The sequence below is a fragment of the Saccopteryx leptura genome, chromosome 7 (genome assembly GCF_036850995.1).
Source record: "Saccopteryx leptura isolate mSacLep1 chromosome 7, mSacLep1_pri_phased_curated, whole genome shotgun sequence".
Taxonomy (NCBI): domain Eukaryota; kingdom Metazoa; phylum Chordata; class Mammalia; order Chiroptera; family Emballonuridae; genus Saccopteryx; species Saccopteryx leptura.
Window position 1 is genome coordinate 39915111 of NC_089509.1, and position 288358 is coordinate 40203468.

General features: G+C 35.7%; 1 protein-coding gene and 2 non-coding genes across 4 annotated transcripts; 2 read left to right on the plus strand and 1 right to left on the minus strand.

Annotated features, from left to right (window-relative positions):
- The first annotated feature begins 54895 nt into the window (after nucleotides 1-54895).
- Nucleotides 54896-55103, plus strand: LOC136379166 (small nucleolar RNA U3). Its single transcript, XR_010746679.1, has one exon. It is a non-coding gene; the product is annotated as a small nucleolar RNA U3 (small nucleolar RNA).
- Nucleotides 55104-58372: 3269 nt separating this feature from the next.
- Nucleotides 58373-227355, plus strand: KCNJ3 (potassium inwardly rectifying channel subfamily J member 3). Of its 2 annotated transcripts, XM_066345027.1 has the most exons (3): nucleotides 58373-59539; nucleotides 70655-70871; nucleotides 223916-227355. In XM_066345027.1, exons 1-3 carry the CDS (start codon nucleotides 58838-58840, stop codon nucleotides 224500-224502), a joined length of 1506 nt encoding a protein of 501 aa, XP_066201124.1. In that variant the 5' UTR covers nucleotides 58373-58837; the 3' UTR covers nucleotides 224503-227355. The 2 variants fall into 2 exon arrangements, with proteins under 2 accessions (XP_066201124.1, XP_066201125.1); XM_066345028.1 differs by lacking the exon at nucleotides 70655-70871 and having other exon boundaries at nucleotides 223916-224042.
- On the minus strand, nucleotides 85762-85837 carry TRNAT-UGU (transfer RNA threonine (anticodon UGU)). Its single transcript has one exon. It is a non-coding gene; the product is annotated as a tRNA-Thr (tRNA).
- Nucleotides 227356-288358: the final 61003 nt, after the last annotated feature.

The following is a 288358-nucleotide window of genomic DNA, read 5'->3' on the forward strand; positions in this document are numbered from 1 at the left end:
TTGCTGGCAGGGTTTTCTTCTGCAAACACAGTTTTGCACAGTTCCAAAGATTACTAAATTGTAACAAGCAGTCATAAATATAGATCTAAAATATTTATACTCAATTTTTGGTCGTTTCTCTTTAACCTGATTTTTCTTTTGGACTATTCTAAATATAAACACTACTTTAACTTAAAACACTAATTCTATGAATATAGTGTTTATTGTACTTATGATTTTTTTTAAAAATAGCCATTTTATTTTGGTATCCACTTTAATAGTTTTAAAAATTTAAAGTTAATTAACTGGAATGTGTGTATAATGGCACTCCAGCATGGTCATTTTACTTCTTTCTAAGATTCTGTGATCCTTAAATTATATTTAGAGGCTTATGATTATTTTTCCTTCCTCCAATATACAAAAAAATAAAAAAAAACAATGGAGAAAAGATCAATTCTAAAAGATAAAGGGCTTTATTTCACAAATGAGGTGACAGAATGGAAAGGCCATTATTGTCCACCTCATGCTAGAAAATTGTCAGGTGTGAAGTGTTAGTTTTTCTCTAAGATTTTTCTTCTTCTGATTTGCTCCCTTATTTAGAAGTTGGAAGAAGGGTGATCAAATTAACCAAGAAATAAACTTTTATGTATTTCCACAAAGCAACTAATAATTTATTTAACACATCATTAGCTATAACCAGTGTTTATTAAGCATGTTATTATAACCATGATTCAAATAAAGAAACCAAGCCTAAAGAATTATTTAATTTGCCTGAAGTCATAATGCACTAGAGCTGTGATGATAACATAAGTGAGTCTTAGCTCTATAGTTACAGCATTTCCCACTTGACCATGCTGCTGCTCCCATAAGCAAGAGGGCGGATAATCAAATTAGTTATGTACAAAACCAGAGTTCAAATGAGACATTTCTAATGTAACACCTTTGGAAATTGTACACACTGAACCTGTTGGACACTCTTCTAAACAATTTGTTATAATATGTAATGTGTTATATACTGAAACAAAATACCTTTGCACATAGAATTAAAGATTGATTACAGATTAAAACTGATTCTGTGTATTAGGTAGAATGAGTATATACTGACCACATAACTAATAGATAAGTGCTTAAGGTTATGAATATAGAGGTAAAAGTATAAGAGTTTTAAGAAATTTGCAGATCTTCTCCCATCTTCCTTCTCTGTTTAAAGACTCTAGATTATTTTGCATAACCACTGTTCACTCTCACAAATAAAGACCATAACTTTCTATGCATGTTCTCTAACACACACACACACACACACACACACACACACACATACACACACGTAGGTTTCTTTTACTTCAAAACTTAAAATTTGTACATGGTATTAGGCTATGTAAATTTTGTGGTAAGGATCTGTAGAGGTCTATATAATTTCTTCCCCAAAATTTACTTAAATTAAAAAAATAACAAATTTAGTATGTGATTTTGGTTGATATTTTGACCATCAATTTGTGTTATCATACACACTTTGAAAAATTTATTATGATTTTTCTAAAATAATACAAACTTGAAGAGGAGATAATTCACCATTGATTAATTTTAATAGATTTTAAAAAGTGCTGGGAGATATCGTGGCTTGAATAGTGATAACATTACTTGATCATTCTCTTTTTCAATAGGGTTGTGAATTTGACCACCTCTGCTACAACGTGATACTGACATAAAGTGTGATAGCGAAAGACATTTAGGCCAGCAGATCCAAGAGCCCTGAAACAAAACTGGGTGACATCTAAAAAGGTTTTCTTCTTTCACCTTAACAAGAAAACTGTGAAATACAAAATGGCAACTGTGCCTTAGGCATAATTTTGAAAATTATCTTTCTTCCTCTAAGGACTATTTTCTGAATGTGTTTTCAGCAAATATACTGCCCTTGTAGACATGTGTGAGCAATTCAGCCTTTTACTTGGTCAGTAATTCTCTAAAACACCATTATATTGTAAATGTAAGTTTCAGTGTATCTTATCTTTGGGCTGATGAACCTCAGGTCTTCATTTAAGAATGTATGGAAATCAGTAGGTTTTGATGCACTGAGCCCACAGTGCACTTCTACACTTGGAGAAATGATCTGCAATGTACTTAAAACAGACATAAAAAAGATTCAGATTACTTTATTCACTTTTAAAATTACACTCAAGAAAACACTTGTAGCCTGACCAGGCGGTGGCGCAGTGGATAGAGCGTTGGACTGGGATGCAGAGGACCCAGGTTCGAGACCCTGAGGTCACCAGTTTGAGTGCGGGATCATTTGGTTTGAGCAAAAGCTCACCAGCTGGGACTCAAAGTCACTGGCTCGAGCAAGGGGTTACTCGGTCTGCTGAAGGTCCGCGGTCAAGGCACATATGAGAAAGCAATCAATGAACAACTAAAATGTCGCAACAAAAATCTGATGATTGATGCTTCTCACCTCTCTTCGTTCCTGTCTGTCTGTCCCTATCTATCCCTCTCTCTGACTCTCTGTCTGTCTCTGTAAAAAATAAAAATAAAAAAATAAATAAAAATATATATTTTAAAAAATTTAAAAAAAAGAAAACAGTTGTAGCTTATCAGTGTTCCTTCATGTGTGCTTAATATTCTGGGAGCAGAACATACTTTTGAAAAGAAAGAATGAGGTACAAGCTATTTTTTGGAGTGTCAAGAAATGCAGATAAAAAGACTGGCCAAAGATACTGTTCAAACCACAATGATGTACTTAAATTTGTCTTAGTACTTGGTATGTTTTTTGTCTATTGAAGTAAAAAAAAAGAATTGCATTTTATATGTGAATTTGAAATCCCATATTAAATATGGATTTTTCAATAGAGGAATTCCATCTCTCTCTCTCTCTCTCTCTCTCTCTCTATCATCAAAATGAACAAGAATAGGTAGAGGGAGACATTTTCTTATTTTATCAGACAAGTAAAATAAAACCATTTGCTACAGATGAAGTTAACATTAAAAGCATATTAGTTGAGCAGTGGTCTCACAGAAGGAAAAAAATTACAATTTAGTAAATAATTAATAAAATAATTTTTTGTATTAAAATATAAAGAGATGATACATACTTTATTTATGGTATCTTATTTAATGTAAAAATAACATGATAGGTACTGTTATTGTCCTGACTTTCAGATAATACAACTGAAACTTAGAAAGATTAATGAAATTGATTATTTTGTTACAAACTGAATGATTGTGTCCCCCCAAACTTCATACGTTAAAGCTCTAATCCCTAATGTGATGGTATTTGAAGGTGAGGCTTTTGGGAGGTGATTAGATTGAGACAAAGTCACGAGGGTGGGGTGCTCAGGATGATATTAAATGTTATTGTAAGAGGAAGAGACGGTAAAGCTCTCTCTCTCCAGGGACACACACGACACCTTTTGAAGAAAGGAATCATGAGGACACAGAGAGAAAGCAACCATCTGATTACAGATGAAATATTGCTGGTTAAGAGCCCTCATTTGACACCACATCTGTTAGTACCTTGATTTTGGACTTTCAGTCTGCAGAACTGTGAGAAATATAGCCACCAACGCTCTGCTGCATTCCAGAGCCTATACACTTCAATGTTAAAATATACACTTAGATAAATGGTGTCTTATCTTCCCACCACTCTGGTTAATTTGGTTTGTTGCAGTTACCAGGATAATGAGAAGAGTAGAGGGGATTAATGAAAGCACCTGTTCAATAGTCTACCTCATTTCTGGGACCTAGAGACCACTAGATGTTTGATACTTTTTTTGTTATTTTATTTAGAGATCTTGAGAGTCCTAAGGCTTTGCTTTTGGTTGCCACAGAATTGAGTTTCTACCAGACAACTAGTTTTCCAGAAAAAAAAACTCTTATTTATAGGAGTGTATAGTATTTTTGTTATATATGCTATATATTAAATTTAAAATATGTATATCAAGGTGGTTGCTAAAGGTTGAATATTTATGTTCCTCACCACACCTCCAATTATCATGTTGAAATCCTAACCCTAAGGTGATGATATTAGGAGGGAAAGTCTGTAGAATGTGATTAGGTCAAGAGGGTAGAATGTTCAGGTTTAGGAATATTGTTTGAGAAGAGGTCTGAGAGAGCTCTTCAACCCCTTCTTCCATGTAAGGGCACAGTTATAAGACTTTTAGGAAACAGGCTCCACCAGATCCTGAATCAGCAGGAGCCTTGATATTGAACTTCCCAATCTCCAAAACTGTAGGAAATAAATTCCTGTTGTTTATGAGCTACACAATTTATGGTATTTTGTTATAGCATCCCAAATGGACTGAAACTGTGGTATTGGATAAAAATGTATCTATAAAGTTTGTCAGAGAGAATAAAACACATGAACTCAAATGCAATTGTTTTCATTGCAGTTAGAGTCATTCTAAAGGAATTAACCAGTTAATATTTTTGAATGTTGACAGATTTATGTTCTTGTTTATGCAGAGTAATTTTGAATATACATTTCTTTCTCACTCATTAGATTAACAATTATTTGATAGGTTTCTATTATATTAAACACATTACATTCACCATAATGAGAATGCAAATATTACTAAAGATTTAAGAGAAAAACTTAGCACATATTGTTATGAGTTTTACAAGTAAGAAGTCTTTTGAATATCATTGGAAAAATAGGACAAAAATTATAATAAATGAGATAATAAATTCTGGAAAATCAATGTCTTTATTTTTGTCATGTAAAAATCTTTTTTACATAAACTTTTACCAGCTCTGATTATAATGCAACACATATACTGATACTTGATCTGAATTTCAAATTTCATGCACCTTTTCATGAATAATGTGAATATTGCTAAAAAAATTGCCCTCATGGGGAATAGTAAACAAAAAGAAAAGATATTACTGGCTTAAATAAATCTTAGATTTACTAATAGAGTAAATCACATAAAGGAACAGAAGAAGTTACACACTTTAATTTGTGTATAAAACATCGAGGTTTTTGTTTTTTTTTTGTATTTTTCTGAAGCTGGAAACGGGGAGAGACAGTCAGACTCCTGCATGCGCCCGACCGGGATCCACCCAGCACGCCCACCAGGGGGCGATGCTCTGCCCCTCCAGGGCGTCGCTCTGTTGTGACCAGAGCCACTCTAGCGCCTGGGGCAGAGGCCAAGGAGCCATCCCCAGCGCCCAGGCCATCTTTGCTCCAATGGAGCCTCGCTGTGGGAGGGGAAGAGAGAGACAGAAAGGAAGGAAAAAGGGAGGGGTGGAGAAGCAGATGGGCGCTTCTCCTGTGTGCCCTGGCCGGAAATCGAACCCGGGACTTCTGCACGCCAGGCCGACGCTCTACCACTGAGCCAACTGGCCAGGGCTGAAACATCAAGGTTTTAAGCTCACTAACCAATCGAAGAAGAGACCATGGAGATGAGCTAAATATTTTTTTATTGTGCAATGATACATCAGGAGATTTATTGGACTTGAGACTGAAAGGTCTGTCAGGCTAATTAGAAGAAAATCAATAGGGAATGTTTGTTTGTTTTTTTTACAGAGAGAGAGTCAGGCAGACAGAAACAGAGAGAAATGAGAAGCATCAATCATTAGTTTTGCATTGGGACATCTTAGTCATTCATTGATTGCTTTCTCATATGTGCCTTGACCATGGGGCTAAAGCAGACTGAGTAACCCCTTGCTCAAGCCAGCGACCTTGGGTCCAAGCTGGTGAGCTTTACTCAAACCAGATGAGCCCACAACTCAAGCTGGCGACCTCAGGGTCTCGAACCTGGGTCCTCCACATTGCAGTCCGATGCTCTATCCACTGCGCCACCACCTGGTCAGGTGCAAATGTCTTTTAACTGGACAAAGGGGATATAAATTTTAAGAGTGAGGTAAGAATTTGAGGCTTGTTAACCAGATAGCCCTCTGTATTTAGCACCTTCTTCTTTAAAAATCTGAGAGATGACTGGAAAAGTTCTGCATAGTGGAGTAAATATTTCAAAGTGTATATTTGTAGGTGTATTTCAAGGACAATTAACAGGTACTACATTTACACAGAAGGCCAGACCATTACATTAGATGATGCTAGAAATAATTAGAAATGAGACTAAACATGTGAGTGAAGAATTCAAGAGACTAATCTAAATAACTTGTACTATGCAAATGTTTTATATTTTATTCTAGCTACTTATTTCATTTCTTTTTTTCTAGCAGAAAAGAATCATTTATAACTAATCCTAAACTGCTTTTCCAAAGTACATACTTGGCAGATTTTCATATTCAACATAATTTCACATTTGGTGCATTAAGAATTTTTTATTGCAATTGTTCATTTTCATTTTTATTTGGTATTATTTTATTTTTTATATCACATGTCTACTTCTCAGCCATAAATATAAGATGAAATAATACCATTTGCAACAACACGGGTAGATTTTAAGAGTATCATGTTAAGTGAAATAAGTCAGGTGAAAAAGGACAAAAACCATATAATTTCACTCTTAAGTTAGATATAAAACAGAAAGTAACCAGTGAACAAATAAAACAAACTACAGTACCTCATTGACACAGACAATAGTATGGTGATTATCAGAGGGCAAGGGGAGTGAGGGGAGGTGAAGATGGTAAACGGGGTCAAATATACAGTCACAGAAAGAAGCTAGATTTTAGTGGTGAGCAAAATAAAATATACAGGTGATGTAAGATGATATAATGTTAGTAACTAATAAACTTACCCAAATAACTTTTTTTTTTAATTTAGTGAGAGGAGGGGAGGCAGAGACATATGTAGTTCCACATGCGCCCCGACTGGGATTCACACATCCAGCCCACTGGGGAGGTGATGTTCTGCCCATCTGGAGCCATTGTTCTGTTGCTCCAACCAGAGTTTTTCTTACTGCCTGAGGCGGAGGCCATGGAGCCATCCTCAGCACCTGTTGCTAACTCGCTTCAATTGAGCCATGGCTGCAGGAGGAGAGAAGAGAGAGAGAGGGTTGGAGAAGTGAGAGGGGGAGAAGGGAGAAACAGATGGGTGCTTCTCTTGTGGGCCCTGGCCAGAAATCAAACCCAGGACTTTCACGTGCCTGGCGGATGCTCTACTGCTGAGCCAATGGGCCAGGGCCCAAATAAATTTAATTAAAATTTTTTCATAATACTTCTTATTTCTTAAAATCATATATTTATGTGTTATTTATTGTTTATCTTTTTCATGATGTCAGGACTTAACTTCTATAATATTTATATTTGTTTATTTTTCTTACCAAAGTAAATGCATACAAATTGTTTTTTAATCACATAGTCTAAGGTTATTTTATTTATTTATTTATTTATTTAGTTGGAGGTGGGAGGCAGGTAGGTAGAGACAGACTCCTGTATGTGCCTGGACTGTGATCCACCCAACAAGCTCCCTACAGAGCAATGCCTTCCCCATATGGGGCTGCTTCTCTGTTGCTCAACAACTGAGCTATTTCAGCACTTGAGGCAAGGCCAAGGAGCCATTCTCAATGCTGTGCCCAAGGTCAAATTGCTCAAACCATTGGAGCCATGGTTGTGGGAGGTGAAGGAAAAGAGTAGAAGGGAGTGGTAGAGAAGTAGATAGTCACTTGTTCTTTGTGCCCTGGCCAGGAATCGAACCTGGGACTTCCACATGACAGGCCAATGCTCTACTGCTGAGCCAACCAGCCAGAGCCCAAAACGTTTTTATCTTTATCTTATTTTTTAATTTAAATTTTAATTAATTACTCATTTTTTTAAATTTGCACTCTCCTCTCCCACTCTCCTTCTCCTCTTTGCCCACTGTCTCTTTCTTGGGTCTGTTTATGTTTTGTTTTGTTTATTAAATTTTTTAACATTCCTCATGTAAGTAAATGAATATTTCATCTATGTTTTTAGAAAATGATGTTACAGTTACTGTTAAAGGACATTTTATGGCTGGAATAAGACATGAGATAGACTATAGTGTTTTAATTACTTAGGTGTGTTGAGTTGATGAAAATCCATCAAGCTTTGTACTTATAACATGTCCTCTTACCTGTGTGTATTATACTTCACTAATATATTAAATATAAAAAATAAAATTAGCCTGACCTGTGGTGGCGCAGTGGATAAAACATCGACCTGGAACGCTGAGGTTGCTGGTTCAAAACCCTGAGCTTGCCTGGTCAAGGCACATATGGGAATTGATGCTTCCTGCTCCTCCCTTCTCTCTCTCTCTCTCTCTCTCTCTTCTCTAAAATGAATAAATAAATAAAGTCTTTAAAAAAATAAATAAAATTAAAATCCCATTTTATCACTATCTGTAGTAATAATATCTTCTCTTCCTTTCTCTGGGAAAACTATTTTAGCAGAAGAATTTCTTTGTATTTACATGCACATATATGTACCCCTAGTTTAGTAAGCAGAACATCAAAAACTACATTGTATTATTTTTCCTCAGATTTACCAACTATGCAATAGATCTCTGCCCATTTTAGACAGCAATCAATATGTAGTAAATAATATGACATTGAGGTTGTAAAATGAGCTCTCAAACTGGATATACTACTTTTATAGATCTCTGAACTAATTTCCCAAAGCCTTTTATTTTATTATAATTTTAAAACAAAGCTAGTGTTCTCCAAGAGATCACACAAAGTCATACTCTGTTGTCTCATAATATTGAAATGATGTATTTCTTTTTCTCTTCTTTTTTTTGTGACAGAGACAGACAGAGAGAAAGAGAGAGAGAGAGAAGGACAGGTAGAGACAGACAGATAGAAAGGGAGTGATATGAGAAGCACCAGTTCTTTGTTGTAGCCCCTACTCATTGATTGCTTTCTCATATGTGCCTTGACCATGGGGCTACAACAGACCAAGTAACCCCTTGCTCAAGCCACCAACCTTGGGCTTAAAGCCAGTGACCTTTGAGCTCAAGCCAGCGACCATGGGGGTCATGTCTATGATCCCACACTCAAGCCAGTGACCCCTTGCTCCAGCTGGTAAGCCTGTGCTCAAGCCAGAGGAGCCCACACTCAATCTGGCAACCTCAGCGTTTTGAACCTGGGTCCTCTGCATCCCAGTCCTATGCTCTATCCAGTGCTCTACCGCCTGGTCAGGCAAAATGATGTATTTCTTAGTGTGTAATCCTTAAGACAAAGAAATCACAATTTCAAAACCTAATTTTTCAAATACTCTCTGTGAATTAACTTTTCATGAGCAAAATTTGCTGATAAAGTTTGAATATTCCTTTGTGATATTAGACTATGGCAAGAATACCTGGGGGAACTTCCAGAGTACCTTTCTACTCTAGACATTTCCAATAAATAGAGATGAACTGTGATCAGATTAATCTTTGCACTAAAAAGGGAGACACATTGAGGTGACTAATTAGATGACAATATATCTTTAAAAATTATTATCATCAAACATTTCTTTTTTGTTTCCAAAGTTGTGGCTTAAAAAAATTACTTATTTATCACATAAGTCCACTTTAAACATAACTAAAAATGTTGTCTGAGAGTACTTATTAACATATCACATAAGGTCTTTATTTTGCAAGTTATTTTAAAGCATGAAAGGAAAGAAGAGAAAGTTTACAGTCCAAAGAAACATCATATTTTCAGCACCATAATTTTTGTCATTTACAGCACTCTAAAGCTTTAATCCAGGGGAAACTCATCAGTGGAATATAGCTCAGTTTGATCTGAAAGTCCTTGAGAGGGGGAGAAATATCTGCAGATGGTTGCTCATCTGCATCTTGTAATTACAGGACATATGCACACTCTAATAAACCTAAAAATATATGGAGACCAATATAGCCAACCCTCTGAATAAGCAATAACTAATGAACATCTGGAAATGGCAACACGACTTGTAATTGAGCAGATAATTTCCAAATCAGTGGAGTGGTGGCTGTTAATGTCTTAGTGTAAGTACTCCAGTAGCACCAAGACATTTAAGAAGCTCTAGCCCCATCTGAAACATTAATTTTTTGCAATTTATAATATTATATAGTTCTTAATATGTTTCTATGTAAAATGTACTTCTTGCAGATAGACAACCACATGGTTTGGTGAGCAAGGAACACTGATAGAATGATTCTAGAAAAACTAGACTAGTGGGAAAACCAGTAAGTTCTGTTCATACACTTTCTGTAGATATAGATGAGCCACAGAAAAAAAATAAAAGCATCCCAGAAAAAAGAAATGATTCAGAAAGGGCCAATTAGTACAAGCCTCAATTCCAGAGACACCTCATTTTTCTGTTGTCTTTAAAACTCAGTTACACTCACCACTTTTGTGGCATTTGCAGAAAATAAATTGCTAAACTTATTCACTGGGAAACATGACATTCTTAAGATAACAGTATTCTAAATTTTCTAAATTTTGTTATTTTAGCTTAGTGTTCTGGCTTCTAACTTTCTGAGTCTGATTCAACCAGAGAAGATCTGCTTTTGCTTATTTTGTTTTTTTCAAATGCCATTAATGTTTATTTTAATAAGGCATTTTGCTACCAAACAGAAAGGTTGGAAACTTACTCATTTAAAGATATTTCTATTGTAAAAAAGACAGATTGATACTTCACATTATAAATAAATTACTCAATGTGAAATTTTAGGCAAATTATACAACAAGACAAACTGGATATATTGTAAACTAACAAAATTTGTCAAACTTAATCACCTACAATAAGAAAATATTTAGTGATAATTTATTGATTGGACTACTAATAAAAATGTTTACTAAAATGTTAGAATAACAAAATTTTATATTCATTTTTCTTTTTTTTTTTTTTTTTTTTTTTTTTTCCATTTTTCTGAAGCTGGAAACAGGGAGAGACAGTCAGACAGACTCCCTCATGCGCCCGACCGGGATCCACCCGGCACGCCCACCAGGGGGCGACGCTCTGCGCACCAGGGGGCGATGCTCTGCCCATCCTGGGTGTCGCCATGTTGCGACCAGAGCCACTCTAGTGCCTGAGGCAGAGGCCACAGAGCCATCCCCAGCGCCCGGGCCATCTTTGCTCCAATGGAGCCTTGGCTGCGGGAGGGGAAGAGAGAGACAGAGAGGAAAGCGCGGCGGAGGGGTGGAGAAGCAAATGGGCGCTTCTCCTGTGTGCCCTGGCCGGGAATCGAACTGGGGTCCTCCACACGCTAGGCCGACGCTCTACCGCTGAGCCAACCAGCCAGGGTATATTCATTTTTTTAATGAGTAAAAAAAAATTGAAAGTTGCAATTTGCCTGACCTGTGGTGGTGCAATGGATAAAGCATTGACCTGGAATGCTGAGGTCGCCAGTTTGAAACCCTGGGCTTGCCTAGTCAAGGCACATGTGGGAGTTGATGCTTCCTGCTCCTCCCCCTGTTCTATCTATCTCTTTCCACTCTCTCTTTCCTCTCTCTCTAATAAAAGTGAATAAATAAAATCTAAAAATACATATAAAAAAGAAAGTTGCAATTTAAGTGATATACATCACATAAATTCATATTTAAGAAAAATTATAAAATTATATTAAAACATTAATAGTAGTTGTCTTTAGATGATATATTTATGGGAACTTCTTTTATATTTTCAAAAAAAAATTTTTTTTTACAGAGACAGAGAGAGAGTCAGAGAGAGGGATATATAGGGACAGACAAGAAGGGAGAGAGATTAGAAGCATCAATCATCAGTTTTTCGTAACGACACCTTGGTTGTTCATTGATTGCTTTCTCATATGTACCTTGACCGTGGGCCTTCAGCAGACCAAGTAACCCCTTGCTCGAGCCAGCGACCTTGGGTCCAAGCTGGTGAGCTTTGCTCAGACCAGATGAGCCTGAGCTCAGGGTCTCGAACCTGGGTCCTCTGCATCCCAGTCCGACGCTCTATCCACTGCGCCATGGCCTGGTCAGGCATATTTTCAAAATTTTCATTCACAAGTTTACACTGGTTTTATAATGAAAAATTGCTTCCTGTATAGTTAATATTTTAAAACATTGGTTGGTAGCAGAAATGAAAATTGTCACTCTTGATAAATTGACTTATATATGAATATAACATCTCTCTCAAATTTTTTGTTTGTTTGTTTGTTTGTTTTAAGTGAGAGAAGAGGAGATAGTGAGACACTCCCGCATGCACTCCGACCAGGATACATCCAGCAACACTTTTGAGACCAATACTTGAATCAACCAAGTTTTCCTTAGTGCCTGAGGCCAATGCTTGAACCAACCAAGCCACTGACTGAGATAGCGAAGGGAGAGAGAAAGTAGAGAGGGAGGGGAAGAGAGGCAGATGGTCACTTCTGTGTGCCCTGATCAGGGTTGAACCTGAGACATCCATACTTTGGGCTGACAGGCCAAGGCCTCAGGTATTTCTTTTAGCATTTTCAATCTTTGAATGAAACAGTGTCCTTTCAATGATTTATTAACTTATTCAACAAATATTTACACAGCACTTACTGCATGTCTAGTGCAATGATATGATCTGGAAATGCAATGAAAATAAAGAACTCATTCTTCTTAAGATTTTTTTTAGCTGTATCATAAATATTATTGTAATATGCAATTAAAATGGACTTGGTAACACGAAAGCACATGGATGACATCCAACCCAGGCTGGCAAGGGGGTCAGAGATAATTCCCCAAGGAGAAGACCCCTGTACTGAATCTTGATAATAATCCGGTCAAATGATGTTCTCTTTACATGTATTCACTTATTTATTAAGTATAGCAATACTAGGCTAAATTTGATATAAATTTTATCATACTGATATATACAGATGAAAAAAATGAAGCAGAGAGAGAGGTCGTATAGGTAATAAGTGACAGAACTGGGATTTCAGTTCACAAAGTCTACCTCCAGGGTCCTTAATCTGAGCCACTACACTTTTTTATCAAGCATGGTGTGGTGGAAAAAGAGTAACTAACTCCAAAGAGTTAGCAGGTAAAATGAAAGCAGGTGAGAAAACTCAGGAACATATCAGGTTGGAGAGCCAGACTACAGAGCATTAGTGGGGGGTGAGGGGTGGTGCTGAGAGGGAGGTTGGAAAGATGTCAGGCATTAAGTTACCATAAACCTTTTGTGCCATGCCCAAGAGGCTGAAATTTGTCTTGAATTGATGGGGGAACAATTGAATATAGTGTTCTTCAAAAAGTGGCATGAGCACATGCTTTTTCAAAAGATTACTCTTTAGAGTGAGAAGAATAGACTGGAAGAAATGTAGAGGCAGAGAGGAGTTGAAATGGAAGATTTAATTACCGAAATTATTTGTATTATTATCTGGTGTTCTTTTTCTTATGTTTGATGATTTTACATGATTAGAATTTGGAATCTAACTAATATAATATCATGTACACAAGCAGCAATTGAGTGTAATAATTATGATTACCACATCTAAAACTGGACAGAAAAAAATTATAAAACAGAGAATTCATTTTTTAGGTTCATGGCACTGTTTTAATTCACTGTTTTTCCACAATGCTTAAAATATGTGCCTTTTAAGTCAATAAGTGAGAAAGGATAGACAGGTAAGCTGTCCATTTGCTTTGTCCAAATGCAGTCTTTTCTTCTCCTTCATCCAGACTTATCTATAACAAACCCAGTCTAGTTCAATTAGTTTGTCAGGGCTTCTATAATAAAATACCAGAGTGGGAGAATTAAATTAAACAATAAAATCTATTTCTTCTTACAGTTCCTGAGGCAAGAATTTTAAGATCCAGATGTCAGCAGGTTGGCCTTTCTCCTTAACTTGTGGATGGTCACTTTCCCCCTGTGCCCTCAGATGGATTTTTCTCTAGGACAGCATGCATTCCTGGGATCGTTTCTTTTTTTTTTTTTTTTTTATGGGGACACCAATCATATTAAATGAGGGCCCATCTTTGTGACTTCATTTAACCTTAAATACCTCTGTAAAGGCTTTATATCCAAATATAGTCACATTCTAAAATACTAGTGGTCACGGTGTCACTGTATGAATTTAAGGTAGATAAAAATCATTCTATGACAATAGCCATTTTAATACAATGTATGAATTACAGATTATAAGAGAAATTAGTGATTTCAATTTCCTAAAATCAAGGCAAATAACTTACAGAATAATAGTATCATGTAGCTAGAAGAATATGTACATATACAGAAACAAACATAGTATTTTTATCTTTCAAAAATTTTCCAACTATATTAAGAGATAATTAACACATAACATTGTGTAACTCTAAATAAGATATACAATTAATCATTTGATATACATATATACTGCATACAAACTGTTCAACACTATAAGGTTATTTTAACACATCCTTCACCTCATGCGATTACTTTTTGTTTTTCTGTATTGAAAATAATTAAGATCTATTGTCTTAGCAACTCACATAATATTTTGAATACCAAGTACAAAATGTCAGATGAAGGTTGTTAAAATTAATTTCTTTTAGTCAGGTAGAAACATTTTTTAAAAATAATATCAAAGATAAATTTATCAGATTTAAGACTAAGGAAAATCTGTTGTAAAGAACCAAATGACAGCATATCATGAAGACAAAAAAAGCACAATTTCTAAAAAAAATAGAGCCACAGATTTTCATTTCTTAGCAACTAATTGGAAGATTAAAAAACAGGCTAATGGTTATTTACTACAACTCAAATTTATTATAACCTAAAAACCTAAAGTATGGAATAGGGGAGCTTTTACAATTTTTGCAGGAAAAGGTCTTTTATCAAAAATATCAAAATAAATGATGAAGTGAGCATTGCTTACTTGAAAAAAAGTGTAAGCTTCGACCATGTAGCTAGTTGAAAAGAATTAATCATATTTGTATATATAAAGTAACAGGTAATTCAGTTTTTTTAATTGATTCGAGAGAGAAAAAGGAAAGAGAAAAAAACATCAATTTGTTGTTCTATTTATTTATGCATTCATTGGTTGACTCTTATATGTGCCTTACCTGGGGATAGAACCTGCAACTCTGGTGTACCCAGAGGATGTTTTAACAAACTGAGCTAGCTACCTGGGCAGGGCCGCTTTAGTTTTGAATTTACTAAAAAAATAACATTTCTTTTTGCTGCTGTTTACGTTCCCAAGAAAAAAATATGAACATAAGATGGCCCTGGCCGGTTGGCTCAGCGGTAGAACGTCGGCCTGGCATGCGGGGGACCCGGGTTCGATTCCCGGCCAGGGCACATAGGAGAAGCACCCATTTGCTTCTCCACCTCCCCCCCTTCCTCTCTGTCTCTCTCTTCCCCTCCCGCAGCCAAGGCTCCATTGGAGCAAAGATGGCCCGGGCGCTGGGGATGGCTCCTTAGCCTCTGCCCCAGGCGCTAGAGTGGCTCTGGTAGCGGTAGAGCGACGGCCCGGAGGGGCAGAGCGTCGCCCCCTGGTGGGCAGAGCGTCACCCCTGGTGGGCGTTCTGGGTGGATCCCGGTCGGGCGCATGCGGGAGTCTGTCTGACTGTCTCTCCCCGTTTCCAGCTTCAGAAAATCAAAAAATAAATAAATAAGTAAATAAATAAATAAATATGAACATAAGAGAGTAGGGCTAGTTAGCTCACTTAATGATACACCCTTAGTTCTTTTAGTATCATTTTCCTGTAGAGATAAGGAAAGAAAAAGAAGTCTTTGGAACTAAGAATGATGTTGATCACAAGTTTTGAAGTATCTAATTGTCCAGTTGTCCAGATCAAGTTTCTCTTAAATTGGAATAAAAGTATTTCTTATTTTAAACAATCTGAAGAATTTATATAAGGACTAAATAAGATAATGCCTAATAAGTGCTTAGCTAAATGCCTAAACTGAACAAAAGGGCTTTGACTCCTATGCTCCCCATTTTCTTTCTTTTTATCCAAAAACTAAGAGAGGCATAGTATTGGAGTTTTGGAAAATAGGTACAAGAAAGTCATTTCCAAATTCCAAATTATTATTATTTCATTATTGATTTGGTGTGTGTGTTCTTTCTTTATGTAAGAGCAGCCCTAATATTTCACATAGATTAAAAAATGCCCTTACCTGGTAGCTCAGTTGGTTAGAACATTGTTTGATACACCAAGGTTGTGGGTTCCATCTCAGGTCAGGCCAACTAATGAGTGCATATATAAGTAGAACAAGAAATTGATTTCTGTCTTTTTTTTTCCTCAATCTCTAGCTCTTCCTTTCTCTCTCCTTTCCTATCTTTGTAAAATCAATCAATAACAAATTAATTTTAAATATTTTTAGAAGTTTTTCTTTAATGAAACATTCATTGATAAATATCAGAAAAGTCTTCTTTCAAAAAATATCTAAGGAGAACTAATTATATTAATTTAAATCTTTAAGTTTGACAAATGTTAGAAAAATGCATCATTTTTTATATTTTTATAAATATATATTGATATATACCTTTATATATTATATTTTATATTACATAAAAACATATGTTTTTATATTTCATTTTATGCTCTCATTGTTACTAATGATTTTCTAGTATTTTAAATTACTATTATAGCGAAAGAGGTTTTTACTTATCAAACATACATACTTTCTTTGGAATCATCTGCACATTCACTTTCTAGTTTTTTTTGCTGTTTACTCAGATCTTTCTAGTAAATAATAATTTCCTTATATTCCAAGTCTTTTTAGGATAGTTATTGTTAATTATAAGAACAATAGGAACCATTTTATTTATTTATTTATTTATTTTATTGATTTTAATTTATTGTGTTTACATAGATTCTAGTGTTGCCCCGAATGCATCAATCTACCCTCATATTCCACTCAACATCTCTCTTAGCCCTCTTCCCACAGCGCCCTCCCACCTTCACTTCAGAATTATCCCATTTTATCATCCCCTTTCCCTCTGTCCTCTTTTCCTCTGGTCCCTTTGATCCCTCCTCTGTCTCAATTCCATTCCTCAGTTCACATTGTTTATTGGATTCCTCAAATGAGTGTGGTCATATAATGTTTTTCTTTCTCTGCCTGGCTTATTTTACTTAACATAATAGTTTCCAGGTCCATCCTTGATGTCACAAAAGGTAAGATTTTCTTCTTTTTCATGGCCCCATAGTATTCCATTGTATATATGTACCATGACTTTTTAATCCACTCGTCCACTGACAGATACTTGCACTGTTCACAGATCTTCACTATTGTGACCAATGCTGCAATAAACATGGGGGTGCATTTTTTCTTTTGAATCAGTGATGTGGTGTTCTTGGGATATATTCCTAAAAAGTGGGATGGCTGGGTCAAAAGGCATTTCTATTTTTAATGTTTTGAGGAATCTCAATACTGTTTTCCACAGTGGCTGCACCAGTCTGCATTCCCACTAGCAGTGCAGGAGGGTTCCCCTTTCTCCACATCTTCGCCAGCACTTATTTTGTGTTCTTTGTTGATGAGTGCCATTCTGACTGGTGTGAGGTGGTATCTCATTGTGGTTTTAATTTGCATTTCTCTAATAATTAGTGATATTGAACATTTTTTCATCTGCTTATTGGCCATCTGGTATGTCCTTTTTGGAGAAGAGTCTATTTCTTTTTTCCATTTTTTGATTAAATTTTTTATCTTCCTGCTGTTGAATTTTACACATTCTTTATAAATTTTGGTTATTAACCCCTTATCAGATGTATTGTCAAATATGTTCTCCCATTGCGTAGTTTTTTTATTCTGTTCTTATTGTCTTTAGCTTTGCAAAAGCTTTTTAGTTTGATATAATCCCATTTGTTTATCCTGTCTTTTATTGCCCTTGCCTGTGAAGATAAATCAGCAAATATATTGCTGCAAGAGATGTCGGAGAGCTTACTGCCTATGTTTTTTTTCTAAGATGCTTATGGTTTCATTGCTTACATTTAAGTCTTTTATCCATTTTAAGCTTATTTTTGTGAATGGTGTAAGTTGGTGGTCTAGTTTTATTTTTTTTTTTTGCAGGTAGCTGTCCAATTTTCCCAACACCATTTGTTGAAGAGGCTGTCTTTACTCCACTGTATGCGCTTACCTCTTTTGTCAAATATCAGTTGTCCATAAAAGTATAGGTTTATTTCTGGGTTCTCTGTTCTGTTCCATTGATCTATATGCCTGTTCTTATGCCAGTATCAAGCTGTTTTGAGTATAATGGCCTTGTAATATAACTTGATATCAGGAAGTGTGATACTTCCCACTTTATTCTTCTTTTTCAAGATTGCTGAGGCTATTCGTGTTCTTTTTTGGTTCCATATAAATTTTTGGAATATGTGTTCTATATCTTTGAAGTATGTCATTGATATGTTAATTGGTATTGCATTGAATTTATAAATTGCTTTGGGTAATATAGACATTTTAATGATGTTTAGTCTACCTCTCCATGAACATGGTATATGTTTTGACTTGTTTGTATCTTTCTTGATTTCTTTTATTAATGTTTTATAATTTTCCAAGTACAAGACTTTAATCTCCTTAGTTAAATTTACTCCTAAGTACTATATTTACTTAATTTTTTTTTTCGCCTGACCAGGCGGTGGCGCAGTGGATAGAGCGTCGGACTGGGATGCAGAGGACCCAGGTTCGAGACCCCGAGGTCGCCAGCTTGAGCGCGGGCTCATCTGGTTTGAGGAAAAGCCCACCAGCTTGAACCCAAGGTCGCTGGCTCCAGCAAGGGGTTACTCGGTCTGCTGAAGACCCACGGTCAAGGCACATATGAGAGAGCAATCAATGAACAACTAAGGCGTTGCAATGCACAATGAAAAACTAATGATTGATGCTTCTCATCTCTCTCCGTTCCTGTCTGTATGTCCCTGTCTATCCCTCTCTCTGACTCTGTAAAAAAATAAATAAATATATATATATATTTTTTGCAATAGTGAAGGGGATTGTTTCCTTAATTTCTCTTTCTGACAGTTTATTGTTGGTTCATAAAATGCCTCTGATTTCTGAGTATTAATTTTATATCTTGCCACCTTGCTGAATTCATTTATCAGGTCCATTGGATTTTTTGACTGAAACTTTAGGGTTTTTTATATATAGTATCATACCTTCTGCAAATAATGATAGTTTTACTTTTTTTTTTCTAATTGGGTGCCTTTTATTTCTTCTTCTTGTCTGATTGCTGTGGGTAGGACTTCCAGTACTATATTGAACAACAGTGGTGAAATGGGGCACCCTTGCCTTGTTCCTGATCTTATGGGGAATGCTTTTAATTTTTGTCCATTGAGTATGATGTTGGCTGTAGGTTTGTCATAGATGTCTTTTATCATGTGAGTTATGTTCCCTGTATTTCCACTTTGCTGAGAGTTTTGATCATAAATGGGTGCTGGGTATTTTCAAATGCTTTTTCTGCATCTGTTGATATTATCATGTGGTTTTTCTCCTTCCTTTTGTTTATATGATGAATCACATTGATTGATTTGCAAATATTTTACCAGCCTTACCTCCCTGAATAAATCTTACTTGATCATGATGTAGGATTTTTTTTATGTATTGCTGGATCCAGTTTGCTAATATTTTGTTGAGAATTTTACACCCTAATTTCATTAGGGATATTGGCAATAATTTTCTTTTTTGTGTTGTCTTCTGGTTTTGGAATCAGAATTATTCTTGCTTCATTATAGTAGCTTGGGAGTCTTACTTCCTCTTGAATATTTTGAAATAGCTTGAGAGAGATAGGAATAAGTTCCTTGAATATTTGGTAGAATTCGCCTGTGAAGCCATTTGGCCCAGGGCTTTTGTTTGTTGGGAGTTTTTTGATAACTGTTTCAATCTCATTTGTTGTAATTGATCTGTTTAGGTTTTCTGATTCTTCCAGATTGATTTTTGAAAGATTATATGTTTCAAGAAATTTGTCCACTTCACCTAGATTGTCTAATTTTTTGGCACACAGTTCTTCATAGTATTTTTTTACAATCCTTTGTATTTCTGTTGTGTCAGTTGTTATTTCTCCACTCTCATTTCTAATTTTATTCATTTGAGTTCTCTCCCTTTTTTTCTTGGTGAGTCTGGTAAAGTGTTCATCAATCTTGTTTACCTTTTAAAATAACCAGTTCTTGGTTTCATCAATCCTCTGTATTTTTTCTTAGCTACTTATTTCTTAGTCATTTATTTTTGCTCTGATCTTTATTATTTCCTTCCTTCTACTTCCCCTTTGCTTTACTTGCTGTTCTTCTTCTAATTCTCTTAGATACAGGGTTAAGTTGTTTATTTGAGGTTTTTATTGCTTCTTGAGGTATGCCTGTATTGCTATGAACTTCTCTCTCAGAAATGCTTTTGCTGTGTCTCATATATTGTGAGTTGTTGTATGCTCATTTTCATTTGTTTTTAGGAATTCTTTGATTTCTTCTTTGATCTCATTGTTAATCCATTTGTTATTTAATGATATGCTATTTAGTTTCTAAGTGTTTGAATATTTTTCAGTTTTTCTGTTGTAGTTGATTTCTAGTTTCATGTCCTTGTGATCAGAGAAGATGCTTGACGTGATTTCAATCTTCTTAAATTTGTTGAATCTGTTTTGTGCCCTAACATGTGGTCTATCCTAGAGAATATACCATGAGCACTTGAAAAGAATGTACATTATGCTGGTCTAGGGTGAAAGGTTCTAAAGATATCTATTAAATTCAATTGACCTACTGTGTCCTTTAAGTCTGCTGGGTTTTTTTTGAATTTTCTTTATTGAGGATCTATCTAGTGATGTGAGTGTGGTATTGAAATATCCTTCTATTATAGTATTGCTGTTGATCTCGTTCTTTATGTCCATCTTGCTTTATATATTTAGGTGCACCTATATTAGGTGCATAGATATTTATAATGGTTATATCTTCCTGTTGGATTGCTCCCTTTATCATTATGTAGTGACCTTTTTTATCCCTTACTATAGCCTTTGTTTTTTATTCTATTTTGTCAGATATAAGTATTTTTACCCCAGCTTTATTTTTAATCCCATTTGCATGAAATATTTTTTTCAACCTTTTACTTTCAGTCTATGTGTATCTTTTGTTTTGAGGTGTTTCTCTTGTAGACAGCATATGTATTGGTCTTGTTTTTTTTATCCATGCAGCTACCCTATGTCTTTTGATTGGATCATTTAATTCATTTACGTTTAAGGTTATTATTGATATGTAGTTGTTTATTGCCATTTTATTCTTTAAATCTACATTTCTCTTTTACTCTATTTTCCCCCTTGTTCTTGCAGACCCCTTAACATTTCTTGCAGCATTGGTTTGGTTATACTGAATTGCTTGAGTTATTTTTTGTCTGGGGAGCTTTTTATTTCTTCTTTAATTTTAAACGATAGCTTTGCTGGATAAAGAAGTCTTGGTTTTAGGCTCTTGTTCTGCATTACTTTGAATATATCTTGCCATTTTCTTCTGGCCTCAAGTGTTTCTGTTGAGAAGTCAGATGTCATCCTTATGGGGGCTTCTTTGTAGGTGATTAACTTTTTTTTTCTTGCAGCTTTTAGTATATTTTTTTATCTCTTAGCTTTGGTATTTTAATTACTATTTGTCTTGGAGTAGGTTTCTTTGTGTTTCTCTTTAATGGAATTCTTGTGCTTCTTGAGCATGTGTGACTTTTTCCTGCATCAATTTAGGAAAGTTTTCAGCTATGATTTCTTCGAACAGGCTCTCTATCTCTTGTTCTTTCTCTTCTTCTTCAGGAACCCCTATGATTCAGATGCTGTTTCTCCTTATGTTGTCACAGAGATCTCTTAGAGTTCTCTCAGACTTTTTGAGCCTCTTTTCTTTTTGCTGCTTCACTTCTGTGCTTTCTTTTATCTTGTCTTCTAAATCCCTGATTCAATCCTCTGCTTCATCCAGTCTGCTTTTAATTCTTTCTTAGTGTAGTCTTCATTTATGAAATTGTATCTATCATTTCTGACTGGTTATTCTTTATTATTTCAATGTCCTTTTTGATGCTTATTATCTCTTGTTTAGATCCTCATTGTGTCCATCCATTTTTGCTCTAAGAACTTTGAGCATTCTAGTAATCATTTTAAAGTCTGTATCTGATAATTTGGTTATTTCCATCTCACTCAGTTCTTTTTCTAGGGATTTCTCTTGTTGATTCATTTGGATTGCATTTCTGTCTTCCCATTTTGTCTGTGTATACACTCCTCGTTTGTGTGTGTTGTTTTTGAAGCTAGCTATGTCTAGAGTTGGTATTGTCTGCATCCAATTTTCAGTTGTATTATTTCTAGGTTTTCTTGGGTTGGTATCAGCTGTTGTTTGTAATCCACTATGGGCTACTTATTCTCTATCACTGTTCTTTTTGCTGTTTGTGTCAGCATTTTCTATGTCTTAGATGGATCAGATGTGAGGAGCCCTTCCTCAAGCTTCCACTCTAACAAGGGTTGTTATGTCCTGAACTTGTGCTCTCTGTATTTGGCCATTGAATGTGCCTGCCCTGGACCTTCCTATCCTGGAGCTGGTGCAGATATGAGTGGGTCACTGCCTATGACTGGCTTTTATCCACCTTTTTGGAATTACAGGAGACCTAGATCTTGTGGTTACCTCTGCTGGTCCCAGGTGCCATTGTAAATATCAGCTGTACTGCACTCCTAGGCTTGCTCTTATCTACTCTAGGCCTGGGAAAAGTTCCTTTAAAAGTTCAAGTTCTCCTGAGATTCACTTTCTGTTGGCCTTAATTGCTGGCTACTTGTTGGGCTCAGTACTGAAATTTAGTGATTAGGTATGGTATTGGATATGGCCTGCTTCTTATCCTCGGGTGTCATTCTATCCAGATTTTTTATTTATTTGTTTTATTTTGTTTTGTTTTTATCTTCTTTTTCAGCACTTAGAAGGGTGTAGTCACAGGGGTCCAGTCGATGTGGCCCCTGTGCTCCAGTTGTGTGGTCTGTCCACCAGCCTGCCGCTGCTATTGCTGCTTCTGGTGTTTGGGCTCAGGTGCTGCCATTGCCATACCGCTTCCGATGCTGCCCCAGCCTCTTCTACCACTAAGGGTGAGCCTGCACTGTGGGAATGTTTGCACCCAAGCTTGGGCCTTCACAGCATCCACTGCGGCTTCCACCTCCGCTGGTGGGCTGGCACACGCCCACTCCAATGGCTCATGGGCTCATGCGTGCCTGTGGGTATGGCCTCCACCCTGCCATTGGTGGCCCACGCCACAGGCAGGAGTATGTGCAACCCTGTACCTCTACAGCGCCCTGTGGTTTCCGCCTCCATGGGCCAGTCTGCACTTGCTCAGCTTCTACAGCTGTGCTCTGATGCCTCTGGTCTGCCGGTCCCTGGTGAGCACTCAGTATTTGTGTTCCTAATGTGCTGCCTGCCTCTAAGCACCTCTTTATTCTAAGTGGGTCAGGAGAGCCTCCGGTGGATGCAGTAATTTCTTCCCTTTGCTGGTGATGCTTTTCCCAGGAAAAATGTAACTTTAGATTAGGGGAGTGACTCAGTCCAGGAGTTTTAGGGTATCCATCCCTCAAAGTGTCTCCCACTGTGCCTTCTAGACCACTCTCTCCCCTAGCAACTCTAGTCCTTGTTCCTGGAGCTCCAGGAAAGTGGCTGTGAGAGAGGCTTTCTGTGCAGTCCCTTTAATTTGGAGCTTAGGTCCAAGAGTTCTGTCTTTTCTCAAACAGTATCTAGACTCTTTTTTCAGCCAAATATAGTCTGTAAACCACTTCCAGGCTCCAGAGTTCTAGGCTGAAATTCCAGTTTTGGGGCTGAAGACCCACAACTCGCTGGGTGACCCCCCATCACGAGAGTCCCTCTGGGCTGCTGCTCAGCTCCTGGGAATGGGGCAGCCCTTTCTGCATCTTGCCTTTCTTACCAGTCTCAGTGTGGTTTTTTTGGTGGTCCTTGGCTGTAGAATCATCTCAGTTTAGTCCAAAGTTGGTCTTTCAAGATGAGTGTTCTCAGAATTAAGTTGTAATCCACCTTGGTTCTGGGAAGTGGGAGTTGGAGTGTTTGCCTACTCTGTGGCCATCTTTGGAACCTTTTTTCTTTTTTACAGAGGCAGAGAGATAGTCAGAGAGAGGGATAGATAGGGTCAGACAGACAGGAACGGAGAGATATGAGAGGCATCAATCATCAGTTTTTTGTTGCGACACCTTAATTATTCAATGATTGTTTTCTCATATGTGCCTTGATCGCAGGCCTTCAGCAGGTTGAGTAACCCTTTGCTCGAGCCAGCGACCTTGGGTCCAAGCTGGTGAGTTTTGCTCAAACCAGATGAGCCTGCACTCAAGCTGGCAACCTCAGGGTCTTGAACCTGGGTCCTCCGCATCCCTGTCTGATGCTCCATCCACTGTGCCACCACCTGGTCAGGTAGAACCATTTTTAATAATCATTTTTCCCTTTGGTAAATGGGTGGGAAGAGTAAAGAAAGCCAAAAAGCGAAAGGCACAGAGGAAGAGTGGGCTGCTGCCTGGAAAATCATTCTTGTTGTGTAGATGTTGTTTCCTCATTTCAAGGTCTATCTCTCCTTCTATCGAGATCAGGAATTAAATTGAATTTATAGATCATAGGATTGTGGGGGATGTTCTCCTGTTAAATACACTAACAAGGAGCTGATGCACAAGAATCTGAATGTCAAATGACTAATAATCAATGAGAATAATAATTATTTTCACTGCTACAGGAAATTTAACAAGAAGCCAAATTATAAAAACTCTCTCAGTCAAGATGAAGGTAGTATACGGAGAGTTAGTTGCAATGTTTCTATGGTCAGTGTTATTGAGTCATGAATAGAATGCAGCCTTTTCCATACTCTGTTATGTAAAAACTGTGATCCTACTTATGGAGTGCTTGTGGCACTTCAACAATGGCCCATTAGAGCTTATTTTTCCTCTAAGCTCATTGCAAAAATCTACCTTTTGATATCATAGTCTCACATTAGCTATGTTAATATTTATAAGTTATAAAATATAGTTCAGCTGTCTGACAGCCATTTTGTCTTATGATGAAGATGATGATAATCATAATGATGATGTTGAGGTTATTATTAATGAATAATTGATATGCTCTGATATAACACAGTATAATAAATTTCTCATTTATTGAATGACAGGAAGTCAGGAATCTAAAAGTATGACCATTTATTCCTTTGTTTAATTTTAAGTAAACACAGCTTTTCTCTTTAGAACTCTTTCATATAAAACACCAACTTTTGATTTGTTAGTAACTTTCTCTGCATGGGGGAGAAAGAAACTTTACCCTCAAGTTTCCTTCAGCTGGCTTAATAGTCAAATAGAATGAGAGATATTAGAAGGAGAAAATGACCAAATTTAATTACATACATATGTACAAGAACCTCACATGCATGATTGGTTCAAAAATAGAGGGGGAACATTTGGTGTACATGACATTCTGAGCCAGAAAGAAGGTAAAGAATCATGGGGCTTGACAAGATCATTTCAGGGAGCAGAGGGGGATTTAATGGTGAGTGCACTAGATATGCACCCTGGGTCCCGGCTTCTGAAGGGCCCCGCAAAATTCCAACTTTATGCTTTTTTCTAACGTAAGGGACTCGATATTTTCTTCTGGCCTGGGGCCTCAACCAACCTTAATCTGCCTCTGGCAGAAACGGTACATATTCAGCACTATTAGTTTGCCCTGCCATATAGATAGGTAAAAAATAGTTATCTCTGATACTCTGCTATGGGCAAGACCCCTAATTCAAATTCCTCTAGGTAGTTAAGGGGGAGGGCAGAAGTTATTCTTGAGTTCACAGGGTTGCCTTCAGCCTCTTGGGGTGACTCATTCTAAACATTTCACACTTGCAATCCCTCAGATTCTACTGAATTTCAGAATGTAGTTGCTAACACAATCTCAAATGTCTGCAACTGTAGCCACCATTACAGCTTTTATTGTCACTGATCTTTCTGTCATTTTCTCTGGCTGTGGTGGCAGCAATGACTTTACCTTTCCATTGTGTCATAATACCTGTTTCCCAGCTGTTGTTGATCATGAGCCTATCAATCTGTCCCACACCTCTCAACAGCAGAAAGCAGAGTGCCAGTGTAAGCCATTACCCTGGGAACATGTGTCAGTAAGCACTGTTAGAAACAGCCTTCCTGCACTTTCTCTGACTAGAGAACAAGGCTAATGAAGCATCCTCAAGAATTTTTCTTACAGAAAGCAATTACTTAGTTATGGGGCTTGAATAAGAGCAACATGATCTTTGATCATCACACTCTCTTATGATTTTTTTAATCACTTCTATACAGAGATATTCAGTAATAGTGACAAAATTATATCTGAAGAATTTGCTTTTATGCAACCCTTGCATCACAGGTTAAAGAAATTATAAAAAATCTGGGAGGAAAAAAATTTATTATATTTACCATCATATTCCAAAAAGTGACAAAGCATTATTTTCCCTCATTGCCTTGCTCAACATTGACTTTTCTTAATTTTTGCCTCTGGTTTTGACATACATAAAAAATCGACTTTACTTGTGTAATATAACAAAATATAATAAATAATTATAAAGGACATGAGACTCTTAAAAAATTCAAAATATTGACAATGATAGCATATAATGTGAAGATTATGATTACATAGAAGTAAGCCTAAATCACAGCATTTAATTAATTTATTTATTACAAATGCCATTTCTAGTTATTCTTTGAATCCAAATTTAGATATTTTTTGTATCAAATGATACAATTTACTTCTGATTAAAGCATAAAAGCTTAATCCACTAGGACTTTTGAGGCTCAACACCCCATTATGTGGTATATCCCTTGGGTTTCTCACAGGCTGCTCTCTCAGCATCAAGTGAACCTTAACTCATAGCATAGAAATTACTTTCATATCTTATTTTCATGTATTCTTTGAAAATACACAGCTCAACTGAAATATAATATAGCCGGCAATGTAAATTGATGGTGTGTGTGTGTTGTGTTGTGTGTGTGTGTGTGTGTGTACAGAGAGAAGGGAATGTGTATATCAATTTGTGATTATTAGTAATTAAAATGTTTTATATGAATTGGCAGCATTTATATTTGGACATAATTGATACTTCCTAATCAACTTAATTACATGTTTGTTGATTTATTGTTTTAATTAGGAGGCCTTAAATTGCAAATAACAGAGAGCCCCAATTTAATTGGCTTTAAAAATAAAGAAACTTTTTGGTTGAGTGTATATAGTGATGGAAGAGGAAGTTCAGGACTCAGACATGATTTTATACAAGGGTTTATAATATCATGACGAATCTAGTTCTGTGTATCTCAGCTCTGTCCATCTTCATATATTAGTTTTTCCTCATGATGACTTTATTAAAATGATTGCAACAGATGTGGGGCTCACATTACTATGTATGAAATCATATGAGGCAGTGATTTTCAGCATTCTTCATCTCATGGCATACATAAACAAATTACTAAAATTCTGCAGCATACCAGAAAATATATATATTTTTTGCCAATCTGACAAAAAAAAAAAAAATAGGTTCATTTTGATTGATTTAAAAAAAAAAAAGATAGTAATTACCTATGCTTTTTGCTCCTAAGTACCTTTTTAAAAATCAAGTGCCTGTGCTTGTGTATAAGGATATCTGATACCAAGACTTAACCGATCAGATGCAACCTTATTATGTGATATGACCAATAAGATACAGCTTTATTATATGATCTATATACTTATGGTTCAAGACATGGTATTCACATTGGATGGCTGTTGTTGTGTTGCCTGTTGTCATTTTTTAATTTAACAATCTAAGAGAAAAAAAGGTCAGTGCCCCTGACTAAATAGTTAGGCATTATATGTTTTAAACATTCTTATGGCACAACAGTTGAAAATCACTAATCTAAAGGAAGGGAGCCCAGTTGCAACACTTCAAAAATCCGGAGACTGACTGTTACTGAGCCAGCTTAGAATGAATAGTCAGGTCTGAACCCCATGACTGTGCTGAAGGGAATGGAATTGTACTGAGTCAAGGTCACATTTCCACATCGGAAGCTTGGAGGATGCCCAGGTCATATTACCCATACCTGAAGCTGGGAGAGGAGCCAATTTTCCTGGAAGCACTTGGATCTCTAAATAAAAATGGGGAACAATTGGAAAAGTAGAAGTTGAAAGGAAAATGAATACTGAAGATACAATCAATAAATACAGTTATTTTCTTCAAAATCTGTATATTTCCTGTTGCAAAACAATTCTATGGGACTGCAATGCTCATCTTTTGCTCTATAAGAACTGACATTATTCTGAAAGAGATTTTAACTATTGCTCGTGGTGTGAGAGAGTGGGTGTCACAGAGGAGTTCAGCAGGGAGCAGAGCGAAGAGCAAGCTGGACAGTTTCCCAGCCCTCCTGAGTCAGGTCTTCGCAGTACGGCTTCATTAATCTCTTTGAAGTAATTTCTCAGAACATCAGATACTCATTCAAATGTTAGTACAAAAATACAGTTCAAAGCCAAAAATGAATGTTTTTCTTACCATGTATCATTTTGGATTAACTACATTTCTTTGATAAGGTGTTAACTATTCCTCCAGGTTTGAGCCAATAATGGCTCAGGGAGGCCCAGGAGAGGTATTCAGAATATTAACTGCTATGTCATGGGTTTCTGCCAGTCCAGTGCCCTAAGCAAGCCAAGGACATGAGTTGCCACTTAATGTCCCTAATCTATGAATCTTGGTGAAATGACAGCCTGATTAGGTCCTTCAGCAGGGGACCCTTGAGTGGCTGTAGTGAACTGTGAAGATCTAAGAAATTTTTTTTCTTTTAAAAATGCAATTATAGTGATAGAAATGGATGTCAAATGGCTTGATATTTAAGTGTATAAGATTTCTTTGGTCTCTGTCACTCTTGTTGATTTTTCAATATTGGTCTGAACTTTTCTATTACAATACATAAGTATAAGTTCCTGTCTTTAAAATAAATGATAATCAACCATATTAAAGCTGACTTAGAATAACAAATAAATACTTCACCTAATCATAAATTATTTCTCTTACAGTTATAATCAATTTTTTGTTTTTCATTTGTTGCTTGTATAACAATAAGCTGTCAATATCTTTTTTAAAAATTTTTTGGGAAAGATATTCTTGTTGAAGGAAAGCCAGCACTTTGACTGCCATTCATCAATTGTTTGTCTACATTCACAACACCGTCAACTTTAGAAATGAGTGATTACAGCACCCAAACCTGAGATCTGACAAGCCCTGAGAGAATGAATATTTTGGTAGGAAACAGTTTTTCTCAAAGAGGCACTGCTGATAACTTACGGAAAATTTTGGTGGCTATTGTGCTTTAGTCTTCATAGATTTCTGATGTCATAATCATTGTTTCCAGATTCCCCATAGAAGTAAAACATGGAATCAAGAAAAACAGTCCTTTTGATGTTGGACAACATTTAGACATATTTTTCTAGCATCAAGAATAAATCACATTGGCATATGTAAATTTACTAATATCTTCAATAAAGATAAAAAAGCTTTAATTAAAATGATTAGAGTTGGATTAATGTTGACTTTATATGCTACTAGGGACTGCTTATTAATTGTAACCTCCCTTGAGTTCTGAGCAAAATAGAAAATAAAAATGCTTTCAAGAATCATTTAGAGGCCCTGGCCGGTTGGCTCAGCGGTAGAGCGTCGGTCTGGCGTGCGGGGGACCCGGGTTTGATTCCCGGCCAGGGCACATAGGAGAAGAGTCCATTTGCTTCTCCACCCCCCCCCCCCCTTCCTCTCTGTCTCTTTCTTCCCCTCCCGCAGCCAAGGCTCCATTGGAGCAAAGATGGCCCGGGCGCTGGGGATGGCTCCTTGGCCTCTGCCCCAGGCGCTAGAGTGGCTCTGGTCGCAAAAGAGCGACGCCCCAGAGGGGCAGAGCACCCCCCCCCTGGTGGGCAGAGCGTCGCCCCCTGGTGGGCGTGCCGGGTGGATCCCGGTCGGGCGCATGCGGGAGTCTGTCTGACTGTCTCTCCCCGTTTCCAGCTTCAGAAAAAAAAAAAAAAAAAAAAAAGAATCATTTAGAATCAATATTGACCTATTTTTTCCCCTTCTTCACACCTGGCAGCACAGTATTTTAAGCATAGTTATAAGAAGCACATCTTGACCAGACATAAAATAAGTTAAAAACATTTCTACTTCAATATGTCATGGTTTTTCCTAATTTGGCCCATTTCTCAATTCTGTAATAATTCATAGACCCTGAATCCAGTGTGTTACCAGAGAAGGAAGCATATATATGCGACGCTCACTTCCAAATTTATATTTATATTCTAGACATATATACTCAGCTTCTTGCATTTCAAACTCAGTGCCCAAGATGGAATTCAAAACTTGATCCCCTTTCATTGTTTCCTATTTAGTAAATGAAGGCATCTTGTTTTCTGTTGTCATCTGCTGCCTGTAGAAATGTAGGAGTCAACATTGACCCCCTTACTCTTTCTAATGCCCACACCCAGACAACTAATTGATAATTTCCTATCGGTTTCTGTGTTAATGTACCTGAGTCCATCGATGTTTCATTCTTCACTGCTACTTCCCTCACCCAAATCACTTCATCTTATATATCTGTACTTACCCCTCTTTCCCCAAATCCTTCTCCCCTAGCAGCCAGAATGAGCATATTAAAAAACTCAAATCTAATAAAGACACTTTTATTTAAGCACTTTTGGTTGCTTCCCAAATTAAAACAAAAGAACACAAATAAACAAATCATTGATCTTGATATGGCACATAAGGTCCTAGAATGGTGGTTCTCAACCATGACTTTAAATTATAATAAATACCTGGGACTCTTTTACTAAGGTACCTTAAGGAGCATTTACTTCACTTTCTCCATTTTATTACTGATGTTCCGAGAGCACAGCCTGCTCAGTTTAATCAGACATAGAGGGTGGAGTGGACAGGCAGAGAAGTAAACGGAATGGGAATTCCGAGATAATTATACAGTGCTGGTGAGACCATCAATAAAAATTCTATAATGCAGCTTAAAAAGGGTTGGGACTAGAGTGAGTGTATACATACTGTCATAATTTCCTCCTGTATATTAATCAGGGTTCTTCTGAAGAAGAGAACCAATAAAATATGTATTCAGTCAGTCAATCAGTCATTTACTAATTTATATATTTTAAGGAATAAACTTTTATTCTTATGGAGGCTTAGCAAATCCAAAATCTAATGGAGGAGGCTGGCAGGCTATAAACTAAAAAGAGCTGAGGGAAGAATTCAGTCTTTTCTTGTAGTCAAGCCTTCAACTGACTTAATAAGGCTTACTTACAATATAGTGGGCTATCTGCTTTACTCAAAGCCTACCAAGTGAATATAAATAGCATCCCAAACAAGAACATCAAGAATAATATTGGACCAAATATCTGGACACTGTGGACCAGTCAAATTGACACATAATCAGCCATTGCACCCTGTTGTTCATTTTCTTTCATGTAATCTTTTAATAAACTCTTATAATTAAAGGCAGGTATGTAAAGTGTTGTCTATTAATTTTTAGATAATTTGCATAATAAATACATGGAACTTGTTAAAACCTCTTGACTCCCAGTACAGATTAATGGAATCAGAACTTGCCTCTTAATAAATACAGCAAATCATTTTCTACCCGATAATATTTGAGGATAATGAAATTGTTTTCCTTCTGAAATAATTTAATATGGTAGTTATAATTATTTCCTTGAATTATTTGCTTGAATTATTTGCTTTTCTAATACACAGTAACGATCAATATGCCTGCTTTTCATTACTAGCATTGCCCTGAGTTCTCAAGGGCTTGAGCCAATAGTTTCATAAAAGTTATTAATATAATGCAGCAAAAAAAAAATTATATGATCTTTTATTTATTATTGTTGTGTAGAATTGGTCAGCTTCCATGATATTTTCTTGGCGTGGCATTGGAAATGTAACCTTGCTCTAAGTTTCCTTTACCCGATTACAAAATATTCTGAACTTAATGATAAGAAAACTATACTTTTAGGTCATATTATATATTCTTCCAAAGAATAAAGATTTACAAGAGAGAAAGTTGTCTTTATTATGTTATTACAGTGAATTAGTGAATTTTTATATAAAAGCATTTTCAAAATCATTTTCATAGGACATTACTCATTTCAAATTTGGTTCAGTAGTCAAAAAGTTTAGTGAATGTTTTATACTACATTGCTTTTCTTAAAATTCATAATATGCAAGAAAGAACATTAAAGATTCTGAGAAATGCTCCAGTTAAGAAAATTGTTTCATTTGTTTTCCTAAAATGTTCCAAACTGGTTTTTCTACAAAACATATTTTTATGTAACATTATTTAACATACTTCTGGAGCATATTTTGGGAGATGTTGATTTGGCAGTTTCTGTCTTTAATTATTTATTCAATAACAACTAGTTTTGAGATAATACTCTGAGACAATATATTATGCTCTTGGACATACAAATATAAATAATTCTGAGAAAAGGCAAAATTTGGAATTTTCAAATTTATAAATGGGTAAATTACAAAACTATGATCTACATGTTAAATAAAGACCCACAGAGTATGGTGCAAAGAATTGAGGTTTTTATATTTGTCTTCTAGGTAAACTTGGGGATAAACCAATTCTTGTTAATAAAAACTGTAATCCTGCTGTAAGAAGTGTGAACAAGAGATTTTAAAGCAGGATAAGGGCATGATAATTAAAATGCTTTCAGAAAGATCACTTGGCAGTGATATGGTGGAAGGATGATGGCGAGGAGAGCCTGATGAGAGACAGAACAGATGGAAGGATATTGCACTATTTCAGATGAGTGATCCTGAGTTTCTGAACTAAGGGAGTTGCAATAGAATTGGAGAAGGAGGCCATATTTGAGAAACATTTTAAGAAAGAACTGACAAGAGAAGCTAATGTTTTAAATACGGGGGGAAAGAGAAAGAAGATAGAGTCAAAGATAGCTCTAGGATTTCTATATTATGACATGACATGGATGGTAATTCCAATAACACTACAGAACGGAGAAGAAAGAGCACACTGTTGTGTCCTGAAGAAGGTATATTGATTTCAGATTTGAACCCATTACAAAGTTTGATATGCCTGTATAAGAATAACATGGACATATCTGATTGGAGGAAGAAATATTGTATGGAAATCAAAGGAGATAATGGTTGCCAAATAGATTTGGAAGTCATCCCTTATAGATAATGTGGACAAGAACATTCAAAGAGCACATAGAATATGGAGGAAATAGAAACAAGACAAGGATCTGGCTGAGACAAAATAATGAGGAAGAGCTCTTGGAGAAGACTGAGAAAATACAATTTAAAACCATTTAAGAACAAGGAGAAGATCTTGTTCTAAATAATAGGAAAGAAAGGCATTTCAATAAATGCATGAATGCTTTCTTCAGTGCAGAAGAATTTGGACTTTTCTTATAATTTTCTATTCCTTTGAAGTGTCTTTCATTACTGGAATGCATAGATGCTCTTATTTAGAGATGTTAAGTATACATCAACATCACCTTCTATTTGATAGTTTCATTTTCTACACTTAATTCTTCAAGCTACTGGCACTTATTTTGGAGTAAAACATAACATATTAGTTCTAGTTGATGCCCTTCTCCACATCAGAAAAGTTTTACCTCAGTTCTTCTCTCTGACCTGTTTTATTCTCCCCAGGTCACGTTTCTCTTACCAAGACTAACTGGTAGCACACTGCGGCTAACTTCACCACACAAACCTCATGTCTTCTAGCTAAAGGCTTCTTATTGAAGGAGAGGAGTCAGAGGCCACAATTTCTGTTTGGTGGCAAAATATGTGTGGTGATGATGATGATGATGATGATGAGTGTGTGTGTGTGTGTGTGTGTGTGTGTGTGTGTGTGTGTGTGTATTGGAGAAACTGGAGTAATTAATCTGCTTGGGGCATGCCTTTGACTAGCCAGTGACAGATGGGTGAGAGGAGGGCAGCAAAAGATCCATTTTTCTAAACTTTGGCTCCCTGTGAAGCTAACACTGCTTCTTTGAAATGGTCTTCTGAGGGGGAGCAGTCAACTCAATTCCTGCATCCTCCATTGGCTTTCCTCTTCATTTGCTTCAGTTTACTTTTCTTTACTCTTTCTGTCTGTTATTATACTCTATAATTAGAGAGTATGCCATAAATAATTGCCTCAGGATCTGCTTTCCATGAATCCAAAATGTTACTCAACAGTATCAACAATGACATCTATGAAGAACCCATTCTTGCCTAACTGGTTTGGAGTTCTTTTATGATATACAGTTTCCTAAGTCGGTTTCTGAGTATATAATATATTCTGTTGATTTCTCTTAAGTTTACTTATTATAGTTATATAACACATTTTAATATAAATTCTTTCCACACTATTTTTTATTTTCAAAACTTTCTTACTTCTTTCTGTTAATGCATAATGTTATCAATGTATAATGTGGTCACTGTGTAATGTGATTGACGTGTAATGTTATTAAATTTATAGCGGTGTTTCATTCACCAGTGACCTTAAAAGTAATGAACAAGGAGCCTGACCAGGTGGTGGCGCAGTAGATAGAGCATCAGACTGGGATACGGAGGACCCAGGTTCGAGACCTTGAGGTCGCCAGCTTGAGTGCAGGCTCATCTGGTGTGAGTAAAGCTCACCAGCGTGGACCCAAAGTCGCTGGCTTGAGCAAGGGGCTACTTGGTCTGCTGAAGGCCCACAGTCAAGGCACATATGAGAATGAACAACTAAGGTGTCACAATGAAAAACTGATGATTGATGCTTCTCATTTCTCTCCGTTCCTGTCTGTCTGTTCCTATCTATCCCTCTCTCTGACTCTTGCTCTGTCTCAGAAAAAAGAAAAAGTAATGAACAAGGAAATAGTTATCAAGTTCCTACATTTCTAAAATGAAATGCCAGACCTCTTTGAGACATGCTCAGTGACTATGAAATTGGTTCAACTAACGTTATTCCATTAGCCACTTCCAACTATGTATATAAAAGACTTATTTGAGGTTTAAAAGGCTGTATGAGAATTGCTTTGTAAAAAGTTAACAGAAGCCTGTGTTCTTCTTACATCTGCCCATGAGCAAATAAGAAAGAAAAAGCCAAATGGAAGGCATTTCAAAAGAATATTTTGTAGTTTGATACGTATTTCTTGAAACTTGAGGGACATGAACAAAACCTCAATTGCACTTGAAAAGTGTAAAAAGGAGCTCTATGTGGCCAGAACAGCCAAGACTGCTACATAAGAGGGCTTTCATTGGGAGCAAGCTGCACTTGGTGGTGCAAAGTATCTGTGGGGAGTGGAGCTGGATGTGGACCACTTTGGTAAAGACCTCAGGATGCTTCCACAAGGAAAGCAAAGGAAGCAGGAGATGAAGGCCCAAAAGTAGGAGGCTGAGGGGGAAGTTACAGGCAGCCTACATGATCCTCTGAGTATTTGGAGGATGCCAGCAAGGAAAAATATGAAATTTATCTAAAAAGACACTCAAAACATCTTTATAAGGAAAAATGTTCAATCAAGAGGCTAATGCCCTTCTAATTCAAATTCTTTCTATTCATTGTCACTTCATGAATATAAAACAGTGAGACTCAGGCTATGTTGAATGCCAGCAGAAGGGCACATTAGAGTTGCTGAGGGGAGAACGAGGTGGTTCAAGGAGAGACACTACCTGAATCAGCACCTGGTGTTTGCAGCTGGAGCACATCTGGGAGAGAGGCTGTTTTCTCTTCCCAAAGTTTCAGTTCTGGTGACTATGATCTTCTAATCATTTGGCTACCACCCAGGAAGATAAATCTAGTTCAGTGAACACTGGGTCAAGGCAGAAGCCAGATCTCTGCCACCTCTCTGCCACCAGAACACACAGTTTCCAGTGCCTTATTTGTCACTCACATAGAGCTACACCCTTTACCAAAAAAGCTATGGCCTTTTGCTGTGCCTAAGGAAAGTAACTTCCAAAGATTCCAAGATAAATTACCTTTCTAAGCAATGCTATTCTCAGATTCCATTGTAACTTCCAATCTTTATTTATATTGTAATGTAGCACCAGCTTTTAATGCAAAAGAAGAAAAGTGGGAAACCCACACATCCAATCTCTTGTAAGGGAATCAGGCTTGGAGGGTACAGGTGAGCCTCAGAGGCACAATGCAGAATGACTTGAATATTTTAGGAAAGGGCAAGGACAGAGTGTGGAGATGAATAGAGAAGGAATTTGGTTAATTATTTTCTTAAAATTTAAAACTGAGTCTTCCTTGACCCAGTATTCATGTGGTTAACCTATTTTTCATTGCCACATATCACAGCATTTTCTCTTTCAATTAATGCAACTACTACTATCCAATGCATTTAGGGAGAGGGTCTCATGGTCATTCATTATTGATGTGGAAGTCTAGGTTTGGTCATATAATATAAACTTGTTTTTTCCATTTTTCTGCTCTGCCTCCTCTCAAAGAATGGAAGATAGCAAAAGAAAAAATTCTTCCTTATTTTTCTTTTCTTTTTTTTCTTTTTTCTTTTCCGGAGCTGGAAACGCGGAGGCAGTCAGATAGACTCCCGCATGCGCCTGACTGGGATCCACCTGGCATGCCCACCAGGGGGAGATGCTCTGCCCATCTTGGGTGGTCGTTCTGCCGCAATCAGAGCCATTCTAGCGCCTGATGCAGAGGCCACAGAGCCATCCTCAGCGCCCAGGCAAACTTTGCTCCAATGGAGCCTTGGCTGCGGGAGGGGAAGAGAGAGATAGAGAGGAAGGAGAGGGGGAGGGGTGGAGAAGCAGTTGGGCACTTCTCCTGTGTGCCCTGGCTGGGAATCGAACCCGGGACTCCTGCACGCAGGCCGATGCTCTACCACTGAGCCAACCGGCCAGGGCCTGCTTTTCTTTTTTTTTTTTAATCTTTTTTTATTTGTTTTTTAATTACTGTTGATACAAATTATTATATTATTTTTAGGTGTACCACTCAGTGATTAGACATTACATAACTGAGTAATCAGCTCAATAAATCTAGCACCTATCTGACACCATACATAGTTATTAGAATATTATTGGCTATATTCCTCATGTTGTACTTTATACCCCCATAACTATTCTGTAACAACCAATTTTTACTTCTTAATTCTTTCACTTTTTCACTTATTCCCCCAATCCCCCTCCTACTTGTCAACCATGAAAATACTTTCTGCATCTATGAGTTTATTTATGTTCTATTTGTTAATTTATTTTGATTTTTAGATTCAATTGTTGATAAATATGTATTTATTGCCATTTTATAATTCATACTTTGATCTTTTTTTCTTTATAATTTTTCCATTGATTGAGGGAGACAGAGAGAGATACAAATAGAGAAAGAAGGGAGAGAAAAAAAGAATCAACTTGTTTTGTCCAGCTGTGTACTCATTGATTATGTTCTATATAGGAATCAAAACTGTGACCTGGGTGTGCAGAGTTGACACTTTATCCACTGAACCACCTGGCCATGGCCTCTTCTTTTTTTTCTTAAAGATCTTTTACATTTTATATAATACTGGTGTGTTTGTGAAGAACTCCTTCAGCTTTTTCTTCTCTGTGAAGCTCTTTATCTGTCCTTTAATTCTAAATGATAGCTTTGCTGGGTAGCGTAATCTTGAATGTAGGTCCCTGCTTTTCATCATTTTGCTTATATCGTTTGCTTCCTCTGGCCTGCTGCTGCCCTCTGTGGGCTATGTGTACTGTCCTATTTTAGTTGATCCTTGATTGCTGATGGCATCACTGGAAGGGATTAACTCCCAAATCAATTCACTGCAAGGACCAGCTGCAACCATAGTGGAGGAGTTGCTATACAAGAGTTAACTCAGTCTTGTTGTGACTCCTTGCTTAAATCCGTAGTTGTAGGACTTTTATTCAGCTAGATTTCAGGTGGTTTTGAATGATAGTTGTTCTGTAATTTAGTTGTAATTTTGATGTGGTTGTAGAAGAACTACTGCTGAGAAGAAACTTCTCCATGCTGTCAACTCTGGGCATGTCACTCTCCAGCTGTGACATTTCCTCTCCCTCTATTCTGAGACTTGGATCAAGTCCACTTCATCCCATAACAACTGAGCTAGGTCTCTTTTTCATGTCCTAGTGTTCATAAACTAAACTTTTCCAAGGTAACTTTTGCCTGCAAGATTAATAATGTTCTATGTGGCTACCAAACCATGCTACTTATATCCAACATTTTTTTCCACAGAATTTTCAATTAAACAGTCCATTGTTTTTAAGTTTAGAATCTCATAAACCTTTTTTTACACCTGTACATTGGTAAGATTCATGCATTATATTAGATGATTAGTGCCAGGATGAGAGACATTTGTGTGACAGATAACCTATTGCAGAACTGCTCATCCTTCTTGACCAAGGTTTTGTTACTTGCATCTTGGCTCCAATGCCTCTTTCCTTCAGGGACTAAATTGACTTTCATGAGGCTTTCATATCTCTCAAAGAATTCATTTTTGTCCAGTTGGCCTCATCATTCATCCCAATGTGAAAGAATCCCAAGAGTATACACACTTTAGGATAAAGTTGGCATCTCTCACTCACCGCACATCTTCTCCATTCTATCTTTTAAATCCAAGAAAGTCATGAAGGATGGACTATACCAGTCAGATCCTTTTAGCTTCCTCAGCTTTCTTGGGTACCAGCATAAGAAAGGAGGAAAGGGCTTTGTTGGTGAGTTTCTATGCCAGCTTCAGCAGGGATAGCTCTTCTTTAATCTGTTTTATTTTTTTCTCTCTCATGATCTTTCTTTTTATGAATGCCTTTCCAAAATTTTCTTTTTCTGTACCTCCAATTTCAATTCTAGAAGTTGCTCAAGGTCATGAGTATTAGTATAGGTAACTATGGATACTAACATTGGCATATGCTCAGTCAATCTTAACTCTTGCAAATAGATAGTGAATAATATGCAATTCTAGGAAACATACTTTCAATACACATATTTTCTCCTCCTTGTTGTCTGAAACCAATTTATTACCTATAAGTTATTTGACTTTTGAAAAATTAAATTCTCTTTCTCTAGAATGTGAATAAAAGATGTTTCTTAGGAGATAGTGTATATATGTACATATATACACATGCATATATGTATACTATATATACATATATACTATATATAACAATATATAGATATATACACACAATTTTTTTGCTTTTATTTATATCATACCACAAAGTCACAGCTTTTTATACTGTTTGAGAGGCATGTAGAATTGAAATGTTGGTGACACTTTTTATAGTACAGCTCTTTGCCTTTATATAGCACCAATTTAAATGTGCATTATTATGTTAGGGTTAGCTTCTAAAGTCATTATTTGAACTACTCTGCTAGTGTTTTTAGATCATTTATACAGTCATATTTTTTAATTATTCTTTTTATAATTCTTAAATTGTTTTTCCCATTGATTTGTGAGAGATAGAGGAAGGGAGAGAAAGAGAGAGAGAAGCATCTTGTGTTCTACTTAGTTGTTTGTTTTATTTGAGTACTCATTGGTTGCTTCTCATACATGTCCTGACTGGGGATCAAAACAGCAATCTCAGCACAGGATGACACTTTATCCATTGAGCAACACTGCCAGGGCCTTTACAGTTATTTTAAGTAGCCTGACCCACTCTATCTCTGAGTTTCAAAATGCTCTTTTTTTCAATTGTGTCATTTTGTAAACTACACAGAGAACAATGAAGGGTTAATGATGGAAATGCTGATTTGGTGCAGCCCTGGCTCTTTGACTCAGTAATGTGTACAAAAAAGGGGCCCCATACAAAACTTAACAAGCTCAAGGGGTCCCTGAGTTTTGGGCCATACAAACTCAGAGAACAAAAGTAATCACATAGGGTGGTCTGAAAATAAAAATTCCTAAATAAAAGAGTGTCATGGCAGGTAGTCCCATTTTAGGCCTGTAGCTTTAGTCTTTCATCACCTTAAGTGAGACTGTCTAATATCTTTTTGCATCCATGATAACACACCTTTGAAATAAATACAAAAGTAATATCCTTTACCAGAGCCCTTTGGGCATATCCACCAGGACTAAAGAAGATCACAGTAACCCCCACTGTTATTTTGTTCTCTGAATACCATCTCTAAGTGCTGTAAATGTTAATTGTTAACTATCCTGAACCCACCCAGTGTAAAAGACTATATACCTCTCAGGTTTGCTCTTTATCTAATCCCAGAGAGTCTCCACTTTTATTTCTCCTCTCTTCTCAATCTACCATCAGTGGGTTTTATGTAACCCTCTTTAGTTCTCTTCCTTCAATTCTAATGTGTAAAATAAGCTGTGAAACTGCCTTTATTTTGAGCATTTTATCAATTCATTAAAATTTTGCTTCTGACAATTGTCATTATTTGGGCTAAATAAACTCTTTATGATTTTTTTCTCCCATAAGACTGTGATCTGATTTCTCAATAGAAACTATACAGGCCAAAAAGGATAGGTAAGAAGTAGTCTAAGTGGTGAAAAGCAAGGACCTACCACCAAGATTGTTCTACTCAGCAAAGTTATTTAGAATTAAAGAACGGATAAAGAGTTTCCCAGGCAAGAAAAAGCTAAAGGAGTTCATCTCCACTAAACCAGTATTATATGAAATGTTAAAGGGTTTTCTTTAAAAAGAATGAAAAAAAATAACAAATTCAAACAATATTATGGTAACACATACATACCTATCAATAATCAAATCTAAAAAACAAATAAATGGACAATTAGAACAGAAACAGACTCACTGATATAGAAAACATTTTGAAGGCTGTCAAATGAGAGGATAGTTGGGGGAAGGGGTAAACAACGAAGGTATTAAGAAGTAAAAATTGGTAGTTACACAATAGTCATGGAGATGTACAGCATAGAGAATATAGTCAATAATATTCTAAAAAGTACATATGGTGTCAGATGGGTGTGCAAGACCTCTTAGGATGATCATTTAGTAAGTTATATAATGTCTAATCACTGGAGTGTATACCTAAAACTAATATAATTATGTCCACTGTAATTAAAAAATAAAAACAATTTTTAAAAAGAAATAAAAATAAAAATCACTATGTCACAAAGATTATCCCATTTACTCATTACCAGAGAATTATTATAGAAAATCCTCAGTATCAAAAGTTAGATGTAGCTTTATATTATTCTCTTAGTATATTACTTATAGTTACCTGTTTTACCATTATTAAACTATCATTTAAAAACAAGTAGCACAAGATATTTCATTCTAAACTACACATTCATTCATCACATAATTATATTAAAAACACTAAGCTTTCTGCTACAATTAGATAATACAATTTCTAAATCTTCAAAGACACATGACAAATAATGCTTAAATATTTTTTCAAATGACTTTTTCTTAGGCTGAACATTCTTTTGTCAACAGTGAGGGAAATGTATTTAAATGAACCTAAACAAGAAATGTTAGAATTTCATGAACTAAGGGTCACCTTGGAGTTTCATTGCCCCTCACGGAACTATTAAACCTGGATTTGAACCTTACGGACTTATCAAATTTAAATCTCTCTAAGTGACTTCTTTATTTTAAGGAGTTATTTCTTCCTACATCTTTACCTTTAAGCACCTTCAAGCGCTTGGTTTTACTGTGTTGGTTTTACCTTCTATTAAGGTAAGTGTAATTCCAGATACTTTATTGGCTTCAAAAACAATCATCAGACTGATGAACTTTGTGAATTTTGAGGATTGCAGAGGAGTCACTTGCCAGAGTGACAGATCTCCCACCCCAGTGTTTATGACACCTCAACTTTTATTTTTCTCTTCCTCTTGTCCTTCTTCATCTCTCATAGGAGTAACAAGAAATTCTTAAGTTCTCACCTTAAATGAGTTCCACCCAGTTCCAGACATCCCAGAGTTGGTTCAAACATTAGTGTTCCAATAAGAAGTGTTTTAATGAATATAGCACCCATGATTTTATTGTAGGAACATTTTAAGAAGGGTTTTGTTTTGCTTATAATAGTAGTTTTGCTGTTGTTGAGAGTAGGTAGGGATATGCTTTTATTCAACAGCTAAGAAGCCAATTCTTTTTTTATATAAAAGACAAGCTCTTCCAGGGTATATATGTGCATTAGGTAGGGTTGGGGAGAGGAGAGTGGAATGGGCCAGTAAGTGGATTTCTTCTCCCATTCATCAGCAAAGGTATCATGAATAAAAGTGAATGAAAATGCCTATTAGACCATAAATAACAGAATGTGTGTAGTGTAACTTTAGATATAGCCAACATTAAGAAAAAAGCAGGAAACTGGGAGAGTAAAGAAATAAAAGCAAGCACATTCTTACTTTCATTGAGTTGAGAAAACAGAGTTTGTAGATTATGAAGCTACAATGTTATAAAGAAGGGTGGAAATATTAGAAATATTTTGAGTTTAGTTATTACTTTTATTTTAATATATTTCTGTGGCTATAAAATCATATGTGGGTTTATAGCATATTAGAAGTTCTCCATGAGGATTTATCTTTATTTAAAAATAATTTTTTCTTTCATTTGTTGTTCACTGAACTTGAAAATGTTTTGAGTCAGACATTAAGCTCTATACTTTATGTAGTTTTTCTTAATTTTTATATCTGACTACATCACAGAATTAGATGTTAATTCTATCTCATTTTTTTAAAAAATTATTTATTTTGGAGAGAGAGAGATGAGACACAGGATGAGACAGAAACATTGATTTATTCTTGTACGTGCCCTGATCAGAGATAGAACCCATAACCTTTGCATATGGAGACAATTCTCTAACCAACTGAACTATCCCACCAGAGCACTTCTATCTCATTTTAATAATGAGAAAACCCAAACACAGAAAGATTAGTTAGTAAGTTGCCTAATATTATACAGCCAAAATGTTCAAAGCAAAGATTCTCACTTCAACAATCCTGGGGCAACATCAGAGGTCTTAGTCAAGATCCTAAAAGTCATAGTGATTTAGGTAACTTTAAATTGTGGTTTGAACATTAAATGTGTTAGTATGATTAACAGAGTGGAATGTTACCACTAATAAAACAATATATTTTAGTTATTCTTTAATATTTAAAATGTGTAGTAATAAATTTATAATTACCTCATAAACTTTATTGACTAACTTGATAAATATTTGTGCATCATGTTATTGCCTCATTGATCAATGCTATCTATGCCTCTTATTCCTTAATGGGTAGATTTGTACTGGAAGATAATATGGCAGTCGGGAACAACTAAGGGAATGAAAATCTTTTTTTTTTAAGGTTTTATTTTCTGAAGAGAGAGAAAGAGAGAGAGAGAGAGAGAGAGAGAGAGAGAGAGAGGGAAGTAGGGGGAGGAACAGAAAAGCGGGAAATATCAACTCAGAGTAGTTGCTTCCTGTATGTACCTTGACTGGGTAAGGCTGGGGTTTCTAACTGGCAACCTCACATGTTCCAGGTCAACACTCTATCCACTGCATCACCAGGTCAGGCAGGAATGAATCTCTTAACCAGTTTGTATGCGTACTTCAAAGACTTTATCACTGTGTCATTGGATTGTTTGTGTTATCCAACTTTCATTAGAAATGTGGGCTCTCGAAGTAAACCACTTAACTTCACACCTTAAGGAACTAGAAAAAGAAGAACAAAGACAATCCAAAACCAGCCGAAGAAAGGAGATAATAAAAATCAGAGCAGAAATAAATGAAATAGAGAACAGAAAAACTATAGAAAAAATTAATAGAACACGGAGCTGGTTCTTTGAAAAGATCAACAAAATTGACAAACCCTTGGCAAGACTCACCAAGGAAAAAAGGCACAGGACTCAAATAAATAAAATCCAAAATGAAAGAGGAGAGATCACCACAGACATCATAGATATACAAAGAATTATTGTAGAATACTATGAAAAATTATATGCCACCAAATACAACAATCTAGAAGAAATGGATAAATTCGTAGAACAATACAACCTTCCTAGACTGAGTCATGAAGAATCGGAAAGCCTAAACAGACCAATCAGCAGGGAAGAAATAGAAAAAACTATTAAAAACCTCCCCCAAAATAAAAGTCCAGGCCCAGACGGTTATACTAGTGAATTCTATCAAACATTCAAAGAAGACTTGGTTCCTATTCTACTCAAAGTCTTCCAAAAAATTGAAGAAGAAGCAATACTTCCAAACACATTTTATGAGGCCAACATAACCCTCATACCAAAACCTGGCAAGGATGGCACAAAGAAAGAAAACTCCAGACCAATATCTCTAATGAATACAGATGCTAAAATACTAAACAAAATACTGGCAAACCGAATACAACAACATATTAAAAAAATAATACATCATGATCAAGTGGGATTCATCCCAGAATCTCAAGGATGGTTCAACATACGCAAAATGGTTAACGTAATACACCATATCAACAAAACAAAGAACAAAAACCACATGATCTTATCAATAGATGCAGAAAAGGCTTTCGATAAAATACAACACAATTTTATGTTTAAGATTCTCAACAAAATGGGTATAGAAGGAAAATATCTCAACATGATAAAGGCCATATATGATAAACCATCAGCCAACATCATATTAAACGGCATAAAACTGAGGACTTTCTACCTTAAATCAGGAACAAGACAGGGTTGTCCACTCTCTCCACTCTTATTTAACGTGGTGCTAGAAGTTCTGGCCAGAGCAATCAGACAAGACAAAGAAATAAAAGGCATCCATATCGGAAAAGAAGAAGTAAAGGTATCACTTTTTGCTGATGATATGATCCTATACATCGAAAACCCGAAGGACTCCACAAAAAGATTATTAGAAACAATAAACCAATACAGTAAGGTCGCAGGATACAAAATTAACATACAAAAGTCCATAGCCTTTCTATATGCCAACAATGAAATATTAGAAAACAAACTCAAAAAAATAATCCCCTTCACGATTGCAACAAAAAAAATAAAATACCTAGGAATAAACATAACAAAGAATGTAAAGGACCTATATAATGAAAACTACAAGGCATTATTAAGAGAAATAGAAAAAGACACAATGAGATGGAAAAATATTCCTTGTTCTTGGATAGGAAGAATAAATATAATTAAAATGGCCATATTACCCAAAGCAATATATAAATTTAATGCAATTCCCATCAAAATTCCTATGAGATTTTTTAAAGAAATGGAACAAAAAATCATCAGATTTATATGGAACTATAAAAAACCCCAAATAGCCAAAACAATCCTAAGGAAAAAGAATGAAGCTTGGGGGCATTATAATACCTGACTTTAAACTATATTATAGGGCCACGATAATCAAAACAGCATGGTATTGGCAGAAAAATAGACACTCAGACCAATGGAACAGAATAGAAAGCCAAGAAATAAAACCACATATATATAGTCAAATAATCTTTGATAAAGGTGCCAACAACACACAATGGAGAAAAGAAAGCCTCTTCAACAAATGGTGTTGGGAAAACTAGAAAGCCACATGCAAAAGAATGAAACTCGACTACAGTCTGTCCCCGTGTACTAAAATTAATTCAAAATGGATCAAAGACCTAAATATAAGACCTGAAACAATAAAGTACATAGAAGAAGACATAGGTACTAAACTCATGGACCTGGGTTTTAAAGAACATTTTATGAAGTTGAGTCCAATGGCAAGAGAAGTGAAGGCAAAGATAAATGAATGGGACTACATCAGAATAAAAAGTTTTTGTTCAGCAAGAGAAACTGATATCAAAATAAACAGACAGCCAACTAAATGGGAAATGATATTTTCAAACAACAGCTCAGATAAGGGCCTAATATCCAAAATTTACAAAGAACTCATAAAACTCAACAACAAACAAACAAACAATCCAATAAAAAAATGGGAAGAGGACATGAACAGACACTTCTCCCAGGAAGAAATACAAATGGCCAACAGATATATGAAAAGATGCTCAGCTTCATTAGTTATTAGAGAAATGCAAATCAAAACTACAATGAGATATCACCTCACCCCTGTTAGATTAGCTATTATCAACAAGACGGGTAATAGCAAATGTTGGAGAGACTGCGGAGAAAAGGGAACTCTCATCCACTGTTGGTGGGACTGTAAAGTAGTACAACCGGCCCTGGCCGGTTGGCTCAGCGGTAGAGCGTCAGCCTAGCGTGCGGAGGACCCGGGTTCGATTCCCGGCCAGGGCACACAGGAGAAGCGCCCATTTGCTTCTCCACCCCTCCGCCGCGCTTTCCTCTCTGTCTCTCTCTTCCCCTCCCACAGCCAAGGCTCCATTGGAGCAAAGATGGCCCGGGCGCTGGGGATGGCCCTGTGGCCTCTGCCCCAGGCGCTAGAGTGGCTCTGGTCGCAACATGGCGACGCCCAGGATGGGCAGAGCATCGCCCCCTGGTGGGCAGAGCGTCGCCCCTGGTGGGCGTGCCGGGTGAATCCCGGTCGGGCGCATGCGGGAGTCTGTCTGACTGTCTCTCCCCGTTTCCAGCTTCAGAAAAATGAAAAAAAATAAAAAAATAAAAAAATAAAGTAGTACAACCATTATGGAGGAAAGTATGGTGGTTCCTCAAAAAACTGCAAATAGAACTACCTTATGACCCAGCAATCCCTCTACTGGGTATATACCCCAAAACCTCAGAAACATTGATACGTAAAGACACATGTAGCCCCATGTTCATTGCAGCACTGTTCACAGTGGCCAAGACATGGAAACAACCAAAAAGCCCTTCAATAGAAGACTAGATAAAGAAGATGTGGCACATATACACTATGGAATACTACTCAGCCATAAGCAATGATGACATCAGATCATTTACAGCAAAATGGTGGGATCTTGATAACATTATAAGGAGTGAAATAAGTAAATCAGAAAAAAACAAGAACTACATGATTCCATACATTGGTGGAACATAAAAACGAGACTAAGAGACATGGACAAGAGTGTGGTGGTTACCAGGGGTGGGGGGAGGGAGGACATGGGAGGGAGGAAGGGAGAGAGTTAGGGGGAGGGGGAGGGGCACAGAGAACTAGATAGAGGGAGGCGGAGGACACTCTGACTTTGGGCGAGGGGTATGCAACATAATTTAATGACAAAATAACCTAGACATGTTTTCTTTGAATATATGTACCCTGATTTATTAATGTCATCCCATTATCATTAATAAAAATTTATTAAAAAAAAAAAGAAATATGGGCTCTAAATAATTCCTTTAGTTGGACTTAAATTACAGAAGAAGGAATATAGTGATACAATGAACAAATAAAGAAGAAAATTAAATGACACTTTTCTTTCAGTATGACTATCTATTTGATAGCAGAAATTCAGAAATGTATATTAATTATTAAGTGCTTTGCATTAAATTATTTGGTTAACTGCCCTGGCCAGTTGGCTCAGCAGTAGAGCATCAGCCCGGTGTGTGGAAGTCCCAGGTTTGATTCCCAGTCAGGGCACACAGGAGAAGTGCAGTGGCCATCTGCTCCACCTTTCCTCCTCTTCTTCCCCCCTCTCTCTTTCTTTCCTACAGCCAAGTCTACATTAAAGCAAAGTTGGCCCAGGTGCTAAGGATGGCTCCATAGTCTCCACCTCAGGCACTAGAATGGCTCCGAAGGCAAAAGAGCAAGGCCCAGATGGGCTGAGCATCGCCCCTGGTGGTCATGTAGGGTGGATCCCAGTCCAGTGTATGCGAGAGTCTGCTTGACTTCCTCCCCACTTCTAACTTTGGAAAAATACAAAAAACAAATTATTTGGTCAATATTTGTTCTTTCAGGAGAATCACAATAGTATTTACTGTGTTGACCACTGGTAACATATCTAATTTAATAACATCATTTCAATGAATTGTGATAATTACATTGTCCTTCATTTATGTTATCTCTAACAATTGGTATGCTGCCATTTACAGCCACAGAGACAGCATTGTCATTCACTGGTGTTGTCAAGAAGCATAAATAACCACTAGGTGACATTTTGACACAAGGGTTTATTTAGTGATGTTTGTATTCTGACATTGATAGACGATGTGAGGACATTTCATCAGCAGCAACTTCAGCCTCACAGAATGCAAAGCAGAATTTGCAGGGAACTGATAGCTAAACCTGGGCCTTGACCTCCTTTTTTCACCCCCCCCCCACTAATGGTTACACTCCTATGTTTGATTTGCTAAAAAGAACACACTTAAAAACTTTATGTATATATAGAAAGGAAACTTATTATTTGCTCATGTCACAGCACATTTTCATATCTTCTTTTTTTTTAAAATCTTTCAGCTTTATGCAAAACAAAAACAATACATAAATGTAAATGTTAAATGTCAGACATCTTATGTTATATGCCTAATAGAGTGCTAACATCAATCCATTCTCTGTAATAGATAAATTCTCTTGTTTCTTAAAAACCTGTCAATCATCTAAGCTCAGTTTGGAGAATAGAGTTTCCAATTAGCAGATAGAGATGAGAGAGGGAAAAAGAGTGCTTTAGAGAATCATTATATTTAATTATAACATTAATTCCAGGGTATTTCTAGAGCCACACTATTATCTATGGGGTCATGTAAATAGGTAGAAGCTCTCCATGAATAAATTAGATACAATTTTTAATTTCAGAACAGTTTTGAATATCTGCTGACTATATTGAATTGCCTAAGCACTCACTTTGTAAATTGGAACCACAACACAAGAAAGTGGAGAGTTTTAGTGAATTCCCACTCCACCCCTGAACCAATTTCTAGGGTGACTTCCTTTATCTCATTAGGAATGTGAAGCTACGGGGTACTCAGTTACTTGGGTGAACTCAAAGCATTTATCTTTCTTGGAGTGAAAAGCTAATGAAAATATTGGAAACATTTTTTTTACTTATATAATATAAACACTGGGAGGAATTCTATAAATAAGTATATAAAAATAATGTCTTAGTTTTGATGGTTATTGTCTTATTTCTGTAATTTTTCTACACCTCTTCCTCTCCAAAACACCATGTAGTATAAAGCAAGTGGCCCCTCAGCTTGGCTTTCTGCCAACAGGCTGCACAGTTTCACCGGTGGCGTGCTCTTCCCACGGTTTATTGGTATTCTTTATGAGAATCTTAATGTTTGTGCTTTTTCTTCTTTCCTTTCTTCCTTCCTCCCCTTTCTTATCTCTTCCCTTCCTTTCGTTCATTTTTAATTCAGGAGAGTATGATAAATAATAGTAAAAAGATATTGTAAAGACAGAATTTTTACATTCACTTCTATATCCACAGAAAGCAGAAAACCATTAATGAAAAAAAAAAAAAAAAAAAACCAACCTGAAAACATTTATGGGCTTTACAATTCAGTGGCCCTGGATTCCTCCATTCATATTCATTATTTATGACCATAGGTGGTAGGACTGGATTAAACTACTGTTAACACACAACGTGTCCTGTTTTGCCCTGGTGTATTTCCAATGACTCCTGTCACCTTAAGTTTGTGTACACACATGTTGAACCCTGGTGATATGTAAGAGTACAAGGCACCACATTTTATTAGTCACAACTATCTCTTTCTTGATGCCAGTGGATGAGGGCTCTATGGAGTAGGGAAGATGGATGGTACTTCTGTGTGACAGAAGCTATTCTACTATGAGCATGAGGTCCTCATAGATCCGTGTCTCTTAAACCTAGCTGTGCTGTCAGAATCAATAATTATCTGGAGTAGATTCCTGGAGTGAATCTAATGCACAGCTAAGAATTGTAAACAGGGCAATTCTTCCTTGTTCTCCTTTCCTTTCTCATCTGGGTTACTTGCCAGGAAACACTGAATTCTGCTTTCTGTCCCTTTGTCATCCATCCCTTTGTGTTTTACTGACTTCTCCTTTATTCTCCTCTCATCCTATGGTCCAACTGCTCCATTTCTCCCATCTCTCCCCCTCCTTCATGAAGTCTTAATGCAGCCTCAGTATCAAAACATGCTAAAAGACATTAAATATACAAAATACATCCCTGCCCTCTGTCAGAATATAATCAAAGGCAAGATCGACATGGCCATGGGCTGTTACTCATCTCCTCAACCCCACAGAAAAAGAGAGATTAATCAAATGGTACCAGGACAAAACTGAAGTTACTAAACACACACTTATAACCAGTTGGCTCATGTATACTAGTATTTCTGTATATTTGTAGTGAAACTTCTGCTGAGACACTAATAAGTAATACTTCCTCTCAGAATTCTGTTGTCTGGCAGCCATTGAGTTTTGCCACTTGATCTCCCTTCAAGAGGAACTTGCCCTCTGGCTAGAAAGTATATATATTTAGCTCAGGGGTCGGGAACCTATGGCTCTCGAGCCAGATGTGGCTCTTTTCATGGCTGCAACTGGCTCGCAGACAAATCTTTAATAAAAAAAAAATAATAACATTAAAAATATAAAACATTCTCATGTATTACAATCCACTCATTTCCTACTGCTCATGTTCATGGTTGCGGGTGGCTGGAGCCAATCACAGCTGTCCTCTGGGACAACATCAAATTTTTATTGGATAATGCTTAACGTACATGGGTCGTTGTATGGCTCTCACGGAATTACATTTTAAAATATGTGGCGTTCATGGCTCTCTCAGCCAAAAAGGTTCCTGACCCCTGATTTTAGGTGATGATATCTGGCAACAGCAGCTTTCTCAATCTAATGCAGCATTTCAAGAACTATCCACTGCCAATGACAACTCAACAGGAACCTTAGGACAAAATCATCTCAGCTCAATGTAGTAATACTAATGGGCAACTTTTGCTTTGGAGCTCCCCACTGAGTTGGCTAAGACCATCATGCAACATAGTCTGTGCGTCTCCCTACTGAATTCTGCCTCCTCCTACCTTTCCTTTCCTTTAGTTGGTGTCATGTCAGTATCACAGACTAAAGTTCTTTCTGCTTCATCCAATTCCTTCCCCTATTATCTTTAATGTGCATTACCCCCTAACAATTTCTTTCCTCCCTAGCTTTGTTGCAGTATCTGCTTCTCAGATAAACTGTATTGATACAACCTGTCAATTTTCTTAAACATGGTTTTTAAATTACAAAAGTCACATTATTATGTTTAAATGGTGGAAAATGATTCTTATCTTCTTATATACACTGACACAGAAAATTAGAGTGACAAATTTAACATCTCTAACATGCTACTGTTTGTATTTTTCTTCTAGTATTTAATTTAATTTAATTTTTTCTTTATTTTTTAATAAAATAGAGAGAGAGTAAGAGAGAGGGACAAACAGGGACAGAGAGAGATGAGAAGCATCAATTATCAGTTTTTCGTTGCGACACCTTAGTTGTTCATTGATTGCTTTCTCATATGTGCCTTGATCATGAGCTCTCAGCAGACCGAGTAACCCCTTGCTCGAGCCAGCGACTTTGGGTCCAAGCTGGTGAGCTTTTTGCTCAAGCCAGATGAGCCCGCGCTCATGCTGGCAACTTCGGGGTCTTGATCCTGGGTCCTCCGCATCCCAGTCTGATGCTCTATCCACTGTGCCACCGCCTGGTCAGGCTTCTTCTAGTATTTTAATACATACTGTATTTGTAAAGTTCTATGAGATGGATACAAATTACATCTTCTCTTTTTCCAAATATGTAGAAATCTTACCTCTTAGAAATCTTGACATTAAAAATCTACCTTGAATCTGACTGGCAGTGACGCAGTGGATAGAACATTGGCCTTGGAAGCTGAAGACCCAAGTTTGAAACCCTAAGGTCACTGGCTTGAACATGGGATCATCTGGATGGAGCACAGGGTCACCAGCTTGAGTGCTAGCTTGCCAGCTTGAGTGTGTGGTTGCCAGCCTGAGTGTGGGATCACAGACATGACTCATGGTGGCTGACTTGGGCCCAAAGGTTGCTGGCTCAGCTGGAGCAACACCCCTCTTCATCAAGGCACATATGAGAAAACAATTAATGAAAAACTAAGGTGCTGCAACTATGAGCTGATGCTTCTCATTTCTCCCCCTTCTTAGCTGTCTGTCCCTGTCTGTCCCCCCACCCCTTCTTTTGCTTAAATAAATAAATAAATAAATAATGAAAATTTATCTTTAGATTGCAAAAATAATGTTGTTTGGACAGAAGTTACTTAATGCTTAATAAAATGTAAGTGATTCCAGTTAGGTAAGTATTACGAAAAACTTAACTTTAACTGAAAAAGTAGACTTGCTCTTCTAAATGTTAATGAAGCAATCTTCCTTTAGGTGCTTACCACATTATACTTATTATGAATATTGTTGTTAATATATTTTGTTAGCATGGCGTCATCATTTCTAACCTGCACAACCCATGACCTAATGCTAAGAACATGGTTTGTACACATTATCTGTTGGCTTGAACTACACAATATTCTTGTCCAAATTTTGACATCTGGTGTTTCACTGGTATTCTCAGAGGAGAAATCCTCAGAAGTATAACTTCAACTGACATAGAAAAGGATAGCAAATTGTTATTTTTCCTTGATGCTTTGCCAATAAACCCTTGGGTCTGATAAAAACAATTATTTCTTTATTAACAGATGTTGAGTTCTGGAAGACTTTTTAAAAACCCTATTCTTTCATGTACAGCGTTGGAGTAAAGAGAGTTTAAGTCAGGGAAGCCCTGTTAAATAAATGGCCTTCAAGTGACAATGGCATTTTGCTTTTCTCTGAATGCTCAGGCAGAGGCTGGGATGGAGCCAAGACTGAGAGCTGGATGAGTCATCTGCCATGGCATGGCAATGGCTCTGTTCTCAAGTCTGCACAATCAAATCTCAAACTGACTTCTTTTTTTTAATGTATGTATATATGTATTTATTTATTTATTTATTTATGTATTTACTTTTAAGTGGTGGGAGAAGAAGGCAGAGAGACAGACTCCTACATGTGCCCGGACTGGGATCTACCCAGCAAGCCCCCTACCAGGGCGCTGCTCTGCCCATCTGGGGTTGCTGCTCCATTGCTCCACAACCTACCTTTTTTAGTGCCTGAGGCAAGGCCATTGGAGCCATGCTCAGCGCCCAGAGCCAACTTTGCTCAAACCACCTGAGCTATGGCTGCGGGAGGAGAAGTGAGAGAGAGAAAGGGAGAGAGAAGAGGAAAGAGTGGAGAAGCAGATGGTCGCTTCTCCTGTGTTCCTGTTTGGAAATCAAACCTGGGACTTCCACATGCCTGGCTGATGCTCTACTACTGAGCCAATTGGCAAGAGCTTTTTCTTTTTCTTTCATTTTTCTCCTTCTTCCCCTCCCCCTCCTCCTTTTTCTCTGGCAAGAGAGTAAATACATTCAGTATCATATTTTTAAGAAGGTTAAAAAAATACCAGCATTCTATTGCCCAAAATTGCATATAGAATTTCAAAGAGTGACCTCTTCCCAGATATAACAGAATATATGGCGATAACGTGAATGTGTTACCTTTTGAAATAAAGAGCTTCAGCTACCAGGCCTTCCCATTTCTTCATTGTGCTTTGGAGAATGGTATGATTAGGAGTATAGAAGTATTAAATGCAATGCCATTTCATCTGAGAGTAATTAATATTTCTGGTCATGCAGACTATCATGTGGCAAGAATCACAGTGATAATAAGTGAATGATGAGGAGACAGACTCCAGGTATGCTGAGATGTTCAAAGCCTTGCTTTTTTTTCACAGTTGGCCGATTAAGTCATTTTTAGAAATTGGACTTCTCAAGGGCAGAGGTTTTTCTTCTTTTACATTAAACGTATTCTTTTCCTCACACTGTTTAGTTACATAACTGGGTGAGTACATGTGTAAAGTCATGTTTTTTTAGTATTAAAAAACAGAATCATATCCTTTATTATTGAAGTTACAGTTTTTCGTGATATTGCTAATTTTGGACACAAAATAAATAGGTAGTTTCTCTTAACTGAGTTTGTTGGTACATGTAGCTTTGATACCCTTCCCCCTTCCCTCCAAGATGTGTATGATTGTTTATAATCTACCACCCTACCTTTATATGTTAGACTCCAAATGATTGTGTGTTCTGTAGGTATAGTTTTCTGGTTTTGTGGCTTTGGCTGAAATTGTGTGCCTCTCCTTCCTTTGACCCATTGTGTTTTCAATATTTCACTTCAGTTCATCAGACAGCACCTGATTAGAGAGCCTTCTGTCATCCATTCCCCACACATCCTGCCTGGTTTTGACACCAGGGGGCTGGCTGCCCTCCAGAACCTCATCATGAAAGCAGCTGTCCTGACAGGGAAGATGAGTTTGGTTCATCCTTATATATTCTTGAAGAGTTGGATTTATTGTCAAGGATAGGTCAAAGCTCAAGCACATTTAAAGTGTGACATGATAGCATCCTAAAAAAAATATTTAATGTATCAGCCGGTAGTGTTTCTTTAAAAGAATAAAGACTGTGAAAATGAGCAGATATGTTTTAGAATATCTGCTTTACTGTCTTTCTATCTAGCTATGCAATGAAAATACTCATGTAAAAAGTACCAAGCACTAAGCATATTACATTAAAGTAGGATAAATACATTTTAGTTCTCTTTAAAAATTTATGAAATATTTACCATATGCAAGGCAAGGTTGGATAACTGGAGTACTGAATGAAATAAAAATATTAAGAGGTGGATAATCAGGGTGCTTTTAGGGAAAATCTTGAATAATTCTGAGCTCCAATACAGGCTAGGAAAATGAGACTTCAAGAAGATTTTTATTAGTGGAAGTATAAGGTGAAGCTTCATGAGGGAAGTGGCACTTGAAATAGAAGCCAGAGAAATTATTTCCTTCTCTAGTGATTGTGTTTTGGATTTCACAGGGGCAGAAAAAGGGTACTTAAGTGACAAGAAAGAAGTTGAACAAATACAGTTAGTGTAGGCCATGTTTGGGGAATTGGTATCAGTCACCGTTGGCTGGAGTGTTGCCCACCTTAAAGGGAGGATAGGAGATCATTTTGGAAATATACAATAGATTAGGCATATTTAAGAGGACCTAAAATCTCAACCTGTATGAGAAGTATGACCTAGTGGAGGAAGACCTCGTTATAAATTAGAAACTGCTAGGAACCCTCCCTGTAAGGGATGGCAGAGTGCCCAGGTTCTGGAGGTACAGCATTCTGATTACAAATCTCAAAGTTTCCACTGAGCAACTCTAATATTGAGCAAGTTATTTTCTCTTTCTAGACTAAATTTTTTTATTACTTAAATGAGATTACATTAGACTATGTTTCTTGAAGTATAAAATTGTTTATAAATTTGATTGTTAAAAAATGGCAAAGGTTTTTCATAGAAAACTGTTTTGTTTTGTTTTGTTTTTCTTTAAAGTGAGAATAAGAGCACACTTTCATGGATCATTTCTGTAGTTTGATACCGGAGAAGGTTCTCTGAAAGTCTCGAGCACCTAGGACCACGAGGAGGAAGCGTAACATTCTCTCCCGAATCTGAAGCTGGCTCTTGGTGTTGCTTTTGCAACTGCTGTTAGCCACTGATGATAGTTCTTCTTTCTCTTTTATTTAAAATTAAGGGAGAGGTGGAGAGGCAGAGACAGACTCCCCCATGGGCCCTGACTCCTGACGGGGATCCACAAATCAAGCCCCATATTAGGCATTGCTCTGCCCATCTGAGTGTCTGGGTGGCTGCTCTGTCTTGCTTGGCTGTTGCTCTGTTGCTCAGCAACGAGGCTATTTTAGCACCTGAGGTGACTGGGGCCAACTTAGCTTGAATCATTCAAGCCATGGCTGTGGGGATGGGGTGGGGGGAGAGGGCAAGAGCAGGGGTGGAGAAGCAGATGCTCTACCACTGAGCCAACTGGCCAAGGCCAGTTCTTTTCATCTTTTGGGGGAGGAAAAGGGGAAAGAGCAGTCTGAGTGGGGGAAAAAATGGAAAAGTTTAAAAGCTTGGGAATAAAATAATTAAATGAAATAATCATAGAACTCTTTGGTTTCCATTTCCTTGCTAAAGCTTTATGATTCTAAGGAAATAAATCTAGTATCTAGGATAGTCTGAAGTAGTAAAAGACTGAAGGCAAGAAACTCATTTCACATTGGGCCAAAAATGAAATGAATATTTGAAGAAAGTAGCAATTTTTAAAGGGAGAGGGTAAATCATATAAGAGATATATGATATATATCTCTTAATCAAAAAAGTGCTATAATCAAAAGAAATTAGCATCAGATTGAATATCAATTTTATTCTCAGAGGAAAAATTATTCTTATTTACTTTTTTATATTAAATCATATAAGTGACCTGATTCAGTGATGACTTTTAATTCTGTATTACTCAGAGAGAGTGTCAATATATGTGGAGTTCTTCGTGATGTGGATTGGTGAATGTTATTGATCCAACAAATACTTATTGTGGAACTAATATGTGGCAGGCTGTGTTCTAGGTGTAGGGGGCATGGCAGTAAACAAGACAGACAAGGTTTTTGCTCTGGTGGAGCTTGCATTCCAAGACTGTGTTATGAGGGAGAGAGAAAACACACAAATAAATACAGTAGCATCCGGTGGGGGGGAGTGTGCTATGAAGGAAATGAACCAATATGATGCTGTAGGAAGTATGTGGCTAATGAAGATCTCCCTAGGAGGATACATTCAGGTTAAATGAAAGAAGGAGCCACCAACATGGAACAGTAGGGCAAGAACTTTCCAGAAAGCGGGAACAGATAGCTTAAACATACAAGGATGTGGATTATGCTTCAGTGGACTTCAGGAATTTAAAGAAGCCAGCTTGGTAAAGGCATCGTGAGTTAGGGGGAGAGCAATCACAGATGAGAGGACAGTTCACCTGTTAGTTCACAGGATAGGACCAACTTCGAAAACTCACTTCTAATCAATTCTCGGCTTTTCTGTATTTTTTACATCCCGAGTAAATAACATCCCTTGCAGCAAAAGTAGTTAATAAAACCACATTTGTCCTCTTCTTCTGTACCAACTTTGGGAATATGTTAAAGCTCCCAATTTTTAAGAGAAGAAAATTGGAGCCCACAGATACTTAGCTACTTGCTCAAGGTCACACAGTTTGTAATGACAGGGCCAGGACACAAATCAGGTCTTATGATTTCATGCCCAGACCAGTTTACATTTCCCACAGTGTCACTTTCCCTTCTTATGCAATCCTAAAGAATAACAGAGTTACTGACCTCTTATCAGGCAGCCTACAGAAGAGCCGGTAACTCTTGGTAGCTGTTTAAGTAACAGTGAAGAGTCCTCAGTTTATGGGTGACAAGGTGACATGCTTGCCTGCACTAAGGTTTAGAGAGGGGTAGAGAGGTAGAGGGGAGTGAGTACCTATAGGCAGAGAAGTGGTAGAGTGATTATGTACTTATTTTCCTTTGCTTGGGAGTTTTATAGCAGCCCTTTGCTTTAACAATCACAGGATCTGATGATTTTTCCAACAAAATCAATTATACACTGTACTGAATGTACTGAATATGCCACAAGATACCCTGGCATTTTTAAAACAAACATGAAATGTGGTAAATAAGCTGGTATTTACACATGGGCACTATATTAGCTATTTCTGCACTTTGCCCCTCCATTAAGTTAACCGCCAAGCCTAAGCCATTCAAATCCAGCCTTCTTCCCTCAATTACAGCCACACATTAACTCTGGACATCCTGCACCTTTTTAATTAGAGCCATTTTCAGGAAAGATTATGAGCTTCCCTTTGAGTCTTCCCTCCTTTCTGTTGCTTACTAAGGCCCTCCTAGCTACTTGCAACTTTGAGTTCTGAACATGTTTATCTCGGAACCAGATGGGTCTCTGTGAAGTATCCCTAAATTCAGGTATCGTTTTAAATGAGAGCCCTAGTTATAGATACACTGCTTTGCTTTTGGAGAGCTGCATTTGCTGCTTGCTGGGGGCTTTCTGCTGATGGGTGCATAGGGGCGGAGAAGTGTAGCCTAGCGTTTGGGAGTCCATTGAGAGTCGCTTCTCATTGGAGGGGCTCGCTTTTTCCCGAGCTGCCAGACACTGCAGGCTCAACTGAGGCGCGGAGGTGCAGTTGGGGCTGGTGGAGCGGCGGGGGAAGGCAGGGACAGGCGGGGCCAGCGCGGCTCTGCAGCTGATCACACGCACTAGCGCACACACTGCTCTCCTGCCGCTCCTGCTGGCGCCTGGCGTCTTCCACTCCGGCCACGGAGCCGCGGACGGGGAGTGGGGAGACCGAGGAAGAAAGGAGCAAAGGAAAGACCGTGAGGCAGAGGCAAAGCTGGAGCGGCGCCAGTCTTTAACCTGCAAGTGACCGGAAGCCCGGGGCTCGAACCCCTCACACCAGTGCCGCCGTCGCCTGCTGGGAAGCGCAGCCCCAAGGAGCCCCAAGTCCCGCGCTCCAACCAGGCTGTGCCCCGAGCTCCAGGATCGTTCCGGCGGGGGCAGCGCGGCGCCCTCTGGAAGTTGAGGAGCTTGGGGACCCGCACGAGCGCCCCTCGTGCTTCGGCAGGAAAAGTGGGGGCGAGGAACACAGCCCCGAGCGCGGAGTGCGAGGCCCGGCTGCCGCTGCCGCCCGCGGCGCGGTCTCCCGCGGGGTGAGTGCTGCGGTTCTGGTGCCGCCGCCTCTCCGCCGCGCGCGGGGGTGGCCGGGGGCCCTCGGGGTCCGTCCGGGGGGCCTGGGGGCGCCCACGGAAACTCGGCGGCAGGTGGACGCCAGGAGGACACGTCTCTGGAGTCCGGCGCGAGGGCTGTGAGACCAGAGGGCGCGGGGAGGAGGTGCTGCACCGGCGAGCGGCAGACATGCCTCTGGGCGGGATTTTGGCCAAAAGATAGGAGGCCGGCGCGCCGGGCGCAGCCAGCAGCCGCGCGGGGGGCGGGGGGAGGGTCTGGTCCGAGCAGGGAGCGCCGCTCTGACAGCTCGGCGAGTTGGCAGGTGGAGTGGAACTCACTTGTCAATTGTTAATTTAGAGAGTCAGTTCGGGAGCGCTGCGGGGTGGGCGGGAGCGCTGCGGGCAGGCACCGGGGGCCCGGGATGCGGGTGGGGGAGGAGGCACACAGGAGCCTCGCGAACCCTGGAGGCAAAATCGCGCTTCTGGTCCTCGCATCCCTCCTGCCTGGAGTGCGGGAGAAGACTTTTTAAAGACTCAGCTTGAGAGGAAAGCCTCCGTCCCCGGAGAGGGGAGGCGCCCGCGGAGCCCGCCGCCACCTGCCGGTGCGCCCCCCACCCGGGCGCGCTCGCTCTGCGCCCCTCACCCCCGCGCCCCGCGTCGTTGGTGCTGCTCGCAGCGCTCGGCTTCTCGCACTAAGCTTCGCGCGTGACTCTGGCTCGCCCCTCCGTAGTATGTCTGCACTCCGAAGGAAATTTGGGGACGATTACCAAGTAGTGACCACCTCGTCCAGCGGCGCGGGCTTGCAGCCCCAGGGGCCGGGCCAGGGCCCGCAGCAGCAGCTGGTGCCCAAGAAAAAGCGGCAGCGGTTCGTGGACAAGAACGGCCGGTGCAATGTGCAGCACGGCAACCTGGGCAGCGAGACGAGCCGCTACCTCTCGGACCTCTTCACCACCCTGGTGGACCTCAAGTGGCGCTGGAACCTCTTCATCTTCATCCTCACCTACACCGTGGCCTGGCTCTTCATGGCGTCCATGTGGTGGGTGATCGCCTACACGCGGGGCGACCTCAACAAAGCCCACGTCGGCAACTACACGCCCTGCGTGGCCAACGTGTACAACTTCCCCTCCGCCTTCCTCTTCTTCATCGAGACGGAGGCCACCATCGGCTACGGCTACCGCTACATCACCGACAAGTGCCCCGAGGGCATCATCCTCTTCCTGTTCCAGTCCATCCTGGGCTCCATCGTGGACGCCTTCCTCATCGGCTGCATGTTCATCAAGATGTCCCAGCCCAAGAAGCGAGCGGAGACCCTCATGTTCAGCGAGCACGCGGTGATTTCCATGAGGGACGGAAAACTCACGCTCATGTTCCGGGTGGGCAACCTGCGCAACAGCCACATGGTCTCCGCGCAGATCCGCTGCAAGCTGCTCAAAGTAAGTGCGACCCGCCCCCTGCCCCACCTGGCGGCCGGGCCTCCGGCTCCAGAGCCGCCCCAGCCCCAGCTCCTAACTCCCGCCGCAGGGGAACTTCTTTAGGGCAGGGTAGGGATCGGGGCTGCGGCCCAGAAAGCACAGTGGACAGGATTGTTCTTTTCCCACTCACTCCAGTGCTTTTGTGGTATCCCTTATTTGAGTGTGCTTGTATCGCTGCCTGCACTAGTTACACTTAGGAGTGCTGCTGTTTCCTGGAGCACAGAGGAAAGCGGTGTGCCCAGTGTTCCGCTTGATCCTTGGCTCTTCAGAGCTCTCTGGATTTGTTGTCAATGCTTCAGTCAATGTGGGGTACTAAAACTGAGCGGCTTTTATTTTGGAGAAATTGGTGCTGAACTTACCCCAACTTTTACTTAAGGTTTTTCTTCCTTCCTTTCTTTTTTCCTTCTAATAATATCAGCAGGTGGATTATGCCTCTAGAGTCTAGACCCAATAACATGAACTCTAATCTGTGGTCATCTTTTTAATGAGCACGTAGACCTGAGAGTCAATAAAGTGGAAGCAGCAACACTTGGTTCTTTAAAATTTTTTTTACTAAATATTTTCCTAGAGAAGTATTCTATGAAAGCTCGAGTGTTTTTTCCTGTAGAGCCTCTTGTTTAATTTAATTCTCAATTGCCTATTTCTATGAAGCCTTTGTCAATTACAGATTTCACTTGAAGCTTTTCAGCATCCATTAAAGAAGATTGCTTCCTACTATCACCAGTGTAAATGCACAGAGAGTGGTTATTAAAGTGAGGTTCATCTAGTCGTTAGAGGGCACTACTACAAGCAAGAAGAGAAGCCCACCCTAATCTCTCGCCCAGTTGGAGTCTGGGAAAGTAGGATACAGCCCAGTTCTCTCTCTATGTTATTTTCAGTTCATCTTTTTGAGGAATTTACCCTTAGGTAGTTTTCAAGTGTCCATAAATTTAAAATGATGACCTCAAATAAAATCTGGAAAATTTATCTGGGTTACACAAATAACCAGTTTCTGAATTTAGCATTAATAAAATGAAAATCTGATAAATAGGTAAATTAAGATTTTGCCATTGAAATTTCTATTTCCTCTCTACAAGTATATTGGTTTATACAGCCTCAACTTACATTGTAGTTGAAAGTGATTCTGTGCACTTTAAAAAAGTTTGGCACTGGTGTCATTTTCACTATTCATGTATAAGATCCTACCTTAATTACTCTTAACCATGTTGCTTAGTAAATTATTAGAATTAAAGCACTTCAGTTGTCCTGTCATTCTACATCATATGTGTATTTGCTATGCTACAGACAATATATAAACTAAAGTTTGTATGGCATAGTGGAAAATTTTCAACCTGATTCTGATGTATATGTTCATTAAGATAACTATAAATAAAAAAAAATTGGAATAGATCTATTCTGTATAATCAACTTCAATGAGCTGTATACATTTTCTTATTTAACTTAGCATATTGTTTTATTGATCACTGAACTAATCAAATTGTTTGGATCAGGTTAAAGTTTAGCCGCTAAACAGTTGTGCTGTAGATATGTTTATTGACTATTAGTTGTATGTGCCTATTTCTATGAAGAGAACTAGCTGTATAATGTTTTTATGTTAGGCTCTCTAGGAAGATAGAAATACTTTGTTAATATAGTGCAAAAGTCTCTGTCAAGGAATCCATGTTTACATGTTACTTTGGATTCTTATTGAGGAAATTCTATTGAAGATTACCATATTGATTGGTCTACTGGAAATTTAAAATTAGACTTTAAAGGTCACTTTTACATGCTGTTCTCCAGTTTTTCAAACATATAAAGGCATTTATTAAAGCAAATATCCTTTCAAGGCAACATATTTTTAAGTGTTTTTAGTCTTTATCAACTTTTATTTTAACAAAACCAGCAATAATTAGAATTAATCTACATACTAGTATTTTTTGTTTTTGTTCTTTCTTTCTCTTTCTTCCTTTCTCTCTTTCTTCCTTACTCCTTCCTTCCTTCCTTCCTTCCTCCCTCCCTCCCTCCCTCCCCTCGCTCCCCTCCCTCCCTCCCTCTCCCTTTCTCCCTCTCCCTCCCTCCCTCTCCCTTTCTCCCTCTCCCTCCCTCCATCTCCCTCTTTTCTTCTTTCCTTCCTTCCTTCCTTCCTTCCTTCCTTCCTTCCTTCCTTCCTTCCTTCCTTCCTTCCTTCCTTCCTCCCTTCCTCCCTCCCTCGCTCCCCTCGCTCCCCTCACTACCTCCCTCTCCCTTCCTCCCTCTCCCTCCCTCCATCTCCCTCTTTTCTTCCTTCCTTCCTTCCTTTCTTCCTTCCTTCCTTCCTTCCTCCCTCCCTCCCTCACTCCCCTCGCTCCCCTCACTACCTCCCTCTCCCTTCCTCCCTCTCCCTCCCTCCATCTCCCTCTTTTCTTCCTTCCTTCCTTCCTTCCTTCCTTCCTTCCTTCCTTCCTTCCTTCCTTCCTTCCTTCCTTCCTTCCTTCCTTCCTTCCTTCCTTCCTTCTTTCCTTCTTTCCTTCCTTCCTTCCTTCCTCCCTCCCTCCCTCCCTCCCTCCCTTCCTTCCTTCCTTCCTTTTACAAAGGTACAATAAATCTGAATTATTCAGTCTCTACAGTGGTTCAGAACACTGATAATCATTTCTGTGCATAGGACCATGTAACAAATATACCTTAAGGATTGTCCTGATTAAAACTAAATACATGAAAGAATTATAATGTTGGCAAATTTGGACCAAGGTGCTATATCAACACAAGGTGATAAAAACAACATCTAATTAAAATAATATGTATGGTATTTCTATAAAATTCCTTGCTTTTGATTTGTTAGGAAGTTATCATCACTAAAAAGTTAAAATGATTGACATGTGGCATCAATTTATATTTAAACAAAATTATGGTGAAATTCTCTTTTGATTTTTGTGAAACAAGAGAGTTAATCTGTAGCAACTCCTCATCCAGCCAGTTAGTATAGTTTGTTTGAAGTTGATTTTTCTTATAGCCATGGTAATTAAAATGAATTCTCATAGTACTTATCATTTCCTTAGACTTTATTAAAATGAAGTAATGTTTTTTGGGGGAACTGGTAACATTCAGCAAAATTAGGTGGAAGATTTGTTTTTAATAATAGTTGCTTTATTATTATTTTTTTAAACTAGGGACTAATAGAAAGTGACCTAAGACAACCAACTATATTTTTAAAGAGAAGCTATACCAAAATCATATAGTAATAGTATTTTGGTATCAATCTTAGCCTTCTTAGTAAATATTACTACACATATTCAGTTTCTTCCTTTTATCTCTGTTTGACATTTTAAATGTAAGGCTTATGAATCTTTAATAAAGAGAAATATACAGAATTTTAAGGAACCAAAACCCATTATATTTAATGGTAGCAATTATTGTCTATGTATGTTAGTTCTATTATCTAATTTAATTTCACTTATACAAAGTGAAGCAAAAGTAGGTTTACAGTTGTGAGTATGCAAAACAGTTTATTCTTATTAGCAATCATTGCATTATTGTCCATAAAACAACTGTAAACCTACTTTTGCCTATTCCTGTATTTTTCTATTGCTCTTTTTTTTCATTTACTAAATAAAATTTTATTTTTCAGTATTAATATAAAATTTCTATTTAATTATTATAAGGTACATTTTATTCTTGGGAAGATTGTAAGAACATAAGTGTTTTTAACCCTTGCTACTGAGACATTTTCCATGCATACTTCTTTTGAATACCCTAAGTTTTGATGAAAGGGTATTTTTTTGTTTGTGTTTTTATAACTTCTCTGCCATGTTTTTAATTGTTACTTAGATGAAAACAAGTTTTACTTGAACTCTATTCCTGTCTTCCAAGATTGCAAGTAATGAAATTTATTTCTATAAAATATATATCAAATACATAAAATATACTTTTCTATTTTTATGCCTAAACAGTTGATCCTTTTTTTCACTCAAAATATAAAATAAGTAGATTAAATAAAAAATAAAGAATTTATTATGAAGTAATTTTTAAAATTGGTAAGTTTATCATCTCTTTTAAGATGAATATTCTTTTCCTCTTTTCATCACCATGTAGATTTTTTATTTAAACTTTCAATTTATTTTAGTTACTCTCTTTTTAACCAAAAATATAGAGATTAATCAACAGCATAGCCATATTAATATATTATCTAGTTGAAAGTTTTAATAAAACTTTCATGTTAAGTTAAAATATATTATCTAGTTGAAAGTTTTAATAAAACTGTATTAATGGCTGAAATGTTGGACCTTGTAATTTGTTGTTGGGTATAAAGGATTTGGAAATTTCATGTACTCCTTTCTACAAATCTAATACTAAAGGTTGGCTGCCCTAGATTTACATCTTCTTAGGGGAAGATTTAAATAATCTCTAATACATTATTCAAGAATTTCTAAACTTATTATTCAGAACCCATCATGTATATAATATATGATATGTAGGCACCCAGTTAATCCTTATTTACATAAATTAAACATAAAATCAACTATTGTTGAATCCATATTTTGAAATAAAGAGATAAGAATAAATTTTTCTCATTGCAAATGGTAATAGACATTCTTAGGAGCTCAGTTGTGCAACCTTTAACTTTTACTTATTAAAAAGTAATAGTGTACAATCTTCTTCTAGTGTATCACATACATTATTTTTACACTCACTTTTTAAATTATTCATTTATATGGATACTCAAAATTGAGTGCTACCTGGTTTCCCCATGTAAATGTGAGCAGATGAAGATGCAGTGAAAAACAAAGTTGTCTGCAAAACCAAGAAGCTCCTCACCCTTTTCTATGTCTTAGTATTTTGTTAAACCTTTAACTAATGTTATTTCTGGACACATGATTCCTGAATTTTTTTCACTTGTTTATTAAGTTGTCTTCATTTCATACTTTGCACTTAAATGCAGTTATGCTTTTGACTTTGTATGAGCTTATTTTGTATGATTGACTCTTTGCACTGATTGAGCTAGGCCAATTTGCACTTCAGTTTTAATCTTGAGATCATTAGTCATCTTTTTTAAAAATTAAACCCACAAATGAATATCTACTTAAAAATTTTTCCTGAACATCATATAAGCTATTAATAAAAATATTCAAGATGCCCACAACTGAGTACCCCAGAATTCTTGGGGCTAGATCCTATAATGTGTGTGAATTTTTATGTGGATTAATTACAACTTTGGGGGAAAAAAAGCACAATTCCTATTTAGTCTAGATTTGCTTTTTTCTGACAAAAGTATAATTCTCCAATAATTATAAAACTTGTGTTCTTTCTAAAAAGCTATAATTTTTATTATTTTAAAAATAGTATTATGTTGTTTTATTTATTTTTGTTCTTTATTTTTAATATAGTACTGAAAAGTACAGGTTGGCTTGTGCTCAGGAGAATATAGTGTGCATAGAAATAAAGGACAAAAAGACCCAAAATAAACAGCAGTAAGTAAGGAGAAATGATAAAGAGAAGCAGGAAAAAGCATTTAATGGATTTGAGGGTGTTTGTGAGTAGGAGGGGAATATGCATGTGAGAATACAAATTCTGTCCACAGTTATTATAAATTCCATAAAAGGCCCCCAAGGAATTATAAAGCTGTCATTTCATTTGAATGGTATAAAAGTCTTTAATAATTTATTACAATGCAAATTCACTGCATGAGGTACTTTCTTTTTATAAAGTGAACATATTTTTAAGGGACAAGTAGCTCAGTTTTAAAAATCTTTATTTTAGATTTTATGTTGGTCATAGTTTTTTTCCACCTGAGCATTGATGGAATTTCAATCTTAAGGAGTCCAAAGAAATGTACAATTTAACTGTAGATAGTTCAACTAAAATGATACATCCTCATACTTCTGTATCTGACTTTAATTTTGGTGTTTGTCTCAAAACCATTGCCAGAACCGCTCTGAGTCACAAGGCATTTTTTGTTCCTTATCCTGGTACTGGCATTTTGGCTCATTTCCTAATTTTAGTTTCCAGAGAGTACTCTGACCTCATTCCTTGTATTTTCTTCCTGACTTCAGCATATCTTCAAAACACACACACACACACTTAAAGAGGAGAAGTAAAATTATAGATAAAACCCTGGAAAGGTGGTAGGCAAGAAATTACTTGCCTTCTCCAATTGTCCCTCAATTCCTTTCTTTCTTTTTCTTTCTTGACCCTTCGCTTCCAGTGTCTTTTAGCTTAGGGATTTGTGGGAGGTGGTGGGGCATGGATCAAACCTTAGAATATAATAAAGGTAAATCTCCTAAGTCAGATGTTAGTGATTAAATGTTTTATTCAAAATTCCCTGACCCTCCCTTGGAGCTAGGAAAAAGAGCACATTGGCTATAATTAGAACAGAGTTATGGGTTAGAGAGATGGGAGAAAGGCAGCAAAGAGATTGATTGTATTGGTGAAGTGTGTTCTTGCTGAATGAATGTGGGAAACTGGTCACAAATTTCTCAGAAGGAGGATGGCAAAATGTGGATCTGTTTATGCCAGGATAGTGCTAAATGTGGTCCCTAGATGTATGTGTGTGTGCGTGTATGTGTTTCTTTGGATAAGTACTCAACAGTTTTTCATTTATAATATGAAAACTATTTATCTGTAAATTATGTGATAGAGAATTATCGTAATAGTCCCTCCTAGGCATCTGTGACTTGAATCTTTTTTCACCTGGAATCAGAATTGTAATTCATTATCTGTAGGCCTTTTTGGACTCTCAGCTGAAAGTCATTTGCTGCTTCTTTGAAAATAACACATGTGAATCTAAAATGAGGAACAAGCCTTAAACCCTACACATAACTTCATTTGCCAATATTTAAAATGTGTAGAATAAAAATACTATTTTTAAATAGCAATATTTTTTAGGAAAAATATGTTAGAAATAACTTTCACAGCCTAAATTGTACAAAATCATTTAAAAATTTTATGATCTTAGAATTATAACCTTTTTGGACAGTAAATTTAAACAAACTTCAAGCTCTAGATTTCTTTGATTTTTCTCTTATTTCTTAGTATTTGTTATAATTTAGTCAACCAGGAAGCCTTTCAAATGATGAAAAGATGTTTATTTTCTTCCCAAAATTTCATATAATTGAAAATAAAAGTTGTATCAAACCAACTCAGGTCCTAGTATTTTCAAATTATGTTCTAAATTTTTAAGAATTACCAATTTCCCATGAATTTTCTTGCACCTTTTTTACATTTTCTTGATCATTCAATAGTTTTATGATTCTAAATGATTATTTCATCAATTGAAGTCAACTTTAGTTATCTACTCTTCAGAAATTTAAATAATTTACTCTTTCAGTCTCAACCTTTAGCAATTATCTTAATTATTATTGATCTTTATTATACCCATTTATGCATATTTTTAACCTAGAAAATATTAATGTTTTGTGTTCCCTTTGAAATTAGGAAGTTTATGATAAAGGAGATAATTTGGACTATCAACAGATTGCACTATTTATGAAAGATTTGTTCTTGTATCATAATTCTTAAGATAGTGTAATAAGCCCTGGCCAGTTGGCTCAGTGGTAGAGCATTGGCCGGGCATGTGGAAGTCCCAGGTTCAATTCCCAATCAGGGCACACAGGAGAAACAACCATCTGCTTCTCCACCCCTTCCCCTCTCGCTTCTCTCTCTCTCTCTCTCTCTCTCTCTCTCTTCCCCGCAGTCATGGGTCGATTGGTATCAGCGAGTTGACCATGGGTGCTGAGGATGGCTCCGTGGTCTCTGCTTCAGATGCTAAAAAGAAAAAAAAGTGGCTTTGTTGCTTAGCAATGGAGCAAGGGCTCCAGATGGGCAGAGCATTGCCCACAAGTAGGCTTGCTTGGTGGATCGTGGTCAGGGCTTATGTGGGAGACTGTCTCTCTGCCTCCCCTCCTCTCATTAAAAAAGAAAAGAAAAGATAGTGTAGTAAATGTTAAATTGGTAAATTGGTTTTATCTAAAATTTCTTATGCTTATTATAAAAAATTTGGGGCAAATTTTGGTAATTGATAGTTAAGTAAAATAATTAGAAACTGTTGGAATAATGCTACTGATTTATTACAATCTCAAGGTATCGATCATGGTTTAAGTTTATAAAGACACACACACAACTCCTTTTCTGTCTTTTCTTTTTCATTCATGTGTCTATCACAGTTCCTTGAACATTAGTTCCCTCACTCCACATATGCAGGTTGAGATACTTCAAGCATTTTTCCCGGTTTGTCCCAGAAAATCTCTAGAATTGAATCAGAATTAGAAAAACCTAGATTAGAATTTTTTGTAAGCCTAGAATAGAAGTGTGTGTTTCTGAAAATGTATTCTGTAGGCATATGTAAGTTTCTGGAGCATAATAAGTATTTGGTTGAACATTGATGATATAACCTTGCTTTAACCAAGAACTCAGACTTGAAACAATTCCATGATTCCACATCATTCACTCTTATAAATAGAAATGTGTTCTATTTAATTCAGAGATTAATAAGCTTTCCAGTCTAGGGTAAAAGAAGGGAACAAAACTCGGGGTGCTAAGCATATGTAGAGTTGTATTATATGATGGCCTAAAAGAAGACCTGAAAGATAAAATTGTGGATAAATGTGGTGTCTCAGAGTCATTGAAAGAAAGAATAAATTAGATAGTGTCCACTGGGACATAATTTTCAATGAATATGTAGGGAATTTCACTTACCTGAAAAATATATAAACATGGAGAACATTTTTTAAAGAAATGTAGTATTATTACTTTTCCACAGTGCCATAAAATAAGTATAGTTAACTTCTTCCTACCAAGAACTGGATATGATGCAAAACATTGTGGGGGTTGGAATAGATATAATTTTGAGTATATAGGGCAGATTTTTTTAAATCAGAAAGTATATGAATTTTGAATAGAGCATTTCCAAGCATATTTAAGTCTAAATTACCTATCTATTTATGAATTGGCTGATTTTCTAAAAACAAAATATTTCTCACTCTAAGCTGGCGTTCTCCTGATAGGTTGCGTATTTCTAGCCCACTTCTTTTTATGGGTTTTTGAATCATCAGGGAACATAAAAGTTAATTCCTTACTCAAAAGCATTTAGACTGAGGCACAGACATAAATAACAAATACATAAAAAAAGATGAATTTTAATTTTTTGGTACGTATATAATCATTGGAAAAATATATCTCCTTTAGGGAAAATGATTTTTAAATACATAGGAAATTGAGTGTTTCAAGAATTACCTTTACGAACACTTTCATTTAGTGCTGAAAAAGCAGAGCTTAGAATAGTTAGCCAATTGTCCCAATGTCTGTTCATTAATTATAAACATCAGAATACCACCTTGTGTTTATATAGCACCTGTTTCTTAGTAGGTGAGAAAACAATATGGGTTTGTTTTGATTGTGGCTTTTAATCAATACTTGTTACATAATGGTGTAGTTGGAAAGATGCTAGTCTCATCCATATTTTATGAATTTGAGGATAGGTTGAGAAACATGGATGACTTATACTGGCTTAGAAATACCAAATTTTCTCTAACATTGGTTGGTAGAGCTGTTGTGTTTATTTTTACACCATCAGGTTTTCAGGGGATTTTTCTTTCTTATCAGTAATCTTTTCTTTGTCTTTCTTTCTTTCTTTTTTTTAATTAACCCCTCACAAGATAGAGAAGAAAAACCATCTCAATATTTTCATTGGATTTTTTCTACACAAATAACATCCCTAAGTATCATTTGTTACAAAGAAACTTCTATAATTAACTATTTGTGCTGTTGAGACTCTTTGTAGTAATTTCTGCCTTAACAGCCCCCACGCATTTGAAAATTGTTTTGTCATGGAGGAATCCTGCTAAACCACCTTTCTCAGTGTTTTCACACTCACTCCATGGAAAAAGCCAGTGTATTTCTTGGAATTTTGAGAGTAAAGATGATGCCTTCAAACTACCACTTCATTGGACAGATCTGTTACAGATTCCGGTTTTATTATTTATTTATTTATTTATTTATTTTTATTGAATTAGCTTTGCAAGGAGCCTGTTAAAACATATTGGGTGTTTCCAAGTCCCATTTGACAAACAGCAAGCCCTCCCCTTTCCAAATAAATTTTTCAGTCAGCAACTTTTTTAAAACAGCCTTTATTTTATTAGCATCATTATATCAATTAAACTTTAATATTTGGTTACACATGATCCTTATAAGTAGTAGATATAAAAAATAAAGTGAAAATGATTAGCAAAAAAACAGGTTTATTTTCATGGTTTGCTTATTTTAATAGTTATATTTAACTTTCTGTCAGAGTTTACTATGCAAGCATTTTATTCAGTTAAATTTACAGGGATTTATGCTGATATTGAATGCCACAACTTTATGAAAGTTTTAGTAAAATCATAAGTTTATCCAATTTAGATTATTAAATTACATTTTGATTAAAAACTTCCATTTAGCCTAATTTTGCACTATATTTTAGAATTTATAAAATAAAAGAATGAACAACTTTAATGCAGTTTATTATTAGGAGTTTGAAAGCCATTAGCTAACAGCTTTTGCCTTTTATTTTTACAGTGAGCTACTGTGTACATAATGTAATTTAATATGATAACGTATTTCCTCTTCTAGTTTATGTCTATTTTCAATTTTTCAAAAGTCTTGGAAAATAAGTTATTAAATTTTGCTTTGTAATAATGAAACAAATCTCTTTGAAAAGTATGATCAAATTTTTTTAGCTTTAACAAACTCCATAAGAATTGCCTACTTATTTGCCTGGTGAGAAAAGAACATGGCACGCAGTGAGTTATCATTCAGTGATATATGTCAAGCAGTAGCTAGCACATGTACATTCAATTGCACAGTTTGTGCTAACAGCCATTGTTGGACCAGGCATTTCTCCAAAGCTCATGAGTTAGGGAATGGTAATTATAGTAAGCTGTATATTATAAATAATGCATGGATGTTCCTCATGAGCTATGTGGGATTTCGGCCCATTTGCCAGAACATAGCTGCATAATGATTTGTTTGGAGTTTGTTGCAGATGATTGATAGTGCAGAGTGTTGGCAATGATGTAAATTACTGTTGGGCTGCCTTGAAAATTTCAGTACAAGTGGTGATTTCTTCTCTTTTTCTGTGTGCTTGTCTAGTCTCGGCAGACACCAGAGGGTGAGTTCCTCCCCCTTGATCAACTTGAACTGGATGTAGGTTTTAGTACAGGGGCAGATCAACTTTTTCTTGTTTCCCCCCTCACGATTTGCCACGTGATCGATGCCAAAAGCCCCTTTTATGACCTATCTCAGCGAAGCATGCAAAGTGAACAGTTCGAGATTGTCGTCATCCTAGAAGGCATTGTGGAAACAACTGGTGAGTAAAAACAGATATGCCATCAAGTTTTTATTTTATTCAGTAATGACATTATATTATATGCACAATACTTGGTCATGAATTGGGTTTTATTTCACATTTCACAGTAATGAAAGTAATGACTTGCCTCTAATTTCTTCATGATATTAAATTAATACTACTTTTAATATGAATATTTACTGAGGTGATGATTGCAAATGTAATATTAACTCAGGAATACTCACTGCGAAAAAAAAAAGAAATCAACTGAAATAACTTCATATGCTTATGTTTTTATTACATTCTTGGATTGTTGAAGATCATTATTTTTTTTTAAAGATTTAAGGTTAAAACAGATTCAGCGTAATTAGTGAGCAGCTTGAACTTAGCATGCACATTCTTGCCTTGGGGATGGTGATTCAGGGTGTCAGTGATGGGCTCTGATATGCTACTGTGTGCAACCTCAGTGGAAAATTTCCCCATGTGCGTGTGCATGTGTGTGTGTGTGTGTGTGTGTGCGCTAAAGCAGCATTTTAATTTCAAAGTGGGTCAGTAGATTTCCCCAGCTGAACCTTGACCAAAATATCTTTAAAGGATTTTTTTTCTTGCTTTGGTATAAGCTACATGCTGCAAGTCATTCTCTAAGAATCAATGTAACATTGGTATGCTCCAAATATAATCTGCTACTCTCAGTAAAGTTGTCAAAAGAAAGAAACAATAAATCAGAGTATTTATTGGGACCTAAGCATTGCCCAGTTGGTTTGTAACTTGATAAGTGTCTGAGATGAATAATATAATATCAACATAATTGTATGTATAAATGTGTCTGTGTGTGTGTGTGTTTCTGTGTCAACTGAGTTTTACCCTTCTTACTAGCAATGAAAAATCAGGCTTATTTTAGCTCTCAATTTTTTAACCAATATTATTTTAATCTTAAAATATTAATTATTATATATAATCTATAGTGCTATTGAAAGTAACACTGGCTATAACATGAAAAACGTTCAAGCTTCATATCAAGATGGAGACTTTTCTTAATCAAATATCTCTCATCTTAATCAAATATCTCTCATCCAAAGAGCAGGGGAAAGAAGCTATTGTAATTTTTTCATGTGTGTGACATAACACTTATTTGAAATTCAAACAAGTTAATATCTATAAGCTTCTTTTCTTTCTCTTTAGAGTAAAAAGCATAAAATAACGACCTTAAAACTGATTATTATATTCCAGCATTTTATTATAGTAATTACTTCAGTCTAAAAAGAATTTTTAAGACAAGTAAGTAAACATTTAACTCATCAATTTATATCTGAAATTTGATTTCTATAGACTCTTTTAAGGTTTATGTCCCATATTTAGTTTTGTAACTTAAAATTTAAAACCATAGTGCATTTCTAAAATTCCATATTAAAAAGACTACAATCAATTTACAAAGACTTTTTAGGTAAAAAAAAAATTACATTTAAATTTTAATTTTTAGTTACCTTATTTATTGAAGTAATAATATATTGTTAGAACTTAAACAACAGATTTACAATTTTTATTGGTTTATTTCTTATAGAATATGATACTGTTTTTGACACACTTGCATCTGACTTACCAATTTTTATTATTCTAGTCACTGACGTGAAGTTTCTGTTTCACTTGACAGCCTTAGAAGTCTTTCATTTAGTTCCATCCATCAATCTATCTATTCATTCATTTTCCTCTTGTCTGTCTAGTTTGTGTTTATTTCTTAAGAATGAAAATATTTCCCTACAAAATCACAGTGCAATTTTAAAAAGTCAGAGAATTTAACAATGATACACTTACTACCATTAAGCTCTCGGTTTATGTTTAGGTAAAACTAGTTGTCTTAGTAATTTCTATCAGAGCTACCCCCCCCACTCCAGCTCAGTATACATTTAAGGATTATGACCATCATTTACTTGGTTGTCTTCTTAGTCTTAAGATGAAATACAGTAGTTCTTCAAACTTCTTTTGTGTTCTTGACCTTGGCATTTACCTGTAATTGTAGAATAATACAGGCCAAATATTTGTAGAATGTTTCTCAAATTGGATTTGTCTGAAGTTTTTTCTTATTAATTCCTTTGATGTTTTGTTTCTACATGGGCATCTTCAGGAAATATTGAAGCATTTTTTTAAAGTTTACATATGTATTCCTGATGTAACTTATAGATCTTCATATTTTCAAGGATCATGGCTACTATATATTGTCTTACATAAGGTTATTATAAGTTTTGTAATGTTAAATTATTTTTAAGGGCTGTAGGTTTTATTTTAACATTTCTTTTCATCTTCATTTTAAAACAGCAACCGTAAAACAATGAGCTAGCAGGGAAAACTTTTCATAGAAAATATGAAATCTTGGAGACCGAATTCCTTATTTAGTTATTGCCTTTTATGAAGAAGAGATTAAAATCTGCTTCTTAACCTCTTAATTTATCCTGTTTTCTAGATCAAATATATTCTAGATCAAATATAGCAAGACAAACAGAAAAACATTGCTCACAAGTTTTAGAAATTATTTCGTAGAAAATTTATCTGATATTGCTTTAATTAAAACTCATACTATTCAAACTGTATAAAAACTGTCTGTATTTTCAGACTTCTCTGAACCTAGTAAAAATAGCATAAACATTTTAATGTCCATTTGATTATTTATTATCTTACTGAAATTTATGTAGATTCATTTTTAAGGATGTTTTCTATCCTTTCATTCTCAATACATTTTACTTTCTCATAATATCTATTGCTTACCATAAGACAGATAAGATCTTCTGGGATTTTTTTTTTCAGTAAGAGGGGAGGCAGAGACAGACTCCCACACGTGCCCTGACCAGGATCCTCCTGGCAAGCCTACTAAGAGGTGATTCTCTGCCTATCTGGGGCCTTGCTCGGTTGCTGAGCAACCGAGCTCCTCTTAATGTCTAAGGTGGAGACTATGGATCCATCCTCAGCACCCAGGCCAACTCTCTCCAATTGAGCCATGGCTGCTGCAGAAGGAGAAAGAGAGAGAGAGAGAGAGAGAGAGAGAGAGAGAGAGAGGGAGGGAGAGAGAGAAGAAAGAGGGGGAGGGGTGGAGAAGCAGATGTGCACTTCTCTTTTGTGCGCTGACTGGGAATCGAACCTGGGACATCCATTCACCAGGCTGATGCACTACCACTGAACCAACCGACCAGGGCCTTCTGGGCTATTTTAAGACAACAATAATACCATTTTTACCCCTTTTGTTTTTTGTAACACAGCCTTGTGAATAAACTTTTATTCAGTATAACTTTCCATCATATTTAACATTAAATATAAAGACTTTTTAATTATTTGTTCATTCATTAGACAAGAACTTGGTTGTTCATCATGTGTACTTGGAAGTATTTGAGATGCTGGCAATATTGTGGTGATCAAGTCAAGCAGAATCCTTTTCTCATGGAAGTTATTGTCTACTTGGAGAAGGCAGACCACAAAACAACAAAAATAAGCAAGTTATTATCAGATAAAAGTATTAAGAATTAAAGACAAAGCAAGACATGGTTGTGGGAAAAAGAGTACATCCCAGCCTACATCAGGTTGATCATTAGACAATCTCTGAGGTGGCATCTAAGCAGAGACCTGTCAAGAAGGAACTCCTGGACCTCTGGAGGGAGAGAGCATGGCAGGTGTGGTGAAAGCTGGTAAAAGGGCCCGAGTTGGGAATCCGCTTATTGATTTCAGTTTAAGGAAGTGAAAGAAGGCAGAGGTAGCTGGAGCAGAGGAACAATGCACAGAGCAAAGTGAGAGGTCAGGGGGTGGAAGGACCATCTCTGCACCACCCATGACTGCATTGCACCAAAAGGAAGTGTTAAGATTTGATTAGAATGCAAAGCTTGTGTTTATATGAAACTAATAATTTAGTAATCTTAAAATGTATATAACAAAAATAGAAATACAATTTTTTTGTGTGGAGTTTATTTAAAACTAGTGACTCTGTAAACAGCTGTCAAAGGAAAGGGAGTAGAAGGGACGGGATCAAATTATATATATACACAGAACCCAGAGACACAGACAACAGGGTAGCAATAGCCAGAGCGAATGGGGGGGATGGATGTATAGAAAGGGGGGGGGGTAAAAGAGGTGAAACAGGTGGAAAAAGACTTTGCATGGGGCTAGGGGGGCACGACATGGTGTGTAGAGGTATTATATTGAGTAGGACACTTGAAACTGTGTCAACACAATAAATTAAAAATAAAAATTCTAAATAAAATAAATGAGTGACCCTAAAGTGTTGGAAATGAATAAAACTTTATAAAGTGCTGCCTTGTTTTGTATGGATGGTAATACCTACCTCATTCACACTTCCTCCTAACATACACACACACACACACACACACACACACAATTGCTCACTTCACAGCAGTCCTCTGACAAGAATCTTATGATCTCATTTAGTTTTTGCTTCTTCCCATTCCTGTAGTCTCAGCACGACTGGTTAGGGTGGGGAAAGGGGGCTGAGAAACAGAAGCTTTCTAATTTCCTTGAAAATTTCAGTTGTCAGCTCAGAACTTACAATAATTACTTTCCCTCCGTCCTTGGAAATACCCCTCAGTGATCAAACTCATCAATTGTTGCCCTCCTTGCTTCAAAAGAGTTGGGTTTTCGCTCCCAACAAGGAATGCCAAGATTTGCCTCTTCATTAATAACCTTTAGCTCTTTGCTCATCCAGCAAATTCCTAAATACAGGGTGCCTCTAACTCTTGCTCTCTGCTTCTTCTCCCAGTAGAGAGAGCACTGCTAGAGGCAAACAGCGTTGCAGATTTGGCTCATTAGAACTGGATGCTTTCAAACTTCAATCTGCTCTCTGCTGCTATTTGGCAGTCTTTTTAATTGTCTTTTCTGTACTCCCAAGCTCCTTCCCCATGGGAGTTATTTCAGTCCTTCTCTCTCTCCATGCCCACAGTCTCAGCTGTCCTATCCCTTCCTTGGCATATCATCTCTCTACCTATTCTAGCAAAAAGAATGTAGCACTTCATTTTTTTAAATACATTTTTTTTAAAAACTCTCAATCCTTTTTCCATAGTTCTCGTTTTCCTTCCTGGTGGTGGTGGAGACAAGTATCTTTATTCTTCTCCAAATCCATCTCTTTTATAGCTAATTATGTTGTGACTCCAGTTCCAGTGTTTACTGTAACTGAACTTAAAACCCCATTGACTCCACTTGCTTTCAAACATTTCCAGGTCTTTGTGCATGAAAACAGTTAAAAATCTCATTATTTGTCACTTTATACTCAGGGTTGTTTCTGGGATCCAGACACCACACTGTCCTTCCCTCTTTGTATTTTCTAACTGGTTCTTACGCTGCCTTTTTGCCCTCCCTGCTCTTCCTGTCTCGAGCATTGCCTGCATCTCTGCCCTTGCTTCTTTTCCTCAGAATCTAGATGCTTGCTCCCCCCCCCCCTTTTTTAGAGGAATTTGCAAATTACTCACAAGTCTACTGTTCCTTTTATCTCCATCTATGGAACCTCCCACTATCTATAATCTTATAGTTGTTACTCATTTTCAGGGCATTTTAATCCAAAGTCAGTTTGTCCAAACACCACGCCACCATCTAACTTTCAAATTACATCCCCATTTGGAATGTTTGTCTCTATTAAAGATTGCAGTTTTATCCCCAGACTTCTCCTCCCGCCATTTTCTTTTTTATATTCAATTAATTTATACATTCTGCAAATACTTATTGAACACCAATTACAGTATACACATTATTCTAGACCATAGTGGACATGCTAGTTAATAGAATAAAATTCCTGTCCTTGTGAGTACATATATCTCTTCTTTAATTAAAAATAATTAAATTTATTGGGATAACATTGGATAATAACATTATCGAATTTTGGGTGTATAAGGTTTTAATTTCACACTTGTACCCTCCAGTGTGTGCTCCCCACTTGCCGGCTAGTTTCCTTCAGTTACCGTATATTTGGCCACCTTCTACCCACTTCGCCCTTCCTCTACCTTCTTTCCCCTCTGGGCACATATATTCCTTATGTATAAACAGACAACAAAGTGAAGAAGTGCTTCATCTAGACGATGAGAAAGTGAATAACTGCTGTGAAAAAAAGGCAAGTCAAGAGGGATTGGGAATGTAGGGAGAGCAGGGGAGGCTACAGTGAGAAGGTGATATCTGAACCCAAGCACAACAAGGAAAATGCCTAAGAGAAGGACATTCCAGGTAGAGAGGTATCAATAAACCCTCAAAGGAGCAGGGTACCTGCCTGTTCCTCTCTTAGTTTGTAATGACTTAATTCACCCTTTCCTCTTTAAGCCCACTTAATGTATTTGTGAACCACAGCAGCTGTCTTAGGAATGGATTTTGTCTTTGGGATGTCTGTTTATATGCAGACTGCGTACCTGTTCGGTCAATTTGCTTACATCACTACTTTCATGATGTTCCTGTCCTCAGAAAGCTATAATCACTGCAATATCAAAATGCTTGTATTTCTTCCTGAGAAAATTAGGCTGCTCTTCCTCATGTAATGTCCATACACTGATGCTCATGCTTAACTCCCATATCTTCAAAAATACCGTTTCCATCGCCAAGGATAGCATTCCCTGTCTTCTCTCACATGGCACAATAGCTGCCATATTTTTTTAGTCTTCCCTGAGCACTTTAGTCCATGTTTTTCTTTAAAAACATTTATAAAACTGTTTTTACTCTGAAAGGGCTAACAAATACATGCTCAAAATTGGAAAAGATAAATATATGAAAACTGAAACTATCTCTTAGTCTGGGATCTTTACTCACTTCTTTTTTTAATAAAGTATAGTCTTATATTTCATAGTTTTAATTTATGTACTACCTTTACAACTTTACTATTCTATATATATTTTTAGAGCTGGAATTCCTGGGTAAAGTACAAATGACTGTTGCTTTTTAATATATATTTTAGAGTTGATATTTAAAACATTGAGTCGATTTACAATTATATATGAAGGTGCCCATTTTTTCATACCTTTGCTAACAATGAATATTATAATTATTTTTACTTTGGCCATTTTGATATTGTATTTTTAAAATTATTAGTGAGATTGAAATTATTATATCTTGTCTATAGGTTATATTTAATAAAGTCTCATTTAATTTGTTTATTTTGCTTACTGTTCTTTTTATGAATAAATTGCTGGTATTAGCACACTATTATGGTATATCATGTCCCTAGTAGAGATATTTGTATACTCTTATCAAAATATTTTGTTTATGTAGATATACATAATAATTTTATCATGCTTAGGTTGTAGGTGCTTTATGATAGCTTCAGATATATTTGATATTTCCAAGATGGATTGAGAACTTTGTTTTAAGGCTGTTTATTTTGTATGCCAGAGGTCTCAGAAAGTGGTAGATTCCAATAAATGCTTATGATCTGTTTGCTGCTATTTTGAATTGATTTTAATAGAGTTGTCCTCTATTTTATAAACTTGCTTCCACAGTCACCAATTGTTTCTTATAGAATATAAATCAATACAGCTTGTTGATTATTTGCATTATATTAGGTGTAAGATGGTAGAGAGATGATTAAGGAAGAAATCTACAGTCCAGAGAGAAAAAAGTTGAGCTAAAATGAGTATTAGCTATATGTACTCAAAAAAGACATATGTCAGGCTACCATAGGGGCCTAAAGTAGTGGTACCTGATGAATTTGTTCTTAAGGAGGTTGAGAAGGCCCTCCTAAAGGATGTAGCAGGAGCTCAGACAGGGAGGTGGAGCAGAAACCCAGCAGGCTAACGGGACCCGGGCATTCTGGCCAGCAAGACAGCACATGAGAATTCATTTTGTTAAAGGAGTCACATAATTTGGTATTGTCAGAGCATAGGGGAGGTGGAGGGGGACTGGCTGGAGATGAGCCTGACCCTGAGTCATAATTTGTACCTAATTCTTCAAGCAATAAAGCCCTTGGAAGATATTAAGGAGGAGAATGCCATGATTATATTTGCATGATAGAAAGCTACCTCTGGCTGCAGGTGGAGGATGGATTGAGTGGGGCTGAGACCGGAGACAGACCAGTTATTAGACTGTTACAATAGGCCAGACCAGAGGTAATTGAGTCCTGCATGAAACTATCTGGCTCAGGCAACTATGTGATTCTTGAAAATAATGAAAAAGTCCTTTTGTTTGAAGCTGTTACTTATGATTAAACAGCAATAGAAAAAAGGGCCCTGGGATTCTTCCCACTGAAGTTTCACAGGTTATTTAAAAGAAGCCAGATCAAAGTATCAAAAGATAATTGAGAAAAATAAATAAAACAGCGTGAACAAGCTATTGACTCTTCTTACTAGTGGAAAATAGTTTGTAATTTTCTAATGAATAAAGCACGGAGTTGTTGCTCAACTTGTGAATCATTGAGATGTGCCTATAATTTTCCTCCATGAATGATTCTACAATATTTGCTTTATTCACTGTAATTACTCTTTACTCTTTAGTGATTGGTCAGGAGGTAGTGACCAACAAACCCCCTGTATTACTGTAAGTGAGGTAGCACTCTCCTGACCATTGGAAATCTTATTCATCCTTCCTTACTGCAGTTCCGGGTCATTAGCCTGTGAACTCCTCATAACTGGAGCCAGGGCCTAAATCAGGGGCATCTTGTTTATCTCTGTTTTCCTTGTTTTTGCCCAGATCGATGTTACCTTTTAAAATAATTGCTGCTGCGCTGTCCGGGTAACTCGGTTAGAGCTTTGTCCTGATATGTAAAGGTGGTGGGTTTGATTTCCGGTCAGGGCACATAGAAGAATGAGCCAATGAATGCTTAAATAGGTGGACCAATAAATAAGTATATTTCTCAGTAAATAAATGAAAAGTTAGAAAAAAATAATTACTGCTGTTTTAGAAGACTTTCTACCTTTTCAGATAAAAGTCTATGACACGAGGATATGCATATATCAGAAATCTCGAGGTACTCTCCTCCCAGTAACTTTTATTATTATATATATTATATTTGTCAAATATTTATTGCTTCTTAATTGTGATAATTTTCTCTTTTAGAGATACCTTTTCAATAACTTTTTGAGTCAAAATAAAACTAAAATCTTTTGGTGGGGGAAGAAGAGCATTGATCTTTATTTTTAATTTTAGGCAACATTTTAGAAGCAATTCCTAAATAAAATCCTATACTATCATTTTCTTTTGGTAGGTTATTGTAGAAATTTTCAACGGATTTCAAAAATCAATGCCTAAATTTTGAAGCATATCATAGGGTGGCTAACCATCTTGGTTTCCCTGTGACTGAAAGGTTTTCTGGGCATGGGGCTAAAATCAAGAGTCCTGGGCAAAGTGGGTTTGGTCACCCAATTTAGCAGTCCATGACTGTCAGATAAACCTTCCCACGTGCCTCTTTCAGTTCCATAGAGAAGATTGTATTATGAATAGTACAATAGGTCTTTTCAAACTCCTAATCAATGTTACTCCACCAATTTCTTTCGTTTGTCAACATTGTCTTAAAAAATACGTAAAAAGAGTATTTCCACTTAACATTATTTCTCTATTATTTTCATTGCTATCTTTTGTAGGATATTTGATTAATACAATCCTTGGTATCTTAGGATGGAAGTGTCTCATTTTATTTCTTTGTGTGTGAAAGGTGGGTAAATTACTAGAAGTGAGATGGGTTGGAGAACACTGACACTGTATTTGTCACAATCTTGCCTACAGCTTTATGAATAAAAGATGTTGGCAAACCTATGAATAATATAGTTAATTGTTAAATGCATGCATACGGGAATTGTACTTGGGGTAAGAAGTTTTGGGTATGATGTGGCATATAGTTCAATGGCAAGGAACTTCACCATTTAGACATTGACTAACTCATTTTCAGTGATTTTATAGGTGAGATCCTGGGATTACCTGCACTAAGACTCCAGGGGATGCTTATTAAAATTCTGACTTCTGGGTCCTTGCCTAGACTTACATTGTTAAAATATCTGGCATTTGTCACTCAGGAAGTTTGCATTTTTTTTTTTTTTTTGTATTTTTCTGAAGCTAGAAACCTGGAGAGACAGTCAGACAGACTCCCGCATGCGCCTGACCGGGATCCACCCGGCACGCCCACCAGGGGGCGACGCTCTGCCCACCAGGGGGCGATGCTCTGCCCCTCCGGGGCGTCGCTCTGCCGCGACTAGGGCCACTCTAGCACCTGGGGCAGAGGCCAAGGAGCCATCCCCAGCGCCCGGGCCATCTTTGCTCCAATGGAGCCATGGCTGCGGGAGGGGAAGAGAGAGACAGAGAGGAAGGAGAGGGGGAGGGGTGGAGAAGCAGATTGGCGCTTCTCTTGTGTGCCCTGGCCAGGAATCGAACCCAGGACTTCCACATGCCAGGCCGACGCTCTACCACTGAACCAACCGGCCAGGGCCTAGGAAGTTTGTACTTTTAAAAACCACTGAGGTGATTTTTATTAAGAACATTAAAGTTAGAGAACTCCTCATTTCAACAACTAGGAAAGCCACTAATATTTATTGAATTAATTGTTCAACTGCAACATTTGGCTTGGTCTACCATACTAACATGTGATAAAAATGAAAGACAACATAGTTCTTTAGATTTCTGAAATCTTCAAAGATGAAGCTTTATTTCAATTTAGACTATGCTGATTAAGGGAACCAAATACAAATTAATGTGGGTAGTAAAAAGTGAAAATCAGTAATATTAATTAAACTGCTTTGCTATTCATCATCATAACCAAGAACAAGATGTGGCAGCTATTGTGGAACATTGTGTGACAATGTAATATAAGTGCCAAATAAGGATGTTAGTACCATTCTTTGGTGGAGAGAATTCTGATCATTAAAATTGCTACACACACATTAGACCAGAACACTGTGTGTGGTTTTGTACTGTGTGTGGAATATCATTGTACTTCCTGAAAACTTTGAAAGGACAACTTTCATTATTTTATGCTAAGACTAACACTGGCTATTAGTCAATGCAGCTGAACTGTTTGAGGGTCCTTTTTTTTTCTGGGTTAAATTTTGCAGCTATTGCAGAGATTAAATAGAAATATGCTTTTTAATAGGAAATAATAATGAGTAAGATTTGAGATCCAGAGAGAGTGAGTTTATCGTGACAAATAAAGATTCTAGTCCTGATTTAACAGTGCTTGGCTTTGATGAATTATTCCTTGGCTGTTTCTAGGCCTTAGGCTCTGTCTGAAGAAGAGCTAGGGTCATTAATTAACCCATTCCATTTATAGAGGAGTGCTCAGAACTGACGTCCAAGTGAGCAATCATTGCCGTTGTTATTGTTGTTGCTTTGGAAAATAGATGTTCAATGAGATAAATATAAAGTTATTTTATAAACTGTAGGATTTTAATATTTATTAATGATAATAATGGGGTGCTAGAACATTGAGAAGATTTTTGTCTTGGGGCCTAGGAGGGGGGAGAACAATCAATTTCTTGTTGTTCAAGGGTAACTTAACCTTAGGGGATCACCTTGTGCTAATTATAAAAAGGGTGCATTTGCTAAACTTTTTTGTGCCAAAAATATCCTCTTAAGCTTGAAGGTAGCTCTAGTTATGATCCATTCTTGCTGCCAACTTCCGACAAGAGCAATCTAGACCAAGGCAGAGGATGATTAAAACTTAAAGACTTTGGAGGAAGGGTTTCTTAGTCTCCCTTAAATGACTGTCAAGCAATTTTTTCCATGTCACTAGTTTTTAATATAATTTAAGCTTTTTATTTTTTTTGGTATACATTTTATTTTTTAGACTTTTCTTTTTGTTACCTAAGATAGAAAATGTTCTGTTTTTAGTTTTTAGAGACATCTTTGTCCCAGGTAGTACCAAGTGTGTGCTTTACCTCAACATTTAGATACAGGTCTATCTGGTCCCTGGGAGGGAAAACTTTCTTCCAAATACACATAATCTGAGGAGGTGAGTTGGGGAAGGGAATAGTGCATGTTGCCTTGATGACCAGGGAAAACTTGGACCTTATGAACTGAATGTAGACTTGCTTGGGTGTGAGTTGTCAGCACTTTCTTGAGTATGTTTTCTGTGCTAAGGGTTTACTTTCTGACTCATGCTCCTGATTCAGCAGTTTCCCAGAAATGGCTCCAATTCTTCCATCTTTGGCAGCACTGCTTAGAGAAAGTAGAGAGAAAATGATGCGGCCTCTTTATATGTGTGTATTTATTCAGATTAGCATTATCAGTTCCAAAAATGTTTAACATGTGATATTTTTTTCTTTCTGGTTTTGCTTTGCTCTACAGTTTCTCTCCCTGGTCTTTTTTGCAAAAGTACTTCATTACTGTCCATTTTAACTTGTATATATTAGATGCAAAATGCAACGGTTTATTAAACTTATATGGCTATTTTCTTCATTTAGTTAAGATTTTACTATTTTATAACCTGTAAATTTTAGAGTGGCCATACCTCATGATCATTCTTGATGAAGAAGTTCAGGTGTCTTATGTTTTTAAGGCTAATTTGCTAAAATTGAGGACAGATTTTGATCTTGTACTTTTTATGTCTATCCAATGTTTTTAATTCAGTTATTGAATATTATTTAAATTTAGTCTAGTAAGATGAATTAAACTTCTGTTTAAAATGTATCTGAATTGTTAGTTAAAGGAGGGACCTCACCTTTACAGAGTGCTGTCCTGGGTTTCACTTTCTACCAGACTCGTGGGACAGGCACCAGTTGAAGTATTGTATCCTATTTGAAGTGATCATTTTATTATCGTATGATGTTTCCCCTCACTTGGATATGCTTGGTAATATACTACTTTACTTTTGAAGAAATGTGTTTTTTTATTTTCTTTGTAGTAGAACCAGAAAAAGTGGAGAGGAATAAAAAGGGCATATTTATGATTTTTGAATCTTAGTTGTCACCTAATTCACTAGTCAAATTGGAAGAATAAAATACACTTTAGTGATAATGTAATTAAAAATCTCTACTTTCTGGGAATGGAAAGGATCTTGCACATTTTCTTCAAAACCAGTTGGCAAGGAATATGTTTTTGTGTTTTGAATGTTATGCTGGCATTCTTCTTACTACCAACAACATTTCACTTATTTAAATGTATTTCTTGCTTTAACATAATTTATGATCATGGAGATTACATTTTGTTAAGAAATGTCAATGATCTTTCTTCATGTTACTTGGGTCTAGTTTGAGACCAGGTCACCTAGGTGCTTAGCTGAACAGAAGAGAAGACCACTCAATAGATTAATGCCTTATAAAGAGGCCTGGCCTTGAACATCAAAAAGTCTTTTTCTGAGCAGATACGATAAGAGTGGTGGTTATGGAAATATCCATATTTTCAAGAACTGTGAATTAAGGAACCTCTATATCAGCGGTAATATATATTTTCCGATGGCTTTAGGCGACCCCTGTGTTTTGGTCGTTGGACCCCCGCTGGGGTCGCGACCCACAGGTTGAGAACCGCTGCTCTATATGGAAACTCCTGGGTCAGGCACTGAATATACAACAGTGAATATGAAACTCGATGGTTCCCAGCCAGCAAAATCATAATCCAGTGAGAGAAAAAAACACACAAGCAGTGATGAATGATGTAAATTAAGATGTACACATGAGACAGAGGGATGTGTGAGGTCACAAAGAGGGATGTGAGAGTTAGCTGGGCAAAGAGAGAAGGAAAGAGTATGATTGGAACAGTGAACAAAGTCAGAAGAGCTAAAGGGTAGGGGAAGAGAAACTTGCTATCTTTATGGTGCTGAGTGACAGTCATTGGGTGAGAGGTAGAGCATGAGGTAATGAGGAAAAGAAGGAGTTGCAGCAGATGGTCTTGGAAGAATAGTAAAGATGGGAAAATGTAGCACTCTTTAATCATTTGTGTGTTTGCACTTAATTGTTATGCATAATGGAGCATCGCAGAATTTAAGCACAAAAATGACATGATCACAATTACATTTCAGGATAAAAAAATTTTCTGGCTACCTTGGAGAAAGTATTAAGTGGGTCAACCCTGGAAGTGGGTCGGTCCGTTAGGGTGGTGTGGAATGAATTTAGGTGAGAGGTTTCTAGTGGAAGTTTAAAGAAGCAGTATTCACTTTTGGCTAGTGATGGAGAAAACTTGTTGAATACTTGGATTAAATACAATTCAACATTGCCCTTAATGAAATTTGAAGCCTGAAGATGAAGGAGAAACATTTAAGATGGTATAAGTGCAGGCTTGGGGTGCAAATATGAAGGAAATAGATAGCAGAAGAGTTACTAAATTCAGATTTGGACTGAAGAGTGGAGCATAAAGTGGAGAAAGCTTAAAAGGTACTACTGGAAGGCATTAGACAGCCTTGAGTGCCAGCATTTCAATTATTAGGCAAAAAAAAAGCTATCACAGGTCTTTGAGCAGAAGAGTGCTATAACCTAATTTGCACTTAAGGTCTCTAGACAGTAACATGTCAAATAACAATAGGGTATATAACATTATATTTCTCATTTTATTGTGTTCTGTGTTCATTTTGCCCCTCCTGCGAGAGGAAACACAGGTTAAATGGATATAATTTAAATTCATTTAGCTTTTGAAATGCGCTTTACATCAATGTGATAAGTACATTTATAAATCAGATGATACATGCTTAGTGCCTCAGTAAAAATAAATGGTCCTAAATTATATTTATTTATTTATTTATTTATTTATTTAGTTTTGTATTTTTCTGAAGTTGGAAATGAGGAGGCAGTCAGACAGACTCCCGCATGTGCCTGACCGGGATCCACCCGGCACGCCCACCAGGGGGCAATGCTCTGCCCATCTGGGGTGTTGCTCTGTTGCAACCAGAGCCATTCTAGTGCCTGAGGCAGAGGCCATGGAGCCATCCTCAGCGCCATCTTTGCTCCCATGGAGCCTTGGCTGCAGGAGGGGAAGAGAGAGACAGAGAGGAAGGAGAAGGGGAGGGATGGAGAAGCAGATGGGCACTTCTCCTGTGTGCCCTGGCTGGGAATCAAACCCGGGACTCCTGCACACAAGGCCGACACTCTACCACTGAGCCAACCGGCCAGGGCTGGTGCTAAATTATTTTAAACCAACATTTATTGCTGAAGATAATTTTTAAAGAATATTAAATATTTAGAATATTTGTTTTCAAAACACAATCTTTTAAAGACACGGTGATATGAGAATAAAGTGTCCAATTAAAATTAGAATTTCAAATCCTTTCTTAGAAGAAATCTATGAAGTTTTTTAAAATTATTCAATTATAACCTGAACAGGCATTGGTGCAATGGATATGAACATCGAACTGGGATGTAGAGGACCCAGGTTCAAAACCCCGAGGTCGCCGGGTTGGGCAGGAGCTTATCTGGCTTGAGCGCAGGGTTGCCCGCTTTAGCGTGGGATCATAGATATGACCCCATGGTCGCTGGGGTCACTTGCTCTGCTGTTGCCACTCCTCACCCCCAACCCCCCCCCCTCGTCAAGGCACATATGAGAAAGCAGTCAATGAACAACTAAGGTGTCACAACGAAGAGTTGATGCTTCTCACCTCTCTCCCTTCTTGTCTGTCCCTGTCTATCTCTCTGTCTCGGTCACACACACACACAAAAAAAAGATTTAATTATACGTGTGTACTTTATAGTTTAAAATTAAGTTTTTGAGTCATGTCCCACTTGTCTTTCAGAATTCTTTAAGAAATAAAATTATGACTGAAGAAAAAATAGAATCTCAGCAATTTGATATGCTAAAATTTTATAGTTATGGAGATTATAATGTTAATTACCCTACCCATTTACTTAGACTCTGGGAATATCTGAACTTACAAAATGTTGGTTGCATGTGTGTCTTCTGTAGAGCATGCTTAAGGTTAATGAAGAGCTGCTATTATTATTTTGATTTGTGCTGTTATAAGAATAATTTATTTCAGTAAATGCTGACTAATAAAGAAATTCTGCCCTGTTTTTGGTTAAATATATTTCAAACTGATTTAGAAAAAAAGGTATAGATAAATTAATTTTTCTATAGCTCAAGGATTTTCTTGTGTGTGTTGCCAAGGTCATTCTAAGTTGTTACACATTTCCCGTTCCTGTAGTGGTTCTGCTCTGCAAGTAAAAATGAGAATGGAGCATAACCTGTTGAAAAACGCTTTTGATGACACATTTTATTGTTTGGAATTGTGACAGCAGTTATGTGCCATAGGAGTGGGTTTCTTGCCTATCCTATTAACCAGGGGTCCCCAAACTTTTTACACAGGGGGCCAGTTCACTGTCCCTCAGACCGTTGGAGGGCCGGATTATAAAAAAAACTATGAACAAATTCCTATGCACACTGCACATATCTTATTTTAAAGTAAAAAAACAAAACGGGAACAAATACAATATTTAAAATAAAGAACAAGTAAATTTAAATCAACAAACTGACCAATATTTCATTGGAAACTATGCTCCTCTTACTGACCACCAATGAAAGAGGTACCCTTCCAGAAGTGCGGTGGGGGCCGGATAAATGGCCTCAGGGGGCCGCATGTGGCCCACGGGCCGGCTGTAGTTTGGGGACCCCTGCTATGAACTTTGCCGTGCCCCAGTATCATGTGGTTTCACATTGGAAAATGGCTGGGAGAATAAAATCTAATGAAGTGGATAAAAGAAAATTCTGTATTACTGTTACATTTTACATGTAATGTATTACTTTTCATAATTTATAAACATAAGTAAAATGTTACATATAATTTTTTAAAGCTACATATACACCTTTCTTGCAGAGCTGAGACAGAGAGTATGATTTGACTCTGAAGAGTTTTTAATGACTCATCTTGGCTTTTAGTGTTTCCTTTGGGATATTATTCTGCTGCTTAATGGTCCATGTTTTAAAATATTTTCCTTAGACAGCCTAAAATCTTCTTCAAGAAATATAACTTCATTGGTAATAATATCAAGTGCAGCTTTTTGGTTTTTTGAAGATCAGCTTCAAATTGTTACTGGTTTTGATCACAACCCCCCACTTTCATTGACTAGTCAGGTAATAAAGATTTATTTTCTTTTCTTTCCCCCGTTTCTCCGAAATTCTCTTTTGGAGATGTTCTTCTTCACTTTCTACTCTTTATATTTTGCATCCTGAACCAACTATCTGGGTGTTTTGGGAGTACAGTTTTCTTCAGAAGTTTCCTTCTATAGAAAATGATAATATACTTTCTCCACTTATCTCTCAAAGTTACCTTGAAAATGCAAATGGCTAATGTATAAAACAGGTGTGCAGTAGTCCTAAGAAAACATCTCCAAACTCATTGTGTCTTTCATTCTTCACTCCCTTCCCCTCACTCTTATGCCTCCTACTTAAAAGTATGAATTTTCAAGGTTCTACTTCCAGTATTTTTTCTTGAAAATATTTGATTAATTTTTCTGTGTTAACCTTTATTTCACTAGTTCTTGACAATATTCTTAACATTTTAATTAAGTATTTAGTGTAATCTATACAGATTTACCAATAACCTGAAAATCATTTTATGGAAAGAATATAAAGGAAACTTATTTAAAAGTTGTGCTTTTCAGTATTTACAGTAGGTCTTTTTATGGTTTTTTTTTTTTCTCATTAAAATGGCATTTAGAATAGTTTATACCTGGGTGACTAGCTTTTGTGGTAGAAAAAGCACTGAGTTAAAATCCAATTTTGCCTTATCTGGCCATGTTATCCTAGCCATGTAAAATGATATCCTTGAGTGAAATTTTTTTAATTTACAATATGATAGTAATATCTCTTGTCCTGCTTTCCTTAAGGCAATTTATATTTTATGGAAATTATTAAGCACCATAAAATAGAAAATATAATGATTTGGTGAACGAAATTGACTTAACCATTATTTTCTCATGTCATTTTTATCTTAGTGTTTTATCTATGTCGTTATTTCCCAGTTATGTTTCTTTAACTCTTATGGTTGCATTATAATTCTAATAACATTTTGTGTAATTTTGCATATATTTTTAGAAAAGATACAATCTTGGTTATTTACTGTGTCCTCATTTATTTTATGATGATTATTTATAGCCAGTGAAACCACTTGACTTTTTAAATTTTTATAGAAATAGCACGTGGCTTACTTTTATCTACCCTATAATGTGCTTATCTGTATGTATTTTATAATACTCTGCAATCATGTTGGGGTAGTCATATAAATGCCCAGACTACTTTTTATTGATGTCAGTTTGGGAGCAGAATATCTAAAAGAGCATATGTCTCCAAAACTTTTGTAATGTTTTAATAAACCCCTTTCCTATTCAGTTATCACAGATTTCATTTTACTTTGTGGAAATTTATGTGGTTGGTTCATGAAACCTCAGGAGCAAAACCGTCGTCACCCTCAGTAAAAAAGTCAGGTTTTGCAGAGTTGACTTTCCTGTTGAAGACTGTGTCGCATGACATTTCAACTTGCAATTTATAAACATGTCAGGTGTTACAGAAGATTAATTAGGCTGTTGAATATAAGAGAATTAGCACACACAGTGGTTACAGATTGCAGGGTCAAATTGCCTGGCTTTAGAGTCTATAGGCTATGTCCTATTTGCATGATTCTGGGCAAGTTGATTAACTTCCTTTTGCTTTGTATCCTCATATGGAAAATAAAGGTAGAGATTTTGCCTATCTCTTCCCCCCCTTTTTTTTTGAGGAGGGGGAATTAAATTAATGATATTAAGATAGTAGGCAATTATATTATCTAGTACTTAAGTGCCAACCAGTAAATATTACTAATTGTTATTATTTTAATAAAAATTATAAACATTCCAGAATTCTTAGTTTAACTCATCTTTGAAGACTAATTAATGCATAAATGTATATTTTCTTAGATTAATTCATTAAATCCATCCATAAAGGATGGATCTTGATGTGAAATCATAATGAGATTTTATTGAGTACAAGAAAGGAAGGTTTCCTCTTTCTCTGCAGGTTTTCCATTGATATGTGCAGGTTTAGTATGACTAGAATGAATTGAAAATTGTGTTTATTTATTCAGCTTGGAAGGATTACATTTAAGATTTATAGTTTTTACAGTTAGTTTTGCCAGCCAGAGAGGAATTCACCTATTTTTTTATTTTTAATGCTGTAAAATGTTGTGAAGTACTAACAAGAGTAAGGAGCTTTTCTATAACTGAGTAAGTTATGGTATTTAATTAAGTTCCTTTTGAACTGGTCTGTGACTGAAATGTAATAGTCGCTGTTCAAAATATTTATCTTAGATCTTATTTTATTACCAGCTATATGTTTAGCTCCTAATTGAGTTAGGCCTTTCTTTTTCATTCTGTTTTGCTCTATTTTTTAAAGCATTTTTCAATAGCTTAATCATTTTATAAAGCATCACTAGTAAAACATTACATTGGCCTACAGTGACTGACAAAAAAAGTTAATTATTGTGATTTATCATCATCAAGAAGAAACAAGGACTGGAGACTAATACTATACCTATCTAGGGCAAAGCACACTATATAAATCAGTTTTAAACAACAGAATGAATAAGAATCACTAATATTTTTGTAAAACAAATGATAGTGAAATATTTTTAAATTAGAATAACTTTAAATCAGAAATCTTCATTTAAATTTGCAATAACTTTTCTTCCAAATAATATTATATGAATTAAGCATGAATTTGGTTCCAAATCGAAGAAAATCAAGCCAGTGGCTTCAACAGCTAGAGGTTTATTTTTCATCCATAACAAGATGTTAAGGAACAGGCAGTCAGGCTGGTCCAGCTGCTCAAGGATGTAATCAAAGACCAGACTCCTCCTGCCTTCCTGCTTTGCCGTCTTTAACATTTGTTTTTCCTGCTGGTTGTCATGATGCTGCTGCACCTTTAGGCATCATTTCAGAGTTATAAGCAGGAAATAGGAGAAAGAAGCTCAGTGGCACTTTCTGCTAGAGAGGCTTTTGTGTTGCATTCAGGAAAGGACGATTTTCTAGGAAATTCTCTATTATATTGGTCAGCATCTACTCCTACTCCTTTGCCCCGGTTGGAAGACTTTTAGGAATTAAGTATGTTTAGCTGTGCATAATTTCTTAGATTTAATAAGGATTGTTTTTTATTTGCAGAAAATAATGGTATGGGGCAATAGATAATGGCAGAAAAAAGAGAATCCTTGCCTAGCCAAGTTATAAATGTGGTTTTAATAAAGCAATATAATGAAAAATATCGTTTTTAAATGCAATTTCTCCTACTTAATTTTAAAATGCAAATAATCAAATGCAAAGGTTTTATATTTTTCCCCCATAAAAGCTAGTATAAAGTGAGAAAAATTAGTGGATTAGTGGTAGAGGAGTATTAAAATTATTCAGATTACTAATCTGGTTTTTACCCAAACAACCAAACCTACATGGCTTTTTGATGTGAAATAAGGCTGAGGTATAAAGAAAGTAAACAACATAAGCTTTTTCACTGTCTCATTAATTATTCACCAACACATGTTAAAACCCATATAAAATATTATATAAATAATTTTATTTTGTCCTTAATTGTACAAGGAGCTTTTATTTTCCTGAATATATTCTGGTTTAAATCTCATCATGAATTAAAAATGTTCTTCTAGCCTGACCAGGCGGTGGCGCAGTGTATAGAACATCAGACTGGGATGCCGAGGACCCAGGTTCAAGACTCCAAGGTCGCTAGCTTGAGTGCGGACTCATCTGGTTTGAGCAAAACTCACCAGCTTGGACCCAAGGTCACTGGCTTGAGCAAGGGGTTACTCAGTCTGCTGAAGGCCTGCGGTCAAGGCACATATGAGAAAGCAGTCAATGAACAACTAAGGTGTTGCAATGCGCAATGAAAAACTAATGATTGATGCATCTCATCTCTCTGTTTCTGTCTGTCTGTCCCTGTCTATCCCTCTCTCTGACTCTCTCTGTCTCTGTAAAAAAAAAAAATGTTCTAGTAGACTTTTCTTTAGTATATTATAAATTACATGCTTCAATAAGCTGCAGCTATGGTACAATGAGTTTAACAAACCTGAAATCACATTTAAAAAGTAATTTAACAATTTTTTTCTAAAAAAAAAGTGTAATTCATTTAAACTCCATATAATCATATAAGGATGTAGAATATGGATGTATTCTTTAGAGAAAGATATGATTAAATGGCCTTCTTGAATTTGAGATCAAGGCAACCTATTCAGAACTGTTACATTACCAGGTTTTTAAAGGTGAGTAGAATTTTACCTCTCACCAAGAACAAAGTCCTGAAGGAGTGAGGCAGTGTGGTGTGATTTGGGGAAAGTTATGTATGTGCCCTTCTACATGGGACACAAAGTTAGAGATAGCTAGTTAAGATTGGCAGAATTCTCAACAATTTTAAAGATTCAAATTTATAAAATAAAATTTTTAATGTTAAAAGTACTAGCTTTCTTTACCTACTTTTTTTTTTTTTTTTACTTTTTGCCAAAGTACATATGCTAGTATTATTTTTTAAGAAGAGAATTTACCTAGTTAATTGAAGGGAAATCATTTTCTAAAATACTTATGTTATATACATACTGAGTTGTTCTGAATAAGCTAGATAATTTCTTTGGGTTTCTTTTTTAATATAGATAGTGATTCAATATCTAAAATTAATGATTATATTTATATATTACTGTCTTATATCATTGTCATATGAAATTATCTTTTAAAATAGGTGATTGGTGAACAGATCTTGCTTTGGAAGAGAAGAAGAAAGTTTTTGTCATCAGTGCTTTATCAAATGAAACAATTCAATTCACATTTTTCCTTTTGCTAAGTGAACTTGTCAGGATAAAAATGCTAATTCATTTAAGAGGGTCTTTGTGTAGCAAAACGTTATAATGCTCTACTGACATATTGTTAGTATTGTTACTCCAGATTGATTATAATGTTCTCAGAAGGAGGCTAATCTCATTAATATACACCTTTTGTTTAGTCATATCCTTCCCATGAGTTAAGCATTATTTTCTCATATTTGTAGATTAGGAGAAAACCTGAGAGTAACTTGCCTTTTTTATGTTAAAGTCTCCATTTAAATCTTGTGAGGTAAGTGATGATACCTACCTAATGGGTAAAAAAGTACTAGTAGTACAAGTTATTTATTTTTTCCTGCCATTATGAGACTGTTTGTTCAGGTACAATTTGGTAAAAATGAGATTTGTGACCTATCAGATTCTATATATCTTTGTACTTTAAGTTCCTAAGTGTCCTAGATATCCTAGGACTATTTTGGTGCTATGGAATTTGTCACTGTCTACGAATTAGCATAGCATTTATGGGGTTTCTATTTCACAAACCTCACTTCCGTTTCTTCATGGTAGTCCATACTTCTTGCTCCTTGGTGGTTTAGATACAAGAAAGACAATTGCAGACTTCAATGGACTCTCTAGAAACATAAAAACATCTTACAGAGTCATATTTTAGAACAAGATTTAAAGTATTTGTGACTTTAATCATTTTTTTCTTTTTTTATCACCACTTGGTTTAAAGTTTTTCCTGGACAAAATACCAGGCTGGCATCCCAAGTAGCTCATTAACTGTTCATTTCTGCCTTGTTTGTATGTCTTACTAACTGCCCATCAAAATTCAATGTACAGCTCTGGGCCTGCTAAAAACAATCTGGCAAGATATCATTCAAAAACATGCATTATTTACAGATCACTTGAAAGTACTAGGGATTAATCAAGGTAGGAAAGTACAAAAGCACATTTAGCTTTTATCAGAGATTTATTTTAAAAGTGGAAAAATGAATCAGATTATTTATTGGCCTGTAATGAAACAAAAGCCAAGTCTGCTTAGCACAATGTAAGAAAATGCAAACAAATGAAAACTTTAGTACTAATTTCTGATTTAACCTACTGTTATATATACATTTTGTTTTTACAAATCTACCTTCTTTTTTACAGCTTAGAGATGAAACCAGCCTGTTTATTAATGGCAAAAACCAATTTTGAATATTAAAAGAGATTTTATCTCTAGAAGATTCCATTTTACTTTTATAAAAATTATACATTAAATTGTTATGTTTTTAACTGTTATGTTAGAATTGGCTATCTACCCTTAAACCTAATTCACAAGAGGTTTTTTCATACACTGTATAAATTATATACTTCAATTTATAAGGCACAAATTTTTACTTACTGCAAATTTAATTTCTAGGCTTGTGCTTTCATTGAGATATAATAAATATTTTAGTGTCTAATTAGCTTTATTTCCATGTTGCCTTGAATAGCAACAATATTTTTCCTAGGAAAATGAAATAAAATTTCCTTGAATATTTTCATCAGTTTTAAGTTAAGGTGTCCTTTATTTAATTTTAATGGAAGGTGTCTTTTTGATGAAGGAGTCAGTAATACAGACCTGTGCTCTCTCAGGTGACTGCTTTATTTACATGCAAATTCCTTGTTATCTTGAATTTTAAGGCTGAAGTTCCAAACCCTAAATTAAAGTGATAAGAGCTTCATATTATAAAGAAATGTTAGATGTGTTTATGTCAGACTTTCAAAAAGGTAACAAAGCTAATAACCCCCATTGCGAACTTTAATTTGGAAGGGTATTGTTGAGATTTATTAATGTAGAGTGAGTCAGCATATTGGAGAGCTGGTTTTCCTGGGCAGGTCTCCATCTTATCTCATAGAAGATTGAAGAGGAGAAATCCTGATGAATGCCCCTATAAGAATCTGACATGTGTTTGTTGCTCCTGAAGTTTGGTGAATATAAGTGCAATGTAGAATGTCAGAAGACCCAAGTTTTGTGAGGTTTTGTAAAGCCAGAATCTAAGGCCAGGGCTACCAACACAGCAGCCACCCGGTCCATGCAGGTTCGCATTGGATTCGGACAGTCGGTAAAGAAACAGCGGAGTCAAGAACTGATGGGCCATAGTCTTTAATTCTAGCTTGCACCCAGCGGGCAAGTAAACACACACTGGGCTCCAAAACCCAGTCACATTCAGTGCTCACAAAGCTACTGACTTATCCGAGTTTCCTAGAATCAAAGGTTTCTAGCTCACCAGCCTTATTCTCCTCAGTTCCCCATCTCCTTCCTTATCCCAGATACAAACTCTACACAAACTGGCATCTCACTCAGCACTCTGCCATCTTAGCTGCTTCTCCTGGTCTCCCCCACGTGGCGTCCTTCTGCTGCTGGCTCTACTCTCTCCTCTAATGATAATTTCAGGAACCAAGAGCGCAAACTCTCGTTCCGTCCCCATTTTATAGTGTAGAAATCCAAACCCTTAATCCAATATACATAACAGGGAAGTCTCTAATACAAAGTCACTTCTCTGAGGCATGATAGGATTGTACCACCTCACACCAAAAAGGGTGGGACAGGCTTAATCCCAAAACCAAGGCTACAAGGATTCTGCTTGCCCCTAGCCCACCCCAACACACATTAATATCACCTGGGCGACTGCCTCCTCGTGTTATCTTTAACAAAGTGAGCATAATACATTTTATCCGCCCAACAGGTTTAATGCTTATATAAAATGGAGTTTAATTGCATTAAAAACTATATTACTTTTGCAAATTTTACAAACTATTTGATTATATGAATACATTGCTAAGGCCCTTCTATAGAAATTTGAAAGGGACCTGTTGGGAAGAAACCCCTCCTGACTTTAACTTCTTATCTTTATAATTAATCCATCTCTAATATAAACTAATATTTGCTCCCTATTTTCTGAATCCATGGAAATTTTTTAGAGTTGTTTAAGATGACAGAATTCTTCAGGCCAGAAAGTCACTAATGCATGTAGACTTTGGCATGGCAAGGATGCCTCGGATGCCATAAGGTAACTGCTTATCGGAACAAGTAGCCAGGCTTCATTCGTTCTGAGGGGAATCCTGACCAAGACGGGGCCTGCTGAAAGGGAAATCAATGATGATTTCCTGGTGGTCAGGATCTGGAAAAGAAGTCACCACAGCCCCCCACCCCACCCCGCCCACTAAAAGAGTGAATTAATGAAATACTGGCATAAGAAACTTTGAGCTGCTTCAAAATACATACACATGTGCAATCACTTCCCATGAAAAAACCCAGCAATTAGTGATGGCTAGTGTATTGCCAGGTGCTGCCATCTTGGCCATTCACATGCAGGTTCTTATTGAATTTGAGCAGACGGTAAAGAAACGGTGGAGTCGGATGGTGGGCCATTATGTTTATTGGTGTCTCACCAAGACAGGCAAGCCAAAAGAAAAGCCAAGGGAAAAGCAGAAAACCTGCTTTTCCCATAGAGGACAAGGGATCAGGGAGGCCTCTGCAATGCTTATAGCAGGAACGGAGAAAGAGAGCCCCAGTCTGCCTTATTTTACAGTGTAGAGATTAAAGCCTTTAAGCCAATAAACAAATAAGAAAGTCTCTGATACAAAGCCACTTATCTGAGGCATAAATGGTGTTCCTCATAAGAGTGCACCACCTCACATCATGCAACAGTCAAGGGTATGGGAGAAAGCTTAGTTTTGAGAAGACCTTAGTATTAGAAGAATGTTGAAAAGTTCTTAGTATTAAAAGGGTGGGAAAGGCTTAGTCTTAAAACTAAGCCTTAGCCTATAAGGACCTTGCCAGTTTACAGCCTGTCCCCCACACCCAATTCAAACTATAAGCAAACAAACATATATATCATATTTACAAACTTATTTGACTAACAGCTAGAATGAAGAATGAGATAGCCAGTTTGTGTTAAACAAGATGGAACTGGAGATTATTTCAGCCATCTACCTTTAATCTCTACTCCCAGTACCCTTTCCAATTTTGCAGAACAGCATATGAAAAGAAGGGTGAAGGAGGAGATTAGGAGAGTAAAAGATCCGATCACTAATATGAAGTGAAAAGAATTGAATTTGAGGTGAAAGTTAATTTTACACAAGATTGAACTATTTAGTTGTAAAAGTGAATTGTAATTATTAGTTAATGGAATTTTCTATACTGGAAAGTCCAAATCAAGGTCAGGCTGCTCATTAAGTTGCATTTGTGTTTAGTCAGGTAATAGTGACAGCTTTAGCTTGCTGGACTTTGCACCCCTGCTGTGGGCCTCTGTCCGGGTCACTGGAATGAATATCTAAATCCTTGTTCCTGTTGACACAGACCACCTGAGATTGCAAGACTATCAGCCTCACAGGGTAAGAATAGGTTTAATTATGTGGTAGCTTTTCCCTAAACATGAAGGAAAACACTGGGTATGCATTTAGTAAAATCCTATATTATTTTGTTTTCATCTGGGATGTAGTCAATTAAATTTGCTTGAATTATTGATGTTAATATAAAGTGTTTTTGAATATTAAGACATCCAAGTTAAAAATGAAACTAGAGTATGTAGAGACATTGCCAAGCAATCTGAAGATTTCATTTTTCCTTAATATTATCAAAGATGGTTTTATTTAATTACCATTTTAGTATTTATTTCCTCCAGAATATTTATTACATTTTATTCATTTTTTTAGAGAGAGGAGACACACAGAGAGAAAGAGACAGAGAGAGGAAAGAAATAGAAAGAACAGAGGGAGGAACAGGAAGCATCAACTCCCATATGTGCCTTGACCAGGCAAGCCTGGGGTTTCGAACTGACAATCTCAGTGTTCCAGGTTGACGCTTTTATCCACTGCGCCACCACAGGTCAGGCCAAAAATTTCTGAAGAAAGTCATGGTTTGTATATTTTTTACCCCTTACTCCCGTAATATCTTCCAGAAAAATTAAGAGAGCTGGGAAATTTTGATTTTGAGTGACAGTCCTTGGACAGTTTCATAGAAATCTATTATGGCTTGGCTTAAGCAATTTAAGTTTCATTCCTCTGATTTGATACAATAAAATATGTAGAAAATCAGCTTAAAATTTTAAATTATAATTATTGACTGTTAAAAAAAAGTTATGTTTCTATTAATGTCTTAGGGCATTTATTACTGTTTTGAAAACTTGCACGTCTTTTGGATCATTCCTGAAGTTTTTGTTTCCTATTCTCCTTTCTCTCTTATTGCTGTTAACTGTATTTAAACTGTATACAGTGTTCTTGAGTTTATCACACATTCGTTGGTACAATAATTCATAAATTTAATTATTACAGCTCTTAAATACAAGTCATTTTAATGGACAAAATGTGAGTCTGTTTCCAAACAAAAAGTCACTCAAATATTCTTGCCATCTTATCTTACCTTTATAGTGGAAGAAAGTGACAGGAGTCACTAGTCCTGAGTAAAAATCAACACAACAAAACAAAAACATCTAACATTGTATTCTGCTTATGGCCATTCTGGGCTAACTTATGCTAATATCATTTACCAATCCTAAGGATAAACAATGTGTATGTTTAATGAAGCAATAGAAATTGTAAAGTGTAATGTGTATGGGGAGAAAATAACAGACTCCTACTCTTGAAATTACGTAAATGAAAGAAAAGAAAACCTTCCCTGCCTGCCAAGTTGGAGTAACAAAGACAAGGTGTACTCTTCCACCAGAACCATAAAAAAAGTTTTACAAACACAACAAATTATATGAAACAATACTTTTCAAGACATTGTATATCAGACAAGGAAGGGCAGTCAGTGATCACTGAGAGACTTAAAACAAATGAGTTGAGCCCTATGGCTGCCCCTGCTGACTGCCTATGGTTTCCAGACTGTGGCACAGAGAGGGGGCCCCAGGTTGAATCTCAGCTTTCTCTAAATTAAGGAACAGAGCTGTAAGCCCAGAGAGGTCCAGGTGGCTAGAGTTCACTGGGTAGAATACATGAGAGGCTGGAGCTGCACTGAGAAAGAGCTTTGGAGATTCGCACAGGTCTATAGTCTTCAGCTCTTGTGCAGGAGGAAACTGCCCAAGGCTGGAGAAAAAACCATTCAAAAGGATTAGAGGGCACAGTAGCTGGAAATTACACAAATTCCAGCAAGAGTTCCTGTGCACAGTTGCCACAGTGGAAAACCTAGTAATTCATTGCTCAGAATAGCAATTTTCAACCTTTTTCATCTCATGGCACACATAAACTAATCACTAAAATTTTGCAACACACCAAAACATATAGTTTTGTCGCTCATACAACAACAAAATGGTGTAATATTGATTCATTCATACCAGATAGCGATTGTGTTGGCTAAATAGTCAAGTATTGCAAGTTTTAAAAATTTTTGTGTCACACTGGTTGTAAATCACTGGCTTAGAAGTTTCAGTATTGTGAAAAATGCACAAAAAAGTATGCAGAACAGTACTCAGGCTAATACTCCAAGATATAATCTGCCATATATGCTATGACAGATGTGATCTTTCTGCCTATATTTTGCTATTTGAAAAATAATACAATATTTAATTTGTGTTTGCCAATTGACTAATATGACATTGTATATAAAGGGACCTATATGAGTTTTCTTCTCTGGGGATAGAAATAAGAAGCAGAAAGGTGTGGAAATGGAAAGACTGGCTGATGGGAAGATCTCCTTATCAATTTGTCTTAGAATGAATTAAATAAAAGTGGATAATAAGGGTTTCCTGGAGTGATATAGAAGTTGAAACTGATAAAATATTCACCTATGGTAGTCCTTTTATTACTGTTTTATTTGGATTTTTTATTGTTTGTTCCTATTTATAAAGTAAGAGCAAGGAGGACAAATTTATTTGAGTCCCTTAGAGATATTGTCTTCACTGGTTCATATCTTATTAAAACACAGGCCTTATTACTGATTTAATTTACCTGTGAATCACTTAAAAAGCTGAAACCAGGTTGGGTTACATTAATACTTCTTCAACTCTTAAAACACATATAGAAATTTACATTGTTCTCTTACCTTTTAGAAATAAAGCAAATCACTGCTAGATTTTTCTTATTTTACTTTTCATTTCTTGAGAAATTTACTATTGCTTTTGATATGGGGGACAAATAAAGCTTCTAGTTAAGTTTTTCTAATCCACTTTAGATCTTCTGTATATAAAAACTAAACAGAATTTGTAAATCATGGACTTTATCTTCAAATAAAATGTTATATAATTTTGGGAGCATGTCAAAATAACTATTCTTACTATCATGAAGTAATAATCATAATGAAATTTAATTATAATGCAGACCCTTCAGAGATTACCATTTTAGTAACCTGTGTGTTGGATTTGTTTATTGATGTATATATGACACATATAGTTTATAAACAATGCTTGCTTTTTTTTTTTTTAAAACCAACAGTTATATAACTTGGGGATTTCAAATAGAAATATGGATTTTTTAAGTTTCTCTTAAAAATGAGATTTGACAATAGCAGGCTTGCTTTGTAGCTGAATAGCATCTGTGTCCTGTGCCAGCGCTGTGCTCTCTCCAGGTTCCCACAGTCCTCATAGTCACCTTCACTCATCCATGTTATCTGTTTGGCACACTCTTTGAGTTGGCAACCTTTCTTTTAGGAACTGAAGCTGCATTCAGCAAGTACATTTTCAGATTCAGGCTGGTTGTGAAACAGCTGAAGACTCTGAAATCTTAAAAGCCAAATTTCTTCTCTGATACATGTGAAAATATAATGGGAACAAAAACCCAAATTCAACAATTCTTAAATGATCATGAAATACATTCTGTTGAAGGATATCTCTGTTTCTGGACCATAAAGTCCCCATGGGATGGTATTAATTATAGACTGTTTTTCACTTTTAATGCTGAATGTTACTTTTGAGTTACTGGTTTCCGTTGTCAGATCTTTGTCAGTGTATTGTTAAAATAGGAGAGATTTCCTTATTGTTTTTCTTCAATTCTGCACTGTCATTGGAAGCTATTTTCAGTAATGGCTTCTGTCATTATTTTCCTGATTGATCATATGTTCCCTGTTGTTGCCAATGATTAAAAAAATACTGCCTGGTCTCTTGGAAACTGATTCAATACAGATTTTGCCTCCCATCCCACAAACCAATATGTCCATTTTTGTTAGATTTTCTAGTAGTATAAATATCTTGATAGAAACCATTCTTCATTAAGGAGGGTGCTTTTGTTTCCTCCTTCATTTTTGTTGTCATTGTGGTGGCTGATGCTATGTAAAAGAGAAATTATAAAACTCTGATGTCACGCCCTACATGAGACTTTCCAGTTTTAGCATCTGCCCCCTTGGCACATTTCCTGGTGTTGACAGTTGGGTAAGAAGACACCCCTGGGTTTTATAAAGTCCTCCTGCTACAGATGGTGGGTTTTTGCTTTTAAAGAGTCAGCTTTAGCATTAACTTTTTAAAATCTCTCTCCTGTATTTTTTGGAGTGAAAGTTTTACATAATCAAAAACTGACAAGCTTTTCAAATAAAATCTATATAAAAATCATTTTACTATGGCACATGATTTAAGATCCATATCGTAGGCTTGTACTGGCAGAATTGATCAGTTCTGGCTCTGCATTCTGTCAGACAGAAAATAATACAAATTGCAAAACCAAGATAAAGCACTTCAGCCATTTGTCTTGAGTTTTTATGCTAAGTACCAAATAGCTTCCAGTTTTACCCACTGTGGTGGAGCTTTCCAGAACATCTTGTAACTGATGGTAATGTTGAGGGGATATGTAGTCTGTGTCTCCGGGAAGTAGTATATTCATACTTTCTGGGAAACACAGCTTTTAGTAATTATAGTAAATCTTTTTTTTTTTTTTTGGAGCAATTAGTATCTTAGTTCTTATTTTATGTTTTTCCATATATTATTTAAACCTTTCATTACCTTATGAGGTCATTCATATTTTATAGATGATGAACCTGATTGTCAGAGAGGATAAGTTAACCTCTGCAAAGACACATAGCTACATCTGAGATATGAACTCCTTTGGTATGATTTCAGGCCAGTATGATGTATTGTTTGGTTATCTCTAGGATATATATATATATATATATATATATATATATATATTATAAATTTTTATTAATTTTAATGGGGTGACATCAATAAATCAGGGTACATATGTTCAAAGAAAACACTTCCAGGTTATCTTGTCATTCAATTATGTTGCATACCCATCACCCAAAGTCAGATTGTCCCCTGTCACCTTCTATCTGGTTTTCTTTATTCCCCTCCCCCTCCCCCTCCCCCTCTCCCTCCCTCTCCTCCCCCCCACCCCCATAACCACCACACTCTTGTCCGTGTCTCTTAGTCTCGTTTTTATGTCCCACCTATGTATAGAATCATGCAGTTCTTAGTTTTTTCTGATTTACTTATTTCACTCCATATAATGTTATCAAGATCCAACCATTTTGTTGTAAATGATCCGATGTCTTCATTTCTTATGGCTGAGTAGTATTCCATAGTGTATATGTGCCACATCTTCTTTATTCAGTCATATATTGAAGGGTTTTTTGGTTGTTTCCATGTCCTGGCCATTGTAAACAATGCTGCAATGAACATGGGGCTGCATGTGTCTTTACGTATCAATGTTTCTGAGTTTTGGGGGTATATACCCAGTAGAGGGATTGCTGGGTCATAAGGTAGTTCTATTTTCAGTTTTTTGAGGAAACACCATACTTTCTTCCATAATGGTTGTACTACTTTACATTCCCACATATTACAAAGCTGTTTTGTGTCATATTTCCCTGATATATTTAATTTAAACTATCTTATGGAGAAAAATATTTTGTTTAGCTTTGCTATATGATTTTCCAGTGTTATGTTTTGATGAAAGTTTAAGTCTTTGGCTTTAGGTGTTTTTTTGGAGGAGGGGGGAGGCTTCCTTAAATGGGTGACAAGGCATTTTATATTAAAATTATCTTACTAAAATTGTTTTATTGATATAGGGACATGGTTATTTCATCATTCAGATAATCTCCTTGTGAAATTAGATAGAATTGAATGAAACTTTGAGTAAAAAAAAATTCTAGTATTTATGTGGACAATCATATCTGAAAATAGAGTACTGACTTGAGGTTTAAGATGACAGGTGAATCATATGAATTTAGCTTCCCTCCTTCTCCAAATTTTATTGAAATGACAGAAAAATGTATGTGCAAAGAAATTAGTACATAAGAATCCTGGTAATCAGGACTAGGTATAATCAGTAGTAAGATATTTGCCAAATTTCCATAATGTGTTAATCCAATGAAATGCGGTGAGGGAGATATCAGAGCAGGGAAATTTGAAACTGTTAAAGAGTAAAACAAATTTATTGATTAAACTCTTCATCTCCTAAATGGAAGGAAACACTGAATTCCAAATCTACTATTTGATTGGTTCAAATGGGAAAAAATGTCAGATTATTAGAGAGTTTAATTAGAGAGAGAGAGAAAGAGAGAGAGTGATAAACAGAGATATATATATATATATATAATGGATGGAGAGATAGATGGATGGATAGATAAAAGGAGAAGGGACAGAGCACACTCTATAAAGGCCCTTGGAGAATAACAGTGAACAGCAATGCTGATATCAACAAATAAACTAAAGTTGAAGAATGCATATTATGATTGATATATTTGATATTTTTATTAGGAATCCCAGTATGTATTTTAGGTTCAATTATGCTGAATCTAAAAGATCTGTATCTGGGCAAACTTATTAGTTTCAAAAGTGTTAATTAGAACAATGAAGTAAAAACCACACTTTTCATTAACAAAATTATATTTTAGGATAAAAATGTGATACATGTAGTTGTTTATATTTTAAGATTGTAAGGCCATTGAAACTGTAGAATAGAAAAGATCAACTTTAGTCAAATAGATATTGCCTCATAATATTTCTTCTATAATATAGAGGTGACTTAAATTTAGATTTTTATTTTTTGTTCATATTTTAAAATGATCAATGTCTGTTATCTCATTTGATCCACTGTATGTTTAAAATATTAATTTTATCAGTAGAGAAGTTGAGAACCCAAAGAAGTTAAAAAACTTGTCCAAAGACACATAACTATTAAGAGATGAAGCAAGTCACATACTGCAGACCTGCTGTCTCTTGAACTGACTTGTTCATAATGGTATTATTTATAATAAACATTTTTTATAATTGTGTTTCTAATCCTTTTAAAAACCTTTCAAGACAGATTGTATGCAGTGCCTTTCCTAAGTATTAAATATGTCTCGGAGGCCCTCCATAAATACTCAGAGAGACAAAAAGAGAGAGAGAGAGATGAGAAAGAGCTGAGAGAGAGCTAATTCAGGTGTTAACCTTTGAGTCGGTAAAATTTTCTCATGCTTTCTGTAATTTTTGATTTGAACTTTGGTTTAGATCTCCTCTTCTTTTTTTTTTTTTTTAAAGGTTTTATTTATTGATTTTAGAGAGAGAGAAAGAGGCGGGGGAGGAATGAGAAGCATCAGCTCTTAGTAGTTGCTTCTCCTCTTACGTGCTTTGACAGGGCAAGCCTGGGGTTTTGGGCCGGCAACCTCAGCACTGCAGCTCAACACTTTGGCTACTGTGCCTCCAGGTCAGGCTAAGATCTATTCTTGACTTTGCTTCTCAACTTAGATTTTTCTTCTGATTGACCTTTCTATTCTACAAATGGTCATCTCTTGCTTTCTGATTACTTCTTTCTTTCTTTTTATTTTATTTTTTAATTGAATTTTATTGAGGTGACAATGGTTTACATAATTATACAGGTTTCAGATGCGTATTTCTGCAACATATCTCTGTACACTGTGTTGTGTATTCACTCCTCACCCCCAATCTAGTCTTCGTCCACCACCATTTATCCCCCTCTCTAGTCCCCCCCCCCATTTGGTTTACTTTCTACTGTATTCTAATTCTGGTTAACTCAGGCAAAGTAACTCAGAAGAAAGGACTCAGGGATATTTCTTGCAAATTTTGGAGTCATTTAACTTTTTTTTTTTTTTTTTACAGTGACAGAGAGAGAGAGAGTCAGAGAAAGGAATAGATAGAAACAGACAGACAGGAACAAAGAGAGATGAGAAGCATCAATCATTAGTTTTTTGTTTCAACATCTTAGTTCATTGATTGCTTTCTCATATGTGCCTTGACCATGGGGCCTTCAGCAGCCGAGTAACCCCTTGCTTGAACCAGCGACCTTGGGTCCGAGCTGGTGAGCTTTGCTCAAACCAGATGAGCCCGTGCTCAAGCTGGCGACCTCGAGGTCTCGAACCTGGGTCCTCCGCATTCCAGTCCGACGCTCTATCCACTGTGCCACCACCCGGTGAGGCAGTCATTTAACATTTTTGAGCCTTGATATTATTAATTAAACTTTTCATTCTGAGATAATAGTTGATTCACATCCACTTTTGAGAAAATAGAGGTTCCATGTACACTATTACCTCATTACCCTTAATAGTAACTTCTTGCAAAACTACGGGCAGTACAGTAATATCACAACAGGGTCCTGATGTTGGGACAGTCAAGGCACAGAATATGTGTGTCACTACATGGATTACTTACTTAAGCTGCTCTTCTACAGGCACACCTACTTCTGTCCCTCGCCCATCCTTTCCTCAACACTTGGCAAGTACTAATCGGGTCTCTAATTCCCTTATCTGTCATTTCAAGAATATCACATAACTAGAACATATTATATGTGAAATTGGGGTATTGTTTTTTTACTCAGCACTATTGTCTGGGTATTTATACACATTATTGTGCATATTAATAGTGCATTCCTTTTTAGTGTTGAGTGCAGTTCTGGGGTATTGATTTAGCAGTTTGTTTTACCAGTAACCCTTTCAATGATATTTGAATTATTTCTACTTTTTGTCTGTTACAAATAAAGCTTCTGTAAACTTCATGTACAAGTTTATGTGTGAATGTAAGTTTTCATTTCTCTAGAACAAAAGTGCAATTGCTAAGATGTATGGTGTCTGTATATATCCAGTGAAATATGTATACTTTTTTTTCTACCCATGTTCTAATTTTATTTTTTAATTGTTGAGTTTTGAAAATTCTTTGTATATTCTAGATAGACTTTTGTTAGATATGTGGTTTTCATATATTCCCACTCGGTTTATAGCTCATCTTTTTATCGTCTTCACTGGTCTTTTGTAGAGCAAAAGTTTTTAATTTTGATGAGGTTTAATTTATCAGTTTTTCCCTCTATAAATTGTGCTTTTGGTATCAAGTGTAAGACTCTCCTTAGCCCTAGATATCAAAGAATTTCTTCTATATTTTCTAACAGCTTTTTAGTTTTATATTTAAGTCTGTGAACAATTTTGAGTTATTTTGTATATGATGTCAGACTTAGGTAAAGATCTTTTTTTTTTTTTTCTCTCTGTGCCAATAGATGCACCATTTGTTGAAAGGACCATCTTTCATCCATTTAATTGCTTTTGTACCTTTCTCAAAAATAAATTAAGCATATTTGTGTGGGCCTATTTCTGGATTCTCCTTTCTATTCCATTGATCTATGTGTCTATTCCTTTGACAATACCAGTCTTATTACTATAGCGATATAGTAAGTCTTGAAATCAGGTAAGCCAATTCTTCTATCTTCTTTTTTTATTTCCAGTGTTATTTTAGCTTTCTAGTTTCTTACATTTCTATTTGAATTGTATAATAATACTGTCTATATCTATAAACAATCTTTCTTGGATTTTGATATGAATTTCTTTAAATCTACAGATGAATTTGGGGGGAATTGACATTTTTACTATTGCGTATTTATATTTATGTATTTTATTTTATTTTAGTTCTTCCACCAACATTTTGTAATTTTCAGCATATAAGTTCTGTATATGCTATATGTTTTGTTAGATTTATTCCTAAGTATTTTTTTAAAAATAAATTTTTATTAATTTTAATGGGGTGACATCCATAAATCAGGGTACATATATTCAAAGAAAACATGTCCAGGTTATCTTGTCATTCAATTATGTTGCATACCCATCACCCAAAGTCAGATTGTCATCCGTCACCTTCCATTTAGTTTTCTTTGTGCCCCTCCCCCTCCCCCTCCCCCCTGTAACCACCACACTCTTGTCCATGTCTCTTAGTCTCGTTTTTATGTCCCACCAATGTGTGGAATCCTGCAGTTCTTGTTTTTTTCTGATTTACTTATTTCACTCCGTATAATGTTATCAAGATCCCACCATTTTGTTGTAAGTGATCCGATGTTAGTGATTGTTAATGGTGTCATATTGGAGTGTATCTGTGTTCATTACAAGTGTTTGAAAATAAAACTGATTTTTTAATATTTATATTCTGCCTTGCTATTCATATGTTGAATCCTAACCCCCCAAACGATGGTATTTGGAGCTCGAGTTTGTAAGGTGATGCAGTCATGGATGTGGAGCCTCATGAATTAGATGAATGCCTTTCTAGAAGAGACTTCAGGAATCTTCCTTGTTTTCTGCCCAGAAGAAAAATAGTCATCTGTGAACCAGGAAACATCTGCTGGTGCCTTAATCTTGGACTCACAGCTTCCAGAAATGTGAGGAATATATTTCAGTTTATTTGTGAGGCGAACGTGATAACCACTACACTACGGAAACAACTGTTTATTTCAGTTTATTTGTAAGCAACCCCCAGTCTCTGGTAATTCTGGACTAGCAGCCTGAATGGATTAAGATACATCTGTAATCTTGCTGAATTTACTTATTAATGTTATAAGAATTGTTAGTTTTTTTGATGGATTTTTAAAAATTTTCTACATAGAAAAAAATCATTTTTTTCTGTGAAAACTAGTTTTATGATTTTTTCCTTTCTCATGTGAATGCATTTTATTTTCTTACTAATTGTACTGCCTTGAACTTCAGCACTATGTTATGAGTATGGACATTCTTGTCTAATTTACATTTTAAAAAGCAGCATTCTGTCTTTTTACATTATATATAGTATTACCTGTAATTTTTTGTAGATATTCTTATCAAATTGTGGAAATTGTCTTCTATTCCTATTTTAATGAGCGTTTTTAGTATGAATGCATATAAAATTTTAATCAAATGCTTTTTATGTACCAGTTGATATGATATAGTGATTTTTCTCTTTCAGTTAATACAGTAGATTATTGATTGATTTTTAATTATTGAACCAGCCTTCCATACTGGGAATAGAACTCACTTCATTATGTATTATCATTCTTTTTAGATGCTACTGAATTCTATTTGTTATCTTTATTAGAATTTTGACATCTATATTTTTGAGGGATATTGATGTGTAATTTTCTTTTTTAGTATACTGTCTTTGTTTTGGTATCACATTAATACTGGCTTTATAAGATGAACTAGGGAATCTTCTCTCCATTTCTAATTTTTAAAAAGGATTATGTACAATTAGTCTTAATTCTTCTTTAAATATTTGGTATGATTTTCCAGTGAAATCAGCTTAAAATTTCTATTTAGAGTTTTTAATGAGCAGTTCAGTTTCTTTATGCTATAAAGCTATTCACATTTCCTTTTGTTTGTGTTTTTAAAAGAAATTAGCCCATTTTATGGAAGTTGTCAAATTTTTGTAGAGTTGATTATAGCATTCCCTGATTAACCCTCTGATGCTTACACAGTCTGTAACGATATTTGCTTCATTATTGATAATATATATATATATATATATATATACACTTTTGCTAGAGTTTTTTTCAATTTTATTAATCATGTTGCAAACCAGTTATTTGAAATACTGATCTTTTTAAAAGTTTTTCTATTTTTAATTTTATTGATAAATGCTCTTATTTCCTTCTTTCTGCTTACTTTGGGCTTATTTTGCTTTTCTTTTTCTAAGTTCTTAAGGTAGGACTTGGAGACTTTTACTCTTTTCTAATGCATACAGTTAGTGACTTAAATTTCCCTCACAGCATTGTTTTACCTTTGCTCTACTTACTTAAACATGTTACATTTTTATTTTTATGCAATTCAGTGTACTTTTTGTTTCACTTTAGACTTCCTCGCTGACCTATGGATTATTTAGAAAGGGCTGTTTGATTTCCCAATGTCTAAAGAGTATCCTGTGATTTTTCTGTAATTCACTTCTGGCTTGTTTTTATTGTGTTCAGTGAAAACATGCTGCTTGATTTTAAATCATGCACATTCAGGATCGTTATGTCTTAGTGGTTTGGCTCTTTTATCATTATTTAATGTTATTCTGTGACCCTGGTAATTTTATTTCAGTTATAATGTTTTTTACTTCTAAATTTTCCATTTGGCTCATTTTATATCTTCTATTTTACCCTATAGTTTTTAATCGTTTCAGGTTTTTATTTGTTTGAAGCATATTTATAATTGTTCATTGTAGGATGTCTGCTTTAAATTCTTTCTCAGATTATTCTAACATTTTTTGCATTTTGGCTTTAGAATCTATTGGTTGGCTTTAATTACTCTGAGAGTTTTCTAGATCTTAGAATGACTAGTGGACATTTGTTTATGAGACTCTGAATCTTATCTAACTCTTCTGATTTAGCTGCCTTCCTCTAACACAGTTGAGTGCAGGGAGAGGTAGGTGCGAGTAGAAATCCAAGTTCCCATGTACTCTCCACTGACATTGGCGTTTCCTCCTTCCTGCCAGGCAGGGGTGAGAATTCTGTTCCCCTTGTAGGCTGCCACTGATACTTCTCCAATTGGGTGGAATAGGAATGCCAACTGACTGCTCCCCAGGTGATCCACTGAGTCTGTGGGTAGAAGTGAGTGAGTGACATGGTGACTGGATAAAGTCCTGTCTCTTGTAAGCCTGCTCTGACACTATCACAGTGGGAGTGGGGAGACACCTTGCTACTACCAGTTGGGAGTGGAAGTCCAGACTCCTCACATGGTCTTCACCGGCACAGCAGGGTGGGTGTGGTGGGGTGGACCCTACTCAGTCTTCTCTGAGACCACACTGGTAGGAGAGAATGCAGTAACCCAAGTGAGGCGAATTTCTCACTTGACATTTGCTGGTGTAGGCATGGCAGAACCAAAGATTTTCTGTGGTGTTCGACTAGTGCAGAGTGATCATTTCTAAGCAGTTTTTTATCTTGTTGGACTGCCTTTTTCTTTTCCTTTGGCTATAGAGAATAGACTTTTGATGGGGATTTTTCTAATCTGTGCTCGTTGGCATTTCTTAGTTGCCAGTTCTTCTGCTTCCAGTCTTGGAAATATAAGGCCATAAGAAAACCCAATAAATTAATTATTATATTTTTCTTGGAGACTGAGATTCTCTGCCAATTTGCTTCATTCCTTTCCACTTTTATTTGCTTTATATATAATATCCAGAGCTATTAATTATATTTAATTAGAAAAACAGGGATAAATAGATCAACTCTATCTTCCCAAAAGTGGAGGTTCCTCTGGACTTTATTTTATATAAAAAACTAAATATAATCTATTAGTTGATTACCTCTCAGAGAAATTTATAATATTTTTATTCTTAGATGTACATGTGCTAAAATGATAAAAACATGTAATAATATCATTCCCATTATTATTACCAGAAGTAAAGATATATATACACATACATAAAACATATATGTATTTAAAATTAATTTATTTTGAAAAGGAATTGCAATGAGCATAAGAAAATTCAAAATGCTCATAAAGCTACATAGGAAATTACTAGGTCTTAAACTCTTTTTCTTAATATTTTATTGCTGTAACTTCCTGGAAAATCATTTGTGAAATGTATTTGCTAAGTATTATATCACAATGAAATGGACAGAGCTTTTATCTAAATGAGAAAAACAGCATGTTGCTGGGATCTTAGCAATAAAATAGAGTCTGCCTGTTGTAAAAAGACAGTACAAACTTCTAACAGGGAAACTACTTCCTGCTGTTGCTACTGAAAGAACAGGGAAGCCCAGGTCATTACTTTTGTACAATAGGTGTACACTGAACTTGCAGTACTTTTTTGTTGCATAAACCGCTTTAAAGTTATACTTTATACTCTATTAGGTAAGAAGTGAATTGAAATTAATGACTCTCTTGAGAAGTCAGTGTTATACTTGTCATAAAATGTATTCCTTTTGAACTGTTATTTCTTTTAATCGTTTATCACTGTGATTAGGGTAAAAGTCTCTCTTTCTTGTAGAATTATTTGCAAAATAAAGGAGTTTTAAGATCCAGATTCAAGACTGAGGAATTCTTGAGGGAGAATTTGAGAAAATTTAATGAGTATTCTATTTTACTTTTTAACTTTCTTGCTTATATACATTTTTTATAATACATATGTGTAACAAAGTACATATTTAAGTTGTAACTATATCTAGGATTTTTTTTTTGATGCTGTGGACCCAATAGAAAGAAATAAATCTAACCTCGTTTTTACCCCTCTTCTGGGTGGAGGGACACAACATTAATGTTTCTAAAAGTCTGGCAGTCTTTACACTGCCCCCATATACCATCACTATAAATAAACAGCTTCACAATTTCATGCTTGTTTCAGATAAGAGAAAGTAGAGGTTATTGCTTTAATGTCAAAACAGCAAGTAGCCCAACATGAGTAATTTTTCAAAAGAAATGGGCATAGAACTATAAGTCTCAGATATGGTAAAACCTTGAGGCCAAAACCTTGTGAGGCTCTGGAGGAAGACCAGACATCTAATGAAGTATGGCTACTGGGAACCAAATACCAAGGGTCATGGTTTTGGAAAATAGGTGAAAGATTTCAGTGCCCAAGGCAGGAAAGCAGCTCTTCTTGGAATGCACTACATGGGCTTGGTCAGGGAGCATTTCCATAGTAACCATTTCTTATTACACCCAGAATTCTTCAAGTTTTCTGGACAAATATGCCTTCTTGGGACTCTAGTAAATACTTAGAGAACATTGAGGGTCCTTGTTTCTACCACCTTCCACTCAAAGAAACAATACATCATTAAGAATTTCCTGTCATCTTTGTGTGACAAAAAAAAAAAAAAAACAAATACAAAAAATTAGATTGTTTTGATTTTTGAAAAAGTTATGAAATATAACTTGTGTCTTACTTGATTGCCATTCATGAACCAAATTCATACTCATTACATATATATCTATTATCTCTTTAAAATTAATGCAACTCCTATTTTTAAATCGATTTATAATAGTTTGATTGATTTCCTAATTTTTGCTCTTTTTCTTTCATTTGTTAGTGACATAGTGACCCTTTAAAATTCAGGGGTCCCCAAACTTTTTACACAGGGGACCAGTACACTGTCCCTCAGACCGTTGGAGGGCTGCCACATACAGTGCTCCTCTCACTGACCACCATTGAAAGAGGTGCCCCTTCCAGAAGTGTGGCAGGGGGCCGGATAAATGGCCTCTTAGGGCCGCATGTGGCCCATGGGCCGTAGTTTGGGGATGCCTGCTTTAAATAAAACTTCTGTATAAAAACAAAATAACATTGACATCTTAGAGTATGATAGATCACCTTATCTCCTTTAAAAATGAAAATTAGAAAGTAATATGTGATTCTTTGTTACAGGCTGGTTCTTTTTCTTTTCTTTCAAATTGTTATGGAGTGTGATGTTATCTGGTGAGAACAAGTGAAGAAACAACCCTGTGCAACATTTCTAGAGTGCCTGGTATGGTGCAATCTGTCTTATGCCTTGGAATCAAACTCTTCCAATTTTATGATCTAGTTTAGAATAAACATGAGTGAATGGAAAATTATCAGTCATACAGTGATTGACAATGAATTAGAAACCTATAGTTTTCTTCATTCAGGTATATTAGAAAATTAGAATAGGTACTAGCTTACATGCTCATTAAGCAGTGATAAAATTCACATTTTTATTTTATTTTAACTAAAACTGTCAGGGAGAAGACAGATAGACATACTAGGAAACAGAAATTGTTTCATGTGACCTTAGCGGATTAGACATTTGGTCAATGTACTACAGTGATGGATATATGAACAATTACAGTCAGTTACCTGACTTTTCCTTAGTGGGATGGTTATAAATAAAGTGGCTTGCAAAGCACTTTGCAAAATTCAACTGACCAGACTCACTGCAATAGAGAACCTTTAATATTTTCATTATTTGATATTAGCAAGGATCATTCTCATTTCATTTTTAATCATTACCAGATGCACTGCCTAATGAGAATCACTGCTTTTATTTTTGGTTGGAATGGAGAGTGGTGGGATGAACTGTGTCAACACAGAAGTCAAGCAGCTCTTAGAGAAGTTATTAATTTTGTATAAATTATCAGGTAGGCACTAAACACTAAATAATAGATTCGCTGACAACTAAGAGACTTTCCATATGTATGTAGTTGATACCAAGTGACCTCTAAAATGATCTATTTGTAATAGGCTTATCTATACATTCATGGAAAAATTAGATTGTTCTAATGTCTCAGAAGATTCCTTTATCATGGTTCATGAAGGTAGTTAGCTTGCCAATCCCTAAAATGGTAACCTAGCTCTTTGTCAATCTCAACATTCTATAGGTATGCTCTGAACAAATAAGCAAAAAAAAATTGATTTCATATGATTGACATAATATTGCATAGACAGAATGTATAATCATTGAACTCTACAAGAATGTAACCCATTCATCTCAGAGTGTTGTAACCCAAGGTGTTTTATCTTTTGCTCTTCTGTATTTCAAACTTACTGGTTTTATTGTTCTGTTTTATGATCTTGGAAAATTAACATGACTTCTTTGATACTTATTTCTTTCATCTATAAAATGAGAACAGGTTATTTCTGAGAAAGTGGTGGTGAGTATATATTAACCATTAAATTATTCACTCACCTACCTTTGTATAAACTCAAAATTGTGAAAATTGTGCTCTTCCAATTAAAAAAAAACTATGATACATTTCCAGAAGTTGTCTTTTACTCATATTTTCCTTTTGAACAGTATTAAACAATAGAACTATATAAATATAATGGGTAAAGTATAAATTAAATAAAACCATTTAAAGAAATTCTTTAACTTTTATTTGAATAAAATTATGTTATGCTGCTATGATTAATCAGGTGATTAATTAACAAAGTTCATTTTTGCTTCAATATTTTATAGGGTTTAGTCATAAGCTTTGCTGATTCATAATAGTATTGTAGTACTAATTATTGCTAATGTAATTAAAATATCTACACTGAATAAACATTTGGGTAAGACAAATTTATGTAGATTTTGGAACTTTTACTGATTAAATTTTTTATTGTCATTTAACACAATGGTAATTCATTCCAAAACTGGCTAGAATTCTTTATGTATCGCTTTCTATAAATTTTTTTTTTTAAAGGTTTTTTTTATTTTTTATTTTATTCATTTTTAGAGAGGAGAGAGACAGAGAGGGAGAGAGAGGAGAGAGAGACAGAGAGAGAGAAGGGGGGAGGAGCTGGAAGCATCAACTCCCATATGTGCCTTGACCAGGCAAGCCCAGGGTTTCGAACCGGTGACCTCAGCATTTCCAGGTCGATGCTTTATCCACTGCGCCACCACAGGTCAGGCCAGCTTTCTATAAATTTTAATCTTGAAATTGTAGTAATAGGTTCTGAATTGTGGTATAATTCTTTTGTTTCATATCAGTCTGGCAAAAACAAACAGACAAGCACATATGCAACAACAACAGTGTTTTTTTTTTAATTTATTCTCAATCTCGTGGTTGTTTGTCCCTCTTACATAACTTTATCATAAAATGGAACTAGAGACATGGCTTTGATTTACCTTTGTGGGTTTATTATTAACCACATGCTTTTGCTAGCTTTCTGTCATTGCAACTCTTTTCTCCACAGATCATGAATAGAATGAAAAAAGGTATAAGTTGTATATGTAGAGTGACAACAGAATTTTCATAATTGCATATATTTTCTATCAGAAATGACTATTTTGCACTTTTGTCTTCAGCGATAAGAAATTATTTCTCTTCATGTAAACTGTGAAAATCTGTATTTGAGACTTGGCAAACTGAGCTTTGTATTCAAGATTATAATAGCAAAAACTTTATTATTCATATTGCTTTAAAATAATAATATTTGGATGGATTTTTATTTTTTGAGATAAAAATTTAGCCTGTTGACAATCAACCTTTTTTTTAGATATATGCTATAAATATTCCTTTAAGATACAAACTTCTCTTTAAAGAAAATGTTAACTCTATCTCAGAAATTTGGATAATACCAAATTACCATTTTTAAGATAGGTATTTCAAACTTTATTTTATTTTTTTACTAAATATGTGACATTTAAATTTAAGCTTTATTTATTAATATTTACCTTAATTGCTTTTCAGGCAAAGAATATACTCTATATTATTGCATCCATTGAGCTATAATATACACCTTTATTATATGCTATTTAATATTTATTACATTTCACTGTAAATGCTTGGAAGACTACCATTATCTCTTACAATATGTAATAAAATTATGAAATTATAACCATAAAATAAAAGACAAAAGTTTGGTTGTATTATATTAGTTTGCTAGGGCTGCCTTAGCAAAGTACCACAGACTGAGGAGCTGAAACAATAGAAATTTATTTCTTCACAGTTCTGGATGCTAGAAGATCAAGAGCAAAGTGTTTGCCAGATTGATTTCTTCTGAGTTGTCTTTTCTCAGCTTGTAGATGACCATTTTCACTTGGTGGCTTCACATGCTCTTTCTTCTATGTTAGCCTATCTTATTTTCTCTCTCTCTCTGTGACTCTCTCTCTCTCTTTACAGAGACAGAGAGAGAGTCAGAGAGAGGGACAGATAGGGACAGACAGACAGACAGGAAGGGAGAGAAATGAGAAGCATCGATTCTTCATTGTGGCACCTTAGTTGTTCATTGATTGCTTTGTCACATGTGTTTTGACTGGGGGTCTACAGCAGTGCAAGTGACCCCTTGCTCAAGCCAGTGACCTTGGGCTCAAGCCAGTGATCTTTGGGTTCAAAGCAGTGACATTATGCTCAAGCTTGTGAGCCTGTGCTCAAGCTGGTAACTATATATAGTCACATTCTGAGGTGTTGGGGGTTAGTTGAGATTTCCATATATGAATTTTGGAGGGACACAAGTCAGCCCATGCCATCTATTAAAATTACTTTTTAATAATTTAAAGAAATGTAGCTTCTTTTATTTTTATTTTAATTAATTCCTTCCTATAACTATCCATACCAGTGGAGTGCCTTGGTGCTATCTTCAGCACAGTATAAAAAATATTTTTGAAAACAGAATAACATTTGGGTGTACTAAAATTGAGATTATTTTGTTTTTAAAATGCACTCTATCATTATAAAAGTATTACTGCAAAAATCAGCAGTTTTCTCTCTTCCTTCCTTCTTTCCTTCCTTCCTTTTTTGTTTAATCCTTCCCTCCCTCCCCTCCTTCCCTCCCTCCCTTCCTTTCTCCTCCCCTCCCCTTCCTTCCCCTCTCCTCCCTTCCTCTTTCCCTCTCTCCTTTTTATTTCTTTCTTTTCTAAGTGAGAGGAGGGGAGATAGACAAACTCCGGCATGTGCCCTGACCAGGGTCCACCTGGCTATCTGTCTGGGGCCGATGTTTGAATCAAATGAACAATCCTCAGCACCTGAGGTTGATGCTCGTATCAATAGAACCGCTGGTTGCAAGAGTGGAAGAGAGAGAGAAAGGGGAGAGTAAGAGGAAAAAAAGGGGATGGTTGCTTCTCATGTGTGCTCTGACCAGGAATCGAACCTGGGGCATCTGCATGTTGGGTGAATGCTCTATCCACTGAGCCAGCCAGCCAGGGCCAGTTTTCCTTTGTAACAGCCATAGGAAATGTGATGGAAAAAATAAAATTCATTTATAATGACAACATATACTAGCACATAAACAACAAAATACATATGAATAGATATACAAAGGAATGTAGAAGATACTCAAAAGTATAAAGCTTGATTGAAACATATGAAAAATGTGAAATGTAGAGAGAGATGTTCTGAGTTGAAACTAAATTTTATGGGTGGGGAATAGGTGAAAAAGAAGAAAGGAATAAGTACAAATTGTCAACAATAAAAATAGTCATGGCTATCTAAAATATAGCATAGAGAATGACATCAATCATATAATAACTATGTGTGGATGATACTTTGCAAGTTTGATAAATGTCTAATCACTATGTTGTATACTTGAAACTAATTAATATTGTATGTCGACTATAATTAAAAAATAAAAACCTAAATTCTATGTTGTACATTATTAGTTTAGTAAAAATAATCTTTTTGGTACATATTTAATTATAGTAATGGGAAATATTATAAAACTTTATTTGATAATAATGATGAACACAATAGTACCTAACCACTAGCCTTTCCTGAATACTTACTATTTGTAAGTTCCTAGAGTTTCTCAAATATATATTATTATTTAGGCCCAAACGTTTCTCAAATATTCACTTTTTGTAAATCCTATGTAAACCTTTGAACCTTTCTATATCTTGGTCTCTTCAGCTGTAAAATTGTGATAATAATTGTTCCAGTAAGATATGAAGTGTTAAGAACTTTGGGTTCTATTAAATTATTGAATATAAATATATAGAATGGAAAGTAAGTAAAAGAGGCCATTGTTAAAATGACCAGTTGCAAATTAAAACTTTTGTAATATAAAAACATCATGACTAGAGTTGAAAGATGAGTGGAAGTCTGAAAACATACAAGATATATAATAAATTATAATGTCTAAAACATTTAATAGCTATAACCAGTTTAGTATAATTAATTTTAAGCAGATTTTAAAAGAATATTGATTGATTTTAGAGAGAGAGGAAGTGAGAGAGAGAGAGAGAGAAAGAGAGGGATCTGTTTGTTTTCCACCCATTTATGCATTCATTGGTTGATTCTTGTATGTGCCCTGATTGGGGATCAAACCCACAACTTTGTTGCATTGGGACAATGCTCTAACCCAGTGGTCCCCAACCCCCAGGCCATGGACCAGAACCGGTTCGTGGGCCAATTGGTACCGGTCTGCAGAGAAAGAATAAATAACTTACATTATTTCCGTTTTACTTATATTTAAGTCAGAACGATGTTTTATTTTTAAAAAATGATCAGATTCCCTCTGTTATATCCATCTAAGACTCACTCTTGACACTTGTCTCGGTCACGTGATACATTTATTTCTCCCACCCTAAAGGCCGGTCCGTGAAAATATTTTCTGACATAAAACCGGTCCGTGGCCCAAAAAAGGTTGGGGACCATTGCTAACCAACTGAACTGTTTGGCCAGGGCTATTTTAATCAGCTTTTATATACCATTTATTTTCTTAAAAGAAAATAACAGAGGTTTTATTTTCTTATTGACCTCAGTTGATGACCCTAAATGCTTTCTTACTGGACACAAATTTTGTCTAATGAATTATAATATAATGACAATTGTTTTTGTAGCAAGCTTTATCTAGCTGTTGAAATATTCCTTTGTAATAGACTGCTAAAACTATATGAGGTCAAAACACAATAATATGATATCTCTCCATTTGGTTTCATTGTAAATTATACCAATTATACTCTGCCATAAATGAATTGTAATGTTTATTAATAGCAACATTTTTTTACTTGAAGCATTTAGAAACAGCATGGCATGTTGCTTATTAAAATTGTGTTGACACTAACTTTAGGAAAAATGTCTCCTTAAATTACATTAGTTGTTTATTTATTGTTGCCTTTACCCAGATTTTAGGTAGTATGAATAATCTGATTGTAGGATTTGATCTAGATCTTAGCATGGAAGCATAAATGCTTTGTATTTCACTCAAGCTTTAATTTCCAGTGGAATTTTTTTCTTAGACTTACTCTTATTTAACAATCTGTTCCAGAGTGTAGATGGGTTTTATATTCTTTTAACCATGTAAATGGCTTTTACTCATCATTTTGAAAATATAATGTAACAGCTCTGAAAAAAATTGAGGTGGGAAAAGACTTCCGGAGGCTACTGTAGGGTTAGGGGAGCGGGAATACCTTCTGCAGCAAAAAATATGATATTTAAAACATCATTCAGATGGTATTTCCAAAAAATTATGTGTTTACTTTAATTATGCAAAGCAGAGAATTCCACTTAGCCATAAAATTTGCCTTATTATTTCATTTAATAAAACTTACTGTCTTGAAATAACGTTGTATTTACAGAAAAGTTACACGTGTAATATAGAAAATTCCCACTTACGCTTCTCTAACTATAGTAAAACCGTATTATAACTAACTGTAGTATAATTGTGAAAATCGGAAAATTAGCATTAACTCAATAATTCTTTGTTACATACATTATTTGAAGTTTGCTAGTTTTCTCACTAGTATCTCTTTGTTTGACTTTAAATAATTTTTTAAATATATGTAGCTTTTGAATTTTATTTAAATTAACATTTAAAGGAGTGGCATTAATCAATAAGAATACATGGGTTTCAGGCAAACATTTCTATAGCATTTCAACTGTTGATTATATTGAGTAGCCATCACCCAAACTCAAATCATTTTCCATCACTGTATACTTGTCCCTCTTTATTCCCTTCCCTCTTCCCCCACGCCCTTCTCCCCCCACCCCTGTAATCACTTCACTTTTATCTATGTCCATAATTCTCAGTTATATCCCACCTATGTGTGAATTCATATAGCTTACAAACAATATTAAATTTCAGTTTAGACACTGTATAACTTACTAACTGATCACTCTGGTAAAGCTATTGCCCATCTGACAGCATATGTAATTATTGCATTACAATATTATTGACTATATCTCCTATGGTGTACTCTATCTCACTGTGACTGTTCTGTAACTACCAATTTGTACTTCTTAATCCCCCCACATTTTTCACCCATCTTCCCAACTTCCCTGCCATCTGGCAACCATCAAAATGTTCTCTGTATTATGAGTCAGTTTCTGTTCCTATTGATTTGATTTTTTAGATTCTACATATGAGTGAAATCACTTGGCATTTGTCTTTCTGTCTGACTTATATCACTCAGCACAATATCCTCTAGGACCATCCATGTTCCACATGGCAAGACTTCATTCTTTTTTATAGGTGAGTCATATTCCATGTATAGATGCACCCCTTCTTTATCTCTCCATCTATTGATGGATACTCAGGCTGCTTCCATATCTTTGCTCTTGTAAATAATGTTGCTATGGACATATGGCTGTATATGTCTTTTTGATTTTGTGTTTTGAGTTTCTTTGGATAAATACCCAGAAGTGATACAGCTGGGTCCTTTTTTGCCTCATGTTATATAACCTTTGTTTTAAAGTCTATTTTTTTTCTGGTGTAAGTATGCTTTGTTTTTATTTTCATAAAATATATTCTCCATCATTTATTTTTAGTCTCTGTCTTTTTATCTGAAGTGAGTATCCTATAGATAGCAATTATTATTCATTAGGCCTCCATATGTTTTCTGATTGGAGTATTTAATCCATTTTCATTTAAAGTAATTGTGATATATATGTATTTATTGACTTTTTCTATTCATATTTTTATCTTTTTTCTTCTTTTTGAATGAGATCCTTTAACATTTCTTATAATACTAGTTTGGTGGTGGTGTACTCTTTTAGCTGTTTCTTGTCTGGGAAGCTCTTTATCTGTCCTTTAATTCTAAATGATAGCTTTGCTGGGTAGGGTAATTTTGGTTATAGGGCCTTGCTTTTTATTACTTGGAATATTTCCTTCTCTCTCTCTCTCTCTCTCTCTCTCTCTCTCTCTCTCTCTTTGTGTATTTTTCTGAATCGAGAAGCAGGGAAGCAGAGAGACAGATTCCTTATGCACCCAACCAGAATCCACCTGGCATTCCCCCTAGGAGGCAATGCTCTGCCCATCTGGGCCCTTGCTTCTTTGCAACCAGAGCCATTCTAGCACCTGAGGCAGAGGCTATGGAGTCATCCCCAGTGCCCGGACCAACTTTGCTCCAGTGGAGCCTTGGCTGTGGGAGGGGAATAGAGAAAGGAGTAGGGGAAGGGTAAAGAAGCAAATGGGTGCTTCTCTTGTGTGCCCTGACCAGGAATCAAACCCAGGACTTCCATACACTGGGCCGACACTCTACCACTGAGCCACTGGCCAGGGCATGAATATTTCTTTTCAATCACTTTAGCCTACCAAATTTCTTTTGAGAAATCAGCTGACAGTCTTATTGGAACTTCCTTGTAGGTAATTAACTGCTTTTCTCTTTCTGCTTTTAAGTTTCTCTCTCTGTCTTTAATCTTTTGCATTTTAATTATGATCTGTCTTGGTGTGGGCCTCTTTGGGTTTATCTTGTTTGGGACACTCTGCACTTCCCTGTACTTTTATGTCTATTTTCTTTACCAGGTTAAGAAATTTTAACATCATTATTTTCATTTTTACATAGGTTTGTATATCCTTACTCGCTCTCTTCTCCTTTTATCACCCTCATGATATGAATGTTTATGAATACTTGGAGTTGTCTCAGGGGCTCCTTATACTATTCTCATATTTTGGAATTCTTTTTATTTGTTTTTGCAGTTTTGGTTGGATGTGTTCTACTTCCTTATCTTAAAATCACTGACTTAATTTCCTGCTTCATCTACTCTGCTGTTGATTTCCTATATTGTGTTCTTCATTGCTGTAGTGTAGTTTTCATTTCTGACTGTTTCTTTAAATGTTTTATATCTCCATTATTATATTTTCTCTTTGTTAAAATTTTCAGTAAGTTTATCTACTCTTCCTCTAGGTTTATTGAGCATATTTACAGGCAGATTTTTTTAAACTTTGCATCAGGTAGATTGTCCTTATTTTGTTTAGTTCTTTTTCTGAAGATTTCTTCTGTTCTTTCATTTGCGACGTTTCTTTGTCTCTTCTTTTTGGCTGCCACCCTCCCTGTGTTTGTTTCTATGTATTAGGTAGAGCTGCTAGACCTGCCAGGCTTGGTAGAATGGTCTTATGTAGTAGGTATTCTATAGGATCCAGTTAGTTGTACAGCCTCCCCGATCACCCCAGGTGAACACTCAAGGGATGCTCTATACGTGGGCTGTGTACACCCTCCTGTTGTAATTGAACCTTGGTAGCTATTAGCACATCAATGGGAGGGATTTTTACTTAAGCTGATTGGCTGAGAGGACTCTCTGTGATCACCATGGAAGTTTGGTTATGCATTGGCTGACCTCACAGAGTATGACTTATTTCAGTGGGGCTCTGTGCCTGCTGAGTCTGCCTTTGAGTGTTTTGCTTGTAAAGCTGGTTGAGTAGTGCTTTGATGTAGTCTGAAGCTGTCCACTGGGTGCACTGGCTCTGAGGCTTCTTGGGAGGTACAAGCCAAGATCAGCCCCTACGTGTGTTCTGCTTGGTGTCACCCAGCATGAACTACAAAATGATCAGCAGATGGCTGCTTCTTGTGCTAGGCTTAAAGGTGACCAGGAGAGGCCAAATTAACCAAGGCTGGTACTGGGTACTTAGTGAGAGGTCTGGGGCACACTGAGGGCAGATAATGCTTGTTTGAGAAATTTTGGGAAAGTTTGAAATATGTATGAAAATGTTACTGGAAACAGTTTGGGTGGGCTGCCTGTTGGGTGGTATGAGGTCTCAGGAAATCATTAGGTCTGGCCCAAAGCATTAGCTAAGTTCATAGAAGCTCAGCTATGGCATCTACCTGACGATTCTGTGGAGGAGTGTTTAGCAAAGGAATACTGTCCTCTGGCAGCACTTCTGTTGGGGAGAAAGCTGTCCCTCCAGCTCTTGTTCTGATGCCAGACAATTCACTTCTTTTCCCATATATTCCTGGGGCTTTTGAGCCTGTTAACCTAGTGCTAGAGATCAGATTGAGTGAGTCTAAGTAAGTCCGTGTGTGGGCCCTTTAAGAGGAAAGCCCAGGACTCAATTTCACTCAGCCACAATCTCTTCTGGATATATTTATATATTTTTATTTTTTTAGAGACAGAGAGAGAGTCAGAGAAAGGGACAGACAGGGACAGAGAGAGATGAGAAGCATCAATCATCAGTTTTTCGTTGCAACACCTTAGTTGTTCATTGATTGCTTTCTCATATGTGCCTCGACGGGGGGGGGGGGGGGGCTACAGCAGACTGAGTAACCCCTTGCTTGAGCCAGTGACCTTGGGTCCAAGCTGGTGAGCTTTTTGCTCAAGCCAGATGGGCCCGCACTCAAGCTGGCAACCTTGGGGTCTCGAACCTGGGTCCTTCGCATCCCAGTCTGACGCTCTATCCACTGTGCCACCGCCTGGTCAACCCCTTCTGGATTTAAAAGACAGAAGTTATGAGGACTTTTCTTCCTGACACCTGAAATCTGGGCTGTGGGGCTGGTGTGGTGCTGGGTTCTCTTGCTTCTCAGGGGTGGATTTTGTATCTACCACATGTGGGTGTGAGATCAGCTGTTCTGCATCTTGTTCCTTCCTACCATTCTCTTCCTGTTATCTTTATATTGTTAGTTGGAATACTCCTGTTCAGCTAGATTTTAGGTGGTTCTGAATGATAATTGTTCTGTAGTTTAGTTGTAATTCTGATGTAGTTATGGGAGGATTCAAGTATTGCATTTACCTATGCCTCCATGAACTAGAACTGACCACATTAATATATTTTTAAAAAAGAAACTTTTTAAAAAAATAGTGTTGAATTTATAGAATAATTGTAACGATTAACAAAATATCCTTCTATTCTTAGTTTGTATTATGAATGTCTTGACTTCTATCAAATATTATTTTTGTATCCATTTAATAGTCATTTTTTCTTTATTCCATTAATTTACTAAATCACATTGGTTGTTAGGTGTTTAATTAACCTGCCATTCATTCAATAAACTGAATAAATTTGCCTTCAATATGTACTTCAATATGTGGTATAGATCCTTTTATATAATGGTGAATTTGATTTGGAATTTACTTTAGACTTTTATTTTTATGAACTATAGTTTCTGTAATTTGATTTTTTTTCTCATGTTGAGAATGCTTAAAATCTACTTTCAGTAACTTTCAAGTATACAATACCATATTATTAACTGCAGTCAACATGCTATATATTAAATCCTCAGAATTTATTCTTCTCATAATTGAAAGTTTGTACCTTTTGACCTACATCAGCCCATTTCCTCCTCCCCTCGCTCCCAATCCCCGGCCACCATCATTTCATTCTCTGTTTCTGTGAAATTGATTTATTTTAACATTCACTATAATTCGCTGCAGGTTCATCTGTGTTGTTGCAAATGGCAGGATTTTCTTCTATTTTATAGATAAATAATATTTGATTATATATATAAAATTAAAATATACAGTATGTCCATTTTTTTATTCATTTATCTTTTGAAGGACATTTAAGTAGTAGCAGGTTTTAACTGCAAATCTATTTTTTTTTATCAGCCATAGCACTATTCAGATTTTCTACTTTTTCTTGTATCGGTTTTGGTCAGTTGTGTTTCCAAGGAATTTACCTACTTATTCTAATTTGTCAAATTTATTGATGTAAAGTTGTTTGTAATAGCTTTATCATAACTGTATGTTTTATAATGATGTGTTTTTATTCATTTTTATAATTGGTAACCTACATTTCTCTCATGTTTGTTCTTCAGTCTAGCTTGAGATTTTTTCAACTTTTTAAAAGTTTTTCAAAACAAAAGCTTTTAACTTTATTGAGATTTTCTATTCTGTCCTCTTTGGCATTGACTTCTTAATAACATTCTTTAATTTTTTCTCTACATTTTCTTGAGGTTGTTTTTCGTGGTTTCTTGAGATACAAGTTTAGAATAATAATTTTTCAATTTTTATTAAATTCAAATATAACCTAGTTTTTATTCTGACAAGTTTTGTTGAATAGGTTTATTTTTAGAGTTATGTTGCTAAATTTCCAATTGAGTATTTTATTTAATAGGATATTTTATGCATTTACAAGTGTTATTCTGCCTAAGATATTCATGTCAAGTTAAGAATCTCTGTGAATGTCTGTAGCCATAGAAGGTACTCAGATTAAAATAATTTTCATTTTTTAAAAGTATACTAGCTTGCTTTTCACCATGGTCAGCATTTTATTTATTTATTTAATTTTTTGTGAGAGAGACAGAGAGAGGGACATATATGGACAGACAGGCAGGAAAGGAGGGAGATGAGAAGCATCAATTCTTTGTTGCAGCACCTTAGTTCATTGATTGCTTTCTTATATGTGCCTTGACCAAGTGACCCTTTGCTCAAGCCAGCGACCTTGGGCTGAAGCTGGTGAGCCTTGCTCAAACCAGATGAGCCCACGCTCAAGCTGGCAACCTGGGGGTTTTAAACCTGGGTCCTCCGCGTCCCAGTCCGATGCTCTATCCACTGCGCCACCAACTGGGCAGGCATGATCAGCATTTTATGTTCATAAAACCTCTGAGAACAAAGATAAAAATTTTTTCCTAAGATTATAATTCACATTTTTTTTCACAGACCTGCATTTTCTAATTGTTTTATATTAAATATAGATGAACATGATCTTCATTGTTTCTTAAGTTTTCATAGAAATAAAGTTACACAAAAGGAACATAAAAACTATAACAAGGCCCTGGCCGGTGGCTCAGCAGTAGAGCGTCGGCCTGGCGTGCGGGGGACCCGGGTTCGATTCCCGGCCAGGGCACATAGGAGAAGCGCCCATTTGCTTCTCCACCCCCCCCTCCTTCCTCTCTGTCTCTCTCTTCCCCTCCCGCAGCCAAGGCTCCATTGGAGCAAAGATGGCCCGGGCGCTGGGGATGGATTCTTGGCCTCTGCCTCAGGCGCTAGAGTGGCTCTGGTCGCAACAGAGCGACGCCCTGGAGGGGCAGAGCATCGCCCCCTGGTGGGCAGAGCTTCGCCCCTGGTGGGCGTGCCGGGTGGATCCTTGTCGGGCGCATGCGGGAGTCTGTCTGACTGTCTCTCCCTGTTTCCAGCTTCAGAAAAATACAAAAAAAAAAAAAACAACAAAAAAAAACTATAACAAATAATTTCATCTAAATGCTAATGCTCTAGATTGGTCATTTTGGATTTGGAGTTTGGCTCTGGCATTTAGTTTCTTCATATGTAAATAGGGGGTTATTAATAGAGATGGAAGTTTTTTGATGTTTTTAACATACTGTTGTCCTTCTATACCATTTGCCTTAAAAAATGTCACTTTGAAGATATTGCATTTTACTTTAATTTTGATGATCTTCAGCATTTTTACATTATGGTTCTTAGATTTCCAGGCAACTTTAGGTTTTTATGTAAACAGCATACGTGGTACCTGCTTTTTTATTAGTGATGTTTGACCAATTCTAGGGTCTAAATGTTGTTTTCCTCATGCAATGGCAGTAGCAATTTCATGTTTAAATATAGATGCCACCTGTATTACATGTTTCTTACATTTTTTATTTTGTATACATACAGTAGGACTTTATACCAGAACCTAAAAGACTTAGCTATCACCTATAAATATAAATCATAATGATGATAACTGTAACAATTATCATATATATTAATTCCTTCCTATATGCAAAGTTTTATCTCAACCACTTTACACATTATTTTATTTTTAACATCACTGTTTTCTGTATACATGCTGATATCCTCTAGCCTAATTATAGCTCATGTTTGATAATTCAGTAAATATTAGAAACTTATATTTTTATATATTGGTTCTCTATATATTAAAGTTATATAAAACTAGTGCTGCCTGACCAGGCAGTGGTGCAGTAGATAGAGCGTCAAACTGGAATGTGGAGGACCCAGGTTCGAGACCCCGAGGTCGCCAGCTTGAGCGCGGGCTCATCTAGTTTGAGCGAAGCTCACCAGCTTGGACCCAAGGTCGCTGGCTCGAGCAAGGGGTTACTCGGTCTGCTGAAGGCCCACGGTCAAGGCATATACGAGAAAGCAATCAATGAACAACTAAGGTGTCGCAACGAAAAACTAATGATTGAAGCTTCTCATCTCTCTCCATCCCTGTCTGTCTGTCCCTGTCTGTCCTTGTCTATCCCTCTCTCTGACTCTCTCTCCCTCTGTCTCTGTTAAAAAAAAAAAAAATTTATAAATAAATAAATAAATAAATAAATAAATTGATGCTTTAAATAGTTATATTTTCATAGTGGCATTTTTATTAAATGTCCTATGTTCTGTGAGAGAACTAAACTCTTCCTTTTCAATCTACCTTCATATTTAAAACAAAAGTACATTCGTGAATTTTATCACCCAAGAAATTTATAGCAGAAAAAACACAAGATATATATGAGAAGATTTTGACTCAGAGCTATTCTGGTGAACTATATGATCTTGGAAAAATGATAGAGCTTAATATTTCTAGCCTTCTGTATCCTTCCAAGTAAAAAAGGAAAAAGAAAAATGATGACAATATCTTCACAGGCCATTAGAAATACATTAAGAAAAAATTTAAAAGGTACTTTTAAATGTCAAAGCATTATATAAATATTTTCACAGCAACTCTGGGTTTTTTCATGGTGAAATATGACATGAATAGATAAAGTATTATAAATCAAAATCACAAATCAAGACATATTTTTAAGCAACAGAATGTTCTTTCCATTTCTCTCTCTCTTTTTTTTTTACTCTTTCTAGATGAGCAACCAAGAAAAGCTGCTGATTTTGTATTTGTGAGCTATAGAGCCTTATAATAAGTAAAGTGAGTATTTTGGGGAGGAAGGTTTAGTTGCGACAGCTGGTTCAGGCTGTTCCCTTATCAGAAATAGTGCTTCTAGACTATCAAAAGAAGGAATAAAGCTCAAAATACAATTTTCACTCAACCAAGTAATCTCTGCCTTTTTCCCCCTCCTATATTCTTCTCTGTATCTCCCAACTTGACAAATGTGCACATTTGGTTTTTTTTTTTTACCCCTCCACATGGGATCTTATTATGTAGTATGAAATAGAAAAAAGATTCAGGTACTTCATGTATAAGCTTAATTTTCATCGCTGATTTTGACAGCATCTTTAAAAATTCTGCCCTTAGCAATAAAGAAATACTCAGCATTTCAGTGTTATTGAACATCGTCTGAGAAAGACTAATATTCCAATCTTACTAAACTTTGACTAAGTATGGTTTCTTAATGTCTTGGCAATGGAGAATCTCTTGACAATTATTTTCTACATCTAGGCTTAGTGCATTTGCTGGGCTTTTGGTAGAATTAGGTCAGAATTTCACTATAAAATTGTTTTTAATGTGGGGAGAATGGCAGTTGATCAGCAACATTGTTCAGAATTGATACCAAGGGTTTCCTTTCAGAGAGGCGGCAGATTAAATGCAATTCAATACAAATTAAAGACATAAAGCACTCAAGGTCTTAATGTAAGAGCTGTGCCTAAACCAAGTCCATTTGCACAGTAGTGTTGGATGTCTCTGGATGAATTCCTGTCCTGGACAACAGATAAAATATGTTAAGGGAGGCCCTGGCCGGTTGGCTCAGCGGTAGAGCGTCGGCCTGGCGTGCGGGGGACCCTGGTTCGATTCCCGGCCAGGGCACATAGGAGAAGCGCTCATTTGCTTCTCCACCCCCCCTTCCTTCCTCCCTATCTCTCTCTTCCCCTCCCGCAGCCAAGGCTCCATTGGAGCAAAGATGGCTCGGGTGCTGGGGATGGCTCCTTGGCCTCTGCCCCAGGCGCTAGAGTGGCTCTGGTCGCGGCAGAGCATCGCCCCCTGGTGGGCAGAGCTCCACCCCTGGTGGGCGTGCCGGGTGGATCCCGGTCGGACGCATGCGGGAATCTATCTGCCTGTCTCTCCCCGTTTCCAGCTTCAGAAAAATACAAAAAAAAAAAAAAAAAAAAATGTTAAGGGAGAAAGCTTCTTTTCTAACATCAAACAAATACTTACCTTTTTATTGGATTAAATAATTAACTGAATATACAGGAGTACAATTTAACTACTTAGGAGTCTAGTTTAAAGGAAAACAGTGCTTTTAAGTATTTGTCTTGACAGTTCTTTTTTAGCTTTTCCTTTAGGGAATTATTCTTACTGATTTCAAGTTTGCAGCTTCCACTGTTGATTGGACTCCTGGGTTTGCCCTAGAAACCTCTGACAACAGTAAAGTAAGTTTCATAAGCAAGGAATTAAAATTGATGGTAGAAATTTTCTGGTTTTGCTGACTCATGAACAGATGGTGCCTCTAATCCTTCCATTAAATGTGCTTTTATAATGTTCATGTCATGTCTCTGGCCAACTCAGAGTGAGTCTCACGACTGTGAAGTACACGTTTATGTGGAATTGAACCTTGAACAAGCTCACAATACTGGGACACTAATGTCAGTTCTTAGTCTTTTGTACAGTTGAATGAATACCTCAGTCTAGTGTTAGGAATGAGGATTTTCTCAGAGAGATGTTGTATATTTGATATCAGCATAGCTCTAGAAGTCTACTTATTTGCCATTTGAACTTGTTCTTTTTGCAGTATACCCAAAGGGCTTACTTCATATTGGTTTTAATTTCACTTTATTTTATTTATAAAATGTTTCAAGCACACAGGTTAGAAGAAAGATTTGTGTATCCATTATCCAAAATTTAAGAGTTGTTTACATTAGGAAATATTTGTTTCAGATTCTGTGTTTTAAAAATACAAATCACTGAGATCTAACTAATTTTCTTTTCACTTCTTCCCTCCCTCAAGGAGACTTTTATTCTGAATTAACATATACTAATACCTTTCACAGTTTTTATTTTCATATTTGTAAACATTCATAAAATAAATATTGGTTTTCTATTTTTAAAATATAGATAAGGTATATAATTTTCAATGTGGTTTTATTTTTAACTTTATTGTATGTTTTGAAACTACAGTTTGTTCATACCATAAAGTTTTTCATGGTATGAATAAAATATTCATTAATCATTATTTTACCGATGATTGTTCCCAGTTTTAAGTACTGCAAACCCTTGCTGAATAGAATCTTATTTTAGAAGTTACTCTAGATAAGATGGAGTTTTGCAAGGCTACAGAACTGTTAAAAGTAATGCTGGGTGGTAAAAAATGGACATAGACAGATTTTTTAAGCACTGCAACATGGTGCCAAATTTTTCTCCAAAGCATTGCTGCAATTTATACTCTCATCAACCATATTCATAAACTCTATAAAAAATATCCTAAATGACACTCAGTCTTACTAGATTCTTAATATTTTTAGCCAGTCTAGTTACTTAAAAATGTCATTTTCATTGTTTTAATTTATAATTCCTTGAATTTACTCAAATTTAACAATTTCTCATAAGGTTATTAGTTATTTGATTTCCATTAAAGTACTTATTTTTACTGATTCCTAGGCATTCTCTTATTAGTTTGGATATAACCTTTTATGAGATATGTGTTTTATAACTATTTTCTTTTCAGTTTGTGGCTAAACATTTATGGAAGTTTTGTTATTTAGCAGATTTCAGTTCATTGTTAAAATTATTGATCTTTTTTTTTAAAATTAGTTTGTTTTTAATTTAGTAATCTGTTCTTAATCTAATACTCTAAGGTATCTTTTTTTTCTAAATGTTGTAAAGTTTTATTTATTTACTTACTTATTTTTAGTGTAACCCTTTTTAAATTCATTTATCTATATTATATGATATAACTTCATCTTTTGTCCATGTGGATAGCTGAGTTTAATGGGAACAATAGCATATCTCTTCTCCACCAATTGAAATGCCACTTCCACTTTACAAGTTTCAGGTTATACCTGTGTCTGTTTTTAAGCTTTTACTTCACATCAGGGATCTGTCTATTCCTGAACCAATAGCCTATGATTTTAATTACTATGGTTTTTTAAAGTCATGCTGTCTTTTAGGGCTATGTCCCCTTTGTTATTTTTGCTTGTTTTATCTTTCATATAATTTTAGGATTGACTAGCAAGTCCTAGGAAGAGACTTAATGGGATGTTAGTGGGAATACCATTAAACATTTAGACTTATTTGGGGAGACTTGCCATCTTCATAGCATTTATTTTGGGAGAGTCACAGTCTTCATTATCTTCTCATCCTAATGTGTTTTTTATTAAACTTCCCAGGACACCCATGTGTGTTGAATAAAATAGATAATATTCACTGACTTTATTCTCATTCTCTGTTTTTAATGGAATACTTTTAGTTTTTATAATTCAGTTTGAGATTATTTTTTACCTTTTTGAAATAACTACATAAGATTTTGTGACAATTATGTAAAATATGATTATTTATGATACTTACATTTTGAAATTTTAAGTTTTATGGTAAGCAGAAAAATGGCTCCTCAAAACTGTCCATGCTATAATCCTCAGAATCAGTGAATATCTTACCTTACATAACTCAAGACTTTGCAGATGTATACATTAAGGATTTTGAAGTGGAGAAATTACCCTAGAAAATCCAGGTGGACTTCTTGTCATCACAAGGATTCTTTCTTTCTTTTCTTTTTTTTTAAGATTTTGTTTATTGATTTTAGAGGAGAGAGGGGAGAGAAAGATGGGGAGGAAGTGCTTCCAGTATGTGCCTTGAACTGGCAGGGCTGGGGTTTCAAACCTGTGACCTCAGCATTCCAGGTCAATGCTCTATCCACTGTGCCACCACAGGTCAGGTGCAAGGATTCTTTATAAGTGAAAGATGGAAGTTGGAAGCAGAGAAAGAGTTGTGACTGATTGAAGTAGCGGCTAGATATATGTGGCCACAAGCTAAGGAATGGAGATATTTACTAGAGGTTTGAAAGGGCAAATAATGTATTCTCCCCAAGAGCCCCTAGAAGAAACTCAGTCTTACTAATATCTTGGTTTAATACCAGATATTAAACATGTAAGAATAATTTGTATTGATTTTAGCCACTACGATTGTGGTAATTTGTTAGAACAAAAATAAGAAACAAATATGCATCCTGATGAGATTGTGTTCTGAGTCTCTGATCTGTTACAGCATGGGGTAGAAAGTGTCTTTAATATTATATACCAAATAACAAATGTATCTATAAAAATAAATTTGTTTATTTAGTAAAAGTTGATCTAGTAGGAGGGGCATTTAGGAAAAGGTCAATCTTACCAATCGTGTGTAAATAAGGGACCCTGGAGAGAGGGCTAGGACTTAAGTTTGATCGAAGATAAAAGAGCAAGTCATTTATCACAAGAGAGTTCTGGACTACACATTTGAAGACCTGATAGTCACTTACTTACAAAAGTGCTCCAGTAAAGCCAGTTCACCTCTAGGAACTTGGTTTTCTTTCTTTTTTTTTTTCTTTTCTTTTTCCTTCCTTCCTTCCCTCATTCATTCCTTCCTTCCTTCCTTCCTTCCTTCCTTCCTTCCTTCCTTCCTTCCTTCCTTTTCTTTTCTTTTTTTTTCTTTTCTTTTCTTTTCTTTTCTTTTCTTTTCTTTTCTTTTCTTTCTGTATCAGAACTGATATATCTTATATCCAGGAGTTACTGGTAGGAACAAATAAGATCTAAGCTGGCAAGTGCTATGCAGAGGGAGGGAAATAAGATCAGAAAGAGTAGAAAGAGGAAATAAATTGGGAATCAAAATGGATAAGATTCTTTCTAACTGTGGCCATTATATTACATTGGATATTGACTTGAAGATATTGCAAGTATCCTTCACTGCTTACTGAGAGGGCTTAGAAGCTTTAAGACATTTGGCCTAGAGAAAGACTGGATGGGTACGGGGTGCAGTAGAGTGGGTAGGGAATGGGGAAACAGTGTCTTGAAGGTTGTCTGCTGGAAAGTGCAGAGAATTCTCTCTTCTGTCATGAATTATTTGCTCAGAACAGTTATTTAATTTCTCCAAGTCTTAGCTTCTTTATCTCTAACATGAGGACTATTCCAATGCTTTGCAGAGGTGTTGTGATGATAAAATAGTCTTATAATAAAAATATCCACCTTGTCCAGTATATTTATATTTATAATTTTGGAATTTAAATGCCCGACAATCAGTTTTGTGAGAATTTTGCCTAGTTATTAAAAGCTTAAATGTGTCAGAGTATACCTTTATAATTTGCTTTATATGTTGCTGCCAGACGAATGTGGTCCCTTCCTTGTTCTACTTAGTAAGGCTTAGAACCTAGTGCAGTTTGGAGAAGAAGTGAATGGAATCTTTGACTCCCCATTGAATTTTCTCTATGTGGCCCTGTGCTTTTGTCCTTTTCAAGGGGTTCTGCACAGGTATAGGCCGCTAGGAATACCAGTGTTTTTGATCCACATATATATGTGTTCATTTTAGCTATTTATTCTGCTCTTGGTAGTCTGAAGAATCTGAGATAGTCATGATTTTATGTAGCAACTGATAACTTACTTTGCGACACAGAGTGGAATAGACTTTCCTTGCAAGATGGAGAACTGAAGATTTGGAAGTAGGCTCCTAGGTGGTGGCAGTGCCTTGAATAAATGGCACACCTCCCACGACCCATTGCATTCATATTAAAGCCTAGCTGTATGGTGCCTCACTCTGCACCACCTGGTCTCTGCCTCTGTCTCACTCAACATTCCTCTAAGCTCATTGCACCCCTTCACACTGGCCTCCTTGCTCCCATTGGCTACATCAAAGCTTGTTCCTACCTCAGGGCCTTTGCATTTGTTGTTCCCCCTGTCTGGACTGCTCTTCCTTCATAGTGTCATAAGCCTGGCTGCTTCTGGCCCTTCAAGTCTCATCAGGTCTCAGCTCAAAAGTCACATCCTTAGAATGCCTGGATTGACACCTGTTTTATGTTTATAGCGCTTCTCACCCTCTGGAATGATCTCAATTTACTTATTTGTCCTTTGTTTTCTTTCACTAAAAGATAAGCCCTATGGCTGCCGGGACCTTATCTGTCTCATTCATTCCTGTATCCCAGCACCTAGAACAAGGCCTGGCACTCTGAATGCTCAGGAAGTATTTTTTGAATGAAGAAATCAAAGAAGGAGGCTTGGAGATTACTGGTGGATCTGAATCTAGTATTCAGGGATCCTTGCTCAAAGGTGACCCTGAGACAAAGGAGTCAAACCTGTTTGTCATTCCTAGGAAGTAAAGGTGGGAATGGAGACTCACTCAGCAGTCCCTGTGCCCTCCAGGCACCCAGCCCAGGGCCAAGCTGGTTTTGTGTTCACACCATCCCCTTCAGGCCACAGCAGGAACACCACGCCCTGCAGAGTGCTGGCAGATGCTCCAGTTCTGACCAGTCTTGGGCCACTTGGGATGGCGGATGATCTCACAGAGAGTTCATCTGTGAGATCAGTGTGGTGACATGGTGACATTCTAATGAGGGCTCTTGGGGCAAAGATTTCTGCATAGCCCTCAGAAAGGCAGCTGTCACAGTGCAGGAGACCGCGTCTCTCCTCCCCTCTCCCTGACCCACACTCCTAATACTCACAGTTACTGAGCACCTTCTACATGCCGGGCAGGCAGTGTTTTGAGTGCCGGCACAGGGAGCATTTGGTGACTTTCAGAGATGCACTGTGTCTTGGTCCATCCAAGCTGCTGTAACAGAATACCAGGCACTAGGTGGTGTTCTTACAAACAACAGAAACTTATTTCTCAGACTTCTGGAGGCTGGCAAGTCCAAGATGAAAGTGACAGCATATTCAGTGTCTGGCTGGAGACTGCTTCCCGGTTCACAGATGCCACCTTCTTGCTAGATGTGTCCTCCCACGGCAGAGGGGTGAGGGAGCTCTCTGGAGTTTCTGTTATAAGGGCAATGTTGGGCAGATAAAATATATTATGCTCACTTTGTTAAAGATGGTGCTGCCCATGTGGAAGCCCGTCGCCCAGGCGATAATATTAGTTGTCCTTCTTGCTTGGGATGGGCGTGATTATATTAATGTGTATTTGGGGAAGGCTTTCGCACCAAAAGGTTTTAAAAGGAGAGAGATCATGTTGTTTCAGGGGAAGAGAGATTACGTTCTAGGAGGAGAGCAGAGAAAGGCCACATGGAGGAGGGGTGAAGCAGCCAAGATGGCGGAGAGCTGAAGGAGAAGCCAGTTTGTGCAGAGAGAAGGAGATGGGGAACAGAGGTGAATAAGGCTTGTGAGCTAGAAACCTTAGGGTCTGCTCAGCTGCTATGGAGAGCATGAAGGGACTGAACCCCAGAAGAAGGGGCAGTTACAGAGAAGAGAAAAACTAGGGTTTTTGTTATTGTTCCTGTTGTTTGTTTCTAGAAACTTCAGGTAAGTGTGGCAAGATAGGAAGTTGTATGTATACTGGAAAACTGTGAGGATCAAACCCTGGCTCTCTCTTTTAGCTTTTTTTTTCTTTTTTGTAGCAGAGACAGAAAGAGTCAGAGAGAGGGACAGCTAGGGACAGACAGACAGAAAGGGAGAGAGATGAGAAACATCAATCCTTCGTTGTGGTTCCTTAGTTGTTCATTGATTGCTTTCTCATATATGTGCCTTGACCGGGGGCTACAGCACTCTGAGTGACCCCTTACTCGAGCCAGTGACCTTGGGCTCAATCTGGTGAGCCTTGCTCAAACCAGATGAGCCTGCACTCAAGCTGGCGACCTCGAGGTCTTGAACCTGGGTCCTCCAAGTCCCAGTCCGACACTCTATCCACTGCACCACTGCCGGGTCAGGCTGTCTTCTAGCTTTTAGGTGTTAGATTTGGACCACCGACTTTTCTTTGTGAGACCTCACTTTTTTCTCTCCCTTAAAATGAGATCATTTGAGAGGCTGGATAGAAACAAGTGAAAAGATTTAGCTTGAAACCCAGCATATATATTAACTATATGTTGAATAAAAGCCATATTATTTCTTCTTGTCCCTTTTGTTTTGCAGCTGCTAATGCAAAGATAATATCTTTTAAAGAGTGAAAGTTTCTTAACATAGTCTCTGTCTAATGATTTATAGATTAGGATATAACTGGTGTGTAGATGTCCCACCTGGATTAACCAAAGTTATTATTATATCTGTCCTCCGTGTGACATCCATGCTAGTAATCAGCTTACTGCATCACTGACTTGCTTAAGTATGAAAAATACTGTAATGATCACAGTTATATACTGGGCTAAAAGAAATGTCAATGTGAAGAGTAATGAAAGTAATCATTTATAATGGAAGCAAAGAGGTGAAAACATCTCTAACTGTAAAATGCCCTTCTCTCTTTTCTGCTTTTGGCTTTTTGGTTTTATCAGGTTATGCTTGTTCAACCTGCAGAATCTCACAGCTTCTCAGCGACCAATAGAAGCCATGACACAGTCACTTAATGACTCTGTAGGCCTTTGTGTAGGGCACTTACTTACCCTGCTATCATTTTACAGCAGAAGGAAAAGTGGAAATTTCATATAGCCTGGCATTTGCTTGAATATTTACCATATTTTTCATTCCGTAAGACACACTTTTTCCCCCCAAAAAGTGGAGGGGAAATTGCCCGTACATCATATGGAGTGAATGTTGGTTTTTTTTAGCTGCTGCAGGTTCCCGGACAACTAGAAGAGTATTTGAACATTAAAGTCTCTTCTCATTTGTTAATAACAGTGCTAATGGTTGTTAATACTGCTGTTGAGTTTACATTGTTGAATATTGTATATTTTATTAAATATTTTAACACTCCATTTGGTTCAGAATATTATTTTTCTTATTTTCCTCCTTAAAACTATATGTGTGTCTTATGGAGTAAAAATATGGTAAAATAAGAACCACTACTCTTCTTTTTATCCTGACAATTACTTAGGCAGAATCTCCAGTTTGATTACATTTTCTTTTAATTTACCCTTGAATGAGTTTTGAAAATTATTGCAATCGTCTACACTGCACTGGCCTTCAACTACAGTGACCCTCTCTGGGTTCACTGGGCAAGCTGTGTTCTTACCATTTAAGAGTCTTTGCACATTTTGTTTCCTTTTCCAGGAATGTTTACTGATGTCTCCCACCTCCAAACATACACCCACTATACACCTACTTTTTATTCTTTTTGCCAAGTGAGAGGAGAGGATACAGTGAGACAGATTCCTGCATGCACCCAACTGAGGTCCACCTGGCAACCCCATCTGGGACTGATGCTCTGCTCATCTAGGGCCATGCTTGGAACCAAGCTATTTTTAGCACTTCAGAGCCATCTCCATGGTGCCATCCTCAGCACCCAGGGCTGATTTTCTCAAACCAATTGAGTCATGGCTGTGGGAGATGCAGAGAGAGACTCAGAGAAAGAGAAGAAGGCAAGAGGGGTGGAGAAGCAGATGGTTACTTCTCCTATGTGCCTTGAACGGGAATGAAACGAGGGACATACTCATGCCTGACCAATGCTCTACCACTGAGCCAACCAGCCAGGGCCATACACACCTATTTAAATCAGTGGGGAAGGTGCATTGAGTCTCTCCTATGCATTGTGAATTTTAGCAGCATTCTTGGCCTCTACACACTGGGTGTGCTTGCGACAGACCTACAGTCATGACAACCAAAATGTCTTCAAACTCTACCAGATGTTTCAAGGGAGCAAACTCACTCTTGATTAAGAACCACCTTAGAGCATACTGCAAATGTACTTCCTTCCTCAAGAAGACTTCTCTTATCCTCTAAAATAACTTGGTTCCCTCTGTCCTTTATTTATTTTCAAACAGCCTGTCATATTTTATCAGTTTTCTTTGTAGCACTTAACACAAATAAAATAACAGTATGAATATTTATTTAGATATTTTGCGTTGTTTGTGCTAGGATGTAAATTCCAGGAAAGAAATTACTTTTTTTTTGGCCTCCTTTTGCACTATAATCCTAGTGCCTACCACACTGCCTTGCATATAGCAGCACTTAATATACATTTGTAAAATTAACAAACTGCTGTGACTTGGTTGTGTATAAAATTTGATAATTTTATACTATATAAAATTAATATTTTTGAAATGACTGGTTCTTTGCAATCATTAAAACCCCCAAACGTTTTTTTCTGTTATTGAAATCATCTATAACCCTGTGATTCCCAAACCATAGGCCAAGGTGCCCCAGTGAACTCACAGAGGCTGTGGAATATTTTAAATACTTTTTCAAGAAAAAGATAGTAACATCCTTGCTAGCTATTTCAGTTTCAAAACTATATTGCATTTTGTTACTTTTGATGATGTTATATCTTTGTGTAACTAGGATTTGACAGTTGCTGTGATACAAAGCAACTACCATAAGAAAAATTAATGCAGAACAGAAAATAAGGCTGGTGATGTTGAAACTGATTTCGAAATTGGAGAAATAGTATGGTGCCAAACAGTACATGCCATTATTAAAAGTGTTTATTTAAAAATGAAACAAAAATACTACTTTTTTTGAGATTTATGTTAGTAATTTTTAAAACGAATACAACATTGTTAAGCAAATAAATGATTAGTAAGTTGTGTTAACCTAACTACTTAATGAATAGAACAAGTATATATTTCTTCTGGCTAAGAGACTAGTGACAAACTTTACTGAGGCAATTAGGAAGCAATGACAAGAAAACTTGAAAATGTCTGTATTTAACCAATTTAACCATTTCCATTCTAGATACTTTCTTTTAATAAACACTAATTTTTCATTTCTTATATAAGCATTAACATATTTTAAGAGGTGTGTCAAATGTTTATGACATGATACATCATTATGATTTATAAAAAGATTTATGATAAGAAATTTAAGGTTGACAAAAGTTGTGCCCTGTCTGGTTACCTCAGTTTGTTAGAGCATCCTCTTGATATGCTAAGTTTGTGGGTTCCACCCTGGGTCAAGGCACATACAAGAATCAGTCAGCTGAATGCATGAATAAGTAAAGCAACAAATTGGTATTTCTTGCTCTCTTCCTTTCTCTCTCTTTAAAATCAATAAAAATAAATAAACAAGTTTTCAAAAGATTGATATAGTTTGCAGTTTTCTCCTGCCATTATGCTGAAGCTGAGTTCTCAAAGACAGTGGGGCAGATTTTAGAGTTTTCTCAAAATAGAAAGAATAAAATTTATTAAGAACTACCCATTATCATTTATATATTTTTTATTTTTATAGGAACTATCTGCCTTTTAAAGCTGAAACTAAGCTATTATCTTCAGTATATATTAGACGTCATTGTATCGACCAGAGAGTTACTAAATTCTTCATAGGTTATTAATATCTTGGCTGTACTAGATAAGGCTCTTATAAGAATTTATTTGGAATAGGCTTTAACTATCACTTCCATTCATTAAACTCCAAATCTCTTTGCATTTGCTTTTTCAGTAAATCTGACTAAATTGTACCATAGATTGCATAAATGCCATTATAATTAAATCAGATTTATTTTAGCTGACGACACAAATCTTATTTAATTGCTGGCACATTCTTTGCATTTGTAATAAAGTCCATATACCAATCTCAACATTTTGTGGTTATATGAGTTACTGCAGAGATATGTAAAAGGAAAACTTTGTGAATCCTGCAACTATTAATAGCTTTGCTCGTTAGTACAATTTATTCATTGATAGTTTCATTTATTTTTTAATTTTTTGAGAGAGGCAAGGAAAGAGAGACAGGAACATTGAGCTGCTCCCATATGTGCCCTGACCAGAGAATCAAAGGTTCCAGGTTCCAGGACAATGCTCCAACTGAGCTATTCGGCCAGGGCTCCATTTGTTTCTATTTACTGATTGATTTACAGAAAGACAGAGAGAGTAAGGGAGAGAGAGGGAAGGAAAAAGGGAAGCACCCATTTGTTGTTCCACTCCTTCGTGCATTCATTGCTTGCTTCCCGTGTGTGCCCTGACCTAGATCAAACCTACAACTTTCTTGTTTTGGGATGATGCTCTTAACTGACTGAGCTAACTGGCCAGGACTATCTATTCATAGTTTTAACACAGAACTTTTCAGTAAAAAAATCAAGCTTTTTAAAATTTATTTTATTTTTAATTTTTATTTTATTTATTTATTTTTTTCACTTTTCCGAAACTGGAAACGGGGAGGCAGTCAGACAGACTCCCGCATGCGCCCGACCGGGATCCACCCGGCATGCCCACCAGGGGGCGATGCTCTGCCCCTCTGGGGCGTCACTCTGTTGCATCCAGAGCCATTCTAGTGCCTGAGGCAGAAACCACAGAGCCATCCTCAGTGCCCGGGCCATCTTTGCTCCAATGGAGCCTCGGCTGCGGGAGGGGAAGAGAGAGACAGAGAGGAAGGAGAGGGGGAGGGGTGGAGAAGCAGATGGGCGCTTCTCCTGTGTGCCCTAGCCGGGAATCGAACCCGGGACTCCTGCATGCCAGGCCGACGCTCTACCACTGAGCCAACTGGCCAGGGCCTAAAAAATCAAGGTTTTTAAAAGAATTTTTCAATGAGGTGATAATGTCTTCAGACTTGTATTATTACTGGTTTTGGAAAACTACTACAATGAAAGATAAAATTTCAAATTGAGTTCACATTTTTTTTTAGATTTTATTTATTCATTTTTATTAGAGAGAGAGGAAGAGATAGAACAGGGGGAGGAGCAGGAAGCATCAACTGCCATATATGCCTTGACCAGGAAAGCCCAGGATTTCGAACCGTCAATCTCAGCATTCCAGGTCGATGATTTATCCACTGTGCCACCACAGGTCAGGCGAGTTTCACATTTTAACTGAGGATATAAGTTTGTCATTCAATGGAAGTTCAACAATCTGCAATTCTCAGTATTAAACATAATTACAAAACAAAAAAAAAGGACAAGCTTTTCTGCTGTGTTATGCCTTCCCTTTGGTTCATATCTACGTATTGCCCTGCTCTCTTAATACCCTGTTTGAAAACCCAGATATTGTGCACATAAGAATTTGTATCACTGAGGTTTCTTGGAAAGATGAGTAGAATTCATGTTGGTGGAAGTCTTCCTAGTCTTAAATTCTGATTCAGCACAGCTCTTAGAAATGGAAAGCAGCATATTTGGATGATTTGAGAACTGAGAAATAGGATTTTTTGGTTCTTTATCTCTCTGGCCTACAGTAACTTAAAATTGTATCATCTAGTATCATGATCATTTTGTGCCATTGGTAATTAGATGATTTTTTGAGATAAAGCGGTTGTCTTTTCTCTATTTTATTTATTTTATCTATTTATTTTATATATTTTATTTATTTATTTGTTTGTTTTTATTGTTGGGATTATTGGGAATGGCAGTGAATTGGAAGTAGGTTAGGAATCATAAAGATTCATAAAAATGCTGTAATTTTCATTAACTCATTTATCAGAAGCCATTTTGTTATCCCCTACTCTAGTTTCAATATGACAGCTCACTTAGAAGAAAATACAGAAACCACCATTTTGAAGGTGCCAGCATTTCCATGGAATTTGATTTATGTGCTGAAATTATGATAGTTAAAATATTAATTTTTTGCCCCGGCCAGTGACTTAGTGGATAGAGTGTTGGCCCTGTGTATGGACGTATCAGGTTCAATTCCTGGTCAAGGTACACAGGAGAAGTGACCATCTGCTTCTTACCCCTTCTTCTTTCCCTTCCTGCAGCTAGTGGCTCAATTTGTTTGAATGTCACCCCAGGTACTGAGGATAGCTCAGTTCTGAGCAGATCAGCCTCAGGTGCTAAAAATAGCTCAGTATACAAGCATTGGCCCATGTTGGGGTTGCTGGTTGGATCCTGGTCAAGGAGTATGTGGGAGTCTGCCTCACTATCTTCTCTCTTCCCACCTTAAAAATATAATAATTTTTGCCCTGGCCGGTTGGCTCAGCGGTAGAGCGTCGGCCTAGCGTGCGGAGGACCCGGGTTCGATTCCCGGCCAGGGCACACAGGAGAAGCGCCCATTTGCTTCTCCACCCCCCCCTCCTTCCTCTCTGTCTCTCTCTTCCCCTCCCGCAGCCAAGGCTCCATTGGAGCACAGATGGCCCGGGCGCTGGGGATGGCTCTGTGGCCTCTGCCTCAGGCGCTAGAGTGGCTCTGGTCGCAACATGGCGACGCCCAGGATGGGCAGAGCATCGCCCCCTGGTGGGCAGAGCGTCGCCCCTGGTGGGCGTGCTGGGTGGATCCCGGTCGGGCGCATGCGGGAGTCTGTCTGACTGTCTCTCCCTGTTTCCAGCTTCAGAAAAATGGAAAAAAAAAAAAAAAATAATAATAATTTTTTTCCTAAACAGTAAGTCTCAAGAAGATAAATCAAGAATTGTTATTGAAAGCAATTTGTTGAGAAGATAAAAAAGAAAAAAAGCATGATTTTATTCCCCACAAAATACAATGCTTTTCAATAAATGATGTTAGGAGAAATAAAGTTATATTTGAAAAATAAAATAAATTTGGATCTGTACCTCATATACATAACATTAATTGAAATATATCAAATATTCAGATATTAAAAATGAATGTATGAAAATAGTAGATAAAGTATTGGGTAATGGCTGTATAAATACGGAGTGGTACTGTGAAAAACTAAGGTCAGTGAGAAGGAATTCATAGGGAAGTTTGGAGCTACAAGGGAGACATAGCTGAAAAGATAAAGAAAACAGGACAGAAAGGACAGAGCCAGCTATGGGAGTTCAGAGGTAATGTGCTCCAAAAGGTGAAACTCATAATACCGTGAGCCAGTAATATGGCAGTTGATCTCATAGTTGGTATCAGCTGTTCCCAGGTGGGTTAGAATGTTCTCTAAAAGGAGCAAACGCTGTTCAAAAGGCAAGTGGACTCTAGGTTCTCGACTGTGTTGATAGACAGGACCATAGCCTTTCATTGATGTCAAGGGCTGGATTCCTCTAATATTTAGAGGAATTTACAGTAGCAAAATGGGCTCTACAATATACTAGATAAGGAACTCGAAGGACAACATTAGTGGTAGCTTCACACAAAGGATGACTTGTTATTAAGTACTGAAGTAACATACTAGGTTAAATTATTCTGGTTTAGGTTTGGCATTAATAAAATCTCACAATGGTGGATGAGAAAACAGTCAGGCAAAACCTCTTCTCAGGCAAAGTGAACAGCAAAAAATGGCCCCTCACAGTTGTGGGCAGGCAATCCAGAATCCGCCATCCACACTCCCCCTGAGCACGAACCAATAGCCTTACCTAGGCTATGCACACGGGCCTCTGCCAGGTGCTCACACAGGAATCAAGCAAAGCACTTGCATGCAGCCAGTACACCAGTGAGCAAGCCTAGCTCAGCTGACCCGGAGTCCCTAAACCAACATTGACATCAACCAATTGTCTGTATTCAAATTTGAATTTATGGAGAAATCTATTTTACTTGCTACTTTCCATGATTGGTGGGAAAAAAAATGTACAGCTGCAAGTAAAACCGTGTTTGAAATATTTTATTTATTGATTTTAGAGAGAGGAGAGAGAGAAAGAAAGGCAGGGAATGGGGGAGCAAGAAGCATCAACTCATAGTCACTTCTCGTATGTGTCTTGACCCTGCAAATCCGGGGTTTCGAACCAGCAACCTCAGTATTCCAAGTTGACACTTTATCCATTGCACCACCACAAGTCAGGCTAAAATATTTTATTTTAAACATTCAGTCAGAACAATCTGAAAACTGAGAATTATTCTGAATTATTATCCTTACACTTGTTTTCAGAGGTTATTTCTTTAAGCCTAATTCTGATGGCAGTGACAATCTTTCAACCCTACTTGCCCTTACCAATTTCAGTATCAAAAAAGCTTAGAAAACTTTTAATCGCTCAAGCTGAGTGATTTTAATCACTCAAGCTGAGTAAAGTGTAATGAATTCTTTTACCTCAAAAACACTTCTACTAACTCAGTATTATAACAGTATTTTAATTTTAAATTTCAAGTTTAAACGTACTTTATTATCAATGTGTGAACATCTTTAAGAAGTAGGGGAGCAAATTCCAGTGAATTCATTAGAACAAAGCAGTTAATTGAATTAAGCATGAGGCCTAAGAAGAGACCCTCAGTGAAAGGTATCACATTTAATATGGAGAAAACAGACTATTTTAACTATTGAAATTAATGTATAATTTATATTAATTAATTTAATTATTTTAATGTATTTAGTGTGCTTCTAACATTGAAACACCTCATTGAATGCTTTGTTGTATTTCCCCTAAGCATGGGCCATGTGATTGTTTTCTTTTGATAACTGCTGAGATTAGGACCAAAATGTGAATATTAAGTTTGTGAGCCTGAGGGGCGCTCGCTGGTCAATTTGGCACATTTTAGAACCATTGGCTATTTTGTTAACTGGGTAGCTTAAGTGCAATTGTGAAAACAGAGATTTAAGGTAGTTCAAGGGCAGTATTAAGGTAATAGGTACTCAAGGTTTGCAAAGAGATTTTATGGCCCAGAGATGAATTTCACCTTTGGAATACTTTCCAGTTTTGAGCTGCACCTTGTTGCTGTGAAATTCTCTTTATCTTCCATTTGTCAAGAACCATTGTACTAGAATCAGTGAAGTCACATTTCAATTAATGCCTTTTATTTCTGACTTGGATATCACCAGTATTCTGTATTTCAATGTTATATTAATAATTCAGGCTTATCCTGTTTTTGATTGCACATTTTTCTTTCTGCACTTTTAGAAGTTTTGAAGGGTTATTAAAATGATTGAACATCTAATATTCATACTTAAGAGCATGTCTTAATATGTAAATTATACCTGCTAAAAATATTTGTGTAGTCATTATGAAATGTTACATTATTTCTTTAACACTTTGTCAGAGAATGATTGTTTTTAGATACCAATTCATTAGTCTTCAGCTATTCTTAGACTTACCTTACAACTATTTTTACCACTAATGAAGGATTGCTAGAGTGTTTTTTTTTAATTCTCTCCTTTATTCAGAATTCACATGTCCATTTATGGCATCCCAGTGAGCTGAAAAAAATGGCATCAAATGTAATTTTGACATGTTCAGTTGGCCAAGGATGGATATTGGTCTCTTATTTTATTAAATTTAAAAAATTTAGTCATAATATTTTAATCACTTCCAAGTAGACCAACTATCCTTTGCACTTCCGGCACATAATTTTTTGCAATGATACATATCCTCAAAATGAAAAAAAGAAAAAACTCACTAGTCCAAGACAGATGTTTTCAAGGAGTCTTAATGTTATAAATGTTTATAGAGAAGTACTAGTTTTCTCAAATAGAAGCTGATATCCATGCCTATAAAAGGCTTCATTTCATCTCTAAGACTGGTTTAACAGCATTTGGATAAAGAAGGATTCATTCATTCATTGATACCCCTTGATCACTTGCATTACTTTCGTGTTCAAATGTACTAATTTATGTCTGTAGGGGTAAATTTACTATTGTATATCAAATATTTAATATATTGTTATATTTATTATACCCCAGTAATACAAATATACAAAGTATGATAATTAATTAGCTTAGTGTTTTATATTCAGAACTGACCTTATAATTTCTTACATCTTTGACTTATTTTAGAATGTAATTTCTTTTTAAATTTATTGTGTCAATATGATGTTAAGTGTCCCACTCAATATAATACTCTCTGCCCCCCACATCATACTTCCCATGCCCCATCTCCTTCCATTCCCATCTGACCCCCTTTGCCCTCTCTCCCATAACCATCCCCCCTTTCCTTCTAGGAATTGCCACATTGTTGTCTGTATCTATGTGCTATGCACATATGATCTGGCTAAGCCTTCACCCTCTTTGATCCCCTCCCCTCTTACCCCTTCCTACTGGTGATATAATTATTTCAATTAATCATTAATAATGAGAAAATATTTTTAGAGCAGTAATGTGTTTTCATTGGTTTAAAAATTAACTATAATAACAAGTGGGCATGCATTTTCATGAAATGGCTAATCAGATCGGAGCACTATAATTATTAGTTGATTCCACTTAAAATTATCAGTATAATAAGCAATGTGCAGAAGTAGTTCTGTAATACATGGAAAAAACTTAGATTCTGTCAAGAGGAAAGGCAATTGCAAGTTTTTAAACAATTATTAACCTTTTCAGAAGTCACTTATTTTTAGCTTTTATAATGACAATATAATAATTGGGCACTTTTTTATTTATTAAAATTAGACAGAAAAAGATAAATATGATATGATTTTACTTATATGTGAAATATAAAAATAAGTAAATGAACAAACAAAAAAGAATTAAATACATAGATACAGCGACAGATTGATAGCTGCTATTTGGGAGGGGGATTAAAAGAAAGGATAAAAAAAGCTCAAGGGCTTAAGATGTGCAAATTGCTAGTTATAAAAACACTCTTGGGGATATAAATTGCAACATAGGAAATCTATTCAATAATATTGTAATAACTATATATGGTGTCAGATGGCTATTAGACATATTGAGATAATCACTTAGTAAGTTTTATAAATGTTTAATAATTATGTTGTACACCTGAAACTAATATAATATTGCATGTCAATGGTATATGAAAAATAAAAATATAAAATAAACTCAAACAAAATATTCAGGTAACCCTATGCAGCTATTCCTCTATCTTTTTAAACCTCTCCTACTAAACTTTATTGTTACTAACTTTTACTTCTTTTATAATAAAAGAATTGCCTTCTTTATAATGATTATTGAATATCAGAGAATTTTGTATATCTTCCCACTGGGTAAATTAAAAAAAAATAATTTCAAAGAAGCTTAGGCCAATTTATTTTGCTACATAAGAATCAGTATTTTGCTGAAGTGTTTTTGCTAAACTACTCATTTATATTATTTGTATCATATTCCTGTGTTACACTTTTATTTACTTCACAGAATTTGGTTTCTATCTTTTTCTATGTTTGCTGTTTCCTTAATGTACAAATGTCCTTATTTTTCCTTTCCTGTCACAACTGCTAAAATATAAAAGATTGAGTTTACAACACATTTGATCAGTAAATATCAACAATAATCAATACTTTTATTTCATTAAATATACTAATTGAATTTAGAAAAAAAATTTTTTCTGAAGTGAGGGGGTCTGTGGGAAGCAGTCAGACAGACTCCCGCATGCGCCAACCAGGCTCCACCTGGCATGCCCACCAGGGGGCGATGCTCGGCCCCCCCCCCCCCGGGGGGTTGCTCCACTACAGTCAGAGCTGTTCTAGCGCCTGAGGCGAAGGCCATGGAGCCATCCTCAGTGCCCGAGCCAACTTTGCTCCAATGTAGCCTTGGCTGCTGGAGGGGAAGAGAGAGACAGAGAGAAAGGAGAGGGGGAAGGGTGGAAAAGCAGATGTATGCTTCTCCTGTGTGCCCTGACTGAGAATCAAACCCAGGACTTCCACATGCCAGGCCAACGCTCTACCACTGAGCCAACCAGTCAGGATGAATTTAGAAAATTTTAAAATAAATGTCATTATGTAACACAGCATTCATTTTAGAACGAGAAAATTCAGCATATTTCCATTTGGAATTTTACAGAACTTCTTTCCTAAACCATTTGTGTATAAGTAATTGCCTAGATAGTTGAAAATTCAAGTCCAGGGCAGTCTTGGGAGATAGAAAAAGTACCAGGAGGGAGGAAGAAAAGAGACAAGGTAAACCGTATTACTCTATGAGGCAGACAAAAATTCCTTCCAACATCTGAGTTTGCTTTTTTCTTATTTTATTTAGCAGTTTATAGTAGAAAACTATAGTTTATTTTTCAGACTATGAGCACTTTTAAAAATAATTATGAAGAAAGATTCTTAATAGTTCTTCTCTTTCCTGCTCATAGTTTCTTTTCTTATCCTCCTTATCTACATGGAAGATTGGAAAAGAGATGGCGAAGGAACTAAAACAAAAGTAGTTGTTCCCTATTGGTCATGACAAAGACCTATATGTACAATAATATATTGATATACATATAATGAAGTAATTTATAAACTTTAATTAAATTTAGTGTATTTAAAGCTGAAGATTTCAGTCATTTCAAGGTAATTTTCAAAGCACAATATTTGATATAAGAGGTTATTTTCATTCCTTAAATTGTCTATTACCTAATATAGAAAAGTCTTTCAATTACATGATTATATCTGTTCAGTATGATTTAGTAAAGAGAGAAAAATACTTTAAAAACTTATTCTTGATTATGTTGAAATAATGTCTTAGTTCCACTGAAGACAAAATATATATCTACAATGTCAGTAAAAAAATTAGTGTAGTTAAATGATGGTAACCCAAGAAAAAAGATGACAGTACTAAACATGTACCAGTGTCTCACAAGAATATTGAAAATGTTTGACCATTTTATCTTTTATTTTCATTATAGAAAAACAACTTCACACATTTGAAACTAAGAATTTCTAAAAAGTGGAAAAAGGTTCTAGTGATATATTTTAATATTGGCATCACATATTTCATCACTAAGTTTGTAAATGTTGCAAAGAAATATTTCCAGAAGTCTCTTAACTAACTTTCACAAACACACACTCAAAAAAAAAAGCCATGAATTGGAAAAAGGCAGTTGGGGCCTGAACTGAATTTGTCTGTTGGGTAAAAGCATTAAATCCAGCCTGAAAACACCTCTTTATGCATAATACACATGAATGTGTTAGGTAGGGTCTTTTCAGACAGTTTTTATTGGAATCTGTAGATTGAATTGCAATTGACCTTGTTATTTCCCTATGATTATACAATATTCTTGGGCTTGGTTTTTGGAGTGTATGACTTAAGAAAAAAAATATTTTCTGTTAATTTTTAGTAAACATCATTGCATATTTTATTTAGTTTAACCAGGTTGACTTTGCTGTCAAAAATTACTGACCCAGTATAAGTTGTATAACCAGCAACAATCCTGTGAAACCTGATCTTCCAGTTTTCTGTCACTTTGTCAAATTCTATTTTTTACTTTTATTAAACATTTTTTCCACCATGGCCAGTGGGCTCAAATGATAGAGCATCAACCTGGCTCGCGGATGTCTCGGGTTCGATTCCCAGTCAGGGCACACAGAAGAAGCGACCATCTGCTTCTCTTTTGCTCCCCATCTTGCCTCTCTCTCTCTTACCCTCCCACAGCATGGCTCCATTGGCTAGAGCAAGTGCCCTCAGATGCTGAGGATGGCTCCATGGCTTCCTCTTCAGGCACTAAAAAAAAAATGGCTTCAGTTGCAACAGAGCATCTCACCCAGATAGGCTGACCATTGCCCCCTAGTTGGCTTGCCAGGTGGATGCTGTTCAGGGTATATGCAGGTGTCTGTCTCTCTGACACCCCTCCTCTTACTAAAATAAAACAAACAAACAAAAGCCATTTTTTCCTCTCCCATTCCCTACCAGTAAGCTGATACTTTTTATAACTTGGGATGGTATAGGAATTTGAAAAGTTGAATTAATAATCACCCACCCCTATTCTCAATGATTGGTATATTGTTAAACTATATGGGACTTGGACAGTGTTTTAACTTTTTAAATATTTATTTCTTTTGAAGTATATTTCTCAGTTATTTTCTCCCAAACGCTTAATAGATATTTTAATGTAATATAAATCTGGTGACTTTTTCAACTTTAGCCACTTTTAATTAATTAACTCAATTTAATTTACTAACCAGCTTAACAAAAGAAACTGAAGAGAAAAAGAATATTTGCTTTATGGTAGCCATTAGGAAACAAAATATAAGCAAATATGGAGCTTTAGTGGTTGAACATTAATGGTGAAGAACCAAAAACTTAACCAGATAGACCACTTTATCTACAAACTCTTCTTCTGCATGCCAAGTAGTGGATATTCCCCATTTGTTCATTAATTTATTCTTTCTTAATTATTCTTCACAAAGAAAAGGAATAAACACACATTATAAAGGAAAGATACAAGGCATGATACCTATAAAATTGTGTTGTCTTCTAAATAAATTTTGAAGAGCCTTTATGTCTGTCTACAAAATTTGATTATCTAAACTATAAAAGATTCTTCAAAATTTTCACAACTAAAGATTTATTTTGTATTTTTCCTAAAGAAACTATATTTTGAAAAAAAATTCTGAAAATATTTTAAGTAATAATTCAGTCTGTGTTTTTGTTAACATACAGTTAGTGATCAGTCTCAGATTCTGTTAGTAAGCTGTTACCAAGATTACTATATGGAACTGAGACACTTAAATATTAAGCTAAACAACAAATTTAATTGTCCTTTGAAATTCTTTCAAGAATAAATAACAGCTATCTTTTTGGTAATTTTAGACTGAATTCTCTAGAATAACAAGTGTTTTCTGCAGTATTACTCAGAGTGTTGTTTTGTTAATTTAAACCATTATTTCTTTCAAACTTCTAGACTATTACATTATAAGGGCACTTTAGAGTTAATCCTATTATTAGAGTAAGACGTAGTTTTTCCTTAAGACAATTAAGTACTATGTAAACATGTAAACAATATAATAGCTTTAGGAATGAGTGTAATTTTATTTAATCATTGTATTGATTTATTTAATCATTATAGTATGTATGCATATGCCTCTTTTGGAAAACAATAATCTGCCTCTGTATTTGAGATTGGAGAATATTCTTCTTTCTTCTCCTATCCAGTGTCCAAGAAGAGGTTTATATTTAATTATTTTTTTCTTAGTCTCATGGGTAAATTGAAAGTTTACAGTTTAAGAACATGGGCTTAGTCATTGTAGGAGTCTAAAGGTTTGTGATCTTAGCAACAGGGGGCTCATTATCATCCTAAACTTGAGTTTCTTTTTGTGTGAAAGAGATAATAATATGCCTCTCAATAAGGTGTCATAAGAATTAAATATGTGTAAGTCTCATAAGAGCATGCTTGGCAAATAAGTACCCAATGAAACAGTATTACTTCTTCTGAAATGGAAGTAAAATCATTATCAATTCATTAATGGTATATTCTATTCTTATGCAGTACACGGAAAACCACAATATGTTGACCATTCATTGCATTGTATAGTTTGGGGATTAATTAAAAGCAGAATGACTTGAGTTTACCCATGTTGGTTTTGAGCTACTCATGTTTAGCCTGGATTGGTTTCTGCAGACCTTGTACAAAGAATTATTGATAAGAAACAACACTAAGTGGTGTTCAGGAACCTGAAATTGCTCAAGATACCTAGTTCTGTAACATTGCAGCTCCCACTGACAACCCAATGGACTTACCTATTTGTGACTTATCAGGCCAGTTCTAAGAGCTGATATAATGAATATAGTCTGAATAAGGCACTGGTTGGGATATTCCCAAATTAGCTCCCAAAATCAGAATTCCAAAAAGCTTGACTCTTTTATGATGATGTGTTGATATTTTATTTTCTGTGGTTTCAAAACATGCCCCAGCTCTGTTGTATTATGAGGAAAATTCCATTTTTTGTGATAAGCAAGCTAATAGCAATAATAATAATAAACTATTATATATATATATATACAAAATATAATATATAATATAGGATAAATAATAAAATAATAACTTTTATTTCACAAATATTTATTAAGTGCCACCAATAAACTCCAATTACATGTTTAATAGATTCAATATGATTATGATACCATCCTTGTCCTGAAAGGGTCATATTGCTGGCTGAGAGAAGGGAGAGAGAAAGAGAAAAGAGGAGAGGAGTGTGTGCGTGCGTGTGTGTGTGTGTGTGTGTGTGTGTGTAAGGGAGAGAGAGAAAGAAATGTGGGAACACACTCAAAAGTAATGTGATATTTGCTGACAGAGTAGAATGCCATTTTATATAAAGGAATTAAGAAAAGGAAATATCCTACCTTGTAAGGGCCAAGTAAGAATTTGCTAAAGAGGAGATATTTCAACTGGATTATGAAACAGAGTTTTTGAGACACACAAAGCAGGAATTTTATCAAAGAAAAGAAAGACACAAAGGTTGGACACAGCCTAGTGCATTCTGGACCTAATAAGCATTTCAAAATGGATAGAGAGGGGCGTGTGTGTGTGTGTGTGTGTGTGTGTGTGTGTGTGTGTGTGTGCGTGCGTGCTGGACATGTGTGTACATGTTGTGAGACGGGATTGTGTTTTAGGTGATATGACTGCTGGATATGAGACAGCTGCTTTTCTCAAATGACATAATTTTATCTTGTAGATGATGAAGGACCAGCCAGTAATTTTAATTATAAAATAAAAATAATAGAATTAATGTCATAAAAATTGGCTGCCATCAGTATGAAGGATGTTAAAAGCAGGAAAGACTGGCAGTAGGAGGGAATGGGGCGGAGGAGTCGGCTTGCTGGGGAAGTGTGTGAGCTGAAGTGAGAGGCCAGCACAGTGAAGAGGACCTTAGTGCCAGTCTCTCTGGGCTGGCGTAGAGGCAGGCTCTGGTTATGATATTCTTGTTATATACACATATATTATCCATGTATATTATACACATGTATTACATATGTGTTTAAAAAGTATCCCTCAGGTTTATGAGTTTTTTTATTGAGCAGAAAAACTGATTTGAATAATTTCTAAATATCAAAGAAAGAATAGCCTCTTGTGGTTGACAGAAAATGCCCCCATCCAAAAAAAAGTGTTCAAATATGACTCCCAGAACTTCTAACACTACATGGCAAAGGGGAACTAAATAGTAGATGGAATTAAGGTTGTTAATGAGCTATCATTAAATTAGAAAGATATCCTTCAGTATCAGGGTGGGCCCAGTGCAATCACAAAGGTCCTTAAAATGTGGATGAGAAAGCACAAAGCCAGTGTCAGAGTGATGAGATGTAAGAAAGACTCAGCCGGCCAGTGGTGGCTTTGTAGATGGCAGGGGGCTGTGAGCCAAAGAATGAAAGTTATCTTCAGAAGATGGAAACAGCCAGGAAATGGATTTTCCCTAGACTCTAGAGCCTCCAGAAAGGAATGTGGCCCAGCCAACAACTTGATTTTCACCCAGTGAGATTCATTTTAGGTTTTGATTTACAGAATTGTAAGGTAATAAATTTATTTTAAACTATTAAATTTGTAATAATTTGTTACAGCTGCACTAAAAAATTAATTCACCCCGGAACATAATTGAGCCTTATAACAATAACTTTTTCTCTACCATTGTGTACTTAATTATTTATATGAAGATTACAAGTGATACATTAACACCGAATAGTCATCCACAATCTTTCTGAAGAAGCCTGTGCTTTGAAACACTTTTTGTTGATAGGAAAAAAAAAAGTCACAAAAGCAAAAAAGGAGCAACACTCAATGAAACAAAAGTACAGTTGCAAAAATTAGCCACAAAAAAATAGAAATTTGTACCTAAATAATGTGCATTTTAATTACTGAAATGTTAGTAGTATTCAATAGCGTGCAAGATCTTGGCTTCAGAGTGGTTGCTTCTTGGCTACTGATGACATAATAAGATAAAAATATATTATACAAGGGAAAATAACCAACATCTGGATACTTCTTAGTGGCCCAAAATGTTTAATTTCTCAACTATAGTTTACCTAATGCAGATAGAGATTCATGAAGTAAATGTGGAGCACATCTGTGACTTCATTTCTCCCACTGTGCCTACCTTCTAGTTAGTAGAAGCTCAGTGAAGACTTAGTGAATTTGGTTGCTTTTATTCAATGTATTAATTAGGTCAGCCAACAAATGATGAACTGGTATATACTGCTGGCCAGAATATTTAGTGCCTTTAAGTGCTGACAAATATTCTAAAGTGGGTGCATAACTCATTATGACTTTTAAGCTGTTCTTGTGATTATTTGGCTTGTCAGTGACATTAAAGTATGTAAAATTGTTTTGTTTGTGCTATTTTAAGAGCTCCGTCTCACTTCTGTGCATCGTGATTATTGGGAAGTGTTCTTTGATGAGGTTGTTTAAAGATGCACTCTACTGATTGAAAAGAACTATGGATCAGACTACCTGTTAAATGTAGTTCTCCTGTCTGCTCACCATGTAATTCTGGGAAAGCTCCTTATCCTTTTATGCCTCAACTTGGCTATGTTGTTAAATGAGGACAATAATACCTACCTAATGCAAATGTTGAAATTATAAATGAGTTAATATTTTTAAGTTACTCAGAACTGTGATCTGCTCATGACAGGTGCTAAATAAATGTTCACTATAATTATTTAACATGTGATTGAAAATTGGTGAAAAGTACATATTAAGCTGTTATAAAACATAGCATAGGTATTTGTATTTCTACAAAGCACACAACACATTCACACACACACTTTCACCTCCAACAGATACAGATCAGAAAATGGAGGCAGGCCCTGGCCGGTTGGCTCAGTGGTAGAGCATCGGCCTGGCGTGCGGAAGTCCCGGGTTCGATTCCTGGCCAGGGCACACAGGAGAAGCGCCCATCTGCTTCTCCACCCCTCCCCCTCTCCTTCCTCTCTGTCTCTCTCTTCCCCTCCCACAGCCGAGGCTCTATTGGAGCAAAGATGGCCCGGGCGCTGGGGATGGCTCCTTGGCCTCTTCCCCAGGTGCTAGAGTGGCTCTGGTCGCAACAGAGCGACGCCCCGGAGGGGCAGAGCATCGCCCCTGGTGAGCATGCCGGGTGGATCCCGGTCGGGCGCATGCGGAAGTCTGTCTGACTGTCTCTCCCGGTTTCCAGCTTCAGAAAAATACAAAAAAAAAAAGAAAAAAGAAAAAGAAAATGGAGGCAAAATGATGATAAAATATCCACTAATAAAAACAGGTCTTTAACTGCTTATCTGGTGTCATGTATGGGAGCTAATAAAATGTTCCTCTGCAATCTTCCTCAGTGAAAAAATTTGGAAGACAGATAGGATTTCTTGGCAGTGTTCTACTCAGATCCAAGCAGAGAGATTCCCAGCCCTATTTTGCTTACTTAGTTGAACAGTGTGTGTAAGGATACGACAGAAGAATAGGGGTTAAAATTTCATCACTTGAGAACAAAATTTAATATTTCCTTGTAATGAAAATTATGCATTTAATCATGAAAGAACATTTTTAGTATGTTTTGGTTAGGAAACACCTAGAGAGATGATTCTGGCTTAGATGTTAATAGTGCTGGAATAGTCAAGTATGTTAAAAATTTTTTAACTGCATACACCAGTGCATTTTGTATGATTCAGGTTGTTGTTTTCTTTTTAATAAGCTTTTTAGTCATGTTCACAGATCTAGTCCTTGTTGAATTCTTTGTTTTCCTTGGAATGAGACAGAGACAAGAGAACATGGTGATAGAGTCACCTGACATAGTAAGAGAAGTTTCCTTAGTACGTGTGTTTCTTCTACCACTAACATACTGGATTAAATACAGAATAATCATTCTTTCATACTTCTTAAAACAATATATAGAAAAGGTACTAGGACCAAATTACAGTTTTAAATGATTTATAAATATTAACTTATTAAATCTTCATAAAAACTCTATAAGGCAGGCATTATAGCTGTCCCCATAGAGAAGAGAAGATTTGGATACCCACAGATTATACAAATTGCCCAATGAGCTCACAGCTATAAAGTAATAGAGTCAAATTTGAACCCAGGTAACCTTATAGTCTACATTTCTAAACTACAAGAGACACTATTTTTACACTATACAAGAAACTAAATGGTGACTATTTCCATTATTCTATCTTCTCTAAAAAGAGGTTAAACTCTGTGTACACTGGATCTTAGAATGCATTTGGATTACTGCTCTTTGAGTGAATTAGATATAGAAAACAATTTCTTGAACACATGTGAAAGTGAAATTCAACATTGATTCATGAAGTAATTATGGAAGAGTATGCTACTTTTGCATTTTATAAACTTTAAATAAATATCTATTATGTTTTTTTATTGGAAAATAAAATTAAACTTCATTTAAATTTGAAGGTATTACTTTAATGATACAGCAATAATTGTGGCAAGGATAAATTTGATTTTCCAATTGGTAACATTACCAAATATTTTCAAACTATTTAATATTTAAAAGTTCTTATTTATCACAGAAATATTATTTATGACTTTAAAAATTGGACAAAATTTAGATTTAGTTTATCTGTCTGAGCCCAAAAGCTATGGGCATTATATAAAAGAGAAAAACCTGTTAGCAGAAAGTGAACATGACTTTTGTAATAAAGATTCAGGTAACCAAAGAACGTAGTGGAGCCAAAATGGAAGACAGTTTCACTTTATAAAAGCCGGAGAGGTTTTGTAAACCCTATAACATAATGGTTAAAAATGGTCTTAGGCTGAGGCTGCCAGGGTTGGGTTTCTAGCTCTGTGTCTTCAGTCAAGTTACCTAAATCTTTGTCTGTTTCCCTAATGTTAAAACGAGCACAGTAATAGTAGCTGCCATATAGAATCATGAGAATTAAATGATTTAATATCTAAAGCATTTACGGTAGTGCCTGCAACATCCAATGTAGACAGTAAGAGTTAAATTTTGTTGTTGTTGGGGTGATGGTGGTGGTGGAGTGGAAGAGTAGGAGGGGCCCTTAATGGCCTTCTGATCTGAATGTGCAACATAGCAGCTAGCACTGGGCAACCAGTTATGTAAACGAAATATTACTCTAAATGTTGTCAACTGTTCTTTCATAGAGAATATAGGAATACACACACATATATAATTTTATATAAATGGTTAATAAGACATATATGGTAAAATCATTACATTTGTTTGTTAGGGCTGCCATATAAAATTACACAGTCTGGGTATTATAAACCACAGTAATTTATTTTTCCTGAAGACTAGAAATCTAACATCAAGGAATGATCAGGTTGAGTTTCCCCTGAGATCTTTCTCCTTGGCTTATAGATGGCTGTTTTCTGACAATGTCCTCATATAGTATCTCTGCCTGTGCTCATCCTTGGTGTCTGTGTCTAAATTTTCTTCTCATATGGGACATGAGTCAGTTGGGGTTAGACCTACTCTAAGTATGTCATCTCAACTTAATTACTTATATGAAGTTCTTATCTTCATATGAAATCATAGTCTCAGATACTGAGATTGGGGCTTCAATGTATGAATTATGGGAAAATAAAATTCAACCCATAACAGTCATATTTGTGGCAAATGTATTCACAGCCAGTAACTAAATGTCTGGATCACCATGAAATGTCTAACTCTTTTTACTGTATCAATCTTGAAATTAATGGATATCTATCTTTTAGGATTATCTGCTGTGATATGTATGTCATCACGTAAGGAAATGGATTAATTATATAAATCACTGTGCTCAGTCAGATAGGGACAAACAGGAAGGGAGAGAGATGAGAAGTATCAATTCTGTCTACGGCCATACCACCCTGAACGCACCGGATCTCGTCTGATCTCGGAAGCTAAGCAGGGTCGGGCCTGGTTAGTACTTGGATGGGAGAAGTATCAATTCTTTTTTTTTTTAATAAATTTTTATTTTAATGGGGTGACATCAATAAATCAGGGTGCATATATTCAAAGAAAACATTTCCAGGTTATCTTGTCATTTAGTTCTGTTGCATACCCATCACCCAAAGAGAGATCGTCCTCCGTCACCCTCTATCCAGTTTTCTTTGTACCCCTCCCCCTCCCCCTCCCCCTCTCCCTTCTCACCTCCCCCCACCCCCCATAACCACTCCACGCCTGTCCATGTCTCTTAGTCTTGGTTTTATGTCCCACCAATGTATGGAATCCTGCAGTTCTTGTTTTTTTCTGATTCACTTATTACACTCTGCATAATGTTATCAAGATTCCACCATTATGCTATAAGTGATCCGATGTCATCATTTCTTCTAGCTGAATAGTATACCTTGGTGTATATGTGCCCCATCTTCTTTATCCAGTCTTTTATTTTTTTTTTTACCGTGATTAAAAGCCTTTAAGCAAACTCTTGGCCAATACAGCAAGAATCCATAAAAGAGTAGTGTCTTTAACATGTTCACCGAGTCCAAGTTGGCCCCATCACCATGCCAAATTCCTGAAAAATGCAACCCAACCACAGTTCAGTCTGTTAGGAGCTGTCACAGAAGTATCAATTCTTCATTGAGGCTCCTTAGTTGTTCATTGATTTCTTTCTCATATGTGCCTTGACCGGGGGGCTACAGCAGAGCGAGTAACTCTTTGCTCAAGCCAGCAACCTTGGGCTCATGCCAGTGACTATGGGGTCATGTCTATAATCCCGTGCTCAAACCAGTGACCCCACGCTCAAGCCAGCGACCCCACGCTCAAGCTGGATGAGTCCCCACTCAAGCCGGCGATCTCAGGGTTTTGAACCTTATTCACATGCCAGTCCAACGTTCCATCCACTGTGCCACTGCCTGGTCAGGCTGAAGTTTTACTTAAGGATTTCAAATCTGATGGAAATTTTTGAAATAGAGTTTTTACTTTCATTGACTTTAAAACTGAAATTATTACCAAGTAAAGAAATCCAGTGTTCCATCTATTTTTACCTCAATTAATTTCTGATGAACCATTTATCCCCTCACTTTGAGAACTAAGCTGAAGGTTATAAAAGGTTCCCTCCATAGAGCCCTGGGAATATAGAAGACCTTGAAGGCCAGGAATGTCCTGCAAAAAAAATTACTCAGTTTACAACTATTTTACTCATTTCTGGGGAGTTAGACAATGGACATGAGAAAGGTTTTTCAGAAAGCTATATAATTAACAATTGGTTATTGGGCGCCCTTTATATGAGGAATACAATTCATTCCCCATCTTACTTTCAGTGAATTAAATTGTTTTTTAGTACTAGATGATATTGTATTTTTCATTGTGATGCAGATATATGTATATATAGTATACATATATATGTTTATATGGATGTATATGTATTTATATGTATATGTATATGTTTATATGGATGTATATATATATTGCTTTTAAAAGATTTTTACATTGCTTTGAGAGAGAGAAAACAAGAAGAGAGAGAGTGAAGCAGCAACAACTCATTTCATTTAGTTCCACTTGGGTGTGCACTCATTGATTGCTTCTAGTACATGCCCTAATAGGGAATGGAACCCGCAACCCATGGTGCTAACTGGGGGTCAAATCCATGACGTGTTGTGCTCTGGGTCGATGCTTTATTGACTGAACCACCAGGTCAGGTCCTATATTTATTTTTCTTTTTTTCTTTCTTTCTTTTTTTTTTTTTGACAGCAACAGAGAGAGGCAAAGAGAGAGAAAATAGGGACAGACAGGAAGGGAGAGAGATGAGAAGCATTAATTCTTTGTTGTGGCACCTTAGTTGTTCATCAATTTCTTTCTCATATGTGCCTTGACCAGGGGGCTACAGCAGAATGAGTGACCTGTTGCTCAAGCCAGTGATCTTGGGCTTAAGCTGGTGAGCCTTGCTCAAACCAGATGAGCTTATGGTGACCTCAGGATTTCAAAACTGGGTCCCGTGCGTCCCAGTCTGACACTCTATATACTGCACCACCACCTGATCAGGCAATATATTTCTTTTTCAATACCCCTCGATTACTTATTACCCTTGGCCAGAGCAAAACAAATCAAAATATTTTCTGATGACATCAGGATTGCTGTGCATGATTAATGAAAGGTATTACCATAAAAAAGTTTTATTTTAGTCAACTGAGAAAAACAAGAAAGCATATATAGTCATTTGTTTAGGACAGTATTTGCCAAAAGCTAAATGCTAACTTTGTTGTTTTCAGTTGTAGAGCTAAGCAAGCATGAATTAGTCATGGTATATAAAATGATAATGTCTATGTGACAAGGAACTCAGAAGATTTAACAGTAATGTATATTAATATAAACCAGAGAATACTTATTTTTAAATTTAGTTTACTATGTAACTTAGAGAAATCTTGGAGATATTAAGGGTAAAGATGTTAATGGATGATATTGATTAATATTTGTGTTAGTATCATCCAATAAATATTTTTCTTCTGCCATTAGAAAGAATGTATGTCTGATCAACAGTTCAAATGTTATAGAAATGTCTATCTGAAACCTATGTACTCTTACTAATCAATGTCACCCTGTTCAATTTTCTAAATAAAATTTAAAACAAAGAAAGAATGTACGTAAATTTAAAAAGTTTAAAAGTATATTAAACTGAAAAAAATTTCATAATGATTAAGAATCTAAGGAAAATAATTTCTTGTTTGTTTTTGAAGTTAAGGTTCCTATTCCATTCTCTTGTGTTTTGTCACATTAGGTATTCTGACATCACATTGTCTTCCTCCCATTGTTCTTCCAGCTTCCCCATTCACTCCACTCACTCACTAATGATTCTTTCTTATAACATGCTTTCTAAAAAATTTGATTTTCTGTATATCTTTTCTTTCTTTTTTGTTATTTCTTATCCTCTTTTCTTGAATAAAAACGTTGGTAGAATGGTAACATGCTTTTATGGAGCTGCTCTGCACCAAGAATACATCAGTCCTGTGTGTTCTTCCCACCCTATTCCCCTCCTTCCTCCACAACAACCGTACAGCACCTCTTTGAAACCCTAGGGAACCAGGAGCAAGATATGAATGTGACTGCTACTAGCATTACAACAGTGTTTACTTACCCCTTCTCATACTTTCTGTTTTCTCAAACTTCCTCAAATCCAATCTCATGACGAGCGACAGTTAGTAGTGGGGAGCCAGATATGGGAGGATTTAGATGTAGCTAAGTATGGCACACCTCACCCCACTGTTCAACCTGTACTGCTCAGGATCCTTGAACCTATCTACCCGGTGTTCTTCTGTATTCAATAATTTTTCTAATATTTTCCCTCTAGGTACAACATAACTTCTTGCATCTCTGGCTTTTGAAAAGCTGTTAATTCCTTTGGTAGTCATTGCAAGTATTCTAACCGTCATTCCCTGGTGCTTTCCTACTAATGAGATTCAGTGTTTTTTTTTATGACAATAATTTTACCCTTTCTTGTAAAATTAATCTAACATTCATTTGTTTTTATTGGCTGAATAGTCCTTGAGTAGAGAGAAAAGTGTTCAGGAAGGAACTAGGCATTCATCCACACAAATTTCACTAGTTTAGAAACTTAAGAAATAGAGTGGCTGATATTGCCACAGAATTCATGAAAACTGAGATGAGAACAGGTGCTTAAAGAGAGCCTTGATGATAGCCAATATTAAGATACAGAATAGGAAGCCAATCATAGAGCAAGAAGAGAAACAGAACACAAATATAGCTTTACTGTTATATAAGGTAAGCATAATCTATATGAATTTCATCTAATATACGCACCTGGGAAAATAGAAATATTGAGAAGATATCATAAAGGAATTAGCAAAACTTAATGCAAATTATTGTAACCAGGTGGTTTTTGGTAAATATGGGTTACTTAAATACAAACTTATGATTTGAACAAATGGTCCTGATATATACCACAGACTTCAGGTGTTCTAGAATTTGAATTGATGTTCTGTACTGCTACTATTGTGAAAAATTTGCAGAAGAAACAATTTATTGAATAGAATCTTCTTGTGTTTAATGGATATGTGTCATTGTCTCTTATTTATTTTCCTACTACTTCATGCCTGCTATAAAAGTGGTCATTGAAATAAATGTTGATTGAAAAATTGGAGATAGCTATTAACAGTTATCATACATGTGTTTTGCATGGTCACACATTCTTCTTATTTTAAAATATTGTCTTCAAATATATATGTGTTTTCTGCTATTAATATTACTTTAGTTTTCTTTTTTTTTTTTAGTTTGAGGTGTGTTTCAACTCAATAAGAGACATACCACTCAAATGTATTTAAAAAGATAATATTTAAGAAGTAAGGTAGCAAGCTGCATGAAAAAAGAGGTTATGGAACAAAGAGATAAACCTTACCCAACATTTGCTTTGGTATGGATATCAGAGTTCCAAAGAAAACGATGCTTGTCTGTGATTGATTCAGAATTATTTGTGATTCTCACTCTAAAATACAGTTTTAAGGTTTGAGAAACCTTTTCCAAGTGGTCAAGAATTTGTTGATAAAACGTTAACTTTTACTATTACTGGTCTCTCTGTGTTATACTGATTTCATGGCCCTTAATTTGCTTACTGCTCTAGTGTTTGTTGGCTGATATTTTTCTTAGCTGCATAATATTGCACTAAGAAAAAGAATGAAGGTCTTTGAGAATTAGATTTCTTTTTCTCACCAGCAAGCCCAGGAAGTTGCCATGTACCTAGGGTCTAATAGTAATCAAGCTAAGCTTAAAGTAAAGAAGACAGTGGCCTCAAGGGAAATTAAACCCACTATCTCTTTGAATTTAATTTGTTTGTTGGAATATCATGGGGCTTTTATATGAGGAAAACACTAAAGATATTTATCTAGGAATCTGAATTGTGTAAGTTTACGAAGGCTTTATTTGGAGCTGGCAAGAGGAGCTAAGAAAGCTTGGAAATGTTACTTTCTTCTGAAAACACTGGATCTACATTTTATACCTTTAATATACCTAACAGAGTAGGTGTAGAAGTATACTCTGATGATTGAAATAACACATTTAAAAGTGCCTTGAAATATACAAAGCATATGGTTGTGTATTTCAAATATTTAATATTATTAATATATTAAAACATAAACTCATCATAGCCAGGCAAAAATGTAACTATAAAAGATACATACAGAAATTAATTTCCTTTATGCTCTGTTTTCAACATTATAGTTAATATTTTCACTTAAGTATTTCAAATTATCATCTAGTATCTAAAATCTTTGTTGACATTCTGTAGAATATGTTTAATTTTGATGTTCAAGTACTCAAATAGGAAAGGCTTTGGATTGTCAAAGATAAGTAGGGAGTTAGAAGAAGTAAGTTTAAAGATCTGATGGAGAGAATAAGAATTTATAACAGATCATTTTGAGCAAACAAAGGAATAAAAAATCAACTAATGTCATCAGGGATCTCATAAGGATAATATTAATAATACTTTGTAATGTTGAGAAATTCAGACATCAGCTTCCATCAAATGTGATCAGTAACCAGCTGCTGTTTTTCTTACGTGTAGGAAAAGGAAAAGACAACTGATTTGTTTCATAAATATCATTCTCATGGGAGGGGAGGCATGATATTGACTCCCACTTTCATGAAAGACAGATACCAAATATTATTTTAACAGAAACTCAAAAAATAGCACATTTCAATACAGGTTAACTAAATTATTTGAAGTAATACAGGGAACTAAAAAAATGTCCTAGAATGTCTATTTTGCCACCACAGGTAATTCAGTGATGTGTATAACAAACTTTAACTTGAGTAAATCATACCCTGAGAACCAAATTACTATGGAAGTAGAGCAGTAGACACCAAACAGAACATGTACCCTATTCTGACATTTTTGATAACTTCCTAATTACATTGTTGCATGAACTTCAATTATCTCCTCCACTTTCTTTCATTACCTGATTTCATTTATCTTGATTCTGACACTTTTAAATTGCTTTGAGGTTTCCCAAATGAGTGATTAATAGGGTCTGATAATATATACGCTAACGTTTAACTATCTTGCTTGTCCCTTATTTTTTACTGTAGTTTTGTTTTGAGATTAAATACTTTGAAGGAAGCTACTCTTGTCCTTAATAATATCAAACAGATTTTTAAAGTTTATCATAAAATGTAAGAGGGTTTCCTTATTTTTGATGACTATAATTTTAGAGTTATTAGATGTGTTTCCAACTAGAAGGCATATGTTTTCAAATCTATGTACCTCCGATGGTTGTGGTGATCATAGAAGAAAGAAGCTGTATGGGATATGCAGCAGGCATTGAGTGAGAGTCTGAAAGGATCTGTCTGTTAAAGACGGTTTGAGCCTGACCAGGCGGTGGTGCAGTGGACAGAGCATCAGACTGGGATTCCGAGGACCCAGGTTCAAGACTCCGAGGTCACCAGCTTGAGCGCAGGCTCATCTGGTTTGAGCAAGGCTCACCAGCTTGGACCCAAGGTCGCTGGCTTGAGCAAGGGGTTACTCGGTCTGCTGTAGCCCCACGGTCAAGGCACATATGATGAGAGGGCAATCAATAAACAACTAAAGTGCCACAATGAAAAACTGATAATTGATGCTTCTCATCTCTCTCCGTTGCTGTCTGTCTGTCCCTATCTATCCCTCTCTCTGACTCTCTCTCTGTAAAAAAATAAAAGAAAATAAAATTAAAAAAAAAAAATATATATATATATATATATATAAAAAAGAGGGTTTGACTCCTCTGCAGAGGAACAGATGATGTGGGACCTCAGTGAGCAGAGAAAGTGATCTTTGATTAACTCAAGAAATTATCTCATTAGAGATTACTAGTATTTGTATTTCAACAGCCTTAGTTAAATAAGACTTTATATTCTGCTGACATTCCATCTCCTCCCCTACAATCTGGGGAGGCAGAAAATGTATGGTGATAGAAGCTGAGAAAGGAAGGTGTTGCTTCGAGGAGGAGGTGGGGTAGAGTGCCAGGATAAAAGGCTAAGTCCCGCCCCCACTGTCCACCTTTGGAATTTGTTGGTTGTGCCTGAGCTAGAGAAGTATTGAAATTTTCATTGCTTAAAATAAAAGTTTTAGTAGCATAAATATATACTATTAAAACTACTTATTAATTAAGTTCTGGAAGTGGTTAAAGAATCTGATGGGTATGCACAAAACTTTGTCCAGGGAATGGGAGAAAGGGTAATTCAAAGTTGATTTGGAAGGTGATAATGTTAAAAAGTTAATAATACATAATAATAAACTGTACAGTTTTTTTGTTTTCTGTTTGTTTGTTTGTTTGTTTGTTTTGAGAGAGACAGACAGACACACAGGAAGGGAAAGAGATGAAAAATATCAACTCATAGTGGTGGCACATTAGTTGTTCATTCACTGATTTCTCAAATGTGCCTTGACTGGGGGGGAGGGCAGGAGAGGGGCTCCAGCCCACCCAGTGACCCCTTGCTCAAGCCAGCGACCTTAGGCTCAAGCCAGTGACCATGGGTTCATGTCTATGATTCCATACTCAAGCTGCTGACCTTGAGTTGTCAAACCTGGGTCCTCAGCGTCCCAAGCCAACATTCTATCCACGATGCCACTGCCTGGTCAGGCAGTAATAAAGCTTTTAATTCCATATCAAACCCTTCTTGAGTCCAGCTGGTTCTACAAACTGCTTTGACATGCATTATCTCATTTAATTCTTATGAGGTGGATTCTATTTCTATTATCATTTTAAAGAATGTGAGTCCAAGAGAGATTATGAAACCTGAGTCACACAGCTAATAGATAGCTAAGCCAGATTTTGAAATTAAACTATGACTGAGAAATCTGCTCCTTTAACCTATAAGGATGACTGGCAGAACTAGTAGAAAAGGAAACTAGGATGCATGACTAGGGAGAGCAGAAGTAGGCGTGTGCTATAATTGCTATGAGGTAGATAAAGCAAGCGTCTGGGGACCAGGCTTTTGAAACATAGACTAGAAAGCTTATAGTAAGTTTATAGAAACAAGCCATATATATACATGTAGTTAAACAGTAGGATGCCTAACAGAATGGGACAAGTGCACTGGCAAACAGAATTCATTCATTCATTCATTCAAGAAAAACATATTAAACCCCTTTTACGGTCAAGATTTCATATGAGGCCCTAAGATTACATGAACTCAAAAAGCAAATAGTAGAAGCCCCATCCTCATGCAGCTTCTTCAAAAGGGCAAAGTAGAAGTAGGTTGGATAGCTTGTTCTCGAGCTGCTTTTTTGTTTGTTTGTTTGTTTTTAGTTAGTTCCCAACTTTGGGTACTTACCAAACAATTCAGATATGTTTCAAGACAGTTCACCATGATTCACTTGTGCTCCTACATGACTTGTGGAGTGTGCCAAACCATTCCTTGACCTGTGCCCTTTCCCAGAATTGTTTATGCAACAGGTGATTCAGAAAAGTCAGGAAATGCATCACAAGAAAATGTCTTTTAATTCTGAGCTATTTTTGGTCTTCTCCAGGGCAGAACAGACTTGCTTACTACTTACTTTAAAAGGAGCAATTCCCTAAGCTCGGGGTGCCTCTGGTAACACATTTTACTACACTTGTAAGTTCCATATAGACTTTTGGGTTACCGTATTTCCCAATATATAAGACACATTCAGTGAAGACACATCCTTTTTCAAAAAATTTGGGGTCTAAAAACTGCGTGCGTCTTATACAGTGGTTGTAGTTTGTTTGTTTGTTTTTTAACCTACATTTCTTGCTTTTTCGCACTTGATGAGGAGTTGTATGATTTTTTTGTTGTTGTATTTATCCAAAGTTAGAAACAGGGAGGCAGTTAGACAGATTCCTGCATGCGCCAGACCGAGATCCATCTGGCATGCCCACCAAGGGGCGATGCTCTGCCCATCTGGGACGTTGCTCCATTGTGGCCGGAGCCATTCTAGTGCCTGAGGCAGAGGCAACAGAGCCTTCCTCAGCACCTGGGCCAACTTTTGCTCCAATGGAGCCTTCTCCCAACTGGAGAAGCAGTTGGGCGCTTTTCCTGTGTGCCCTGGTCAGGAATTGAACCCAGGACTTCCAGACACCAGGCTGACATTCTACCACTGAGCCAACGACCAAGGCCGAAGAGTTGTGTGAATTTTATGATGAATAAACCTTGAGTTCAATAACTTTATGTAATATTTTTTTTTTTCAAATTTTGGCCCCAAAATTAAGGTACTTCTTATACATAAGAGCATCTTATACATGGGGAAATGTGGTATGCTTTGGGACTGAATGCTCAGTGAATCAGCTATGCTGATTCAACAACTGTACTGATACTTCTGCTTTTGACTTTATTGTAATAAAGTTCATTGTCCCTGATATTAGAGTCCTATGTCTTTTGTAAGGCTCCATGGAGCTATGACAGGCTAACTTGTTAGCTAATATAGTTATTTCAGAATGAAATCTCTTGCTGCTAGCTCTCTTCCCCATATCTCACACATTTACATAGTGTAAAACTCCTACCAAATCTTATTGGGGTTAATATGGATTTTATTTAAATTAGTTGATCACTAATAAGTGATTGTATTTTGACTGATTATGGAGAATCTTGTTGTATTTTGATCATAACCAAGGCCAAAGAGACCTTGTGACTTCACTGAATAGTTGCCCTTGTTGATTTATTTAACCTTTAGTTACGTGTGTGTTTCTAGAGACATCACTATTCTACCTAAAAACATTTGTGTAGTTTATCATGCTGTCAACCACACTTCAACACAGTTGAATGGAAAAATGTCTTTGTAACAAAGTTGTCTTTTGTGATTATAAATAAAGATTATGAATTTAGGAAAAAGAAAAAAGAAATCTTTACCACAAAGTGCTAAGATAGATCTTCAGAAGGAAATAAAAATAAAATACTTGTATTTGAAGTGAAAACCCAGAGTTGTAATGAAGAGATAATTGGAAACTGCTTTTTAAAATGATCAGTTTCATGAAAACAGAACAAACTTAAGTGCTAGGCTGGTTCAAGATTTTTTTTTCAGGATATGTAAAGGATTCATATAATACTGTAATATAGTGGAATTCAAGTTTTTTGGGGGAAGAAATAAAGGAGTTAATGAAAAATTCAAGTTCCCATTGTAAGAATTATATTGCTGAGTTTGCACTGTGTTTTCCCCTTTCTTTAGGGAATTCCAATAAAGAAATTTAATCTACTTTCTTCCACCTCTTTTTGCTCCCTGAAAAATATCCCCAGATGATTTTGAGTCATTTAGCATAATCAAAGGCAACTGCATAAATTCTGTCAAGATTGTGCCTTCTAAGCAAATGCTTATTACCAATTTGTGGTGAAAACTGGAATCCACAGGCATATATCTCATAGATGAAAACAGGAACATGCAGCATTTGAGTGCTCTGCCTCTTAATGTCTTTTTTTAAAAAAAAATACAATTTCTAGGACTATACCACAAAAATTCAAAAAATATCGCATAACATGACTTACATTAATACATGATCCTCAATACTTTATCTTTACACACATTAAAGTTTTCTAAAGTGATTTTATCAAGCAATTATCTGTAGTTTAAAATTGATAAACACATCTAAATGAGGGCACTATATCATATAATAATATATAGTATTTATCATATTTAGCTTTTATATTTATGAAATTTTATCTTTGCCAAGTATTTGCCATTTGATAGTTATTTTACAAACACACACATGCACACACACACACACGTACACACACACACACACACACAGAAGTTGGGTTGGGATTTAAGTTTCCAGAGACTGGTGACTAACCTTTAATACTTACCGTTCAGCAGCTACTAGCACAAGGGGCTTGGCACTTAACAATATTGGTTGGTTGAATGAGTAAGTGAGTGAATAGTACCACCAGAAATGGCTATGGAATGAACACAGGTATTCAGATTTAATGTCTCTAGGCATTCATTTTGCCAATTCTAAGCCCAAACATGATGGAAGTACAGTTTTTTTTTTCACCCTGAAACAAATGCCTTGCTATTTTCAGAGACTGTTATGTGTTCATTTTCAGCAATGTGAAGTGGAGGTGTCTGGAAACGTCCAGCCTATAAGGAAAGTTTGGTTTTACTGAATTGGTAGCTGACATTTGGAATCTAACTGGAAGAATCAGATTATTATATTCTGTAATTTCATATTGTGGGATATTAAGAATTTCTGTTGCTTTATTGATAGGAGGCTGTTCAAATAGAGTCCTTTTGTCAGAGGGGAAATAATTTATATTTTGTTGTCATTTCTCTTTTGTGTTTTTATTTCCTTTCAGAGCTAATCTTATTCTTGAAACTTTTGTTCTTATACAGCATTTCCTTTCAATGTTCTTTAAAACATATCTGCTAAGAAAAATGGTTCACCTTCTTGCAGAATGTTAACATTTTTAATTTTAAGTAAAAGCCACCTTGCCAACAGTGTTATTTCAAAGCATTTGATTTGTCATGATATGTTCAGTCTATTTTTAATGTTCTGCAAATTGAAATTTGGAGCTGGTGTTTGTTCCAAGTTAAAGCAGTGTGAAATATGTTGCAGTATGACTGAGTGGATGAGAAGGAGAAATCCAGGAATAAATATATCTAGAAGAGCACTCACAGCTAAATTCTCTCCTTTTATTTCCCCAGCAAAGGGGATTAACCCACCAAATGATATCATGCCCACAGTCATACTGAATTTCATTTATGAACAAGAGGGATCATTACTTTTGTTGAATATTTCCATTTATGTGAATCAATAACTATTGTTAAATCATCTTAAGGTCCATTCTTTCAATCAAAGGTAATTTAGTACCTCAATGCTCAACACATGGTAGTTATTCAGTAAATCGAAGTGATAATAAGTTTCTGGTCTTTCCCTATCAAAATATGATTACCTTGTATTGTTTCTTTCCTAATACCGAAACTATGTATATACCAGCCACTGTGTAATGGGCTATACACATAAGTATAAACAATGTTGCAGCCATCAGAAACTCATAGTAAGTGAGAAACACAAGCCTGTAATACTAACAGAGAATCACTAAGGACACTGAAGAAGCTTCATGAAGGGAGACTATCTTAGTAACATTTGCAAGTATTTTAGAATAATCTGATCAAAATTGCCATTTTGAAGAATTCACCGTTTGAACAACCATGATGTATATGAAGCCTATAATTTAAGTTTAGCAAATGAGAATGCATTGTTGAACAGCAGCAGGCACGTTCCTTGTCACAAAACAATGCAGGCTCTTCAATAAATTCTGATTTCATGAACCTTTACTAGACTATGTTCAGACATATGCAGAACCTGTTTCAATTTTGTCAATTTTTTTCTTCTTATGTTCTATACGTAAGAAAACCTTATGTTGAAAAACTTTCACGTTCCTCCTTTAAATGGACTTGGTGTATAATTATAAATCTATTTTGCAATTTTAAAGAAAAAGTATTTTACATTAATTTGCTATCTCACTATCTAGATGAAATAAATTATAAGTGGTATTTTTGACTGATATGCACTTGAAAAACAGATCTTTTTGGAATCGTAAAAGATCTGGTGTTTTATTTTTAAATCTCTTTGTGAGGTGCTTTCTTTCTTATCCTCTCTGTTAAATCAATGTGGAGCCTAAAGCATTACAGAGCAAGGATAGACTCAGAGAATTGGATTTCTTCCTGGGAAATTGGATTGTGAGGAATTCGATTTCCCCATTGGTGTGTGAATGACAGTAGCTCAGACTCTAAGAGAAAGACATTCTTTAAAATGTCCTTGAGCCTACTAGTAATTTACAAAACAAAACTTTTCAACATTTTTCACCTCATAGAACACATAAACAGATTACTAAAATTCAATGGCACACCAAAAAAATTTTTTTTGTCAGTCTGACAAAAAATGGGTATAATTCTAATGATTTATTCACACCAGATGTCTATCATATTGGCTGTTTTCATTTTTTTATTTGACAATCTAAGGGAAAGAGTTAAGTGCTCCTGAACAGCCAAGTATTGCATGTTATAAAAATTCTCGTGAAACACCAGGAAAAAATCGCTGTACTGGACAATTGTTATTTGTTAATAAATCACAGGGGTTTGTTTTGTTTTGTTTCATTTTTGGCCTTTCTCCTACTACCACTTGTATAACATGGGTAATTGATTAAACAGCAAACTTGTAATGAGTCAAGAAAGGTCTGATGAAGTGCTAAATTATACAATAATTTTAAGTTATCTAAAAGAATTGAAGTCTATCATTAAAACACAAGATCTACAATAGAGGGACTCATTCTAGAAATGGCACTTAAGAGATGCAATCAGAAAAGAAGAGCTGCCAACCCAGGTCGATATTCAATAAAATATAATTAATCATGAAGATAGTAAAGAAATGAGTTTTAGTATTTAAAGTTTCTGAAACATTTATAAAAATATTAATTTATAATAGTAAAATAGCCATAAAGAATTAGTTTTAATATATTATATATACAGATTTCTGTGATTATAAAAATAACCTGCAGAGTAATTTCATATAACAATGAAAAATGTAAATGCAGTTTCTCTAAACATAATTAGAAAAGCTACATTTTTCTGGACAATGTTTAAGTATTCTAACTCCATGTCTTTATCATTTTCTCTCAGTGACCTCACTGATATTTTGGCATAAGGACTTGTTTTGTATCTTTAAAACAATAATCACCTTATTCAATGAAGTGACACCTTTTAGTCCCTACTAAATTGAAGATTCTGGAGTATGTTTCTCTATGAATGCATGCACAACATTCACCATTTTAAAAGCTGATACAGAGCTCTGTGTTGCTCATTATTATTATTTTTTTCTTTTTCTGAAGTTAGAAATGGGGAGGCAGCCAGACAGACTCCTGCATGCGCCCAACCGGGATCCATCCGGCATGCCCACCAGGGAGCGATGCTCTGCCCATCTGGGGCGTCGCTCTGTTGAAACCAGAGCCAGTCTAGCACCTGAGACAGAGGCCATAGAGCCATCCTCAGCGCCCGGGCCAACTTTGCTCCAATGGAGCCTTGGCTGCGGGAGGGGAGAGAGAGACAGAGAGGAAGGAGAGGGGGAGGGGTGGAGAAGCAGATGGGCACTTCTCCTGCGTGCCCTGCCCGGGAATCGAACCCGGGACTCTTGCACGCCAGGCCGACACTCTACCACTGAGCCAACCGGCCAGGGCCTCATTAATTTTTGAGCTACTGAATTCAAAGTGTGACTTAAAGTTTCTTTTGTGAAAGTAATAATTATTTTAAAAGATACTACAATATATAACAGAGTTGAATGGCTTGATGCATACCCCATGTAAAGTAGCTTACTAAGTGATTGCTTTGTTAGTTGTTTTTATTGTTTGTTAAGTTTTTGTTTTTTTAACAAGAGACAAAGAAACAGACAAGAAAGGAGAGAGATGAGAAGGATGAACTCATAGTTGCAGCACCTTAGTTGTTCATTGATTGCTTTCTCATTTGTGCTTTGCGGGGGGGGGGGGGGGGTGGCTCCAGAAAAGTCAGTGTGCCCTTGCTCAAGCCAGCTATCTTGGGCTTTAAGCCAGTGACCATGGGATTATTATCCCACACTCAAGTGAGCAACCTTGCACTCAAGCTAGATGAGCTCTTACTCAAGCCAGCGACCTCAGGGTTTTGGACTTGGGTCCTCAATGTCCCAGGCCAACACTCACCCACTGTACCACTGCCTGGTCAGACACCTTGCTAGTTTTAATGCTGCTTATTATTTTCACTTTGCACAGGAACTTAACAGTCACAGAATATATATATTAAGAGAAACTATAAATTAAATTGTGTAAACCATTCTTTTAAAAGCAGAATGTTTTTTTCGAGATACTTGCTTCAGAATTTGTGAGTGGATTAGTCTGCGGGCCGCACAAAATTGTTCGGCGGGCCGCATGCGGCCCGCGGGCTGCGAGTTTGAGACCCCTGGACCCTTTCTCAACCTCATTCTATTGTAGCTTTGCTGACGAAAAGCCATGGCACATAGCTGTTGAGTAGTGTCTAGTAAAAGGTGCACCTGTACAGGGGGTGAGAAGAGAAAGAGTCTTAAACTAGATGTTTGGATTCCTGGACACTAGAAACAATCTTATTGTTATTCAAGTCACTGAGCATTTATTGAGACACAAAATGTTCCACTGAGTGTTCTAGTTGTATGCCACATAAAGGCAGCTGTCACTTTTATTTTTGATGTTTAAGCATTCCAATTAGATTTTATGGATCATCTTTTAACTTTTTTTCTCAATTGTAAAATATAATATATTAATATATTTCACAAAGTTGATGTGAGACTTAAATTAGAAAGTGGATATTTTCTACTGGCCTGAAACTTAAAACCATGATATATGCAAAAATATACATTTAATTACAAAAGTGAAATATGAAATATGTTATGTTTAAATTTTCCATTTATATAGAACTCTGCATAATAAAAAGTGAAATTCTTTCTTCTCAACCCTCACTGTTCACAGCTTAGCATGCTGTTTGATGTTTGTAGCAAATGTATTTCTTTTTGCTGTTATTACTGTTTTTAGTATTATTATTTTATAAAAATGTGAGAAAATTACATGCATAATATATATACAAGCATATTTTATATCTGTCTGTACATATGTGTTAAGTATGTACATACATATTATATAAACAAAAATATCATATTATAGCTTACTTGTTTTCCTAAAAGTTACATTGTAGACATTCTTTCCTCTTTATAATGTTTTATGGCATATATGATGATTTATTTAATCATTTTCCTTAGATTGAACATTGAAGTAGTATCTACTTTTAAAAATTATTAAATGAAGTAATGAATGTCATAGTTCACTTATCTTAATGCTCAGGTTTCAAAATTCATAGACTTCATTCTTTTTCATTGATTTATTTATGTACTGAAACTATACTATATTAATTGCTGTAACTTTTTGTATTTTCTTTGAAATATCTTGACTGTTCTTGCATTTTTTCTTCCAGATAGACTTAACTTCTAAAATAGAAAAAAAAACAACAACACTTGAGATACTGATTCTGATTGCACTGAGTTTTAGATGTATTTGGGAAGAGCTGACATATTTAAAATATTGCATTGGAAGTTTAACCATGTATCCTACACTTGACATTGGAATGGTGAACAGGATTGTTATGGCTAAAGAAGAGTGTGGTGTGTGTTTGTGTTTATGTGTGTGTACACATCTGTGTGTTGGGGTGGGAGAGCAACAAGGTTAAATACATAAGATGGTGAGTCTTCGAAGATTTTATGTCTGATTCCTTGAATTTGTAGGAGGGTGGTGGGGAAAGGGGAAGAGAAGGAGGAGCCAGTGGTTGAATGGATTCAGACACCCTCTCTTACCTTCAGCAGTTTGAAAGTTAGACCATTGGCTTCTTCTTCTCTCTCACTTGGAGAACAAGAAATGTGGTTGGAATGTAGACTGGAGTCAAATAATAAAGAAGGGACTTATTATTCTAAGTCTAGAGATAGTTCTAGACACAGTAGAATTTAGATTTTCAGCTGTCTACAGCCCTGTCTGTTGGATTAAAAATAGCCATTATTTGTCCCCAATCTGTCATTTCAAACACATTTCTGGTTCTTCTCCAAGTGTAGGTCCTTCTGGCCTCATATTTCTTCCTATGTTTTTAACATGTTCTCTGTTTCCTTTCTGGGCACTTCACTACTTAACAACACTAACTTTTAATTAATACCCAATATGTGTCAGGTACTGTACTATGTTCTTGAGATTTATCACTGAATAGCATGGAATAGTCCCACCTCTCATGGAGCTTACATCTAGTCATAATACATAAAAAATTATATAGTACTTTAGCAGGTGCTAAGTGCTAAGAATTTATAAAAGTAGAGCACATGGTGATCAAGTTGGAAGTGGGTTACAGTTTTGAATAAGATGGTTAGTTAGTATGGAGTCAATGAGAATGTGACATTTGTGCAAAGTCTTGAAAGAGTTTGGAGGATTAGATTAGCAGTGTAAATATTTGTAATCTACAGTAAAAAGTTTATTTGCATTACCTTTGAAACTTCAAAAAAAATTCAAGAAACTATATTTCTATTGGTTAATTTGTCTGTTTTATCTTCAGTAATTTATTGTAATCTAGAGGTTAAGTTCTCCCCGCCCTTACTCTGGAAAGTTTCTTGTTAATATCTTTACTTTCAGCTTAGTTTTCTTCTATAGGAATACTTGGAATTCCACTTTTAAAAATCAAACAAAATGAGGGTAAGAGTTCAGCTTCTTTTAGTTTATGAATTCTATGAAAACATGCACATGCATTTAGAGGCAAGAAGCTTTGTGTTTTGAGCAGTTCTAGGAAAAAAATATATTTGTTGAATGAACGAATGGGGAAAAATGTATAAATTTTCCCTCATTCTTTTTCTCCTGTATTTATTGTATTTTTGTAGTTTTTCCCTCGTGACTTTCTTTTCAATTTTCAGAACACCTTTTATGTTCGTCCTCTACATCGTTAATTTTCAGTTGTTAATTCTGCTTTTTACTGCCTTTAGTATGAAACTTAATTAAGCTTCAGCATGTAGAAGTCTTTGCATGTTTTACTTATTTCTTCCAACTTTATAACTGGATGCTTGAACTTAAATCCCACTTTTATCCACTCATGTCAGTTTCATGCCCCAGGGCAAGTCACTTACCTTAACCTAGTAAGTAACTTGGGCTTCATTTTAATAATCTATATAGTGAAAATGAGCCTGACTAAGCAGTGGTGCAGTGGATAGAGCATCAGCTTGGGATACTGAAGACCCAGGTTTGAAACCTCAAGGTCACTGGCTTGAGCATGGGATCATAGATATGACCCTTAGGTCGCTGACTTGAGCCCAAATGTTGCTGACTTGAAACTCAAGGTCATTGGCTTGAGCCCAAGGTTGCTAGCTTAAACAAGGGGTCCCTGGCTCACATGGAGCCCCCCAGTCAAGGCACATATGAGAAAGCAATTAATGAAAGACTAAGGTGCCACAACTATGCACTGATGCTTCTCATCTGTCTCCCTTCCCGTGTCTGTCCCTCTCTCTCTCATTTTCTCTCTCAAAATAAATTTTTTAAGTGAAAATGAGTGAGTATATGTTAAATATTTTAAAGAATAATTGGCAAGTAGTAAGAAATATGTAAATGTTAAATTTATTCTTCATTTTATGTACGATTATTTATAGATCCCATAGTATTTATTAATTTGTTTCTGTTTATTCAACTTTAAAAGAGAACACATATATTGTTAGGTTTTGATACCAGGAAAGAACTGTATACCTGTCGCAATTTTCCCAGGCTTCTAAAATATTCTCCTTTTCATATTACAATTAGAACTAAAACAAAACTAAAAAATTAGCTTTGTTCCATTCTCTTAGTATATGTTAATGTAGTTTAAATCTGTAATGCTGCTTCTCTGAGATATTCTCTTGCTCTGGCTCTTTGATTCTGACTGTAGTTCAGAGTCAGAAATAATACATAGCTGTTTATATGTGTCTTTGATTAAAAAACCTTGTATTCATTGTGTGATGTTTCTAGGGTTGTAAAGGTTTTTTGAAAATTGTTTTTTATTTTTATTTATTTTTCCGTAGCTCATCTGTTGTACTGTGCCTCTAGCCTTCTTGTCATTCAGGTGTCTATAGTGAGATAGAAAGTACTGATGGGGACAGAAGAAAGGTGGTCACGTGGGAAGGCAGGATTCACTGGCTTAGGTGGAGGATCTCGAGCAAGGTTGTGGCTGCCTGGTGTACTGGTATCTGCCATGACTTGGTTCTGTTTTCTCACATATAGTTTGAGTTAATATAGCCAGTTTTTGCGGTTGCATATCTCCTACTGTTTTTGAGCAAATGGAGAGCTTCAGAAAAAAAAACTAAGAAAATCTTAATTACCTGATCTTAATTATGATCAAAATCCTTCATCCATAAACTAAATTATTCTCTAATCATTACTTTAAAAACATAGGACTTAAATTCTGGTTATTAACATAATACTTTTACATGGAAGTATGTTAACTTTTTTCTTCTTTAATGGATTTGAAGTCACAATAAAAAAATAATTAGATCTTCTCATTGACAAGATGCTTAGAGAAATAAAGATATCTTGTGGCATGGAAATGAAATGTAGTCAAGATTAAAACTGAATTTGAGCTGAAGTATAATACAAAATGAATAAATAATGTTAATTAGGTGGTAGGTGAATAATAATGATGTTCTTGCTTGGAAAATTAAGCTATTTTCAGTATTTTTGAACTGAAGGGAAAAAAATCAAAAAGCATAAGAAAGGTCATAAAATCTGAGAGTTGTGATAATATCTTACTATTTCACTGCATTCTATATTAAGCCATTCAAGCTTCCTTTTTATAATAAATTATATTTTTAAGAAATATTTCAGGATTCTGCAAGCTAATTCTAAATTTGGAGGCATGAAATTTTATTAGCTATGATTTTTCTCAGGATGTTTTACTTCTTAGTATTGGTTCTATTTTTAAAGTAGCAAAAATAATACTGACTTTAAAGGGTGGTTTTTCAGACACAATGGAAATAATATGTGAAAACTAGCATAGCACAGTGAGTAGCATTAGAAAGATTCCCAGTGAAGGTTATAAACACTTAATACAGGGCACATGCATTGGGATATCTATAAAGTAATAGTGACAAGGGTTTTAACATAACTGAAAACTGTCAGTTTTTGCTAAAAATCTAATGGAGTAAATGTATTGTAGAGCTGTTTCTGATACTACCTATGTCATTTGCTTTGCTTGTCAGTTACACAAACTTTTCTTTTCTCCATTGTATATACCTGAAAATATTCTGCATTTCCCAAATATCTAGCAGATTTTTCACATTGTTGTAATGTAGAGAAGTGATCAAGTGATAAGATTGAAGGAGAAACCATATTCCATCATATTCTCATGATAACTTATCTATTAAATTTCTCATTATAATAATAGCTCTGATTTACTCAACCCACTTGTAAAATGCTAAGCACTATGCAAGGTGCCATTTATATAGCATCTAACCCTACGAAGTAGGTGTTACATTTTATTGAGGAATAACCCATACCTGAAAGAGTTAAGAAATTTATCAATGTTCACATACTAAAAACTAATGGTATTGAGGTTGAAGCATAGGTCAGTTTAACTCAAAGTCATATTTCTAACTTAAATAATGCTTGTCAATATTTGATATGTTCCTAATCATTTTAAACATTAGACTATGAAATATTTACACATTATTAATTTTTCATTATTATGTCATTTAAGTAGTTTTTTATTTTCAATATAAAATTCTAGAAATTTCCCAAGTTACAAAAAAAGAATATGTTCTAAAGTTTATTTCCAAATCAGATTTCAGAACACAAGGATAAGAAATACAATTTAAAATTGCCTTTAAAAGTTGACAAAAACATGTATAATTAGAGGGATAAAGAAGTAGATCAAGATGTATTCAACTCTAAGGGTGGGTGACTGGGGACTTCTGAGTATTTTGAAGGACTAACAAATGGAATCCTGAAAAGAACACATAATTTTCTTAAAATGTCCATTCAGTAATTGGAATATGTGTATAAGGGAAAAGTCTCAATCTATAAGTGTGTGTACAAAAAAGCTGGATTTAATAACTGGTGAAAATTTTAAAAATGAAAATAAATGTGTAGCATTTTATACAAACCCTTACCTAAAAACTAAAGAAAGAACTAAAAAGAAGTGAGGGAATTTGGGACAGATATCCTTCCTGTGTTCAAGAACTGGTGCCATCAGTCTGAGAAAGCTCTGCTCTTAAAATGGTATAAATGACTGAATAGGAACAAAAAATTGAGAAGCAGTAGAACAAGCTTGGATTAAGATGAAGTAGAAATCTTGTGAAGTTGATTTACTTGTACTCATACATAGGATCTGTAAGTCATATTTTTTCCTTTTATGTTTCAGAAAACATTTCAATAACACTTTGAAATGATTTTAAATTTGACTTTTTTCTTTTTCAGAGAAAATTAATTAGTGAATGGTAGTACAGGGATGATTTCAAAGTCAGCCTATCCTATGAATTATAATTTGGAACAAAGTATTTTTAGTTTGTATATTCTTGCCTCTGAATTTCTGGAACTTTTCAATTAAAGGGCTATAACATAACGGGCTTTAAATTATTTTTTAATAGTGAATCAAACTTTTAACTATTTGTTATATTCAAAAGATTATCCTGACCAGTTGGTGGCGCAGTGAATAGAGCATTGGACTGGGATGCAGAGGACCCAGGTTTGAAACCATGAGGTCTCAGGCTTGAGTGCATCACATCCGGCTTCAGTGTGGGCTCACCAGCTTGAGTGTGGGGTTGCTGCCTTAATTGTGGGATCATAGACATAACCCTATGGTTACTGGCTTGAACCCAAGGTCGCTGGCTTGAGCAAGGGGCCACTCTCTCTGCTGTAACCCTTCAATCAAGGCACATATGAGAAAGCAATCAATGAACAACTAAGGTGCTAGGATGAAAAATTGATGATTCTCATCTCTCTCCTTCCTGTCTGTCCATCCTTATCTATCCCTCTCTCTGTCTCGCTTTCTCTGTCTCTGTTACACACACACACACACACACACACACACACACACACACACACACACACACACAGATTATCATGTGAAACAAAGGGAATGTTATAATTAGTTTTTAAAAAAATATTCATGTGCAAATTAAAGAGAATGATAATCAGATTTGTCAAATTTAGATAAAGAGTTTACCAATTTAGAAAATAAGACTAGCCTGACCTGTGGTGGTGCAGTGGATAAAGCGTCGACCTGGAATGCTGAGGTCGCCGGTTCAAAACCCTGGGCTTGCCTGGTCAAGGTACATATAGGAGTTGATGCTTCCTGCTCCTCCCTCCCCCTTCTCTCTCTCTCTCTCTCTCTCTCTCTCTCTTTCTCTCTCCTCTATAAAAATTATTAAAAGAAAAATTTAAAAATTTAAAAAAAGAAAATAAGACTGAAAAATTTTATTTTTAATGGGTTATAAACAGAATTACATAAAATAAGCTAAATAAACTGCAAACTGTTCCAATTCTTTTAAACTGTATCAACATATAGAAAAGAATAAGAGAATAATTAAAAATATTTTCTGCTAGTTTAAATCATTGTCTGGCTACTTTCTAACTAGTGTGTTTTTATTAATTATAAGAGTACATTAAAAAATTTTTTTGGAAGATGGCTAAGAGATACTTAAATAGAATGCAGTTACATCCCATTCAAAATGCATGTTGTTTCTCTAAAGAAGTGAAGGTTCTGAGATTTGATTTTTACCTTAGTTACAAGCTAACGAACAGCACGAGCATCATCATATTTCTCTGTCCTCCTTGCCTCCTAAGTCCCACTAGGGCCATGCAGTGGGCCCAGATAGATGCTGCACGGGGAGTGGGTTTGGATCACTGCTGAGGAACCCTGGGCCAAGCACCTTTTGAGCAAGCAGCAAACATCATAACAAATGGCCAAAAAGCAGATCCTTCTTCCACTGGAGAGCAAGCAGTCACATGTTGTCACACTCTGGTAGACTTGACCTACTTAGTTGCTTATGTGACGAGCTAGAAAAATTGCTCAGTATCAGGAGATGAATGAGCTTTGTAGTCTAGCACACTCAGCAAGAATATGCAGGGATGTTCAAAGCCCTGGCAGACTGTATCTCAAAAAAAAACACCCCTTAGCTCGCTAAATGTTCTTAACCGACTCAAATTTTCACATGACTGTGCTACTCTTTGGGCCATTCTGATTAATCTTATTAGCAGAAACTAGACCTAAATGAGTTCAATTTGCCTCATACTTTACTGCTGGAGGAAATAGCATATGGAGCCAACCTATGGAATTGGCTTCAACCATGATTTCCAGGTCCTAGACTCAGTCAGCTGATCAAGCCCCATATAAACATCAGGGTATATACTTTAGAAAAACAAATGACTTTTTTTTTTAAACTTCTGCATTGACCTTTCTACTTTTTTAGAGGAATTAATTAAGGTCTAGTAATTGCAAAATTCCACTTGGTCAGAAAGAGGGATGTGTAGTGCGATAGTGTCTTCCACAACAGTCTTGGCAATTGTTCACTCTAAGTATGACTACATCAGTCAGGGCACTCAAGTCAACAATGCCTCCCAATTCTAGTTCAGCCTGTGTATTCAGAGGGATTGCCTGAGTGCAGTCAGTCTGACCCACACAATGTGTCTACACACCTGCCAGGTGACACTCAGACCCCCTGAGAGAGATGGCAATAGAAGTAGGAAGACATTCAGAGGTGCTGGCAAACATTTTGCATGGGACCTGCAGGGTCTGAAGCTACCCCCTAAAGTTTCTGATTGACTTCTGGATAAAGTTATTGAAACTGGCAATCAAGTCATGGTCTACACTATTTAGTATGGAATAGCAGATTTAGGAGTCATTTATATTTAAGTAGGTTGCTGCCCTTCGATAGAGTGCATCCAAATGTTTTTCTCTATAGTGTCTGAAAAAAAAAATGGCTAATTTTCCTCTCTGCTGTATATCTCCTGGGTTTTAAGGGGTTCCTCTGACAGATGTCAGAGTTGTTACTCTCCCTGTACTCCCACAAAGTTAGTCTATCTTATTTCAGTAGCTATACATTCACTTATCCTCCAATTAGCATCTCCGTTCATTCAGAACTTTCATCTATAATGTCAACTGCAAGAAAATAAAGACATTTTAATAACATTAATTGAGATGCTTAATACCTATTACCTTGCCTCACTGGTTTCTGTTAAGGACTCAGGCATCAGTGTACTGAACCCAGTGATTATTATCTTTATATTAGGACCATATCAACCCCCCATGAGATTTAGTTGGCTGAATTAACTTTGAATGCCACAGGCTACATTTTCGCCATGCTGCTGCACAGAGTACCTGTCAGGCTGGTCAGGAGTTGTTCTAAGGGGGAAGAAAAAGAATCATGGCCAGAATGGAATGGTGGGACCCGAAAGTTTCAAAATAGGTCTGTATGAATCCTCAACCCTGTGAGCCTGATCATTACCCAGAACATATCCAAGAAAAGATAAATTATTTTGGGAAACATCTATATTTAGAAACTGCCTTTACTCAAGTGTGTGGGTCAGAGCAAAGTAAGAATGGTGGAGCCTGAAATATTTTTTCATGTAATTTTTTTTAAAAGATCAGGCTACTTCTTAATATACCAGCATTTGAGAATGAAAAGAGGCATGAAACGTCCATTGTATTATATAATTTGACTGTTGACCAAGTCCAGGTGGCTTTTGTAATAAAAGGTGCACAATTATCAAGGGGTATATGGGTAAATTATCAGCCAGTGGGGTTGGCTGATTAAATTGGAATAGCAATGGCTTCATGCTACATGGCCAGCTTATTTCCTTAGACATAAGCAGCCTTAGATACTGCAGGTAAGGCTCCACAGAGGATGAGAAGCAACTCTTTCTTTCTGCTAATTTCATAAGTCAGAGAAGCAAGTAAGACCAAGTGAGAAGAATTTCCCCAATACTTCTGAGAGGTGAAACTTCATTTCAATAATCAGAATACCAGGCAGACGAGGGAATGAGCTCATCTACAACTGTGCTGTGAATATGACTAAGCTAGAGTGTTAGCTAATTACATAAGATAATCAGGTTAATTACTGAATTGAGTGGTAAAATGAATTGTCTACAAGAGCATTTATCAGAAAAACTCATACAAGGCTGAGAATAAGTGATATTGGATTGACTTGAAGAGTAGTCAGGTTTTGGGGTTGTTGTTTTTTTTGTTGTTTTTTTTTTTGCATCGGCAACTTCTGCTAATGAAAGCCGTGAAATTTTTCTTTCATTCACCAGTTTTCCATTAGAAGCAGAGAAGTCAATTGTGTGTGATCATGTATGAACTTTAAACTGAAATCCAGAGCCATTTGGACAATATCCTCATAGAGAGCAGTTACTGTCCATGTTTTGTAGAGCAGTGTCATATCCATAACAAAATGTTATTTTTTCTCTAAACTCTAAGAACCAGCATGGAATACTTAGTATGTACAAGTTTTTATACTTCTTAGGAATCTTTTTAAAATTTTTATTTTGAAAATTAAATTTAATTAGGTGAATTGATCAATAAGAGTACAGAGTTTCAGGTGAACCCTTCTGTAACATTTGAACTGATCATTGTGTTGTGTGCCCATCACCGAAAGTCATCATTTTTTGTCACTGTATATTTGTCCCTCTTTACCTTCCTGCCTCCAACACCCTCCACCCAGTAACTACTTCACAATTGTCTGTGTCCATGAGTCTCATTTTTATATCCCACCTGTGTATGAAATCAAAGAGCTCTTAACTTTTTCTCATTTACTTATTTCATGTAGTATAATGTCCTCAAAGTCCATCCATATTATTGTAAATGACAATGTCATCCTTTCTTATGGCTCAGCAGTATTCCATTGTATATACACTATATCTTCTTTATCTAGTCCTTTATCATGGAACACTTTGGTGGTTTCTATGTCTTTTTTTTTTTCTCAAGTGAGAATTGGGGAGGCAGAGAGACAGATTCCCACATGCACCTGACCAGGATCCACCCCGGCATGCCCACTAGGGGGCGATGCTCTGCCCATCTAGGTTGTTGCTCTGTTGCAACCAAGCCATTCTAGCACCTGCGGTGGAAGCCATGGAGCTATCCTCAGTGCCCGGGGTCAACTTTGCTTCATTGGAGCTTTAGCTGTGGGAAGGGAAGAGAGAGATAGAGAGAACAGAGAGGAGGAAGGGTGGAGAAGCAGATGGGCGCTTCTACTGTGTGCCCTGGCTGGGAATCGAACCTGGATTTCCAAATGCCAGGCTGATGCTCTACCACTGAGCCAACCGCCAGGGCCGGTGATTTGTACGTCTTGGCCACTTTGCAATGCTGCAAAGAACATGGGAGTGCATGTGTCTTTGCATACCAATGTTTTCAAGTTTTTTGAGTAGATACCTAGTAGAGGGATTGTTGAGTCATATACAGAGGCAGATTATGGTAGATTGAGGCCCTGGGTGCAGAAGAAAATATTGGAACCCTGATATTAGAAAAAAAGTGTAAAGTTGGAATTTTGCAGGGCCCTTCAGAAATTGGGACTCAGAGTGTTGCCTGGTATAGCCCCCAGTAAATCCATCTCTAGTCATATGGTGGTTCTATAATTAAATTTTTGAGGAACCACCATATTTTCTCCCATAAGAGCTATACCAGTTTACATTTCCACCAGCAGTGAATGAAAGTTCCTTTTCTCCATAGCCTTTCCAACACTTGTTATTACTCATCTTGTTGATAACAGCCAATCAAACAGTTCTGAAGTGGTATCTCATTGTAGCTTTGCTTTGCACTTCTGTAACAGCCAGTTAAGATGAACATCTTTTGATGTATCTGTTGACCATTTGTATGTCTTGGGAGAAGTGTCTGTTCAGGTCATCTCCTCATGTTTTGAATTATATTGTTTGCTTGTTTGTTGCTGAGCTTTGTAAATTCTTTATATATTTTGGATATTAACCCCTTATCGAAGCTGTTGTTTGTGAATATCATCTCCCATTTGGTTGGTTGCCTGTTTGTTTTGTTGTTGCTTTATTTTTTTGTGCAAAAGCTTTTTTAGTTTGATATAGTCCCATTCATTTATTTTGCTTTTCCTTGCTTTTGAGGTCAAATTCATATGGCCAAGGTCCATAAGTTTAGTGCCTATGTTTTCTTCTATGCAATTTATTGTTTCAGATCTTATATTTAGGTCATTGACCCATTTTGAATTAATTTTTGTGCAGGGGGACAAGGTGTAGTCAAGTTACATTCCTTTGCATGTAGCTTTCCAATTTTCCCAGCACCATGTATTGAAGAGACTTTTATATTTCTCCATTGTGTGCTTTTGGTCCCTTTATTGAAGATTATTGTCCATATATATGGTTTTATTTCTGGGCTCTCAATTCTGTTCCATTGGTCTGTATGTCTGTTTTTTGTTTTGTTTTTGTTTTTTTGTGCTTTTTCCCCCTTTTTTTTGCCAATACCATGCTATTTTGATTATTGTGACTCTGTAGTATAATTTGAAATCAGGCAGTGTGGTACCTCTCACTTTATTCTATTTTCTCAGAATTGCTTTAGCTATTTGGGATTTTTTATGGTTCCATACAAACCTGGTGACTTTATGTTCTATTTCTTTAAAAAATGTCATCGGTTTATTAATGGGAATTGCATTAAATTTGTATATTACTTTGGGTAATATGGCCACTTACTTTAACTATGTTGATTCTTCCAATCCATGAACATGAAATATTTTTCCATTTCATTATGTCTTTTTCATTTCTTTCAATAATACCTTGTAGTTTTCAGTATATAGGTCCTTCACATCCTTTGTTAAGTTTATTTCTAGGTATTTTATTCCTTTTGTTGCAATTGTAGACTAAATTGTTTTTCTGAGCTCGTTTTCTGAAGTTTCATTTTTGGCTTATAGGAAAGCTCTAGAATTTTTATATTGATTTTGTATCCTGTGATTTTGCTGTATTGATTTATTATTTCTAGTAGCTTTTCAATAGAGTTTTTGTGGTTCTCTTTATACATGGATTATGTAATCTGCAAAAAGTGATACCTTTACTTCTTTTTTCCCAGTAGGGTTGCCTTTTATTTCTTTCTCTTCCCTGATTACTCTGGCTAAGACTTTCAGTACTATGTTGAATAAGAGTGGAGAGATTGAGCAGCTTTGTCTTTCTTGTTTCTAATTTTAGAGGCAACACCTGCAGTTTTTCACTATTTAATATGATATTGGCTGATGGTTTATCATATATGACCTTTATTACATTGAGGTACTCTGCTTCTATACTCATTTTATTGAGTGTTTTAAACATAAATGCATCCAAAAGAAAAAAACAACCATATGCTTCCTTCAAAAGACATGCCTAAGCTGTAAGTCCAAAAGTAGACTCAAAGTGAAAAGTTCAAAAACGAATCTCCAAGCAAATACCCAAAGAAAAGCAGATGTAGCCATACTAGTTTCTAGCAGTGCTGACTTTATGACAACAAAGATAACAGAAGAGAAATATGTACATTTCAGAATGTTAAAGGGGATACTATATCATGAAGATGTAACAATTCTTAATATAAGGTCTACCGGAAAGTTCTGTCCATTTCTATCACAAGTTTCAACACATAAGTACATGTTTATTTGGTGCATGTGTGCCTCTCTATTTTTATCACTTAATGTATACATACTGATGTAGCAAATTAACTAAAACAAAGTTGATTCACGTTAGTTTTATGTGTGAAGCGATAGTGTACCCATGGCTACTGATAAACTTCATTTACGCCACTGTAATTTTTACGAATTTCAACAAGGAAGAAATGCTACAGAAGCATGTCTGTCACATCCACCATCCACCATCGGAGGACTTAGCACCCTCTGACTATCACTTGTTTTTGTCCTTACAAAATTTTTTAAATGGCAAAAAATTCAAAAATGAAGAAGATATCAAACAAGCACTGGTTCAATTTTTCACATCAAAAGATAAAACATTTTTCAAAAATGGGATATACAAATTGCCCTCACGCTGGCAAGAAATCATTAATAATAATAATGGCAATTATATTATTTAATAAAGTTTATTGACGGTAAGAAAAATTTGTATTTTGTTTTATTCCAAAAACGAACAGAACTTTCCGGTAGACCTTATATATATGCACTGAATAAGGGAGCAAAAAACATATAATACAACTACTAACTGATCTAAAAATATAAACAAACACAAGAAAAATCATATTTGGAGCCTCAGCACACCATTGACAGTTTGAGAGAGATCATCCAAACAGAAAATCAATAAGGAATTACCAGTCTAAAATGATACACTAGACCAAATGGACATAATAGACATTTACAAAACATTTCATCCTTGAATATCAGATTATTCATTTTTTTTCCATTGTGCATAAAACATTCTCAAGAATAGACCATATGTTGGGTCACAAAACTAACCACAACAAATTTAAAAAGATTAAAATTATGCCAAGCATACTTTCTTACCATGAGGTTTTGGAATTAGAATTCAACTGCAAAAAGGAAGTAATGAAACCCACAAAAATGTGCAAATTAAACAACATACTTCTAAAAAATGACCTGGTTAAAAATGAAATAAAAGCAGAGATCAAAAGGTACAGTACAAACAAACAAATAAGAATGACAACACGAAATATCAAAACTTCTGGGATCCAGTGAAAGCAGTAATAAGAGGGAAGTTTATATCGTTACAGGCAGAGGTAAATTGAGATTGGTTGAGACCCTGGGCACAGAAGAAAATATTGGGCCCCTTATTGGAAAAAAGTGTAAAATTGGGGTTTTGGGGGTTCTTCAGAAGTCGGGACCCAGGGCATGCACCAGTGCACCTGACATTAAATCCACCTCTGATTGCCCACTATATTGAAAAACAAGAAAGATCCCAGGTAAACAACCTAACATTACATCTCAAAATACCAGAAATAGAAGATGAAGGCTGCAATCAGCCAAAAAAAAAAAAAAAAAAAAAAAAAGAAAGATAAGAAAGAAAGAAATAATAAAATTAGAGCAGAACTAAGATAAAGAACAACAACAAAAAAAACTATAGAAAAATTAATACAATGAAGAGCTGGTTCTTTGAAAAAAATCAATAAAATTGACAAACCTCTGGCTAGATTCACTAAGGAAAAAAACAGAAATGACTCAAATAAACAAAATCCAAAATGAAAAAGGAGGAATTACCACAGACACCATAAATAAAGAATCATACTAGAATTCTATGAAAGATTATATGCCACTAAATTTAACACTATAGAAGAAATACTTAAGTTCTTAGAACTATACAATCTTCCTAGACTGAATCACTAAGAGGTGGAAAACTAAATAGATTCATAAGCAGGGAGGAAATAGAAACAACTATTAAAAACCTCCCCAAAAATAAAAGTCCAGGACCAGATGGCTACACTAGTGAATTCTACCAGACACTGAAAGAAGATTTGGTACCTAGCCTTCTCAAAGTCTTCCAAAAAAGAGAAGAAGAAACAATACTCTTTAAAATACTTTATGAGGCCAACATAATTCTGATATTAAAACCTGGCAAAGACCACACAAAAAAAGAAAACTGCAGACCAAGATCTCTAATGAATACAGATGCAAAAATCTTAAAATACTAGCAAATCAAATACAACAAGACATTAAAAAATAATAATACATCACAATCAAGTGAGACTCATTCCAGGAGCACAAAGATGGTTCATTATACGTAATTTGATCAACATAATATACCACATCAATAATACAAAATACAAAAATACTATGATTCTATCTAGAGATGCAGAAAAAGCACTTGATAAGATATAACATCCATTTATGTTTAAAACATTTATGAATCTTTATAAAGAAATAATATTATAATTTCACATAAGGCATATGAAATTCCACATACTTAAAAATGTATATATCTGTATATATGTGCATATATGCACACACATACTAATTTTACTTACTTTATCAAAAGTTTACTTCAGTAATACATATATGGATCATTTATATTTGCAGGTCACTAGTTATATTTTTAAAGATGATTTAGACTTGTTCTTGGCCCTGATCAGTTGGCTTAGTGGCAGAGCATCTACCTGGCATGTGGATGTCCCAGGTATGATTTCAAGCCAGGGCACACAGGAGAAGCACCCATCTGCTTCTCCACACCTCCACGTCTCACTTCTCCTTTTGCTCTCCCACTCTCTGTCTTCCACCCCTGCATCCATGACTCCATTGGAGCGAGTTGGACCTTGGCACTGAGGATGGCTCCGTGGCCTTTCCCTCAGGTGCTGGGAAACACTCAATTACTGAGCAACAAAGCAACACCATGGATGGGCAAAGAATCTCCCCCTAGTGAGCTTGCCGGGTGGCTTCTGGTAGGGGCGCATGTAAGAGTCTCTCTCTCTGCCTCTCCTCCTCTCACTGAATTAATTAAAAAATAATAATAAAAAAAAAAGAAAGAAAAGAAAAGAGACTTGTTCTTTATATTAAGGTCTGGGAGTAAGAAAAGCAGGCAAGATAGGGTTACATTAAAAAAAGTATCTTTTTTTTTTTTTAAAGATTTTATGTATTCCTTATAGAGAGGGGTGGGGGGAGGAGCAGGAAGCATCAACTCCTATATGTGCCTTGACCAGGCAAGCCCAGGGTTTTGAACCGGCAACCTCAGCATTTCCAGGTTGATGCTTTATCCACTGCACCACCACAGGTCAGGCCAAAAAAACGTATCTTAATAGATAACATATTTACTATAAGGGCCAATTATTAAAGTGATTTATGAAAGTAAGTGATCATGTACTTAATATAAGGTCTACCGGAAAGTTCTGTTTCTATCACAAGTTTCGACACGTAAGCACATGTTTATTTGGCACATGTGTGCCTCTCTATTTTTTATCTCTTAATGAATACATACTGGCGTAGCAAATTAACTAAAACAAAGTTGATTCACATTAGTCTTATGTGTGAAGTGATAGTTTACCCATGGCTACTGATAAAGTTCATTTACACCACTGTAATTTTTACGAATTTCAACAAGGAAGAAATGCTACAGAAGCATGTCTGTCACATCCACCATATTCCCCGGACTTAGCACCCTCTGACTATCACTTGTTTTTGTCCTTACAAAATTTTTTGAAGGGCAAAATATTCAAAAATGAAGAAGATATCAAACAAGCACTGGTTCAATTTTTCACATCAAAAGATAAAACATTTTTCAAAAATGGGATATACAAATTGCCCTTACGCTAGCAAGAAATCATTAATAATAATGGCAATTATATTGTTTAATAAAGTTTATTGACGGTAAGAAAAATTTGTATTTTGTTTTATTCCAAAAACGGACAGAACTTTCTGGTAGACCTTTGCTATCATATGAATAGACAGAACAGTTAATCTAAGTAAAGGGGCATAGAGATTTAGCCTATCTTAATCTAGCTTTGAAAATATATATATATATATATAGTTTAACAGAGACAGAGAGAGAGTCAGAGAAAGGAATAGATAGAAACAGACAGACACGAACAGAGAGAGATGAGAAGCTTCAATCATTAGTTTTTCGTTGCGACACTTTAGTTGTTCATTGATTGCCTTCCCATATGTGCCTTGACTGTATGCCTTCAGCAGACCAAGTAACCCTTTGCTCAAGCCAGTGACCTTGGGTCTAAGCTGGTGAGCTTTGCTCACACCAGATAAGCCCACGCTCAAGATGGCGACTTTGGTGTCTCGAACCTGGGTCCTCCGAATCCCAGTTCGACACTCTATCCACTGCGCCACCGCCTGGTCAGGCAATCAATTTCTAAAATAATCATTAAATGGTACTAGATCACTTTGTTTTTCATTTTAAATATTTAAAAATATGCTAAATTAAAGCCCATATGAATTGAAACATAAGAATTAAACCTTAATTAGCTAGATGGAAATATAATTTAAATTTTTATTTGAGTTCAGTATGCCTAAGTTAGTTATTAGATCAGTAAAAAGAAACTATAATAGATAAAGATAGAAATCTAAATACTCAAAACTTCTTTCCTAACAAGTGCTTGGTCTCAAACTCTTATAAAATTTTGGTAGAATAAAGACAATTGATTTGTCACTGCTCATGGTTGATCCTTTCACTATTCTAAATTAGAGATTATTTTAGAGCATATAGTTGTGATGTCTCTTGCATCCTCTAGTCCAGAGTGGAAATATTATGACTGATATGTTCCTGTGAGGTATAAACCCAGACTAAAGTTCTCCACCTTTATATATTTATTAAATTTATTACGTATTTAATATGTACCAAGCACTACTGTAAGCACACTATACATAATAGTTCATCTAAACCCAGCCTTAGTCTGATTGAAACGTGGTTTCTGGTGAAGGACTTGAGTGGGGAGAGGCCATAGTGTACTCGTTCAGAGTCATGTAGGGAAGAAATGTGGTTTGGGGACATCTCCTCCTCTACTCCTTCCAAATCTTCTGGAACGCATGGTCAAAAGAGAGATCGGAGATGTGGTAAGGTGTTAAATGAGAGGTTGTGTTAAATGTAATAGAAGTGAGAGGGTGGTGGCTTTAAACTGATTCCATATGCTTTTGGAGCCTCTGCCAATGAAGTCGTTTCCTTGGGAAAGATAAAAGTGTTTGGGGACAGTTTTCAACTTTATTTCAAGCTATTCTATCATGTCCTTAAAGTGTCTCTTTTCAGTGGCTATCTGCTAACTATGAGCCAATCCTCCCTCCTCCCCACTCTGCAAGAGACACCACTGTCCCTTCTGTCCTACCCCTGTGAGTTGCTCTATAAGCTGTCTTCAGAAATATCCAGGTAAAAAGCAATTTTTAGTGTGTTTTAGGCTGTGTTGATGAAACAGCATAGGAGAAGGAAAATTGCAGGTGTGCAGCAAGAGACTGGTGGTGTTTTAACAACTGCTGGCACACTGAAGAAGCCTGCAAGGAAGTCTCACTCCTCTGCTTGAAGTTCTCTTTCAAACTAAAACTACATAAAGTCTCCTTGAGTTTTCTGGTTGTTCTTGAGGTTTGTTGGGCAAAGGAAAATGCCCCACTCAGTATTCTTTTCTACTAAATAGTAACAATTAAGTAGAAATTTCTATATTAGGAAAAAGATCTCATTAACCAAAATTGCATTATGTCTTGGAATAAATTTGAAGTGTTTAAAATTATTACAAAAAATAATTGGATGACATTATTCTTTTAATAAATACTTACTAATTATTGTACAAAAGAAATTTTGAATGCCATTCTCCTGGATGAGAAGAATCGTAATTAAAAGAGGTACACCTTTGCTCAAACTAATCTCTAAAATTAATGCAATTCTAATGAAAAACTCAATAAAACCAAACAAGCACTTACATAATCAATGAAATTTTGAAAGATTGCCTTGTCACAGTGTGTGGGACACAGAATATTTCTTATTTGTTAGTTGAAAAAGAAGAGTAAGAACAAGATTACAATATATATAATTCTCAAGCAATCTTTAACAAATCTCCATCCAAGCTCTCCTAGTCTGTTAGGACTATTGTATTGTGAAAGCTGCAGGATATTTTGAATTGTGCTGAGACAACAAATTAAAGTTTTTCTAGAGGTGTTTAGGACTTCTTGTTGGACACTGATCTCTTGCTAAGCAGTGGTTATGAGTCTCCAAGGAAATGCCCTACTCTCTTTTTAAGACTAAAGAATCTTTTAAAAACATCATTTAGGGATATTTTTGTTCTCCCATCCTTCTAAGCATGGTAAAATATTGTAAGTTGATGTTGGCTCTACAAAAGTTGATTTTGAATTATCATGGTGCTCCCATAACCTGGCAAAGAGATATTAACATGGTTTTTCAATAATTGACTTTGACAGGTCATATGTCCAATTGTCTGAAATATGACATAATCAGTGAATGAAGCTGGGGAAAGAGCAGTAAAAGCTTCACTATGGTTACTATGGATATTAATAATAATGTTAACTAACATTTTTGACTACTTCTGTGTGTCTCATATATGTTAGTGTTTTACATTCCTTGTCTCCACTAATCCAAGCAGCATCACAAAGTATTATTATTATGATTCCAGTTTTGCAGATGCAGGAATTGATGTTAACTTATTAACCTAGGTCACAAAGCTATAAGAAGCTGAGACACTTGTAAGCACTGTGTTGGATGACGAGTGAGTTTCTTTCATATATTTAGTAGTCAGTAGGAGCAGTCATCTTTCTCTCTCTCTTTTTTTAGCCTATTTGTCCTCATTACTACCCAGCTTGCAGCCATAGCCCACTTTCTGACTAACACAAAGGTCTTTTTCAAGTGCAAACGATGTGAAGCTCTCCGACGCCTGTATTTGAGGAGTAGCTGGTAGGAACCCACTGCCCATGGCCTCCTCAAGATGGAGCGTGTCTGTACTGACGGTTTGTGAGACCTGCTCTCTTGTTTCCTAAACAGACCTTCTCATCATACAAGGAATCAAGGATCAGAGTTGCCTTCCTGCTGTCTGATTCTTTCCACATTCTATCTGGAAGAAATTACTTATATTGTGACCAAAATTTTAATTTATTTGTCCCCTTTTTCTTACACCTTTTTGCCTACTTCAGTGAATTTTAATAAAGCGTGGGTTTAGATAGATATGTTAGTTTTTCCTGTTCAAAACAAGTTTGTTATTATTCGAGGCCCATTTTATAATTTCCTTATCAAGATATGTTTTTCATCTGTATATCATCCAGTAAACTGAGCCAAATTTTACATTAGAAATTGAAACTTATAACTCTTGTAAATTCAACCGTTTTTCCCTAGGCACACAATGTAAATAATGGGGGAGGGTTTAAGTTACAAACTCGAAGGTTTTGACTAGCAGGTTTCTGACACAGAAAGAACAATGTACACTGCTCATAAAAATTAGGGGATATTTCAAAATAAAAATGAAGTTATAGGGTTGTGAGTAGTGTATTATAGTTCTATTGACTCAAAGATCAGTGAATTGCCCCTATAATACTAAGTTCTAAACTTGAATTTACAAGCTTCAGATAAATATTTACAACTTGTAGCTTTTTAAAATGTGTATGTTAATTAACTGGGTATGCTTGTCTACGTATTTGCCACTCAATGGGCAATCAATACACATCCCTTTAACTAAACAGTGTCATCAGTTCTAGTTTTATCACCTTCTCTCCAATTCTTTTATTACTTTCTAAAGTTTTGTCAAGATTATTGTCTAAAACACACTTTTCAAAAGATGTAGCTTTCTTTTTTTACCTTTTCTAGTGATTTTTCTGGTGTTTTACTTATGTGACTTTCAACATAAGTTAACACAGTTCCATTCTCAAGGGACAAATGTAATGCTATGAACTACCAACAAAGCTATCAAATACATAGTGCCTAATAAAATATAGGTATAGAAATAATAATAATGTTAAGTCACAGTTTGTTTTTTGGACAGTATAAAAATAAAGTATATTAAGGGAGAAAATCACTCAATATATTAAGCTGATAAAATTATATACTTTCGATCACTGTTCAATTCTTTTCTTTTATAATTATCTCAGTAAAAATGCTGTCCAAGGCCTTTAGGTGAAAATTAATATTCAGTGGTATGTTACATGCATTATTATAAAAGCCATTCAGGAACATTTTAAGATCTTTCTTAAGTCCTAAGAATAATGTAACAAAAGGATTTATTGTAAGATGGGTAATCTAACAAAGTACTTTTAGAGCCAGAGAGCAGTTCTGGAAAAGATCACAGCCATAAATAGGTAAGACAGTTAAAGCAGGCTCCGTGACTTACACAGAAGCGAGGCTGGTCTATTTATGGCCCGTGGAATGTGCAGGAATAGTTGCTGCTGCCCCCAAGAGTTAAGCAGATATGAAAATATGAATTGTCTAATTTGTCTTCTATTTAATATACACTTCCCTTTAAGGCATATTTCTATATAAATAAATTTTTCTTATTTGTTTTGCTTCTTAGTTTCTTCAAATGTTTTTAATTTAAATTAGTCTTAAAAAGGTGAACATATCTGTTTATTAATTCTGCTGTAGAGCATACACAGGAATTTAAAAAGTCTTGACAGCTAATTCTGTTCCAACTATCTATATTAATAATTGGCAATAAAAAACAAGTTATAGTTCATTCAGTTATTTTACCTCCTCTTATTTTTTTCTTTTATAAACTGCATTAGACACTCATATTGATTGTAATGTCAGCTTTCAGCAGTGTCCTTCTTTGTAGTTTATTTATAGGTTTATTACACATGCCCACATTCACCAGAAAGAATCAATGCTGGATAGATGGAAAATGTGTGAGCCATTCCAGCATTGACCTCATGTGTTCTTATGCACGGGGTTATGCCTAAAGAAAGAGCTTATCCGTTTTGACGAGGAAGGAATCTCCTTCCTAACTGTCTTCCTTATACCCCCTATCTCTTTCTTTCATTTACAAGGTGTATGTGAGCAGACATCCCAGCTCAATTCTTAATGTTCATCTCCTCTTTCCCTGCTATTCAGTCACCATGGACTCCCTATTGTCACTTACACTTACCAACTTTGCACCCACCTCAGTGCCTTTGCATTTATTGTCCTTTTGTGGAAACCCTGTTCTGCCAGATATTTTCACAATTTCCTTTGCTCACTTTCTTTACATATCTGCCCATCAGGGAGGTGTTTCCTGACACGGAATATGTGAAACATGCCCCATCATATTACTTTATTATTATTATTCAGAGAGTTTATTGTTGCCTAAAATGATGTTATTCAATTAGTTGTTTATTTTTTCCCATAAAATATAAATTTCATGAGGGTGCTCCTTTGCTGAATATTATTTATAATTAAACTAATGGAAGAATCCTTGAGGAGAAACTCAAAATATTTTTTAATGTGAAAATTTAGTGAACATCATCAAACGAAACATTTTCTTTAAAAAGTAGCTACAGTGAATAAAAATTGGGATGCATGATTCTATGTAAAGGGAAATGTTGACTGTTGGGGCCTAAAGTTTTTTAAAAAATAGTTTTTACACTACCACATGTCTATTAGCACCGATTTTTAACAAATCATAACTTAATTTTGGTTGTATGTTATTAATCTTTCCTTTCCTATAACATATTTTCAGGGCCTACTTTTATGTCACACCTAAGGATGAATGAAATCTTTAAGTCAAATAAGGTCATCTTCTAGCTAGAAATAAAAACACATCCACAAATATTATTAAAGATATGTGAACTGTTGAAAACAAAAGCACTAACTATTGATTATGATGTTACACACATTATGTTTAATAAATATACATAATTATATATTGGAAGACATCAACATATGCGTTATAACATGATGTTATTAAGTAATGAATAAAACATTGTGATAACATCAACAAATGTCATAGTAAATTACTTTACCATTAAACTTTCAGTTTATTTAAGTCTTGGGAAAACAATATAAATTTCCCTGGGATGATATTTTCAAATAAGTGTGAACAATTGTTTTGTAGAGATATTCTGAAATGTAAATTTAGTGTAGTTCAGTTACCGATAGTTCTTTTATCCTTACTGCGATTTCTCGTTGATCTTTTTTTAGTCACTAAGCATAGTTACCTATTTAAAAGATAAAGCCTTGTGAAAGATTTTAAACAGCTCGAGACTTTGCTTTTGTGTTCCTGGCAAGTCCGGAATCCTTGCAGGACTATGTCTTATATCCATCCCAGTCCTCAGTTATACAAGTGATTAAGGTTTATAAACAAAAGAGTAACACATCTATTTTCATGCATTCATTGCATTCAAGATATGATTTTCTTTTCTTCCCTTTGCTAACAAAAACCCATGTTTGGTTTTCTTCCCATTAATTTCATATTCCTTTTTTATTCTAATAATAACCTACAATCTGCAACCTTAATCATGATAAGCAGTCTCAGATCACTTTATCTCATCACAGCGTTGGATAAACACCTCTCATTTAAATTTAAATAATTCTCCATTAAACAGTGCTGATGTGTGCCTTAGACGTCTGATCGAAATTGTGCACAGGGATTACTTAGTAATTATTGGTTTCATTGAGGTTTGTGTTAAAGCTGTAGTTAGTGCCATGCCAGAAATCCAAGCCCTTAGAGAGCAAGCCAGGCCAAGCTTTCATGATCATTGCTGTTCACCTATTAGATACGTCATAAAAAGAAAATTAAAGTCTCTCTACTGGGTGATCAAGCTGTCTAAAAATCTCATAGAACTTTAGAATCACAGAAATTTAAGGGAGAACTCTATTAGGTTATCTAATCAACCTTCTACCCCTATCTTTCTCATGAGGGACTCTTTTCTTAATGCCATTTTTGGTTATTCTATTTAGTCTATTTGAAATGACTTGGTCCATAAGACTTCTATACCCCCTCCAGGAGAACTTATCCTGCTCTACTAGATTTCATTGTTGGAAAGTGCTTTCTAATTGCTAAATCGTATCCCCTTTCATTTTATTTTTTTCCTCTTATTTTAACCTTTGATGAACCATCCATTTGTTTCTATATATTATATATAGACTGTATAGCTCATATAAGTTTTACATTGATCCAATTGGGCAAAATTCGGGCAACAAAATAACTTAGAAAATGCAAGAACTTGGTCAAAGTTATATTTCTTAATACCTAAGAAATTTCTTTATTTCATGTCAGAAACTGAGATAATCACTTTTGCATAATTATCTTCTTCTCGTCTTCTAATGGAAATCCATGTGCAGAATTTCTGCTAAAATATCAAGCCACACTTGATCATTTAGGGATATTTGTACCCTTTTTGTGGTAGAGGGACAATTAGAACAAATATTCCATTGTCATATGCTATAGACTGATTTATATCCCTCCCCCCAAAATTATATGTTGAAGTCAGAACCTTAATGTGACTATTTGGAGATAAGGCTTTTAGCAGATAATTAAGGTTAAATGAGGTAGTAAGGGTGGGTGGGCCCTTAGTCCAATAGGACTGGTGTCTCTCAGAGGAAAGACCATGAAAGGCCTTCTCAAGAAGGTGTTTGTAGGCAAGCCAGGAAAAATGTGCTCCTCAAGAACTGAATTGATTGATCTAAGACTTCCATCTTCCAGAGTTGTGAAAAAATAAAATTCTGTTGTTTGAGCAACTTAGTCTGTAGTATTTTGTTGTGGCAGCTTGAGTAGACTAAGAAAAAAATAAAGTGTGCTTTTATCATACCTTGTATGATTTGGAGTTCCTCTAAGTTATGGAGGAACAATATATCCTTTTTGAATCTCAGAAATCCTTGGTGAGAATGTAAACTATACAGCTGCTATGGAAAACAGTATGAAGATTCCACAAAAGATTAGGAATACAGTTGCCATATGACCCAGAAATCTTTCTTTTAGGTATCTAACCAAAAAATTCAAAAAAATTTACTGAAAAAGACATATGCACCCTATGTTCATTGCAAAATTAGTCACAATGGCCAAAACATGGAAACAACCAAAATATCCTTCAATAGATGATTAGGTAAAGAAAATGTACATATACACAATGGAATATTACTCAGCTATAACAAAAGATGAAATTTGCAACAATATTGATGGAACTTGAGAATACTATGCTAAGCAAAATGAGTCAGTTAGAAAGAGTTAACCATGTGATTTCACTCATATGTAGGATGTAATATGGAAACTCACAGATGCAGGAAACTGTGTGGTGGTTACCAGAGGGAAGGGGGTTAAGAGAGGTAAAGGGGGCCACCTGAGGTGGTGGATACACAATGCAATACACATCATGTATCTTTGAAATGCACACTTGAAAACTCCTTAATCTTATTAACCAATGTTACCCTAATAAATTAGTAAAAAAAAAAAAATCTTCCTGAATCAATGGTAGTGACCAGGCTTTTATACTGTAAATTTTTCCTCAACATTTCTCCTTATGATTTTAGTATCGCTTGATTAGTTTTTTAGTATTGCTTGAAGCATTTATCACATTTTGAATTGCAGAATTGAGGTAATTTTCTATTTTTTTTACAACTTAGTATTTGGAATCGCACTATAAAGAAAAATTTACCTTTAACAACATGCTATAGTTACCCTGTGTTTTAGTTAGCTAGGACTACTATAACAAATTATCACTTTCCGGATGGTTTAAAAAACCCCTTAAACTGTTCTGGAAGCTGGAAGTCCAAGACCAAGATACCAGCAAGTTTCACTTCCTCTGAAGGCTCTTTCTTTGGTTTGCAAATGGTGATTATTTTTAGTGTCCTCAAATGGTCTTTTCTCTGTGCTTATAAATCCCTGGTTTCTCTTTCTCTTCTTATAAGATTAACAGTCATTCTGGTTTAGAGTCCCATGATTATATCCTTATTTAATGTTGATTCCCTCTAAAAGCCCTGTACTCAAACACACTTGCATTCTAAGCTACTGGGGTTTCCGTTTTTTACATATAAATTTTGAGAGGACAAAATTGAGTCTGTCATACCCTGCAATTTAATTTTCTCCCCTTAATTACCTATTTTTATAGTACAGGGTTGATGCTCCAACTACTTCCAATGAAAACCAGATTTTTTTTTCACTTTGAGCACTTTATCATTATATCTATGTCTGTTTACATCTATGTATATACCCATATCTCTATTGGGAGATATGTTTTTAAGTTTCATTATGAACTCATGATTTTTTATATCAGTGTTTCTATTAATTGTATTCATTCTTCTTTTCATGCCAATATTTCTCCTTTTTCATCAGAACTAACCAGATCATCCTGGTTTCCGTGTCCTTTTTATACAACTCCGTTAGTCTATGATAGTTTTTCAACATCAAATATGAGTCTCATCTTGTGCTTTCTTATACAAGATCTTGAATGAGCTAATTCTTCAGAAAGCCTAAGATCAGCCTCACCAGGCAGTGCCGTAGTGGATAGAGCATTAACCTTGGATGCTGAGGACCCAGGTTTAAAACCGCGAAGTTGCCAGCCTGAGCTTGGTTTCATCTGGGTTGAGCACAGGCTCACCAGCTTGAGCACTGGCTTGCTGGCTTGAGGTGGGATTATTGACATGAGCACTGGCTTGAGCCCAAATGTTGCTGACTTGAGCCCAAGGTCACAGGCTTGGCTGGAGCCCTCCATTCAAGGCACATATGAGAAAGCAATCAATGAAGAACTAAGGTGCTGCAACAAAAAACTGATGCTTCACATTTCTCTCCCTTCCTTCCTGTCTGGCCCTATCTGTCCCTCTCTTTGTCTTTCTTGCTAAAAAAAAAACCCAAAACAAAAAAAACCCCTAAGATCCTTTGAGCATGTGTGTGTGTGTGTGTGTGTGTGTGTGTGTGTGTGTGTGTGTGTGTGTGTGTGTGTGTGTAAGTAAATGGTATTGGGGAAAATCCTAGCTTGGACACAAGAGTCAGAAACCCAGACATTGTCTATTTCTTTGAAGTACATTATTTTCATGATTAGGTTAGTAAGCAGTTAACTGTTAGGAAATAATCTGTAAAGCTTTTTAATTTTGTTTAAAAAAACATTTTACTGACATTTTTTCAAAATCAAGTTATCTACAAATCATGTTCTGCAGAGTAATATAAACAAGATTTTACTAGTTATATATTGCATCTTCCTAGAGATGGCTTTCTCATTTAAAGAAAGCAAAACCTGCCTTTAGAGTCTACAGTGACTGAATGAAAATGCAGCACCAAAACCTTTGCAAAAAAAGAAAAAAGGAATATGCGTCTGTCTGACAGCAGAACTACACTAGACACTATAGTCATGCTGCTTTCTTATTTATGGACTTAGAGGACCTTGACATGCCACTGTTACTGTTTAATACCTACAGTATACTTGTCAAACTTAATGATGTTGTCCTTCACAAAAACATAAACAACAGGGTAGCAGTGTAATATTCCTCTGACATAACTGTTTAGGTTTGGGGCATGATTGCAGATATTTGCAAATAAAATTGAACAGGTTTTCAAATATTTGAGATGAAATGTCATTTATAAATGATCACTTATGATTTGTTTTGTTTCTGGGGTTTTTTTTTGTTTGTTTTTTTTTCCAAAGTGAGAAGCGGTGTGGGCAGGCAGCAGACAGACAGACTCTCTCATGTGCCTGACTGGGATCCACCTGGCATGCTCACCAGGGGGTAATGCTTGGCCCATCTGGGGTGTTGCTCTGCTGCAACCAGAACCATTCTAGTGCCTGAGGTGGAGACCATGGAGCCATCCTCAGCACTCGGGCCAACTTTGTTCCAATGGAGCTTTGGCTGTGGGAGGGGAAGAGAGAGACAGAGAGGAAGGATAGGGGGAGGGGTGGAGAAGCAGAGAGGAGCTTCTCCTGTGTGCCCTGGCCGGAAATCGAACCTGGGACTTTCACATGCCAGGCCTATGTTCTACCATCGAGTCATCCGGCCAGGGCCTCATTTACATTTTTTAATATGTGAAATTAAAACTACAATACTAAAGGAGGTATTTCCAATGCATTCAACTCTAATCTGTATGTTTCATAATTACCTTGAAGCCATTGGGGCATTTTAGCAGCGCTGACTGACTTAAGATAATACAGTGTGTCCATAAAGTCATGGTGCACTTTTGACCAGTCACAGGAAAGCAACAAAAGATGATAGAAATGCGAAATCTGCACAGTTTCATACCTATTCAGTGCAGTTTGATGTGGGCTCATGCACAGATTTTTTAGGGCTCCTTAGGTAGCTATCCCGTATAGCCTCTACAGACTTGTCACTGACTGATGGCCTACCAGAATGGGGTTTCTCCACCAAACTGCCGGTTTCCTTCAACTGCTTATCCCACCGAGTAATGTTATTCCTATGTGGTGGTGCTTCATTATAAATGCGCCGATATTCACGTTGCACTTTGGTCACGGTTTCGAATTTAGCTAGCCACAGAACACACTGAACTTTCCTCTGTACCTTCCACATCTCGACTGGCATGGCTGTGGCTGCTTCACTGTATACACGGTGTTACGTCATCATCTGTGCATGTGCACATGCTGCCACATCATCCTACAGAAACTGGGAGGGTTTTCCTTTTATTTGGTGCAGATTTCACATTTCTATCGTCTTTTGTTGCTTTCCTGTGACCAGTCAAAAGTGCACCATGACTTTACGGACACACTGTATTTAAATATGTTTTATTCAGTTTCTCTCACTAACAAAATAAAGTGAGTATGGCATATGCTAGATAAGTTGGATCGGTGATAACATGTCCATACCTTACCATATAAGCATCTTTCCGTTCGCCTTTCCTTCACTGACAAGATAAACTGTAGTCAATTTAGCTTGTGTAGTTGGTACTTTAATAGCACAATTTCTGAGGATTTTGCTATAATAATGAATATTATGTTTGAGTGGAAACAGTGCATATCTTTTAGATCATAAAAGTAAAATCCTAATTGCTCCAAGTAAATTAATCATTTTAATTATTATGCTAATAAGATACTTAGAACATATATTATTTATCAAATTATTTAAATGAACATATGTTTTTAAAAGTATTCACATCTGAGTATATAGCATATTAATAAAGAGAAAATTTAAAGATCTTGTATAATAAATAAAAAATAGTTTGTAGTACTATAATTGTTTTTAGATTTGACTAAGTGGTAGTTGAAGGTTTAAGTTAAATTTAATATTGGATATTTTGTGAAAATCTTAAAACTTGAATTTTTTCTAATATGAAAGATGTTATTTTAATGAAGGAATAATACCATTAAATTTATTTTTTAACACTTTGAACTTTAACAGATGTTTCTAATCATTTATAACTTATATTGTAAATAATATTGATAAAGCAGTAACAAAAAGTATGTTTGTAAATCATACATATGTAACATTCAGTTGACTTTTAACTATATATTACTGATGAAAGGACAATGATACAAGAAGGAACAGTTAATGTTGATACAGAATTAGAACATTAAAGTGGAAAAAAGGTCAAGTTAACATAGAGGAGTGAGATACTAAAAACTTCTTACATTATCTCTTTCTCCATCTTATCAGTGACCAAAGTCCACCAATAACATATGGTTTTATTTATTTAGTCTTTTCGCCCCTCAATCAACAAATATATTTCAAACATCTAATGTGGTAATGTCATTGATCCTAATGCCTACAACCACACATATAATCTCCTGCTGTAATCTCCCTGCCTTTATTAGCCCTTGAATATATCCATTCCCTGACTTATGTTACCCTTCTCAATCATATAAATTACATGTGTACTTTAAGCTTAATTCATATATTGCTTCCTTTTAAATGGTGTTCTGCATCTCACCCAAATTGCCTAATATTAATTAGATTATTTTCTGTTATCAATATTTATTCATACATTTTTGTTTTATTCATATTGCTTTTTTTGTGAGGTATTTATAATTTTGTCATCTGTATAAGGCTATGATCTCCATGAAGTTAGGGATTTTATGCATGTATTTTTCTCTGCTCTCATTATCTTTTAATAAGTTAATGAGAATAAAAGAAGTAACCATCATATCATTGATGAATGAATGAGTGGATTAATTGAAGAGCTGCCACCTTTTTAAAGTAAAAGCTATTGGTGTGCAGTACTTGACCAATTTGCTTTGCTTTTAAAGGGATGCAAATTTTAAAAAAATATATTTGGCTTTAAATAATTCTGTACTTGAGATTATATTACTATAATATTATTTGTACTAATATGTATCAATATACTCATGTCAGTATCCATAAATATTAACTATCATCTCTTCATTGCAACAAAGATTTGAATGTTTAAAATTTCAAAGTCACGGTTCACAAAATTTTAGTCCTTGCATATGAATTTAAAAGTCAAGTATTTTCCTGCTTGGTTAGCTCAGTTGGTTAGAGCATCGTGCTGCTATGCCAGAGTGCAGGTTCGAGACCCGAACGGGGCACATACAAGAATCAACTAATGAATGCATGGATAAGTGGAACAACAACAGATTGATATTTCTTTTTCTATCTTTCCATTTTTCTCTCTTTAAAATAAATAAAACTTAAATTAAAAAAAAATGTTTATTGAGAATCTACCATTGAAATAAAACCTGTGAGTAATCTATAAAAAGCTTAAGATATACCTGTTGCATTCAGCAATACTCTTTATATTGAGAAAAATGTAAATGCATTTCCAAAATGGGAAAACTGTGTATTTTTAAATCATATTAAATAGACCATAAATATAAATTTTCATGTATGGAAACCAAGAAGCCAAATACAGCCACAAGAAAAAGATGTTGCAAGAACCATATGAAGGGTTGTATAACTAGAACATAGCTTATATAAGAAACATATTTCTGACCTGTGGTGGCGCAGTGGATAAAGCATTGACCTGGAACGCTGAGGTCGCTGGTTCGAAGCCCTGGGCTTGCCTGGTCAGGGCACATATGGGATTTGATGCTTCCTACTTCTCCCCCTTCTCTCTCTCTCTCCTCTCTAAAATGAATAAATAAAGTCTTAAAAATAAATGAAAAAAAAAAAAGAAACACATTTCTAGTTAACCTTTCAAAAGATGCAGACCAAACCAACTACTGTAACAACAGTCTTCAGAAGGGATTCTGTGAGACACGTGTGAAATCCCTTAATGGGAAAATGGCCACGCTCGGAAAGCTACATAAGGGCAAACTTTGAAAGGACATACAACAAAGCCAAAAAGGAAGTGATCACTTGCTAGATATGTGATACAATTAAAATTCTTCAATGCTTATGTATTTTTCTTAAAGTTGAATCTGCTTACTATGACTCATGGTCTTCTGTGACCTGGTCACTGTCTACTCTTTTGATGTCTCATCCTTTTTTTCTTTTTAGTAGTCTATGCTTTCTTTGTCCATAACTGGTTTTCTGCAGTGTATATTTGCAGTGTTTTCTCGCTTTCCCTCGGTATGTAGATCTCTTGGCCTGGAATAGTCTTTCTCCCAATTCAGTTTTTTTTTTTTTTTTTTTTTTTTACCTATCTTAGGAAGCCTCATTTTCCTGGACTTCTAATGACCACGGTGAGAGCATCAGCTTTGTGTCCTAAAAGGGCCTGCAGTGGAATTTATTACACTTCCATATTTTGGGTTTAAAAATCTATTCTTTGCTAGACTCATGGGTCTACCAGAGTAGAGAATAAACCTGTTTGGCATAGGAATGAAGGTCCAGAGCCTGAAAGACTTGCATGAGATTTTTTTAAAAAAATGTTTATTTATTGATTTTAGTCACAGAGAGGAAGGGAGAAAGAGAGACGAGAGAGAGAGAGAGAGAGAGAGAGAGAGAGAGGATGAGAGAGAGAAACACATCAATTTGTTCTACTTATTTATGCATTAATTTGCTGATTCTTGTTTGTGCCTTGACCGAGGATCAAACCCACAACCTTGTCGTATCAGGATGATGCTCTTACTAACTGAGCTATTTGTCCAGGGCTTGTAAGATTTTTTTATTAGTGATCACCTGTTACAAAAGAGCTTAATTGTACATTTCCATTTACCATGAACACATAGCTGGGATAGAAATTTCAGTAAACAAAAATAAGTGGTAAAATTACCTTACATGAATTCCCATTTGTTTTGTTAAAAAAAATCTTCAGTAATACTTGACCTCACATTAATTGGTCATTAAAGGGTGGGCATGGTGCATATCATTTAACTTGGAAGAGTGAGGAAGAAAGGGAGACTGATTGAGGCTCTGACTGACTTCCCATGTTATCCCAGTCACTTGGTAGCCTTCTACTCAAGATTCGTGAATTGTTTATTAAGGGCCAAGTATGTGCTAGACATAAGTAATTATTTACTAGAGCAGAGATGAACCAGTGACAGTCTTTGCCTGTGGGCATGTGAGAACATCCATAAAGAACAATTCAGAAGACAGCATTTTGCCCAACAAGAGAATTTTTACTCAAACGTTAATCTTGCCATCTGAAAAATTTCAGATACTTATAAAGTGTTTTAGAGTTTTTAATTCTTATGCTATCTTCTTTTTACTTGTATAAAAGTGAATTTGATGAAGATATTAGTTATTTATAGTGTCAGTTCAGGCAGTTTTGTTAATTTAGTTTAATATGAAAAAATCGTTTTCTTTTTCCTTATAAATGTTTTGTTTTGCTTTTCAGGCCCTGGCCAGTTTGCTCAGTGATAGAATGTTGGCCTAGCATGTGGAAGTCCTAGGTTTGATTCCTAGTCAGGGCACACAGGAGAAGCGATCATCTGCTTCTCCACTCCTTCCTCTTCTCTCTCTCTTCCCCTCCAACAGCCATGGCTCAAATGGTTTAAGTTGGCCCTGGGCACTAGGATGGCTCAGTGGCCTCTCCTCAGGCCTTAAAATATCTTGGTTGCTGAGCAACGGAGCAGCAAACTCAGATGGGCAGAGCAGTGCCTAGTAGGGGGCTTGCCAGATGGATCCCAGTGCATAAGGGAGTCTGTCTCTGCCTCCCCGCCTCTCACTTAATAAAAAAAAATTGCTTTTCAGACATAATGTGAAAGCCAGTTTTATGTTGAACTAACAGCAATATATGGGAGAGCTTTTGAATGATTGGTCTCTTTGACAAGGTTATTCTGATAAGCAGGATATTTAGACCACATATTATGAGTTTGGCAACACAACTTGCTCCGGATCCTGCAAAATGTGGCACAGCGAATCCAGAGAGCACCAGTTCTGTCATGCATATTTTGACCAGATATTTTATGTTTTTGATAAATCTACCCATATATTTATATATATTTATATAGGGGGGATATTTTTTGCAATTTCATTTTAATTTAAATCAAGTACACTGCATTTAACAGAATTTTGAACTTAATAAATTTGCATATATTCATAGTTACTCTTTGAAAATGGCATACATTGTTTGGGGGCCTCATGGCATCTTGTACACATTCATGTGTAAGAGCAAGTTAAAGTGTGTATACTCTGATTTCCTCTTTGTGTCTGTTTAGCTGATCCTCCTAGGTACTTTTTTCCCTTACTTACTGGTGTGGTCTTCACTAAGATGTCAACTTTTTGCCAAATCAAATCCTTCACTCCTTTCAGCTTAATAAATCTGTCTAAATTTGTGTTTATTTTTCCACTCTGATAAGATAACATGAGCTTATCTTTTAACTAATTTATATTCTTTTTGATTTTCTGAGAAAATGGAATCCTAGAAGGCAATGAGTTTGAGACATAAGTTTTTATTTGGCTTCTTAATTTTTTGTCATGTGATGGATAGTTAGATAGATAGATAGATTGATATATATATATATATATATATATATATATATATATATATATATATATATTGACTGTGCTTCAATCAAAGGAGCTTTCAAAAAGGCCTTCATTTTTTTTTACTTTTATGTTGATAAAAGCCATCACCATTCTATGGCTCAGTACTCTAACCTAGAAATTTCCCCTAAGACTTTTAACAGGTGATATTTTTCCTAAACCAGCTTTGTGGCTTTGTACTAAATAGCTAGTGACACTGTCTCTGTTTGGCAAGTGTAAAGAAAACAGTGCTTGTTTCTAGTGATGAAATCCTTTTTAAATATGTTTTACAGCAGGATCTAAACTTATAGTAGTTTCCCAAGTCAGTGATATTTGCAGGACAAAAGATAGATGAGGAGGGATAAGCACATTGAAGACAGATTTATATAGATGCTTTCTATAAATGTTCAGAAGATTATCAAAATTATTTACATGTGACTTTAAAAGCTTAACTTGGCTTATATCACAGAACCAGCCATCAGAATCTGTGGGTTCCACTTCTGCAGATTTAATCAACTGAGGTTAAAAAAAATGTTATGTTATTGCAGATATGTACAATATAGGTAGGCCTACAATGTTTGCATCTATTCTAAAAGTGTACAGACTTTTATTCCTTGCCATTATTCCCTAAATGATACAGTATGACAACTATTTAAATAACATTTACATTGTATTAAGTATTGTCAGTAATCTAGGGATGATTTATGGCATACAGGGCATGTAGTAGGTCATACACGAAAACTACACCATTTTATTCAAGAGACTTGAGCATTCAGGGACTTCAAAGGTACTGAGCAATGACTGGCTATATTAACTATGTCCAATATATTACCTTATTTAGTGTACTATACTCTAATCTGGTATATCTTAAAAGACACATAATATAAGCTCATTTTGTCATCATACAGTTCATTGTAAACATAAGAAACAATTTTGTTCTCCAGTGCTTTCTTAATGAATCTAATGATTAGATTCTGAAGGGAGCAATATATTTTCTGTAATTAATTCAGATTTTATAAAATATAAGGAGTCTGTCAGAAGTTTAATAGTATGTTATATTTTATGTTATATAGAATATATATGCTAAAAAATTTATGTTAGTATAGCATAATAGTATGTGATTCAAGAACCTGATTTTTAATGAATTCCTATACTTTAACTGTCATATTAAGTAAACATTTGCATTGTCTCAATCCTTAAAAATTACTACTTAGCTATTGTCATCTACATTTTAAAATTATAATGCATGATTTCCACAAGATCACAGAATATGTAGATTTCTCTTACAAGAGCTATCAACCTCTTGCATCTGATCATTGGAAAAGCTACTCAAATGTTTTGAATACTATATACTAAAAGCTTTAGAGAGACTAAGGAGAACCACAATGATCTCAGCCTTGCCCAGCCACTATAGACAAGGACAACCAAAGCAGGCAAAGGTAGATTTCCAAATTCTGGGAAGGGGGAAAATTGAGTAGGAAGCACCCGGTATATTTAAGGTAGTCAATAGATAGATACTTGATGGGGGAGAAGTGTTGGCATTTGTGGGTATTTGTCAAGACCGGTAAGGGGATGTGAAGTAATCAGTGGATTTAGAACTGTCAGAGATGAGAGATGTTAACATGGGGATGGCAATGAGAACTGCAGTTAATATAGCCTCTTAGCTCAGGTAAAAGAGAGTTGTTTTGTTCTCATGTGAAGTACAAGATTAGGCCTAGGTTTGATAGGCAAGCTGCTTCCTTGAACAGGGAAGAAACCTCTTATTACTCTCACCTCTTGTCTATGTTTTTGGATATGTAAAATCTTATATCTTAAAAATTTAATATCAAGAACTTTTTCTCGTTATTGCTAGATAGATTTAGGGGTAAAATAATTAGTTAAATTTTTCAAACAGAAGACTGGAAAAATAGAATTTACTTAAACAATTCAAAATGTCAAAAAATGTTCTAGGCCAGGTGTGGTTGAATATATAATAGGTTTTATGTAATATTTAGGTCGACATTACTAAACTTTAAAGACCCCTCTATAATAGTATCTTTTCATCCATCATCTTCATTATGTTACTTGCCTCTTTGCCCTAGTTAAATAGAGGTGGCTAATTGCTGGGAAGACCAGCAATAGTTTGTAAATTAAGACTGAAGGACTAAAATAAAAATATTTTTAAATGGAAATAAGTAAAGAGACAGATGGCTATTTTCTACACATATTCTAACAACCTTAGCTATTAATTAAAATAAAAAGTAATTCAGAATGTAACTAAATTTATACCGAGAATTCAATTAATCTGGATAATATAGACAAGATCACAACTCTCTTTCTTTTAAAGCAGGGATTTAGATTGTATTCAAATTATGTGGTTATCACACCCATGTTTCCATTTCACTTTTTTGGTGTTGACATCATCTGTAAACAAAATTGTGTCATAAGTAAAAATTGGGAATGCTGGCATGGAACAGAAGGTTACTCCTCTGTGCTTATTTTCTTCTTGATACAAGTTGGTTTTTAGATTCTATTTCCTAAAGCCTCTCTAACCCACATTATTCTGAGTTTCTTTAATTATATAAATACTATGCAGGCCATAAGGTTATTCAGCTTACAGTAAACATAATTCTTTGTTTCATTAGAGTCTTTAGTAAAGTACATTTTCTTGGCATATTTTGCTCTTATATTCCTGGGAAAAAAACAGTGAATTGGGGAATTAAAAAAAAAATTGTTGAATTAGGGCTGCCATTCAACAGATTCCTATTAATTATAGAAAAGTTAAAACTATATTTTAACATCATCAAATCACTGAAAGATTATTGATACCTATGTGTTCAGAAAAAAGCCTTAGAGAAACAATTGTGTTAAGATGCACATCATGTATTTTTTTAATCTGATTAGTTGGCTGAGACCCAGCCAGTGCTCTGTCAGCAGATCAGGAGTAGAACAAAGAAGCTGTAATTAATGAAATTAATGCCAGATATAGAAACGAGATTTGAGGTGACATTTCGGTCATAACATTTCTTTTGAGCTTAGCAGAATGGAGAGACAGTTTAGGATGAAGTAATTGTTGTTAGTTTAATGCTTAGACGAAGATGACTATTTTCCTCATGCTACGGCTGCTAGGACTATAAATTGGCAGGCATGAGGGTACAAAACTGGCTGACAAATTTAATCCGAGAGTTCAGAAAACAAAAGGATAAGATTTAACTCACTATTTTTATCTTCCCCTTTTTTTAAGGAAATACAAGTAAAATTTCATGGTATGTTCATCTTCATCATTCTAACAAAAAGAAATTGTTGGGCCTGATCAGGCAGTGGCGCAGTGGATAGAGCATCGGACTGGGATGTGGAGGACCCAGGTTCAAGACCCCGAGGTCACCAGCTTGAGCGCAGGCTCATCTGGTTTGAGCAAAGCTCACCAGCTTGGACCCAAGCTCGCTGACTCTAGCAAGGAGTCACTTGATCTGCTGTAGCCCCCCAGTTAAGACACATATGAGAAAGCAATCAATGAACAACTAAGGTGTCACAACAAAAAAGTGATGATTGATGCATCTTATCTCTCTCCGTTCCTGTCTGTCTGTCCCTATATACTCCTCTTTCTGACTCAAAAGAAATTGTTGGTTGCCAGTCTTTCTCAACCTTCTAAATCCAATCAGTTTTCAAGTCTAGTTAAATTTGCCTCTTAAATAAATATTTTTTGATGTGTCTTCACAGCCACTTGTTTGGTCATTGTCTTTTACCACAGCTTCCTGACTGCTGTACTTGCTTCAGTCTTGTGGTGATCATATTTTTTTCTCTACAGAACAGTCAAGGTAATTTCTTCAAAATACTATCAGACAGTGTCACAGCCTGTGATGAAGCACATCAGTAACCCCCCTCTGAGTGGAGTAGCACATTCTTTTCAGGTGATAAGTTCAATTTTCCTTCAGTGTACAACACCAAATACTCCCTGTCTGATAGTGGGTTTTAGCATTCCAAGGAAATGGATAAAAGGTAACCTTTCACTATAGAAGTAGTTTTGTACAGTGGTTGAGTGTCCACCTTGAGTTTAGAAGTCCTGAATTTGATTTATAGTCTGGGCACACAGGAGAAGTGACCATCTGCTTCTCCACTCTGCCCTCTCTTCTCATCTTGAAGCCATGGGTTGAATGGTTTGAGCAAGTTGGCTCTGGGGGCTGAGGATGGAACATGACCTCACCTCAGATGCTAAAGTAACTTGGTTGCCAAGCAACAGAGCAGTGGCCCCAGATGGGCATAGAATTGCCATGGAGGGGACTTGCCAGGTGGATTCCAGGTGGGGCACATGCAGGAATCTGTCTCTCTGCCTCCCTACCTCTCACTTAAAAAAAAAACACAAAAAACTAATAGTTTTGTAAAATAAGTACTTGGTCCCTGAATGTAAATATTAGACACCATTTATCCAGTCTTCCAATGAAAAAGAAGAATAATTGTGAGGAAGGTTTCTTAGCCAAGATAATTGCAAGGTGTGTGAGAGGCTGTTTTTTGGACCCGCTGTGGGGTAGTGGAGCATGATAACAGTTTAAGAAACAGTGTTCAATAGTCAATTTCTATGGATGGGATGTGGACTTCAGGGGAAATAAGGAATGTCTATAAAAGGTATACAATGTATAATCTCTTTCTAAAGTTAATCAATATCAAAGACAGCTGAATTATGAAATCTCACCAAGGTAATAACACATCTTTTTAACTGTGCCTACAGTCTAAGTTGTGAACCTTCCTTTGATCACATGTTACTGCACTCTGAAGGAGCAAATCTAAGTAGAGTTGAATGACTCCATAATTTAGAGAGTTCTCTTTAACAAAAAACAAACAAAAAGAACTACAATATTATGAAATTAAATTATGAAAACAAAAACACCTCTGCTAGTGAAAGCCCTTGAAGCTTAATTTTCATAAGTATCATGTTAAATCTACATCTGGAAAACTATAGTTTTGAACGTGTACTTTCTGTTGCTCTTCATGTAATTTCCCTTCTTTTATGATGATAAGAACATTAGTCCATTAAGATACTAACATGTGCTCATAATTGTCTATCCTAGACTTAAATCTTATATAATAGTATTTATTGTAAACTCTACTTTTTCCACCATTTGTTAGATAAGTATGCATTTAAAGAATTGATCTCCAAAGAAAGATTAAGAAAACAACATATTACTTGAGAAAAGAAGCAGATTAAAAAGAGCTGAACGATTTCAGCATTAGAGGAAATAGATGATTTTAAATTACAGAGAGGAATTTTCTTTATATTTTTAAAGAAGTATTACATAATTATGTATTTATGGAAACTTTGACATTAGACTTAGGTTTTGGAAATTAGCTTAGACTACATAGAAAATATATGTATTTCTTGCCTCCATTCATTTAATGGAAATAAAATAAAGGCACAGCAAACAGATGTACCTATTTGTGCCAGAGACAGATTAAGGTCAGTAAAGGCCACAGGTGCAGAGGAAAATATTGGGCCCCTCACATTAGAAAAGAGTGTAAAGTTGGGGTTTTGCTGGGCCTTTCAGAAGGAGGGTCCCAGGATGCGCACCTGATGCGCCCACCGTTAAATCTGTCTCTGATTTGCACTTATGTGAATAGACTATATATTGTCTAACGTGATGACAGGGTGTTTAGAATATATAAATTTAAGAACAACAAAGCAGGGTGATGTTTAAAAACAATAAAATATGATGACTTCTCATTTCACCCTTAAAAGTAGTTTTCTTAAAAAATAATTTTTTAAAGTTTTAAAACCTTGATTTATGGCTTTATGCACTATAATAATCAAAATTTAGAAATTGTTGGTGAAGAAAACATATTTGGTGGTAAATCTATATATCAGTAGTTTTTTTTTCACTGTACACATTGGTGTTTATTGTTCTACTTTTACAGTATAGTAGAATGCTCAAAATCTATGTAGCTTGTAAGTATGATAAAGGACTCGTGAGATGCTGAATAATTAACTCCTAAGACAGAAGCAACCTGCTCTATCACTTACCAGCTCTGAGACCTTGAGCACATTATTTAACTTCTATTAGGGAACTGGCATTTTTGTTTATATTTAAATTTTTTAAAATTTATAGTTGTTTGTCAATAATATTTATTTTAGAGTGCACAGTAAAATTGAACAGAAAATACAGGGTTCCTATACATCCCCTTCTCCCCATGAATAGCCCCCCCCCACACACACACAAACAACCTTGTTCACCATGAATGTCAAGCCCCAGGGTGATGCTTTTGTTATAATCAATGAGCCAACAAGTGCACATAATTATCAACCTATGAACGTAGATTACACTAGGTTCATTCTCTAAATTGGGCGTCCTCAGGCTTAAAAAATGTGTAATGACATGTATCCACTGTTAAAGTATCACACAAAATAGTTTCACTCTAAAAATACCACATACCACCTATTTATTCCCAAACGCTGGTAATCACTGATCTTTTTAATCTTCATCTTTGCCTTTTCTGGAATGTCACATAGTTGAAATCATGCAGTCTGTAACTTTTTCAGATTTGTTTCTTTTACTTAGTAATATGCATTTAAGATTACTTCATATATTTTTATGGCTCAATAGCTCACTCATTGAACAACATTCCAGTTATTGTGTTGATATACAATATTGTATTGATATACAATATACATGTATTGATATATGTCAGTTTGTTTCTCCATTGAACCATTGAAGAACACATGGGTTGCTTCCACTTGTGTTTAAATTTTTTATGTAGACATAAATTTTTCAACTAATTTGGGTAAATTCCAAAGAGCCCAGTTGCTGGATCATATGGTAATAGCATATTTAGTTTTGTAAGAAACCACTAAACTGTCTTCCAAAGTGGCTGTACCATTTTGCATTTGTACCAACTATGAATGAGAGTTCCTATTCTTCCACATCTTCATCAGCATTTGTTGTTACCAGTGTTCCAGATTAATGGTATCTTATGTTTTCATTTTCAATTCTCTGATGATATATGTGAAGCATCTTTTCATTTGATTAATTGCAATTTGTACATCTTTGACAAAGTTTCTATTCAGACCTTTTGCTCATTTTTTAGGTACAAATATATCATCTGAAAAAGAAGATAGTAACTATTCCACAGGAATTTTGAAAACAAAATAGTTTATTTAAATATTTTAACAGAGACTCTAGAACACATGTGCAATTTATACTAAATGATACTACTGCTTTGGATTAGCTATATTACTTTATAATACTATATCTGAAACAAAACTTACTTCTCATCATTTCTGCCAATTAGCTTCCATTCCCATTTTATAAAAAAATCATTACTTCAAATAATTTTCCTTTTTATTTCACTAAAAATATTACTTTTGACTCATCCCCTAAATGCAAATTTCTGTTATTTCTTTCTGCAAAAATTTTAGTTAAATAAAGACATGAATTAGTGAGTGAATTAGTCTCAAAATAATTTTGGATGCTTTTATGTCACTATATGGAAAAAAGGATTTAATCAAACACAGTTTGTATATTTTTATGTCAATCAAATGAAATATTACTATGTTAACTTTTGGAGTGTTTATCAGCCAGAGTAAAATATATATTATATCTTGAAATAAAATGACTGCATAACATTAAGCTACTTTCTAGTCTTTATTGTTCAAAAAGTCTATTAAAATTGGTAGAGTAAATAAAATGTATCTGATTATGAACAACACAAAAATTGATGTTTGTGGATATGTATGGCCACAAATGAGTCTGTTCTATACCAGGTATAAATTCTGTCTTACAATTCTTAAGTGGACATCTGGCTGGAAGGTTTGATTTTTTATATTTCAAATGGATTAACTCACTTGCCTTTTTTCCTTTTTTTCTCCCTTCCTTGTTTAGACCTTGGCTGTATTTTTTTGTAATTAAATAAGCCTTTGAATATTAAGCAGTCTTATGTATTTTATATCAGCATCATCTATATGTTATAAATAATTATTTTCATAAAGAACATAACATTCTGCAAAGATATATATGATAAAAGTTCCCCAGAAGTTCGGAGACTAGTTCAGAATTTTACTCTTAGACCTTGGCTCTCTGCATTAACAGAATATTTCTTGACAGATCATGTATCATTTAAACCTGAGGAGAAAATCTAGGCTGTTTTAGGAGTGGAGTTATAGTTTAGCAAGAATTTACAGAGTTTTACAATCATTTGCTTTTAGCAAGTGTCAAATTTAAGGAATTTACTGTTTGCAGTTCAAGTGTAATTTTCCCCAACATTTTCATATCTTTGACTTCTTTTTTCCTTTAAATGATTTTTTAATTGAAATAAATTAAAATACTATCTAAAGAGATGAAAATTATGTAACTTGGAAAACTCTTAGTAGTTTGACTTTTAAATACATATTTATATCATGGCGGAAAATTTAATTCTTCCATAAGACTTGTATAAACATGTTCAAACCAATTATTTTTCTTTTTTAAAATAGAAGTACTAAAATATCTTATATTTGTGATTATTGCTGTGAGGTGTCATTTCCACACCTAAAATAAAATACACTCAGTAATAGTTCCCATATAATTATAAGGACTTTACTTTTCATTTACACTCTATAAATAACATAGCAAAATTAGAAGTGAAATTCTCTGACCTTTTACTGCAAAGCGTAGAACTGGAACAACTGCTGAATTGCAAATATTTATTCAGGCTCTGTTCTAAGCCTGCAGGCAAACAGAATGTATTTGAATTTCTGCCAAAAAAAGATGTTAAAAAAAAAGCTATAGCTTGTGATTAAAAAGATATAGTAGCCTATATAAAAGTAAGCTTCATAAATTAGGTGAAAAAAAGTTTTAAATTTTCAGGTTAAAAATTGGCCTACTACATTTTATAAGGTGATCAGGTATAGTTGCAATAAAGATAGAAATTTCCCCAAACTTTATATTTAACTAGATCGCAAGTATGCAAGTATATCATAATATTTAATTAATTTAGTTATGTTGCTTAATATTTCATTGCAAGATAAATCTAATCTCTCCAGTAAATGTATGTAGACAAAGCATTGGTATATAATTTCACAAAAGTAACATTATAAACTAACTGATTATCTTTGAATACAATTTATCAGCAAATGTGTCTTTTTGTAAAAGGGTCATTTGTATTTTATAGCGTGATTATATATAATTTACTTTGATAATCCATCCCAACTTCACTAATCAGTATAAGCTTTTAGTATAAATATTTCAAAACCAGTTTTGGAGTTCATGAGTTGAACTGATTAAGAGATCCTCACTTTAAAAGCATAGAAAATAATCAAAATGGACATATTACAAATACTTATATCCCTTGTCAGTGACAATCACTCCTAGTGGTGAATAGATTACTAATGTGTATAGAAGTTGACTTCTCTTGCACAGATATTTTTAACATTTCCATTCTTCCTCCTCCTTCATTTCTCCTACCATCTCTCCTCAAGAATTCATTGAGAATATAATACCTGTCACAATGTTGGATACTAGAGATGCCAAGGTGGATAAGTGTTCTCTTAAGAGTTTTGTTCTTTAACTGCAACGAATGAGCAAATAGAAACTGTGCTCTAAACTCAGGTATAACTGGTTGTACCTTTGTACAACAGAATGTCTGTAAATGTCTTTCTCCACCTCAGAATGTGTTTTTCTTACATTGTGGATATGGACTGTGTGTCTGTGGCTGTTAGTCATTTGCAAGACTAAGTTTAAACATGAATTTGAGAGGGTTCATCCTTGTTTCTGTTGCCATAGCACCTTATAATTTAGAACCTAGAAGAGTGCCCGGAAGAATGAAGATGTTTCATGAATTAGTAAATGTTAAGTATTATTTCTCATTGAATTTAATTATGTGTGTCTCTGAGTACAGTACTTAGACAATGGGGAATGTGCGTGTGTCTATGCATGCACATGTGTGTGCATGACAATATGATGTATTTAAAAGTCCATAAATTAAAATATAAAAAGAAAGAGCTTCATAGTATTAATGGTTTGTGATCTGAACTTTGAACATGAGGAATTATGTCAACAGGTAGAGAGATGTAAGAGGGTATCTCAAGCAGTCACAACTTCAAGGACCTAGAAACGTGCATAGGAAAGAATAATTACTAATGGGAAAGTTGTCCATTCAAGAAAATAAGACAGAATAGTATAGAGGTCAACAAAGCTGGCTTTGGAATTAGAAAACTTGAGTTTATATCTTGACTACAGCATCTTTTGTAATATTATGTTGAACAAGATATTTTCCTCTTGATATATCAGTAGTATTATCATATATATATACTAGAAAGCCTGGTGGTCATACTAAATGATCGCTGTTCTAGATATTATAAATTGAAATTAAAATGATTTATGCAAAGGTGTCTGCTAATTCAAACTGAATTACCCAGGGCAGGCAGCAAGGACGCCCCTTTGCTTACTGCCCCACGGGGTTTCCCCCTTCTACTTGCTTAATTGCTTAAAGTAGAGTGCAATGAAGGAAACCACTGGTGGTACATTTCTTAAGAGCCACCGCTAGCTCAATAAATAAAGGTGATTTAAATAATAAAATGTTAATTCACATGTCAAAGATCTCTTTGTACACAACATTTCTTGTGTAGATCTTTCCATCATTTTTAAGCTCGCCTTGCAGAGGACCATCAATTATTTTTAATTTTACATCCGTTCTTTCACAAACTCTTGAACAGGCAACATAAAGTTGACCGTGTCCAAATGCAGGCTCAGGTAAAAAAATGCCAACACGCTTAAGCGTTTGGCCCTGAGACTTATTGATGGTCATAGTAAAGGCAAGTTTTACAGGAAATCGTCTACTTCTCAATTGAAACAGCAACCCTGTTTGAGATGGAGCCAAATCAATTCTTGGAATGACATGTATTTCACCTTTAGAGGAGCCAAAGACTTAGCTATTATGACATTATTTTTCAATTGGAGAACCTCTAGTCTTGTACCATTGCAAAGACCCCTTCTGGTGTTAAGACTTCTTAACAGCATAATAATTGCTCCAATCTTTAACCTCAATTTGTGAGGTGGCATGCCAGAAGGTGGGGCTATTTGAATGCCATGGCAACTTCACCCCATTGGCTAGTACAGTTACGCAAGCAACCAATAAGCTATCAGCGACAAACAGACGCTTAAGCCGCATATAATAAAGATTATACACTTCTTAGAGTGATAGAGAATTGGATGATAATATATATAACAGAAAGCAGAATCTGGCATGTATTGCTGTAGTTATTGTTAATGTTTTTTTTAGAGATAAAACTGTAATAGTAACTTAAAGCTAAATTTTGAAGGAACTATAAAGGCATACTAGTAATTTGGGTGTTTGTTGTTTATTTGTTGTTTAAATTTATCTATTTATTTTGTTTAAATACCACACAGAAGGTCCCACCTTCTAATGCTATCATATTAGGGGTTAGGATTTCAACCTGTGAATTTCAACCTATTTCAACTATAATACAACAAAAAAATTGTTCTGAATTTATATTTTAAATCAAAGTTTTGAGAGTATCTTTTAAAAGCAGGAATTAATCTAAGCATTTAATTATTGTATTTGATACATAACATTTTTTAAAAGTTGACATGTGTGTTATTGCTTCAGACACTATTTCAAAAGGTTTTCTTCTCTATGACTAGGAATCATGTTCACCAAAATAATTAAATTCCAGTGTTATCTGAAAGATGTTCTATTTTATTTGAAGCTAGAAATTTTTTATATTTTCTCTTTGAAAAATATCTTTGCAATGTCAGTGTTATAATATGAGGTATTCTCAAACAGTATTTGGATTACATTATACCTATGTTATTAAGAGATTTTGGATGCTAAAAATCATTTTTTTATAGGAGAAAACAATAGCATAAATGAATTTAGGTTGCTATTGTTTTGGTTCTGTAATTGACAGTGCAGGGAAACATGTTTAAGTAGATACCATGAAGGGAAAGATAAAGAGATGTGCTAAGAATGAAACATTTCCATTGTTGGGTTAGGGAACGATAATCAGTTGAAAGGGTACTGGGAAAATTCTGTCATACTTCTATTCTGTATAAAGTCAGAGCGGAGAGCTGAAGGTCATGCAGCAGAAGTTAACTGTATTTTGAGGGAAGTGGTTGCTACTGTAAAGCTAGCCATATTGGTGCAGGGCAGATCAAGTTGACCAAGTTAGAATTGACTCAGTTCATAATGTGTTTATCGATAGGCCTTTCTTCAGTCTATAGATGTTATGGCCTATATCAATTAATAGAACTTATCAAACTGAAAAGTATTTTATTTGCTTTAAGTTGATTCTAAGAAATAAATTACTCTCTAAAGAATTGAAATATATCTAAGATGAACTTTAATTAATTGGAACCCCGATAATAATAATGGTTGATAATAGCTACCAATTATTACTTATTGTTTTACTAGATAGTATGGTAATATCATTAAATACATTTTTAACTGTAATAACCCTATAAATTACATATTATTATCCCTTATTTCTGTCCATATTTTATCTGTCAAGGTTCAGATAACTTAAATAATAAGCCCAAAGGTCTATGAAAACTCTATGATTAAAATAGCAATAATTTCAAGTTTATATTCAAAGTCCATGTTCTTTTGCTTAATATTACCCCGAGGCCCTCAAATATATTTTTAGCAGTATAACCATGAATTCCCTATCATATTTTCAATCTGCTATTGACCTTAATATCACCTGCACTTATATTCATTTTTTAGGAGTCTAACATGTTCTAGGGATTATGGTTAAAAATCTGCTTTCCTTTCCTTTGTTCTTCTGAGAACTAAGAAACTGAAAGTATTCTACTTAAAATATCTGTTACTAAGTCTTTTATTGATATTTTATTTTTAACATATAATTAGGTTTTGCTTCTTGACTGTATTTTGTTATTAATTTTTTGAATTTTTTTGACCTAGCTTAAGCAATAATGGCAAACTGATATATGAGAACGCATTGAAAGACCAAGTGCTTGTAAATAATAGATGATAATACTGGGTTGACTACATGCCAGAAACCTATACTCCTCTCTAAAAGTCTATTTGAACAGAATGTATTGAGATTTAAAGTGATTCCACCTATTTGTATACTGAAGTTTCTGGGAAGAATTTGTATAGGTTGCAAGGCTGTTTGCTCCTCTATATCCTAGAGGAGCTTGATGCCACAACCTTAAAAGTATTGTGGAGAACATAGTGTCTTTATGTCTTATAAACAAGAGTAAAACAAAAAATAAGCATCATATTCTCAAAAAGTTTATACTTTAAATTAGGGTTCAGTTCTGTTCAACACAGTAGAGACCATGCAGAGAATGCCAAGTAAACCTTTATAGTTGTTTTATCTTGGTGGGGCATGAAATTTTGGAAGTACATTGGGAAAGAAACAGCTACAGACCTTATTCAGTAATCCTGAGAGTAATACATAGAGCAGTCTAGAAAATTACTTTGTAATATAGCGCATGCATATTAAGCTATTAGTCAATTCAGTTATAAAAACCACTGCCCGTTTGAAGAAAAAATAGACAAAGAGGAAAATTTAAGGAATAAAAGAATATATTATTTGGCTGAATTTTGCAGTTATGTGTGTGAATGTGAGTGTGTGTATAATAAAATTTGTAGAATAGTAATATAGCCTGCCCATAATTCTCTTCTGGGTGAAAATGACCAATACTTATTGTGCATGCAATTTATATATATTAATTAATTTGATCCAATCCTCACAATATCTTTGTGAAACCAGTGGCATCAGGCTTTAATTTACAGAGTTGTGCTTAGAAAGACACTTGCACATAGTAAGCCCTATAGCAATATAATGTATTATTATTACATGACTTAATTAAAGATTTGCTCCCTCCTCCTTTCATTTAGTTCACACATGATAAACACAACCATTATAAGAGAATTCTCTTCCCAACCCCTCTGGCCTCTACCCCAGTCTCCCTCCTTCTCCCCACACCCAATCTCTCTCTCACTTTGTAACCTGTATAGTAAGGTTAAGATAAAGCCTTCTCTATGCAGAAGTTATTGGTTTTTTGATAGTTTCTGTGTCACAACATTCAGACATTTCCCTGGGTCTGGTTATATTGTATTTAACCATCTCCTAGTCAACTCATGTAGGTAACATATGTGCCATCCCTGACCAGGATAGACTAAGTTAGAAGTATTCTGAAAGGTTAGTTAAGGACTTGTCAAATAATAATTTGCTTTGTCATGTTCACTTGAAAAGCTTTCAGGCCTTTTATTTGAATGAACATTCAATTCAGTTAAAGAGAGGAGCATAATAGCATGGTATAAAGGCAGAATCAGGAAAGGGAGAAGTCAGCAATGAAAAGTTAGGCTACATTTCTTCTGGGTTTTTTTTTAGATTGACACACTGATGCTGGAATAAATTAGATTAAACAATAATATATAGCCATTTTACCCATGAATCAGTGCATAGAATAAATTTTTTTTCAGAAAATGTTTTTCATCTAAGGATTCAAAAGTCCTAGCTATTTCCAGTAGCAACATCTGTTGCTTTGCCAGTTTCCACAGAGATGAGCTCGTGTTGATTTTCATCACATTTGTTCAAGTCTGGAATCTGGTTAAAACATGCCAATTGCATTGCCAGTTAAGAGATGCAATCTATATAGTACACTTTGAATAATGCTATTTACCTGCATTTATTTTGATTCTGATGGCATCTGCAATTATAAATTCAAGCATGGATTATTTTAAAATAATTGGGATTAGAGTAAGAAATATAAAATAACACATTCGAGATGGAAGAACACTATGATACATACATGTTCTTAGAAGACAGAATTATATTTATTTTAAATCTTAAATTAAATGTGTATTTTATTTTTTAACACCATTTTGGGATAATATTTGTAAAGAGAAGTAGTTTCTCAATTACATGTTATGTTAAGACATTGTCTAAACTGTAGTCTGACCATCATAGACATTTTCCTGGTTTTCTAGTTTCTAATGCTTTTATATCATTATCCATGAGTTGATTGCACATTAATATTCTGAGGTGAAACCATGTATATAGTAACTATGATTTTATTAAAGTTGAAATGTCTGATATTTGTGTAACTACACCTAATAAAAGTGTAAAGGGAACAGCAGAAGAACAAACAAAAGTTCAAGTTCTGGCAAATATTCTTAGTATAATTGCCAAAATATTCTAATGGATTCAGTCACTGAGCTTGCTGCAGACCTTTTTAATATACCCAACATGCCACACTTAATCTCTCCTGCTATTAGAGATAACTGGGGTGGAAAATATTGAGAAACCCTAAATGTTGGTAATAGAAGTAATGTATTGTTTTCTATATTTTAAAATATGTTGAATGTTTAATTGACCATTTTAAAAAAGAGAATTGCTATCTGATATCTAGTGATTTTTAAATTTAATTTTCTCATATGGGACAAATGACTGATGAATCAGAATTCTTCCCTTATATTATTTCAATATCACTAATTTCCAGGAAGAACAAGAATTGCAAGTGATCACTACAGAATGATAAAAAATAGCATTGCCTAAAACCAAGCACTGTTCTGTGCACTTTACTTATCCCAAGTTCTCAACAGCATTGGAAGGGAGGGTATTGCTATCTCTTCTTTGTAAGAGATAAAACTGGATCCCAGAGCTTTAGGTGATTTTCACGTGCTATTTAGCAGTGGAATTGACAGTCAAGTTTACATACTTTTGAATTATATAAAGATGTTGCCTCACAAGTTGTAGTTTGGAACGGAAGGAAGTAGAACTAATTTCATATAGTAGAATAAAATCTCTACCTTACCTTTCAGACAAAAACATCCACTGATATTTGAGTAACAATGCCAATGGGTATTTTTATGTGAATAAACATTTGTAATAACCTGCTTTCATTGTAGATGTCACTGTACTTTAAATGCCATAATAATTTAGTAAGTTTTTATTTTCCACTCCTCTGTGTTATGTTATAATGGCAAATAATGGGATCAGAATTATGATTTTTAATTTCATATTTTTTTCTTTATGTGAACAAAATGTCATTACAATTAAATGGGTTAAGATGGCAATAGTATTCACTTTGTTTCAATGTTTATTCTATTGTTAGAAATAATTGAACAAACTCATAATCTAAACTTAGTTCAACTCAATATATACAAGAAATAATTATATATACTTAGTCATCACTTTTAGAGATAAAGGATAATTCTCAATTAAACAAATAAAGGATATTTTGGTTTATTATTTTATATCTTAATTGATAGAAACTTAAACATTTGTTCTTTATTTAGGTGTTTTGTTGGATATTTAAAATTCTCAAAATAAAATCTAGTAAATATATCAGGAAATATATTTTTTATTTTTTCTGAATAAGTGATTTGTATTTTTTTTCTTATAAACTAGGTTGAGATTAGAAAATGGTTTGAGGGCCCTGGCCGGTTGGATCAGCGGTATAGCGTCGGCCTGGCGTGCAGGAGTCCCGGGTTCGATTCCCGGCCAGGGCACACAGGAGAGGCGCCCATCTGCTTCTCCACCCCTCCCCCTCTCCTTCCTCTCCGTCTCTCTCTTCCCCTCCCGCAGCCGAGGCTCCATTGGAGCAAAGATGGCCCGGGCGCTGGGGATGGCTCTGTGGCCTCTGCCTCAGGTGCTAGAATGGCTCTGGATGCAACAGAGTGACGCCCCAGAGGGGCAGAACATTGCCCCCTGGTGGGCATGCCGGGTGGATCCTGGTCGCGCGCATGCGGGAGTCTGTCTGACTGCCTCCCCATTTCCAGCTTCGGAAAAATGAAAAAAAAAAAAAATGGTTTGAAGTTACAGAACATTACAGTGTGTATGTCTAAAAAAATTACAAAGTACTTCTTAAACTAATATTGTTATATTCATATATAAATATTTGGGGGGCTATTCCTGATATATTATTGATTATCTAGATCAGTGGTAATCAACCTGGTCCCTACTGCCCAGTAGTGGGCATTCCAGCTTTCATGGTGGGCGGTAGTGGAGCAACCAAAGTATAAATAAAAAGATTTAACTATAGTAAGTTGTTTTATAAAGATTTATTCTGCCAAACTTAGCAAACATCTGACATAAAGTAAATTGGTAAGTAATTATTATTATATGCTTTAACTTGCTGTAACTCTGCTTTATAAATTTTATAAAGTAAAGTTACTTCCCTACTTTATAAATCACCATTACTGTGGATCCGGTGGGTGGTTAGAAAATTTTACTACTAACAGAGATACAAAAGTGGGCAGTAGGTATAAAAAGGTTGACTACCCCTGATCTAGATCCTGATATAATATTGATTATCTAGACTGATAATTTCATCACTATCAGATTCCACTGTGACACTTAAATTGATAGATTGTTTAGAATTGGGTTCTTAACAAAAAAAGAGACATGGCAAAATAAAAAGAAACAGCAAAAAACCCCAGAAATTAGAACAATACTGACATCTTTTTTTTTTCTACAGCTTCCTAGATCTATTTCCAAGAAAGGTCAAGAGATTTAATCTCTTTGTGCACTATATTTCTTATTTTAAAAATGTACATAAGAATATTTTCATATCAGAATGATATTGTGGATTTGAATAACGTAGAGAGAATACATAACACAGTATTTGAGAATACATAACACAGTACTTGATTTTCTACATAAGTTTCTTTAAAAACTTTCTGGAAAAAAGACAGTACTATAAGTGGCAACAACTTTTTCCTTGGTGGTATATATAACTGATAATAATATAAGACAAGATTTTGGAAAGAATCAATGAAAAATCTATCTTTAATATGGGTCTTAAATTATGCATTTTATTCTAAGTATTGTAGATGTAATTATTAATTGGAGGAAAAAGATAAAATATCTTTTTATCTTAACTAGTCCAGACTTAAACACAGTGGAAATTATTTATAAAGCTACAGAGGGAGTATTGAAATGAAGAAAGACTGTCATTGTTTAAATTACATTTAGTTATTGAAGAGATACATTTTTAAAAAAAATTCTTCTATCAGTGCAATAACCTCTAATGGAAGTCTGAAAATAAAGGTAGAGAAAAGTAGTGAATTTTGCAACTTAAAGAAATTGTGTCTTTTTATTAAGACTGAAATGTGATATATGGTTTTAATTTATTCATAGACTTTCAGTCTTCACACAATGAATATTAAGAGGTTGATTGTTATAATAGTAACTCAGTCTAACTATATGATTTATGAAGAGAACACAATTGAGTAAATCAGACTAGCAGGAGGTAAATATTCTAGCAATAGAATAAATAAATACCAAAATTTGACATTTGACATCCAGCATCAATTCAGAGATTCTCACAGCAGGAATAGAACTTAAAACATCACATGGCCCAGATTAATGATTTTAAGCATATAGATTTCTTAACCTTGAGCAAAGTTTATTATGGCCTTAAAGGTCCAGAAGAACGGAACCACCACAATGGCTTCCCATTATCCAACATAGCAATATTTTCAACTTTTATATAGTTAGCAAATACTCGGGTTAGTTTAATTGCTGTCATTTATTAGAGAAAACTGTGTAGACATTATACAACACATTTTACATTTCTGTACATGTTATTATATATCATACTTACAGCAGTTTTGTGGCACAGGTGTTATTTTCCATGCTTTACTTTACTGAATAGGAAAGTGATGTTCTGTTAAGTATCTTTTCTAAGTTTACACAGTGGTAATATTTGGATTCAAAGACAGGTGTGTTTCATATATCACATTGCCTCTTGAATGATGGAAAATGATTATCTGATTTCTCCTCTTATTTCCTTATATAGACACATGTGTTATTTTTACTCAATGCCTTTTTATTTTGGTTTATGGTAAATAAAAATTAATTATGCTTTTGATGTACTACACTCTAAATATGAAAGTAATAGTGTCCCATGTTTTTCATGGGAAGAAGTATATATCCCTTTAAGCTGGCAACTCAGAAAAAATTTTAATATATTTTTTTACTCATTTTACTCAGATCAGCCCATAGCTTAAAGAAGAAAGCTAGATAAATTCTTTAGTGCAAATAGCTTTACTTGTGCTTCCATTATGCCTAATTTATCAAGGATTTTCTTTTTTGCTTGTAGGAATGACTTGTCAAGCTCGAACATCATACACTGAAGATGAAGTTCTTTGGGGTCATCGTTTCTTTCCTGTAATTTCCTTAGAAGAAGGATTTTTTAAAGTTGATTATTCCCAGTTTCATGCAACATTTGAAGTCCCCACTCCACCTTACAGTGTGAAAGAACAGGAGGAAATGCTTCTTATGTCATCCCCCTTAATAGCACCAGCCATAACTAACAGCAAAGAAAGACATAATTCTGTGGAATGCTTAGATGGACTAGAAGACATTAGTACAAAACTTCCATCAAAGCTACAGAAAATTACCGGAAGAGAAGACTTTCCCAAAAAACTTTTGAGGATGAGTTCTACAACTTCAGAAAAAGCCTACAGCTTGGGAGATTTGCCCATGAAACTTCAACGAATAAGTTCAGTTCCCGGCAACTCAGAAGAAAAACTGATATCTAAAACCACCAAGATGTTGTCTGATCCCATGAGCCAGTCAGTGGCTGATTTGCCACCAAAGCTTCAAAAGATGGCCGGGGGAGCAGCAAGGATGGAAGGAAATCTTCCAGCCAAGTTAAGAAAAATGAACTCTGATCGATTTACATAACAAATACCCCCTTAGGCATTATGTACTGTTTTATTTAGTAATAATCTCATATTTGGCTGATGAGGTAATCCTCTCTAAGGAATCTGAAAGGTACATTTCCTCCCAGTCAGATATGCTTATTTGAGAAACCTTAATTTTCAAGTATTGCTAATTGTGCAGAAAGAAAAATTTGTAAAGGGAGGACATCACAAGAAAATTCTTATTAATGGGCATGTATTATCACATCATGCATGCAATAATGTGCAATTTTTGCATTTAGTTTTATGGCATGATTTATATATGGTATATTTATATTGTATATTCTGGAAAAAACCATATATATATTTAAAGAAGTACTTTCCATGACATTTCTAACATATGTATTAAGCCAAACATGAATGGATACCTTTCAGGGTGATAAACCTATATATATATAAATATATGTATATGTATAGTATATATGGATATATACATATACACATATATATGAACACACACACATGCATACATACATATATATCTGATAAAATTGTGATGTTTTGTTCAAAGTTGTAGTTCTTGTGCATGTTTAATTTATTAGGCTAGGAAGGCTACTGGCATTATTAATACCAAATATTTTAGCCTTAAATTATTTGTCATTTTAAAATCTGATTTAATGTTTTCTGCTGTTTAAGGTCCTGGGAGGTTTTCAATTGTACCTTATATGAAGGAGTCACACAAGTCTGTGTTATTTATGGCCCTGCAAAAATATAAACATTATATAACTTGTAAATTTTAGAGCATATCAATATGCTAAACATTTTTACAATTTTTAAAACTTGCTAGTCCTGGGGGGGAAATAAACATAGAGTAATTTGAGAATTGGTCCTCTCCTTGGCTAATTAAAATTGGAAACCTGTTTTGTATATGATCTAACACGAATATGAGCTCTGAACAAATGCTGACTCATTGTGATAGTGGCTAGCCAAGTTTATTGAACATACCAGAATCTGTGTAAAATTGCATAATTAATGATCCCTGTTTCAAATGAAGTTAGTTTTCACTTTGTTTCTGAAACTTTTGTTATTTTAAAAAACAATAACTTATCCTTGAGGAGACATAACAGTATACTGACACAAATGATAAATATTTCTGCTTTAAATATGTATGTCTTTGGAGTCTTTTTACTTTTTAGAGCTTTTTTAAATTTTATTTTTTGCTTACATTTTGCATTCAACACTTATTTTGTATTAGTTTTAGATGTACAGCACAGCAGATAGACATTTATACAAGTTACAGAGTGTTCCCGCCAAGTCTCATTTATTATGCCTTCCTTTTGTTTGTGGCATTTGCTGTAATACAGCAGACTTTATTTTCTCACCTGGGGAACCTATCCCATCCCACACCTGTCACTTAGTTCAGGAGGAATGTTTTGTATATACTAGAGAGAATTTTAAATTAGATAAATTGAAGATATTTTACCCATCTGGTTTTTGTTTTGTTTTGCTATTATTGTTTGGTTGGTTAAACACTGATTTTTATTGATGTATTGGATCCCTGGCCTCCTAAAATAATTTTAGCAATACTATTTTTTTAACCCTAAGGTTTTATATTATTATTCACTGGGAAATCAAAATTATTGCTCCATAGAACACCTAAAATTAAAGATTTGGAATGCAGAGATCTTTATGAAAATTTACAAGTGCTCCTTATGAGGATATCATGGTTTTCTTATAAAACATTTTTTAATATTACAATGCAAGTATGCCCATAATTACTCTGTTTCTGATCATTAATATGTAAATCTTTAATGGCTTGTTTGGGCACTTATCACTTCCCAGTTTTAGCAATCTTGTGATAATTTCCTTATTGGAGACTTCTATCATCAACAATTCTATCATTGACTACAATAATACCTTCTGGCTACCTCTGTATCAACCAAATTTTGTAGGTGCAAATTTATACCAGGGAATTGTTACTGGCAAAATGATCAACCGTGAGCTTCCCTCCACTGTGAATAGAGCTGGTTGCCGTATCCCTTAAACTCTAAACTTTCCTTTTTGCTGGATGAGGGAAATGAAATAATAGCAGAAAGAAAAGGGAGTCCAGGGGACATAGTATATTTATTGCCAGTGGAAGAAACTGCATAGATCATTTAGTCCAAACACTTAAAACTAAATAGAGCCATAATTAATTTGGAGAGTTATTTTGTCTTTAGTACCAAGGAGAATATGGACCTCCCCCCCCAAAAAAAAACACAACTCTCCAAATGTATTCATTAATTCATTTAACAATTTTTTTTTTTTGCATGTATTGTATGTCCTAGGCATTTCTAGCTCCTGGGGGATTTGGGTATGACTAAGTCAAATGACTTCACTATCCGTTTGAACACTGTGTATCAGTTAGAGTTGGGAGGGGACACTGTGAGACAGACAAAAAGCAAATGAGATGACTTCAGAGTGTCAAAATATTTGGGAAGGATAAAAAGGTAACTTAAAAAATGTCTCGTTGAAATAATAACTGATTAGTTTAGAAGTGACTGGTTTAGGGAGAGGGTTATGATACTTATTTAGAGACCTTGATGATGAGAGAGAAAACTAATATTTGTTGGTGGATGCTATTCCTTTATTTTTAACACATATGTATGGGAAAGGTATGATTTCTGCATGTAATTGCAGTTCAACCCCTATTGCTCAACTGATCATGGGTTCCCATTTACCCATGAGAGTGCCAGTTTTTCTTGTTGTACCTGTGTAATTATTAACATCTCTCCTTTCACTCTTAGAGTGTCTTGGTTTGGATGACACATTATATGGTGACTCTACATTTTTGTTGAAACTAACAAAATTATAAAGTCTAATATATTTGGATAAAATAAAGAATTGATTTTCTTCTCTTTTTGCTGATTATTTTTGACACTGATCATTTCAAACAAAATCATCTCAGTTTCATATATTTCAGCCTGAAGAACTCATTATCAAACTGATTTTGTGTAACATATGTTCAATCTGTACATGACATGTTTTTTCATCAGTGAAAAGTTGTGCATTTTATTGACCAAGTAAAAAATAAAACTCTAGGCCTGACCTGTGGTGGTGCAGTGGATAAAGCGTTGACCTGGAAATGCTGAGGTCGCCGGTTCGAAACCCTGGGCTTGCCTGGTCAAGGCACATATGGGAGTTGATGCTTCCAGCTCCTCCCCCCTATCTCTCTCTCCTCTCTCTGTCTCTCTCTCTCCTCTCTAAAATGAATTTAAAAAATTTTAAAAATAAAAATAAATAAATAAAACTCTAGTATTTCCATTTCATGAAGTTGTAAGAGGTCAAATGAAAAAGAATAAAAGTCAACCTTGGCCAGGAAAATTTTCAGCCTACCTATATGGTGACTATTGGAAAGCAAAATGTAATGTGTTTATCAAATTGTTCATTGACAATTGCAAGCTAATTCTTTGTTATAGGATTTTTGTGGTATAGCTTCTGACATGATGAAATATTTCATTCTGTTTATCAAAATGATGTAAATAAAAGAAATACAATTATTTTGATAAAACTTACCTTCAATTTAAATATTCATTTTTTCCAGCAATATGTGAATACACTGTTGTAAATATTTACCAAATGAAAAATAAGCATATTTTATCATTAATTAATCCTGAAAAAAATGCTGTTTTAAATTCATTCACCTATGGCTTTAAATACTATTTTAAAAAACTACTTAATTGTCTTTTTACTCAAGAGCAATTTGTCTAGACAAAATGGAACCAAAATGGAATATTGTAATGGAAGGAGGAATGAAATTATGGGGAAGATGTCTTACATGTTACTAGTACATATTATGAAATTTTCCATCATTCCACACTACGAAGAGAGTTTAACTGTGCAGCATATCTGTGAGCTCTGCTTCATAGGTGTGCTTGAACTGAGTTGTCTGGCATGCAATTTATAATTATTTAAATGTACAAAGTTATTTAGAGTACAAAAATATAAACTCATGTATTCATTACTGAAACTTCAGTTTTATAAAAGTTATTAAACTTTAAAAAAAAGATTGGGTTTAGTTTTTAAAGAATGTGTTTATCATTGTTCCACTTTTCAGCAGTTATTCATATTTTTTGATTTACTATGTTTATCATAAGACTCTTACCTCATAAATGGTAATCACAATACAGTCTGTGAAATAAGTTTTTTTTTTGTGGTTTTTAATTGCTGAGACACTTCATCTATAAGGAACCTGAACTTGATGTATATAATTTGAAACCTACATTTCCTGGAGGGAGCTTCATGAACATCTTCTTTGTTGAGCCAGTGTTTCAAAAACCCAGTAAGTACATCAGACAAATACATAGTTTTTCCGTTGTTGTTTAAGTATTAAATCATTTTTTAAAATTATGTTCAGTCACTTTTTTAAGAAACAGTTTCATAGAAAAAATGTATTCTTAATTTTGGATTAGACCTGTTCTGTAATATGTGATGTGTCCACCTCTGTGATATCTCTCAGAATTAATTCAGAAAACCAAATTCCTGCTGCTTCTAGACTAGAGGAGTTCAAAGAAGATGGTCTTTATGATTTAGCAGAAGGTTTTGTCCAAATTCTGATTTTCTTACCTGAAAAGTATCCTTGAAATCATGGCTGTCTCAGAATATTTGGGCTATGAATGATCAATGGGTGCTATAGACCAGTGGTCCCCAACCCCAGGCCGTGGACCAGTACCGGTCCGTGGGCTATTTGGTACCGGTCCGCAGAGAAGAATAAATAACTTACATTAATTCCATTTTATTTATATTTAAGTATGAATGATGTTTTATTTTTTTTTAATGACCAGATTCCCTTTGTTATATCCATTTAAGACTCACTCTTGACGCTTGTCTCGGTCACGTGATACATTTATCCGTCCCACCCTAAAGGCCGGTCCGTGAAAATATGTTCTGACATTAAACCGGTCTGTGGCCCAGAAAAGGTTGGTGCGATTTTCCCAATTTTACACTGGAATAAACTAACTGTCAGGCCATTTAGGCTGGCTATTTTTAATTAAATTAAACCTACTAACATGAGAAGTCCCTTCCCTCTTGGGTCATTTTATTGTTATTACCATGCAAATCCCTAATCATTCTTAAATTGCTTCTTGATTTTTCATTTGGGAACATTATCTATTTGCTCTTAACTGAGGTAGATGAATATCTGGTCTTTTTTTTTTTTTTTTTTTTAATTTTTATTTTTCTGTATTTTTCTGAAGCTGGAAACGGGGAGAGACAGTCAGACAGACTCCCGCATGCGCCCGACCGGGATCCACCCGGCACGCCCACCAGGGGCGACACTCTGCCCACCAGGGGGCAATGCTCTGTCCCTCCGGGGCGTCGCTCTGCCGCGACCAGAGCCACTCTAGCGCCTGGGGCAGAGGCCAAGGAGCCATCCCCAGCGCCCGGGCCAACTTTGCTCCAATGGAGCTTTGGCTGCGGGAGGGGAAGAGAGAGACAGAGAGGAAGGAGGGGGGTGGAGAAGCAAATGGGCGTTTCTCCTATGTGCCCTGGCCGGGAATCGAACCCGGGTCCCCTGCACGCCAGGCCGACGCTCTACCGCTGAGCCAACCGGCCAGGGCCCGGTCTTTTGTTTTGTTTTTTAACTCTTGCTGCCCAATACACCTCCACCACATCCACCATCCTCTAAATTTCTAGTGTTGAAATATCATGCCTTAATTAGACTAATCATCAGTGTTTTAATTGAGTGCTATCTCCATTGAGCCCATGTGTTTTGATTATTTTTCTTCTCCCTCACAACTTTTCTCTTTTAGAGTTGATAATTGTCTTGTGTTTTATCTTTTCTTATTTATATATAAACTTCATAGTTTGCTCACAGTGTCTTTTCCAATTATAAATATTTTCCCATGAATTCATCAAACACACTAGATATTTGAAACAATTTTGTCTTCTTGAGAAGATCTCTACCAAGCAAAATGACCCCAATTTATAAATTTCTTTAAGTTTGTGTGTGTGGATCTCCCTTTATCATTGCGCTGGGGAATTCCAGTCATGGCATTCTTGGTGTAGAAGTCCTATTTCATGGGCCATATGTTTTCATACTTTGGGGTTTACTCTTTTGTTTCCATGAAACATATTTTTTGAAACTTTGAGTTTTTAAATAAATCAATCTGTTCTTCATAATTAAAAGTCTGGTCCAATGTAGAAGTAACTTATCTTTGAAATTTCAGTGACATTGTTTCTTTCTTTTCTTGATTCCAAGTTGCTAATGAGATGTCTAATATCACTCTGAGTTTTAACCCCTTGTAAACATAATACTTTTAAATATCATAACCATCCCCCGTTCTTAAATTTCAAGATGTTTTGTCTAAATGCAGGTCCATTTTAGTCCATTTTGCTGTCTCTTTTTAATCTGAAAACTCATATCCTTCAAGATAGTTTCCTTAAATTGTTTTACTTTCCTCTTTTTCATCTTTTTTACAGTAGGAGGAGATTTACATTTTTTAAACTTATTTTTTAATTTTAATTTTTAATTATATTATTGGGGTGACAGTGGTTAATAAAATTTTATAGGTTTCAGGTATACATTTTTATAATACATCATCTGTGGATTGTATTTCGTCTACCACCCCAAGACAAGTCTCCTTCTCCATCACCACTCATTTTCCCTTTCATCCTCCTCCACTCCTCTCCACCTCCTTTGCCTCTCGTAATCACCATACTGCTGTCTGTGTCTGTGAGATTTTCGTTTGTTTAATTCCTTTTCCTTTTCTCCCAGCTCTCCAATTGCTCAGATAGCTGTCAGTCCATTCTCTGTATCTATGAGTCTCTTTCTATTTTGTTTGTTAGTTTATTTTGTTCCTCTAATCTGTCTTTTTTAGAATTTTCATTATTTGGATGTTGTAACTCTTAGATGATTTTTTAACATTCTAACACTTCCCATTTTGTTCTTGCTGTGTACTTTTTCTCTACTTTCTTAAAGACATTCTTAATTTTGTTTTATGGCTTTAGTTTGTGTCTATTTATTTGATTTTATTTATTTTCCAAGATTCTTATTTCTTCTATGGTAACTTTAATTTTCAATAACATTTTTGTTCTCTAAATATTTTTTAACTAAGTGAGAGGCAGGGAGGCTGAGAGACAGACTCCTGAGTGCACCCCAACTTGCATCCACCCAGCAAGCCCACTAGGGGATGATGCTCTGCCCATCTAGGGCTGCTGCTCCTTTGCTTGGCAATTGAGCTATTTCAGTGCTTGAGGCGAGGCCATGGAGCCACATCCTCAGCACCCAGGTCCAACTTACTTAGTCCAATGGCTGAACCATTCAAGCCATGGCTTCCAGAAAAGAGGCACACACACATACAGAGAGAGAGAAGGTGGAGATGTGGAGCATTAGATGGTCACTTCTCCTGTGTGCCCAGACTAGGAATCAAACCCAGGACTTCCATACGCCAGGCTGACACTCTACTGCTGAGCCAAACAGCCAAGCCCTGTTTGATTTTTTAAAGGTTCTTTTTTTATATCATAAATGAAAGATATTAACTCTTTCAAATTTTTAATGATAATGTCTTTTAAATGTCTTCTCCCTGCATTGAAATTATTTTTAGTATCTTTTAATAAATACAATTTGAATTTTTTCTCTAATTGGTCAATTACATAATCATTGAGGCTCTGGGAAAATGTATGGGGTAACTTCCAACTTGGTTACCTTTAGGCTTCTTATTTAAGGTCAATAACATTTCCCAGATAAGACACTTTTAATCACCTTCCACAGTGTTGAAATAAGATCTTCATCTTCAAGTGTGCTTAGGATCCTGCATTGTAAATGTTTTATCCTCATCCAAAAACAAACCTTCAATTTTCTGCCGGAGTATGAAACAGACAATCAACAAGTTGAGTAAATTACAACAAAGAAACTGCCTTCAAAACAGACTTTCAAGGAGTTTTTCTGTTTTTTTGTTTGTTTGTTATTTGCTCCTGTCTCTTTTTCTGATCTCTTTGCTCTGCTAAGCCTTTAAAATTTCTCTACTATTTTATCAGTGTTTTAGGAAGCAGCAGAAATAAATGCTTAATTCACCACTTTGAGAAGAAATACTAGCTTAACTGCATTAGTTCTCTCTCACTGTTATCACAAATTACTACAAATTAGCAGTATATGTAATGCAAATTTATTACTTTGCAGTCAGTAGATAGAAGACCAACGTCAGTCTCGCTTGGCTAAAATCCATGTCATCAAGACTACATATTTTTTTCTAGAGGCTTTAGAAGAGAAGTCATTTCATTAATCTTTTTAGTTTCTGGATGCCACCCACATTTTTGGCTCATTGACCCCCTCCTTCTATCATCAGAGCCAGCAAAGACCATTTTCTATGTCTTTCTTCCGCAGTCACAGCCGGTTCTTACTCTTCTATCTTTCTTTTCCGCTGTTAAGGACCATTTTGAATACACTGGGCTTGCCAAGATAATCCAAAACCTTTTCTGCATCTCAAGGCCCTTAGTCTAATCACATAAGCCATTTTCTTTTGCCAAGCAAGGTAACATATTTTTCAGTTCCAGGGATAAAGATGAAGACTTCTTTGGGGGTCATTATTCTGACTATCTCACCAATCTTTCTTACTTATTCCCTTTTACATAAAGAAAATTGCATCTGAACAAAACTTTTCATTCACAAGTCTAAGTATATTTTTATGTAGATTTGAAAACAAGTGCAGGCATTTTTACAAAATTACACCCTAGCTTGTGAACAAACATATTTTTTAATTAATTTCTTTTTTGTCTTTTCTGAAGTGAGAAGTAGGAAGGCAGTCAGATAGACTCCCGCATGCGCCCGACCAGGATCCACCAGACATGCCCACCAGAGGGTGATGCTCTGCCCATCTTAAGCATTGCTCCGTTGCAGCCAGAGCCATTCTAGCACCTGAGGCAAAGGCCATGGAGCTGTCCTCAGCGCCCGGTCCAACTTTGTTCCTATGGAGCCTTGGCTGTGGGAGGGGAAGAGAGAAACAGAGGAAGGAGAAGGGGAAGGGTGGAGAAGCAGATGGGCATTTCTCCTGTGTGCCCTGATGGAATTTAACCTGGGACTTCCATACGCTGGGCTGACACTCTTCCACGGCCAGGGCTGTGAACAAACATATTTAACAAGACATTATTAAATTATTATCTTAGAAATCTATTAGATGTCACTTAATAAAGGCTTATTTTTGTAATTGAAAAAAGATAGCAAGCTTCTACTTAGTATCACATTGTTATAAAAAAAGACTTGTGAAGTCTAATGAGATTTTTGCTTTCTTTTTTTTCTATGGATTCCTTTTTATAAAAATTTCCTAAATAAATGATTTTTATCATCAACTTTTATCTCTTATCCCTTTTCACAACTGAGTGACTTTTCAGTTCTATAAAGTATACAATAAAGAAAAAATTGTGTAACAAATGAGATAATTATAATTATGTTATAAACTCAGATTTTTGTAACTATAGGTTTGACTTTACTGGCTTTCACTTTCCCTATATACATAATTAATAGTATGAAATTATATTACATTCTTAGATTCATATTTTACATTATCCACAACTTAAAACATGTAGATTTGGGCATGTGAATTAACCCTCTCATTAAACCATAGTTGTCTTTTTTAAAATTTATTTTATTTTATTTTTTGGTTAATATAAGACCCATACTTAATGCCAGCCCCTTTTCATTCTGGCAGACTTACAGAGTTGATATTCAACTTTAAAGAAGACATTGGTAAATTGAGAAGTCTACCATGATAGAAAAACACAGTTTTTTAAATAAAGTGAAAGAAAGGATTAATCATAAACCTTTTCATATATTCATACATAAAATAATTATTGATGATCAAGTTGAAGAATTGAATAAAAGTTTGCTGTGGGAGAAATCAAAATGTTGCTTACAGTTAAAATGGACTATAAACTATAATGACAAGTATTTATACCAATGACTTATTCTGAGCCAACAAGGTAATTTTTAGTAACTGGTTATGCAATATTACCCCAGTACCCTATTAATATTTTGGAAATTGTGAAATGTGTTAATATAGGTTGACCACTTACTTGAAAATGATGGAATCAATCTATATCATATATATAATCTGCACCACTTATTGTCCTTTGTTATTTTTTTATAATACTTATTTTTTATTGAATTTATACAAGTAACATTGGTTAATAAAATTAGACAGGATGGCCCTGGTGGGTTGGCTCAGTGGTAGAGCACTGGCCCAGCATGTGGATGTTCAAGGTTTGATTCCTCGTCAGGGCACACAGGAGAAGCATCCATCTGCTTCTCCATTCCTCCCTCCCTCTCTATCTTCTCTATCTCTCCCTATCTTCCTTTCTCTTTACCTCCTGCAGCCATGGCTCCAATGGAATGAATTGCTCCCAGGCACTGAGGATGGATCCATGGCCTCCACCTCAGGTGCTGAGAAGAGCTCTGGGTTGCTGAGCAATGGAGCAATGCCCCAGATAGACAGAGCATCGTCCCCTAGTGGGCTTAATGGGTGGATCCTGATTGGGGTGCGAGCAGAAGTCTGTCTCTGCGTTCCCTCCTCTCACTGAATAAAAAATATTTTTACACAGGTTTTAAGAATACAATTTTGTAACACATCATCTGTATATTGTATTGTGTGTTCACTACCCAAAGTCAAGTCACCTTCCATCACCATTTATATCCCCCTTAACCCTCACCTTATTCCCTCCTCTCTCTTACTCTCTGGTAGTCACTATAATGTTGTCTATATGTTGTTTACTTTTACTTCTTCCTGAATCCACTCACCTTTTTCACCTTGTTTCCCAAACTCCTTCCCTCTGCTGTCAGTCTGTTCTCTGAATCTATGAGTCAGTTTCTATTCTGTTGGTTAGTTTATATTGTTCATTAGATTCCACATAAAAATGAAATCATATGGTATTTGTCTTTCTCTGACTGGCTTATTTCACTTAGCATAATACTCTACAGGTACATCCACCATCTTCATGCAAAGGGTAAGGCTTTCTTCATTTTTATAGCTAAGTAGTATTCCATGGTATAAAAGTACCACAACTTTTTTTTTTTTTTACAGAGACAGAGAGAGAGTCAGAGAGAGGGATAGATAGAAACAGACACAGAAAGGGAGAGAGATGAGAAGCATCAATCATTAGTTTTTTGTTGTGACACCTTAGTTGTTCATTGATTGCTCTCTCATATGTGCCTTGACCGCGAGCCTTCAGCAGACCGAGTAACCCCTTGCTCGAGCCAGCGACCTTGGGTCCAAGCTGGTGAGCTTTGCTCAGACCAGATGAGCCCGCGCTCAATCTGGCAACCTCGTGGTCTCGAACTTGGGTTCTCCACATCCCGGTCTGATGCTTTATCCACTGTGCCACCGCCTGGTCAGGCAAAAGTACCACAACTTTTTAATTCACTCATCCATTGATGGACACTTGGGTTTCTTCCAAATCTTGGCTATTGTAGATGATGCAACAATGAGTATAGGAATGCATATATTCTCTGAATTAATATCTTAGGTTTCTTCAGATATGTTCCCAGAAGTATAATTTCTAAGTCATAAAGCCCATTTTAATATTTTTTTTCCATTTTAATATTTTGAGGTAACTCCAAACTGCTTTCCAGAGTGGCTGCACCAATTTGTATTCCCACCAATAGTGCATGAGGGTTCTTTTTTCTTCACATCTCTGCCAACACTTGTTTGTTAATTTATAGACGATAGTCATTCTGACATGTGTGAGGTGATATCAAATTGTAGTTTTTTATTTGGATGCTTAGTGATATTTAGCATCTTCTCATATGTCTATTGGCCATCTATCTGTATGACCTCTTTGGAGAAATGTCTATTCAGGTCCTTTGCCCATTTTTTAATTTTTTTATAATTTTATTATTATTATTTTTTAATTAATAAATTTTTATTAATGTTAATGGGGTGACATCAATAAATCAGGGTACATATATTCAAAGAAAACATGTCCAGGTTATCTTGTCATTCAATTATGTTACATACCCATCCCCCAAAGTCAGATTGTCTTCCGCCACCTTCTATCTAGTTTTCTTTGTGCCCATTTTTTTAATTGGACTTTTTGGCATTGAGTTTTAAAAGTTCTTTATAAATTTTGGATATTAACTTCTTATCAGATATAACATTGGACAATATGTTCACCCATTCAGTGGATTGTCTTCTCATTTTATTGTTGGTTTCCTTTGCTGTGCAAAAACTTTTTAGTTTGATGTAGCTCCATTTTTTATTTTTTATTTTGTTTTTGCCCATGCTGATATATCATAAAAAATATTGCTACAAGAAATGTTTGAGACTTTACTGACTATGTTTTCCTCTATGAGTTTTATGGTTTTGAGTCTAAAGTTGAAGTGTTTAATTCGGGGGTAGTCAACCTTTTTATACCTACTGCCCACTTTTGTATCTCTGTTAGTAGTAAAATTTTCTAACCACCCACCGATCCACAGTAATGGTGATTTATAAAGTAGGGAAGTAACTTTACTTTATAAAATGTATAAAGCAGAGTTACAGCAAGTTAAAGCATATAATAATAATTACTTACCAATTTACTTTATGTCGGATTTTTGCTAAATTTAGCAGAATAAATCTTTATAAAACAACTTACTATAGTTAAATCTATCTTTTTATTTATACTTTGGTTGCTCTGCTACCACCTACCATGAAAGCTGGAACACCCACTAATGGGCTGTAGGGACCAGGTTGACTACCACTGGTTTAATTCATTTTGAGATTATTCTTGTGAATGGTATAAGAAGGTGGCCTAGTTTTATTATTATTTTTTGCACACATTTTTCCAAATTCCCCAATACCACTTACTAAATTGACTGTTTTTAATTCATTGTATGTTCTTGTCTCCTTTGTGTATTATTAATTGACCATAGAGGTATAGATTTATTTATGTGCTCTTTATTCTGTTCCCATTGTTCTATATGTCTGTTTTAATTCCAGTACAATGACGTTTTTATTATTATCACTTTAGTAAAGTTTTCTATCAGGTAGCATGATTTCTCCAACTTTGTTCTTCTTACTCAGGAGTACTGTGGTTATTCAGGATCTTTTGTGGTTCCATATTCATTTTTGGAATATTTCTTAAGGTTCTGTGAAATATGCTATTGGTATTTTTTTTTCTGAGGTGAGAAGCAGGGAAGCAGAGGGACAGAATCCTGCATGTGCCCAACTGGGCAACCTGGCATACCCACTAGGGGGCAATTCTCTACCAATCAGGGGCATTTTTCCATTGCAACCAGAGCTATTGTAATGCATGAGGTGGAGGCTATGGAGCCATCCTCAGCACCTGGGCCAACTTTGTTCTAGTGGAGCCTTGGCTGCAGGAGGGGAAGAAAGAGATAGAGAAAAAAGAGAGGGGGAGCCTGACCAAGCGGCGTTACAGTGGATAGAGTGTCAGACTGGACGTAGAGGATCCAGCTTTGAAACCCCAAGGTTGCCAGCTTGAGCGCAGGCTCATCTGGTTTGAGCAAGGCTCACCAGCTTGATCCCAAGGTCACTGACTTGAGCAAGGGGTCACTCAGTTTGCTGTAGACCCCTGGTCAAGACACATATGAGAAAGCAATCAATGAACAACTAAAGTGCTGCAACAAAGAATTGATACTTCTCATATCTCTCCCTTCCTGTCTGTCTATCTGTCCCTATCTGTCCTCTCTTTCTCTCTCTGTCTCTGTCACAAAAAAATAAATAAATAAAAAAGAGAGGGGAAGGGTGGAGGAGCTGATGGGCACTTCTCCTGTGTGCCCTGACCAGGAATTAAACCCGTGACATCCACATGCTGGGCCAATGCTCTACCACTGATCCAACCAGGGTCACCATTGGTATCTTGATAAGAATTATGTTGAATCTACAGATTGCTTCAGATTTTATGGACATTTTAATGATGTTAGTTCTTTTTATTCATAAATATGGTATATGCTTCCACTGACTTGTAACTTTTAATTTCTTTCCTCAATGTATTATAATTTTCTAAGTACAGGTCTTTTACATTCTTGGTTAAACTTATTCCCAGGTATTTTTTAATGCAATTATAAATGGGATTATTTTCTTGGCTTCTCTTTCTGATAGTTCATAATTTATATACAAAAATGCAACTGATTTATGGATATTTATTTTGTAGCCTGCTACTTTCTTTGACATAACCTTTCTGGGTACTCATTTTGAGTTTGACAATAACTGCAAGGTTGAAATATCATAGAAAGTCATCACATGAATAATCACATGTTTGACCAATTTTGTGTGCCTATTGTGTGTTGTAGGTTATATGATATACCTGGAGTTATAGAAAATAATAAAAGGAAAGGAGTTTCAAACTTATTAACAATGTGGTTTACTAATGCTACTGAAATTGCACCATTTTTATTGTTTTGAAACATAACTGAATAGGATAGTATGTGTGTACTGATAAAGAATTTAATTCAACTTGTAACTAATGTGGGAATGGGGTAAGGTTAAGAAAAGTAAAATCTTAAAAAGTGGTTTTCAGTGAGGGCATACTAGAATTGTGCTTTTAGAGAACTGAAAAATTTTACATAGAATAAAAAAAGTAGAAGTGAAGGAACCAGCATCTATAAGTCCTTGGAGTTTTAAAATAATATTAAGTTTTGCATATCTAAGAAGTTCCAAAAAATTAAAACATGGGATGTAAGAAGTAGATTAATTTGGGAGATTATTAGAAAGGTAAGTAGGGGTCATTCATAAAGAAAATAGTTGAGTTGATATAAAGACAACTTTTATTAAAGATTTTAAATGGTTGATGTAATCAGATATATACTACAGTATTTTAGAAAAATCACTATTCCAATATATATGGAAAATAAAAGAACACAATTTTATTTTATTGAAGCCAATATATCTTTCATTAAGCTTTATTTACCATTATGAAAAAAATTATGAAGCTTAAAATTTTATAAAAAAAATAGGAGTAAAATTAAATACAGAAGAGAGATTAGAAAAAACAAAAAAAAAATATTCTAACTGCAAAGGTTAACATAGATTCTGTATTTCTCTCCTAGCAGGTAAGGAAATGATTTTGTGTCATTCCCCTTACCTTAAAAGAATGACAACAACTTCCCTAGAGCAACCAATAATTTCAGATCTTTTTAGATCTCATTAGACTTTCATAAAAATGTCCCTTTCCTCAAACATTGCAATCAAGAACTTCAAATTACCTGACCCATTCCCCAAAGGAAAGTGCAATTTAAAAGTTTATTGCCTCTCTTTCCTTCTCTTGTTACATTCAGGAACATTAAGTTGATTTTAAAAATGGGTCATAAAATGCAAACGATAGAGAAGAAAAGATTTAAAAATATAACAATTTTGTTATTGAGCCTTTTGCTAACTGAGAGGTGAGATTTTGCATCAGAGAAATGTTTCAAATAATAACTCCTATACATCTTTAATCCAAAATAGAATTAAAAAAAATACCCAGTGTTGGCATACAAGTTACAGTCATGCAAAATAACAAAGATTTTCCATTTTGACATTTAATAATTAAAGATCCACAGGTTAAATCATTAGAATTTTAAATATATGCAACAAAATGTCTTTCTTCAATAATTACTGGCATACAAATAAAAAGTTGTTTATTATTAAACATCACTCTAAGAAATAAATGATATTACATTGACCCTTTCATTCAACATAGGGGTGGACCACATGTGGACTGATATTCATAATATATAATCAAAATACAGTTACATCTCTGAGACTGTGTGGACTTTGATGAGATAGAAATCAGAGTAGCTTCTTTATAATTTTTAATTTATAGTTAATTTCCTACATCTATTGAAAGAGAAGTTAAAACATATCTAATCAGTGGTATATATCTTGGTATCTCCAAAATCACACAGATCATTCAGAATTGAGCCCCCTAATCAATATCTGGAACAATAGGTACAGATAAAGTGTATTCTCTGAGCAGATTAGTTATGTTACAACATATGCCAAACTCCATTCAGTCTCACCATATAACTCTAGTTGAACTTATATCTAGTGAAAACTTAAATGAACTTAGCAAATATCTTAGCTTTCTTATCAGGTTTATTTTCAATTTCCACTCAGAAAAAAATTCTTAATTTTTAAGACTCTTAGAAGAATTTCACTCCTGGATTTATCTGAATACTGGGAATGCATACTGCTGTTGGCGTAGCAAAAAGCAAAAGGGAAACAATACTAAGAAGCCTGACTTAAGAAAAATAAAAAGTCAGCTAAACTCAGTCTTAAAGCAGTTTTTTTTAAAAAAATCTAAGTTACCTGATCACTAAGCCAAGTACTTTCTTTAATTAATGATAGAATTCATGCCTACTCAATGCATTTAAAAAAACTAGATCATAGTTTCAAAACTATAAATGACCTAAATATATTTTTTGTACATGTGTTTATACACATTCCCAGAAAGCTTGTAATATGAAATTATGTTCTTGTTTTGAGAGGGAGGAAAGATATGACTCTTACTAGGTTAAAGGCTTGCACTTCCGTATCTAAACGACTTCAAAATAATAGTCAAGTGGCAAGAGGATATAAAGAATAGATAAAATACTCTGATGATTTTAAACACATTAGGATGACTACTCTATAAATGAGACACTCGGTCCATACAATAATTTTAGTTAACTCTGTAGGAGAAAACTAATTACAACGGAGAAAATTCAGGGACTGTAGTCTATACCAGGCATGTAAACAATCTGAATGGTTCATACATTTTGCTTCATGCTGTGATTTGATTGTCAGTAATTCTTTTCAGTAAAGAAATAACACTGTATTTGACAATTTTTTTTCCATAGTCATCTGCAAAATATTCTCATGTCAGTGAAGATATATTTGTTATTGGATTATAACAGATTATCTCTATGGTATAAGAAAACACATTCAGCAGGAAATACTGGTGTGCACTTAATTATTATTCCAACCATCCTGCGGATAGTTTTAGATTCAAGCCTATTAAAATTTTTCTTAATCTGCATTCCTTCATATCCAAAACAATGGTAGATTCTAACATTAAACATGCAATATAGTTGCTGAGTGTTATTTTCTGATAAAGTCTAATTAAAGTGACTCTTTTAATCTCCCACCACTGGGTGAGAAATATATGGACCTGCTTATCTTTGAATAATAATTAAGTTATGCATTATAATAGCCCTACTGCTCAGAAGTAATATGATTTAGATAAGTAAGAATTATTCCTTGTCTTGTGGTAGTAGGATATATATGGCAGCTTGTTTTCTCAAAGCCAGCAATAGAGAGAAAGAGACAGGTGCCACATCTTATGTATCAATTTCATCACCTTTGCCACATTCATTCCATTTAAGCAGGTCTTAGGTCCTGTGGACACTAACACAAGACGAGGGATTACATAAAGGCATTAATACCAAGAGATGGGGATCATATGAAGAAGTTCTTTCTGCCTACCTTGGAAAATATAATTCTAAATAGAATTTAAGATTAGAATGGATAGAGATATCCCCTAAATTTTAGTTCAACAGAAAATTGTCAGATAACGGTCTCTGATGCTCTCTCCATCTTTCGAAAATGCAAACTGTGCAGTACTCTACACAAACCTCCAGATAACTCACTAACTACACTTTGAATGCTACAAAAGTTGTAAGGTTTCTAAAATGACTTTAAGAGAAGATGGAACCCCTGAGAAAGATTTTATCCATTATGTTAAGTAAGACTTGTAAGGAAAAAGTCTGTGGAGTAGTCATTAAAGAGGTAATTTTTTATTTAACCTTAATATTTTTGTTTCCTAATCACATATAAAAATGAACATCTTCTGTTTCCTTATGTATTAGTTTAGTATTTATTTATTTATTTATTTATTTATGTATATATTTATTTTTTTGACACACACAGAGAGAAGAAAGACAGATAGGAACAGACAGACAGGGAGAGAGATGAGAAGCATCAATTATTCGTTTTGGCATCTTAGTGGTTCATTGATTGCTTTCTCATACATGCCTTGACTGAAGGGCTACAGCAGAGTGAGTGACCTTAGGCTCCAGCCAGCAACATTGGGCTTCAAGCCAGTGACCTTAGGGCTCAAACTAGTGACCACAGAGTCTTGTCTATGATCCCATGCTCAAGTCAGTGACCTCGTGCTCACCTGGTGAGCCTGTGTTCAAGCACAATGAGCCCATGCTCAAGCTAGTGACCCTGGGATTTCGAGCCAGGTCCTTTGCATCCCAGTCCCACATTATACTGGTTGCACCACAACCTGGCCAGGCTGTTTTTTATTTTACCATACTTATTTTTCTGCTGTTTAGATTCTTATCCACAAAAACCTGAAGTACCTTTTAAATACAACAAAAATAAGATTTAAATAAATTATGTTAAAAAATCAAGCATAAAGTCATGGCCAAACCTAAAAGGAAAAAAAATTAAACAGAAATATGTGACTTAAATGGTCTTACAATAAGTTTTAATTGAGCTGAGATTTTGGACTCTCAGATCATGCGGACTCTCAGCTCATATGAAAAACAGTTGTTTTATTTATTTTTATATGGAAGACTTATTGGAAAATATAGCCTTATGTGTTAAAGATAAAGGCATCTACATTTTCATCTAGCATTTTCAGTCCTCCATAAAATTCAGGCACATTTACACCATCATACATGTGAAAGAATATTCATAGAATCGTTCTTATAAGGTTGAAGAAACAAAAAGACCCAAGTATTCTTCAACAATAGAAATGAATAATAAGTCATAACAAGTCTATATAATTGAATATTATAAACCAATATAAACAAAGTAACTATACTACAGATAAAAACATGAATTAATCTTGTAAGCATAATGTTCTATCAAAACTATACTATAAGGCCATAGTTATCAAAATAGCATGGTACTCGGGGTTGCAGGACTGGGTGAAAAAGGTGAAAGATTAAGCAAAAAACTTAGAGACACAGACAATGCTGTGGGGATTGCAGGGGGGAAACAGGCTGAGAGGACATGGAGGAGGGTAAAAGAGAGATAAATGGTGACAGAAGGAGGCTTGACTTGGGGTGGTGAACACACAATGCAATATACTGATGATGTGTTGTTGAATTGTGCATCTGAAACCTGTTTAATTTTATTAAACATTGTCATCCCAGGAAATTCAATAAAAAATTAAAAGAAAACAGACATATAAATCAGTGGAACAGAATATAGAGCTCAGGAAGTAACCGATGCCTTTATAGTCAATTAGTAATTGACAAAAGAGGCAAAAACATACAATCAGGTGTAGAAAGGCTATTAAATAAATTAAGAAAATTGGAAAGATATTTGCAAAGAAATAAAAGTAAACCATCTTCTTATACCACATAAAAGAGTAAACTCAAAATTAATTAAAGACTTACATGTTAGACTTGAGACCATAAAAATCTTATAGAAAAGCATATGCAGTAGTTTCAGACATTTCCCATAACAATATATTTTTCCGATATATTACCTTGGGTAAGGGAAACAAAAGAAATAATAAACAAATGGGACTACATCATATTACAAAGTTATTACAAAGCATAGGAAACTAACAACATTAAAAGACAACCCACTGAATGGAAGAATATATTCACCAATACATCAAATAAAATTGGTTTAATATACAAAATTTATAAGAAACATATAAAAATCAACATAAAAAAATATAAACTATGAAAATAAGAAATGATCAAAGGACCAGAATAACCATTTCTCCAGAGAAGACATACAGATGGCCAATAGCCATATGAAAAGATGCTCAGCAACCACTAATCATCAGAGAAATGCAAATTAAAACCATAATGAGCCCTGGCCAGTTGGCTCAGCGGTAGAGCATCGGCCTGGCGTGCGGGGGACCTGGGCTCGATTCCCGGCCAGGGCACATAGGAGAAGCACCCATTTGCTTCTCCACCCCCCACCCCCTCCTTCCTCTCTGTCTCTCTCTTCCCCTCCCGCAGCCAAGGCTCCATTGGAGCAAAGATGGCCCGGGCGCTGGGGATGGCTCCTTGGCCTCTGCCCCAGGCGCTAGAGTGGCTCTGGTCACGGCAGAGCGACGTCCCGGAGGGGCAAAGCATCGCCCCCTGGTGGACAGAGCGTCGCCCCTGGTGGGCGTGCCGGGTGGATCCCGGTCGGGCGCATGCGGGAGTCTGTCTGACTGTCTCTCCCTGTTTCCAGCTTCAGAAAAATACCAAAAAAAAAAAAAACAAAAAAAACAAAAAAAACAACCATAATGAGATATCACCTCACACCTGTCAGAATGATTATCATCTGTAAATCAACAAATAACAAGTGTTGACAATGTTGCAAAGAAAGGGGAACCCTCATTCATTGTTGGTGGAAATACAGATTGGTGCAGTCACTGTGAAAAGTAGTATGAAGTTACGCTGAAAAATTAAAAATGGAACTGCCTTATTTGGAGAAATTGGAAACAAAAATTCAAAAAAATATATGCACCTCATATTCATTTCAGTGTTATTTGCAATAGTCAAGATCTGGAAGCAACCCAAATACCCATTAGTAAATGAGTGTAAAATTATCTGTGTTACATTTACACAATGGAATACCACTTAATTGTAAAAAAGAAGGAAATCTTACTTTTTGCAACAGCACAGATGGACCTAAAGAGTACTATGCCAAGTGAAATAAGCCAGTCAGAGAAAGACAAGTACCATATGATTTCCCTTATGTATGGAATCTAATGAACAAAATAAATTAATAAACATAATAAAAAAAAGAAAAACACTGTACTATGGGTAAAAAATAGGTGAAGCAATTAAGCAAAGGAAAAAAGCTCATAGACACTGACAACATTATAGTGTCTATAGGAGAAAAAGGGGAGTGGGGGAGGGAGAAGAAGGTAAAGGGGGATAAATGGTGATGGAAGGAGGCTAGACTTGGGGTGGTGAACACACAATAAATACACTGATGATGTGTTATAAAATTGTATACTTAAAATCTATATAATTGTGCCCTGGCCGGTTGGCTCAGTGGTAGAGCATCGGCCTGGCGTGCGGAAGTCCCGGGTTCGATTCCCAGCCAGGTCACACAGGAGAAGCACCCATCTGCTTCTCCACCCCTCCCCCTCTCCTTCCTCTCTGTCTCTCTCTTCCCCTCCCGCAGCCGAGGCTCCATTGGAGCAAAGTTTGCCCGGGCGCTGAGGATGGCTCTGTGGCCTCTGCCTCAGGTGCTAGAATGGCTCTGATTGCGGCAGAGCAAGGCCCCGGATGGGCAGAGCATCCCCCCTGGTGGGCATGCCAGGTGGATCCCAGTCGGGCGTATGCGGGAGTCTGTCTGACTGCCTCCCTGTTTCCAACTTCGGAAAAATGCAAAAAAAAAAAAAAAACCCAAAAAACGATATAATTTTATTAACCTATGGCAACCCAGTAAATTCAATCAAAAATAAATAAAATTAATATATATAATTTTTAAAAAGGAAAAAATTTAAATTTATTTCTCAAATACATTTTCATAAAGTAAAACATAACAGATTAATAGATAGTTTTGCAAAGTCTGTCTGCAGCTGGTTACTAGAACAACCATGTGCTATTCTGTAGCCTCCTTCTCTAAATAATACAACATTACCACCACCATCACCACACCACCACCTCACAAGCTAAAATTTGAAAATTTCCACACACTTTTTTGGGTAACAACTTATAAAAGCTCAACAAGAAATGTGATATTGCATTTCCCATGAAAATGGCCTATAAGAAGATAGCAATTTTTTTTTGTAACAAAAAGAGAGAGACAGAGAGAGGGACAGATAGGGACAGACAGACAGGAAGGGAGAGATATGAGAAGCATCAACTCTTCATTGCAGCACCTTAGTTGTTCATTGATTGCTTTCCCATCTGTGCCTTGACCAGGCAGGGCTACAGGGGGCTACAGCAGACTGAGTGACCCCTTGCTCAAGCCAGCGACCTTGGGTTCAAGTTGGTGAGCCTTGCTCAAACCAGATGAGCCTGAACTCAAGCAGCGACCTCAGGGTTTCAAACCTGGGTCCTCCGCATCCCAGTCCAACACTCTATCCACTGTGCCACAACCTGGTCAGAAGAACATAGCAAATTTTGCACATATTTGTAAACTAGATATTATCCTCTTTCCAGAAGCAAAATGTCTTTTGCCTCCTATGTTTTGAATTTTTGAAGTATTTTCTATGTAAATATTTGGATTATAATAATGTCTTTATTAAAATGGAATAATGTATCAAAGGATTATTTCTTCAATATTTTAGGCTTCTCATTCCCACTTAGAAACTGTTTCTACCGAAGTAACTCTTGTATGATTATAAGCCATGCGTATAAGTCCATTCAATCATTAAATTCAGTAGTTATTTTCAAATAACAAGAAGTTTTAAAAAAAACTTATCTACAAATATATCTTTTGGTGGTAAGGTCAAAGCCCAATTAAATGTTCAAATTACAAAAAAGATCAATGTTTATTTCACTAAACTTCTTTTTTTAAAAAGCAAAGCAATCTTTGTAGCCTTTAAAACCTTAACTTTCTAAGTGAAAAAAAGTGACTTTTTAAAAGATTTTATTTATTCATTTTAGAGAGGAGAGAGAAAGAGAAAGAGGGAGGAGGGCAGGAAGCATCAACTCCCATATGTGCCTTGACCAGTCAAGCCCAGGGTTTCGAACAGGCAACCTCAGCGTTCCAGGTTGACACTTTATCCACTGCGCCAACACTTGTCAGGCCCAAAATAACTTTTATTTTGGTGTGCATATTCAAACTGTGTTGAGTAAAATTGTTGAAAAATAGGCCTTATACATTATTTCAGATTCTAAGATCAGTTTTTAAACCTGACATGGAAAATTGAATTTGCAAAATTCAATAAAGAAATTGTTTTGGTCTGTCTTATATCTAAGACAATGTCTTTTATGGTATACTTCAAAATTGCTATGATCTTTAGATCAAGCTGATTGCAGAATAGTAATAACTTTATCATTTTGAAATTTACATTCTTAAACTTACTTGATGGAGTAATAATAATATCACTGAATTGCTGGTACACTTGTATCCATTTCTCTAGAGAATGGTGTTTTAGGCAATGCAGTAAAAGAGTAAAAGTGTACAATTGTAGATGACAACAAGAAGTAATTGGTATATATAATTAACTGTCTAATAATGTGGAAGAAACAGTGGTTTCTTACTGTTGAAATGGTAACCATGTAAGTAGAAGTTACATTAAGAAGTGAAATGATTTGGTAACAGAAGCTGGAAGTTGCAACTGCCACGGAGAATTAAAGCTTTGGGAAGATCAAATGTTTGCCTGTATGTTTTGAACTGCACAACTTGAAAAATGGAACAAGTGAGAGGAGAAGCCTTTGTTACAAAACGTGACTTTTTGCTTTGACAGGTATATAAAGGCAGGAGAATTACAATAAAGAAGTGAGATAGAGAAGGAGATTAAATTATAGATTTGAAATGAGCTGCCCTGGTGAACATAGAATGGCAGGAAAATACTAATAAACTTGTGAGAATATGCATCTTCTCTTGATAATCAATTTTTAATTGACCACACTCTTTATAGTTAGGAAGAAAACTTTGTGTTTCGATTTTTGTATTTTAAGAAACCAAATCAAACCAAGTATTCCCTTAATCACACAGAAAATCATTATCATCATCGTAGTTTTTATTAATCGGAGCCCTTACTAGGTGCCCAGCATAGTGATAACTTTAGTGTGCATTTTCTTCTTTTTAACCTTTACAAACATTCAATGAAATAAATGTAACTAATGTTGTTATATTAAAAATGAAGATACTAGCACTTCGAGACTGTAAGTAACTTTCTCAATGCTCTTCTAATACAAGGAAATACAATTCAATGAACGATATTAATGTGTTTTTTAAACAACTATATATTACATGAGAAGAAAAACACCCCCCCCCCAAATTTATTATTTCTCATGGAGCTGACATTACAGTGTTGGAAATATAAGAAATAAATAAAACAAATAGGTAAAATTGATAATATGTAGACAGTGACAATTGCTATACTGTACAGAGAAAGGATGATCATAAGTATTCGAGTAAGGACACAGAAAAGCTTTATTAAAACAGTGACATTTGAATAAAGACCTGAAGGAGCTCCCAGAAGCTCTCTGAGAGGAGAGAATTCCAGAAAGTGGGTATTTTTCCAAGGCATGAACATGTTTAGAAATTTGATTAAAATAAAGAACAATTTATTAATGAATTAAATTAATAAATTAAAATAAATGAATGAATTGTTTTTAATTAAAAATAAAGACAATTTAGCTAGGAATGATTGAGACAGGTGTGTTGAGGTCAGGAAGGTAACGGGAGGTGCTGGTGAGTGGAAGATGTGTACAGATGTGTGGAATATTTTGATGATTTTTGGACCTCACTGCCATGGAGTGAAGAGTTATTGAGAAAATTTTGAGCAAAGAACTGGCATTAATCTTATTAACATTTTTACATTGGCTGCTGTGTTGAAAATAGATTGTCCTGGATCATGAATAACTCAGGACCACATTCAGGAGGTGATCACAGTAATCTAGACAGGAGACCCTGGCCAAACAACCAAGGAGACAGCTGTGGATTTAGTGAGAAGTGGCTGTCTTCTGCATACTCTAGAAGATAGCAGACAGAATTTCTTAATGGCATGCAATCAACCTTATAATTTTAACATAACACATGACAAATACAAGCGTCCATATGTGTTTTGTAACCCTAAGTCACCCACCAAATGATAAATGTCAAGTTAAGACTCAGATATAAAAGAAAAACAGAAAAAAATGTTTACTTGCAAAAAAAAAAGTTTACTTGCAAAAAAATCTTTATTTGGTGAGAGGTATGACTCACCAAATAAAAATATCTTATGTTTTAAAGGAGGAAAAAACCCCACAAGAATAACAAGGTTGTTGATGGAAACCAACCGGTGATAGAAAGCTGCAATTTTTTCACATGATTATTATATTAGCAAGGCTTGCTGTAGATTTTCAGATATGAGCCCTTTAAATAAGGGAAAAATAACGTTTTTTTCTTAGTGGAGGTTTAAGAACAAGCTCAAGGTGTCATTTATTTAGAGAACTGTAACTACATAAGAAGATGGGGTGACTGTTTTGAAGAGAAGGTTATTTATTTTTTTATATTGATTTACTTGAAGGACTGCAGTTCTTTTTCTTTGACATGGTTTTTGATATATTGCTTACTCTAATGGAGGCAGGGCAAGATGTCAGTCATTTCTGATGAAACATATTAGCTGATATTAAGTGGATTGGTAGTTCTGAACTGAACCTGGATTTGTCTCCATTTTTAGGTTGGCCGCCGTAGCCTTGCCTTACGGTGCTGGGTGGTTAGCGCTTTGGCTGAGAGGCTGAAATGTAGGCTCTGCACACTGACTTAGCTGCACCCTGTACTTCTCAACAGGTGGGGAGAGATCCTTTTTTATCTAACTGCTCAGTCCAGAGAGGTAATACATTGGAAAATAAAAGCCTTTTTTAAAAATTCAAGTAGCAAAATACAGTACTGTGTACAATAAATAAATACATGAAAAAGAAAAGGAGGAAACTGTCCTAAGCAACCAACAAAATGAAGATAAACATAGAGGCCCACATGTCAATAAAAGGAGAAGAATGTGTAGTCTGTTAGAAGAGGAAGTACAGTATAAGAAATAAAAGTTTCATAAACAACTGAAAATAAAACAGAAATAATGATTAGAGCATTTTACTATATTGCTTTTCACTGGTAGTCAACCTGGTCCCTACCGCCCACTAGTGGGCATTCCAGCTTTCATGGTGGGCGGTAGCAGAGCAACCAAAGTATAAATAAAAAGATAGATTTTAAACATAAGACCTGAAACAATTAAGTACATAGAAGAAGACATAGGTACTCAACTCATGGACCTGGGTTTTAAAGAGCATTTTATGAATTTGACTCCACAGGCAAGAGAAGTGAAGGCAAAAATTAATGAATGGGACTACATCAGACTAAGAAGTTTTTGCTCAGTAAGAGAAACTGATAACAAAATAAACAGAAAGCCAACTAAATGGGAAATGATATTTTCAAACAACAGCTCAGATAAGGGCCTAATATCCAAAATATACAAAGAACTCATAAAACTCAACAACAAACAAACAAACAATCCAATAAAAAAATGGGAAGAGGATATGAACAGACACTTCTCCCAGGAAGAAATACAAATGGCCAACAGATATATGAAAAGATGCTCATCTTCTTTAGCTATTAGAGAAATGCAAATCAAAACTGCAATGAGATACCACCTCACACCTGTTAGATTAGCTATTATTAGCAAGACAGGTAATAGCAAATGTTGGAGAGGCTGTGGAGAAAAAGGAACCCTCATCCACTGTTGGTGGGAATGTAAAGTAGTACAACCATTATGGAAGAAAGTATGGTGGTTCCTCAAAAAACTGAAAATAGAACTACCTTATGACCCAGCAATCCCTCTACTGGGTATATACCCCCAAAACTCAGAAACATTGATACGTAAAGACACATGCAGCCCCATGTTTATTGCAGCATTGTTCACAGTGGCCAGGACATGGAAACAACCAAAAAGCCCATCAATAGATGACTGGATAAAGAAGATGTGGCACATATACACTATGGGAATACTACTCAGCCATAAGAAATGATGACATCGGAACATTTACAGCAAAATGGTGGGATCTTGATAACATGATACGAAGCGAAATAAGTAAATCAGAAAAAAACAGGAACTGCATTATTCCATACGTAGGTGGGACATAAAAGTAAAACTAAGAGACATTGATAAGAGTGTGGTGGCTACGGGGGGGAGGGGGGAATGAAAGAGGGAAAGGGGGAAGGGGAGGGGCACAAAGAAAACAAGATAGAAGGTGACAGAGGACAATCTGACTTAGGGTGATGGGTATGCAACATAATTGAACGACAAGATAACCTGGACTTGTTATCTTTGAATATATGTATCCTGATTTATTGATGTCACCCCATTAAAAAAATAAAATTATTATAAAAAGAAGATAGATTTAACTATAGTAAGTTGTTTTATAAAGATTTATTCTGTCAAACTTAGCAAAAATCCAACATAAAGTACTTGGTAAGTAATTATTATTATATGCTTTAACTTGCTGTAACTCTGCTTTATAAATTTTATAAAGTAAAGTTACTTTCCTACTTTATAAATCACCATTACTGTGGAACCAGTGGGCAGTTAGAAAATTTTACTACTAACAGAGATACAAAAGTGGGCGGTAGGTCTAAAAAGATTGACTACCCCTGCTTTAGATAAACAGCACAAATAATATGTACATTTGATGGGAATAAATCTCTTTATGAGCCTTAAGTTTGTCTTTGTGAATTTGTCCAACTGTCATTGGATATATTTTTCTACAAAATTGTCTAAGGCCATAATCTTCAAACATATGTATTTATAAGTAATGAAAACATCAAGAAGAATACTTCCTAATCTTATTGGGTAACAAGATTTGTGGAACAAGAATTTTATTGAGCTCTGATTTATTAAATCAGAAAGACAAATCAATAGCCACAATATCCTAGACAATCTTTTTCTAGGATAAAAATGTAAGTAGTCCTTACATTTTTAATGGTTTCATTATCTTTTAATTTTCCATTTCTTGTACTCCAAGAAATAAAGTCATTTCATATTCTATCTTTCAATTTACTCATACTTATACCTCACTTCCACCCACATATCCCCCTACAGTTTTTCTTTGCTCATATCTCTTACTGTTTCCAGAATATTGTTGTTGAACTCTGACTGTTTTTGAACTGAAAGATGTTACCATAGATTAGAGTGTCAGCACTAATGAATATCTATCTTTTGGCAAGGAACCCATGGGATAAAAATAAATGAATGGTGTGTCCTATATGTTCTCTGAGGCAAAAATAACAGTGTTAACAATTTCTCCTACTATAAAATGAAATATAAAGAGCCAAGCTGGGACCTGCAATGGGAGATTTTAGATATAGACTTCTGTAGCAGTGCAGTTTATTCTCCAGATCCCAACAGAGCACTTTCTAACTTGCCCTGTGCAAAAATCCAGTGGTCTGATATCAGGGATTTTCAGAAATAGGCACTGAGATATATCAGATAGTCTTTTACTTAATAAGGTGAATATTTGTATTGCATTCTTAATAATGAATTACTGCTGGGAAAGAGGGAGCAACAATGTTTATTTACTGCTTGTGGATGACCATTATTTAAACAGTTCTGTAAAAACATATGTTGTGTTGTCATTTCACTCTTGCAGTTACAGTGTGTTCTCTTTTTAATGTTTTTTCACTTCTATAACTGTCTTGTGGCCTGACATTCTAGCATAGTCTTTTGCATTGTTCTAGCAGTTGAATGTTACCTGTACTCCTTCCCCACTTAGGTCATGAAGGTTAGTTGGTATTTTGCCTACTGAACTATAGGTAATAGTATACAGAGAATATTTTTGTGTATGTTAAACCATTCTGTATTCAACTTATGATATTGCAGCTAATTATGACTAGTGATAAAGTTATTATTGTAGGACAAATATTTATGATCTTTGTTTAGAAAAATAGAAAACTATTGCATCATCTCATTATGTCAATAAAAAAGAGGAAAGCCTAGTGAGTCTTCCAAATACAGGTTTATTATACAATTTTAAATAATATGACCTCTAAATCAATACCTATGCCCAAGAGAAATCTTGATGGCCTTCTATTATTGAATTTAGCAATAACCAATAACTTTAGTTTTTGATTGTTATACCTCAAAGTACTGTGGGATCTCTTCAGACACAATTCTGTCATTATCTTAGTGATTTAGAATGTTTGTTTTTATGAAATAATTTAAAGTTTATAAAAAAAGTATGATTTTACTGATTTCTCTTGCTGATTACTTGGAGATGAATTAAAAAAACCTCAGGTCCAGCCAAACTTACTGACTCGAATCTGCGTGTTAACAATGGCACAGGTGGCCTGGCGCAGTGGGATAAAGCGTCGACCTGGAACACTGAGGTCGCTGGTTCGAAACCTTGGGCTTGCCTGGTCAAGGCACATATGGGAGTTGATGCTTCCTGCTCCTCCCCCTTCTCTCTCTCTCTCTCTGTCTCTCTCTCTCACTCCTCTCTCTCTAAAAAATCAATAAATAAAAATATATATATATATAAAAAAAACAATGGCACAGGTGTATCTTATGTATGTTAACGTTTTGGAAGCACAGCCCTGTAGTACTGAGAGGTCAAGTCTATACTGTGTGTGCTCTGTGCAGAAGTTAGATAAATGCTAATCTCCCTACTGTTTGTCATCTAGAGATCTGAGAGCTGTTTATGCCTTGTGCCTCTTGTAAAAATAGCTTTTCATATTCAGCCTAGAGTTTCTCTCCCCTGAAGCTTCAGTTACAAGTTCATTGCAATGGCAGGGAGATTATTATATGATATTACTCAAGACAAGCACCCTGGTATATTCTACAATCCTTTCTAATTCTCCCAGGCACCTACACAGAAATATTTTTCCTATTTTTTTTCCAGGTTAAAAAAATTCCCCCTGCAAATAGCTCCTAGTAGACTCACCAAATTTTTCATCAGACAAGCCTAGAAACAAACAGTCAAAATTTGGCGACACTTGACTTCTACATTTAAAACCTGTATGGTTTTGTGAATAAACTGCACCCCAATAAATTCAATAGAAATTTAAACCTCAAGACACTACATTCAGTTATAAAATGATATAGTGCTATGTTTGGAAACAGACCTTTAGAGCTACACTGCCTGGGTTTGAATCCCTGCTCCTTCACTTATTTTCTGTAACGTCTTTGACAGGCTACAAAACATCTCTGACTCTATTATCTCATTTATAAAATGAAGGTAATTATAACAGATAGATTAATTTAATTAACCCATATAAAGTTTTTAGAAACTTTTCAAGGACATAGAGCATTAAATAATTAGAAATACTATGTACTAGATAATGTGAAATAACACGTATGAGACGATATTGACATTTCTCTAGCATAGTAGTATGATTGAGTCCCTAACAGTGACCACGTTTCCTTTTTCTCTTTAAGTCTTCGTAGGTCTTTCATACTAACGGGGTAGGAGCTCAAAGGGGGTTTTGTTTATATAATGTAATTTATACTTCAATAAAATATTTTCACAAAAACATGGTTTACTATTGTTAAGATGATCGATGTAAAGTTTAATCTTTCATTTCAGGGAATATTCTCATACTGTATTAAAATAGAAAGGTAGCCACTTAGCATGTTTCAACTTTGTTTCTTCCAGATATAAGTTAGAAATGTTTGAAAAGAAATGCTATCAAACAGAACAAATATATGTATACATATATTTTACATTGTGAAACAGAGGAATGTTCAGAAAAGAAGAAATTATTTCATGTCCTTAGCTCCCTCAAATTGAATCCCAGCAGAGGAAAAAAAAAGAACAAAAGAAAATCATTCTAGAAATTTAGAGTTTCGAGAGTTACTGTCTATACTAGATTTTGCTATGCTTTTTATTTATAAATTTTTTAAAACTGTACAAACATCTCTTTCTCAGGTTTAATGACTTCTTTACCAAGAAATGCATAACATTTAAAAATAAAAATAGCCTCTGAGAGGATTAGTTTCAACTTTTTTCTAACAAGGATGAGAAAAAAAGAGAGAAACATCGATTTGTTGTGCCACTTATATATTTATGCATTTATTGGTTGATTCTTGTATCTGCTCTGACTGGGGATTAAAACCTGCAAAGTTGGTAGGTCAGGATGACATTCTAACCAACTGAACTACCCAGCCAGGGCAAAGTAAAATCTTTAAAATTATGATAAATCATACATGACACAAAATTTAACATTTAACAATATTAAATGTTTAACTCTGTGGCATTAAGTGCATTCTCATTGGTGTTCAAGCCTCACCACCTTCCACCTTCAGAACACTTTCATCTTCCTTAACTGAAACTTCATTTATTTATTTTTTTTAAAGATTTTATTTATTTATTATAGAGAGGGAAGAAAGAGAGAGAGAGAGAGAGAGAGAGAGAGAGAAGGGGAGGAGCAGGAAGCATCAACTCCCATATGTGCCTTGACTCGGGAAGCCAGGATTTTGAACCAGCAACCTCAGCGTTTCCAGGTTGACGCTTTATCCACTGCTCCACCACAGGTCAGGCTTTAACTGAAACTTCATACCCATTAAACAATAACTAGTCATCTCTTTTCATCTATCCCTTGCCCACCAAAAACCTATGTGTATCATTTCTATGAATTTAGTTATGCTAAGTCCTTTATAAAGTTGAATCATACAATATTTGTTCTTTTGAGACTAGCTTATCTCACTTAGTATAAGCCTTCAAGGTTCAGTTGTGTTGGAGCATGTATCAAAATTTACTGGGCCCAACCAGTTGGCTCAGTGGTAGAGTGTTGACTGGTGTGTGGATGTCCCGGGTTTGATTCTCAATGAAGGCATGCAGGAGAAGCGACCATCTGCTTCTCCACTCCTCCCCCTCCCCTCTCTCTCTCTTTCTATCTCTCTCTCTCTTCTCATCCTGCAGCCAGTGGCTCTATTGGTTCAAGTGTTTGCCCAAGCACTGAGGATAGATAGCTTGGTTGGTCAAGCATTGGCCTCAGGTGCTAAAAATAACTCGATTGATTGGAGCATGGACCCTGATTGGGGGAGGGGGTGCTGTGTGGATCCCAGTTGGAGTGTATGCAGGATTCTGTCTATCTCTCCTCCTCTCACATGGAAAAGAAAAAAATTCCTTCCATTTTCAGACTGAACAATATTTCATTATATGTATATTATCACATTTTGTTTATCAATTGCCTCCACATTTTGGCTATTGTGAATAATGATTCTATGAACATTGGTATACAAAGATCTACTGAGTTCTTGCTTTTAATTTTTCTGGGTATATACCCAAAAGTAGAACTACTGTATTGTGTAGTAATTCTGTTTAATTTTTTTGAAAATCCATATTGTTTCCCACCATTTCTGCACTGTTTTTCTCATTCTCACCACCAAAGCACATGGTTCTAATTTTTCCACAGCCTCAGCAACACTTGTTAATTTCTGTTTATTCTTTTATTTTTTTATACTAGCCATCCTCATGGGCATCAGTCTCATAATGTGTTACCATTGTGGTTTTGAATTTCATTTCACTAATGATTAGTGATGTTGAGCACCTTTTCATGTAGGTGTTAGTCATTTTTATATCTCTTTTGGATTCATGTCTATTTAAGCCCTTTCCCATTCTTAAATCAGGCTCTTTGTTATTAAGCTCAATGAGTTTTAAATATATTATTGATATTAATCACTTATAACATGTATGATTTACAGTATTTTCTCATAATCTGTGGATTGTCTTTTCCCTTTGTTGATAGGGTCCTTTAATAAAAAAAGGCTTTAATTTTGATAAAATCAACTTAGCTACTTTTTTTGTGTATGTATTGTTATTGGTGTTGCCTGTGCTTTTGATGTCATATCCAAGACATTATAAACAGGTTTTTTAATTAAACTGAAAATTGTATATTAGGCCCTGGCCGGTTGGCTCAGCGGTAGAGCGTCGGCCTAGCGTGCAGAGGACCCGGGTTCGATTCCCGGCCAGGGCACACAGGAGAAGCGCCCATTTGCTTCTCCACCCCTCCGCCGCACTTTCCTCTCTGTCTCTCTCTTCCCCTCCCGCAGCCAAGGCTCCATTGGAGCAAAGATGGCCCGGGCGCTGGGGATGGCTCTGTGGCCTCTGCCTCAGGCGCTAGAGTGGCTCTGGTCGCAACATGGCGACGCCCAGGATGGGCAGAGCATCGCCCCCTGGTGGGCAGAGCGTCGCCCCTGGTGGGCGTTCTGGGTGGATCCTGGTCGGGCGCATGCGGGAGTCTGTCTGACTGTCTCTCCCTGTTTCCAGCTTCAGAAAAATGAAAGAAAAAAAAAAAAAAAAAGAAAAGAAAATTGTATATTGTTATAGAGTACTGTGGGAAACATTTGAATTTCACTTCACATGAATGTAAAACTTAGGAGTTAATGCTCTCTAAATCCTTTCCTCAGTAGTCAGGGACAAATAAAACTGTGTTGTCTGCTGTTAAAGCTATCATAAACTGAAATACAGGCATTATGTTTGATTTGTAGTTCCTAATTAGGAGGAGATTATCAAAAAAGTTCAAAATGTGGTGTGTGTGTGCATGTGTGTTTAAATCATCCATAATGTAGAGACAACAATTTTAAACCTTAATAGAGAAATAACTGTCAGGGATATGTTGTTTAATGTTCATGTTTTAATATAATATTCTCATTGACTAATTAAATGTAAAGGGATTCCTTAGAGCAAAGTTTTTGGCATATCTGAAAACTGATGGTGTTATCAAAAGCAAACTTAACAAAAGGCTTTGAAATATGCTCCCTATGGTCCCTTCCAGAGGAGACTCTTCTGTGTTCAGAGAATGAAAGTGTTGCTGTTGATATGTTCTTGCCCTTTCAAATATGCTATGAGAAAGTAATGGTAACTTAGTATATCCCCCAATGCATTAATTTAGCAGCATATATGTAGAATCACACATTTCTCCTAAATGTCTTCATTTTTCTCAAGTATTTAACTTCCTTAAGAATTATAGTATCATTAAATCAGACTTTTAAAACTTTAAGGGTTTTATGTTAGGCTTTTATTATATGTTTATACAATGGTAAAGAAATTTATGCAACCACTTCACTGTGTTTTAAAAATCATAAATTTACTGTGCTAAATTCAAATGTTAATACAAAACTTAATGGAGAAAATAATTGTTACCTCAATATTTGGCCCATATATATTATTTTAGCATCACTAAAATTATGTAGTTTGGTATAAGAAGAATTCACATTTATAATACATATATACTACCTAATAAAGATAACATTATTCTAAATCAGATTATTTAAAATACTGACTACAAAGCGTACAATGACCAGGGATTAGTCACTCTTTAAGTGTGGATTTTTCTCTCAACTGGTGAGTCAATGTATCTCATTATCATCTATCTGTTAAATTACCTGTACTTATAATTAATATCATCTCCAATCCAAACCTCTTACACTTAAATAGAAAAATGTAATAAAAAAGATAATTTCTTTTTCTAATAAATGGTAAACACTTCAAGGTAAAATGTGGAGTAATATCCAAAATATCATTTTTTGCTAGTAGGTTGCATAAAAATTATGTGAAATGAATCAGAATGGTTTGCATTCTTACCATGCTTAAGGGGTGAGATACTAATGGAGGTGCAATAACTCTTTACAACAACTGTTTTAATGCTGGCATTCAGCTCATATCGGCCTAGAACAACCCAAAACTTTGTGATGTTAATGGTAGGGAAAGAAATACAAATACAGGCTGTTTGATTCTTTTTAGGTTTTACACAGGATAGTGGAAATGTGACTTTTCTATCTTAGGTTGCAAACCTCTGGGATTTACTTTGTAGTACTGTAGCAACTTTCAGTTTACTAGTTAGAACAATGGGGTATTGGGGATATAAAACCACATAATTTATTGTTTATTACCTTCCTCTTTACAAACCACTGCCACCCAAGGATGTAAAAATGGTGTTAATGAAGGGAGCCACCATATGAATGACAAATGTTTTACTGAGCTCTCGTTATATAAAAGGCATTATACTCAATGGTTGACCTTCATTATCTCATTTTGATCTGAGAAAACTGTAGTCTAAAAATAATAAATGTTAGAACCGTACTAAATTTAAGAGTTAAGTAAATTTTATCTTGTTAGCCTGTCGAAAAAAAATATAGTATGTACTATTAACTAAATAGTACTGTAGAAGAGTTCATGGTTAAAAATTGTGTCTTTTGCCCTGGCCAGTTGGCTCACTGGTAGAGCATTGGCCCAGTGTGTGGATGTCCAGTGTTCAATTCTTGGTTGGGGCACACAGTGGAAGTGATCATCTGTTTCTCTACTCCTCCTCTTTCTCTCTCTCTCTCTCTCTCTCTCTCTCTCTCTTCCCTTCTGGCAGCCATGGCTGGATTGGTTCAAGCAAATTGGCTTCAGGCACTGAGGATGGCCCCGGATGGGTAGAGCACTGCCCCTAGTGGGTTTGCCAGGTGGATCCTGGTCAGGGCACATGCTGGAATCTGTCTTTCTGCCTCCCTCCTCTCACTAAAAAAATAAAAATAAAATAAAATCATGTCTTCAAGATCATCTTTTCCAACTCTAATATTCCTATTCTATTGCAACATTCTAATGGTTGTTCTGTTTCAGTTTTTCCTACTAATTTCTCCCATAACTATAGATAGCATTATTAGAATTTTCTTAATTCATCAACTTCAGACAATATTTATTGACTGCCTCTTTAAAAACTAAAGATTTAGCTCCTTCCCTTCTTGTCCTTTCATCTTCTCAATGGTTGAGAGTTATTTTATTGATACTGATAGCATATAACTTTAAATATTATAATTACATTTTTATTTCTTGTTTCAATGTCTTTTTACAATATTTATTGACTTTCTGGTTTTAAATATGCAAAAGAGTTTGTAAATGTTCTTTTTACCATATCTTCTGTCTATTTATTTTAATTTCACATTGTTAAGGTAATTAACATTACATGACCTCCTCAACTACACCTAAATCTTTGCCTATAACTTAACTTTAAAATTTTGGAATGATTATATCATCACTTTGATTAGGTAAATATTGTTTATCCTAGTTGCTAAAGTTTGATTTCATTCTAGTTAATGGCCCTATCTCTTATTACTGCAGTTAATCCACAGACAGATCTTCAATTTACGGCATCCCCATCTCTCACCCCAGAGGCTATGTGCCTGCTGATTTATCCCCTCCTGTGTTCTCATGCCCCAGTTTATGTCTTCTAGAAGTTATGAAAATCATGTTCTCTTGTAACCATTTTCTTTACATTCTTTCTGCTGTTATAAATTTATTCCTTTTGTGTAATTATTCTTTTATTTCACAAAGGTTTCTTTGCTAAAAGGGGGATAATGCATTTGTGCAGTCTGTCATCTTCAAAGGGAATTCATGAAAATTGTAAATCTGCTCAGATGTCTTTGCGGTTCAGGCTTCTTCTCTCTAAATGAATATGGCAGTGATGGATTTAACATATCCACTTTTTTTTTTATATCATGTCAGGTTGGCACTGGATCTTTTCCAAGGCTACTTTTTCAGGAAATGTTAAGGAGACTAGGTCAGGCTGCAAGGTGTCATGTGAAAGGGTAAGGTATGAAGCATGCAAGTCCTCGGGTGATGGTGAATCAATAGTCATACATTACTTCTTTCATTTACTTCTTCTAACCTTAATATCACAATTGCAGTCAATAAATTGCTTTATATCTCCCAAGGTAGGGGGCTTAATTCTCATTACTGTATTTATACGTGAGTAGTTTTGTGTTTCCAATTTCTGTTAGTCTCCTACTTTGTCTTGCTTAGGGAGACAAAGAAAAAAAGACACATACTAATTTTTTTTCTTTAGATATAACTGACAAGTAGAGGCTTGTTACTTTTTATTGATAACATGGCAAGAACATAAAAGATCACTGTCCTCCCAGAGGAAAAAATAATTATAATCAGATTCCAGCCACAGAGGGTATAAAATCCATGGGGAAATGGTGGCCTGATTGTACAGTAAGTAAAAGGAAAAAGGGAACCAACAATGAAAGACAGATGACTTTCTGTTAGGGAAGGAAACTGAGGTGAAAAAAAAAAGATAAGAGAAACTAAAATAAAAATAAAACAAAAATTCCTAAAAGGCTGGCTTCAAGCATTTAGAGCAGGGATAGTCAACATTTTTATACCTACTGCCCACTTTTGTATCTCTGTTAGTAGTAAAATTTTCTAACCGCCCACTAGTTCCACAGTAATGGTAATTTATAAAGTAGGGAAGTAACTTTACTTTATAAAATTTATAAAGCAGAGTTACAGCAAGTTAAAGCATATAATAATAATTACTTACCAAGTACTTTATGTTGGATTTTCGCTAAGTTTGGCAGAATAAATCTTTATAAAACAACTTATTATAGTTAAATTTATCTTTTTATTTATACTTTGCTTGCTCTGCTACTACCTACCATGAAAGCTGGAACGCCCACTAGTGGGCAGGTTGACTACCACTGATTTGAAGGGTCCACTTTGATAGGTGAGAGTTCAGAGATGGGCAAAAGGGAAATACTATCTTTCAGAATTTGGGCAGCATTTCTCAGAACCATATTTAAATTTGTGTAGATTACAGGGATGTCCCAATAAAGATGAAAATAAAAATCAGAATATGGTCCACCACTAAGAACTGTTAATAAATAATAAAAAAAAAAAGTGGAAGAACATTGTTATTTGGTCAGCATGCAGATTAAACTATTTGAGCCATAAAATTGGGAAAATTCTGGGCAGAATCTAGTAAACTTAGGCCACTATTTTCCATGGTATCTCAGTTCTGTTAACTGTAGGTGCTTTTTTAGCATGTAGGATGCCACACTGCTTCCAAATCCAAGTTCTTCATGGCAATGGATCTCCTAATACTCTGCAGTCTCATTTTTGATTTATGGAGTTAGGCTGAGAGAGATGCAAATCACTGGGGAATAATTTTTTTTAAATTTTCAGTTGCATGAGGTTTTAGAACTGTTTCTATATATTTCTGCATCGCTGATGCCAAATCTGAAATTTGTTTTTTGATACATGCTCTAGGTTTTATGCAATTTTAATTTCTTTTTGTTACAGTTAATGGCATGCACTGGTTTTCAAATTGCAGTTAAAGGGCAACAACTCTTGGATTGAACATAACCACAAGGCAATTAATGTATTATAAACATCATTTTTACATAATTGTAGTTGTTTTTAAATGTAAAAAATTATTATCTGATAAAAACACCCTCTTATTTTGTTTTAAGATTGAATCATGGCTTCTTCGAGTAGGTGTGAATGTAAGAATAGTCCTGACAACTTCTGTTATATATGTGGCTGTTACTCACTTCGTCAAAGGTGCAATATTTCATCATTTGTGATGCGTGCATATATTGCCTATTTTCAAGTTCCCCTTGGCAATCAAGACAAGAATTGGGGTCCTCATATTGTGTGTCATAATTGTGAGGAAATGCTTCATGACTGGACAAAAGGAAAACGCGAAGGAATGTCTTTTGGTATTCCCATGGTTTGGCATGAACCTAAGGACCACAGCAGTGACTGTTTTTTTCTGTCTGATCCATACAAAGGGCATTGGCAAGAAAAAACGGCAATATGATCACATATCCTAATATTCCTTCAGCAATACTACTTATCCCACTCTCTGAGACACTCCCGGTTCCAGTTTTCAATGGTTTTATTTCTTCTAGGAACGAAGAAAATGAACATGGTGATCAAGTGTATTTTGATAAGATGCAAGAGGAAATGGTTGTAGAATCTGAAGGGTCTTTTTCTGATGCCAAACAGTCATTGACCCCTCAGCAGTTTAGCCAACTAGAATTGAATGACTTAGTAAGAATGACATAAAAATTGTGCTCAACTTTCTGAAGTGTGAGGAGCATAAATGGATCATTTGTGTGGATCTTAAAATGGTAAATTTCCTGCTAGGACAACAGAGAGGTTTCATGAAGTATCCTTGCTTTCTGTGTTTGTGGGACAGCTGAGCTCCAGAGAAACACTGGACACAGAAGGATTGGCCGAAACATGAAGCTCTGAAAGTAGAGATGCAAAATATTGTGAATGAACCTGTAGTTAATCAAGACAGGATCATTTTTCTCCCACTTCACATCAAACTTGGCTTAATGAAGCAGTTTGTTCAGGCTTTGAATAGAGAAAGTGAATGCTTTCAACTTATTATTTCTCCTTTTCCTGCCTTGTTTTTTGAGAAAATAAAAGCAGGTGTATTTGATGGACCTCAAATTCGAACCCTCATACATGACGAAGAATTTGCCAGGAAGATGAATACGGAGAAGAAAGCAGCATGGCAGTCCTTTTTGGCAGTTACAAAGAACTTCCTTGGCAAGAAAAAGCAGAAAACTATGAACTTCTGGTTCAAAGGATGCTGTTGGCTTTCCGCAACATTGGATGTAACATGAGCTTACATCCAAGTTAAGATTCGCTTCCTGAACAGTCACCTTGATAAGTTTTTCGAAAATCTTGGAGCTGTTAGTGATGAGCAGACTACTGCTAGAGCATCAAACGAGATTTTCCTCAATAAGTACACAAACACAAGAGCTACAAATGCAAATTTTTGCCTGAATATAATTTAAATAAGTTTTGTGCAAATTTTATGAGTATAATAAGTGTTTTAATATGTTCTATTTTGAAATTGTAGACAAATTCTGATGCAATCATATCTTTTAGTATATTAGTGTATTTACTGCATTATATAAATTATTATATTTTCACAAAGATGCTGCCCAAGAAGACATTCTAGTTAATATGTTAAACTAAATGTGAAAATTTTACAATAAGATGATAACCTAAAGTCTTGAATTGCAAAAATACTGTAGCTTAAAGAGAAAAACTAATGTCAGATGTGAGATTAGCACACTCGAGTTAGGTAAGAACAAGTGTTTTGTGGATGCAACAAAAATTTTGTTTCGCAGTGAATTTGCCTTTTATCTCTTATAAAGTTAAGAACATATGTGATTTCAAAATTCTTCCCTAAATTTTATCAAAGTGCCTTATGTTACTATTTTATTCTAATTATTTCCTTTTAACCTCTCTATTGCAAATTCAAATATCAACCCTTGACTAAGCAATGGTTTTCAGCAGGAATCCACAGGGCAAATCAGAAACTCCCTCCTAGCATTCTCCATGAATATTGCATGAAGATAGATATAAAGGTCAATTTGTCACAAATAATCCTCTGTGATCATTTATTTTTTTACTGTTTTTTCACATACCACATTAAGTGACATCCAAAAGCATTGCCAGAAAATTTACAACACTGAGGAATAATTTGCTTCATTACTAGTGTGGGAATCTGTAAGTTATAGAACGCTGAAGTTAGAAATCTAGGATAATTTCAGTCAGTCCAGTGAACACATAAGACAATCAGACTTTTTTTTTTTTTTTTTGTATTTTTCTGAAGCTGGAAACGGGGAGAGACAGTCAGACAGACTCCCGCATGCGCCCGACCGGGATCCACCCGGCTCGCCCACCAGGGGGCGACGCTCTGCCCACCAGGGGGCGATGCTCTGCCCCTCCAGGGCGTCACTCTGTTGCAACCAGAACCACTCTAGTGCCTGGGGCAGAGGCCAAGGAGCCATCCCCAGCGCCCGGGCCATCCTTGCTCCAATGGAGCCTCGCTGCAGGGGGGGAAGAGAGAGACAGAGAGGAAGGAGAGGGGGAGGGATGGAGAAGCAGATGGGTGCTTCTCCTGTGTGCCCTGGCCGGGAATCGAACCCTGGACTTCTGCACGCCAGGCCAACGCTCTACCACTGAGCCAACCGGCCAGGGCCTACAATCAAACTTTGAGAAAAAGATTAGTCTAAAAGTTTACGAAGAATCACTTGTGGGCCCTGGACGGTTGGTTCTATGGATAGAGCATCGTTCTGGCATGCAGATGTCCTGGGTTCAACTACAAGTTAGGGCAAACATGAGAAACAACCATCTGCTTCTCTTCCCCTCTTATCCCCTTTCTCTCTCTTCCCTTCTCACAGCCAGTGGGTAAATAGTTTTGAGCATTGGACCAGGGTGCTGAGGATAGCTCAGTTGATTTGAACATCGGCCGCAGATGGGGGTTGCTGGGTGGATCCTGGTTGGGGTGCATGCAGGAATCTGTTTCCCCTCCTTTAACTTAAAAAAAAAGAAATGACTTGTATCCTAGCCATGATTTGACTAGATGTATTATCCGGTGTTATGATCCAACTTTTAAGAATCTCCTAAAAGCAGACTTAATTATAGAAAAAATGGGTTATCAAATGTAAAGCATCGGTGTAAGCTAAAATTTAAAAATTGTGTGGAGGCCCTGGCTGGTTAGCTCAATGGTAGAGCATCAACACAGTGTGTGGATGTCACAGCTTCGATTTCCGGTCAGGGCATACAGGAGAAGCACCCATCTGCTTCTCTACCTCACCCTCTTTCACTTCTTTCTCTCTCTTTCTCTTCCCCTCCTGCAACCATGGCTCAATTGGAGTGAGTTGGCCCTGGGTGCTGAAGATAGCTCCATGGCCTCCACCTCAGGTGCTAAAAAGAGCTTCATTGTTGAGCAATGGAGCAGGCCCAGATGGGTAGAACATTACCCCTTAGTGGGCTTGCCAGGTGAATCCCAGTCAGGGTGCATGTGGGAACCTGTCTCTCTGCCTCCCCTCCTCTCAATGAAAAAAAAAAAAAAGAAAGAAAAGAAATTGTGTGGAGCTTGGATAAAACATATGCTACAGGAAAATGTGATATAATCACTCATTTTAAAAATATAATCTGATTATTTCCAATTAAATATAAGAAAATATGTTTATGACAAAAAATGAAAAATTTAGACAAAGAATATCAGAATATTTAGAACCAATAAGAGGATTTTTTTGTTCCTTCTTGTTTTTAAAGCTATTGACATGCCTAGGGCGAGAACATGCATTGTGAAATTTTACAAAGAATTTTATTTCTTGGAGGCAACCTACATCAGGACTAATGTTTAAGAACAGCTTGAGTTTATAGGCAAAGGGTGGTAAGACTATTTTAATAAAGCTCACCCCTACTGTTCTTACTGATGGTACCTCCTGCAATGCATTAAACCTTCTCCCCGTGCCAAATGTCTTTGGTTTTTATCCACAATCATTGAAACACTGAGTTTTTAAAATCCTGGAGGCATAGAGCTTATAACTAAGAAACACAGCAGAAGAATAGCAGTACTCCAAAAGTTGTGACTCTAGTTATCTCTAAGGTCTCCATATAATTATGTCTAATTGGTTGGCTTGTGGACAAAAACAAAAGCTTCATTTCTATCAAAGAATATTTTAAAAAGAGATTTTTCTGAATTGACTTTAACTTTTTGTTTTTATAAACATTTGTGGTATATACTTAAATAAGCATGAAATTCTCAGACTAGGCCTATAGCAAGCTGCCACAAATTTCTAAAGAAATCCATAGATACTCTAATTTTTCCAGTTAGGGGAAAATGTTATAACTAAGAATGATTGAACTTGACCAAAGTGAATAGCAATCTCAGATTTCGTAGTCATCCTAATATTTATCATGTAATAATTCTCACCAGCATATTTTCTTGTGTTTCAACTAATACGATTTTATAACTGTCACCAGGGACATTTTTTCTGTTTGCACAGCCTCATTATGGACCAATAAACACCATCAGTTTAAATACGTACATGTATTTAAATACCATTTTCTAGAATTAGATGTTGCATTTCAATGTGACAAAAATACTATTAATTATATAACACTGAAAATAGTTTTAAATGATGATGAATGTAATACCGTGCCATTTGATGGCTCCAAATATAACTAGGAAATGCATCTTCCTTGGCTCAGTGTTAACAGTTATTTAGCATGTAAGGCTCTTGAGTACAAAATATAATTCTTAGGTAATATTAACTAACAAATAGATTCAATATTTTGGGCATTTGGAATTTTTATTTTTTTCTTCTGAGATAGATAAGTTGTAATACGGTGGTATAGTGTGTACTTTTAATTACCTAGAAAACAATTTCTTATCATCAAAACTAATCTACTTTAATTCCCCATCCTGGAATTGTTATAAAGTAGTATAGTCTACGGGTTACATAGAAACACCAAGGTAGGTTACAGAAGAAATTTTAGGAGGAGCTTTTGTTAATATTAATATTAAACCGACAAGGCATACACGGAGTATATCTCACCCAAATCGTGCAGCCCAGAATCTCACTCTGAGGCTGGTTCTACAGACAGGATTACATACTGGTTGGGGGGAAGAGGAGGGGGAGCATGATACAAAAGTCATTACTGATAAGGTTACATTTATCTATAGGATCTATTAAAAGGAAAAATATTCCTACACATCAAGACCACAAGATAACACAGTAGTGATAAATATTTTACATATCAACACAGTAGAGGTAAATGTTTTACATATCAAAGACTTTTCCAAATCTTCTAGGGTCTACTAACTATCCCTGTCGCCACAATAGTGGGAAATGAAATGTTTAGCTTAGGATAAGGAGACAAGCTAAACGAAATACACCTTTGCTAAGAATGTTGGGGCTAGCTTATTAGGAAATCTAATAAACTAGTCCCCACTTGCTTAGTTTACAAGTTTTATATAAATATATATAAAGAATTTCAAAAGGGATGATTGTTAGAAAGCATATAAAATATTACAGAACACAGGTTTTTCAAGCAAGGAGAGTGGGCTCCTGATCCCATTGTCTAGAGGTATATGTCACTCTCATGACTCCAGGAGGAGAGGGTTGGGCAGATAAAATATATTATGCTCACTTTGTTAAAGATGGTGCTGCCCATGTGGAAGCCGGTTGCCCAGGTGATAATATTAATTGCCCTTCTTGTTTGGGATGGGCGTGATTTTGTTAATATGTGTTGGGGGAGGGCTTTCATGCCAAAAAGTTTTAAAAGGAAGAGAGATCACATTGTTCCAGGGAAGAGTGATTATGTTCAAGGAGGAGCCCATGCTGTAGGAGAGCAGAGAAAGGAGAGCAGAGTAAAGCCACATGGAGGAGAGGAGAAGCAGCCAAGATGGCAGAATGCTGAAGGAGAAGCCAGTTTGTGCAGGGAGAAGGAGATGGGGAACAGAGGTGAATGAAACTGGTGAGGCTAGAAAACTTTGATCCTAGTAAATTCGGATAAGTTGGTAGCTTTGTGAGCTCTGAATGAGTGGGTTTTGGAGCCCAGTGTGTGTTTTTACTTGCCCACTGGGTGCAAGCTAGGATTAAAGATAATGGCCCACCAGTTCTTGGCTTCGTTGTTTCATTACTGTCTGTTTGAATCAAATGCAAACCTGCAGGGGCCTGGTGGCTGTGTTGGTGGCCATGGCTATTGGCTTTAGAGAGAGGAAGAGTAATTTTTAATTAAGATATGTAAAAATTGTCTCCAAAAGGCTCTTAAGGAAGGGGAAGAGGAAGTTTTCAGATAAGCTCTATCTTCTTCTTCTTGTTTTTTTCTTCCTCAGAAAGGAGGGGTAAGGGGGCCTGACTCTTCCTTTTAAAATACTAATGTTAACAATTTTTTGCAATTCCTTGGCACCTTGTCACAGGATCCTATGTTGATCAGAGGTCAAAAACAGTTTGACCTTTTCCATCACAGCTGCTCAAGGTGCTCTCACTATAGCTTCATATTAAGAGGGGGGAAAATGGCAAATATAAAAAATTAGGAAAAAATGCCAAAAACTTAATATAACACAGAGGTACAAATGCAGATATTGCCTATAAATCTTCAGTGATTATATTCTGACAGGTATGAAGAAACAATTCATTTTCAAGTCATTGTTTATTTCTCAAACATTTAATCTCATACATCCTAAGAAAACAGATGATTGAGAAGTACAAAATATAGTTTAATATAGTTTGTTGTACTGAATTATCTGTGTCATAACCTTGTGCTTTCTCCCCTTACTATTGTACATTATAATTTTAACTTAATGTTGGTCAAATAAGTTTTTAAATGTGATATATATATGTTTGCTCGCTTGTGACTTATATTGGGTGTGGGGGACAGGCTATAAGCAGGCCAGGTCATTGTAGCCTAAGGTTTGGTTTTGGGACTAAGCTTTTCCCCACACCCTTGACTGATTGTATGATCTGGGTGGTGCACTCTCATGAGGAATCCAATTATGCCTTGGATAAGTGACTTTGTATCAGAGACTTCCTTGTTTGTATATTGGATTAAGGGATTTTGGTTTTCTACACTATAAAGTGGGACAGACCAGGAGCTTGGACACACAGTTCCTGCTATCACAATTGCAGGGGCTTCCCTGATCCCTTGCCCTTCATGGGAAGAGCTGGTTTTCTGCTTTTCCCTTGTCTTCTTTTGTGGTTTGCCTGTCTTGGTGAGACACCAATAAATAGGATGGCCCCCCGTCCTCTGACTCCGCCATTTCTTTATCATCTGCCCGAATCCAATGGGAACCTGCATATGAATGGCCACGATGGCGGCTCCTGGCCTTACACTTACCTACAATTTGAATTTCCTTAAGTCAAGTCAGTGACCATGCAATTTCAGGTTCACACTGGATTCAAGCAGATGGTCAAGTAACTGTGGAGCCAGAAAATTGTGGACCATTCCATTTTTTAAAGTCTTCTAAGGGCAAACAAGCAAACAGGCAGGGAAGACCGCTTCCCTCTCACTCAGGGCTCCCAAATCTCTGACCCCATCTGGCTGCGCCAGACATACAGGCCCCCACAAGCCTCAGCAGAGCTCCCAAGCCCCTCCAACTCTCTCTGTCTTTCTGCAGAGAGAGGGGTTTGCTGAAGAAGAAACCCCTTCTCTAGCAAACATTAGCAAACAATAGCCCCTTCCAAGCAGGAAGGCAATAGCAACTTGCAGTCTGCAGCCCTGAGGGCAAGCACTGCAGCCTTCCATAGACTACACACACTGTGCTGACCCAGTACAAGCTAGCAAACTTAAAAGACATTGTTTTTCCAACAACTTACAATTGGTTTTATAAAATTAAAGATAATTTGATATTTTACAAGAAGATATATAACACAACAAAGACATATTTTATTAAATTAAAGTGGAGCAATCTCTTGAACAGGAGTGGCAGTCAACATTCTAGTGGAATGTTTTTGTGATATCAAGTTATACTTATAGAATATAGGTCTCAGCTATCAGGTTTGGGTCATTTATTTTTTTATTTTAATTTGTTGTGTTTACACAGTTACAAGTGCTCCCTTGAATATATCTCCCTCTCTCCCCCCATGTGTTCTCCTTGATATCCCTTTTGCCTCCTCCCCCCACGGACATCCCCGTCCCTCCATGATTTACTATCCTGCCCTCTATCTCTCTGTGTTATGTGTATATACTTTCCTTAATGTCTTTTCTTTCTCTGATCCCCTCCTTTCATCCCCTTTCCCTCTGACTGCTTTCCCTGTGGACTCATTAACCCCTTCTCTGCCTCTCTTCTGTTTCTCAGTTCACATTGTTCATTGGATTCCTCATATGAGTGAGGTCATATGATATTTTTTTCTCTGCCTGGCTTATCTTGCTTACCATAATAGACTCCAGGTTCATCCATGTTGTCACAAAGGGTTATATTTCCTTCTTTTTTCATGGTCACTTAGTATTCCATTGTGTATATGTACCACTGCTTTTTAATCCACTCATCTACTGATGGACACTTGGGCTGTTTCCAGATCTTAGCTATTGTAAACAATGCTGCAATAAACAGGAGTGTGCAATTCCTCCTTTTAAATCAGTGATTTGTTATTCTTAGGATATATCCCTAAAAGTGGAATAGCTGGGTCAAAAGGCAGTTTGATTTTTAATTTTTTGAGAAATCTCTATACTGTTTTCCACAGTGTCTGCACAAGTCCGCATTCCCACCAACAGTGCAGGAGGATTCCCTTTTCTCCACACTTTTGCCAGCACTTGTTATGTGTTGTTTTGTTAATGAGCACCATTCTGACAGGTGTGAGGTGGTTTCTCATTGTGGTTTTAATTTGCATTTCTATAATGATTAGTGATGTTGAACATTTCTTTTATATGCTCATTGGCCATCTGTATGTCCTCTTTGGAGAAGTATCTATTCAGTTCTTTTGCCCAATTTTTGATTGGATTGTTTGCTTTCTTGGTGCTTAGTTTTACAAGTTCTTTGTAGATTGTGGTTATTAATCCCTTATTGGATGTGTTGGTGAATATGTTCTCCCATTTTGTGGGTTGTCTTTTTATTTTGTTCATGTTGTCTTTTGTTGTGATATAGTCCCATTTGATATAGTCCCATTTGTTTATCCTGTCCTTTATTTCACTTGCCCGTGGAGTTAAATCAGCAAATATATTGTTGCGAGAGATATCAGAGAGTAACTGCCTATGTTTTCTTCAAAGATGATCATGGTTTCATGACTTACATTTAAGTCTTTTATCCATTTTGAGTTTATTTTTGTGAATGGTGCAAGTTGGTGGTCTAGTTTCACTTGTTTTGCATGTATTTGTCCAATTTTCCCAGGATCATTTGTTAAACAGACTGTCTTTACTCCATCATATGCTCTTACCTCCTTTGTCAAATATCAATTGACCATAAAGGTGTGGGTTTATTTCTGGGTTCTCTATTCTGTTCCATTGATCTGTATGCCTATTCTTATGCTAGTACCAAGCTGTTTTGAGTACCATGGCCTTGTAATATAACTTGATATCAGGAAGTGTGATACCCCCACTTTATTTTTTTTTCAAGATTGCTGAGGCTATTTGTGTTCTTTTTTGATTCCATATAAATTTTGGAATATGTGTTCTATATCTTTGAAGTATGACATTGGTATTTTAATAGAAATTGCAATGAATTTATATATTGCTTTGGGTAGTATAGACATTTTAATGATACTTATTTTTCCAATCCATAAACATGGTATATGCTTCTACTAGTTTGTATCTTCCTTGATTTCTTTTATCAATGTTTTATAATTTTGTGAGTACAAGTCTTTAACCTCTTTGGTTAAATTTACTCCCGGGTACTTTACATTTTTGGTTGAAATAGTGAAGAGGATTGTTTCCTTAATCTCTCTTTCAGACCGTTTATTGTTGGTGTTTATAAATGCCACTAATGTCTGAATATTGATTTTATATTTTGACACCTTGCTGAATTCATTTATCAGTTCCAGTAGTTTTTTAATTGAGACTTTAGGGTTTTCTATGTACAGTATCAAGTCATCAGCAAATAATGAAAGTTTTACTTCTTTTTTTCCAATTTGGATGCCTTTTATTTCTTCTTCCTGTCTGATTGCTGTGGCTAGGACTTCCAGAACTATGTTGAATAAGAGTGATGCAAGGAACCACCCCTGTCTTGTTCCTGATCTTAAGGGGATTGCTTTTAATTTTTGCCCATTGAGTATGATGTTGGCTGTGGGTTTGTCATAGATGGCCTTTATCATGTTGAGGAATGTTCACTGTATTTCCACTTTGCCGAGAGTTTTGTTCATAAATGGGTGCTGGATTTTATCAGATGCTTTCTCTACATCTATTGATATTATCATGTGGTTTTTCTCCTTACTTTTTTTATGTGATAAATCACATTGATTGATTTGCGAATATTGTACCATCCTTGCTTCCCCAGAATAAATCCCACTTGAAAATGATGTATGATTTTTTTCATGTATTGCTGGATCCAATTTGCTAATATTTTGTTGAGAATTTTAGCATCTAAGTTCATCAGGGATATTGGCTTATAGTTTTCTTTCTTTGTAATGTCTGCCTGGTTTTGGAATGAGGATTATGTTTACCTCATAAAAGGAGTTTGGAAGTTTTCCCTCCTCTTGAATTTTTTGAAATAGCTTGGGAAGGATAGGAGTTAGTTTTTGAATATTTGGTAAAAATCACCTGTGAAGCCATCAGGCACAGGACTTTTGTTTATTGAGAGTTTTTTGATAACTGTTTCAATTTCTTTTGTTGTAATCTGTCTGTTTAGGTTTTCTGATTCTTCTAGAATGAATTTTGAATGATTATGTTTTTTAAGGGTTTTATCCTTTTCATCTAGGTTGTCCGATTTTGGGGCATACAGTTCTTCATAGTATTTTCGTACAATCCTTTGAATTTCTGCTGTGTTAGTTGATACTTCTCCGCTCTCATTTCTAATTTTATTTATTTGAACCCTCTTTTTCTTTCTTGGTGAGTTTAGTCAAAGGTTCATCTATCTTATTTACTTTCTCAAAGAATCAGCTCTTGGTTTCATTTATCTTCTGTATTGTTTTTTTGTTTGTTTGTTTTTTAGCCTCTATGTCATTTATTTCCTCTCTGATCTTTATTATTTCCTTCCTTCTACTTCCTCTGTATTTTACTTGTTGTTCTTTTTCTAGTTCTTTTAGATGCAGGGTTAAGTTGTTAATTTGAACTTTTTCTTGCTTCTTAAGGTATATCTGTAATGTTATAAACTTTCCTCTCAGGACTGCTTTTGCTGTGTTTCACAGATTTTGAGTTGTTGTATGTTCATTTTTATTTGTTTCAAGGAAGTTTGTGATTTTTTCCTTGATCTCATTGTTAACCAATTCATTATTTAATAGCATGCTATTTAGTCTCTAAGTTTTTAAATGTTTTTTAGTTTTTCTATTGTAATTGATTTCTAGTTTCATGCTGTTGTGATCAGAGAAGTTGCTTGATATGATTTCAAACTTCTTAAATTTATTGAGACTTGTTTTGTTTCCTAACATGTGGTCTATCCTAGAGAGTGTACCGTGAACACTTGGAAAGAATGTATATTCTGCTACTTTGGTGTGAATGGTTCTGAAGATATCTATTAAATCCAGTATTCTAGAATGTCATTTAAGATGGTTGTTTTTTTGTTAATTTTCTGTCTAGAAGTTCTATCCATTGATGTTAGTAGGGTATTAAAATCCTCTACTATTATAGTATTGCTGTTGATCTCACCCTTTATGTCCATCAAAATCTGTTTCATATATTTAGGTGCTCTGTATTAGGCAAATAGATAATTATATCCTTTTATCATTATGTAGTGACCTTCTTTATCTCTTACAATAGCCTTTGTTTTAAAGTTTATTTTTTCAGATATTAGTACTTGCTACCCCAGCTGTATTTCCTTTCCATTTGCATGAAATATTTTTTTTTCTTTTACTTTCAGTCTATGTGTATCTGGGTTTCTAGGCTGGGGCTCTGGTTCTGGGACTGAGGACCCCTGCCCCTCAGGGTCCCTTTCTCCACAATGAGAATTCCTCTGGACCCACAGCTGCCCCTTGCTCCTGGGAGCGGGGCAGCCTCCACTGTGTCCCTGCACTTCCTACCAGGCTTGATTTGGTTTCTTCTGTGCTCCTTGGTTTTTGAGTCCTGTTCTTTTAGTCCAAAGTTGGTTTTTCATGACGATTGTTCTTAAATTAATTTGTAATCCAGTTTGGTCCCATGATGTGGCAGTTTGTATGTCTGCCTACTCTGCTACCGTCTTAAAATCTCTATGGGTTTGGGTCTATTTTTAGTGACTAAGAGAAATTTGATAAGTCCCAAACATAGAGAAAATTATATTTAAATTAAAATTTTCAGAACAGACAATTCTCATTAATTATTTGAATGGAAAAACAATATAAAGTCAAAAGTGTAAGTCAATGCAAACACTGAGGTACTTGATCCTGACTAAAGGGTTCTAATCCTAGCTACACTATTTAAGATATGTAACCTTAGGCTAATTACTTACCTTCTCTGTGCTTCATCTCTAAACTGCAAATAAAATAGCATATATATTTTGAGTTATAAATATTTTTTTATTTAGAAAATTAATTTTAGCAGTGTGACATTGATCAATAAGTGTACATAGGTTTCAGGCAAACATTATTACATTATTTGAATAGTCAATCATGTTGTATATCCGTCACCTAAAGCAAAATCATTTTCTGTCCTTATATTTTTCTGTTTTAATATTGTTCCCCCAACCTCCCTTACCCCCTTCCTTACATCTCTCTCGCCCTGGTAACTACTGCATACTTATCTATGTCTGTGAGTCTCAACTCTGTATCCCAACTATGTGTGGAATCATACAGTTTAGCTTTTCCTGATTTGCTTATTTCACTCAGTATAATGTTCTCAAGGTCTATCCAAAGTTATATAAATTTAATAAATCAATGTATATAAAAGATCTTAGAGTAAGTCTTGATATAAGGTAGTATTATATAAATAATCCTTGTTATTATTATTTAAATAAAATACTGTTCCATATTGTTATACAAAATGACACCCCTTCTCCCTCCTAAGTTCAGTTGGCTGATTATGTATCTGACTGCAGGTAATAAATGTGAAAGTCTTTATTCAAAGAATTAGCACTCCCTATTATTTAATACCTAGCCTAATCCAAATGCTTTTGAGACATGTGTGCCCTTGCAGTCATTTAATTTCATGATGTGATGTTATGGAGAGAAACTTGTATCCAAATAAATTTTCTAAAGTATCAGGAATCAGAACTCTAACATATTTATAAATAATGAAAAATTTTAAATATCATTGCTTTTTTCCTGCAAGCCCTGAATTTACCTATGTTTCTCCTTGTCAGTGAATTTTGAGATTTTGTAACATCTAATGATAGCCTTCTATATAATACCTCTGTTCCTTGATTGAACCCTAAGTATTTTCTGTATCATGGTGACCTAAAAATATATCTTGTGGAAGTTGTTGGCTCATTTTTCAGTTTTATACACAGTTCACATATGGTCTTCCTGTTATAGATCTGACATTATATATATTTAATTTTCACTTATTTTATTTATATATTTTCTACATTTCGTTTCAATAAGATATTTTCATGTCTGAGAAGTTAGCAATATTTATAAATATTATTATCTGGAAACTATGATACCTTGAAGAAAATAACTTCATATAAAACACACAGTCCAAAAACAAAACAAAACAAAAACTCAGCACAGTCTATTGTCTTAGTGCATCACTTCAAAGAGTTGTCTTAAGGTAGAAAAACAAATTTTTTATAACTTTAAAAATAATAATAATTTTAATGACAAATATTTTTTGTGTGTATATTATTGACAGAGAAAAATATTTATACTCTAAAAATTTTAATTTTGTAAAAGATTCAAATAATCTTTATTTGGTCAAAACACCACTGGATGGAATAACATAAAAACTACATGCCTCAAGGAAATTTAAGGCCCCCTCATCATGGCCAGTATTTCTTGGTTTGCTTTGTCTTGCTCCTCTATTCCTATTCAATGAAATACGAGGTCAAAATGTACTCTTATGACTCTCTTCTCTACTTTTCTGAAGCCCAAGGTTTGAGAAGTGTTGACTTAAGAGATAAGTATTTATTTCATTGGGAGTCAATTGCTTGTGGAATAAAGCAAATTCAACTTCTATTGAAGGTTAGCCTTGAAACAGGAAATCCCAATGTATCAAAATCTCTCCTACTTTTTATTCTTGTTCCTACTTTCAGTAATGACTGAATAAAATACTATTCTCTCAAACTCAAAATTAATTTAGGTAAAAGGTTAACACTTCTATAATACCAGACTTATTATCACCTTGAAAATTCGTCAAACTAATTTTCTTATGAAATAATAATGAGGTAAAAAAAAATAAAGGTTTTGCAATGGAAGGGCATTTAAAATATTCTGAGAACTTTGTTCAGCTTAATAAAAGCCTAAATTTCATTAACCACAATATCAATAGTTAGACTTCACATACAGTTAGTGCCTGTTTGGTCCTTAATTATTAGTATGTATTTAATACTTTTCTACATAATGGAGAAACCAAAGACCAAAAGACACTTATAAATATGTAAACAAGCTAATCTACAGCAACAATATGAGAATTTAACAAGTAGTCAACAGTGGATAAGTTATGAAAATTAATGACACAAATGAAACACATGTTGAGATGAGTCTTGTTGAAACTAGAATGCAGTAGTTCAAATGTTTTATTGTTCACAATTCATAAGCTTAAGAATAAAGATTTTTGAAATAGAAAATATTGATTCATTATTTTATTGACTATTTCTGAAAATCCAAATCATGAAGTATATTTAAAGAGAAAGCAGTCAATTGCAAAATTGTATCACAGGGAATAAAATTCATAGTTCACAAATTAGATATTCAGCAGGTGGGATCCACCCCAAAGTACATGGATTTTAATCTTTGCTCTGCCTCCTAGTAGTTGGATGCCTCTGCATTTAACTTTTCCTATCTATACAATGGAAATGGTAATAATAATACTTTCTTTTTAAGGTCATTTGAAGAACAAATGAATTATTATCTGTAAAGTACAAAAGCTCTGGATTTGTGGGCACTCAATTGTTTATTGTCATCATTAGATGACGAAAAAATGAAGAACTAGTTAATAAAAAAAACATTGAATATGTACAGCATTAGCAAAATTTATGTGACAACGGGGTCAGAACAAAGCCATTGTTCTTGTTTCTTTTAATAATCACCTTTAAAATCACAGATTCAGAAGCATTTTAAAATATTAGATGATAAATTAAAGGTGAGATTTCTGTCAACCAAAGAGATTAAATTAGTTCAATTCTTATATTGTGAAGATTAGTTACAGAAAAATTTATTATATAACATATTTCAAGGTTTCTCAAATTTTGAAAAGTTTATGAATAAACATTTCTTTTTCTGTATTTTTACCTTCTTACTTACTTTGCCTTCTTTGTTTCTGTTTACTTTTTTTATAACACATTTCAACTTCCATCAAATTATATTAATAAGTCACACTGAAAAATAAGTTATATCTTTCTTGCAAATTACCCTCAAGATATATTTTATATTAATTACTGTCTAGGTACTTGGTTTGTTTTATTTTGCTCTGTCATGGATGATATCAGAAGTAAACCCTCAGTTATTATAAAGCCTATTCAAAAAGTATCAGGTAGATGACACCGCTGGGTTTTAGTTCTTCTGGTTTTTGTGGGGATTCTATTTGCATCAACATTCATCAGTTTTCATACAGAATTATAATTCCTTGGAACAATTTAAATATATTTTTTTTGTTTTCTTTTATGATTTCACATTATGATCTGCATCATTTAAACCAAGTATAAATAAAGCAACTGTTCTGAACAAAGCAGACAAAGGAAGCAGTTGCCTAGCAACAGAAATCACAGAACAGATCCTGAACTCCTACTCACATGGAAGCTTCTACCCAGGCTTAGTGGCGAAAGCCTTTCTGAGTATCCATTCTCTCACCGTGCAAACCCCTCACACTGAGCCAAGGCAGCTTTTGATCCTGCTATTAAGTAGAATTGGAAAGTAATGGGCTTCAGCAGAGTTTGTATCATTTTTTTTTTTGAGGTTCATGAATTACTATATTGAAGATGATGAATAAGTTATACGCTTGATGTGCTCACACGTTTGTTTTAGAGCTGAGGGACTCAGTACCTGAGAAGTATTCTGAGTGCTCATGGGGTGGCCATGTGGGATAAGCTGGAGATTAAAATGCATCTGAATCTGTGTGTGAATCCAAAACAAGCACTGGGACATCCTAGAGACCAAGTTGGTTTGCCATGCCCATATTAAAAATACTGTTGTACTGCTTTGGGAATTGCATATGAAGATTTGTTAACACATGCAACTAATTTAGATTTTAACTCATATAATAATTCCCTCAGTTTAAGCATAATAATCTTCAAAAAGGCTACAGATTTTGTTATATTTTAGGTGTATTTTTAAATTTCTCTTTAAAATAAATATATTAAAGAAGACCCATATATTTTCTAATGATTGTTACATTATTTTAAAATTTTCTAAGTTAAGCTTTTTATTTCTTTATAGCTGTATAGGTGCATGAAATTGGATCAATCTTCATTTGTGTCTCTGTAAGATATTGCTATGGTCATTTCAAGTCCTCCCCTATTTTAAATATTTACAATATTTAAATATTAGCATTATTTTTTTAACTGCCAATTGTATGTCTGGTTATCTCTCATGGATATATTCCAGAATAGTTTAATTCAGCATGCAGGTAAGGGATTCCCAGGAATCTTACCACAGAGATTTAATAACTGCCACAAAGCAGTCTCTGCCTTCCAAGGGCATGGCTTCCCACGGTTCCTAGATTCCTCTTAGCTACTATCATTTATGTACCTTTTCTCACCTGTCCACATGAGGACTGGTTTAGGGCTTGCCCTCTCAGAACATTTGCCTTTCTCTTTCTTTAACATAAACTCTTGCCTTCTTCTCCAAACTTCTCTTTTGTTTCAGTAAAGTAGGTACTTTCTTTAAAGATCTACAGTGACTGCACAAAAGTAACAGAATCTAAATCATTTAGAGGCACCCGACAAAGTGTTCATTTTGGTTCTGATTGTTTTCACAATTTTAAACTCATTGTGAAATGAAATCCTACATATAATTAGAATGAAAAAGTTACGGGAACTGGTCAAAGTGCTAATTATTTATTTCCTTCTCACTTGTCTAATTTGTTGTTGTGAAATGAGTGTGATTCACATTGGGATTCATAGCAGGTAGGTAGCTCCTCTGGTAGATGGCTCCAAACTCTGCCTACTTTAGTAAAAGTCTGTTATTTCATAGGCTCATTCAGCTTGGTTTCACCTTTCACATTATTTTGGAACGCAGAATTCATTTGAGTTGAACATTAGGATATTTTCCTATTCATTACTATTGCTTCTTACTGTATGGCTTATAACATAGGAAAACACCAAGGGCTGTCTGCATGGGATAAAAGTTAAAACTAAGACCAATGATACCAGAAATGATTCAGATGGCTGCAAAGCAATATTCTTCCTTGATGGCAACAGAGTAAGAAGGAAACAGAACAGGAAATTGAAGAATTAAATGGATGTTTTGGCTTCATCATTAACCTACCATATGGCTTTGTTAGATAGTTGAGGATATGGGAGTACAATTTCCATTGCTGAAAAATTGGAGTAGTACCGATCTCTCAGTTTTTGGTGTCAGGATTAATTTAGATAAACAACTTTCATGCGTCCAGCACAAAGCAAACCCTCCACAAATACTGGACCCTCTTTCTGCAGTTTCTCTATTTGTTTTGTCCTGATGCTGCCAGTCTTAATTCTTCATAGCACTTTGTTAGTTTGGGCATGTCTATTAATTAACATTAACTTATGAATTCAGGCATTGAGTTTTGTCATACCTCAGCGCTAGTGAAAAACTACCTGATGAAAGATTTGCATCTGTTCATTGTAAATTTGGTGTGTTCCAGTGGTCTTTTTTATTGTGGAGCTTGCACACTGGGTGCATACTCTTAGTTTCTGAGGCTCACTCCCATAGCTGGCAGTTATCTTTTTTTTTTTTTTATTTCTAGAAATCTTCAGCTAGTGCCATACATTTATACATAATTGTGTATGACAGGCTTAGCAGTCAAAGTGTTACTTCCTCCAACTTTATGAAAGGTTGTTGCAACCTAAGAAGATAAGTGGCATATTCACTGACAGAGTTCATTGTTAGTTGTTAGGTCTGTTTGTTTCCTGAATTTTGATGGAGCTGTTTAACCCCACTTGTATTTGTTTATTGGTGTATTTATTACTTATGGTCAATTGTATAATAAATACTAATTATATTCCAAATGGAATCTCTTATATTTTCCAGCCTTCATGTTGCAAAGCATAAACCATAACTTTTGTTTTCCCATAATAATGTACTTACACATTATTATCACTCAATTTTATTGAAAATGATTCTTGAGAAAAAAAATTGCTGTAATATATTTACTTTAACATTCTCTGTCCCACTACAATATGATGAATAAAGAGACTTTGGCTGGTTGGCTCAGTGGTAGAGCATCATCTTGGCATGTGAAAGTCCCGGTTTTGATTCCTGGCCAGGGCACACAGGAGAAGCGCCCATCTGCTTTTCCACCCTTCCCCCTCTCCTTCCTCTCTGTCTCTCTCTTCCCCTCTTGCAGCCAAGGCTCCATTGAAGCAAGGTTGATCCGGCCACTGAGGATGGCTCCATGGCCTCTGCCTCAGTTGCTAGAATGGCTCCCGCTGCAATGGAACAATGCCCACAGATGGGCAGAGCATTGTCCCTTGGTGGGCATGTTGGGTGGATCCGGGTCGGGTGCATGCAAGAGTCTGTCTGACTGCCTGCTTCTAGCATTAGAAAAATAAAAAAATAAAATAAAAATAGGAGAAAGGAGATGTATTGGTAGATTTTATTAATATGAAGAAAATAACTTTTTCTTTTATAGTACTGGTCTTTTATTATTAGAAATCAATCTCCTTTTTGCCTTATACTCATTCCACATTTTACAGATTCCATATTCCATTAACATTCTTTAATAAAGTTTAATAAATCACTTTAGAATGCAAAATCAAATGGTTTTGGACTGGAAATATCCTGATATGAATTTTGGAAATAATATCAGTAAAAGCCAAAGATAAGAAGATCATAACTGATCACCTTAGGAATAAAATAGAATATAATGTAATATACATAATGATTCTTTCTCCCTACCCAATCTATTTACTGAAAAAGAGAGAAAGCATTTCACTGTTAAGTGACATGTTAAAAAAGTAACAATTTTATTTCAATTTTTTGAAAGATGTCTTGTGTATGGTCTAAATCAAAGAATAAATATCAGAATGCTGATGGATTTCTAACTTAGTCTGTGTGGGGTTTTTTTTCCAAGCTATGTGAGGGCTACATACTGGATCTTACCAGGTATTTATGTTATTAAACTCTCATTGGTGTATAAATTTTAAAAAATTAAAAACAATATTTTACAGCATTTTCTAGTGATTTAATTAATTCCACTTCATTCTGTAGATAATAAAATTAAATTTTAAGGAATTAAGAAAAAATACTTGTACATTATAAAACCAGGATTGGAAATTCATGAATCTATTCACAAATATTCTATTTCTGATTAGCTTCAGTTTCCTAATGTGAGCCTGATTCACGTTGAAGCTATGTAAAAGGTATAGATAGTTTTGCAAACTATACATACAAAGAAGACCTGGATTATGATGGTGGACATCTTTATCATCTGTTGAGACATTTATGTTCTCTGCTCCCAAATGCACACACAGTCCTTTCTCTACAGAAGTGCTTCTCAGAGGGTAGGATATAGGCTACATGCATTATCTGACAAAATGAACACTTGCTCACTACCCAAACTTCCTGAATAAAGCTCAGTTGATATAGAAACCTGGGAATTCATCATTTTAACAAGCTTCTTTCAATATTGTTCTGGACACAAAAGTGTGAGAACAGCTGCTAAACTTTTGTGCCCCTCTTTCAATATGAGAATGCCATTCCAGATACCTTTGATTGCCTGGAGAAACTGTCTAGTCATGCAGAACATCCAGGTGTTGAGGGCTGCACAGCACAAAGAATCCTCACAAGAGCCAATGATACTTGGTAGTAGAACAGAATGTGATGTTATTACCGGTTGAAACTGGGAAACACAATCTTGGTAAAGTGAATTTCTTTCAAGTGTGATCAGCCTTAATGATATACATACAAAGAACCATATGTTTAAGTGTGACTCTGAAATTACAATCTACTTTTAAGAAAAATGTTTTATTTCTTTTAAAAAGGTAGCAGGAGCTCTGGCCTGTTGGCTCAGTGGTAGAGCATCAGACTGTTGTATGGATATTCTGGGTTCAATTCCTGGTCAGGGCACAGGAGAAGTGCCCTTTGGCTTCTCGCCCCCCTCCCGCTTCTCTCTCTCTCTCTCTCTTCCCCTCTTGCAGCCATGGCTCCATTGGAGTGAGTTTTCCCCAGGAGCTGAAGATGGCTCCATGGTCTCCACCTGAGGCACTAAAGAAAAGCTTGGTTGCTGAGCAATGGAGCAACACCCCAGATGGGCAGAACATAGCCCCTTACTGGGCTTGCTGTGTGGATCCCAGTTTGGATGCATGAGGGAATCTGTCTTTCTGCCTCTTCTCCTCTCACTGAATAAAAAAAAAAAAAGTAGTGGGTAATCAATTGAAAATTTTCCTGTACAAATGTAAACAGTATGGTCTAATACAATGTTGTCTAATACAAATATAACATAAGCCAACATGTGAGCCACATATAAAATTTCAAATTATCTAGTAGCCACATTATTAAAATAAAATAAACAGGTGATAAAAATTTTAATAATATATTTTATTTAGCCTAATGTAAAAATATTAACGTTTCAACATGTAAACAATGTACATAGTAAGATAGTTTACACTCCCTTCAAGTGTCCTTATCATAATAATCCTTTTCTTTCTCTGCTAGCACTAAAAAAATAAATAAATAAAAAGTTTCCATCTTTTATTCCATCTCAAGTTTTCAAACTCTGATATGTATTTTACACATATCAGTTTGAACCAGCCATATATGAAGAGTTCAGTAGTTACATGTGGCTAGTAGCTACCATATAATACTGTGCGGATCTAGTAGAAACAGAAGAGTTTTGTTTAAATCTGATGCTTACCACGCTGTGCCTGCTGACATCTAATAATTTACTTAACTTTTAAATTTTTTTTATTTATTCATTTTTAGAGAGGAATTAAAGAGGGAGAGAGAGAGAGAGAAAGGGGGGAGGAGCAGGAAGCATCAACTCCCACATGTGCCTGACCAGGCAAGCACAGGGTTTCAAACTGGCGATCTCAGCATTCCAGGTCGATGCTTTATCTACTGCATCACCACAGGTCAGGCAATTTACTAGCTTTTTAGCTGTAGGATTTTTATCTGAGCTAATGAAAATCAGTAATAATATACAATATATACTTTACAAGACTGCTGTGTCAATTACCCTGCAACTTGCAAGGTATCCATTATATGTATACATATACAGAATGGGGCAAAAATAGATATACAGTTGTTCGTAGAAAACACAATTTATTTATTTATTTATTTATTTATTTATTTATTTATTTATTTATTTAGACAGAGACAGAGAGAGAGAGTCAGGGAGAGGGTAGTTAAGGACAGACAGGCGGGACCAGAGAGAGATGAGAAGCATCATATGTATATAATGACAGAACAACAGTATCTGTTGCACACCAATGTACCATCTACCTGTGCATTTGTTCTTGAGGAAAGATAAGCATAGCCAAGATTAACTTGGTTTTTAGTGACATATTGAGCAGATTAGTTATTATTATTTTTTTTTCCGGAAACGGGGAGAGACAGTCAGACAGACTCCCACATGCGCCCGACCGAGATCCACCCGGCACGCCCACCAGGGGCGACGCTCTGCCCCTCCGGGGCGTCGCTCTGCCACAACCAGAGCCACTCTAGCGCCTGGGGCAGAGGCCAAGGAGCCATCCCCAACGCCCGGGCCATCTTTGCTCCAGTGGAGCCTTGGCTGCGGGAGGGGAAGAGAGAGACAGAGAGGAAGGAGGGGGTGGGGGTGGAGAAGCAAATGGGCGCCTCTCCTATGCGCCCTGGCTGGGAATCGAACCCGGGTCCCCCGCACGCCAGGCCGACGCTCTACCGCTGAGCCAAACCGCCAGGGCCGAGCAGATTAGTTATTAATCAGCATCCTAGATTTATAAGTAGTACCGAGCAGATTAGTTATTAATCAGCATCCTAGATTTATAAGTAGTAATCTTTATATTTTAAATGAACACCTCACTTGATAAAAAGGTATTATCTAAAATGTCTTATATTTGGCTACATAACAGTGAAGAAGTCCATTAAATTATTTTAAGATTTTGTAACAAGTGTGGAAAGCATTCACATTCTAGAAGACATATCTGAGAAAATTCCATTTTTTTTTTTTTTTTTTTTTTTTTGCTTTAAAAGATGAAGCTGTTTCTGAATACAAAGGTATGAGCTATGCTTGACTGGGTTCTGGGTTTGTATTCATTTACAGCAAAGTTGGTTCACAAAATGAAATGGCAAAGGGATAAAAGGAATACTTATCTTTTATTAACTTTTCATGTAAGGCGAGAAGAATATATTCTAATGTGTTTTATTTATTTGTAAGGAATACGTGTAATGATGCAAAATGTGTAAAATGAAATATTAAAGTAGGTTGAATAACTGATTTATTGTGAATTGTAAGGACACAGAGGATAGAAAGATACTTGAATGGCTTAGGTTTTCTGACTGTGATCAGGGGAAACTTTTGAGGATAAAGCTATAAAACACCATTATTTACACTTAGTCTACTAAAATTCATGGCATTTGTGGCTCAAAACAAGTGTCCCCTATTATTTTATTAATCAATGCTAACTAGTAGCTTTTAATTTTTTTAGAGTCAGTCCAGGAGTTTGAGTTCTCTAACCCTCTTTCTATGATCTATACATACCAAATGGCTAATAGTTAAAATCATGTGTTCATGGTTTACCAGATCTTTGCTCGTTTACTCAGTCAGCAGCATTTCTTTTGAGCTTTGTGTATCTAAAACAGTAAAACAAATTGCATCCTTTGTTTTCAGCAGAACTACCTCCAGAGGTAATTACCTTTAAGTTAATGATTTAAGTTCTTCTCACACATGGCAATGTGCCATGGCTTGGCATGATTTTATTTGCACCTCTCTAAATATGAGACGCAGAGAGCATGTACAATATACACACCAAGGATTACAGGCACATTGTTGAAAGAAAACCAAAGAGTTGAAAATAGCAAAGCCCACATTCCACTTTTTCTTCACTTTCTTTTCTCATTAACACAGATTATTTTCCAGAAATGACTTCTTACCAGATGATTCCTTGGCACACATCTTTTGAAAGTTCACTTCTCTCCTGTGAGTTAGTTCTAATTTAAGAGGTTTTAAGTGCTAATTAAACACGGCCCAATTCAGGTACTTTAGTAAGCATGTTCTGAGAGTCAATAGGAGTTTGTTGCTATAAAGGGGGTTGTGTAAACAAAACATTTCACCTTAGGGAACTACTACCTCTATGAAGCTTGTAACAATAAAATTTTTTTTAAATATTTTATTTGTTCATTTTAGAGCAGAGGGAGAAAAATGTAGAGAGAGAGAGAGAGAAAGAGAAAGAGAGAGGATCAGGAAACATTCATTCCCATATGTGCCTTGACTGGGAAAGCCCAGGGTTTCCATCCAGAGACCTCAGTTTTCTGGTTATACATCTTATTCACCACACTACCTCAGGCCAGACCAATAAGAAATTAAAATATAGACTGACCAGGCAGTGACGCAGTGGATAGAGCCTCAGACTGGGACACGGAGGACACAGGTTTGAAACCCCAAGGTCACCGGCTTGAGCGTGGGCTCTTCCGGCTTGAGTGCGAGGTCATTGACTTGAGCGTGGGATCATAGACATGGCCCCATGGTCTCTGGCTTGAGCCCAGTAGTTGCTGGCTTGAAGGTCAAGGTTGCTGGCTTTAGCATGGGTCACTCTCTCTGCCTAGCCACCCCCCCCCCCCCAGTCAAGAAACATATGAAAAAACAGTCAATGAACAACTAAGGTGCTGCAACAAAGAATTGATGCTTCTCATCTCTCTCACTTCTTGTCTGTCTGTCTCTTTCTGTCTCTCTGTCTCTGTCACAAAAAAATAAAATTAAAATATAGATATACATAAGAGATATTAAAAGAGATGTTGAAACAACAAAGGTGACTAAGAGAACTGAGCTTACCAGGGCATAGCACCTGCAAAAATTCTTTGAGTTTGTATAGAGTTTAGATATTACTCTCAACAAATTGTATGGCTTCCTTTCTATCTATGAAGCACAGTGGAACACTCAGGAAGGATGAGATTTGATCCTAAATTTCATACAGTTCAAGCTGGTGGAGAGAAATTTACACATGGAAAATTTCATTAATATATAAACTTTTAAAAATTATCTTGAAAAATAAGCAGATGTTTGCTAAATGGACAAAAGGAAAAAAATGCATTCTAGATAGAAGAACCAGAAAAAGAAAGCACGACTCATTCAGCAAAATGTCGGATATTAAAGCATATATGGAAGTATATAAGGATGTTTATAACAAATAAGTCCAGGCCAGATCCTGAAGGACCTAGATTTCTTTACTATACTTTAGAATTTTATCTTTGAGGCTCATTTAAAATAGAATATTACAATTAACTTTTTTCTTTGATAAAAACACTCTGGTAAGCAGTGTGAACATTATATAGACATAGAATGACATTTTGAGGGGATTCAATTACTAATTATTATGATAGTATTGGTAAAAGATGAAGTAGGCACAAGCTAAAGAAGTAGAAATAGAAAAATAAAAGAGGGGTGGATTCTAGAGATATGCAAAAGTCAGAATCAGTAAAACTTAATCTAAGTGGACATGGAAATTACAATAAAACAAATAATTAAAGATAATTACTGAATTTGAAGATTGGGTAACTGGTTGGATACTTGTTTCCAAAACCGAAAACAGTGTACAGGGATAGAATCAAATTTAAGATATGAGGTGGTTGCCATGGTTTAAATTCTTATTTGTACATAACTTTTATTTCAGGAAGTAGCTGAGATGTGCACTCTTAAGAATCCCCTCAGGGATCCTAGGACTAAGGGCTTATGATTAATGTTCCAATCTGTTCTTTTTGTAGTAGATCCCCCTGCATTGTTCTATGGCATTGCTAAGTGTATAACTAAGTCTTGGTTCAAGGCTGCAGGTTTCTCTTCTCCTAACAACCAGTGATTTATTTTAGGTTCAAATTCTTTTTGATGGAATTTCAAAACATCAAAACAGTTGGATGGAAGTCAGATATCTCACTGAGGAAATAGAATATTGAAATCCAGCAGGTAATTTGACAGAATTATTGTAACGTTGGTGGAACAATGAATGTGGTAGTGCTTCATGCTGGAGACCTTTGGACTACCAGAATCTATTACAAGGTACTAACTACATTTTAAACTGTAGATGCAAAAACTCAGTCAGGAATTGATAAAAGCCTAGAAAGCATAGATAGCATAGTCATTGAATCCAGCTGATTTGGAAGAATTTTTTTATAGCTCTTTCTTCAAGAATGGGGAATGAATTAATGTCATTGTTTTATGTTCCTCTGAGTAGGTATGTAAATTTTATTAATTGACATTATTATGGTAATTTCCAAATCTCTACAGGCAGTCAGGGTCAGAGAATTATTATGATGCAATTGTGATTCTGCAAGCATACCATATAGTATGTATTTTTTATGAAGGCCTAGAGGCAGCTCAATTAAGAATCCCATGGTTCCCTAGGATAAAGAGACTGAACAATTGTACAATGGTAGATGCTATTGTAACACTGTTTTTTTCAGGCAATTTTTCATCTCAAGGTAGTCAGATGTTGTATGTGCTGGGGGACAAAGTCTCTTTAGTTGTTCATTGATTGCTTTCTAATATGTGCCTTAACCCAGGGGCTACAGCAGAGCTAGTGACACCTTGTCCAAGCCAGCGACCTTGGCCTCAAGTTAGTGACCATGGGATCATGTTTATGATCCCATGCTCAAGCCAGAGACCCTTGGCTCAAGCTGGTGAGCCATGTTCAAACCAAATGAGCTCATGCTCAAGCTGGCAGCCTCAGGGTTTCGAACCTGGGTCCTCTGCGTCCCAGTTCGACGCTCCATTCACTATG

What these genes read in the sequence shown, in the direction of transcription:
- KCNJ3 (XM_066345027.1), top strand. Translation starts at nt 58,838, where the DNA reads ATGTCTGCACTCCGAAGGAAATTTGGGGACGATTACCAAGTAGTGACC. An exon ending in TCCGCTGCAAGCTGCTCAAA is followed by an intron (nt 59,540 to 70,654) that starts GTAAGTGCGACC and finishes GTGCTTGTCTAG; the next exon opens with TCTCGGCAGACACCAGAGGG. An exon ending in AGGCATTGTGGAAACAACTG is followed by an intron (nt 70,872 to 223,915) that starts GTGAGTAAAAAC and finishes TTTTGCTTGTAG; the next exon opens with GAATGACTTGTCAAGCTCGA.